Consider the following 288,358-nt stretch of genomic DNA (forward strand, 5'->3'; position numbering starts at 1 on the left):
GGCAGAGGGTTTTGAAAAAAGTATCCCTTTCCCATAGGTACAGTTACTCCCTCAGTACCCATAAGGCATTGGTTCCAGGACCCTGGACACAAATCTGAAGGTGCTCGGTTCTGGATGTAAAATGACGTACTATTCGCACATGACCTGTGTAGTTTGTCTCTAGATTACTTGTAACACGTAATACAATGTAAACGCTATGTAAGTTATTGTTATATCGTATTTTTTATTTAGGGAATAGTGACCAGAATAAAAGTCTGCATATGTTCAGCACAGATTCAACTGCAGATATTTTCCATGTGAGTTTGGTTGAGTGAATAGACGCAGAACTGTGGGGACAGAGGAGCAGCTGCATACACAATCCTCCAAGCGATGGAAGACAACACTGCTCCAGGGGTAGAAAGCACTGTCTCACTGTGGAATAATCTTATTTATATACAGTGCTCCACACCAGGTATTTTACTTCTTTAGAACCAAGAGCAGAGGTTGCAGGCGCCTCCTGGAAGCCCAAAATATTAGCGAATGATTCACCGGTCGCTTCAACATTCTTGTCAACAGAAGCACCCGCCAGCCGCTTTGCCCAATAAACAACAAAGTAATGCCTCTTTCCATTTAAAATCGTGGCTACAAATTTTAAAGTCATTTCACGGTGTGTGGACGGCCAAGTTATGCTGCAGATGTATGCCTATAAAGACACGGGGCGCCTTAACCTAATTCTCAAAACAAAGCACATTAGATCAGCATCTGATATTTTTTTTTCTTGCTTTGTTTTGCTCCCAGCTCCCATCTCGAGCCTTCAAAGGCTCTGGCTCACACAGCTTGGATATTACAAAAGCACTCAGTCCAGCTGCAGGCCAGCTCCTCACGGCAACTAGAATCAATGGACATCAATTGATTTCCTTTGCATTTAAGTAGATAGCACATCGAGTGACCCTCTGCGAGTCAGGATGTAGGTCCCTCGAAGACTGATCTTTTTCCAGAAATAAACAGGTTTAATGACCTCGTTGTCATTCTTAAGCATAGCTACTCTTTAACCTTTACCCCAGACTGTCTAAATTCTCCATTTTCTTTGGTTTTGATTTTGTAATTTTTCTTTCATTAAGTGTTATATCTTTGGCTTAAAAATACCCCTGCATTCTTTTGCTTTTTTTTGGAAAAGGATTAAACATAAATTCGTTATACATTTTTTACCTTATTTAATACTCATATTGTATGATATCCTATGTGAATTTTAAAAACAAAATACAATAAAAAATCATGCTCATAGATGTAAGCATATGGAGTGAAGGTACAAAACACGCGTCGTGGTATTGGTTCGCCAACTTTCACACAGCAGAGACCTCCCAGGAAAGACAAAAAGAACAGAAAAAAGGCTGGAGGCAGTGACTTAGCTTTAAAACCTGCACACATTCTAACACAGCGCCGAAAGTAAGATTTGCGACACTATAAACAAAGATAAGAGGTGGCTTGCGCCCAGCACCCAGCCTGGACCTGCTCCAGAGGTGAAGGTGGAATGGTAAAGCAGACTGTCAGGAGCCCCCCCCCCCCGGGGGGGGGCACTGAAGCTGATGGGTGTGTGGAAACCACAGGCCAGACTACGGGAGGGACCGGAGCCACCAGCAAGGGCCAGGGGAGGGAGATGCCAAGCTCTTCAGTGTGCTCCTTCCTCCCCAGATTAGACCTCGTGGGAAAGCCCCAGCACTGCTAGGAGAAGGAAAACTCTGAGCTTCTTGTCGCAATGATAACTTTCCATTGCTGTCTCTTTATAGCTCTTTGTTCTTGTTTTAAATGACTAGTATCTTCCTGAAGAATATTTCTCTTGTTTACATACATTTATTTATCATTCATTCATTCATTCATTCATTCATTCATTCATGGTTCTGCGGACAGAACCCGGAGGCATTCTACCTCTTTCATTTTGAAACGAGGTCTTACTCGGTTACTGAGAGTCTCACTAAGCTGGTGAGTCAAGACTCACGCCTGTGATCCTCCTGTCTCAGTCTCCCAAGTACTGAGATCACAGCCCCTGCCGCCATGCCCAGTTCTCTTGTTTACTTTGGGTGAATTATGTTGGGTTCTCCAACTTTATTTTGGACACCCATTACATTTCTCTGTAAGCACAGTTGCTGGGGGTGCTGACCCACTCTCCCTCCGCTGACCTCCTCCTCGCCCCTGGCTCCAGAACCTCCAGCAATAAGAAACTCAGTAGCCAGATTGAATATCAGTCTAGCTACAGCCAAAGTTATACTAACTTGAAAAAACCTATAAAGAAAATTTCTCAGAAGCTCTCAAAGATGTATGTATAAAAAGACCCAAAATATAAAAACGCATTAAGAACAAGGGAGTAGAGAAGACTCTTTAGAAGAAAATATAGCACATGGAGGGAAGAAAATATTGGAAGAAAAATGGTTAAGAACTTCCTATATATAAAAAAAAGAACTCTATAAAAAAGGGGGAAAGAAGAAAGATCGCTGATTGAAATTCCTTAGAAAATGTCCACAGAAAAGATAAGAAAAACCACAACTTGCTGAATTATGTTAAAATTGAAGACCTTCAAAGTCTAGGAGAAAATTCCCAGAACAAAGGAGAGAAGTCCAATTGATGTCAGACTTTTCAAGGGTGACGTCGGGGTGACGCTAAGCTGTTTTCAATATGTTGAAGGAAAAAGTCCATCTGAGCTGAGAATGTTTTTGCCCAGCTGAGTGCTTGTTTAAGGACAATAAAATGATTCTCAAGCATCTGTTGTCTCGGAGGAACTCACACAAAGGATCTCTTTGAAATGAGTCTTGGCGGAAGTATTTTCACAAAACAGAACATGTGCGGACGGCACCGAGAGATGTACACAGGAAGTGGAGATGAGCGAATAGCTGGAGACCTTGTGGTTTTTAAAATGAGCATCAGCAAACTGGGGGAAGATCAGAATAAACAAGCTTGGAAGACAATGGACCATAACCAGAGAGGCAGGTTCAGAAAGGCTGGATGTCTGTGTACTATGCCTACACTTCCTAAGGTGAAGGCTTGTGGTCATCAAACCTTGCATAAACTGGGTGGATTTCAGATAAGGGCTTAGTAGGATAGTGGATGTCAAAGAAGTCATACAAGATGCCCTGGTGTTTGTGACTGAGTTTTAAAATTTGTAACATTTAACATATGATGGGGCACGCCTGTAATCTCAGCACTTGGGAGGCCGAGATGGGAGGATCGTGGGTTAGAGGACAGCCTCAGCGAGTAGTGAGACTCTTATCAACCTAGTGAGACCCTATTTTAAAACAAAAAATTAAAAATAGGGCCGGGGGTGTAGCTTGTAGGTAATATGCCCTGGGTTCAATCCCTAGTACCGCTACACACACACACACACACACACACACACACACACACACACACACTGTAACTTTGGATAATTGTTGCAGTGGCTGTCCCCGAAAGGCTTACATCTCAAGGGCTTTGTCTCCAGCCTGTTGTGCCATTGGGAGGTTCTAGAACTTCAAGAGGCAGGCCTAGTGGGAGGGAAGAAGGTCACAGGGTGAAGGGGATATGGAGACCCTTTGCCCTTCCTCTCACTCTGCTTTCCTGCTGCCAGGTGGTGAAGAGACATCTCGGCCATGAGCTCCACTGTGACGCACTGTGCACCAAGACCCAGAGCAACAGCGCCACGTGGCCATGGACGGAAACGTCTGAAACGAAGCCAGCGTGAAGCTCTCCGCATTTTAACTTGATTAGCTCGGGTATCCTGTCACAGTCACAGAAAGCTAACTGTCACAATTTGCAAATTTTCAAAGGGTGGGATAGCCTCACATTAATACAAACCATGACGGCAGTAGCAACTGCGTCTGAAGTTGACACCTTCTGCAGACGCTTGAATGGCTTCTGAGCCCAGCAAGTACTGGAGGCAGGTTCACAGGATTTAATCTTAAATCACTCATATGAACTCAGGGTCTGTTATTACAGAGTTCTAAATTCCTTCTTTCAGGGCCATCCTTTAAAACATTTGAAGTATCGTTATGCCTGTTAATCAGATTGATTTAATCAGATAGATTTAGGTTTTAAACACAGAATGTCAAGGTCTACAGCGAAAATGTGCAATGGACACGGTCATCCTACTATACCTTCGCCTCCAGTCCGTTTACTTTTTTGTAGGTCTCGGGATGGAACCCAGAGGCATTCAACCTCCGAGCTACACCCCTGCTCTATTTTTTATTCTTTATTTTGAAACAGGGTCTCATACAGTCCTAACTTTTACAAGTTAGGGATGCTACTGGGTATTTTCCTTTAAGCAAACAAACAAACAAACAAACAAAAAAACCCTCATTTGTTTTATTTATTTATTTATTTTTTTTTTGGCACTGGGGATGGAACCCAGGGGCATTCTATTTCTGAGCGACACCCCCAGCTCTATTTTTTTTTATTCTTTTTTTTGAAACAGGCTCTCCCTGAGTTGCAAAGGGCCTCACTAAGTAGCTGAGGCTGTCCACAAACTGCGATCCTCCTGTCTCAGCCTCCCAAATGCTGGGATTACAAACGTACACCACCACGCCCGGCTGGTTTTATGTGTTTAATACTGAGCTTTCTGAAGCCACAGGAAGAAAGAAGAATGTAGTTCACAACACTGAAAGTATTTACATGATCTAAATCAATTTTTTTAACTTCCAAAATATTTTGATAATTCAACCCCAAACATATTTTTAACTGTCATTTTAATGTACATTGTATTGCTTTAAAATAGCCCATTCATGTATGTACACAAATTCATCAATGCCAAACACAGTGTCATGCACTGACACAGTGTCATGCACTGGGCTGTGAACAGCAAGAGAGGAAGTGGGGTGGGGGCTGGGCGAGGGCTGGATGAGTGCTGTGTGCTGGGTGCCTCTGTCACCCTGAACTTCGTCATGATGTATGATTACAATGCACCAATTTAGCCGGGCGTGGTGGGCACGCCTGTAATCCCCGCGCTTGGGAGGCGGAGACAGGAGGATCGCGCAGGTTCGAAGCCAGCCGCGCTGGCTTAAGAGACCCTGTTTCCAAATAAAAAGTATAAAATAGGTCTGGGAGTGTAGCCCGGAGGCAGAAGGGCTTCCAGGAACCCCAGTACCACCAAAAAAGAAAAAAGAAAGAAAGAAAAGAAAAAAAGAAACGATGTAACTCAGGAGTAGAATGCCCTTGGGTTAACTCCTAGTACCACAAAAACAAAAACAAAAACAAAAAAACAATGCACCAATTTGAAAAATAACCCAAGGAGTATGGAGAATCTAGAAAAATAATACTGTAAAGAAGGAAAAGTTAATGTTAATCATTCAGTATTGAGTTTCCTTTCAACTGCTTTCATTGATATCATCAGTTAACACAGTTTTAAGTAGTCTACAGAACAGAGGCAGATGTCAGATTTCTTAGGTCTCTTTTCTGCCCCTGCGCCTCTTGGGTATGCCCTCTGGCATCTCTATGTCTTGGAGAGTTCATCTGTCAGAGGCAAAGACTGTTGCCCAGCTCATGGAGTTGTTGTGTGTATGATGTGAGTTCAGTAAACGTTTATGAACATTAACATACTTACTACTGATGTAGAGATTCTTGACGAAGCTAAGAATCTCTGGATCTTATGCCCACTAGTTCAGATTTTTCTCAAATCTCTTCGCTAACCTAAATCCACGGCCAAGGTGGTACTCAGAGAAACCCTGGCCATGAGAAGTGTCATTTCTGTTTCCTGTCCCAAAGTAGAAATTCTTGTACATTAAGTTTAAAGATCACCAGCGGAGTTACCTGAATCTGCATTTTAAAGCCATTTAAATAAAGCACGATTCTTTTTAAAAAAACTGAGATGTGATCAACACAAGGTGAAAAGTACAGATTTTAAGCACTGGGGACAAAGAGCTTTGACAACTGAATATATCCATGTAACCAAATGTAGAACACGTCTATCCCCTGCTGAAAATTCCCTCTAGCTCCTCCCAGTCAATTCCCTACACTGTCAAACATGTCTTCTCGCAGCCGTCAGCCCTGCCTGTTTCTGTCTACTTGGGTTTCTTTTGCCAGTAGCCTCTGGATTTCATACTCATGGTTTTATACAGTAGATACGCTTGTCCTGGGCTTCTTTTGCTCAGCCTGAGGTCTTTGAGACTCATTTTCACGGTTACATATATTACCCAGGGTGCTTTCATTTATGGAGCATTTTAGCAAGCAGAGGAAAGAGAGTCAAGATACAAGTTTTTCATTTGGAAGACCTAAGTTTAAACCCTGACTTTTTTGGTTATCCAACCTTGCATAAATTATGTAATTCAGTGCTGGCTTTTTAAAAGGACAAACCCTAACTTCCTTAAGACGGCTATAAAAATACTCATCTAATAAGGTGGTTGTAAGTTTGAGATTAAAATAATAAGAACATGGTGCTAGAAGCACATAAATTGTTCAGAAAAAGGTCTGTTCGAGGGCAGCTGCAAATGTTGGGTGTTTTCTCCTCCTATGTCTACAGCAGGATGGGAAGGAAGAGAAACTGGCTTTCTTCATCAAATATGATAACCCTTATCTTCTCCCCTATGATATGATTTTAGGGCTTAAAAACAATTAAAGTTAAAAATAGATAATCAGAATTAAAATATACAAGCAAGAGATTAGACAAAGATGAGAGCGACAAAGCTGTCTTGTCTGTGCACTTAACAGTGCAAATCCTAGCCAGATGTGGTGGTGCACAGCTGCAATCCCAGTACCTGGGAGGCTAACACAAGAGGATTACAGGTTTACCAGCAGCCTCAGAAACTTGATGAGATGTCATTTCAAAATAAAAAAATAAATTAAAAAGGGCTGCTGTGTGGCTTGGAAGCAGAATGTCTCTGGGTTCAATCTCCAATACACTAAAATAAAATAATAAATAAGTGTGAATCCTGACCATTGTCACTGTCTTTCCTCAGGGAAGATGTGTGTGCACTGTGAGGTCTGACTGTGAGACCTGACCATGAGGTTATGCTGGAAGAAGACTGAGAAAAAAGGAATTAACGAAAAGAAACACCCCCTGACCACTGCCCTGCCCAGAGATGACCTGGCCACTTGCTCACCAACCATAATAACCAGTGGCTCACACAACTACTCCTGTACCCCCACCTCTGCACCCCATAAAAAGCCCCCAGCCTGTAAGGAGGCAGACTTCTGACTCGTGAGCTCTCTCCCCGGTCAGATGCCTCTTCCAGGTTTTATTCTTAAATAAAGCCTATTCCCTGCTGTTGGGCTGTTTTCTTTGCCAACAGGCAAATATACTCCAACAGGATGGAATTAACTTTAGAGGTGTAAAGATGGACATTTATGCGAAGATAAAATATCATGGTGTTGTTCTTCGGCAAGACGTTATGATTCAAGCAAACGTCTTTTCCAAGAGAATGACGCGGAGCCAGTATCTAATGCCATTCAGACGAAACTCTAGACAGAAAAGCATCGGTTTTTCTGCCTGTTCCACCAGCTCAGAGAAATTCTTCTTATGAATATTAATCATTCCAAGACATGGAAATTAAATAACTTAATCATTTCTCATGATTTGTGCTGTTCTTCAAGAAATATGGACTACTATAAAGAGCTCATTTGGGAATGAGAGCGATATTTGTATATTTAGACATCTTGAAGAATAGTGACACTTTTATCATCTAGTTTTATGCGACAGTAAAGATTGCCATTTAGCTGAGACATTTCTACATTGATAACGCTTGGACTGAGCAGCTTTTGGTGAAAAAAGTCCTGAAGCAATCATCTTGCTTCGTGTGGTGAAATTTATATGAATAGAAATAGATAATAGAAGTCAGCTCCTTTCCAACTATATCCAAGTAGGGTTGACCTTATAGAAAGCTGATTGTAAAATACATTTACAAACGATAATGAACTTATTAGCAGGCGATAGCATAGATGAAGATATAAAAGTAGTTTCTCTCAAATAAGATGTGCAAAGTTAAGAATAACAAAAATGCCAGGGGTTAAATGAATACTTACATCTTTATGGTGGTTTTAAATTTCATATTTATTTTTATTATCTATAAAATAATCATATAAAATAGTAGGGTGGATATTATACTCTATACTTTATAGATAAAGAATCTTGAAATAAAGTTTGGGGATGACTGGTATTTGAAGAAATGATTTTTGCTAGATATTATCACCGCTTCAAAATTGTATGGCCACTTTACTGTTTATGAACACACATCACCTGTTAAGGCAGAGATTCAAAGTATTTTCATCTGAAAACAAAGGAATTCATTGACTCCCACAGCTAAGGAAACCAACAGGGATGAAATTAGACAATCTGACTTCACGTTGCTCAGGTTTCTTGCTTCCAGTTCTCGATCCTCATTCCTTCCCCCTGCAGACAGCTCCTTCATGTAAATAGTACCAGCATCCCCAAAACCATTTACTTGCAGCTCCCAGTTATAAGCACTGGGGACAATCACCCTTATTGATGCCAAGTGAAAAATCCTGTGGCCCCATTTGGGTCACACACCAATTCTTCACAACCAATGTCTGAGATATGAGGTATGGGGAGCTCTGATTTTCCCATGAAGGACCCCTGTCCCAAAGGGCTAGTTGGGGACAGAGCATATGAGTGACCACATGTGGTGGAAGAGGAGGATGACTGAAAAAAATAAGGCTATGTAGGCAAATAATAAGGGTCTTCTATATACTGTTAGATAAATAAACAGGCAGCTTGCTGGAACATATTAGAACACCCAGAAACAGATATGTATATGCCATAAATCATATATCATACCAATCATTGTTTTTCAGGAAATTCAGATAGGTGGGGGAAAGATGATCTCTTTGATAATAAAGGTAAAAACTGAGCTGATGATATTGTGAAAACATCAACTCAATATTTGCTGAATGTAATGAAATGGATGGATGGATGGATGGATGGATGGATGGATGGATGATGAGGCCTACAATACAGTCAGTTCAGCTGCTTATAACTCTGGGACGTTGGGATGGTAACTTACATCTCACAGTTTTCAACTTTATTCCAATCCCTCCGCAGTAGAAGATTAAGTGAACACAGACATAAATGAAAGTACAATAGCTCCGGTAGAAATACGAGAAGAGAGCACAAATGTAATAAAGGTATGCAAACTCATATCAAATAAATGCAAAAGGCCCACTGGGAACCATGCATCCTGATGCTTTATTTCGGTGGGGTTGTAGGGATACTTACACATCATGGACTCAGATATAAATCGGCACACTGTCCTTGAAAACTGACTCAGCAGTGAGCTACCAAATTTCATGCTGATATCTCACATCTAAGAACGGCAAATCTACAAGTTACAGATGTGAAGTTATTGTGATTTTATTACCAGGATTCTCCTCTAGAGTTGCTGATTGAAGGAAACCCGTAGAGCCAGCCTAACATCTAGAAACAGGGAATCACTAGACAAATTACAGATTGTCCAATGAAAATACTATGCAGTCGCTAAAAGTAACATTTGGAAAAGAATATTTAATGACTCAACATGTTCTCCATGCCCCTACCATCTTCTATCCCATTAGGATGTATGACTACAATGCACCAATAAAAACATTTTTAATAAAGTTTTTTAAATATTAGTTCATCATCTATTAGAATTTAAAGCATCAATAAATTTTCAAATACCAAAACAAAATTAAAACCCAGAAGTTACAAATGGCAACTGGAACAATTTCTTTTCAGTAGATAATCTGTTTTTTAAATAATCTTTTTTTTTTTTGTGGTACAGGGGATGAAACCCAGGGGCATTCTATCCCTGAGCCACACTCCCAGTCCTATTTTTCTATTCTTTATTTTAAAACGGGGTCTCACTGAGTTGCAAAGACCCTCACTAAGTAGCTGAGGCTGTCCTTGAACCAATATCCTCCTGTCTCAACCTCCCAAATGCTGGGATTACAAGCGTGCACCACCATGCCTGGCTTTAAATAATCTTTTTTTTTTTTTTTTTTTTTTGGTGGTACTGGGGTTCCTGGAAGCCCTTCTACCTCCGGGCTACACTCCCAGACCTATTTTATATTTTTATTTGGAAACAGGGTCTCCTAAGCCAGCGCGCACAGCTGGCTTCGAACCTGCGTGATCCTCCTGTCTCCGCCTCCCAAGCGCGGGGATTACAGGCGTGCGCCACCACGCCCGGTTTAAATAATCTTTTAAAAAAGGAGGTTGAAAGTTTTTCTAGCCTAACATGGAAAAATGCTTCCAGATAGTCACCAACTATGATCTGTGATATAATAAATAAATATCTGATCTCTGTCCCTGAATTCTGACATGGGGCTCCTAAAACCCTGCTAATTTCCTGATATATAATGGTTGTAGGAGAATCATTCTTTTCAAGGGGGTGGCTCTTGAGGGATTTTCTGGGTGAGGCTGGTCACCTAAAAGTCCAACTCATGCTGAGAAGTTTGTACTTCCAGCCCCAGCTGTACCCTCTGGGAAGTAGAGAGGAGCTGGCGATGGAGTTAATAATCACGCCTATTTGAAGAAGCATTTTTGGAAGTCCCTGAAGGACAGGTTCTGAGAGCATCCACGTTGGCCAAGCCATCCCAAGCCATCCCGGCTAGCTCCGTGTAGGGAGTCTAGGACACCACAGCACCGTGGAGAAGCCTTTGGGACCCTTCTGGACTTCACCCCATGTACCGATTCATCTGGCTACATCCTTTATGATATGCTTTATTAATCTAATAAGGTGGTAAGTGTAAATATGTGTTTTCCTTAGATCTGTGAGCTAAGAAGGGAGGGTCATAAGAACCTCCAAGTTGTAGCCAAGTTGTAGGGAACTTTCCACTTGCCTGGAATCTGAAATTTGGGGCAATCTTGTGGGACTAAGCCGATAACCTGTGGGATCTGACACTATCCACCTGTAAAGTGGAGTTAAATTGTGGGATATCCTGTAGCTATCACCAGAGAATGGGTTGGCATGGAGGGGGAGGGAGCACCCCCACATCTGGTCACAGAAACGTTCTGACAGTTGAGCCTGCAGAAGGAAAACATAGTCTTTCCCCCTATTTCCCACACTGCTTGCATTCATTTTCTAGCCTGAACCTCATTTTCATAGTCCAGGAAAACTGATACACCTTCCCCTCTTAATGGTGGGTGTTACTTCTGTGTGGTTGGAAAATAGATTGTTTTCATTTTGTGGCTTTGTTTTATAAAAATTCTTCAGGACTCAACATGCATTCATTTTGAAACAATCACTGAAATAAAAGCAGTTTTATAAAATCTATTAAAAATGCAAAGGGCATTGTAAAAAAAAAAAAGAAAAAATATAGGGGGAAAGAACTCATATGAAAATTGTAGTTACCTCCGGAAGATGAATTTTCGGCAACATTTTTCTTCGCTTTTATTTTTCCCCATTTTCAAATATTTCATCTTCCAGTCTCATTTTCCTTTCTTCCTTGCCACCTTCTCCCCTTCCAAGGTAAGACAGAGATTGCCAATTAGAAGTAATGGGAATTACTTTATTTTTTTTTCTAGCAAGAGATTTCTGCTCACCACTTCCTCCTTGCTGCCTTGTGCACGATGAAGTCAGTGATAACAGTGGGTTTCAAAAATCGAGCAGGCCACTTGCTATGTTGTTTGAAATACAGTGTGGCAATGGGATTAAATGTCTCCATTTAAGACTTGCCAGAAAACCAGAAAAGAGCCTCTCAGAAGTCAAGCTTTCTGCCCTCTCTGCATGGCGTACACATACCTGATGCTCAGAAAATCCAAGCGTGTGGCTGTGTCCTCCTGGGAGAATGTTTGTCCTCCTGCTGTGTCACATTACCTGAGTCACAAAAGTAGAATCCAGAGCCTTTATGACCTCCACTGTCCCCATCCCTAACGCGAAGAAGAGTGCCAGGCCGGGCGGTGCACACCTGCAATCCCAGCACTTGGGAGGCTGAGACAGGAGGATTGCAGGTTCAAGGCCAGTCTAGGCAACTTTGCCAGACCCTCAGCAACTTATCAAGACCTGTTTAAAAAAAAAAGGTCTAGAGGCATAGCTCGGAGGTGGAAATCCCATTGTTTCAATCCTTAGTTCCCCCCCCCCAAATGAGTTTATCATTGCTATCATTGATACAATAAAGTGTGTCAACTTAATAGTATTTCATCAGACAGATTTTTCTTCTGTAATATGACCTGCTTTCACTTACCTACAGAGGATTAAATGTTTAACTTGATAGTCTTGAAGGGAATTGTCAACATTATTCACCAAAAAAACAGAAAGAAATATTGAAGTCTGTATAGTATTAAGATTGTAATGTGAGAAGAAAGAATTTATTGAACTCTCCATTTTCTTGTTGCTAAAAAAGTGAATGGACTTGATACCAACGTAAGCTCTACCTTATTAGTTTAAAAAAAGATTGTTTTTTGTTCTTATTAACAAGATCCACAACTTTTCAGTTAACTTACTTTTAATTTTATGTTGAACATGTCTTCACTTTTTTAGATCACTGAAGTAGAGAGACAGCCTAGACAGACCCAAAATGACCCAAACAAGAGCTACTGGCAACTTGCACGGAATCTAGAAACATCTTGTTTCTTTTCGCTGGTCTGCCTTTTCTCGAATGCTATAGAAGAGCCAAGTGACCATAGAGCAAACAGGCCTCCCCCGAGGTGGATTTAAGAGCACAGGAGTGATCTGTACCCACACAAATGACCTGCCTTTCCAACTAATGGGGCAAAGGTGCTGGGTCAAAGGGTTTCCCTAGCCTGACCTGTTGAGATTGCTTCATAGTACATGACTTTTGTCCCCGATGTCTTCATTAACTCACGTCTAAGATGCCAGGGTGTGTCAATGTCAAAATGTTATTTTGACATAGTTCAGCTCTTGAGTATTTAAAAGGGATAAGATTTCAGGGGAAAGAGCACGGGCTTTGGGTAGACAGACATCACCATGCGGTGCTTGCTGAACGTAATGAAATGAATGGCGGAAGAAGAGACGGGAGTTAGAGTCTCATTCTTGCCTCTTACAGCTCTGGGATTATTATGGGATAATCACTTATCTCTTACGACTTCTATTTTCATGAGATGCTTGAAGGATAAGTGCAAAAGAACTCTATAAAGCACCGAGTAAATGATATACATTAAGTGCTCAAAAATTGCTCCACTTTGAGATGATGGTCACATTTCCTGTGGGCTTCACCAACATGGCAAGAGAAAGCAGTTACTTTGCACTGCATTATCAGAACAACATGCCCTAATTCCGTCTCTAGCTGGAGCCTTTCCCCTGTAGATCCATGGCAAATATACTCCCACTAGAGAAGGTGTGGCTCCGAGACCATTACCAAAGCCAGTGCCACCAGTCAAGGGGAAGACTTCTCCCTCAGAGGACAAGACCAGCCTCATTAAAGTCAGAATTGCATCGCCACTGCTAATCAATTCAAACAAAGAAATGTTCATTTTTATGTGCCATGTGCCAAGAATAAAAAAAACAATCCAGGACTTGGATAACAGGAAACATGATCGTTGTCATTCTCTAAATGGTTACTTCTAGCATTTGTATTTACTGCCATCGGCATCCTTTTAAAATTTACCTTAAGAAGAAGGTGGATTTGCCTCTGGAGTGATTAGTCTCAGTATTTCTGGTTCTATTAGGCACCGACGGGCCTGCAAGTTTGGCAGAAACCTGTTTAGCTGAGTGCGGCTCTCTTCCTCTATTCTATGGCTTTAGAGAATCTGGTGCCATTGGTCAAGACCGACTATGCATGTGAAATGTTACCCGCTGAACCTCGGGAGCCCTATTTGAATTCACAGCCTGCTGCACTCAAGTTTCAGCTTTGGGAAGGAAATGCACAAACGCCAGCCACCAGCACCCCGGCTCCCTTCTGAGCTGCAGAGATGGATGGGGCAGCCAGCGTAGCCCGCTCAGCTTCAGCTCCCAGCATCGCAGGGACGCGGCCTCCATCCTTTTTACTTATGAGCCTGGAAAACAGATTAAGCCGTGTCCGCATCGTATAAGGAAAGAGAACTCAGCAACCCATTCCCAAATGGTGGCAGTTCCACAGACCCAAAGAAATTCCTGGGAGTGGAAAAAAACTTAAAGCATGCTCAGGATTTTGCTGCCAGTACATATGGAGCTGGTAGGCTTCTGCTGCTTTCTTCTGCTTCTTTGCTTGTTTGAATGACATGGGAGGAAGGCGCACCCCCCTCATTGGAAGCAGGTGCATTAGAAGCCAAATGGAATACAGCAGGGATCCCACTCTGAGCGCATCCAGGACCAAGCAGCCGACGACCTAACCTGACTGTGTAATTCAAGCCAGTAGTTTGGTTCAAAAGGTGTCTTCTTTTTATTCATTCTCTCTCTCTCTCTCTCTCTCTCTCTCTCTCTCTCTCTCTCTGCTTAATTTGTCTTTTCTGTGTGATATTGAAGATAGAACCCCAATGCTTCATGCATGGGGGGAAAATCCTCTACCACTCTCCCAGCACATTTTAGTTTATTATTATTATTATTATTATTATTATTATTATTAATTATTACGGTACCGGGAATGGAACCCAGGGACATTCTACCTTTGAGCTACACCCCCAGCCCTATTTTTTATTCTTTACTTTGAAATAGGGTTTCACTGAGTTGCAAAGGTCCTCACTAAGTAGCTGAGGCTCACCGAGAAACCGATCCTCCTGTCTCAGCCTCCCAAATGCTGGGATTACAAGCACGTGCCACCACGCCCGGCCTAATTTATTTTCAGACAGAGTCTCACCAAATTTCCTGGGTTGGCCTGGAACTCACAATCACCCTGCCTCATCCTCCCAAGCACCACACCAGCTCCAATTCAATTCCTTGGTAAAGGAACATTCTGTTTACATATAATTGCCTAGAAATATTATTTATTTTCTTCAAAGTGTGTCTCATCACCTACTTTGCTTGAAACTCCTGACACTCACCATCTCTCTTGAATCTTTTCACTTTTGAGAGAGACATAGTGTGTTGGTCAGCTGTCTATTGCTGTAAAAAATGCCTGAGAAAGCCAGCTTGCTAAGAGAAAAGGTTAATTTCAGCTCAGAGTTTTAGAGGCTTTGGGCCTGTGGTCCCGTGGTACGTGATGGCAGAAAGGCCCAAGCAGTGGTTCTGTCCCATCCTGGACTGGAATCTCCAAGACTGTGAGCCAAAGTAAACCTTTTATTTTTATAAAGAAATTATCTCCGGTGTTTCATTATAGAGAGGGAGAACGAATTTGCACACCTAGCATATGAAGAAAACCATCAGAGTGTATATTACAGCACATCTAACATCCCCACTAACAAAAGGTCAGTCTCTGTGACAACCCCACTAACAAAATGTCAGTCTCTGTGACAACCAAAAATGCTTCCACAAACTTCCAACACACCTCCTGGGAGAAGTGTGCCTTTGGGGGGAATGTGGGAAGAGTGCTAGCATCGAATGTTTACGTCATCCCTAAGTGCATGTTAAAGCCCAAACACCTTAGGTGAGCCTTAGAGGGCACAAGAAAGACACCAGGTCAGGACTGAGCCAGGAGTGCCATGTTGACCAACCTCTTTGTAAAATTCCTTAAGAGACCTTCACAACTAAGGGGTTAGCAATGATTTTGTTCTGCATTGTTTTTTAAATTGGCACATTATAGTCATACATCTCAATAAGGTACAAGATGGTAGAGGCATAGACGCAGTGCACACATCACTGCTTGAGTCCTTTCCCACTTCCCACCAGGTGAATCGTCAGGTCTCTTCTTCCTCCTCTTCCCTCTCCCCATCTCCTCCTCCTCCCCACTCCCCTCCTCTATCTCACTACCCTCCCCCCTCCTCCTCATGTTTAGCTTGGTGATTGACTTTGATATGCTTGTGATTGTACATCATGTGCATTTGGGAGTTTCCTTCTTCTGCCCTCCCATCTCCCTCAGTTAGTTGTCTTTGCTCCTCTAAGATTTCTCCTTAGTCTAGAGTTCCTCCTATGACCCGTTTTCTCCCTAGCTTCCGCATACTAGGGAGGGCATCCGATTTTTTATTTCTTGTGACTGACTATTTCACTTAGCACAATGTTTTCCAGTTCTGCCTTTTTAAAAAGCAAGTTTCTCTCTCATCAAGAGTCCCTAATTATTGGTTGCTTTGAAAATACATAGATTAATTAAAAGTTTAAGGTTCAGTGATAGAGGCCACCACTGGATGAGCCCATCTCGAAATGACTGTTCACATCTCTCCCTTCCTGCTGGTTTAAAAATACAGCACCCAAATTCTGAGCTCTCTACAGGGTGTCATTAGATGAATAATCTTGTCAGAACCGAGTAGAGGCTCCTTCCCCTAGCCGCTCTCCCACCCCCTCGTTTCCTCTCCACAGCCAGCCCTCCTCCCTCTCTGGAGTTGATCCCAGAGTTCCCAATGTGGGATCTGGAGGTGGAGGCAGGACGCCATGGACTGTGTGCCCGTGAAAGGCAAGTTTAAGCATGGATGCTCCATCCCTCTGAGCCTCGCTAATGATGCATACTTATAATGTACCAACAAAAATGTGTTTTTAAAAAAGCCAGAGTGGGATCCTTGTTAAAAAAGAAATTGCACAGAAAAGAGATAGAAACTCTATTCATTGGTGCAGGTTTCTGGAATCTTTAGGAAAGAGAAGGGATGGAGACTCGATGGGATCATCAGGTCTCTTCTTCTCCTTCTCCTTCTCTCTTCTCATCTCCTCTTGCTCCTCCCTTCCTCTCCTCTCTCTCTCATTACCCTCACTTCAGAATCCAAGGATATGGAATATTTGCACTCAAGTGGCCTCTGCCTCTCTTACAATCTTAGTTTTCTGCAATTTTCAGAGCTAACATGTTTTGAAAGGATGCTAGAAGTTGGAGTTGTTAATAAAACATGATATCTCTTATTTAGTGGTTGGGAAATGATAGTCTTTATAATGTTGAGTCTTTTTTTTTTTTGGTACTGGGGGTGGAACCCAGAGGCTTTCTACCTCTGGGCTATCCTCCTAGACCTAATTTATATTTTATTTGGAAACAGGGTCTCACTAAGTTGCTGAGAGCCTCACTCAGTAGCTGAGGCTGGCTTTGAACCTGTGCGATCCTCCTGTCTCAGCCTCCCAAGCATGGGGTTTACAAACGTGCACTACCACGCCTGGGTTTAACATTGAGTCTTTTTTTTTTTTTTTTTTTTTTGGTACTGGGGATAGAACCCTTTTACCTCTGGGCTACACTTCCAGACCTATTTTATATTTTTATTTGGAAACAGGGTCTCTTAAGCCAGCGCGGCTGGCTTTGAACCCGCATGATCCTCCTGTCTCAGCCTCCCAAGCGTGGGGATTACAAGTGTGCGCCACATGCCCGGTTTTAATGTTGAGTTTTTTATGGACACATAATGTCCAGGCTTGCTTGCTTGCTTGTTTCCTTCTATACTGGGGTTTGAACTCAGGGGCATTCTACCTCCGAACTACACTCCCAGCCCTATTTTAGTGTGTTATGCTTTGAAAGAGGGTCTCACTAGGTTGCTTGGGAAACTCACCATGTTGCTGAGGCTATTTCTGAACCTGCCATCCTCCTGTCTTAGCCTCCCAAGTACTGAGATTATAGATGTGTGCCACCATGCCTGGCTATGTCCTGGCTTTTTATAATGAAACCTCAAGCAAGGTCAAATGGGAAACAGAAAAGTGCCCTCTCTTTCCCTACCTCTCCAGCCCCACTGCGCTGCCATGATGGAATCAGCTCTTCATAATTCCTTCACAGGTCTCCACTATAGTCACTCATTCTAAGGTGATGCCGAGCAAGGTGGGGTCTCATTCTGGGGTGACCTAGCCTGGCCTTGGTATGGGGGCTTCAACCCCTGTTACATGAGGCCTTGGCTTGCATAGGCCATTGTGTGAATTCTGGACTCAAGTTTTTTTAGTCAAGGGCTCTGCTACACTTTCATTTCACAGGATACCCCTGGATTTTCAGGTTCATCTTAAATGTATTTGTCCCGGGCTTCAGACGTCCTTGCTGCAGGGTGATCTGGGCAGCCGACCCACTCCCCTGCTGGCCACATGCAGCCCACCCAGCCAGAAAGCGCGTCCCTGGCCTCGGGGGCTGGTGCTGTTTTGTAAAGCAACCTACTCTTCTTGACAGCCACTTTTCTTTTTCTCTTCTGAAAATTGGACTGAGTCGATTTTCATTTAAATTCAACCAAGCCTTATGAGATATTAATAAATGTGAGGTACCATAATAGGTGCCGCAAGGAACATATAGTTTTATTCACGAGACCGTAAGCACCTTGGACAGAGACCAGGTCTTATGATCCTTGATTCCTAAGTCCTCGCATCCTGCCTGGCACATAGCAGGGATTCCATGAGTATAATTTAAAATGAACAATAAATACTTGTCTCAGAATAATTCGTTATCAAAAAGGACGGTTACAAGGCAAATCTGAAAATTATAAGTCAAGGCCGAATGTGTTATGTTTATAATACGGAGATAGAAGATGTGATGGAGGAGACCCATAGAGCAATAACCTATCACAAGGCTTAATTTAAAAAAGTTTTATAGAGGGTAGTCCATGAAGAACAGGTTCATGGTGGAGGAATGAAAGGAGGAAGGAAAAATCGGGTCAAAGAACATTCTAGATGGAGAAGATGATATGAAACCATATCATGAAGGCTTTGTTAATACAGAAAACTGGTATGTGATTTTAGGCAGCGTATTAGTCACCACTGGCTGCTGTAACAAAGCACCACTGATGGGTTGCTTAAGCAATAGCATTTTCATTTCTCACGATCTTGAAATCTCGAAGGCTGAGACTAAGGGAAGGGCCATGTTCGTCTGAGGCCTCCTTCCTGGGCCTGCAGATAGCTGCCTCCTGCTCTGTTCTCAGGTCGTCTTCCCAGGGTCCGTGTTTGTGTCCTCATCTTCTTCTTTTTCTTTTGTTAGATATGCTTTTGTTGGTGCATTGTAGTCTCACATCATGTTTTAGTTCAGAGTGATAGAGACATTCGTGCACACAGCTCTTGGCGAGCTACCCTCTGGCTCCCTCCCCACACCTTCCCCTTCCCCATACATGATGTTGAGATATGTACAAAAGAAGTCTCATTTTCTTTCAAGGACAACTGGGTCACACTGGTAAAGGCCTACCCTAATGACCCTGGTCTAAGTTAATTACCTCTTTAAAGAGCTTGTCTCTATGTTGAATACATTCATAGGTCCTGGGCTCTAGGACCTAGCTTAGCAACATAGCCCATGGCAGGGTGCACAGTAATACATACAGAGTAATTATATGCACAGTCCCTGGGGTTTGAATCCCTGCTCTTCCACTTTGCCATCTGCAAAGCCAGGATCGAGTTATTTAGCCTCTTATGGGCCTATTTCCTTAACTGTGGAAGGGAGTAAGAGTGGTCCCCTCACTGTAGGGAAAAATATCCTCCAGGAGACCTCTGAGAGGAGTAAAAAAGGTTCCTGCATGTGCCCGGCACATAGTAGGTGGTCATTTACTGTTATCTGCAGTGTTAGTGTGACTGGAGTAGAAATGCAAAGGCTGATAAAATGCTCAGAAGCTGCTTTCTGACTTCAACCACAACACTCTGTGGGAGCGCGCTCTTGGGACATTTGGTGTGGACAGATCATGTCAACTACATGTCTGTCAGTGAGACTCACTGGGACTCAGCTTCTTCGTCTGCTCTGAGGCTTAACAAGGTTGCTGTTCAGTCCTAAAAGTTTATGAGTGTTTTTATCATCCATAAGTTGAAATGTGAACTAAATATGGGAGGACAGAAAGAAATGAGAATGGAGGGACGGGACAATGCAGATGAGGGAGTCGGTTTTCTAGGGAGCGAAGAACTTTTGTGGAGTTCTGAACAGAAGAGCATTTAATAAATTTACAGTTTACAGAAAGGATTTGAGGAGCACAGAAATATATGTTAGGGTCATTCACCTCACCTGACTGCAACAAGCTGTCCCAGGTAAGTGATGATTCAGATGTTTAAAATGTGTAATGTCCAAATACCACTGTTAACGAACTGAGGTTAATTTTAAAACTCTTTCTCACTGGTAATGTAAAAATCCAAATGTGAATCCTAATCATGTCCTGCAGCTAGTAATATCTACAAGGATCTCAGCTATTAAATATCTCATTGACCAGGGTAAGAAATACTTCATATGAGAACTAGGATGATTTCATGGTAAGCTGAGTCACACAGGGTCACAGGCAGAGGTGATAAAACGTGATTTTTCTTAATATACTTAATTCAGGGATTTGGAAATTGGACACTCAGATTTTGGATTCACCTGACCCTTTTCTCAGAGTTCAAGGTTTTCATTCATTGATAGTTTATTCCCTTGATGAATACACTTATTTGAAAAATAGTTCTACTTCCTATAATATAAATTTTCTACTTGTTGCATTTATTCAACAATTATTTATGACTGCCTTCTACACCAGCCCCAGCACTCTTCTGGGCAAAGTCTCTATATTCTTAGAGTATATGATTTAGAGGGAAAAAGAGACATATAAATTACATTGAAAGTTCATTTTTCAATGTTGTTTTAATGCAAGAATCTCACAACCAAAGCTACTCAATCAAAGCTACTTTGAATGCAGGAGGGAAGGAGCCACATTGTTGGTCCTTCCCATAAAACCCCGGTGTACAGCTTAAAAACTAGTGTCATAATCCTTTATCAGAAACATCTCTATTTTTTGTACTTGAGATTGAACCCAAGGGCATTCGTTCTACTTCTGAGCTACACCTGCAGGCTTTTTATTTCTTATTTTGAAGCAAGGTCTTGCTAAATTGCTGAAGTTGGTCTCAAACCTGTAATCCTCCTGCCTCAGCCTCTAAGTACTGGGATTACAGGTATGCACAACCCTGTGTTCAGCTAGAAACATCTTATTTTATAGCTACATTTATTGGACAAATAATTTCACAGAGCACCAGCCATCCACGAAGCACCATGCTATGCTTTCATAGGGCACTGCGTTTTAATTTTAGGTGGCAGACAAGAAGATAAGTGTATCAACGCGATAGCTACAAGAAGGTGACATCTGTGATAAAGGAAAGAAGACCCATGCCAGTGACCCAGAGTGACGAGATAAGAAAATGAGGAGAATGCATTGCAGGGAGGGTGGCGGGTCTTGGCTGAGAGGCTGCGGAGAAGGGTCCCGCGGCACCACCCCTCATTCAGCATTCTTTTGAGGGCTGTGGCTCCGTGCACCGTGATGGCTCCTGTCGGATCCCCACTGAAGCAGCCTGTCTATATGGCGTTGTTCAAGCTGCTCCCTGGCCCATCCACGGATTCCAGAAGATTCTAGTCTCATCGGATCACTTCCTTTCCTGCGCTAACTAGCCTCCGTGAGTTCTGTTCTCCGTGATTGAGATGCCCAGAGGTTGCATCATGGACTCCAGGCGTGTCTGTTCTCAGCAGGCCTTCAAGAGAACAGAATACGAGGACTATGGTTTTTAGTCTGGCTGCTTCGGAGTGGAAGAGTAGGAAGAAAGAAAACAATTTCAAAGTCTTAATTTGTCAGCCCAAGGCAAGGTCAGAAAACTGGGAACTTTCTTTGATTTCGATGGCTGTGCTGAAACAACCATTTGTCTGTACCACAAACACAGAACAGAGAGTAGCCGGAAATCAAAGTACAGGTTTATGCCCACCGGTTGTCAAATTCCACGACATTGCCTGATTTGTGTCTGTGAATAAAAAGAGAAATGAGACACCAACGAGGAATGAGTAGGATCTTGGGCATGTGAATGGGGACAAAAAGAGAATGTTGGAGATTTCATATTCCCAACCCCCAAAGACCTGAGGATCTCTGAGCAGTGAGTTATCTGTCTTCCTTATCTCTCTCTACAGTTGTTTGAAGACCTCTCAGTATCTTCCTGAAGATTCCTGACCTCTTCAAAGGACCCCAGGTCTTTTCATACCCCCACCCCTTGTTATCTATAGTCTACGACTAGACCCAGAGCCCAGCTGACCCTGGCACACCAAACACATCAACCCGAAGAAATTGTTTATACGCCAACAATTTGTATGAGCCTTTATTTATGTAGACATAAACATTAAAAATGTCTTTGTTTTCCACATATCTTAAGGTATAGCAAAGTCTCTAGGAAAAAAAATTAATGAATGGCTCATTAAAGTCCCATTTGGCCTGTATCACTGAGGAAACTTGAGGACTGGCTGCAGGTAGACAGGTCCCCTGAAGGCCTCCGCCAGTCCAGCTTTGTCTCCATCTTGCTTGCAGTTCTTGGGCAGAGCATATAGGGATTGCAACATCCTGAGATAACAAGAAGTGGTCTCACACTACTGGAGCCGTGCAATCATTTCTCCCAGAACAGGATGCTCTGAAGTGCTTAGGCTCAGCAGAGCAAGTTGCACCCAGGGTGGGATCCCAGAGCTGAATGCCTTCGGGATCCCTTAACTGTGGTATAATGTGGGCTACGTACAGGCGAGATGCATCTGTACCGTAGCTTTCCTGAGCCTTGTCAAACTGGCCCAGAATGCATGCCAGGCCTCTGCTCACACTCGATGTCTATATATTGAATTAGTTCAACATGTTGTGGGTGTGTCCTGAGCCAAATCTTAAAACCTCTGTACGGGCAGAGGTAAGCCATCATAGAGAGCCCCAGGTTTTGAGGGAGCAAGTACACAGAGGGAAGGACACGCATACGGATTTGGCTAGACGTTCCATTAAGTGTGCACTTCACAGAGTCTGGACTTCATGTCAGCTTGAGTGGTCCAAAGTGATTCTAGCATCTTGCTCTTTAGGTAGAATGAAACTGAACTCAGAGGTAGCTTGCTGTGATGGTTAACTTCAGGTGCCAACTTGACTTGATCAGGAAACATCTAAGATGGCATGACTTTGGGTATGTGGATGGGATGATCAGCTTATGTTATGACAGGCTAAAGGGAAAGTCCTGCCCTGAATGTGAGCAGCACTAATCTAATAGGTGCTGGATCTGATCAAAAGGAGGAAGCCATGTGAATCGGGCGTGGTTCTTCCTGAGAAAGTGCATCTGCCTTCACCTGGGTGTCAGCCTTCAGCTCTTCAAACTGGATCTTCACCATCTTTTCTCCAGAGGTTTCCTGGACTTTCCATATTGGACGGGGGCTGCAAAACCAGTTGCTTTAATTCTGACAGTCCAGCTATTGGACGGCTCTATCAGCTGCTGGTTCCTTCAGCTCTCTGTGTGTGGGCAGCCACTTGGGGCTACACTACTTTGAACTGTAAGTTGACCCGATAAATCCCCTTCTACCGTATACACATCCTATGAGTTCCAGTGAGCCCTGACTAATATATTTGCTCTAAGTGAAATTGCTTTTCCAGAAAAAACTTCTTTAGCAAAATGGACTGGAAGGCTACCAAAGTTTTAGAGAGAAAGGATGTAGGAGGGTAAATTGTGACCAGTCCACCTACCCAACCTCTAACATTATTAACCCCAGGTTTGGAAGATGAGCCCCACATCAGTACATAGATAACTGAATCAGAGTATCGACATCTTAGAACAGCTCTGGTTGGAACGGATTTTCTTTAGGCCAAGGACATTAGTGGAAGATGCTTTTGCTGACATGATCGCCCTGGATGTCAAACAGCAGTATGGTATTGCCAGAGATTAGGTGGGTGTGGCCCAGTGAACAGTTAGCAGGGCCACAATGGGAAGAAGACACCTGGATCAACAGGAGTCTTTACTATCTGCTTGTCTAGTCTCTAGACTCAAAATTAACTAGTGTACTAGTGTCGTATTTGATCTGGGTAAAAGAAAGCTTTAGGACTGATGAACACAGGCCTAGTTTAAGGCTGCAAATAGAGTTCCAGATTGACTCTCTCTCTCTCTCTCTCTCTCTCTCTCTCTCTCTCTCTCTCTCTTCCTCTCTCTCTCTCTCTCTCTCTCTCTCTCTCTCTCTCTCTCTCTCTCTCTCTCCATTTCCAGATAATTCATCTCACAAAATCATCAGAGCCCTCTTTATGAAGGTGCAGTTGGAGCCTTACCCACATTGCCAGTATCCCTGGCCACACCCTTCCCCCAAAAAAACAACAAAACAAAACAAACAAAAACTACTAAGGCCACTTACTAAGGAATCTGTGCATTAGAAAAAGAAGACACCTGGATATTCTAGTGATTACAGAACACTGATATGACAAACCTGGACACCCAGGACATCACTTCAGGCCACCAGTTATGCTACAGAGGTTAAAGGAGAAATGTAATTTGGGTTGGAGTCTATGTTGTGAAGAGCCCAGCAGAACTCCAGAGCCATGATTCCCCACTCCCTATGTGCGCAGCTAGAAAGAAATCCTGGCTCCCTAATCCACTTATGAAAGCCTGTTATATTAGAAATAGCTAAACTGAGAGATCCCGGAACTCCAATTCTCCTTAAATTAGTTAAGCCAAATGCAAATGTGCAAAACTGTCAAGGTCAATGTTACTATCAAAGACTTGAAAGACAGGGCTGGTGGCTGGTGGCATCCTGTCATTTAAACTCACCAGACTGACCTGTAAAGAATGTGGATGCATTCTGGACGGAGGACAGATGGTGGTAAGGTGAACGGCAGCAGGTGTGGTCCCCACCAGCCATTCACAGCTACTCGTAAGACTTACAGTGTGTTTCATATTGCCAAAGTTCAGAGAGCCCAAAAGAAGTTTGGATTCATGCACAAAGGATCCTGAAGGAATCAGATTTCTCAGGGATAAATATTTAGTCATCCCTCAACATAAAATGAAATGTTTGCTAAGTGCAAAGTAAATATGGAAGGGGCAGTACAGGGAGGAAGCAATAAATAGTTCAGTGTTGAAGCTTTGACCTGAGAAGACTTTGGAATGTCCTTATTTTAATAAAAGAGGGGTGTGTGTGTGTGTGTGTGTGTGTGTGTGTGTGTGTGTGTGTGTGTTTGCTGGGGATTGAATCCAAATATATTCTACCTCCATCCCTTTATTTTTTATTTTTATTTACTTATTTTTTTGGTGGTACTGGGGTTCCTGGAAGCCCTTCTACCTCCGGGCAAAACTCCAGACCTATTTTTACATTTTTATTTGGAAACAGGGTCTCCTAAGCCAGCGCAGGCAGCTAGCTTCAAACCTGCGCGATCCTCCTGTCTCTGCCTCCCAAGCGCGGGGATTACAAGCGTGCGCCACCACGCCTGGCTACCTCCATCCCTTTAAAATTTTTGTTTTGAAATGATCCCTTGCTAGGTTGTTGAGAGTTTTGCTAAGTTGCTGAGACTGGCCTCAAACCTACAATCCTCTTGTCTCAGCCTCCATGTGCCACCACACCTAACATGAGAAATACTGTCTTTTTATAAAATATAATTGCACTAGATGAGTTTATTGTGGGAAGGGTGGAAATTTAAGTGTGATCGCTCATAACACTGAGCAACCAAGAAGTGAACCGTTGTTCAAATACTATCCAAATAGTTGTTGAAGTAAACAATAGTAAACATTTTTCACACTGCTATGCTTTAAAAAACATTTTCCTATCTCATGAGCCCCACCTTTGTAAAGCAGAAGACTGGCATTCTCTTCCACGGTCTTCCTTGAAGGTAGCACTCCGGCATTTGACGAATGTCCTAAAATCAGGTGCACCCATGTGAAACTTCTATTTAAAACCGAGTGATTGACAGGGATGGATGCAACTCTCCGCAGCCCAGCTAAAGTAATAAACAAACAAACAAACAAACAAACAAACGGAGACATGAGCTGCTTTCCAGGAGTTGCCGAACAGTGAACAGAAGCTGAGACACGTGTGGAGAAGAAATGGTTGAAGGAAGAAAGGGCTACAAGAATAAATTTCTCTCCCTAAGCCTCTCAGATTGGGACTCAGTACTGTCTGTGCAAAGCTCAGCACTGGCAGGGGCCCCTGTGGAAAAACAGGAGCTATTTCTTCTGGCTTCTGAGCCAGAAAAAAGAAGCTACAGAAGTGTGAACTGGAGAAATAGGGGGAATCCGTAAAGCTAAGAGCCAGATGGGATCCCAAGCTCTGTCTGCCCAAATCTCAGACTAACCCCTGAATCACACACATATTGGAATAGATGCCAAGAAGCCCAGCTAAAGAAATGTCTGAAGAATTCCTGAGTTTCATGGAAAAAAGACCACACAGAAATTTGTAGACACGGGACCCTAAACAAATGTCAAGTGGAATAAATACAAAGAAGTCCATGTTGAGACACACCTTAGTCAAAAGTTACTGAAAGACAAATGTAAAGAGACAATCTTGAAAGTAACAAGAGAAACACAACATGTTACAAACAAGGGGTCAGTGAGTCAGTCAATGACTGGTTTTCATATAAAACTCTGGAAGTCAAAAGTGAGTGGATTGACCTTCTCAAACTACAGAAGAAAAAATAAAATTGGCAACCCAGAATTCTGGATCCAATAAAAATATCATTTAGAAAGAAGATGAAACCAGGCATGGAGGTACACACTCCCAGTACTCGGGAGGCTGAGACGGGAGGATCACAGGTTTGAGACCAACCGCAGCAACTTAGTGAAGCCCTCAGTAACTTAGTAAGACCTTGTTTCAAAATAAAAAACAATAAAATAGGGCTGGGGGTGAAGCTCAGAGGTTGAATGCTCCTTGGTTCAATCCTCAATACTACAGAAGAGAGGAGAGGGGGGGGAGGGGGAGAGGGAGAGAGAGAAATGGATACAGAACTGGGGATGTAGCTCAGTGGTATAGCACTTGCCTAGCATGTGTGAGGTCCTGGAACTGATCCCCAGAAAACACACACACACACACACACACACACACACACACACACACACACACACAAAGGGTGATATAAAGTATTTTCATTTAAATAAAACTAAAGTACTCAGCACTAGTACACATATGCTGCAATCAATACTAAAGGAAGCTCTGAGCTGAATGAAATGAAATCAGATGGAAACCTGGATCCTTGAAAAAGTGTGAGAACACCAAAAATCATGAAGACTTGGATAAATGCAAAAGACTATATTTTTGCCATTTTCCACATAATCTTCTTATATTTCCACTATGATTTTTAAAAATTTCACTATATTTTTAAAAGCTGTATACTGCTAGTTAAGACACAATTCCCACTTTGTCTAGCATATATAGATGTTGTATATATAAGAAATAGAACATCTAGGATGGGAGAAGTATAGGTCTAAAAGACTGTAAGTTTATGTATTTTATAATAAATAGTTTATTGTTAACTATAAATAGGCTTGTGAAAAGTTATGAATGTATGTTTTGTATGCTAGGGAAACCTGTATAAAAATAAGGCAAACCATAAGAGAATCTGATAAATTATGCTTCATCAAGGTTAAAATATACTCTTTGGAAGTCATTTTTCAAGTAATAGACGGGGCTGGGGTGCAGCTCATTGCAAGTGCAATGCTCTGGGTTCAATCCCGAGTCCCAAAATGAAAAACAAAAAAGCAAGTCATATCTAGCAACAATTTTTGCAAAATATATACCCAATGAAGTATTTGTAGCCAGAATAAAATACTTTTATAACTCAATAATAAAAGTGAAAAACCTAATAAAACATGGACAAAACTTCCGAGACACACTTCTCAAAGACAATGCATCAATTCACTTCTAATGAGCCCTCGTAAAGATGTTCTACATCCGTGGTCCCCAAAAAAACCATAAGTAAAATCACAATGAGCTACCACCCTGCATGCATTACATTGGCTGATGTTAAAATTCTGGCAATACTATGTGTTGGTCAGGGTCATGGAATAACTGCAACCTTATTATACTGTGGGTAGGAAATGGCAAGTAGTATCGCTATTTTAGAAAACTGTGTGTCAGATGCCGTATAAAGGTAAGCTTTTATTAACTATATAATCCAGGATTTCCACTCATAGGTATGAGAAATAAAAACAAATGTCCCGTACAAAATGTAAACACAAATGCTCATAGAAGCATTATTGATTAAGATCTCTAAACTGGAAAGAACCCAAATGTCCAGCAACTGGTGAATGTATGAAAACACTCTTGTATATCCCTATAATAGAATACTATTTAGCAGGACGGGAAAGGAGATATTAAAGCATACATCATTGGAGGATCTCAGAAACTTCATGGTAAATGAAGGAAGTCAACAATACAAAAATCTACAGCTCATATGCCATTCTTGTGCAATTCTTCTATCGTTCAACAGTGACAGAAAGTACATCAGCTGGATGTCCAGGGCCAGGGTCGGCATAAAGGATTAAGTGCAAACAAAAGAAACTGTTCAGGGGGAGTAGACTGTGTTGCATCTTGATTGTGACACTATTTCTACAATTGTATACATGTACCAACATTTGTTAAATTATACACTTAGTATTGGTAAAATTTATGATATATAATTATACCTTAAGAAACAAAAATATGGAAAGAAAAAAGTAAAGTTCAAGGTGTTCCAAAGACATCCAATTTTCATATTTCATAATAAAATTCTTTGGCCGGGCATGGTGGCGCACGCTTGTAATCCCCGCACTTCGGAGGTGGAGACAGGAGGATCGCGCTGGTTCAAAGCCAGCCCCTCTGGCTTAAGAGACCCTGTTTCCCAAAATAAAAAAGTATAAGATAGGTCTGGGAGTGTAGCCCAGAGGTAGAAGGGCTTCCAGGAACCCCAGTACCACCAAAATAAAAATAAAAATAATAAAATTCTTTGTACTGGGGATTGAACCCAGGGGCATTCTACCTCCAAGCTACACTCCCAATCCTTTTTAAAAAAATTATATATTTTTGAAAAAGGTCATTGATAAGTTGTTAAGGGTCTCTCACTAATTTGCTGAGGTTGGCCTTGAGCCTTTGATCTTCCTGTCTCAGCCTCCCAAGAACTGGGATTACAGGCGTGCACCACCACACCCAGCTGTAGTACCAGTTCTTAAGCTCTTCTGTTTCAACACTCACTTAGGAAGTCTAGTAAAACTTGTCCTTCTCAGAATAGTTTTTTTTTTTATTGTGGTAAAAATGCATGCAGCCGAAACTTCACCATTATGAAGTTCATAGTACAGTAGCATTGAGATATTCACTTCTCTTTTTTAATTGGCCCAACTATCCCTACCACACATTCACAAAGCTCTTTTAATCTACTCAGAATATAGAACTTCGTACCCATTAAACACTAACTTTCCATTTTTCCTATACTTCTGCTTCCTAACAACCACTGTTCTACTTTCTACTTACATGAATTTGACTAATCTGTACACTTCATATAGAGAGAGATTATACAACATGTGTCTTCTTTTGTGATTGGCTTATTACACTTAGCATAAAATTCTCAAGGTTCATCATGTTGTATCATTAGTCAGAATTTCATTTCTCTTTAAGGGTGAATAATAGTTCCTTGTCTGTACATAGAGTGTTCTCTTTTATCTCTTCATCTGCACTGAAAACCTGGGGTGTCTCCACTTTTTGTCTAGTGTGAACAACGCTGCTATAACCAAAGGTATATATACTTTCCTGCTTTCAAGTCTTTTAGGCATATATCCACGAGAGGGATTTTGGATCATACGGCAAATTAATGTTTAATTTTTTAGGTTTAGAATTGTTTTATTTTATTTATTTTGGGTCCTGGGTATTGAAACTAGAGGCATTCTACCTTTGAGCTACAGCCCCAGTCTGATTTTATTTCTTGTTTGGAAACAGAGTCTCACGAGGTTGCTGAGAACCTCACTAAGTTGCCAAGGCTGGTACTGAACTTGACATTCTCCTGTCTCAGCCTCCCAAGTACTGGGATTGCAAGCATGTGCTACCACATCCAGCTTCAGAATAATTTTAAATGAATATAGATAAACACATAATATTATAAAGGAAACCAAGTGTATCAAAATACAATTGTCAAACTATTCAAACATACTTAAGACTACAAAGGAAACAAACTACATAAAAATAGTTATTAAACTACTTAAACACTGATGTTTTCTATAGCCAACCCTGTGCTTTACTAATGCATAAGGGAAAAAATATTTAAAATATAGTCCGGAGCCAGGAGTGGTGGCGCACGCTTGTAATCCCCCCGCTTGGGAGGCAGAGACAGGAGAATCATGTAGGTTCGAAGCCAGCTGCGTTGGCTTAAGAGACCCTGTTTCCAAATAAAAAGTATAAAATAGGTCTGGGAGTGTAGCCTGGAGGTAGAAGGGCTTCCAGGAACCCCAGTACCATATATATTTATATATGTATATTCCGGCAAATGTTATTTTTAACTTTTAAAAACTGCATTAGAACAAAGACTACTGTTCTAAGTTTGGATAAGAATGGAATAGATGGTATACTCTTAGATAAGAAAGTATGAGAGTCATGTTGACATGCAATTCACTTTGACCCATATATTTTTTTAAATAATGATGGGTTAAAACCTCCAATTTTCAAAGACTCATCATTGCAAAGGGAATTTCAGTTCCAAATCTCACTTACAGAGGCACAGATAGAATTCTTTCAAGAGGCACCAGATTTCTCCAAAGCTTCAGTTATTTCAATTATGATAGATTTTATTGTGCCTTCAAATCAGTGAGTTCATTTTTGGTAAGGTCAATCTCTTTCAAAACAATTCAGATCTAAAAGGGCCTGTACACCTATGGTTAATTTTTATGCCATCGAGATAAAGAGGGAAAACATTTACAATGGCTCTCTAGTATTTGCTGGTGTTCACTAGTTCTCTACCCAAATATATTTTTCTTGCTTTCGTATGTATTTTTGTATTGCACTGTATTGTTCATCATCATAGGATTCAAAATGATACATTCATATATGCACACAGCATCTCTTGGTGTGTTCTCCCTGCATGTGTGTGTGTGTGTGTGTGTGTGTGTGTGTGTGTGTGTGTGTGTGTGGTGTCCTAGGGATTGAAGCTTCCAATGTTTGAAAGTTTGCAGATATATTGGCCTCTACTCTCTTTCCATCCTAGCAGCTTAACCAAAAAAGTTTGAAATATTCCAGTTGTATCCGTCATGGTGATCTCAGAACCTTAAACTATCTTATCTCATCGATACAATTAAGTATGTCTGCAAGGTAAGCTGATCTCAAAAAAAAAAAAAAATCCCCTAATCCAAAAGGCTTCAAGATTTTTCCTAAAGGCAAAACGTCCTCTCCTGGTTCAATCAAAGACTTGTCCTCTAGTCCACCAGTGACCTTTGTCACCCGGAGAGATCATCAGAATCTCCACCCTGCACCACCGTTTGTGCGCTCATTGGGAGATGCTGCAGATGTCATTACTGTTTCAAAATTGCACTAGTGGCCGCAGTCGCTGGCTGATCTCGCTGTCCTGCCCTCTGCACGCAGGGACTAGTGAGCTGATTCCCAAGAGACTCTCTGTTGCCCGGTCAGCTACAAAATAGTGAGATGGCTGGTTTCCACACTGGAGACTCGGCTGTCTATGTTGACATTCATTTTTTTTCTATTTATAATTATTTGTTAACAGTGGTATCACTAGGTTCATGGGAGTGTAGACCAAGCAAGTTTAAATATCTCAGGGTTGAGATAATTGTTGAAGTAGGCGCATTAAAATAATTTATGGTGGCGACCGATTGCTCAGTGGGCGCAGGCCATCCCCAGTGAAGTGAGCTCTGAGGGAAGGCAGGAGATTTTCCATTTGTCTTCCTTATGCTATGCTCCCTGGGCTCTGAAGTTACGGTCTCTACATGCAACATAAGATGCAAATGATACTCGTGTTATTCTGTGAAAATACTATACATTTAAAAATATGTTTTTCAAGCCAGGCTTGTCAGTGCATGCCTGTAATGCCAGCACTTGGGAGGCTGAGACAGGAGGATCGCAGGTTTGTAGCCAGCCTCAGCAACTCAGTGAGGCCCTCCGCAACTTGGCGAGACCCTGTTTTGAAATAAAAGCTAAAATAAGACTGGGGATATAGTTCAGAGGTAGAATACCCCTAGATTCAATCCTCAGCACTAAAATAAACAATTAAATAAAGATTTTAAAAAATCTCTTTTCCAGAAACCGTGAAAGCTTTCAGATAGAAAAACCCAAGCAACTCTACTTCACAGTGGCTAAGTTTCCGAAACGACATAGATCCTGAACTACTGCTGTCATCTGCACATCTGCTGGATTAAAATTTGGGATAAACTGTAAAATATGCTGCATTTTGTTTGCTTATTATGTAAACTTTTGAAAATACTACAGCCCACTTAGCTAACATTTATAGGCGCACTATCACTTAACACAGGGGATTTGCTACTCAAACCATTAAGAGAGTCATTTATTATCATTACTAAGTATTACATACTGTGCATAACCTGCATACTTCATCCCTGTACGACTGGTAGCCTAGCAGGCTTCTTTGCAGCAGAACACATCACCAACGTGTCTTGCCACCATGTCTAGACAGCTGTGATGTCATTGGGTAATAGGAACTTCTGCTCCTTTATAATCTTATGGGACCACCATAATCTATGTTGTCCATTATTAACCCAAAATCAATGCTTTTTTTCGGGCAGATTAAATATGTCAAAAACACAAAAGTTGAGCCTCAAAATTACAATTGGATCAACATTATTTTAGGTTTGCTTTTATTTACTTATTTTTACATCCGCAATTTATTTTTTATTTTTTTCAAGCTCAAGTACACTATGTTTAGTGTACTTAGTGCAGTGTTTTATTTTTGTTTCAAGCTCAAGTACATCATTTAATCATGGCCAAATGAAAAACTGTAGCACAGCTGTATTATTAGTACATTGAAAACACCTAGAAAAAAGAAATCTTGGGAGCTTTGTGTGTGAATACAGGGGTTTTCCAACATGGAAACCATTCCAACGTTCTAAAACACTTAGGCAATTGGGATCATTTTAGAACTGAAACATACAGCAAAATTAAAATGACAGGAAAATGTACAACCTCTAGCCGAATTATGCAAATACCAAAACCACAATGAATTTGGTTTTCATTTCACAGTTTCTCTCACAAGTTGGATTTTAAAGTAATTTCTCCCCAATATGAGAAATTTAAGTTGAAATGACAACAACAAAAGATAGCTCCTGTGATCATTTTTTGCCTTTGAATTGCTGATGTGCCGCAGTAATGAAATAGAAATGCCATCGTATTCTCTGGGCAAAAAGTCTGGTTCACTAAAACATTACCTCAGCAAACTGATAATGCGCTTCACATCTGTCCATGCTAAAAATGCTCCTAAGCTAGGTTATTTTGGGCGGGGAGGTGGCGAGTGAGCAAATATCAACTCAGAAGGGTTGGAATCTCCCTAAGCCGTGAATTTATGGGCTTACAAAACTCTTTCCTTGACACAGCCTATAAAGTGGCCGAAGGCAGGAAGCTCCATCCCATTCTGGAGGCTTAAACAAAACCATGTGTTGCAAACAGCTGAGCTGGTTTGTGGAACGGAATGGAGGAAAAACTAGAGGTGGTTTTCCTGTCTAACGACCTGTTCTCCAATAGTTAACACTGTATTTAACATTTTGAAGCAGGTTGACAGACTATTTCCCTTTAGTATGTAACTGGTTGAAACTACAGACATGGTTTTATGTAATCATCTCCTTCTTTTATGTTCACCATTTACATGCCAATGCCATCAAAGAAAAGTTCTTATTTTGTAAGCTCCTTTTGAAATGACAAGTATTGCCAGTGTTTTGAAAATAGTAAAAAGGTGGTTGTTGTTGTTTAGTGCGTGCGTGTGTGTGTGTGTGTGTGTGTGTGTGTCAAACCGCTTTCACTGCAAGTAACAGCTTTATACACTGCACCGGTGGGTTCCTGTGATGTCTGAAGGGCAGCTGGTTTTGCTACTTTGAGGAAAGAAAAGCTCTAGGAATCTCATCAAGCATAGACATGCCCAGAGCCTTTCATATCCCCTAAGGAAATTTGGTTGACAGCCATTTAGTCATGAACCTCATCAGAAACGATTTTGATTCCTTGGTGATGAACAACTGACACTGAGTCTGAAGTTAGAGCAAAAAGGAGAAGTGTCTGGAGAGCTTGACTGTGGGAGGCTGGAGACGGAGGCTTGGGCAGGATTAAAGATGGAGGAACGGCCACTGGAGCTACTAAGAGGAGAGAGAATAATTAGATGCTTTTCTGAAAAGGAAAAACGGTGAAGTGTCCTGGGTGAAAGAAAAGGTAAGATTCTCAAACTATGCAGTTGGTCAGTGGTAAGCACAATGAAACAAATAATTTAGAGCTCTTTCTCCTATGAGCTGACAATGTTATTATATGAAGATGTTGCCAAGGCCAGACATGTCGGTGCACACCTGTAATCCTGCACTTGGGAGGCTGAGACAGGAGGATCACAGGTCTGAGGCCAGTCTGAGCAACTTATCAAGACCTTCAGTACCTTAGTGAGACCTTGTTTCAAAATAAAATAAGTGTGGGAGGTGTACCTCAGAAATAGAACAGCCTACCCCTGTTAAATATTTAATATGAAAATAGATAATAAACACATAAAATAAAGGTGCTTAAGGTAGAATGTTCTTGGGTTCAATCCCCAGTATCAAATAAATAAATAAAATTTTCAAAGACACTGGATTCATGTATACCTTTTTGATCCATATAAGTCTATTAAGAATGACTGCAAGTTAGAAGTATGTGTGTGGGGGGAATACACATATAAGTTTTCATGACAAGTTTCAAAAGAACTGCCTGCCACACATCAGTCCTCTGCCATAGCCACAAGCTAGAGTCATCGTCAACATTAGTCATGTTCTCATCTGTCCCAGTGGACGTGGGTGTGCTTGATTTTGAAACACAGCAATTCTTTTTCTTCTTTCTAGGCTAATAGAATCATGCTTCTGCAGCAGGGTGGGGAGGGGAGAGAAAAACTATTTTTGTTTTTCTGAGGAGGTGAGATTATGGAGAGGGTAATTGACTGCAGAAAGAATTAACACTGACGAATTTCTGCTTCAATCAATAAGACAATAAAATTAATTTTGGGGAGGGCTGCTATATACTCAGGTCATAAATACTTAATTTCAGGGCGGTGAAGCAAGGTCCTCAGAGTCTTCAGAGAGAAAAAAATATATAAATATTTATTTTTTATGGATGCAAGATTAGAAAAGAAAATGAAGGGCCTCTGGCAATTATGTTATTGATAACCAGATGAAGGAGAAGTGGGGTGGGAGGAGACACACTAGGGAGGGCATGTGGTAAATGCGTGCTATTGGGGTGAGGGAGAGAGATTGTGTGGGGCAGGCATTGGGAAGGTCCTAACAGTCTATAGTCCCCATTCACGTGGGATCCCTCCAATCCGAGAGACGCAGTGGCCCTCAGGGCCTCTCTGCATTACTGCTGCTGCTGCCCAGCTAGAGCGAGTGGTCAGGAGTCCACTGGAGAGGCAGGACTAGGAGTTCAAGTCTAACAGCTGGAGTGAAGGACTGGCCAGAGAGTTGAGGGGAATTGGCACAGGGGCAGGTGAAATGGACCTCTGCTATGGAACCAAGGTCGAAGCCACTTCGGAGACGGAAAGACAATGGTTTGGATTTAGAAATGTCACCCTAGCTCACACAGAAACAAGGTAGCCATGTTGGAAGCCGGGCTTGGTTGCTAAGGAGGGGTTCCTGGGGTGTGTCCTTGGAGGTTACATGAGGTCTCTCCTTTCTCAGTGCTCTCTTTGCTCCCAGCCTCCGTGAAAGGAGAGCAGAGCCTTGCTCTCCCCTCTCTCTGCTTCCTGCTGCCTGAGCTCCATAGACCCGGCTTGTCATGGACTGAACCTTGAAATCTCTCAAAACCGGGAGCAAATAAATAATCCTTTCTCTGCTTTGTGTGGTCCACTGTTTAGGTGGTAACTGTGAGACTGTTGCCTGAGACAGGAACTCAAAGCAGGATGATCTCTACTGCATTTTGCACCAAACTGCTCATAAGAAAACCCATTTTACTTAGGAGAAGCAGAATGACTTCTACAAACTATGACCTGGTTCTAAGTCCTGGAAGGATAAAAGACTGTCTGTCTTTGATGGGACCTGGTCAAAGGCATCTGACTGATGAACTGCAAGAGGATTCAAAGAATCTCTAAACCAGCAACTTTATTTACCTTCCCCTCTTCCATCTATTTTTTCGAGGGGATCTGATATTTGGTTCCCAATGTTTTTACATTTCACAAGGATCTGGCTCTGTGTGGGTCTATTTTTAACCACTGTTTCAGATACTCAGTGTGTCCTTTATACTTGGAAATTCACGTACTTACGTTACATGACATTTTAAAATAATTACTTCACTAATCACACCTTCCATATTATTTTCTCTAGTCTCTCTTTCTGAGTCATTTATGATCCTGACCTTCCAGTTGCTTTACATCTTCATGTATTTTGTGTTTTCCATCTCTGCCCTTTTCTTCTGCTTCCTGACATGTTTCTTCAAGTCTGTGAATAAGTCCTCTTCTGAGCCTTTTCTTTTGCTGCCATGTTTCTTTTAACATTTCAACAACTCTTTTTAATTTACAAGTGCCTACCTACCTGTCTGTGGCATCTTCTACTTGTTTGAGGGATGCAGTGTCATTTCTTGTATCTCGGGAACTATTTGCAATTATTTTAGGGTTTCCATCTCCCTAGATGACTGGTAATCTTTTCCAGTTGCTTTTTCTGCTGATTTGTTTTCAACTCTAACATTCTTATTAGAGTCTTTCCTCAGAAGCCCAGTAATAAAAGCACAGATACTTGTTTTTTGATTTCTTGGTTTCTTTTTAAGTGCAGCAAAGCTTTATCACATGGAAAGAACTTGGGTGCTTCACTGTGGAGTGATCTGGCCCAGAATTTTATTGCGGAAGACTTGTCACTCTCTGCAGATTTCATTTTGTTATTGTTTAAGTTTTAGTCTTTTTTCTACTAAAGAAAAATTAAAGTTCCCAGAGAAAACTCTTCCAACATCCTACCTGGAGAATATAGCCTTAATTTTCAGTGTTCTGAGAACCAAGGCAGTGAAGTTGAACCTAAATATCTCAATATGGAGTGATAGATTCTGCTTAACACCCCAACTGGGTTGTTTCCCTCCCTCCACAGCACCTGTTATCTTTACCCCCACAGCATGCTCTTTACAGAAAAAAAAAAAAACCAACTCGCATTTTCTGCTGAATCACAGAAAGTTCTGAATGATTCTTATACTTTTGACCATTTGTCATATTGTGGGGTTCCACTCAGATCTTACTGTATGTGGTGTGCAGAGACTTGGAGACTCTCTAATGAAAAAATGAATTGTTTTCCCAATTCTCACTTTGAGTTGGCATTCAGAACTGCCAGGTCTAATTAGTCAATCATCATTTCTTCTTCTGCTTTCTAGTTTGCAAAATTTTATCCTAATGGTCTCCGTATCTACTTTCATTCACTGTGTGGGTTTATACAGTTTGACACAAATCAATTCTTCTTTCATTCATTTTCTATTCGAGGAGGGTAGAAAAACAAAGATTAAAATTCAACCTAAACCTTTAGCTAGCATCTTCATCATCAATTTATAGAATGATCTCTTTTCTTGCTTTATTTTCTTCAACCAAATTAAGATTTTATTTTCCCAATGCTGCAGGAAGAAAGAGGACATCTTGTTTGACATTTTTGCCAAGATGACTAGTAGTAGTATATTTCTTTTTGTTTCAAAATTGTGTTTATTCTTTTAATGCATTTTTAAAACTGCTACAATCTCAATTAAAGAATGCATTTTCAAATCTTGAGCAAAATTAGAACTTTTATTATTCAAACTCTTTAGATTTTAATGTGTGTGGGTAATTTGAAAGCTATACCAATTTTTCCAATATAGTTTCTTATTTTGGGAGGGTTTAGCTCATCTGTGACCAATAACACAAATAGATCTGTGTGACGGACTGGCTCAGTCGGGCACAATAAATCTGGCACTGAGTCTGCTCGGGACCGAGATTCTCAGAAAGGTGTGCGTGAGAAAGTTCTGAAAAGTGATGATAATATTGAAAAGAAATTGGACCTCTGAAGGTCTCTATATAAGGAAGATTTGTCCATTACTGGAACAATTTTCTACTTTAATTGACCAAAGGACATGTTAGCCATGACTCATAAAATGGGTACAAGCTGTATTTTATATTCCTTCTCTAATAATTTTATGCATGCTTCCATAGTACCATTTTATCCAATATTTTTTTAAAAACTAATGTGAAAAGATGCAAAAGCTTGATGTAACAAAATGTACCAAATCTGTCTTGGTATCACTATACCAGCATAGTTTATCATCTTTATTTTAGAGCTCCTCACATTTTTATGGAATACCACTTACCACATGAAAATTACACATTGAGCAAAGATGTCCTAAGAAGATCCTCGATATTAATAAATTCAAAGCATACACTTTTAGCTTTGAAAACTCTTTGTTTCATTGGGCACATAATTGGTCTTGGAGTTGAAATTCATGGCCATTATACAGTAGAGGAAAACCTTTTGAGATTTTTCTGGCCAAATGGAACAAGTTTCAGTCTGTTGAATTAAGCTTCAGTTGAGTTACTGGAATTCAAAGGAATGGTAAGTATCACATCTCTCAGTAACTACAGACTTAAAATCTTTTATTAGGAGCACCTTCCTTTGAGTAAGTATTACAGACTCATACTTTGAACTATTCACTCCATTTTAATAATTTGAACTACTCACTCCATTTTAATAATATAGCATTGAAAGATACTATTAAGAAAATGAAATGGGATCCAGAAAGATACACACCATGTGCTGTGTGCAGGTATGTCCCTATCACTCTGAATCTCATTATGATGTATAATTACAATTCCCCAATGAAAGTATATTTAAAAACAAACTCAGAGGTTAAGCTCTCCGAAGTATTTCCTTGAATGCAACCCAAATAAAACAATTCTAAAACAAACAAACAAACAAACAAACAAACAAGAAATGGAAAAGTAAAAGACTGACCCAAGCATGAAGGTGAATACCATTTGTCTCCGAAGTGGATCAGAGGATTCATCAGCGATGAAACAATGGGCGCTGGAGCCTTTGAGTCCCAAAGAAACCAGCAGTGGCCCAGAATTCCTCTCACAGTGTCAAGACCACTGAACAAATGCACAAGGACCAGGGGGAAGGAACCTGCCCCTAACCGGAATGGGAGCCTCAGGTCGTCTCCCTAGTTCATAAGCGGTGGTTACAAAAGTATCGCCTGACCCTGAACAGGCTTGGAGTGTGAGTGACCAGAAGGATGGAGGACACAGAAACATTTCCCAATCTGGAGTGGCCAGGTGCAGTGACAAGCTCAGTCACTTCTATGACTGATCAGTCCCATGTCACTACGGAGAGGTCTTCCAAACCACTCCAAATGTGTGATCCGGTGATCGTGGACTGGGTTCTCAAGAGGTTGAATGGAGGCACACATGTGGAGAAACAAAGAAGAAGGAGAGGGAGAGGAAGCAACCAGGAGAGGAACAGGAGAAGGAGGAGAAAGCAGGAAACGAGGAAGACAGAGGGAGGTAGAACTTCCCTCAAAATGAGTTTGCAAAATTAAAAGTAGTGAAGAAATATAGCACTATTTCTTTAAAAACTACCAATAAATTTTCAAATGCAGATTGGTTCCTTTCAGATAAATATAGATCACAAAGCAACCTTGAAGAACGAGTTGAAATAACTTAGTTTCTTGAAAAACATAGGTAAGACTAGCTTCCATCAGAAAGAATAAAACATTTTTAAAAAAAACGCAGATATAAAATTAGAAATAGCAAACACAAAAGAGAACTGATTACAAATCAAGAAATTAAAATATAATCATCAAATTTTAAAAATCAATGGAGTTTCAAAATTGATGAAAAGGCATCATTAGGCGTTATCCAAAACCACAGAAAGCACAAGACTAAGACTTGAGCCAAGTGTCAGCTATGGACTCTGGGTGATGGTGACGTGTTAGCTCAGGTACTGTTCTGGTGAGAGGTGTTGATGGTGAAGAAGGCTGTGCATGTGGGGAAAGAGGACACTGAAACCTCTGCACCTTTCAAACAATTTTGCTGTGAACCTAAAACTGCTCTAAAAGGTCCGTTAGAATAAGTCAATGGCCGAGCTAAGCTCTGTGTTGAGTAAAATGCACTTGAACTTAAATACAGTAATTGGGATGTATCATTGAGAATTTCACCCAGTTAAAAAATAAACAGGGAAGCAAAGAGGTTATGAATATGAAATTGTAAATAAGAAATATGGAGGATGAACCTCGAGGCTCCAATATAGTTTAGTTAAGCATATCTGAAGATAAGAATTTTAGCTGAAACATAATGAGTGAAGAGGTCATGGCCAAGCCTGCTGAATTCAAGAAAGAACAGGTTCTCCAGCAAAGGAAATACTAAAACTTAAGACAGTTTTGAAACCTCAACCCACACCTGGACATTGCAGAGTAAAACTGAAGGAAGACTGACTCTAGAGAGGAATGACAGTCAACCTTCTAGTGATCACTCTTCAGCCAAAGAGATGATAAACTAGGAGGGAATAATATTTCTGAAATATTGAGGGAAAATAAATGTAAGTCTAGAAATAATTATTTTAACAATATTTTACAATTGTTTGTTGTCAATAGTAGACCCACTGAAATGCGGCTAGAGTAGAGAACCGATAAACAGAATCACACACGAACAGGGAATTGGTGGGTGTCAGAAGCAGAATTAAAATGATCGAGGAAAGGATGGATGCTTGAGGCTGAGCTAATTGTTCTGTCATGCAGAAACTAAAACTTTGTCAGCTCATCTAGGGCCAAAGAATAAACTACAAGTAGCTTAAAGACTTATATTTCTGTTGCAAAACTTCAAAACTCTTAAAGAAAGCTCAGGCTGTTTTTATAATCTTGAAGTATGGAAGGGTTTCAGCAACAAGGTATAAGACGCCAATTATAAAGCCAGGCATGGTAGCACCTGCCTGTCATCCCAGTACGTGGGAGGCTGAGACAGGAAGACGACAGGTTCAAGGCCAGCCTCAGCAGCTTCGCAAGACCTGGTTTCAAAATAAGAAATAAAAATGGCTGGGGTCATATTTCAGAGGTAGATAGGCACTGAATTTAATTCCCAGTATCAAAAATGAAAGAAAGCCAGGCATGGTGGTGCACGCTGGTAATCCCAATGCTTGGGAGGCTGAGACAGGAGGATTGCATAGGTTCAAAGCCACCCTCAGCTACTGAGTGAGCAACTTAGTGAGACCCTGTTTCCAAATAAAGTATAAAATAGGTCTGGAAGTATAACCCGGAGGCAGAAAAGCCCCTGGGTTCTACCCCCAATACCATAAAAAAATGAAAGAAAGAAACAAAGCAAATTGTAATGGAAAGAATTAATAGATTTGATGATATTAAGTAAAACAAGCTGTACAAATACATCATGAGCATAGTAATTATATTTTGTTTCCAAGTTTTCTCTATTGCGCTGCTGTAACAAACTTCCATATTCAACTATTTCTGTGCAAATATTTAATAAAATTAATTCTTTGAAGTGAAACTGTCGTATTGAAGTCGATGCACCTCAATATTTAATAGCTTTCTCTCTCTCTCTTAACTGTTGTGTCAATTTATATTCACATTAGCACTAATTGAAAGTGTTTTTCCTCGTGCTCCTGTTAACATCGGTCGTTGCAACTCTATACTTTCTGTGCCTTCAATATTTATTTTCTTATCTATGCAACCTCAAGTAATGCTGCCAACAATGTCCTCGTACACACGTTTTTGAACTTATGAATGCTCTAAGATATAGAACTCTGTATTGCTTCCTGTCAAACAGTCTTAGAAATGAAGTTGCTGATTCAAAACTATTGTTGATTTGATGTCACCCACCGTTCATGAGAGGGGCTGTGTCTTCCCATCCTGGCCAGTGTTAGACACTCCCAAAGTTCTTCATTTCTGCCAAGCTGGAAAGTGAAGATCTTGACCGCGACTTGAAAGTGTGCGTTTCTATAGTTATGAGCGAGGTGGAACCTCTCTCCTTACTGTCTGAAGCTATTGGAGTCCCTTGGGTGTGAACTGTTGTGCCCTTCACCATGGGGACAGATCGCCCATCAGTCCCTACAGTGGTCAGGAGAGGCTGGCAGGGGGATGTCTGAGGATGCAGGGCTGAGCATGACTGTCATGGGCTGTCTGAGCGGCTGGAGGCCACAGTGCTTGGAGGTATTTATCCTAGGTCTCCAAGTTTTGGTCATTATTGTTGTTTGTTTGTTTGTTTTGTAGTACTGAGGACTGGGGTGAGTGACATCCCAACCCTATTTTATTTTTTATTTTAATACCTTTTTTGGTGAAGTGTCTATTTAGTTCAATTGCCCATTTTTTACTTTTTTTTTTAGTGTTAAGAGTTTTAAGTTCTTTGTATATTCTAGATATTAGTCCTCTTCTGGGGGGACTGTTGTCAATGATCTTCTCCCATTCTGTAGGCTCTCTTTACACTCTTGGTGGTTTCCTTTGACAAGCAGAAACTTTTTAGTTTAATTCCATCCCATTTATTAATTCTTGTTATAGGGTCTCATTAAGTTGCTGAGGGCCTTCCTAAGTTGCTGAGGCTGCCTTCAAACCTGAGATCTTCACTCTTATCCTCCCAAGTACTGGAATTACAAGTACGCACAGCCATGCCTAGCTTATCCCTGGGAATTTAATCTCATGGGACAGTAAATACCCTCCTCCTTTGCCTTCTCCTCCTTCTTCTCTTTCTCCTTCTCTTTTTTAGGGTTTTGAAATATTTACCCTAGTTCAAGTTTTGCTTCTGTGGTATGTACACAAAGGAATTTTTCTCAGCCATAAAGAATAACAAAATTATTTCATTTTCAGGAAAATGGATAAAACTAGAAACTTTTATGCTAAAATTAGCCAGTCTCGAAAGTAAAAGGTTGTATGCTTCCTCTCATGTTTGGAAGCTAGAGAGAAATGGAGCCACGCCCCTAGCTCTATTTTATTTTATTTTATTTTAAGCAGGGTCTAAGTTGCTGAGACTCTCGATAAATTACTCAGACTGACCTTGAACTTGTGATCCTCTTGTCTCAGCCTCCCAAGTGCTAGGATTACAGGTATGCACTAGCCCACCAGGTTTATTTTTTATTTTTAAAACAGGATCTTGCTAAGCTGCTGAGGCTCTCACTAAGTTGATAAGGCTGCCCTCAAACCTGCTGTCTTCCTGTCACAGCCTCCCAAGTACAGGGATTACAGGTGTGCACCAATGGGCCCAGCTTTGGCAACATCTTCATATAATATCATTGTCAGCTTTTAGAAGAAAGAGCTCTAAGTTATTGGTTTCATTATATTTACCACTGATCAACTGCGTAGTTTGGAAAGTCTTACCTTTTCTCTCAATCAAGGACACTTTACCTTTTCTCTTTTCAGGAAGGCAGTTAATTATTCTCTCTCCCTCTTTGTAGCTCCAGTGGCCTGTCCTCCATCTTTAGTCCCACCCAAGCCACCTTCCCCAGCCTCCCACAGCCAAGCTCTCTGTACACTTTTCCTTTTCACTCTAACTTCAGACTCAGTGTCAGTTGTTCATAACCAAGGAATCATAATCGTTTCTGATGAAGCTTATGACCTAATGGCTGGCAACCAAAGTTCTTTAGGAGATATTAAGAGTCTAGGCATGTTTGCGGATGACGAGATATATAAAGGTTTTCTTTCTAAAAGTAACAAGCCCAGCTTCCCTTCAAATGTGATAGGGACCCACCTGTGCAGGGTATAAAACTGCTGCTTTCAGTGAAAATGGTTTAGCCAAAAAAAAAAAAAAAATCACAAACAACAACAAAAACACTATACTGATTTTATAGTCTAGAATTTTTAGAGTATATTTTTAAATATACTCTAAAGAAGCCACAAGAAGATATCACTTCTTATCTAGTAGAATGGCGATAATCAAAAGATAGATAATAAGTGTTCACAAGGATGTGGAGAAATTAAGACCTTCACACATCGTTGGTGGGAATATAAATGGTGCAGTCACTTGGAAAGCAGCTTGGCATTTCCTCACAACATTAAACATAGAATTACTACAGGGCCCAGCAATCCCACGCCTACGTGTATACCCACAAGGCTTGAAAACATCTGTTCTTGCAAAGCTGTGGACACAGTTGTCCATCGTGGTATTATTAACAACTGCCAAAAGATGAGGACAACCCAAACATCCACTAATGGTGAATGAAAAAATACAGTGAAGGTTAACCAGACGTAAAAAGAGACGAAGTCCTGACGTGTGTTGTGATGTAGATGGCTGCCTGAAAGCGTGATGTGACGGGAAAGAAGCCAGCTCCAAGAGGCCACATAGTGCAGGATTCCATTTGTACGAAACGTCCAGAATATGCAAATTCGTAGAGTAGAAAGGAAATTCATGTTTTGGAGAATCTGGGAAATGGGGGAAGGGCGGAATCACCACTGGATAGATAGAGGGGTTCCTTTCATCTCCTAGAACTAGATGGCGATGATGCTGCCCCAACTTTGTTGATAAACTAGAAACTGCTAAATTATACACTGTAAGCTGGGTGTGGGCCTCCGCTACTTAGTGAGGCCCTCCCTAATTTAGTGAGACCCTGTTCCAAAAATAAAGAATAAAAAATAGGGCAGGGGGTGTAGCTTGGAGGTCGAATGCCCCTGGGTTCCATCCCCAGACCCGCAAAAATAAATAAATAAATAAATAAATAAATAAATAAATAAATTTTAAAAACACTGTAAAGAGTTAAATTTTTTGGTGCTATTAGGGATATAACCTCGGGACATTCTACCTCTGAACTACGCCCCCAGCCTTATTTTTTACTTTTTAATTTAAAACAGGGTCTCACTGAGTTGCTAAGGGCCTCACTAAGTAGCTGAGTCTGTCTGCAAACCACAATTTTCCTGTCTTGGCCTCTGGAATGCTGGGATTACAAGTGTGGCACCACACCTGGCTAAAAAAAAAAAAGTTACTTATGGCATGTGAACAATATCTCAATAAAAGAATAAATAATTCTTTAAAATCAAAATTCTAAGCCGGGCATGGTGGCACACACTTGTAATCCCAGCATTTGGGAGGCTGAGATGGGAGGATCACAGTTCACAGACCGCCTCAGCTACTTAGTGAGGCCCTCTGCAACCCAGTGAGTCCCTGCTTCAAAATAAAGAAAAAAAAAAAGAAATAGGGCAGGGGGTGTAGCTCGGAGGTCAAATACCCCAGGGTTCCATCCCCAGACCCACAAAAAAAAAAAAAAAAAAAAAAAAGTAAATTCTGGCACACGTCTCTGATTTCAGTATTTGGGAGGCTGAGACCAGAAGTTCGGTAGGTTGAAGGACAGCCTCAGTATCTTAGCAAAATACTCAGCAACCTAGCAAGATTCTGTTTCAAAATAAAAAATGTCAAAAGACTTGGGGGTGTAGCTTTTTTTTTTATTCTTTATTTTTGGAACAGGGTCTCACTAAATTAGGGAGGGCCTCACTAAGTACCTGGGGGTGTAGCTGGAGGTTCAATCCCCAGTGCCACAAAAGTAAATAGATGAATAAATCTGTATAAAGAAGAATTTTTTATTTAACGTTTGAAATCAGCACTTTATGGCCCAAATCATCTCATTTTCAAGGAATTCTCTAGAAAGCTAATGGTGGTGGGAAATGGAAGACCATCAGCTGGTCCAAGCCCAAGGCACAAGCTGTCAAGAGTAACTCCTTAAACTCCTTTTTCTGTCTTTAATTAACTGCCTCCTTCTTGTACGGACAGAATAATGTCATTTCTGAAAGTTTTAAACGTAGTTGACAATTAACATTAGTACAGAAAAAAAAATCCAAATACTGCTGAACTAAGTGGTTATTTATTTATTTATTTATTTATTTATTTTGTGGTACTGGGGTTCCTGGAAGCCCTTCTATCTCCGGGCTACACTCCAGGACCTATTTTATATTTTTATTTGGAAACCAGCGAGGCTGGCTCCAAACCTGCGCGATCCTCCTGTCTCTGCCTCCCAAGCGCAGGGATTACAAGTGTGCGCCACCATGCCTGGCCTGAACTAAGTGGTATTTTTATGCCTGGAATAATTTCAGGTCAAGTACAATTTCCTAAACATCAAAATCAGCGTTATACTCCTGAAATGTTCTTACTAATCAGGGTATAATTTTTAAATTTGCTATTGAAAATTGTAAAAGCACACTTTATATACGTAAATGCACACGGAAAGGACAAATTGAGGCAAATATGCATATGACCTTATTTTCAAAGAGCAATAAGAAATCAAAGATTGTAGTGGATAATTGTGTTGACTTGAAAAAATATCATTGAAAAACACAAATACCAAAAGCTCTATCAAACAAATTGTAGCCCAATGAGCTACATGGCACCTTTACGGCCAACCCCTTGGTGAAGACATATGGCGCATCTCAGTCATAATCCAGTCTCTTCCCTTAAGATCAAGTGCATCCCGAGGTTTATAGAGATCACCCAAATGCCCATTTTTTGAGACCGTAGTTTAATCTTGCTTGAATTTTTTGAAGTGGTAGTATTTTATGTGTATTTTAATATACAGGCTTCTCGTCGTCTCTTTCTTTTTCTTGAACATTATAAGAAAGAATGATATGAAGAAAGAATCCCGGGCATTTGGCTCATAGAATATTCCAGTCTTAGCTAGGCAAGATGGCGCACTATTGTCATCCCATAGGATGCTGAGACAGGAGGATCACAGTTTCTAGGACAACCTCAGCAAATAGTGAGACTCATCACCCTAAAGAGACTCTGTTTCAAAACAAAAAATAAAGTAGGGTTGGAGGTGTAACTCAGAGGTAGAATACCCCTGGGTTCAATTCCCAATACCGCAAAAAAGAATATTTCAGTCTTGATTCTATTGAAAACGCATAGCACAGTGTTTCTGCTCTCTGTATTTCCTGAAATTGGCAACGTGATGTTGTATTCTTTTACCAGGAAGCATCTCGATGCTTGTCTCTCCTTTTGTGGTCTTAGTACCTGCACATACCCAAGGGTTAGGTCTGTTCCTTCACTGGTGGTTGCAAAATGGTAATCTTCTATTTCCATCATTAATTGTTTAATTTGTTAGATAACCTAATTTACTAAGAAATGTATTTATTCTTCACCTAATTTACTAAGAAATGTATTTATTCTTCTTTTAGACTTTGGTTAGAGTGGTACAGCTCTTACAGAGAAGCCGAGAAAAAAGCTTGATCTTTTCCCTTTAAATATGTGTGGGCTTGCAATTTTTAAGTTTCATATGCAGGAGTAAAAATATGATTCTGTACTTTTGGGAAAACAAAAGATTAGATTTAAATTTTTCCTTTACTTGATGCTTTTTATTGAAGTATAATAATTTTTTTCTCTTTTTACAGTACTAGGAATGGAACTCAGAGGCATTCTATCTCCAAGCTACACACCCAGCCCTATTTTTTATTCTTTATTTTGAAACAGGGCATCACTGAGTTGCAAAGGGCCTCACTAAGTAGCCAAGGCTGGCCTCAAACCACAATCCTCCTGTCTCAGCCTCCCAAATGCTGGGCTTACAAGCCTGTACCACCATACCTGGCTCGAAATATAATACGTTTAAAGAAAAGAGTCTATGTCGTAAGGAGAGAGGTTAATGAACTTTTACAAATTAAACATACCATGTAATCAGCAACCAGATAAAAACCCAAAACATTATCAGTACTCCAAACCACCTCTTCATGTCCCCGTCACAACTGCCCTGAAGACAAGCACTCCTCTAGCACCTATCGTCCATCACACAAGTGTTTTTTTTGTTTTTTTGTTTTTTTGTTTTTTTGGGGTTTTTTTGTTTTTTTGTTTTTTTAGGTGAGTAGAATCATAAGATATGTGCTGTCTTGTGTGGGGATTCGCTTGTACCTAATCATGTTTATGCCAGTCATTACACCATTTATCCATCAATCTGCTTATAGAGTTTGGGTTATTTTCAATTTGGAATGGTGCTTTATGAATACCTCAGGATATGCCTTTTGGTGATTTCCAGTGATAGTATAGTTGTCCCTCCACATCCACGGGAGATTGGTCCCGGCACCCCCTCTGCAGACACCAATAACTGAGGATCTTCAAGTTCCTTATATAAGATGGCGTAGTAGTTATGTAGTGCCCACGCATAACTCTGCTATTCTTCAGGTCATCTTTAGATTACTTACAATACCTAATACAATGTACCTGATATGCAAATAGTCAGTATGTCACATTGTTTTAGGAATAATGACAAGGAATAAAAGTCTACACATGTTCAGTATGAATACAATTTTTTTTTTATCACAGCATTTTTGATTCACAGCTGGTTGAAACTGGGGATGCTGGGCCTGCAGGTCTGAATAGACGAAAAGGCTGAGTAAGAAAGAATGTCTTCTCTGTGTCTGACCGACTGCAAGCTGGCGCAGTGGCCTTATCCTGCCTTCAGACTTGGCCTTGGACTAGAATTCATTACCCTCGGCTCGCTCTCAGGCCTTCAGACTCGGGCTAGAACTGTACCATCCGTCCTCCCCATGTTCTCCAGCTTGCCAACTATATAGATCTCAGACTTTTCAGCCTCTATAATTTAATGAGCTAATCTTTTTTTTTTTTTTTTTTTTTTGCGGGTCTGGGGATGGAACCCAGGGGCATTCGACCTCCGAGCTACACCCCCTGCCCTGTTTTTTATTCTTTATTTTGAAACCGGGTCTCACTAAGTTATGGAAGGCCCCACTAAGTAGCTGAGGCTGTCCGCGAACCATGCTCCTCCGGTCTCAGCCTCCCGAATGCTGGGATGACAAGCGTGCCCACCACGCCCGGCTTGAGCTAATCTTTACAGTAAACGTAAGATGTACACACATATGGAAAATGCATGTTTTAACTTTGCGGATACATTCCTAGAGATGCATGGTTAGGTAATTTGATCATCGATACAGAAGTCATAGCGAATACTTACATAAGTGGAGATGGTATAGCCTATCACGCATCTAGGCTCCGAACATGTGGCCTGCCAGGTGCTCTAAGCCCTGGAGGGGCTGACAGTGGTGGGAAAGGACCAAGATGGGGACGGCAAGCTGACACCTCAGTGACAACGAAATCCTGAGCAGAATTGCTGGATAGGAGGCAGCTGCCAACAAGAAGCACTAGAGCAAAGGGTGCTGGATTAATAAATTGCCTCATTTGTAAGAAAGAGAAAGAAAGAAGAAAGAAAGAAAGAAAGAAAGAAAGAAAGAAAGAAAGAAAGAAAGAAAGAAAGGAAGAAAGAAAGGAAGAAGGGAGGGAGGGAGGAAAGGAAGGCAAGAGATAAAGAACAAGAAAGAAAAAAGAAAGGAAGGAAGGAAGGAAGGAAGAAAAGAAAGAAAGAGAAAGAAAGGAGGGAGGGAAGAAAGGAAGGCAAGAGAGAGAGAATAAGAAAGAAAAAAGAAAAAAAGGAAGGAAGGAAGGAAAGAAAGAAAGGAGGGAGGGAGGAAAGGAAGGCAAGAGAGAAAGAATAAGAAAGAAAAAAGAAAAAAGGAAGGAAGGAAGGAAGGAAAGAAAGGAGGGAGGGAGGGAGGGAGGGAGGAAAGGAAGGCAAGAGAGAAAGAAAGAAAGAAAGAAAGAAAGAAGGAAAGAAAAGAAAGAAAGGGCAAGCTAAGAATTTGCGAGGTGAGATAACTTGCCCAAGGTCACACATCATGAGGCAGGACGTTGCTCCAGGAAATGTGACCACAGACTCGAATTTCCTGGGCACTATACACAGCACACTCCTCTTTATCTGGAAGACAACGGGTCAAATTCTAGAGAACACCTTCCCCCTTCACTTATACTGTTCCCACCTGCTTATCTTTTAACGCTGGAGTTTACTCATTTCTTATCACCTTTCCACTTTCCTACTGCTTTCAAGCTCATATAGACACATGTAGACTGTACAGCACATGTGATGTGTACACACCACACACACACACCCCCCAGTAGATGCTACAGCTCCCCCCATTAGACAGGACTGACAAGGCAAGGATTCATGATCCTTCTTTCCTAGACGGGGCCTCCCAGAGTTGAGGCTCTTGCTGCGCTGCTGCGGGAGGCTCGCCGCACACAGCCCTCCTCGGTCCACCTTGCCCAGAGCCATCTCTGGATCCTGCGCCTGCAGCTCCTGAGTCCACTCCTCTCTGTGTGTGCTGCCAGTGTTTCTGTCTATCCTGCTCTGCTGTTCTGAAAGCCTTTGTAATTAGCTCTCCTTGGCTTCATTTACCTACAATGATTTAAAGCCAAATCAAGAATAGACTTTTAAGAACAAGTTCCAAGGACAATTTTTTACACAGCCGTGCCTCGCTTAACAATAGGGGTACACATCGAGAGATGGGTTGGAAGAGTTTATCATGGGGCAAACAATATAGCTTGTACTTCTATTAGTCCATACAGTACAGTCTATTACACACCTAGACTACTTGGTATTCACTGCTGTATATGTAACCTTTCATTGTTCAAAACATCTATATGTGGTATATGATCATATTTGTAAATTTTGAGTCCCTAGCAGTTTACCAAACAGCAATAGTTTAAAAAAAAACGCAATTAGTGAACTAAATGCAATTAGCTGAAATATACATTTATTTGACCACTGTATTTCTTTTGCATGTGATGAAAGCACATTTTATTTTCAAAGATTGCCATAGAAATAAGAAGCTAGTTGGCATGTACTAAGACAAATCCCACACGTGGAACAAAGGTAAATTGCAAGTAGCTGTTTTGTAAGAATCCTGCTCAGAAATCCGAGTGTTTATTTCAGCCTCGCACATATTGTATAATGACATAGTATATCTAAAGCCCTACACATTTGGGGACCATAATTATAGCGGTGTTGCACTAATCTCTTATTTACTAAGCTTAGCTGAAAACTGACGCTAACTGGAGTCGGAGTCTACCCGTTTATTCTACAAATTTATGCCGGTTAGAAATAAAATCACAAAAATAACCATGCTTTTAACAAGGAACAAAATTGCTGCAGTTTTTCATCCCTTTAGAGTCTGATGCTTACTGAAATAGAAAGCAGAAAAGGGGTGGATATTTTTTTTCCATTGGGTTTATTACCATTCAAGGAAGCAGCTTGGGTTATGTCTTTGGTTCTTTTTCGTGTTATTCTGGTTATAATTAAGGATGGATGCGCCTCGGTTTGGCTGCTATTGGGCATTTCAAACCCTTTGTAAAAATATTTTGGGTTCAGAGAGACTTACTCTACCTTGCCTGAAACACGCTTTCTTTTCATCTTCAAGTGGTCATGCAAACATTTACATTACTTTCCCATTTATTTACATTTATCTCATCAAGACTTTTCCTAGCATGACTTTGGATGGACTAAAATAAAAACCAAATGCTTTTTGCTTATAAAGGACATCAGATTTCAGAATGTCACTGCACCATCTACCAGACACATTCTTCTTAGAAGCTGTCAGGCTGTATTTTACCAAATGTAATTGAATTTCAAAATCCACCGGGCTTTCATTCCATCTGCAATTTATTGAGCCACCTGAGCACTAAGGGTAATACCAAGCCTGAGCCTATCCGTCTGGCGTGATTTTGGGTACCATGATAATTGTATGATGAAGGCGCAGTGCATCCCAAACACATCATCTTCCCTTCCAAACCTGTTTTCTTTTTCTCTCTCTCAATTTCATTTCCTCAGGCAATGGCTCAACTTTTTTCTCACTATTTTCCCCAAATTCTGTCCACTCCACGGCCAGCCTTCTGACAGTTTCCATACTCTGTACCTCTCCCAGCCTAGGCAACATCACTTCTTGTCCACATTTATACAATAATCTGATGTTAGTGTGGTTTTCCCCTGCCCGTTGTTTATTTAGAGGCAGAAGAAGCTTCCAAAGGGGAAGTCGGATCACTCGAATCCCCTTCTAAGACCCCTGAAATCCCCTCCCACTGCCTTTTTTTAAAAAAAATAAAGTTCAAATCTAGAGATTTTTACCTCTTCATTTTTGTTGTTGTTGTGATACTGGTGTTTGAACCCAGGAACATTCTACCACTGAGCTACACCCCTAGCCCTATTTTATTTTTATTTTTTATAAACAACATTTAATATTTTATTGGTGCACTATAGTCTCACATCATATCGTGGATCATGTAGACAACGGCATTCATTCACACAGAACTTGCTGCCCTCCCCCTCCCCTTTTCCCTCCCTCCCAATACTGAGTGTCCAGGTTCACAATGTTATATCCACATGTAGACGCATATTCCAATGTAGCTTTCCCAGTTACAAGCTGAGGTCTATTTTTTATTTTGAAACAGGGTCTCACTTAGCTGCTGAGGCTGGCCTCCAACCTGTGATCTTCCTGTCTCAGCCTCCCAAGTACTGGGGCTACAAGTGTGAACCATCACCTCCAGCTACTTCTTAACATGCTTTTTCTTCAGTCTTCTGTCTCGCCTCTCTCTGCCTCTCCCCACACAAGGCCAGGAGGTTGACTCAGTGCGATGTTTCTATCTTCTGGGTCTTTCCTTTAGCTTGAAAAAACCCTACGTTGTAACCCATGGTCTCTCTCTGGAAAAGCCTTAGTCATGCTCTTGAACTGGATGTTAAGGTCATTTTCTCCAGTACACCTTCTTATGCCAGGTTAATTATGATTTGGAGGATCTGGCTAGTAAATTTCCCAGCATTCCCTGCTTGGCACCTGACTTCCCTGTCTAATTATTTGTCTTTTTAGTTCTGAACTCCCGATTAGGACAGTGGCTGTGCTTTTTTTCACCTAGTTTTTTTGTATTTGGCCAGACCAGTGTCAAGCAAGTACCCAGGAGGCAATCAGTACCTGGGAGGCAATCAGTAATTACTTCTTAAATGAACGCTGAGTGATTGACTTTTCCTGATTTGCAACACATTAGCATTCTTTCTTCTTTCATACTTAGCAGACTTCACACTTGCTCAAAATGACTCAGTTTAGCGCAATAGCTACAATTTGTTGAATGTTTTATTGTGAGCAGGCACTGTCCTAAATGGTTCTGCTATTGTGTGATGTTTGTATTACATTTACATAAAAAAACTCACTATGTAAAATATGTAAAGTCACACAAAGAAAATCCTTATGGTAAAAATGTCATGGTGATACATCACTTAAAAACTTCATGAGTGACGCATTAAAAATACATGACCCCAATAAAAATGGCAGCACATTTTTCAACGTAAAAGATAGTTAAGAAAATTTGGCACTTTACTGTTAACAAGTTGTATTAGCTTTTGTCATCTCTGTGATAAAACACCCAACAAGGGTAACCTAGAGGAGGCAAGGTTTATTTATTCGGCTCATGGTTTCAGAGGTTTAGTTCATGGCTGGCCACCTCCAAGGCAGAAACATCATGATGGCAAGGGATGGCAAAGGGAAGCTGTTCAACATAACCCTAAGCAGAGAGAGAAAGACAGGAAGGGGCCAGGAACAGAGACAGTGCCTAAGGCCACACCCCTCGTGACCTACGTCCTCCAGTCACACCCCAACTTCCTACAGTCACCACCCCTTATGTCCCTTCAAATTATTAATCCATCCGTAGATGTATCCATTGATACAAGCAGTTAGATCTTGGTTCAATTACTTCACCTCTCAATACAAAGAGTGAAGATTGCTTGTGTAATTGGGCTTTGCAAGGGTGGCAGCTAATACAGTGAAAGAGTTATCTAAAACGGAAATAAAAATTGAAACCAAATGTAACTTGCAATACATGCAGAGAAGATAGTGTGTCTGTTTGTGTGTGTACATTTTGTATAATCCAATCTAGCTCCACCCAACTCAACATGGATTTGTATGTTCACCCTGTGTTTAGCACTGCTACAGTTGTAAACAAACCAGTGCAGAATTCAAGTGAGTGTTCAAATTCTTCCCTAATATGCCAATCCTGTTTGTCCAAATTTCCATTTTCAACACCAGTATGAGAGCTACCTGACAGTAAGTTAAATTTGGGGATTTATAACCCTAAAATAAAACCAAAAAAGTTAGGACTGAATTTATCTCCATTGTATAGATGAGAAACCCAAAGACTAGGAAGTTGAACTAACTTATTAAAGACAGACACTTAATAATCAGCCAAGTCCGGAGTGGAACACAGGCAATCCCTTCCATATAGCTGGCTCGTAACCACCACTGTCTAGCTCTCTGTTTTTTCAGTAGTCTTTATTGGAACTTATAATGAATTCACTCGTGCTAGACACATAGCCTATGAGTCAGATATGGTCTGATTCCTTGGCAACTTACAACCCAAGGAAGAATGGACAATTCCCTAACACACTTCTCATTTTCTTCCTTCTGTGTATGGAGGTCTGGGGTTATGTTATGCAGTCCTATCCATTGATGGTGTGAGTTCAAGAACAGGTTTTAAGTCAGACAAGTATCAACTTCTGGTTCTATTGACTTGTAGTCTCCGTATCATGGGCAAGTGAACTTCAGTGAGTGTATTGCTTTATGTATAAAATGGAGGTGTTAATTTAGACCTCAAGGTGTCTATATCTAGGTAAAAGGTTTTCTGCAGCCCACTTTAGAAACAGCTGAAATTCTTTGTGTATGTGTGTGGTACCGGGGATTGAACCCAGAGGCATTCTACCTCCATGTTACACTCCCATCCCTGTTTTGTTTTTATTTTTATTTTATTTATTTATTTATTTATTTATTTATTTATTTTGGTGGTACTGGGGGTTCCTGGAAGCCCTTCTACCTCTGGGCTACACTCCCAGCCCTATTTTTACATTTTTATTTGGAAACAGGGTCTCCTAAGCCAGCACGCGTGGCTGGCTTCGAACCTGCGCGATCCTCCTGTCTCTGCCTCCCAAGCACGGGGATTACAAGCGTGCGCCACCACGCCCAGCATTTTGTTTTTATTTTTAAACAGAGTCTCGTTAGGTTTGGGAGGGTCTCTGCTGAAATTCTACAAGTAATAATTTCGGTTCATTATTTCACTCTTCATAAAGTATAACACCAGGTTTCTAGAAATTCCCTTTAAAGAAAATTTTCAGATTACTGTCTTCCAAGAGAAGATATTATAACATCACAACTGGCTTGAAAAGAAGACTGCAGTAAACAGGAAGAATAAATGCATTAAAGCATTGCATTGTTTTTCCTGCAGAATTTCTCCTAGACCAAATAGAATTTGTATTTTCAGTATACAGCCCCATTCATTCTCTGGCCTTAGCTTTTGGTATTATGGTAGCTTTTAGCTCATGCAAAAGCCCAAGGAACACAGACAGTCCAGGTAGAATACTAACAAAATTACTTTCCATATATGGAGTGCTCATAACCTTTTTACTAGTTACACACAGTTACTTCATCTTACCCTGACAAGCCTGGTGAATGGGTTGTACCATTCCCACTTAGCAGATGGATGACCCGAAACACTGAGCTTAGGGTAATGGATTTTTAGAGAACTCAGAATTAGTGTCAGTTGGCAAGTCCAGCATCTGGCGCTCTCCTGTCTCTAATTCCAATAGTACTTTCAAGTATTCTATGGTTCCCAAGGGCATACTTCAGTTGACCCACCGTTTCTTCATAAGAGAAGGATCATTTAACGCATCATGTCTCGGTTCAAAATCTTTCACTATGACCTAAAATACACATGCGTGGTGCTGAGGGCACGTGAAGATGAAGATGATGTGTACCCATGGCAGGGTCAGCTCTACATAAGGCCCTGAGAGACGGGGCTCTTTCCAGATTACTGGAGAGAAAGATCCTGGCAAGAGGAACAGAATGCATTGAATTCATGGTGACTGTGGCTTCATTTTTCATGACAATAAAGAATTGCCTGAGGCGGGCTAACCTTTTTTTTATTTTTAATAAAGAGCTTTCTGTATCTCACAGTGATGGAGGCTAAAAGACTAAGCAGCAAAGAAGCATGGGATCTGGTGACGGCCCCGTGGGGGATGGGGATGGGAATGTGTGTTAGAGGAAGAGACCACAGCTGAAAACAAGAAGCCCAGAGAGAGGGTCCTGCAGTGCCTTCCAAGGGCACACTTTAGTTGACCTGAAGGACCTCCCGCTAGGCCCCGCCTCTTAAAGAGAACACTTCCCAACATACTCATACCCATACCTTGCTCCCAACACATGAACCTTTAGAAGACACACTCAGACCACAGAGCTCACCCTGCCCGGAAGTGGGATTCCTGGGGTAACTAAGGCATACACCCAGGTCAGAAGAAGTCAGGTTCTGAGAGATTACCTCTGTGAGGAGCCAGGCCTTGGGGGGATTATTGGAGTAAGGAGTAGAAAGTTCCTCGTGAGACAGCGTAATAAAGCAGAAGAGATCTTAACAAAACTGGGACCGAGGATTAAGAGGAAAAGCAGGCTGACTGGCTATTGAGCTTCATCAAACTCTACCCTTAATGCAGGACGAGTCCCCAGTGGCCTCGGTGACCCGGCTCTTTCCCCAGTCTTGATTGCGGTTGTCAGAATAACTGTAGGATGTGCTGCAGATACAAGACGCTGAGTGATGTGAGCCGGGCAGGCCCTGAGGACTTTCACAGGCATCTGGACTAGGTTAGCTTCATGGTCAACTGGCTCCCCAAAGCCTCGGAGCCCGCATCAGTCAGACAGCACCAAGAAGGGACAAGTCAAAGTGCCGTCACGGTTACTGTCTCCTGAAATGAGACTTCGTATTATGAATCGACTTGAGTACTGCACCCAAAACTTATGTTTGTGAATTCCAAGATGTCCTTGTCTGAGAACAGAAAAATCCACATTAGAAAACCCATGAGGGAGATGAAGACGGTGGCCAGGCGTGTAAAGAGTTTGGGAATTGTGGCATTACTACCTCTGCATTATGGGTATAAGATAGGCAAAATTGATCAAAACAGAATGGTTCTCTATGATGGTTCCAAATTCCAGAGTCAAGGAAGCTCATGACGCCAGGTCAGCGGGTTTAGTGTCAAAGGATATGCTAAAGGGAATTCATTTTCTATTCAGTAAAATGAGGGGGGCCGTGAACAACGTTTTCATTTCTCAGCGTGTATGTCATTAAGCGCCAGTTTCTTAACATTTTGTGGGAAATGCCAGGTGGAATAAGGTCAGTGAGGTTTCTTTATGCTGATTTTCATCTTCTCCGTCTTTTTCATGAAGAGGTCCGCACAGGATTTCTAAGAAGGAATGAATGGTTACAAATTGTTTTTAGAATGTTGCTCTATTTCTTTGTTTTTTCTCTTTCTCTTGATTTTTACTTCAAAAACTATACTTTCAGAAGTCTTTGCATAGAGGATTGGGAAATGAGAACTGCCTGATTCCATCTTTCTCCCAACTGCTTCTGTCCATCCAAATGTTTGACTATGTTCTATTTTTTTTTGTTGTTGTTGTTTTGTTTCGATACTAGGGATTGAGCCCAGGGGCATTCTACCTCCAAGTACACCCCTAAGTCCTCTTTGTTTTTTATTTTTGTCTTGAAACAGCGACTCCTTAGTTTGCCAAGAGTTCGCTAACTTGCTGAGGCTATCCTCGAACCTGTAACCTTTCTGTCTCAGCCTCTCAAGTAACGGGATTATAGGCTTGCCCCACCATGCCTACCTGATTATTCTCTATCTTTCAGGTTATTTCTCTTGCCACTGTGTTGTGGTCTTTAACTTTTCGTCAACATCCCATAATGCCAAACCAATATATACTTTATCATAAACGAATAAGCTATTTACCCATGTACACAAAACCAATCCCCTTGCTCCTGATTAAAATAACACCAGCCGCTATTTTACCGTAATTGTGTGTCCCCGGTGTTTAGACTCCAGGGCACACTGGGGCTGGCTGATGGGGAATTTTCAGGGGTGCTCATCATTACGTTCCTATAGAGTATGTTACTTCTCACCTCTAATATGTGGTTTCTGCGCCTCCTCTCAGCTCTTGAGCAGGTGCGATGCAATCTAAACTATCTCCCCAATAGTAAAATGGACAAATAAGTTTTCCACGAGTATAATAGACAAATTGAGTCGATGTGATGAGCCTAGCCCGGGAGCCAGAACATCGATGAATTTTCCAGTTCCTAATAGAACTAATTCGTTCTAATCAGTTTAGGGGCATCCAGCAGTCAGAAGCTTGCAAGGAAGAAATGAATGTTCCCTGGCCCTGGGGGTAGGACTTTCATGTGGTTGGCATTCCGGGAGCCAAAGCTTTTTGTTAGCTTTGCTGGCAACCTGAAGCAAATTATTCTTCTCTGTTCCATTCGGGTAGTATAAATCCTGAATTTAAAATTAGCATGAAAATGCAGTTTCTTGTAGATAGAGTCCTGCTTGGGGCTGTGTTAAAGCGCAGAGGTTTTAGTTTTAAAAGCCACCCCGAGGGTCAACAATCAACTCCCTGCACTCCTCCCACTGCTGGGTGCCTCCAGAGATAGGGAAACAAAATCTTTACTCTCCAAGGTAAAGGGAATTCTGTGGAGGCGCACACTTATAATCCTGGCACTTGGGAGGCAGAGAAAGGAGGATAGCAGGTTTGAGGCTAGGTTTTGGTAACTTAGCAAAACTCTGTTTCACGATAAAATCTAAAGGGCTGAGGGTGTCGCTCAGAGGTGGAACTCTCATGGATTCAATCCTCAGTACCATACACACAAAATAAACCAAAGATTGAAAGAAAGAAGAAAGAAAGGAAGGGAGAGAAGGGGAAGAAAGGAAGGAAAGAGAAAAGAAAGGGGGGGGGAGAGAAAAAGGAATTCTGGAATAAGAGTGATTACTTACCTATTTATTTTTGCACTGGGGATTGAACCCAGGGGCATTCTATCTCTGAGATACATCCCCCAGAACTTTATTTTGAAACAGGGTCTCACTGAGTTTCTGAGGCTGGACTCAAACCTACGATCCTCCTGTCTCAGCCTCCTAAGATTACAGGTGTGCACCATCATGCCTGGTAACCATTTAAACGCTGATAAATCTTCTCCCTGAAGTCAGAGCCCCTCAAGGGAGGGTATGCAAAGCAGTCCTGCCACAGTCTGATTTGCCCTTTTCTCCTGTCTCAGCCTTCCAAATGCTGGGATTGCAAGTGTGCGCCACCACGCCCAGCATATTTCACTTTTTTTTTTTTTTTGGTGGTACTGGGGGTGGAACCCAGAGGCTTTCTACCTCCGGGCTATACTCTCAGACCTTTTTTGTATTTTATTTGGAAATAGGATCTCACTAAGTTGCTGAAAGCCTCACTAAGTAGCTGAGGCTGGCTTTGAACTCGTGCAATCCTCCTGTCTCAGCCTCCCAAGCGCGGGGATTACAAGCGTGTGCCACCACGCCCGGCTAGCATATTTCATTTTCATAAATTCCAAATAAATCAAAGATGGTACTGTTAAACAGATTGCTAGAATAAAATATGCATGATTGTATAATCTTGGCTTTAGAGTTGGGCAAGGACTATGTAAAAATGACTCCAGAGCAAGTATCCATGAAAAGACTGGACGTCGTGAAGGACGTGATGATGGCTACCGAGGCTGGTTTCACAATTTGACTATTGCGAATTGTGGAACTAGAGACTATTATGCTGAGTGAGATTAGCTAGTCCCAGAAAATGAACACTTGAACGTTTTCTCTCCTTTGTGGAGAGAAATTTGATAACAAAAGGAACTTCAGATAAAGGGAGAGACACTCCCGTGTCACAATGGAGGGGCTGGGGGGCAGAGGAGACTTGAAGAAGGAAATGCTTCAAATAATGCTATGTACATATACAAAATTATCAATACCAAACTCAGTAGCACGTATGGTGGGGTCCAGAGGAAAACACGCCTGGTGCTGCGCGTGTATGTTCCTTTCGCTCGGAACCTCGTTATGATGGACAACTCGAATGCACCAACAAAAGTATATTTTATAAAGAAACCAAAATATTGGAAGCAAATAAATCGATAAAGCGTTTGCAACATATACTACAATGAACAAAGGGCTAACGTTTACTGTCAAAGAGCCTTTAAAACTCAAGGGCAAAATAAGCATCGCTTTCAAATAGACAAAGAATGTAAGTTAAAACTTAAGAGAAATTAAAATGGGATTATCCAGTCTCAGAAAGCGAAGGTTTGTATGTTTTCCGTCTTATGTGGAAGCTGGAGACATCGAGAAACAAAAGGGACTTGAGAGAGATGAGGAGAGAGAGCAGTAGAATAGCAGAAGGGGTTCAGGGAGGGAGGCGGGCGGGAATGAGGTAGACTTGAAGGAAACAGTTCAAATGATGTATGACGTGATCAGTACCATGTCAGTAGTGTGTACAGGAGCGGGGAGTCCACCCTCTAAGCCACGGCTCCTTCTCCAGAAGCCTACATCTCTCCGGTTCCCCTTCCTCAACATCATTTTCATTTAGGTAATATTTTTACCACCAAATGCAAGTGGCCTCCATCCTTTAGGCGATGCTGGCCCCAGGGGAGCTCTAGTGTGGAGCTGAGCTCCAGAGCCCCGAGGGGACCCTGTCCTGCAGCTCCTTCCCAGCTGGAGTGGACGCTGTGCAGCGACCCCTCTCTTTCCCATTGGATCTTTAGGAGGAATGCCTTAATCAATAAATGAAGTCCAGTGTGAGCTGGTGATGGTGGGGTCGATGAACAGTAGAAAAAGAGGAAAAAACACCCTTGGCTCACTTACAATTGGACTAAATGCAACATGAAGTACAGAAAATAACCAGAGAATGGGAAAAGTTGAAATTTTTTTTCTTTTTTTCTTTCTTCTTTTCTCTCTCTCTCTCTCTCTCTCTCTCTCTCTCTCTCTCTCTCTCTTCTTTTAGATGTTGCAGTGCTGGGGATTGTACATGCTAGGCAAGTGCTCTACCACTGAGCAGTTAAGTTATGGACATTTTATTTTATCTTTAGTTAATATAAGTTTAGTGTGATATTTCAATACATCTCCTTTTTTTTTCTGGTCTAAAACATTTCAACTAATATCCAAAGCTTTGGGTAACTAGACAGACAGCTGTAGCTTCTAATGTAGGCTTAAAATGGGGGAAGATTCACTTTTGTTAGCTCTATGCAGTTGCGTTACATCCTCAGCATGAAACCCCTCCTTCCCTCCTTAATGAATACCACCAGCTCCACACAGTTGCCTGTCACAGAAGCAATGCAGCCCAACCTCTCGGTGTTAGTCATTCTTGCATTTAGGTACTTTTTTTTTTTTTAACAAAAGGGAGGCTCTTATGTTTATAGATAACCTGAGCGCACAGGGTTCAAAGCCACTGTCCTGTTATTTGTTACATCCTTAATCTGTAGGGTAACTGAGCAGGAAAATAGTATGTCTGATCATCCAGACATACTATTGCTTTGGACAATAGAATCAAGGCTGGTGGGCGAGTCAGCTCGGGCTACTATAGCAAAGCACCAGACCCTTGGTGACTTAAACAACAAAACTTCATTTCTGAAGAAGTTCTAGAGGTTCTAGAAGTTCTAAGTTCTAGAAGTTCTAGAAGTTCTATGGTTCTAGAGGCCAGAAATCCAAGATGAAGCAGGGGATTTCTGCAGAGGCCTCTCTCCCTGGCTTACAGAAGACCTCTCCTCTCTCCTCCTCTCTCCTCTCTCCTCTCTCCTCTCTCCTCTCTCCTCTCTCCTCTCTCCTCTCTCCTCTCTCCTCTCTCCTATCTCCTCTCTCCCAGTCCTTGGGAGGCTGAAACAGGAGGGTTGCAGGTTCACAGCTAGCCTCAACAACTTAGTGAGGCCCTCTGCAACTTTGTGAGACCTTGTTTCAAAATAAGGAATAAAAGAGGGCTGGAGGTGTAGCTTGGAGGTAGAATGCCAGAATGCCCCTGGGTACCCACACACACAAATAAAGAGGGCACAGTTTGAGAAGATGTGCATATATAAAGCCCTCAGCTTCTGGACAAGGATGTGTCACTCAAAAACGGCAGTACTTAGTTAGGATGTTATATTAATCCATTTGTGTGACTATGACAAAATACCTAGGCGGCTAACTTAACCAATAATACAGGTATTAACTCAGAGTTTGTGAAGCTGAAAGACCAAACAGCATGGCTAACGTGCGGGGAGGAGCCCTGGGCTGCATCACCTGTGGATATAACACAAACCCAGACACTGGGAAATGTGTAAAGAAATGGGTTCATTTAGCTCATAACTCTGGTAGTTGGAAGGTCCAAGGAGCAAGGTTCCATTGTCTTGGTGAGGGCCCTGTGGCTTCCTCACTACAAGGGAAGGAAGAGGAAAGGGAATCTTTCCAGAAAGTTTGTGTGTGAACTCAGAAGGAAGAGAGTGGGAAAGGGCCAGGCACCTTCTTTTGTAACAGACACCCTCATGGGAGCTGACCCTCTCCAACAAGATCTGACCCACTGCTATAGGACGGCACTAATCCACTCATCAGGGTGGGGCCCCTATGACCCGATAACCTTCTGCCTGACCCCTCCCTTTAAAAAGTTCACTGTCCCAACACTGCTACCCTGGGAAACAAGCTTTTGGCCTGCAAACCTTTAGAAGATGCAATCCACTGATCCGTACAGATAAAAGTACTGAGCAAAATATAAACATCTATTTTCATCTTTTAAAGCCCTGTCAGAACATTTAAACTTTCTTTTTTTTACCGTAATGAAGAATATTGATTTCAACTTGATGACTGCCTTTGACCATTTGGCTATAAGAGAACACTTGAAGTCGGGTAGTTTATAAGCAATAGTTTTATTTGACTCACAGTTCTGGAGGTCGGGAAGTTGAAGAGCCTGGCACTGGTGCTTGGTGAGGGATTCTGCGGTGTCATCCATGGTGGAAGGCAAAAGGTAGAAAGGTGGGCGTGTGTGCCTCAGAGACCTAGAGAGTTAGAGAGTGCTGCTTTTCTAACAGGCTCACTCTGCGATAATGACACTATTTCATGTGTGAGGACTAATCACTCCAATTAGGCACCCTCCAGTACTATCGCACTGAGGATTGAGTTTCCAACACAGGAGTTTAAGAGGAATGTTTTTGAATGATAGCGATGGCCAACATCCTACTATTATTGAGTCATGAGAAATTGCCTAGTAAATGTTAAGAATAAGACAACACTGTAATGTTTGCTATTATTCTGAAATATCAACTTAATGTCATGCAACAAAGATACAAAGAGGAAGATGAAATTATCACTCTCTCTAAATAATATGATTATCAAGCTAAGAAAAATGACCGATAATCTCCGTGACCTTGAGCACAACCTTCAACTCCTCAGCACCCTGTTTTCTGGTCTATGAAATGAGATGGTAACATTGCCAAGGCTCTTTCCTTTTTTTTTAATCTCTAAAACTGTTTACTTTGAAAAGAAACATTGGCCTTCTTTTCTGGCAATTCAAATTTCCATTTTCCGAAGAAGATAGATGGTTGATGATTCTGAAACATCAAAGTGCAATGATATTTAGGGCATATCTGTCTACAGAGATCTCTAATATGATTTTTATAAAATAGTAAAGGAGAAGTAGCCATTTTTAATATTCTTAATCGAGCAATAAATCAATAAAACTCGAAACAGAATTTCAAAACATGTTTAATACAATGCAATGCAGACTCTTCGGCTATGAGCCAAAGAGAAGGAGCTCAGGTGCCTATTTAAAGACCTGGCAAGCACAATAGCCCCATTGTCATTGTAGAGGACACCAAATCCCTCCCTGAAAATCTGGGGGAAATTATATTTCCAACGGCACTTGGCACATCCTCCAACAACTAATTGCCTCCTCATTCAGCAATTCTCCGGTTCTCCAGTTCAAATCTCCAATCTTTAGTGTTTGAGCAGGCAGGAAGTGTTTCAGCAGGAAAATTAGAAAAAATAAATGCGAAGGAAGTAAAAAGAGAGCTGATTCGTGCCATCAGAAAAAGTGTGACTCAGCAGGAGGCAAAACTAGATTCTCAGAGCCCTGAGGTCAGCAAGTTCTCGGTGCCGAGTGCGTACGGCTGCCGTCGTCTTAGTGGGCAGCAAATTGTGCCAATAAATTAATTAGCATTGTCATGCTTGTCCGTATTAAAAGAACCTTAAGAAAGCCCCTTCAGCATCTTCAGCAATCCAGAGCTCATAAACGTATAGATTCCTCTTGATTACAAGTATCTCACCAGACAGAGGCCAAGCCACAGGTTTGTCATGTATATTGCAGGAGACCCAGAGGTGACAGGGACAGGTGGATATTAGAGATGAGAAGAAATCTAGAAACTACTCAGTCCAATCCCACCTCGCCCGGGTCACCCAGAGCTCTTGAAATGTCTTTGAAGACATTTGAAATGTTCACTCTAAATCCTCCCAGTTAAACTGACCCCAGGATACCACAGAAGACAGGGTATTTTGTCTTTGGCATTTGGAGGATGGTGTTCGGAGAGTTCTTCATCCCTCTAGAAATCTGAAAAAGAGAGAGGTGAAGATGTCAGCCAACATGTGGTTAATTTAAGACACAGACACAAACACAGCCATGTGTAGTGGTGCACACCTGTAATCCCAGTACTTGGGAGAATGAGACAGGAGGATCTCAGGTTGGAGGACAGCGTCTTCAACCTAGTGAGACTCTCGGCAAACTACTGAGACCTTATTTCAAAACAAAACATAAAAAAGGGTTGGCGGTGTAGTGTGAAGGATGGAGAATGCCCCTGGGTTCAACCTTCAATAGCAAAACAACAACGACAAAAGACACACACACACACACACACAGAGTCATGCGTTATTTCACAATGAGGATATGTTCTGAGAAATGTCATCAATGTACAAATATCATAGAGTGCAGTAATGTGAACTAAGATGGCTACAACATCATTAAGCAATAAAACGCCATTGGACAGCTGTCATGTATGCAATCCATCATTGACCGACACCTAAGCATCTCTACATGACTGCACATACCCAATTAGCCATTATTAAATATTTGGGCATGTTTTATGTAAAGGACCAGCCAGCTTTCAAGGCTGGGGAAAATACTTTTCCTTTTGTTGAAGGGATTAGTTAAGATAAAACAGAGGTAGGAAAGAGGGAAACATTGCATTTGGAATACACAAGCCCAGGTTGGAATGTGGTGTGCCCCTTTCCCAACTGTGTTCTCTTGGACAGCATCAGAGCTGCTGTCCAGAGTCAATGCACTTGGTAGGCCATCAACTTTCTCCCACAGAACAAGTGTGTATTCGCATCTGGGAAAGACTGAGAGGCACACGGTCCTCCTTCCAAGTCCTCCCTGCCAGCTCTGCGGAATGAGTGACACGGAGCCCTTGGGTGTCGCACGCAGTGACGACTCTTACACGATCTTCCTCAAGCAGTTTTATTACCCCAGTTTCAATGCTCTCTCAACGCCCTCTCAGGTAAAAACAACATCAGTCTTCTATCTCCTCCCTCATCACTCTACCAACCCTCTTAGCTCCCCCCGCTAGGGCATGCGCGCTTTTAACCTTCTCCTGGGCGGGCAGGTGGTAGCACGAGGCGCTGCGTCACTAATCATCCGTAAGGCGCCTGATAGGGCTCACTGCGCAGGCTCAGGGCACCGCCAGCCTCGTGAGCCTCGTGACTTGGCTGCAAGCCCAGGCGCCATCTTGAGTCCACGCTGGCAACAAGCCTGGGTGCCACCTCAGTCCTGCCGAGTGGGCCCCGACACTTGGGGGTGCTGTCTGGAGCTGGATCTTAAGCAGGGGGCCACCCACGCACCACCCATTTTGAGGAATTGGTTTTAGATGTGGTGCTAATGAAACAAAATGGAAAAAAAAAACAAGAAAAAGAAAACAGAGCTGAAAACAGACTCACAGACCCTCTTACCGGAGAAGTGTCTTGATGTAGCCAACCACACACAAAAAAAATCCCCGTAGCAGCCCTCATTGCTGATAGCAGGAAGGAACAGAAAATGGAGTCACAAATAGGACTTAGGAGGAAAACAGGAATCATAACACCAGGAACTCACTTTTCTAACAGAGATGAAGAGGTGTGTACCAGGTGAGTGTTGTCTGACCTTATATTAAGAGCAGCCACCCAAATCTCTCTGCACAACATCCTCCAAACATGGAGAGCAGAGAGAGCCAACTGACGCTGCCTGGGACCATGCCATTAGCACCACTTGGAGGCAGAAGACACTGCCAACGACAGGCTACCTGTGAGCAGAGAAGCAGGTGCCAAAGCCAACAGAGTTGAGCTCCAACCGCCGCCCCAAGCAGAGAAGGAGCAGGTGACGAGGATAGTGAACAGAAAGAAATGGAAGAGGGACAAGAAGCGCAGACAGCCCCTCCCTCACCGACTCCAGAAGAAAGGAAAAACACAATACCGAGTGCTAGGATATCTAGAATGGCATTGAGGTTTGAAAGTTCTCAGCATCAGCCACAGGGAAGTGGCCTAAAATCCAGGGGTCACTGCTGATGGCAGACTCAAAGAAGCTACTTTCAGGGGAGAAGGAGACAGAGAGCGCTCTTGAGAGATATGGTAATAAAAGAAAGAAAAGAAGGAAGGGAGAAAATTAAAGATTCTGAAGAAACGAAAGAAAACTATAAAACACATCAATCTTTTCCTTTTTATCCCAGATGCCACCCACAAAAAGCATTTCACCGCACTGGCTATAAAGTGCCTAGAATAGGAAAGATCAGACCAACTGTACACACAGTTGATAGAAGAATAAAATATAAAATAAAAATCCCCATCCAAATGAGAGTCAAGATGCAAAAGAAAACAGTAACATCATACTCCAAACTGAATTAAATACCCTCCAAAAAGCACCTGAAGATATTTTTTTAATCCTTAAAATTCAAAATTCAGAAACTAGGAGGACAAATGTGCAAAACATGAAATGAACTGGAACAAGAGCTAATCAAGATCAGGGCAGTATTTAAAAGAAAAGCAAAAAAAATTGACTCTAAAATGAAGAATAAATTATGAAGCCCTCTGTGAGATAAAAATAAAAATTTTAAAAAGAATACTGAAGAAAAAGGTAAAAATTGCAACTAAAATGAGAGAAAAGAAAAAGAAGAATGGATAAGTGGTTGAAAATAAGACTGCAAGGAAGGTTTTCTCTATGTAACTGGCTTCCTTGAAACAGTGAAACAGAACTAGAACTTAACACTGTAATTCAAAGAGCTTGCCACAAATACCAGCATGCTCAGCTGCACACTCAGAGAGCACACACCGTGTACCTCAGGCGAGGGATTCAAAGTGATTGGTTCTGATGCATATTCTAGATAGGCAATTAGCTCTTAAAGGCAGAGGGGGAAATATCCTCTGGCCTCTAGACAAAAAGAAGAAATAAGAAGGAGAAGATTAAATGGGCATGAAAGTTTTCAAAAGAAAACATACTAAGTGAGATAAAGTTGGAGCAGCACTTTCAAGAAACTCAAAAAAAAGAGAATCTTCTTTTCTTCCTCATCCTCCTTCTCCTCCCCCTCCTCTTCGTCTTCTTCTATCTCTTTTCTTTTTTTAATTTTTTTATTGGTGCATTATATTCATACATCATATTAGGGTAAAAAACTTGTGTGTACATACATGTACACATCACCGATTTAACCCCTATCCAATTCCCACCCCATTCCCTCCCCATCCCTCCTTTCCTTGCTTGGCTTAGTGGTTGACTTCAGTATGTTTAAGTACATTGTGTGTTTTAGAGAGTTTCCTTCTTCCCCCCTCCCATCCCCTCATTTAGGTTGTCTTGTTTGATCATCTATAGGAGTACCTTTTTCATCTAGAGTTCCTCCTATGACCCATTTCTCCTTAGCTTTCACATATTAGGGAAAGCATCTGATTTCTTATTTTTTGTGACTGACTAATCTCACTTAGCATAATGTCCTCCAGTTCCATCCATTTCCCTGAAAATGATGTAATTGAGTTTTTTTTTAATGGCTGAGTAAAATTCCATTGTGTACATATCCCACCGTTTTGTAATCCATTCATCTGTTGATAGACATCTTGGCTGATTCCATAGTGATCCCAGGGTCAGTCTAGCTCCAAGGTATACTCCTAGCCCTGTTTTTGTTGTTGTTGTTGTTGTTGTTGTTGTTGTTGTTGTTGTTGTTTTGTTTCATTAGTTTGGCTTTTTTTTTTTTTTGCAGTGCTGGGGATGGAATCCAATGGCATTCTATCTCTGAACTAGACCCCCAGCCCTATTTTTTATTCTTTATTTTCAAACAGGGTCTCACCAAGTTGCAAAGGGCCTCACTAAGTAGCTGAGGCTGGCCACAAACTGCAGTCCTCCTGTCTCAGCCTCTCAGATGCTGGAATTATAAGCTCTGATGTTGCTGTAGGGAGTAGGGCCAGTAGAACCCTTTAGAAGACTAACTGCCCATATTTGGCAAGGTTAGAGATAGAAGGTATTATGAAATCCATACCTTGGAAGTGAATTAAGTTGAGAAACGTTCACATGTAAAGGAAAAGGGTATCCAAAGGTTATTCACTGAGAGTGCGCCTTGTGACTTCCTCAACAGATGTGTTCTCAAAAGACTTTTACTATTTTTGTAACTCTTTGACTGAGCAGGCTCTGGGTGAAATGCTTCCATCAGCTAGAGTCTATAAAGAACATGTTGAGATACTTTCTCTCAAGGAAGTGTTTTTCAAAGTAGGGACTTTTGCACCCCAAGGTGATGTGTCCTGCACCATTTCTTCATATCCACGAAGCCAGTACGGATGCTGACCCGCGGCTGCCTCTGTTCGTGCTTACCCTCCTCATTCCCTCCCCTCCCCACCATCCCGAAGGAGCTGGAAGAAGGAGGCCTGCCAATCAGACTTGAAAGCTTCATCATTTACCCTTTGGCCAGGCCTGTATTCTCATGTGAGAGCGGAGAATAAACCTGAGTCAGACAAATGCCACCTCTTGAAGCCAAGAAACTTCAGAATCACAGCTGGAGTTGAACTCTAGAAAATATGAACTCTCTTTCATTCTCATATTTTGTTGATGTTTCCTGCTTTGTATTTACATTGCATGCAGGCATGCATGCTCGGATGGTACTATATTTAAGAGAAAGATTAAATATTCTTTTGTGTGGTACTAGGGATGGAACCCAGGGTCATTCTACCTCCGAGCTATACCCCAATCCTATTTTTTTATTCCTTACTTTGAAACAGGGTCTCACTAAGTTGTGGAGGGCCTCACTAAGTAGCTGAGGCTGTCTGCGAACCACGATCCTCCTGTCTAAGCCTCCTAAATGCTGGGATTACAAGTGTGTGCCACCATGCCTGGTTAAGATTAAATATTCTACTCTCTATCCTAATCCTCCCTCTCTCTCTCTTGCTCTCTCTCTCTCTCTCTCTCTCTCTCTCTCTCTCTCTCTCTTTTAAATTCCTTGGTATGAATAATGAATATCCAAACCAAATTATGTATGTATGTATGTGTGTATGTATGTATGTATGTATGTATGTATGTATTTATTTATTTGGGGTAGTGCTAGGGATTAATCACAGGGGCATTCTACCTGAGCTGTACTCTCAGTCTTTTATGTATTTTTTATTTTATTTTGAAACATAGTCTTGCTAAGTTGCTGAGGCTGGCTTTGAACCTACAATCCTTCTATCCTGGCCCCTCAAGTACTAGGATTACAGGCGCACGCCACCATGCCTAGCTCCAAGTCATCTTAATAGTTCTGATTCCTCCTACACACTCAGGTCCTTCTTATTTTCCATCCTGGTCAAACTTGGGATACTGGTCATTTGTACCAAGGAAACTACATCTGTAAAATTTCTACAATTCATTTTTTTAACTCTACAACTCAACAAGATAGACATCATTGTTTACAAGTGAAAACATTTAGAATACTACTTTTTAAAATTAATTTTAATATGTTTAACATGCTATCCCCAAAATGTCACATCTACATGTAATTAATATAAATTAAACATGTATTGTTTTATTAACTTTTTGTGGTGCTGGGGATGGAATCCAGGGGCATTCTACCTCCCAGCTACACCTCCAGCTTTATTTTTTATTCTTTTATTTTTTTGAAACAGGGTCTCACAGAGTTGCAAAGGGCCTCACTAAGTAGCTGAGGCTGTCTTCAAACCGTGATCCTCCTGTCTCAGCCTCCCAAATGCTGGGATTACAAGTATATGCCACCACACCCAGCATTTTTTAAAATTTTTTATTGGTTCATTGTAGTCATACATCTTAATGGGGTACAAGATGGTAGAGGCATACATGCACACATGACTCATTTACCGCTTCCCCATCTCCCACCCCATTCCACACATCCTTTGCTCTCACCTGGACCTTGCAGGTGACTGTGGGTCCAGCTCTATGCCTGAACCACAGGGGACCTTGATGATAGGAGCTGTGTGGTGAGCACGCAACAGCTCCAAGCAAGGAGACTCGTTCCAGAATGATTGTGGAGCCACTGTGCCAAATCCATTCTAGACTGCCTGTCTCCAGACCTGTTTTACAAGAGTGAAAAAATAAAATTCTATCCTCTGCCAGTGTTCATTTCTGTCAGTTATAACCGAACACAATTCCTAGCAATAAACCACGTTTAACTTAGAAGAATCAGAGGTCTCAAAAATAGCCTCCCAGGAATGAGACGACACCAGAGGAGTTCCACTTTAGTCCCTGTCACTTTGGAACCCCAGTTTGAGTAACCTCTTGGCCATCTGAGTGTCTTTAATAAAGAAGCTATGAACATGTACAACAATGCATGCTGGTAATTCAAAGTTGCTTTGTAGCAAGTAAGGGGAACTTTTATGTGCATCTGTGAAATTAAGTTAGGCTATATAAGCCTATTCTCAGAAACGAGTATCACTGTGAAAATAAAAAGCACACAAATTGAAATAATTTAAAGGCGATAGTAAAAAATATGATTGCTTTAGATCAATATGTTTTTACTGGGGAACAAAAACTTTAGAAGGAATGGCTATAAAGTGCCCATTAAAATCAGCTATAAACTTAAAACATGGTATAAAAAAATACAAAATGTTGTGGAGTTAAAAGGGGGAAGTATCCAAGAAAGGCATTACAGTGGAGGTATATTTTTAACAAGGATATTTTAAGAAATTTTTAATCTGATTTTAAAGTGGAGGTTTCAAATAAGAGAGCCTAATAAATATCCTTGATCCCATTTCATGGCAAAAGCTATTGCTTTGATACCACACCAGGTAATGCTTATAACTCCTCTGTTATTTGTGAGCTATAGGAGAATAATTGGTGAAAGAGACGAGAAGTAAAAGCAAAGCCTTCCTGCTTCTAAAAAAAGAAAAAAGGCCAGCACAGCCCTGTGCCTCCTGGTTTTGTTTTGCATTCACCTGGGGGGATTGTTTAAAGGAATATTTGAATATCTAGATCAGGATTTTCCCATCGAGGCATTGTTGAAACCTGGTCCAGATAGCTCCTCATTGTGCAGGAGCGTGTGGAGTGTTCAGCTTCTCCCCGTGAGATGCCTGTCTTTGTCAACATTCTCACCGCAATAATCCAAAACAACTGACTACATAAACTTAGACTGAGGAAGATTTATTTGCTCACAGTTTGGGAAATTTAGAGGGTCAGTCTACGTGAGGCCAGGTCTACAGAGTTCAGGACATAGCAGAGAGAATGTGAGAACAAGGCCCTCATGTCACAGAGGATGAGCAGGGAGAGGAGAGGCCTTACGATAATCCTTAAGGCCACAGCCCCAGGGATGCTGTCTTATCAACCAAGCACCCCTCCCAACAGTACTACCCTGTTTCCATGAGGACTAGAGGGACATATTCAATACAAAACACTACATTCCCTGTAGCAAACCCCACCATCGGCAGAGTGGTAGCAATCAAAACTGTGTCCAGACATTACCAAAGTTGGGGCACTGCCAGTCTTTGGGTTGTTTTTCTTCACTTCAAGGTTAAAGAGCTTGCCTGATGCTAAGCAAGTGGGAAGCAAGAAAAGAATGCTACTAAAGCCATGAGTGACTTTTTTTTTTTTTTTTTTTTTTTTTTTTTTTGGTGGTACTGGGGTTCCTGGAAGCCCTTCTACCTCCGGGCTACACTCCCAGACCTATTTTTTATACTTTTTTATTTGGAAACAGGGTCTCCTAAGCCAGCGCGCGCAGATGGCTTCGAACCTGCGCGATCCTCCTGTCTCTGCCTCCCAAGCGCTGGGATTACAAGCGTGCGCCACCACGCCCAGCCATGAGTGACTTTTTGATACTGGGGATTGAACCCAGGGACATTCTATCTTCAAGCTACACCCTGGATCTTTTTTTTTTTTTTTTTTTTTTTGGTGGTACTGGGGTTCCTGGAAACCCTCTACCTGCAGGCTACACTCCCAGACCTATTGTATACTTTTTTTTATTTGGAAACAGGGTCTCTTAAGCCATCACGGCTGGCTTCGAACCTGCGCGATCCTCCTGTCTCTACCTCCCAAGCGCAAGGATTACAAGCGTGCGCCACCACGCCCGGCCACCCTAGACCTTTTTATGCTTTACTTTTTGAAACAGGGTCTCACTAAGTTACTGAGAGTCTCACTAAGTTGCTGAGGCTGGCCTCAAATCTGCAATCCTCCTCTCTCAGCTTCCCCAGTACTACGAATAGAGGTATGTGCCACAGCACCCAGCTTGCTTTTAGGCTTCTAAATGCAATGGGCTTTGGGGGCACTTTTCGACCCTGTAAATAGCATTTGCCAATGTTTTGCCTTCTCTTTGAAACACTCACATTCTTTGTGCTCTGGTGTGAATGTGGACCCCAAAGTTTATGTGTTAGTGCTTTAATCTCAATGCAACAATATTGACAGGGGGGACCTTTGAGGGACAATCAAGCCATGAGCCTCCCCCCATGAGTGGATTAAGACCATTATGTTGAGACTGGTTATTTACTACTGAAGTGGCCCCTGATAAAAGGTGAGTTTGGTTTCCTTCCTCCTCTGACCCCCACACTTTGCTTTTTGTCCTTCTGTCCCTCTACTTGGGGCAGCTCAGCAAGAAGACCCTCACCAGGTATGGCGCCTCAATCTTGGACTTTCCAGACTCCAAAACTGTGAGCCAAATAGGTTTCTATGGTTCATAAATTACCCAGCCTCTGGTATTGTGTTATAGCAGCACAAGGCAGGGTAAAAGACCTCCTTGCTTACATGGCTCCGAGCTCTCCTTGACTTCTCCAGGCTCAGCTGCCTTCCAGGGCTCATCCTCTGCTTGGCGGTTATATTCTGGCATGTGTCAAGCTGGGCTGCAGGCTCTCTCTTCTCACACTGTCCTTCCCCCCTGCATACCTGACTGCCGACCGTGGCTCCATTGCATACACGAACCCATGGCTCCCAATTTATGCTTTCTGACTACTGGTCCTCTTCTTTATTCACATGTATAAGAGTATACACTGTTTATGAGCAAATACCTTTCTGACATCTCCACTGGGCTGCTGAAGAATATGTCCAGTTTAACCCATACAAGATCAAATTCTTGATCTTCCATCTAAAGTCTAAACCTACTCATCTTCCAGGATCCCTAGATGATGAGTAGCACCTACAGCTCTGCCTCATCTTGTGCTCTGGCTTTGGGCCATGGTGGCCTTCCCTTTGTTCTTCAAGTGGACCCAGCTAGCTCTCTTCCTTCTAGGGGGATGACATTCTCGTGCTTGGGGTCGCTCGCCTTGCTGCCTCTCCTTGGTTAACTTGAACTCATTGTTTTAATCTGGCCCAAGCATCATTACCCTGCGGTTTTACCTGGCATCTGGTCTACATTAGGCTTGTCTGATATCTGCTCCCATAAACCGCCCCTGTGGCTTCATGTAATGGTACATCCACCAGTGTTGGCTTCTCTAGATTACAAGATCCACGAAGGCAGGGCTATTCTCCGTTTTAACTTCTATTTTACTCCAATGCCAACATTTTGAAAATGAATAAATGAATGGATTATTAAGAAGAGAGAATTAATTTCCTGCACTGAGTTGGTCGCCTTTCCTTTTTATTCATAGTGTTTTCACAATACTGGTTTTTTTTAAAAAAAAAACATTTTTATGCAATCGAATGTATCTATCTTTCCTATTTTAGGGCCATTTTTTAGAATGGCCTTGGTCACCCCACAAGTACATAAATATTCACCAAAATTTCCTTTCAGTACTTTTATGGTTTTGTTTGCAAGATTTAATTCTTAAATCCATCTGGAATTTATTTCTGAAAGAAGTGAAATAGTGCCAGCTATTTTGTTTCAGGGCCAATTTCTCCCAAGTCGAAACCTTCAGCTATATCCAGTAGTGTGATGTCATGAAAGATAATAAGATCCAAGCTCAGATTCTAAGTTCAGCTCCACCCACTGTACACATTTTAGCAAGCCATTTAACCTTTCTGAGAACTATCAACACGCTTTATGGGAAGAGGGAGGACTAGAGGGAAGAGACAAGCCAAGAATCCCATGGACAAAATGGCCATTGAAGAGGCAGGACAGGGTGGAAGGAGACTCTGATGGGTAAACATGTGGGCTTGGGTCCCATGATCTCAAGGACGTCACCACGCCCCTCATTTTCTTCTCTGAAAAATGGGATCAAAAATAGTGCCCTTCTGCGTGGTTTGTTGTGAAGGTTAAATAAACTAATACATGCAAAGCCCTTAGACATCTGTTGGTTCATGGTGGTGACGGTCGTGAGCCATCGGAAGCAAACAGCACTGCCTCAGGGAGCGTGATGGAGATTTCCCATTGGCCCTTCCCTGAAGACCCCAGGAAAGTATATGCCCTCACAATGTACTCCAAATCAAGTAAATAGGAACAGAAAAGACAAAGTAGAAACATCAGAAGACTGGCCATACAACCAAATTAATTGTCCATGGTCTCTCCTGAAGTTCAAGAGGAGTAACCTCTAATCTTTTCCAGTTTTAAGATAGTAACTCATTAAACAACTGCCTCAAAATTAAAGTTTCCTTTTATCTGCACAGATGTTAGTAATATTCCTATATATTAATACCTCTAGAGAAAAAAACTGATAAATGTGGGGGATGAGAGAGAATAGTTACTTCATGTACCTAATCATTATGGATCTTTTCGCCATGCATGGTGGCAAACAATTGCAAGCCCAGTGCTTGGGAGGCTGAGACAGAAGGATCACAGTGTCTCAGCCAGCCCTCAGCTACTTAGTGAGGCTCTCTGCAACTTAGTGAAACCCTGATTCAAAATAAAGAATTAAAAAAAGAACTGGGAATGTAGCTTGGAGGTAGAATGCTCATGGGTTCAATCTCCAGGAATAATAATAATAATAATAATAATAATAATAATATCTTTCCACTATCATTTTGATCCTGTAAAATATAGAGGTAACTGGGGTAGAGGGTAGTATTTTAATTACATAGTCTCATAAAATAATAAACACTAAACCACATTTTCTTCTCTCTCCTTCTCTGCTATCTCCTTAGGTTGTAGACTCAGAAGTATTGTGACCTCATTTTATTGTGGCCAGGAAAATATGTGACATCTAGAAACTGGTTTCAATGATTAGTGGAGTCATGCACCTCTTACCTGGAGTTCAAACTGAGGGAATTATTACTTGCATTAAACTTAATACTCTCACTTATCTGGGATTGCTTATCATTTTCAGCTTGTCATTTAACCAGATCACATTAGTTACTCCACCAAAGATCAGATAAATCCATCTCATTATTTTGTTTTGTTTTTCTGGGAATAATGCTTTGATTTTCTGACATACTCACTTTTACTACAGAAACATTATCAACCGGCAAGTTCCCACAGAGAATCAAATACATCCTTGACATCGATGACTGTAAATACAGTTCAGTAATTTCAAGTTTATTAAGCTGCAAGAAAAATGTATCGTTTTCCCATGAGCAATTTCCCTATAATATATTGAATCAGAGAAGCAGCAGTTATTGGAAACTTGAAGATAAATGGACTGTTCCTCCATCTATACTTCGGGTCGAGAGCCTTTGACCCCCATCCTTTTCTTCTACCAATGAGTTAGGGGAATGGAGTTTAAAACAGGAATGGGTATAGGTGTATATGGTTGGCCATTAATATCCCTGGGTTTCTAATCCACAGATGAAACCAGCTAAGGATAGAAAAAAAAATTGGGGGGGGTCATACTGGGGATTGAATTCAGGGAAACTCTACCTTCAAGCTACATCCCCAGCCTTATTTTTTATTTTTTTTTTTGTACTACAAAGTCTCACTAAGTTGCAGAAAGCCCCACTAAGTAGCTGAGGCTGGCCGCAAACTTGCGATCTTCCTGTCTCCACCTTCCAAGTACTGGGATTACAAGCGTGCACCACCATGCTGGGCTGAGGATAGAAAATATTAAGAAAAATTGCAACTACACATACTTTTTGTCATTATGCCTTAAACAACATAGAACTAACGACTGCTTACTTCATTTACATTATATTGGGCATTATATGTAACCTAGTAGACAGGAAGGCATGTGGAGGTTACATGATAATACTATGCCATTTTATATCAGGATCTGAGTATCTAAGGGTCTTAGTATCCATGGGGTTTTCTATTACCAATTTCCTGCAGCTACCAAGTGACAATTGTATTTTCAAATACCAATTTTTATATTTTTATTAGTACGTTACAATTATACATATAGTGAGGTTCGATGTGGTACAAACATACACGCACACAGCACCTAGTGTACTTCCTTACGCGTCACACTCAGCCCTCCCTGCCTCTTTCCCTGTGCAGGCTGGCAAAACTGGCAGTAATTCTTTTATATATCACCAAAGCATTATTTCAACTGTCTCCTTCCTCAGTCCTCCTTTTCTCCCCCTTCACCTCCTTCCCCAACCTCCTTCCACCTTCTTCTGTTCTCCCTCCACATTTATCCAAAGTTCTTATTTCTCCTGTTTTCTCTCTAGTTTCCACCTATGAGAGGAAAAAAAAAAAAAACACAACCCCTGACTTCCTGAGACTGACTGATCTTGCTTAGCTTAATATTCTCTATTTTCATCCATTTACCTGCAAATGAACACGGTTTCATTCTTTACTGTACCACATCGTCGCTGTCCATTCTTCTGTTGACACACTCCCAGGATCCCCATCGTGGCTGTACTAGCTGCTGCCATTTTTTTCAGAAGCCACGCGCTCCCTGTCTCTGGCTATGTGTTTCAGTTATTGCCCTCTGGACAAGCCCATTGCATCTCCCCGGGGTGTGCAGCCCAGACATTTCCATCGCTCATGCTCTGACCACCTCAGCCTGGTCTTGATTCCCTGGATTTCTACCTTCAGATTGACATTACCATCCACGCTGGCTCTCCAGTGGCATTAGTTATCTTAAACTCAGAGGCCGGAGCAAAATGTCACTATACTCAGATTAGAGCCATATTCTCCAGTCTATGGTTTTCAACAGTAAAACGGGGCCTCTGGCCCCTATTTGTGTTATGTTTCCCCTACTTATTGAAAACCAGAGAGCAAAAGCAGTGCTTATCTGAGCCTCTTTCTCTCACTGCATCATATGACCAGAGTTTGCCTGGTCAGGGTATCAGGCAGCAGAGCAGGACCCTCATGATAAATGTCAGCAGAGACACTGAAACTTCAGCTTCTCACTTTCACGTGGAGAAGAGCTGTGCTCCGCTCCAATCCGTGTTCCGTTACTTTATCTTGACATGAGTTATCTGAAGCAACAGAAGGTCAAATGTTACTCTATTTTAATTTCTTCTTAAAACTGAGATAAAGAATCAGCTCCCATGCAAAATATTTACCCCAACAGGGAGGAACAAAATTACTTTCAAATTTGCTTCCACTAAAAATATAAATGCAACGTTCCCTTTTCTTTCATAATCATGCTGTCTTGAGCTTTGTTTTTCTGTTTTCTCCAAGTTCTCAGATAGGATGTATTATAGTTAGATACAGATTGTCCCCTGAAGGGCTCATTTATTAATATTCGGGGTTAACAGAATTAAGTCAGTTGTAATCTCGGCAATATATAAATCCGTTAAAATGGATTTATCAGGATGGTGACCTGGGCTGGTATGATGTGGGTGCAGACAGTGTGTCCCTGAGGCTGGGGCCCTGGGGGTTATATATGGTTTCTCCTTCTCTTTCTCTCTCCTGCTTCTGGCCATGATGTGAGGAACAAAGTGTTATACTCTCTCTCACCCTGCGTCCAGCGGCCATGCCCTGGGATCCGTGGTCTCTGGCCTCACACGAACTGAACTCCCAAATGTCCGAGGAAAACCAGGAGCAAATAAACCTTCCTTCCTCTACGTTTCTTGGTCAGGTCTTTGGATTATAACAGCTAGACTGCTAAGACAAGAGATTTTCGTGTCTTAATTTACACAAGAAAAGGAATCACCTTCTCTTTGGAAAACAGCTCTCTGCTACGCACTCTGCCATTTCAGAATTTCCTGTGGTGCCATCGATGTCATGAGGCGACTCTCCAACTGATCAAGGATTGGTGTCTGGCTATGGCAGTTGTCACAGGCATGCCACCCATGTCCTTAGCAGACCTGGGTGAGCATTGGCAAGATTTATTATTTTTTCAATTTACTTGAGGACACGGCTCATTTTTTGGAAGCAGAAATTATTTACATTTCAACAGTTATATTATTTTTCCAAGGCTGCTATAACAAGCTATCACAAACTTGGTGGCTTAAAACAACAGCAACTTATTTTCTCATAGTTCTGGAAGCCAGAAGCCAAAAGCCAAGGCGTTGACAGAGCTGCACACCCTCCAAAGGTTTTAGCAAAGGTTATTTGCCTCTTCCAAATTCCACTGACTTTGGATATTCTCTGATGTACGTCTGCCTCACTCCAGCCTCTGTCTCCATCTATACACAGCCTCCTCTCCTGTGTGTTCTCTCTTCTTGTGTTGTATACAGTCACTTGTTATTAGATTTAGGGATGATCTCATTTTAAGAACCTTAATTCTATCTTACTGACAGACCATGTTTTTTTATTTTTCCAGATGAGGTCATATTTGTAGGTTCCAATGGACATATCTTTTGAATGACCACCATTCAACCTGGTATATCAGATATGCAGGGATAGGATATGGAAATTGGAGCCAGCTGCTCCTATTTCTGATGTATTTTAATGATTTAAAGCCCCCTTAAAGTTTGCTTACTTGAAGTTTCCTGGTGGTTCTATCCCAAATCTAGCTGTTAGCTAAAGAGAAGTTGTGCACTAAGCTGAGCATGGTGGCACACGCTTGTAATCCCAGAGCTTGAGAGGGTGAGACAGGAGGATCACACAGGTTCGAAGCCAGCCTCAGCTACTTAGTGAGGCTCTCAGCAACTTAGTGAGACCCTGTTTCTCAATATAACTATAAAATAGGTCTGGGCCTGGGTTCCATCCCCTGTATCACACACAAAGAAGAAGTTGTGCACTGGTTACAGAGACATTTGAAAGAAGAGTTTCCACAATACTGTATTAGTCAGCTTTCCATCACTATAACAAAATACCTAACACTGGATACTTATGAAGTAAAAATAGAATTGTTTGGGCTCGTGGTTCTAGAAGTTCAAGTCCAAGATCAGATTGCCCCATTGATTTGAGTCTCTGGTGAAACAGTATATCATGAAGAAAATATATGTCAGAGTAAGAGGTCATTTATCAACCCAGGAAGCAGAAAGAGAGAGGTCAGATGGGGTCCCACAATTTCTTCTGGGGGCACACACACAGTTAACCTAAGGACTTCCCACTAGGCTCCATCTCTAAAGGATTCCTACCCCTCCAGCACCCAGGTGACCCAGCCTGTAACAAATGGGCCTTTGGGGACATTCAACCTCCAAACTATAGTAAATAGTATTCTATACACTCCTTCAACAAAACCCTGTGGTGACTGTTCACGGAATGTCTCTTGAAGCCAAATCCTCAAATACAACAACTTCCTCCATCAGCCTCCCCAGACAAAACCATCATTCTGTTTAAATCAACCATCTATCTTTCCTGCACCTGTTCCTAAGTATCCACCCAAGGCCTGGCCTACCTCATGTGAAGTTCATGTCAACCACCAACAGAGTGACACTAACTGTCATCAGGGGTCCTGTCTCACTTTCCTAACACACCTGCCTTCCACGCTGTAGAACAACTGTCTCCTCTCTCCCTCTGCTCTGTCCTGAAGAATCCAGCTCCTAGCACACCTGATTCTCTTACATCGCACTTCACTGTTAATACTGAAAGTCTTCCCATCCTCTTACTTATAATCAGCAAACATCTCCACCCATCACCTGTTTCCCCTCTTGTTACAAATGTATAACCCTTTTTCCTAATGAATTCTGCTCCTTTGGGGTTTCTCCTCATCACCCCCTCTGAAGGATCTCACCTGCAAAGGGCCCTTCTCTTTTCTAGCCTCCGGAATAATTTCACTAGTTTCTAAGTATGCTCTTCTAACTACCATACCTAACAGGAAAATGATCCCTTTAGCTCAAAGTCCTCTCTATCTGCTTGTTGGTTTTTTTTTTTTTTTTCAATGACTGCTCATTTTTCAACTTGCTGTCCTGGAATTTAATCCTTCAAATTGTCAATTGCACTGATCACCTCTACATCTTTATCTTTCTTAACTTTCATTGGAACATTTAATTTCCTTGTCCTGTGCAGGTTCGTACACATTCATTGACTTTTGTTTTCTAAACTCCATAAATGACTTAAAAAAATACTGCATCCAATATACGAAGAGATAAAATCCTACGGCTAATCTATCTACCTACCCTACTTAGGGCAACTGATTTTTTAAAACTCTGGGAGGGCTTATAAATTACACACACACACACACACACACACACACACACACACACACAAACACACGCAGACTCATATAAATCACACACATATGTTTTAGTAATAGTAGCTACATACTTCTTTGTCCATATAAAACCTACTTATCCTACAAAATAATCTGTAAATTAAATTTCTACAACCTACTGGCATGATGAATAATTATCTCAAACCCTGATGGGACATTTATTTTTATGAAGGTTACTGAAGCATGACTTTTTGTACCAGTTAGGTTGTTAAATTATTTCTCGGAGCAAGAGAATCCGAAGACACCTTTTTAAAGGTGCATTTTTGGAGCCCTTTATACATGTCAACCAAATTTCATATCCATTGTTTTATTTGATCCTTGCAAAAGCTCCATAGGATCCTGGTGTCCACCTGCTTTTCACATAGAGGAAGAATAGGCTCGTAGAGCCTACATGACTCACTCGAAACCCTCCAGCTAGTACTCAAACCCACGGCCATTAGCTCAGCTCTCAACATGGGGTGCATGTGAGAATCCCCTGGGGACTTCTGAAGAGCCTCAGTGCCCACGCTGCACCCACTAATTAAAGCAGAATCTCTGGGGGTGAGACTGGGGCATGAATAGTGAATAAGCCAACACAGGAAGGCCATATTGTATGGTCTCACTTGTGTATGGAATGTAAGAAATTAAAGTCAATTACATAGAAACAGAGCGGGAAAGTGATTACCCAAGGCTGGGGTGGGGAGAAGCACTAGGGAAAGGGAAGATATTGATCAAAATATAATGGTCTCAGTTAGAATGAGAAATAAGCTTTAGTGATCTATTGTACAGCACAGTGACTACGGTTCATAATAAGGTATATTGCAAAATTACTAAGAGATTTTTAACATTTTCACACGCACGCACACACACATCACACAGACACAAAATAAGTTGATGGGATAATGTGTATGTTCATTAGTTTTACTGAGTCTTTTGATATATGCAGAGGTCAATATACCACTTTATACCTTGTAATTATACACAATTATTATTTGCCCATTAAAATGAAGGAAAGAAAAATGGAGGAAAGAATGGAGGAAGGAAAAAAGGAGAGGAGGGGAGGGTGGAGTAGAAGGAAGTAGAAGAAAAAGATAGATGCTCCTGGTTATTTTGTGTGTGGCTATGTTTGAGAACCAGCAACTTACCCCATCCCTTTGGGGAGCACTGTTAATCTCTTAGATTCAATCCCCCCTCTCACCTTTTTTTTTTGGGGGGGGTGGTACTGGGGGTGGAACCCAGGGGCTTTCTATCTCCGGGCTACACTTCCAGACCTATTTTATATTTTATTTGGAAACAGGGTCTCACTAAGTTGTGGAGGGCCTCACTAAGTAGCTGAGGCTGGCTTCGAACCTGTGCGATCCTCCTGTCTCAGCCTCCAAAGCGCGGAGATTACAAGCGTGCGCCACCACGCCAGGCCCTCTCTCACCTTTTAAAGGGGCTTTTACTACAGGAAGCTCTTAGGATTAAGTTTCCTGCACACATAGGTATCAGCCATATATATATGGGGGGATTTCTAACATTAACAAGTAGGTATATAATGTTTTCTTAGGCCTCTCATGGATGAGTCTACATCTGTATTCACTGGAAAATAAAAGATGTATGAATGGTGGGAAATATCAAAACATTTTAACCTATTTTATAAGTTTATGTCAAATGGATACTCATACTCAAATTTACCTTATCATAATCATATAGATATAGTCTAGCACTCTTTCTAAAGGAAATGCATATATACTTCTTTTAGTATATATTCACTTTTTAGTAGCTGAGGATGAATTAGAATTGTTTGAGGAGAACTGTCTGTACAGTTGGCCTAGAAATGTACCCTCCATAGATAACACCAGAGAACTGCCGGCTGTAAAATAACTTTCACATTTCTCTGCTTGGCTCAGAGGGCTGAATTGGAAATGGCAGTTATTCTTCTGTGACAATGAAATGGCTCTGTTTTCAAGCATGCACTGGGGAGTAGGGATGTTGGTAAAATGTAAACCAGTTGCACACTGCAGTTTTTCAATTAAGAGAGAATTTTCCATGCAAAGCTGGGCTATAAGTAAAAAATAACTAAATGAAATATCCCGAGTACAGTCTATTCTATGACTGATGGTGATAATATGGAAAGAAGAATATAAAATGTGAATTAAAATGGTAGGTATTACATAGGTTTTTAAGAAATCTATGTTGTTATATTTTACTGTGAAACCACTGCCTCTGTTTGCCATATGCAAAACTGGGAATGCACTTCTGAAATTCACATAAAGCCTGGGGAGTTGGCTTTCTAATTTTCTCAGCACATAAAGGACAGGATGGAACTCAATTTTTATCATTACTGCGCTCATTTCCATTATTATATTTTAAGTGAAATCCACTTAATTATGATTGTGTAGGTGGCTGGTTAAAGGGAGCTGTTAGAGGCTAATGGGTTCGGCCCTCCATCTCTAGGGATGGAATTGGAATTGGAAAAGCAGACAACTCTTTCTGGAATGTCATTACCACCAGATGAATGCCTTGCTCAAGAATGTAGCTCCCTGGTATTATCGCATGAAGTCTTAGCCCTTAGCTCGAGTGTCTAACATGCTCTGTCTATTCATGTGGCTTCTGCACTTCCCAACATGCTCTCTCTGTTACAGCCTGTCACTCCACCCTCCTTCATGAAGGCCTAGACCTGTGTCTCTGTTGTGTCTTCTGCACCTGGAAAAATCAAAGTCTTTTTTAAAGGCACCATTCATCTCACCTTTCCCCTCCATGAGAGCTCCTCCAGCTTCTCTGGACCACACTGGTCTTGCCATTCTCTACGTCTTCATTCCACTCCTGGTACCACAATGGCCACGTGTTCTCCCGGACTGTGTACAACTGTCTACCCCCTGAATTGTTACTCTGAGCTGCCAAGGTGAGTGCACACAGATGCTCAGGGTTACAACACCAAGCCTTACAGTATCTGCATACAGCTGACATCGTGCTTACTGTGTGAGAGGAGAGCTCATTAGATCCTGAAAGCAACTGTGATGGTTAACTTTACATGTTGTTCACTTGTCTGAGCCATGGGTGCCCAGACATTTGGTCAAACATTATTCAAAGTGTGGAAGGGGGTTTCTAGATTAGTCAATAGATTGAGTAAAGCAGATTGCCCTCCTTAACATAGGAAGCTTCATCCAATTGGATAAATATCTGAACAGAACAAAAATGAGTAAGACCCTTATTTCCTGATTATCTTGAGCTGGGACATGGGTCTTCTGATTTGGGACCCAAACTTGAACTGGAGCTTATACAATCAATTCTCCTGGTTCTCAGGGCTTTAAACTCAGATTGAAGCAATACAATAATCCTTCTTGGGTCTCCACATTTCTGACTGAAAATCTTAAGATTTTTAACTTCCATAACCACAGAAGGTAATTTCTTATAATAAACTGTACACAGCCCTTCTTATCTTGGGGTTCCACATCTATGGATTCACCGAGTATAGGTAAAAAATATTTAGGGGAAAATTGCATCTGTATTAAACATATATACTTTTTGTCTTGTCATTATTTCCTAAACAATGCAACAATTATTTACATATAAACAATCTAGAGATAATTTAAAGTACACAGAAGGATGGGCATAGATCATATGCAGATTCTGGGCCATTTCATATATAAAACTTGAGCATTTTGTTATTGTTATTGTTGTAGTCCTGGAACTAATCCCCATGGGTATTCAGGGATAACTGCATAGACACACACACACACACACACACACACACACACACACACACACAATTCCATCTAATCACTTCTGTTTTTCTAGAAAATCTTCTTCATAAAACAGAAGTCAAACTGCCTATCTCTATGATCAGGTGGGTGTGTCTGTAAAAGGAAAATAAGGAATGGAATTGGAAGAAGAGAGGCTACAGCTGATACCTTTCCTTTGACTAGCCAGTGTCTGCTGGCTTGCCTTCTCACACTCAGCCTTCGTAGATGACTAGTTCAACTAATTCAGTGGCTCACTGTTGACTTTTATAACAGAGAGCAGGACCAAGTCCCTGTGAACATTTCAGCAGAGATGTAAACAGTGTTTTCCTGTTGTCCTTTGAGCTAAACATGGAGATAGAGGCAGAGGCAGCCAGGGAAAGGCAGGATGGCCTTTCTGTTTTGGGCATTGCACCCAGAGTGGAAGCAACGGAGCATGGATCTCACTTGCAAAGCTGCAGACCCAAGCATATTAATCCAATTATTGTATTTAGTGAATTATAGAAATCTCTCTTATCTGGTGCTGTAGTATTACCTTCATGCTTCCAAAACTGAAAAAGAAAGTTGGAGACTTGGTTTTATTTCATAAGAATTCCTGCCAGCAGAAATTGAGATATTTAAAGTCTGCCCTTGTGGTAGGAAGTGGGGAAGACTGCATTAGAATTCAAGTCATCGAGTTGTTTATAAAATGCAAATAATGCTCGAAGCCCTGATTAGGCTTTGGAAAAATATAAGAAAAGCCTATGACTGACATGGCTATCTACTAAGAGATACGCATGAGAGCCACGAAAAGCATTCAGAAACAATGTGAAGGCCAGCAAAGAGAAAGAGATAGATAGATAGATAGATAGATAGATAGATAGATAGATAACAGATAGATGATAGATAGATAGATGATAGATGGATAGGTAGATAGATAAGCATTGAACCCATCATCATTCTTGCAGCCATACTGTAAATAACTGACTACACACAAGATTTATTTTCATACATTTTTTTCCTTATGGTTTCTTCAGTCCATGTGAAGCTGGAGACCAAGGATTTTAGGGGGAAATGGAGGGAGAGCATGGGACTGTGTTCACATCATCAAGCCAGAAGAGAGAGAGAGACATAGACATAGACAGAGACAGAAAGAGAGAGACAGAGAGAGAGAAAGAGCAGGAGGAGAAGGAATCCTTTATATAACCCCTGAGGCTGCACCCAGGAACCATCTCCTCCAGCTACACCCTACGGGCCTGCCTACTGAGGACCAGCCAGGTAAGCCCATTACAGTGGGTTCATCCACTTCTGGGATGATAACCCTCATGGCTCAATGACATCATCTCCAAGCATTAAATGAGCTCTTTAGGCAATATTTTCTATCTAACTATAACAAACATCAAATTGCTCTTCCCAAAGCCTATAAAATGACTATAATGATTATGAAAAGGAGAAAAATCAATATCTAGTCCTGTAGTTCAAGAAACACACACACAGATATTCCTCGACTATGTGATGGGACCACATCCCCATAAACCCACTGCAAGTTGAAAACATCATGAAGTTGAAAATGTATTTAATACACCAAATCTCTGAGCAGCACGACTCAACCCAGACTGCCTTAAATGTGCTTAGAGCACCTACATTAGCCTACAGTTTGGCAAAACACATTTAACACAAAGCCTCTTTTTAAAACACTGTGTTGGATATCCCATGTAATCTACTGAGTACCATACTGAAGGGGAAAAACAGAATGATCCTCTAGGGATACCTTCATATTATCACAAAGTTAAAAATCCTAAATTGATGTGTCACAAGTCAGGGACTGTCTATATATTTTCTAAAAACACTGAAGCATTGACAACATCATTTAGAAACAGTGAACTATAGTTATTAGGCATGAAAACATATCATATGCAGATTGAGTTAAATTATACAAATCAGAACAACTGTTAAATTATTTTTAAAGAAATTACTTATAAAGGTGATTGCATACATCTGCAAATCCCATACTGCTTAAATTGTAAGAATTTAGAATGGGGAATAAAAGAGGTTGTGGTGACATAAAAATAATAAGAAAAAAATGTAGTTTTTACAAACTTTTCCCTCCCACCTAGCATCGTACCAAAATATAGAGAGCAAAATCTTTTAGAAATGCAGATAATGACCAATAGAAATGAAATAGTGCTGGGATGACTTCAAGGGTACATTCTCGTCTAGGACAGATCAATCTACGAAGTACAGATGATTTTAACAATACCCTTAATAAGATTGGTTAGATAGATATGATAACACTCTATCACTTAAACATAAAATACTTTCTTTTTCAAGCATGCCAACAATTGCTGGCATAATTTCTAGAACATCTTGTATTAGGCTATAACAAAAATAAATAAATAAATAGAAGTTATACAGACCACAATCTTCTGACTTTACTGCAATAAAATTAAATTAAATAGCAAAAAATTTAAAATCAAAAATATTCTTAAACTCCTGGACAATGTAAGTAATTCAAAGATAAAAAAGGAGATCAATGCCACTATTACAGACTATTTAAATTATAATGATGATGAAACACTACACAGACACACACACATGTGTTCTTTCAGAATTCCAAGGATCAAATTATTACCATGTAGGATAAACTGCTCCAGAGAAGAGCAAAGGACAGAAAGCCCCCCAGTTTTCTCTATGAACCTAAGATACTCTGGTACTCAATCCTGAAAATGACAGTTCTAGAAAGAAAACCACAGAAAATATGGTAAAAATTCAGCAGTTATTTAAATGTAGTTACGGAAGACTCATCTGAAGACAAGACGGCTTAGTATCAGGAAGCCTACTGACATAAGTAACATGATTATAGATAAGAGAAAACCCATGTAGTGGTCCCATTAGAAGTCAGAAAAGGTATGAGATAATACTCCACATCTATGCCCGACGCAAATGCAAAGAAGCATAGAAATAGTATCCAGTATATAATACAGAGTATTTATCTCAAGCTAACAGCCAAAATCATTCTTATATAAATGTATTGTGATATGCTTGGCAATTTCTGAAAGGAAAGTAACAATTCAAACAATAATATCACAAAATTGTTTTTACATGCAATTTTATATATCATTCAGTATATTAATACACACACTGTATGTTGCTATATTACTATACTAGATTATAGATTATAGATTTCAGCCAATGCGTGCTTATTTTATGAGAACTTGAAGGAATTCGCAGGATTTATTATTGCCCTCTTTCGTTCTTTCCTGTGTGGCCAACTGTAGCCCTTATTCCCTGATCATATCACAGGTGATTCCTTGCATTAGCCCATTTTTGTTGCTATAATAAAGTACCTGAGGTTGGGACTTGATTTTTTAAAAAAAGTTTATTTCGCTCACAGTTTTGGAGTTTGAATGTCTGAAAGCACGGCACAGCTTCCAGTAAGGGCCATCGTCATGGAAGATGGCCCACAGTGTCCAGAGCGCAGGTGAGAGGAAGCAGTCACAGGCAGGCAGGGAGCCAGAGAGTGGCCCATCAGGCTCAGGCTTTTACAACTCAGCAACACAGGAACTAACTCAGGGACCCAGGAGAACTACTTAAACCCTTCCAAGAGCAGCACGTCCAGTGCCCTGAGGATGGCCCGCTGCCCTGCCTCTCGAAGGCCACCCTGGAGAGCGGGCCTCCAACACCCAAACAATATCCAAGCTGTGGCACTCACCTGCGCTCCCATCGCCTCCTGGGAACACACCTGCTATCATCTTTCACTGATTTCTCAGGAACTTTCCACAATGGCTCAGCTGCTAGCGGAAGTAACTCTTTATATCCACATCTACTACCATAGAAACGTTGAATCAAAAACCGTCACCAAGACAGAACAGAACACAGGCATCTCTTGGCATCCTTTTATTCTATTTCAAATGAAGTACACGTCATAAGACTCCTTTCCAACAATGATTCTGAATCCATTCTTACAACCATTAACAGGTTATTATTGTCATTACTGAAAGTAGTGAAAGGCAATTGTTAAGAGGTGAACTGGGCACAATGAAATACGTGATAATATGAGGCGCTCACGGAATCCGCTGAAGCTCAGCCCTGTCCTTTTCAGCTGGCAGTTGTGTCTAGACTAGAACAGGTGGCTGGAATAACTAAGTAATTTAGAGATTCCAGTCATCCAGAATCGCCACACCACTGGGTCACCTCCCACCCTAATTTTAAGTAAGTCAACACTCCCTGGAGTCTCCAAGTGGTGACTGATAAATATTAGCAAAGTACATTCAAGTCCCTGTGCTGAGCCAGACGAGCTCCAGGCCAGAGGTGGACAGCACTTCTGGTGGGTACAGAATCTATCAAAAGACCAAAAGTGGCAAGGACTTGGCCCCAAAGTAGAACAAGATGAGCTCGTAGGGGGCACGTAGCAGTAAGCACGAGACCAGCAATAAAAGCAACGAATGCTTGAAGCTACACATTGTACGAGTGATTTCAGCTATAGAACATTCTAAAAAAGTCAAAACTATGGAGAGGAGAGCAAGGTTAGTGATGGCCGAGGGCTGGAGGGAAGCATTGAAGAGGTGGAGCACAGGGGACTTGGAGGCAGTGACTCTTCTGTGATGCGGCCAAACTCATAAAGTTCACAGCGCAAGAGTGAACCCTCATGTAAATTGTAGACTTGTGTTAATTATGAGGTACCCATATTGACTTGTTCAAGCTGTGGCTATAGGGGGAACTGGGGGCGGGTGGGTGTTGAGGGGGTATACAGGAGCTCTGAACTTTCCACTCCGTTCTGTAAAACTAAAATTGCTTTAAAAACGCAGTCTATTTTTTTTTAAGTGAGCCAGTGGTAGTGGTACATGCTCGTAATCTCAGTACTCGGGAGGCTGAGACAGGAAAATCACAGGTTCCAGGCCAGCCTCAGTTACTTAGTGAGACCCTCTACAACTTAGTGAGACCCTGTTTCAAAACAAAGAATAAAAAATAGGGCTGGGGGTGTAGCTCATAGGTAGAATGCCCCTGGGTTCCGTTGCAAGAACCCTCCAATAATCCATGTGTATAGCACTAGAAATTTTTTCGCATACATGTATAATATGCATAAAAATGGGAATGGCTTATGCTTCATTTTAACAGGAATGACTTTATATGATCAGATCATTTCTTCTCCTATATTTGTTCTATAATTATAATACAGAATGTGTCTATATTATTACCTTTAATGAATATAAAGGAACAAAAATAATATTTGTTACTTTTTATATTATAACTGTCTTCGGTTAGTTTTTAAAGGTGTTATCTAATTTAATTATCTTTCTTCCCTCTCTTTCTGTTAAACACAACCATGGACGCCTAGCTATTAATTAAAGAAAATAGACCCAAAAATTGCAAGCAGAAGACTAAGGACGTAAGCAGCCTATGTATAGCTAGTATTAAAGATTTGGATGCTCAAATGATAGCAAATGGCAAAATATGAGAGTCACACACTGTACTACAAACAGCGTTGCCATGGAAACCATAATGAGAATCCTGTATAATGGGCAGCCTTACTCCAAACTGTTTGATCAAAGTTTAGACAGAGGACCCGCCAAATCTCAGCTTGCTTGCATTCAATAAAATAAAAATCACTATTATCTTTGGTTAAAATATCCTCAAGACGCACACTTAAAATTATAGCTTTTGTAATGGAAAAAAAAAAAAGGTAGCTGGATGTTTTTAAGAATTCCCTCAGGAGCAAAGAAACTCCAAGCTAGTATCTAATAAAATAGAAACTCCTTTAAATGCAATTGCAGATTTAATGTCCTGCATTGCATTTTCCCCTGTTCAGCAAGGAAAACATTTATTTTCTGTCTCCATGCGCAGTTATCAACCATGACCCCTCCCGCCCCAGTCTGCCTCCCTGGCCAGTTGTGACCCCAGAGTCTGGGGACAGGAGCTTGTTGCTTTTAGCTGTCTGAGCCAAAGATGTCCGTTTTGTTCTGTTTTATTTCTTACTCAGAACAGAGTGATAGGAGAAGGGACTTAGCAATAAATGGTGCTGGGAAAACAATCTGGGGCAGCATAATGCTATACTTCTACTAGAGAAGAGCACGCAAGGTAATAGCTTATTTGTTGTCAAAATGTTTATTTTCTTCAAAAAAGTTAATGTCGTCAAGGACGGCCGAGGAGTCTGATTTTAACCCAAAAGGAATTTTAAACCATAACAACTGAAATGTGTGGCCCTTGATTGCTTCAAGCAAACCAAAGGGAGAAAATTTGGGAGGACCAATTGGGAAAGTTTGACTTTGCACTTGGTCTAAAAAATTATTAATTTTAATGATTGTGATCATGTTATTGTGGTTGTGTAGGTGCAAGCCTTTTTGATACTTTTATTGGTGCCCTGCCATTATACAGCATAAGGAGGCTCAAAGTGATACCAGCATCCCTGCACACAGCGTTCGCGTCCCTCCAGGTCCCAGCCTGCTCCTCCGCCCTCCCCACACGGTGGTGAGGTCGGTCATCATCTCTTCATACGTGGACCCAGCATCGTTCCAGCTGTTTCCTTCCTCACTGCGTCTTTTCTACCCCTCTGTCCCTCAATCCCCCGCCACTGCCCTATTGGTCTCTCTCTATTCATTTTAAGTCTCTTTGGTTTCCTATTTCCCCTCTCTAAAAAGTCCTTTTTTTTAAAGAGGTACATTTTGAAGTATTTAGTAAAGGTAAATATCAACATATCTGTAACTTCCAAAAACTAGACAAAAAACTATATAAAAAGGTAGCAAAATGTTAGTAGTTTTTGAATGTGTATGATGGGTAGCTAAGTGAGTATGGGTATGATTATGGGTAGCTAAATGGTTACATTTGAATTATGCTTAACTTTTCTCTACACGTTTATTTTCACCATTGTAAAAATAGTTATTAAAATTAATTTTTATATTTTATTTAAAATACATATTTTAAATATCCATTCAAAATTCTTTACTTATAAACATTTACCTAAAGTTATCAGTAAAAATTTTTTAGTCAGGCATAGTGGCACATGCCTAAGAATCCAATCCTTGGGAGGCTGAGGCAGGAGGATCATAGGTTTAAGGCCAGTATGCAATAACTTAGCAAGACTCTGTTTCTAAAATAAATAAATAAATAAATAAATAAATAAATAAATAAATAAATAAATAGAACTAGGGAGCCAGGAGTGGTGGCGCATGTTTGTAATCCCAGTACTTGGGAGGCTGAGACAGGAGGATTGTGGTTCGCAGACAGCCTCAGCTACTTAGGCCCTCTGCAACCTAGTGAGACCCTGTTTTAAAATAAAGAATAAAACTTAGGGCTGGAGGTGTAGATCGTAAGTAGAATGTCCCTAAGTTTCATCCTCAGTGCTGCAAAAAAAAAAATATATATATATATATATATATATATATATATATATATATATATATATATATATATATGTAGGTGTGGCTCAGAAGCAGAGCATCTCTGGGCTTACATTTTTCTTCATCGATTTGGAGATGCGGGTCTTGCTCCTTCCAGGGACTGGCAAGTTCTCCGAGGCCACATAATTATCTGGTGCCAGAACTCAGAGGAGAAGCCAGGTGTCCTCGCTCCCAGGTCCCGCCCACATCTACATCCTTCCTAGAGTCTGTCCTGTCCACCTGTGGTCTGAGCCTACCCAAGCCACCAGGGCTGCCCCTCCTGTTACTGTGGGAAACTGTGCTAAGTCTCCCACAGAGACGTAAGGGTTGGCTTGAGGATTTATAGCTTCTTGCTTGCTTTGGCAGGAGCCTGCCTTCCTTGAGGGAGCTGAAGACGCGACCTCCGTGCCCCTTCGCTGCCGAAGCCATTTCCTCCTGTTCTGCTACACCTTTCTCTTGCTTTGCATAAGGGTGGAACACTGCCTCAAAGAGGAAGCTGAAGAGGGCCAGCCTCTGCTGGTCGCTGGACTCCCTAGGGAGAGACAATTAATGATTTAATGGCCCATCCTTAATCCTGTGAAGCCCTAATAAAAGGAAGAGTTAAGTTTCACTTGGGGAGTTTGTGGTACTGCTCTCTCTCCTCTCAACTCCTGGAGACCAGAAATAAAGTCAAGAGCTTTTTTTTTTTTTTTTTTTTTTTGTGGTACTAGGGATGGAACCCAAGGGCTTTCTACCTCTGGGCTACATTCCCAGACCTATTTTTATATTTTACTTGGAAACAGAGTCTCACTAAGTTGCTGAGAGCCTCACTAAGTAGCAGCTGAGGCTGGCTTTGAACCTTCAAGATCCTCCTGTCTTAGCCTCTCAAGCACTGGGATTACAAGCATGTGCATGCTCGGCTTCAAGAGCATTTATTTTTTATTGCATCATCCTGTGCCCTGATGGTGCCGAGCCCAGCAAGTCACCACTTCACCTCTTCTGTGTCATCTGCTGTGGCACTGGATCATCACCACAGCTGCCACTGCCACCGCTGCCTCATGACAGGAGCCTCAGCAACACCAGCCCTGCATCCCAGCCCACCTAAGATGCCACCACCACCAGGAACTCCGCAACAGGAAACCGTCAACAGTCTCTCTTCCCTCCAGACTCCCCCTGCTCACCCTCGACCACAGAGGTTCCACCAGAGGGAAAGGAAGGGAAGGTCCCTTGCCCCTTTTAACACAGCAGATTTCTTCCAAAAATGCTTTCTCTTTGAAAGATGCATTAATTGAACTATATTTGTATTTCTCTGTTAAGCGATTCTGCTTTTGTGGTTGTCGTTGGAGATGAATCATTGAGATGTGTTAGTAGTGTGCAGGAGAAAGAAATTACATGGATTAAACACGTGTTATTTTCTCAGCAGGATGGCCCTGGAAATACTTCGACAGGTTGTAAAGTTACAAAATGCTTCAGAATGCAAAAGCAAAATTGGTTACACATATCATGCCGATGAAGAGGATTTAGGTTGCAAATTCCATTCTCAGTTCTCATTTTTAGGTTTAACATATTTAAACCTAAATCTCAATCTTCCTTTCTTTCTCTCTTTATATTTACCTGCTAGAAAATGTTTCTATGTATGTATGTATGTATGTATGTATGTATGTATGTATATATTGTATAGTTTAGGTAAACAACATGATGTTCTGATACACATTGCATGGTGAAATGATCACCCGAGTCAAACAAATTAACATATCATCTCACATAGTTACTTTCCTTTTTGGCGTGGTCACTGTGAAGGTGGAGTATACTATACAATGTAAGACCATGACTTACAGCCCTCAGGCTATGCCTTAGCTCTCTCTGCTTGTGCATCCTTACAACTGAAACTTTGTTCCCTTCAACCTCCATCTCCCTATCACACTTTTATGCTACGAGTGGCTGAGGGCAAATAGTTGAAAGAAGATTGACATATAGAGTGATATAGTATAGATATTGCACTCGCTGGGTGTGGTGGTGCACGCCTGTAATCCCAGTACTTGGGAGGCTGAGACAGGAGGATAACGGGTTCAAGATCAGCCTCAGCAACTTAGTGAGACTCCTTAGCGCTTTAGAGAGGCCCTGTTTCAAAATAAAGAATGAAAAATAGGGCTGAGGCTATAGCTCAGATATAGAATGCCCTGGATTCAATTCCTAGTATTGCAAGATATAAAAATAAAAAACATATAGAGAAAGATAATAACACATTAGTTTTTAAAATGATGACTTTGCTGTACCACAAAACTCATCGGCCTACATAATCTCTTGGCCAGGCATTGTAGCCTCCTCCTTTACTTCTGTGATATTTCTGCTACTTTCTCATTGCACTCAGTGCCTCTCCCCACACCTATGGCAGCCAACAGGTAGCAGAGAACGTAGGAGAGAGTAACTCACCCGGGCTCAGAGCCCATCCGCCAGGTGCACAGGTCCCGCTCCGGCTGGCTCTCCAAGGTGATGGACTGAAGTCCCATCTTCCCACTCTCCCCTGTATTAGCAGCTTGCCTTAGGATTCCTTCCTCAGCTGTCCACACTTGTGCCAGTCTCCAAACTCCCTCCCTTCCCTGTGATTTTTCCTGGTCCAAAATCTCCTGACAGTACTGTTCCATTGCTCCTGTGTCTCAGTGTAAAAAAACATACTGTGCTTGAAAATAACCACCCTCCAGAATTCTACAAGTAAAAAAATATATAATACGCACAGTTAAGAATTTATCGAGCTTGAGATTTGTGCTCTGCTTTACTATGATTTCAGTGGTTATCTCAGAAATTTGCCAATTTAATTAGTGATGACTAATTTAGTAACTCTTAAGTAATTTAGTAATGGAAGAGAGAAAATAAGTAAATGAGAATATAGATCAGAAAGCCTTAACAAGAAGAAACAGAGATCTGGGCCTGGTGGCGCACGCTTGTAATCCCAGCATTTGGGAGGCCGAGACAGGAGGATTGCGGTACATGAACAGCCTCAGCCACTTAATGAGGTCCTTTGAAATTCAGTGAGACTCTGTTTCAAAATAAAGAATAAAAAATAGGGCTGGAGGTGTAGTTCGAAGGTAGAATGCCCCTGGGTTCCATCCACGAAGAAGAAGAAGAAGAAGAAGAAGAAGAAGAAGAAGAAGAAGAAGAAGGAGGAGGAGGAGGAGGAGGAGGAGGAGGAGGAGGAGGAGGAGGAGGAGGAGGAGGAGAAGAAGGAGAAGGAGAAGGAGAGGAGAAGGAGAAGGAGAAGGAGAAGGAGAAGAAGAAGAAGAAGAAGAAGAAGAAGAAGAAGAAGAAGAAGAAGAAGAAGAAGAAGAAGAGGAAGAAAGAGGAGGAGGAGGAGGAGGAGAAGGAGGAGGAGGAGGAGGAGGAGGAGGAGGAGGAGGAGGAGGAGGAGAATGAGATGCATGCTATTCAGCAGCAAGGTCTGACACAGAGTTGGTGAAAGTCTCATAAAGAAAGAGAGGCCAGAAGAATAGCTACAGAGAACACATTGAGAATTTTTTCAAAATCAATAAAAGACATTCATCTATAGATTTAAAAGGCTCTTCTTGGGTTTTAATGGCTATAACTCTCATTTAAAATCTCAACTATCAGGAGACCCCATTCTAGTCTCAATGATTGTCCTGGGAGACTGTCTGTGGGCAGGACCAGTGCCTTGTAACCTCAAATGCGACCACACTATAGACAGTCCAGTCCCAGTATCAACCGTAAATCTACCCCTAGGTTGGTCGGTCTTCTGTCTTAATTTCTCTTAGTCTATCATCCCTAAAGGCTTTCCAGGGCTGCTGTTATGTTGGCAAACTTGGGATGATCTTACCCACTCCACCATTACCCTCCCATTTACCAACCACATGTTCTCTTCTTTCTTTTCCTCCAGATTATAATGATAATTTACATCTTTGGTCTCCAGGCCTTGTTGCAGGGTTTTCTATCACTTTAGTAGCTAACCCTGGATTAACGTTAGGTGCTTATATGCAAAATTAATCAGCTGTCCTGTTTAATCACTAAAGCTGTTAATGGCACAGCCTTAGCTTTGGTAGCCATCAGTACAGAACTAGGCAAAGTACATCAAGCCAGTCTTGAAAACAGAGCAGTAACTGATCACTCCCGTTTGCTCCATCATCTAAGGTCAAGAATTCCCTGGAATGTGTTGTTTTAACATCACTGATAATTCAAAAAAAGATAACTAGCTTAGTATCAGATATGCAAGAACAGCTAATGCATATCCGTCAATATAAAGGGCTTTGGGGATAAAGTTCCTCGTGGGTGGCATGGCTCCTACCATCTCTAACCCCTTTTCTTATTCTCTTTTTTATCTTACTTTTGGGGCCATGTCTACTAAACTGTATTGTAAGTTTTGTTTCTCATAGACTTGAAGCTGTCAAAGTCCAGATGGTGCTACAAATGGAACCTAGAATGAACATTTATTTATCAAAGCCCCTTGGATGGCCTAGAGACTCAAGACACCCACCCATGTAACTCCCTCAAAGACAAGCTGCTTGCATGCACCCTAAAGCTGTGGCCCCATTTTGAACCTTCTCAGCATGGAAGTAGTCAAAGAAACTGTTCTTCCAGGGTGAAGAGGAACTGAAGGTGTTTTTGGATACACAAAAATAAGTGTATTTGTTGCTGAGAAACCTATACCCAAAGAAATCTGAAAGAGTATGCTCTAGGCAGAAGTGATAAATAGAAGATTGGAGATATGGAAAGAAAGGAAGAATGACAAAAAGAATAAGTATAAGGGTAAACCTAAATGAACATTTATGGCATAACAATTATAATAATAATGTCTAGTTTAGATACTATATATACATTTGAAATTGTAATAAATGGAAAATAATGGAAAATTAAATGCATAGAAAAGGACTAAGGAAAGGTAACATTCTAAGAATCTCTTATTACTCCAGAAAAGGATAAAAATGACCAATTAACATCAGATTTTGACAAGTTAAGTCCACATAAAGAATTTCCAAGATAAGCACTAAAATAACAGCAAAACAGTGCACAAATTCCAAACTAACAGAGAAAAATAAATAATAAAATACTTAATAAATCCAAAGGAAGGCAAAATCAAAAGAAAAAGGGATGTGAAAACAGTAGAGAAATGAAAAACACATGATAAGATGAGATATTTAAATCCACATGTTTACATTAGACATAAACGTACAACAAACTCTAGCTAAAAGCTTAAGACAGTCAAACTGGATCAAAACATAAACAAAGAGAGATCCCCTCAAGTCCTCCTCTAGGCCCATGGAACAGGCTTCTCATATTGGTCTGGAGGATTTTCCAGCATTGTCCATGTGATCTGAGCTGTGGCCACCAGGTCAAAGCATCTCTGCCACCTTCACATCCTTCTTCATTTCCCAATAAAGAGTATCCTTTCCCTCTCATACACTGTGTTGTGGAAAGGTGCTGGTGAGATGAGATTAGAAGTCACATGAGTGATTAGGAGTAAGGATTAGTAGTAGAGTCATAGGGTAGCTAGGGAAGAGACGCAGATCTCCTGCTCTCCTTTAACCAGCATCCCTTTTTTATTGAGATTTTTATCCAAAATACTGTAAAAAAATGATTAATCACAGGAGACAGTGAAGCTGTTATGGGATGAGTCAGGGAAAAACAACAAGGTAGTCATGGATAAATCAGAGTAAGCAATTCTGGAAAATAAGAAAGTTGTCAGGGTCAAAGTGGATGTCAAAGTCCCTGGTTATCAGCCCCATTTGGTCTTTGGAAACTTATTTCCATAAATTTCCATATGGGTGGGCAGTTTGTGCCTCTCCCAAACTGAACCAAGGTTATCTCAGAGCTGGTGACTAAGAAGGCTTCCAACGATATTGGGTACAACTTTATGTATATCGGGGTGGGGGTTCTAAGTAGGTTTTATTTTTGTTACTATAAGCCAAACTTTGCTACATTTTGAAGGTTTATAGGGCTGAGTAGCTCCTATAAGCCCCAGGAATTCAGTGTAAGGAAACACATTGTGGTTCATTTTGGGTTGTCATTTGCTAAAATCATTGGTACTTGTAAGAGAGAAGAATCAAAATCACTCAGGCTTCTCAAGAATCACATTCAGGGGTGCCGTGATGTGTCAGGCCATGCCTCAACCAAGTCCCAGAGGCAAGGAAGGACTTTGATGACCCTGAAATGCATTTGCATTGAGAAAAGTGGACACCCAAGATGAAGAGGAGGGTTCAGGAAAAGTACCTGAGTTTTTATATAAAAGTGTTGGTTTCTTCAGTGGGGCTGATGCCAAGAGAATCTCCAGACCAACCTCTTGTCATAATGCTAGTATCCTTGTGAAATCACTGAGCATGAGGCATCAATGAGAAAGATGCCCGAGTAGGAGTACCCTGGCTGAGCTTGGCATTCGTCTGCCCTCAGGAAACCTTGAAAACTTAGGTATTAGCTATATATTGCTGCTTGACAAATAACCTCTAACATTAGTGGCCCAGAACCTCAGTTATTATCTCTTGGTGGAACAGGAGTCCAGGCACAGCTCAGCAAGACACCTCTGGATGAATGTCTTATTGGGTTGTGGTCAAGATTTCGCTGGGGCTGTGGTCCTATCTGAAGATCACTTCAGGGTCAGAGGATCTGCTTCTAGGCTCACTCACATGGATCTCAGTGGCCTGAGCTCATCACAGGGGTTGACCGGTGGCTTCACTGCTCAGGACCTTGTCTTATGAGCCCTTCCACAAATATGACAGCCCAAGATAGAGCCAGCAGCTCTTGTAGCCCAATCTTGGAAGTTCCATGACATTTCTTGCCATATTCCAATTATTAAAACTGATTCATCAGTCCATCCTACATGGAAGAGGAGGGGTTTGTACCACAATATGGTAACTAGGAGGCAGGAATCACTGAAGACCTTCTTAGATGCTTCAACCATGGGGCTGGACCAGTCAGATCTAACTACAGAGAAGACAGAATCTCTGGCTGAGAGAACAATTACCCAATAGTGACACAGGACACTGTGTGGCTGGGAGGAACAGAAGAAATGGTGACACAAAGAATCGTTGGTTATTGAATGGTCAATCTGTGCCAGCACTGATCTAATTAATTCAAATTTTTCATGAACTGAATGATTATGTCTCTGACCCCAAATTCATATGTTGAAATCCTGAGCTCTAATATGATGGTGTCAGGAGGTGGGACTTTGGGGAGGGAATTCAACTTAGATAAGGCTATGGGTTCCGAGTCCCCTGGAAGAATAGGTGTCCTTATGAGAGAATGAAAAAAGGCCTATGATCTCATTCATATTCTCTTTCTCTCTCTCTCTCTCTCTCTCTCTCTCTCTCTCTCTCTCTCTCTCTCTCTCTCTCTCCCCTCTCTCTACCTCCCTCCCTCTTTTCCTTTTGAAGATACATGAGAAGAAAGATGTCTGCAAATGAAGAGGAGGGTCCTCACCAGGAACCAAGTCTGCCAGACCTCCTACCCTCAAGAACTGAGAGAAGCAAGTGTCTATTTTTTAAGTCATCCCATCTATGGTACTCTGATATGGCAGCCAAAGCAGGCTAAGACACAGGTGTGAACTACCTTTATCCTTCACGATGGCTTGGTGAAGACTGTTAGTATGATGTACACTTGAGCACTGAGGAAACTGAGGTACAAGAAGTGAACTTGCCTGAGATCACACAGGTAGTAGATAGGATCACACATCATTTGGAGCCAGAGAGTCTGATCCTAGAGCCTCTGCTTTTATCCATTCCAGAGTGGGTGTAACATGAGCACACTGAATGAGCACCCATATCTCCCTCTGAGGTTGTGTAAACATAGGGAGTTTTGGAAAACTTGGGGTAGAAAGAAGACTAAGATAACTGATTTCCTGCTAATATGGCAGGTAGGGGGCTTGTGTGACTATTTACCTGAAAAATAAAGAGGTATGATGGTATCTTTGTGAAGCACACTTAAGTAATCTGCTTAGATCCATGAGCTGACTGAGCGTTTGTCTTCATTAAAAGAACCTCCAGGTCCTTTCTTGTTGGGTAACTATGGTATGTCTCAGAAGTGGGGAGGCTGGAAACCCCAGCAACGAAAGCCATGGTTCCTTCCAAACTCCACAAAGATTAGCCCAGAGAAAGTGCTCAGAATACAGCCTTCAGTGGCTCTCAGCAGTAGCCAGCACTTCCTCCTCCTATACTCATCTTGAATGGATGGGACAGACAAACCCAGCCTTCCATTAGCAACCTGCTATGAAAATGAGTTAGGACAAATTGTTTTGAGTCAGATGCAACCTAAAGGCAAAGGAGAGTTTCACTTGATACCTCTGAATTTATCGCTCTTCAAAGAGCTTTCTCTTCCAGATCCCCAGCACCTGAAGTCATGGTCCATCTGTCAGCAGCCATCACTCTGTCTCCCCGCTGTTTGCAGCTCAGCGTGGGATAAGCTTCCCCACAAACAGGGACTGGAACCTATTTGCATTTCTTCCTACAAATGAAAATTCTGAAATTTTTTAGATCCATTTTTCTTTTGCCTTTGAAACAGATTCCTCTTAATTTTCCAAGCTAGCTCAGCTTGCAAAGGTCTTTCTTGTGGCGAGGAGATTCTTAGTGGGCATTTGCTACAAGGACCAAGGATCAGCTGCTAGTTCAATGTCTGTTTGATGGTGCGGTGTCAAGAGGCCTCCTCTGAATGCTTTGCGTGGTCCTGAGCTCTCGTAAGCTAGGAGGAGAATGATTATTTCCGTCTGAATTTGGCCCGCCATCAACACTTCTTGCATCTCTGGTTTGGATACTGCTGCTCCTCTGCCAATTTCTCATAACTCCTCCGGAAGCCTGGGACAGCTCAAAATGCCCTGATAGCCAAAGTGACTCCAGAGCGTGAGAGAGTCATTCTGTGAGCACCAGCCGGCAACATGCACTGATCAGAGCCAGTTTAGGTTGAAGCAAACTCTCCTCTTAGAATCTCTGAATTAGAGAGAAATAATTGCAAAGGGGAGATGTGTTGCTGGTTTCAAAGATAATTTTGCAGCCAGACGTGGTGGCGCATGTCTGTAGGTAATCATAGTGTTTGGGAGACTGAGGCAGAAGAATCACAGATTTGAAACCAGCCCCAGCAATTTAGCAAGACTCTCTGCAACCTAGTGGTGACACATGCCTGTAATCTCAATACTGGGGGTTAGGGGGTCTACAGTAGGAGGATCACAGGTTTGAAACCGGCTTCAGCGAAAATTAGCAAGACTCTAAGAAACCTAAGAAGACCTTATTTCAAAACAAAAAAAAAGTAATAATAAATAAGTAAAAAGGGACAGGGGTGTGCAACTCAGAGATAGATTGCTCCTGAGTTCAGTCCCCAGGACCAACATATATATATATATATATATATATATATATATATATATATATATATATATATATTCCAGTGCAAATAGAAGCTATGGCATCTGAAAGTGGGTGGGCAGAACTGGCATGGCAGCAGCTGAGGTGACATTTGGACACTGAGGACAGAGCCGCCCCAAGAAGAGCTGCCATGGCCGTGTGTGCCCTTGTATCCGTGCCCCAGAGATTTCCCGCTGACACACCACCCACCTTCCATACCAGTGTCAATTGCTAGAGGCCAACTGCGACTGGGCTTCTTGTAACATCTCAGGCAAACGCAACAAGTGGGTGTAAGTACTGGTGGTGGCTGCGTGAGCTGCCTTCAGTCAGCCCAGGGATTCCTGGCTCAACACTTAGTTGGAGGCTGACACTGATGTTGGAGTCGGTACCACTTGCCATCTTACCTCAGTCAGTTGAGCATCCTGCCCGGTGACAGTATGTTCCTTGTGTTTGTTGAGTTTCCTGCACCTCCACTGACCAATCATTGGTGAAGGGAACCTCTAAGACTCATTTTAACAGTGGAAGAGCTGTGGGTGTGACCAATATCCAGTTACGCTCGATGCCAAAAAATGCATCAGACCTTGCCTTCAATTTCTCTTTAATTCTTATTATAGTGTCTTGTGTCACTTTTTACATGTCTTCTTCCTCTGCATGCCTCTAATTTGGCAGAGTGCCTTTCAACGTCGGGAGTCAATAGAAGTGTGTTGAAAGGCCATCTTTATATTGCACGGGTTTTATTTATTTTGATTTTCTAAATTTGTTACTGCATTATAAAGGTACAGAATAGTGATAATCAGTGATGTGTTCATAAATGCATGTAACATCACATCATTTGATCTTCCCCTGAGCCTCCCCTTTTCTTCCCCACCTCCGTCCATCACTCCTTCCATGACTTCTCTGTGTTAAATATTCAAGAGATTGAAGAGTTGACTCAATCGGCCAATAGGAAAGAAACCCACTCAACGCCTGGTCTTTCGTCCTCTCACACACCTACAGGGAACGAGAAGATGAAAATGGAGAAACTGGTTTCCTTCCTTCCTTCCTTCCTTCCTTCCTTCCTTCCTTCCTTCCTTCCTTCCTTCTTTCCTTTTTTCCTCTCCCTCCCTTCTCTTCTTTATTTCTTTTTTTCCTTTTTGATACCCCGGATTAATCCGGGGGACATTCTGTCTTCAAGATATAACCTCCCTCTTGCCCTTTTTATTTTTTATTTTGAAACAGTTGCTGTTTCAAGAGTTGCTGGGGCTGGCCTCGAACCTGTGATCCCCCTGTCTCAGCCTCCCCAAGAACAAGGGTTACAGGCATGCACCACTGTGCCCAGCTGAAAGATACTTTCTTAGACTACTCTGATTGAGAGTTGCGCATCAGACATTGCAGAACATGACTGGAGAAATCTGAAATAAAGAGAAGCTGCATAATTGCTCTTACACACACTAGTAAAAGAAGCATGATAGAAAATGCACTGCTGGCCTGACCCCAGCAGCAGAAGCCCGATGGAAGCCCAGCCTAGAATAAATTACCATTTTCTGTTTAGTCCCAGTTCCCTAGATCCAGAGCTACATAGGCCAGTTCCTAGAGACTTTTCATGAACTATGATTTTCTGTGAAGTACATAACCTTCAGTGGTACACTGGAAACTACTTAGACAATCTCTCCCAAAGACTTCAGCCTACGAAAGGATGTGACAGAAAATCAGGACTTCCTGCTCTGCCTGGGACCTACAGTGCCACAAATGTGGCTCAGCAAAACTTGTCTGTAAAGGACCAAATTGTAATTATTGTAGGCTCTCTGGGTCATTTACATCCCAGCTGCTTGTTTATAAACAAATAAATTTATTATTTGTTTGATTTTATAAACTTTAAAAATAATTTAAGGCTGGAAGTAGTAACACACACCTATAATCCTAGTACTTAGGAGGCTAAGGCAGGAGGATCACAAGATTGAAGCCAGTCTCAGCAACTTAGTGAGGCTTTGTTTCCAAATAAAAATAAAACAGGGTGGGGGAGGGTGTATCTTGGAGAGAGAATGCCCCTGAGTTCAATCCCTAACACCAGGAGGAGGAGGAGGAAGAGGAGGAGGAGGAGGAGGAGGAGGAGGAGGAGGAGGAGGAGGAGGAGGAGGAGGAAGGAAGGAAGGAAGGAAGGAAGGAAGGAAGGAAGGAAGGAAGGAAGGAAGGTAGGTTAAAAAAAAGGTACCTTAAAAAAAACCTTAGTTGGAGAATATCTTCAAAAATAATAGGCTAGGGGATCTAATTTACTAACTCCTGGAAAAGATCAAACTGGCCTTGTAGAAGTTACATTATTCTTTCTTTTAATGATACTTCTAATCTAATGACATGCTTGTTTTATTTTGAACATTTCCTTATTTGAGAGGGTTAATTATTTAGGTTTCTACCTCTGAGTTACTGTGTAATTTGGTTCAGTTCATCTGACTTCTCCAATTTTCTGTTATCTTGTCTTAAAAGCCTGGGTCATAATGAGTATCTTACATCACTCAGAGAATCCAATGAGATAATGTATATGAAAGTTCTTCATAACTATACATTTTATCTAAAATTTGCCATTATCATTGTAATGTTATTAAACTCCAAGGAAATATAATCTGTCTGATGACATTATGGTTTACTTTGTATACACACAGTTTCAATAATAAAGTGTGGGAAAATCCCTAAGAGATATTGGTTTGAATATCAAATTATTAGAAAGCTTCAGACATTTTTGGAAGCTATTATTTTGTTCTTATGGGAAACTACTTGTAAGGGGAAATAGCTGTGGTTTCCTAACTTTTCATATTCAAAGGATTAAAGCCACAAACAGAAAATATATTTTTATAAAAAATAGTTTTAGAGGTCAGTTTTTAAATGCCAAAGATTTTTTCCTCCCAAAATTAAAGTGACTGAGTACCAATTTCTTTAGAAGAAAAATTGAGATTTTTGCTAAAAATTAATGTAATACACTTTGGTAAAGAGAAAATTCACATCCAACTAAATGATGGTTGTAACCACAATGTTTCTCTGGCCAATCCATTTAGGACTTAAACAGCTATTAAAAGTCACCTTTAAAAAAACCTTCACAACAAACAAAAGCTGAATTTATATTCTTCCCATGAGATTCTTTAGGTACTCTTCAAAACAATTAAGAACATTAAATATGTGGTAAATGACAAAATATATCATTTATAAAAATGGATATCACAAATTCATATATTCTCTCTTGCTCTCTCTCTCTCTCTCTCTCTCTCTCTCTCTCTCTCTCTCTGGTGAGATTCTCAGCAACCTAACAGAGAAATTAAGGCTATTAAAAAATTTGGAAAGTTTATAGTCTTAAGATTTATATTTAGGTCTTTTATATATTTTGAGTTAATATTTGTATATGGTGTTAAGTAAGGGTCCAATTTTATTCTTTTTCATGTAATTATTGTTTTCAACAATATTAAGTTAAAAGATAATTATTTCCTCCACCAAATGTTCGTGGAAACCTTGTCAAAAATAACTTGACCATATATGGAAGAATTTATTTCTAGGCTTTTTATTTTACTCCACTAATTTATATATCTGCCTTTATAGCAGTACTACACTGTTTCAATTATTGTAGCTTTATATGGTTTGAAATCAGAAAATATACATCTTCTAGCTTTGTTCTTTTTCGAGATGGTTTTGGGTATCTAGAGTCCATATTCCATATTAGGATAAATTTTTTGTGAAAAATAAATAAATAAATATATGATAGTTTCACCTTAAAAAAGAAAAAGAAAGAAATATTCTCTGGTAAGAAAGAAAGCAAAAAGAAATATTGAAATGTTATCTTTAAGTCATCAAAAGCTTGGTATCAGACAAATGAAACTGTTATATGAGATTATCAAAGTTAATATTGGATAAATTCCTATAATACTAGATGTCAACCATTAAGCCAAGCATGGGAAGGAGGGATGGGGAGGGAATGGGGTGGGGATCGGGTAGGGGCCAACTGAGCAATGTGTGCATGTATGTCTACAAAAGTATTATTTTTATCCCATTATGATGTTTGAATACAGTGCACCAATAAAAAACTTAAAAAAAAAATTGGGGCCGTGGTGGTGCACGCTTGTAATTCCCGCACTTGGTTGGGAGCCAGAGACAGGAGGATCGCGCTGGTTCAAAGCCAGCCTCTCGGCCGGGCGTGGTGGCGCACGCTTGTAATCCCAGCATTCGGGAGGCTGAGACCTGGAGGATCGCGGTTCGCGGACAGCCTCAGCTACTTAGTGAGGCCCTCTGCAACTCAGTGAGACCCGGTTTCAAAATAAAGAATAAAAAATAGGGCAGGGGGTGTAGCCCGGAGGTCAAATGCCCCTGGGTTCCATCCCCAGACCCGCAAAAAAAAAAAAAACAAAGCCAGCCTCTCTGGTTTAAGAGACCCTGTTTCCAAATAAAATATAAAATAGGTCTAGGAGTGTAGCCTGGAGGTAGAAGGGTTTCCGGGAACCCCAGTACCACACACACACACACACACACACACACACACACACACACACACACACCAAAAAAAAATGGGAATTCAGGAATTTTAAAAAGTACACTAACAAAAATTGCTAGATGGGCTTAACAGAATTTTGGAGCTAGCATAAAAAAGATAGAGTAAACCTGAAGACTGATTAATAGAAAGTATTCAGACTGAAAAAACAGAGTAGAAAATAGGAGAAAATAAACAGAGCCTCAGTGACATGTTATATAACACCAAGTGGTTTAACATGTGTACTACCAGAATTCCAGAAGAAAAGAGGAGGAGAATGGGAAGAGGCGGAGGGGGAGAAGAAGGAGGAAGAAAAGGAGGAGAAGAAATTAATAATAATCATAATAGCTATAATTCCCAAAGAGAGTAAAACAAACAAATGAAAATGTATAGGTCCATGAAGCTCAGCAGAATGAACACTAACAAAACTACAGAACATCATAGATGAGTGATAAAAGTTAAAAATCTTAAAATCAGCAAGAGAAAAACGAATGTTATAGGAACCTGACTAACTTCTCCAAAACATGGTGGAGGCCGTGAAACAATAGAACATGCATATTCTGGGAAATCAGCTTGGCTTGTAAAATGTTATGAACATTTCACTCCCCATTAAACATCTCTCCTTTCTTTCTTTCATCATGCTGAAGTACTGATGTTGTTTAGTAATTTCTCACTTTTCACGGGTTCTATATTTTGTTGTCATATTTAAAGATCTGAAGTTCAAGATGGCGCCAACCTTTCTCCAGTTATGCTCTTCAGTGTACGATTCATTTCCTGCTGCTCTCCTGACCAGCACAAGAAGGGACGAGCTGACTGTCTTGCAATGAGACTTAATCAGGATCGATAGTCATTTTGAACATTTTAGTTTCTCAAGTATTGACCCATTATAATCAATGCCTTGATTACCTATCTCACTATTTCTTGAATAGACCATTGGTCACTACAGAATTTCTGCAGATAAGCACTAAATGGCACAAATCTGGAGAGAGAAGGAGTTTATGAATCTTACCTTGATGTCAACTATACACAAGCAAATACATTTTTTTTATTTTAAATTATATACTTTTATTTTTTAACTTATTTTTAGTGTATACAAATACATTTCTTTTTCTGGTGGTACTGGGGTTCCTGGAAACCCTTCTACCTCCGGGCTACACTCCCAGCCCTATTTTATATTTTTATTTGGAAACAGGGTCTCTTAAGCCAGCGCGGCTGGCTTTGAAACTGCACAATCCTCCTGTCTCCGCCTCCCAAGCACAGAGATTACAAGCGTGCGCCACCATGCCCAGCTACAAATACATTTTTAAACTTCAGTTTTGTTTGGGGCCTACCTAGTCACAGCTAAAATGCTGATGGAGATCAGCCCCTCTATGCTAGTCTAAACTACTCTTACTTTTCACTCATTAAAAATGTATTTTCTCATATCTTAGAAACTTACTTGTCACTAAAAATATGAAACAGATGCTAAGGTTTCTCAATTTTTTATTTATTTATTTTTTTTGGTGGTACTGGGGATGGAACCCTTCTACCTGGAGATTACACTCCCAGACCTATTTTATATTTTATTTGGAAACAGGGTCTCTTAAGCCAGTGCAGCTGGCTTCGAACCTGCGCGATCCTCTTGTCTCTGCCTCCCAATAGCACCACCACGCCCAGCAGGTTTCTCAATTTTTAAGACATATTTTTCAAGGTTTTCTTCTCCGATAATGTAATACTTCTTCTAAGGATTTTCCAGTTACAACTGGTGCTAAAATCAGATTGGCCTGACTTTTGATTTTTTTCTTATAGGCTTAGTAAGATTCTCTTCATTAGATTAATTTGATTGGCACAAAACAGCAGAAAAAGTGGCAAAAGTGGTTTCAGAAAGTTTGTTAGACAGAGGAACAAGAGCATCTTATCAATTTATGTCCCATGTCTTCTTCAAGAAAGTAAAGAAACTGCATCATTGGCAACTAAATTAACAAGACTGAATAAAAAGAAAAAAGAATCACTCTTGTTTTAAGTCTTAAAATAGTGCCATGTTTGCTGAACTGCAGCCAGAAGAAATTAAGAACTGCTCATTCTCAATACTCACTTTGCAAAGTTTTCATTTCAGAAGGACTTTTAAATTAGCGTAGTCTCATCTGCTTCCTATGCATCAATTTCAGTCCTAGCATAAGTTCTAAGTGTGAAAGAAAAATTCTGAGTAGAAAGAAGTCAGAAATCTCACGTAGGTTCTTCCAGGAGGTCAGCCACGCTGATCAGAGAGGCAACTGGCTGATAAGTAAACGCCTGTAAAATATACACAAAGCTGGGTGCGGTGGTACACGTCTGTAATCCCAGGTCTTGGGAGGTTGAGACAGGAGGATCACAGGTTCTAGGCCAGCCTCAACAATTTAGCAATACTTTATTTCAAAATAAAAATTAAAGAAGGCTTAAAGTATAACTTGGAGGTAAATGCCACTGGGCTCAATCCCCAGTGTCTGTCTGTCTGTCTGTCTGTCTGTCTCTCTCTCTCTCTCTCTCTCTCTCACACACACACACACACACACACACACACACACAAATACACACAAATCACAAATTATGAGCAGATAATAGGCAGATAAGTGGAAACTCTAATACACTATTGGTAGATTCCAAATTAGTGCAACCACTTTGGACAACAGTATGAAGGATCCTCAGAAGAATGGAAACGAACCTATCATATGACCCAGCAATACCACTGTTGGGTATCTACCCAAAAGAATGGAAAACAAACCACCAAACTAATGCACGTGTATCTATGTTCATAGCTGCACAATTCATCATCACCAAACTATGGAACCAGCCAAGATGTCCATCAACAGATGAATGGATTACAAAACTGTGGGATACGTACACAATGGAATTTTATTTAGCCATACAGAAGAACAAAATTACATCATTTACAGAGAAATGGATGGAACTGTAGAACATTATGCTAAGTGAGATTAGTCAGTCACCAAAAAGTAAGAAATCAGATACTCTCCCTAATATGTGGAAGAAAATGAGGGAGAAAATGGGTCATAAGAGGAACTGTAAATGAACTCTAACCATAGATGAGCAAATAAGGCGGCCTAAGTGAGGGGGATGAGAGGGGGAAAGAGGGAAATAGCCTAATGTACATGATGTACATTCACAAACATATCAGTGTCAATCACTAAGCCAAACATGAGAAGGAGGGAGGGGGAAGGACTGGGGTGGGAATTGGGGGAGGGCTGATTGGGCGATATGTGCATGTATGCCTCTATCATCTTGTACTCCACTAAGATGTATGACTACAATGCACCAATAAAAATGTTTTTAAATAAAAAATAAAAAGGCAAAACAAAAAAAGAATGGAAACAAGTGTGAAATAAATGCATGAAAGTACACTCACAATTTATAAACACAAACTTTTTAAACAAGATAGTATGTTTGACCTGTTATATTGGCTAAGGTTCATTTTATTTATATATACTTGTCTATTTTATTACAAATAGCCAAGATTGGAAAAATACAAAAACAACAAAAAAAGCAAATTCTATCAACACTACTGTTGGAAGAGCCTAATGTGTTCGTCCTCTCTCTCTCTCTCTCTCTCTCTCTCTCTCTCTCTCTCTCTCTCATTAGGAATTGAACCCTGGGGCATTCTACCCCTCTCAGCTATTCTCTCAGCCCTTTTATTTTTTGTTTGGAAACAAAGTCTTGCTAAACTGTTGAGGTTGTCCTCAAACCTGCAATCCTCCAGTCTCAGCCTCCTAAGGATTGGAATTACTGGTGTGTGCCACCACGCCCAGCTCTACTTTTTGTAGTTACATTTAGAAAACCTTTCTAGAAGTGAATATATATTATAACATTTTAAAGGTTTGTGATCTTCAAACCTCTAATGATTGTTACAGAAATTAACCTTAAGAAAAATTACAGTATAATATTATATGTAAAGAGTATTAATCATAAGTTATAAAGTTATACGTCAGAAATTTTTGAAAAGCCTAAATATCTAAATATTAGAGTTGTCATACTTAGTCCATACAGGATACTAGCAAGTGTCTTAGCCTAGGTAACTTATAAGCATCTTACTGCTCATAACTCTGAGAGCCAGAAAGTTCAAAATCAAAGAAGCAGAAGACTTGGTGTCTGGTGAGGGCCCATTTCCCATAGATGGTACCTTCTATGTTTTGTCACATACCAGAAAGACAAAAGAAAAGCCCCCCCCCAAAAAAAAAAAGCTGGCCCATGCCTCTTTTATAAGATCATTGGTCTCTTTTGTGAGGGCCGGGTCTCCCCTCTTATGCCAGCACCGTGGGAGTTAGGTGTGAATTGGGGAGGGGCGTACAAACATTTAGACCGCTGCCAGTACATCAAATAGAATCACCATGTAACTGTTCTAAACCATGTTTGGGTATATATTTAATGATACAAGAATGATCTCATAAAATACATAAGTGGAAAATTGGCGTTTTTAACGGTGCCTGCAGTATAATTGCAGTGTTACATATAATATATAACAATGCATCCTATAAACACACACATAACAAATGCACATATGCATGTCACACATTTTTTATCTATATAATTTATACTCATGAGCCCAAATGGGAAATGTGATAACAGTGACTATTTTTTCAATGGCAAGATTGTAGATAATATTTTGATTTGTAGATATTATTCATTATCTTATATATTTCCGAGTTTTAAAAATGTGCCATATGAGCACATATTTTGTAATCAAACATAGTTCAAAAAACTTTTTATGGTACTGGGGATTGAACCCAAGAGCATTCTACCTCCAAGCCATACCAAGCCCTTTCTAATTTTTATTTTGAAATAGGGTCTCTTTAGGTTGCTGAAGGTCTCAATAGGTTGCTGAAGCTGTCCTTAAACCTGTGATCCTCCTGTCTCAGCCCCCCCAAAACTGGGATTACAGGAGTGCGCCACCACTCCCTGCTCAATACATATTTTAATGTGCCTGTAACAGCCCAGCAGCAGGTGGAGAAATGAGCGGAGCTTCTACACTTGATACAGATATTGATCCAGGTCTTTTACTGCCCCTTCCAGATAATACTTGACAAATGGAGAGAATTTGATTGATACACCTCAACTCACGTTTCCGATGCAAAAGCAAGGCTGCCTGATTGGCTACCGGCTGACTAAACTCCATATTCCCACTATGATGAGAAAGAAGTTTCAAGCTATTTTCTGGGGCAAATAGAATTTGGTCAAAGGATGCCCAAGACAGAATTATTATCTCATCAAAGCCTTCCTTCACTCGCGTCTCGCTCCGCGCAGCATTCTCAGTTCGATAAAGGATTAGAACACAATCCCGTCTGGAGAATTGTGAGTTGATGCTGTATCAATATCTTTCTGAGCAGTGTTTTTCATTTTCCTCCCACTTTAACTTGCTAAGCCTTAAGAGAATTAGCTGACAAGCCAGACCTTTTTGGTGGATGCTAACATTAAACCCTCTACTCTGACCCTTGGGATCAGAAATCCCAGAACACAGCTCCTAATTCCATTGACTATCATTTTCTAAGAGAATGATTGGCAGATCCATTTATTTATTTATTTATTATTTTAGCCTCAAAATCACCTGTGCTTTGGTGACTTTCCCACTGGGCACCAAAAGCCCTGACACTTGTAGGCATCAGGTGTGAGCCAACTGTCCACCCCTTCTTCTCCAATCAGACAGACTCATCCAGATCCTCTGAACCCCTGCACGCACGCGCGCGCGCACACACACACACACACACACACACACACACACAATCTCTGTGATGCTGCTGCTATTAATTTGATCTCCTGGCTATTCTCTATCCATCTGAATCCTGCTTATCCTGTAAGCATTAAACCAAACACTAGCACCCTACGAACCTTGCCCAAACTTCCCCTTCTATGGATTTCTCAGTATTCAGCACACCTGAATTCTACAGTGCTGCACCCTTAGATCCAGGCAAGAGGGCTTCTGCCTTGGTTCCAGGCCTTAGAGAGCCAACTCCAGCGCCTTTGGCATTGTCCCTGGAGCAAAGGGTCCACGGGACTAAAGTGATATGTCTGCCTGGAACCTGTCCCTTCTCTTCTGGGCTATGCTTTGGGGCCCAGAATCCTCTGACCAGAATGGCCATACAATCTCTTTCAGTGCCTTTAGGTCTTATACCTGGGCCCATTCTCTCTGGACAGACATCTTAAGTGTGATCCCAAAGCCCTGGCTCGAGGCAGTTACCTGCACGTGTGGGCTGAGGTGGACCTACATTCACGAGGCCCCTTGAGACATGCAACAAGGATGAGAGCCGGCAGGACCAGCTCCCCAGCTCTGATTTCACTGCATCAGGCCCAAGAGTAGTACTCTGGTCATTAACATGCCTTCTGCTGAACTTACCCATGACCACCGGTTACCCCCAGGTAGAAGTATTTTTGATTTTCAAACAACACACAAACAATGAACAGAAAGAATGGTTAATACAATTAATTATAAAAGAATTAATAAGTATCAAGAGCTGCATTTTTTTTCTTTTTTTTTTTTTTGCCGGTCTGGGGATGGAACCCAGGGGCATTTTACCTCCTAGCTAAAGCCCCTGCCCTATTTTTTATTCTTTATTTTGAAATCTGGTCTCACTGAGTTGCAGAGGACCTCACTAAGTAGCTGAGGCTGTCCACAAACCACGATCCTCCTGTCTCAGCCTCCCGAATGCTGGGATGACAAGTGTGCGCCACCACGCCCTGCTGAGCTGCATTCTTCGGACAGATCATTTCATCCAATCCTGATAAGAACACCATGGATTTATTTCACTGTCTTCCTTTAAAAATTAGGAAACTGAGACTCAGAAGAACTGCTTTGCAGTGGTCTCACAGGAGGGGGCCAGCGTCTGCTCGACTGCACAGCCAGCTCTCTGTTCCTGCAGCTCCCCAGATGTCTGACTCAGAGAGCTCTTAGGACCTCAGTGTGTCGACTAGGCTTTAAAGAGTAACCGGCGGGCTGGGTGTGGCAGTGCAGGCATATAATACCTGTATTTGTGAGACTGAGATGGGAGGATCACAGTGCAAGGTAACTTGGTGAGACCCTGTTTCAAAAAAATAAAAGGGCTGGGAGTGTAGCTCAGAGGCAGAATTCCCCTGGATTCAATCCCCTGAACAAAAATATAACAATAATAATAATAATAATAATAATAATAATAATAATAATAAATAATCAGCAGATGGACGGTCTCTCTCTTCATGATTGTCTGGTTAGAAACTGAAAATTTGATTCTAAAAAGTTAATCTTGAGAAGGTTGATGTCCACAGGCTGGAGAGCAGATTCAAAAGACCCAGCTGGCAGTAATAAATGTGGCTCTTCTGCTTTGGGCTCAGCTAGGCATTGAAGGTGGGAACTTTCAAAGACCTTTAAACTTTGCAAAGGTAAGCAATTCTTGCAGACAACATGACTTCCCCTATCCACCGTGAACTAGGTCTCAATAGAGAACCCACATTCATGGCAAGTCAGTGAATATGAAATTTAAACAATGTAAGTTCCTCTGGGGAAGGGAGTTTCTGAAGAAGGGATGGTATACACATATCTGAAAAGGTGTATAAGTTGAAGGGAATTACAGAGCAGCCTCTTCCTCCTCCTAAGGGAACTGAGTCCTGGGGAAGGAGGTGAGTTAGCCATCAGTGTGAGTGAGGCCAGAAGAACTGGACGCCTTCTCTGCTCAGCCATTTGTCTCCTTCTACAGTCCAAAATCCAGTTGGTGGATGAGCAAGCAGTTTGTATACATATTTCTAAAATAATATTAAAGTCCAATCAAATGTGGTAGATGCAGGTACTCTCCCTACAGATGTAGGGGTGGAGAGATTTTGCATACAAAAGAGAAAGAAATCTAAATAGTAGGTCTTAAATGACATAGCCCTTCTCCCAGGACTTCCCACCAGCATTTCTCTGAAGCACCGTGACATTTATTGTTATAAAAGAGGCTTCCAAACTTTATCTCACTAGGAAAAGGTACTAACATTAATATATTGTTGTTCAAGAGAGGGAACTTAAGTACATACCACTGCTCAAAGTTAGCTTGTTGTAACTGGGTTTATGAAACCTCGTAAATACTTTAAGAATGCTAGGCTTTGTCTGAATCAATAAAGATGAAAGAAGATGACTTCCAACTATTAATGAATCAAAAATAAGTAAAGAGAAGTAAAATTCCTCAAGGATATATTTTCTGATGAACATCGGAAACAAATGTCTGGCACTTTGAAAACACCGAGTCATGCAAGAAACTTACAGCAGGATCATGTTTTTTTAAACCCACTTGTCTAGAGGTGGATGATACCTAATAAAATGTTGATATGCTCACTTTAATCTTCCTGGAGATAAAATTTTATTACAATAGAATTTATTGAATTTTTCTGATTTTATTTGCTTTCTAAAATATCAGCAGAATAATATAATTTACCCACTCGCATATTTGACATAACGATAATTCCAGCATTTGGGAGGCTGAGGCAGGAGGATCGCAGTTCTCTGACAGCCTCAGCTACTTATAAGGTGAGGCCCTTTGCAACTCAGTGAGACCCTGTTTCAAAATAAAGGATTAAAAAATAGGGCTGGGCGTGCCTCTCAGAGGTAGAATGCCCCTGGGTTCCATCCCCAGTACCACACACACACACCAAAAAAAAAAAAACAAAAAAAAAAAAACTGGGACAAGTGTTACATTAAGCTGCTCAAAACAATCTGAATTTCAAGGATTTCTGTGAATGCAAAGGTATCAATGATTTAATTTTTAAAAATAAGATCATTTAAAGCTATTTTCTACAAATAATTTTTCCTACACACACACACACACACACACACACACACACACAGCCTATTTAAAGAAAAGAGAAAACCCAATCAACTCTAGGTAGGAAGGAAAAAATGACAACTGACCGCACTTGTGCCCTTTGCCTCAGAGTAATACGGTAACACCAGGAGATTACGGTACTAGCTGGGCTACTGCCTGCGTGACGTCAGCTAGAGCTGCAAAGTTCCTTGCCGTTCTTTTCTGGTGTCGAGGAGCTGAATATTAAAAGGGTGATTGTGGAGTTGTTGGTTGGCTGTATTTTTTCTTCTTCTTTTTTCTTATTTTCACTCTTTATTTGAAATTATCCAGGTACAGAGGTTCGGGGCCAGGACTTTGAAGTCATCCCTGGTAGAGGCGTGAGTCAGCCGGTGCAAACGGATTAGGATTTGATTTCTGGGAGAGACGGCCCCTCTCCCCAACCGGAGAAGAGGCGGCGGGCAGCTGCGGGACCTGCGCCGCCCGCTCCTCCGCCGCGGGGCCGGGCTGGGCATCCGCGCCCCAGGTGAGGCCGCCGGGCGAGGGGCTGCGGGGCTGGGGGAGGCGCCCCGCGGCCCCCGAGTGAGCAGGGAGCCCCACTGAGGTCGGGCGTCCCAGCTTTTTCTACTCAGTTTTATACCAGCTCCTCTACCCCTCCCCATCCCCTTCTATATTCCGGGAAGTTGTCTTCTAGTTAACAAGTGTCTTTTTTTAAACCCTCTAGTTATCCCTCCAAAGTAGTAGAAACCGCGCTTCTGCGGAGGCTCGTCTTGGGATCACCTGTCCAGGCTTGAACTTGGGATCCCACGGTAGCCTTGGCCGGGGGTCTGCCCACCCCAGCAGGCGGAGGGGACGCGTCCCCACGCCCCGCACTCGCGTCCGAGGCCCTGCGGCCCCTTCGCAGTTGCGGGAAGCTGGCTCTCTCGCGTAGATCAGGGCCCCCAGCCCAGAAAACCCGACGCCCCCCACCCCCACGGCTGGCACGCGGGCTTGGTTTTGACGCTTACGAAATCCGCAGTGACGGCCACTTGCCGAGCCCGGTCTGCAGAGGGATGCGATGCGCTCCCCGCCCGGCTACCCCGCAGCCCGGGTGTGGCTGGCGGCGTGAGCCCCCGGGGGCGGGCGGCCCCGCGGCTGGGACCCCCAGCCTGGACCGCAGCCCTGCTCGGGACCTGGCTTGGGGCGTGCTGGGCGGATAGACCCCCGCTCCCCCAGTGCAGACGCTCCCCGGGTGGCGGAGACACCCCCAGTCCAGGTAAGGGCCAGGCCACCTGCTCCGTGGGAACCGGCTCGGACCCCCAGATGCCACCGGCTTGGGCCGCGCGCGCCGGCCGCAGTCACGCCTCCGGGCTCGGGTTTCGTGGCTCTATTTTCGCCGTAGTGGCGCGCGATCCGGCCTCCGAGAGCCACGACGCGGGATTTTGTGTGTATGGGGGTCTTTGGTTTGGGGGAGGGTTGTTTGCTTGCGGTTTTTTCGGCGAAGGGGGAGCGCCGTGGACCCTGAACTTGGCCCGAGGCGGCAGGTTCGCCGGCGAGGACACGGGGCGCCGTCTCTGTGGCCGCGTCCACGCGCGCTGGACTCGGGGCGCGGGGCTCCCCTGGAATCCCGCGGGGGTGGCGCGGGCACCGCCTCGCTCCGCAGGCGCCCGGCTCACGCTGTCTGCTTTTCTGTGCACTCTTTCAGGAGCTCGCGGGCGAGGACGGACTGGCGCAGCCAAGGTCTCGGCACCAGGTCGCCCTGCGGTGCGCCTAGAGGCTAGAGCTGCCCGGGCCCGAGGATAGCTGCGGCCGGGAGCGGCGCCCAGGTGCCTCGGCCTCGGCCTCCGGCGCGCCGACGGCCGGCCACGCTCGCCTGTGGCTTGGGGGAGACTGGCGCTGCGATTTTGAATTCCAAACTATGTACAGAATGTTCAGTCCTCTCCCCGCTAGGACGAGTCAGGCAGCACAGAAAGGCGGACTCCGGTAATTTTGCAAAGAGCTTCACCAGGACTCGGGTAGGGAGCGCGTTGGGGCCCCCGGCCACACAGTAGTGGAGAGGCCCTGGCACAGCCCCGCGCCCCTGGCCATGTCGGCTTCGGTGCCCTGTGCCTCGGAGGCGCGGCCCTCCGAGGGTTCCCAGGCCTGGCCGGGGTCGCTCCCCACCCCCAGCCAAGCCCAGCTGGCAGGGCTCCCCCGAGGAGGGGAGACCTTCTGACTCCCAGCCAGCCTCTCCTCCCGCCTGCGCCCCTCCGAGGGTGGCCCTGAGAGCCCCTCTCTTCGCCCAGGCTGGGACCATGGTGTTTCTCTCTGGCAATGCCTCGGACGGCTCCAACTGCACCCACCCGCCCGCACCAGTGAACATGTCCAAGGCCGTTCTGCTCGGGGTGATCTTGGGGGCACTCATCATCTTTGGGGTGCTGGGGAACATCCTCGTAATCCTCTCGGTGGCCTGTCACCGGCACCTGCACTCGGTCACTCACTACTACATAGTCAACCTGGCGGTCGCGGACCTCCTGCTCACCTCCACGGTCCTGCCCTTCTCGGCCATCTTCGAGATCCTGGGCTACTGGGCCTTCGGCAGGGTCTTCTGCAACATCTGGGCGGCGGTGGACGTCCTGTGCTGCACCGCGTCCATCATGGGGCTGTGCATCATTTCCATTGACCGCTACATCGGCGTGAGCTACCCGCTGCGCTACCCGACCATCGTCACCCAGCGGAGGGGTGTCAGGGCCCTGCTCTGCGTCTGGGCGCTTTCCCTGGTCATCTCCATCGGGCCCCTGTTCGGCTGGAGGCAGCCGGCCCCAGAGGACGAGACCATCTGCCAGATCAACGAGGAGCCGGGCTACGTGCTCTTCTCCGCGCTGGGTTCCTTCTACGTGCCCCTGGCCATCATCCTGGTCATGTACTGCCGGGTCTACGTGGTGGCCAAGAGGGAGAGCCGGGGCCTCAAGTCCGGCCTCAAGACAGACAAGTCAGATTCAGAGCAAGTGACGCTCCGCATCCACCGGAAAAATGTCGCAGCAGGAGGCAGCGGAGTGGCCAGCGCCAAGCACAAGACGCACTTCTCGGTGAGGCTCCTCAAGTTTTCCCGGGAGAAGAAAGCCGCCAAGACGCTGGGCATCGTGGTGGGCTGCTTCGTCCTGTGCTGGCTGCCCTTTTTCCTGGTGATGCCCATTGGTAAGTCTGCCAGCGCCTCGCCTGTCTCCGCGTCTGGGGGTCGGTACCTGCTCCCCGCTCTGTGACTCCGGCTCACAGTCCTCGGTTGAAGAAACACCCTGCCTTGCTTTGCAGGGCATTTAAGACAGGCTCCCCAGGAGAAGCCTGGATTTTCATTCTCTTTCCACTCCAGACTCCTTTACATCAAGTCCCAGGGCGCTTTTCAACTACACTAAAGTGGTTTCCAGCTGGTGCAGATTAATTGGTCTCCTTAATAAGAATGTCAGCTTTTCTTAATGCCTTTAAGTATGTGTTTAGTTTAGATCTATCTGCCCGCTTTGGCGGCTCCGACTCTCCTCCAAGTACTTAGGCTGACTGTGGAATGCCACTTGCACTCTGCTGAGACAGAAAATGCAAATTCCCTTGGTCTGGAAGTAAGCAGCAAGTTCATTTTAGACAGGTGCATGGTTCTGTTATTGCATTAGCTTGCTCATAGGGGTTCTTCATAATGGTCCGCGTATGTGCTATATCTGTGCTAATTTTGTTTTCCGGATTCAGTATGGAAGTACGGTAAGCCTCTAACAACAACCAAAATGATTTTTGCGTCCAAACCAAATTAAGCATTAAAGAATTATTCCTTGATTTTAATAGCAAGAGATACTATTCTTATCTACAATTATCTGAGAAGCTGCAGATGATACTGCTTGAAAACAATGTGGTAATATTACAAATCCAATTTTTGCAGATGATAAATTAGCTGTTGTCAAAACTAATTAGCTCATTATAAGTATCAGCAAGCTGATCCACTTGGAATAGCTGTCTATCTCTGAGAGGCCTTCCGTGAGATCCCCAAAGGGTTGTTTACTATTTTTAGTTTGTGAGTTTCAATATAGATCTACATATCCGTTATCCACTAACTCAGTCATGGTAAAAATTAATAAAAATTTGTTTCAGGGGCTGAACCAAACTTAAATGGCACGTAGTTAAAGTACTTGGATTTTCAATTCCGTGTAACAATAGCAGCTATCATTTTTGAGTGACAACTACGTTCCAGATATTTTACCAGACTTCCTATATTCACCAGTCCTTTCAACAACTAATATCCTGAAATCAGAGGTGGGGGAAAGGGATTCTTTGAGTTCTAATACCAAAGCCACCAGCCACGAGTCACTGTTTAAAAATGTGAACTAAAATTAAATAACATCAAAATTCAGTTCCCCAGTCCCAGTGGCTGCTTTTCAAGTGTGCGATGGCCACAGGTGGCCAGTGGCTACTGTTTTAGATAGAAGAGATTTAGATTATTTCTGTTGTGCAGGAATTGCTATTGGATAGGGCTGTTTGAAAGGCCCCTCCCAGCCCACCACCTGGCTTCCGTTGTGCCTGCCTGTCATTGCTCACCCTGCTCCTGGAAGGGCATCATGGCTTTGAATCTATGGGGTAGACGAGGCCAAAGTCAAAGGGATCTTCTAGGCCAAAACAAAAGTTGCATAGTATTCTAATAGTGACGGGAAGTCATTTTGGATGGGATGGGGTTAGAGGGTGAGTAGCTGTTTTCATTTTATATTTTTAAAGGATCATTCTGGTTATTGGATGGAAATTGGGGATTCGGGGGTAGGAAGAGTGGAATCAGGGAGACCAGTCAGGAAGTTGAGGGGAGAGAGGCCACAGTGCCGTAGACTCAGGTGGACACGTGGGGGTGGTGAGGCGTGATTATATTCAGCCCTTATTTCAAAGGTAGAGCTGATGAATTTGGACATAGCTAAGATATAAAGAGAGCAACTAAGGGTGATTCTTAGGTTTGGGGCCTGAATAACCGGGCAAATGGAAGTGCACGTTGCTGAGATTGGGAAAACCAGAGAATGGCAGGTTTAGAAGGGGCTGGTGAAGGTGGGAACTTGGAGCATTTATTTTGTATGTTGTTATGGGAAATGTCTGTTAAACATCAGAGTGGGAAAGCTGGCTGGGCTGCAATAAATGAATTTAAATCTTAGAGGGGAAGGTGAGATGAAAACTGGGACACATCCGTGTATGTAAAGCCACAGGAATGGCGAGCTTTGCAGGAGAGAAGGGGCTGAAAGAAAAGAAAGTTAAGGGCTGAGCCTTGGAAGGATCAGGAAAGACAAGAGAACCAACCAGCAGCAGAGATAGAGATGTGACCAGGAGCTGGGAGGAAAATCAAGACAGTGGGATAGACCTGCAGCAATGGATATTCCAAGAAGGCAAGAGTGAGCCGCACGTCCCAGGGCGACGGAGCCAGGGGAGGCCTGGGCCCGGGTGGCCCGGCCAAGGAGGCGGTCCTTGGTGATGGAAGGTGCTCACACCAGGCTGATTGCATCTGTGGAGTGACAGGAGGGGCAAAGGCCTGCTGCCGAGCTTTGCAGAGAGAGTATGGTGGGAACAGGCCAAATAAATGATGCTTTTGAAGCTTTGCTAGAGCGAAGCCTAGAAAAAGAGAGGGGCATGAAGGATGGAGTTCTCAGAAGTGGGAGAGATGACATCATGGTTAGGTTCTGGTGAGGGGGGAAAGAGAGAGGGCCATTGCTGGCACAGACCAGAGAGGACAGGGAAGGCAAGCCATAGTGGAGAGTTGGGAATGGATGAGGGCGGCCAAGGGCCCGAGCATCATGGCGGGTGGACGTGGAGGGAGAGACAGACGTGTCTGTCTTCAGGGTGCTTTTACATCCTCAGTGATGTAACAAGCCACGTCATCAGCTCAGCTCGAGGAGGGAACAGGGAACACGGTGGTTTGAGAAACAAGACACAAAATTCTCCTCTTTGGGAGGAGGGCAGCAAATGCATGGTGGCATTTAGTGGAGTCACCTGGATGCCCCGAGGGCCTGTTTGGGATTCAAATGATCATACGTTTAAAGCCAAGCAGTGGGGAGGCTGTGATGGTTTCCCACAGCTAAGCACCTGAGGGCTCAGGGCCACAGCTGAGCGTGGACCATGAGTTCTAAGGAGCAAGGGGGAGTCTGTGAAGGGATACAGGTAGGACAGGGCAGGAAAGATGCGGAGCCAGCTGGTGGAAGGAACCTGGGAAAGATGGGTTACCCTGGAGTCTGGGGTGATGATGGAGACTGGGTTCTATAGGGAGATGAGGCCCCCCCATGGCCTGCAGGAGAAGGCAGAAACTGATCTCATTACAGCCTCTGTATGGTCGCAACTTCCTCTTAACACCAACCCAGTAAGGCAGATGATTTCTCCCAGGATGTATTGACCATCTAAGAAGTACCAGGCACTGAGTTAAAAGAAAAAGGAGTAGTGGATGTGCCTGCTCCAGAGGGCCTCCCAGATCAGTTAAATAAATAAATATCAGTTGAATCAGATTGGGAATATTGGTTATTATTGATTAGTTTTACCAGGGGCTGCGGAACATAGCAGTTATCTGCATCCATAGGTCACTGTAGAAGCTTTCAAAAGTACTGCTTTTGACTGAGTAGGGTTTTTATTTTTTATTATTATTATTATCTTTTTTGGTGGTACTACAGACTGAACCCAAGGGCCTTCCACCTCTGAGCTACATCCTAGCCACCCTTTAAAAAATTTTTGTTTTGAAACAGGGTCTCCCTAGGTTGCCGAGGCTGATCTTGATTCTGCAATCCTCCCGTCTCAGCCTCCCAAGTACTGAAATTATAGACACGCACCACCATGCCTAGCTCTGAGAAGATTCTTTAAAAAAAGACGCTACTATCTCTGCTGGGCCAACAGCAAGATGTTATCTGTTTTTATTAACAACCTTAAGCACATTCTTCATGCAAAATACGAACAGAAAAAAATAAATATGCCTTATGCTATCACACTCAAGGAACATAAGCTCTTAAATATGATAAATGCTCCCTTGGGAAGAAGAGGTTATCGGTCTGGAGAGCAAAAGGATTTGAAACTAAGTCAGGGCAGGGACGAGTGTGGTCTGCAGGGCTGAGAGACAGACCTACGCGTGATAGGAGCTGATCCAGGGAAACAGGGCAAGTAGATTCTATTTCATGACTGACAGTCCCTGCTCTGGAAAAGACACTCCGTCCTTGTTGCTCTTGTATTTCCTGATTCCCTCAGCTTCTCCCCACCACGGCTGGGCTGCTCATGGCATAGAATTGAGTGATGGCAGGCAGAATTCTGGCTTACCTGCTCCCGAGTTTAAATTTCGCGAGTCTTGTTTCCTTTACACATCCCAGACGTTTGGTGGAAAGTCAGAGCCCCTTTGGCAGAGAGGGACGTCACATTGGAGGTTGTCATCAGTCATGTATACCTCGGAGGGAATGCTTGTAAGAAGCAAGTGTTGATCGTGGAGAGGAATCAGCAGAATATGAAGGTGTCATCCTCAAGGATGGGAGAGGGGAAGGATGGAGACTGTGCCTCCCAGGGCAGTCCTAGCACCTGCAGCCTGACCATCCCATCCCCTTGTCTAGAGCCTAGTAGTTCCAGAGGCAGTGTTCCAAATGGAAAAAGTAGGGGACCTGAAATTTGAACTGAGGTTTTCTTCTTCACAAAATAGGGGTTGCTATGCTAACCAGCTACCTCCCAAATTGCCCAGCATAGAGCAAATGCAGTAAGTGTCCATCTTGCCAGTGTTCATTTGACTTGACCATGACTGACATTTGCCCACATATGGATGCCCTCATAAGGGTGGATGTTCTTGGGATCTGAGGGTGAGAGAACATCAGAAAGAAAGGAACAAAAGCAACGTCCACCAAACACATCGTTACGCACCTGAATTCTGGAGTGTTTTCTGGCATAAATACAAAAGCTGGCATTTATTATTGGACCTAAGCGGTCACTGTGATCTCTGAATCCAAGAGGGCAGGGTGGGGTTGAGAGTTGGCTCATGTGGACCCAGAGTACTTGAGAGTGATGCTTCTTTACAAGTCAGGAGCTGGCGCAGTGGTAGAGAAGGAGATTGTGTTCTAAGGTGGGAAGCTTGGGGAAGGAGGAGCTGGTTAGGAGCTGGTTTGTTGTGTGGATGGAGAGGCAGAGGATGATTCCGCAATCTCACTGAGCATCTCCTATGTATGAGGCATAGGAGAAGGCACAGGCAGCTGGAGAAGCTCTGGAGAGAGTAATAAGGAGTCTCTTTCCAAGGGGAACTCAAAATAGGAGCAGTGAGGTACCGAGAAGTCTCCGAGGGTGAGATACACATCATGTCAAGAAACAAGACCCGAACCCCTAACGACATAAATGCCTCTCGTGACTCTGGTTTCTTGGCGGATGCCTGAGCTCACCAGGGGTAAGTGGCTTCATTGCGGGCGTGGTGTAATCAGGCTCTGGATTCTTACAGAAAAGGTTGACCTCTTAGAGGTAATGATGCGAACAGAATGGAACAGCCATTAGGACTACTAATTTAAGATTAAAAAAAAAACCAACTTGTTCTTTTGTCGTGGTCGTTTTTGCTACTCTTCCTTCATCACGAGCCATCCCAAAACATAGTGGCAAGAGGCATCTTGTGGCTGACAGTCCTGTGTGCCAGGAATAAGTCAGCGCTGGGCTGGGCTGGCAGTCAGGGCTGGCTGATATTTGTGGTGGCCTCTCTTCCTGCAGCAGCTTAAACCAGTTCTCTTTGAGTGAGATGGTTCCCCCCAAGAGAGCCCAGGTGGAAGCTGCCAGACCTTTGAAGAGCCAGGCCCATATCTGGCCCAGAGTCCCTAGTGCCTCATTCTATGATTAAAGCAAATCATGAGACCATTGTGGGTCCAGAGGAAGGGAAAGAGCCCCACCTCTCGCCTTGGGGAGCAGCAGGTACATACAGGGATGGGGGCATTGCTGTGGTCCTCTTGCAGAATCCTGAGCTCACAGTGTATCTGATGACCTTTCTCCTCCATCCTTCAGTGATACTTCAAGCTGCCCATGTGCTGGGCCTCATACTTTGCCTTCAGTAAAAGCAGTGTGGTCCCGGCTTCCCACAGGTGTCTGATCTCAAGAGGGACATAGGCATTAATCAGATAACCATGTGAAACAGTCCTACATCTAAGTGGTGTCTCCAAAACCTATACCATGAATAAGGTTGGTCTGTGGCAGAGAGGTCTGAAAAGTCTTGCTGGGAAGAAGGAAAGGTTTGATCTTTGAGCCAAGATCTGCCACACGCGCAGGTACCTAGTGGTTAAAAGAGTGAGAGAAAGCGCAGAATGGGCAAAGTCCACGAGGGTTGTCTAGAAAGGCTCTGCGGCCAAACCTGAGAGAAAAGAGATAATTGGTGTCAAATGAAGTTGGAAAGAGAAGGACCAGACTAAACAAGTCTTGATAACCATTTTACAAGTTGTTTTTACCCAAAGATGACCAGGGAACAGAGAGGACATGGTCAAGTTTCCATTTCAAAATATCAAAGGCTTTAGTAAAAAGATGATAGATGGGCCAGTCAGGAGACTCCCGTGGGCCAGGAAGAGATAAGACCTGCCGAGTACAATCCTGGGAACTCGCCCCTTAAAATGCTTATTCCCTGGAGCTGCCGCAGCCGCAGGACCCCGGAAGGCCTCCCGTCACTGCCTCTCCAGCTTAGATTTACGAGAAAATGTTGCTCGTGATCACAAATAGAATAAGCGGCCTTGGCTTCGAATTCATTTTGGCTGTCTCCACAAGACAAATCTGTCAGTGAAGAATTACAGCCCTGTTCAAAAGAATGCTTCAGGCTCGGGAGGTATTGACAAAGAGTTGTGATGGTACTTTGAACAACAGCTCACTCCCAAATCACGCTGCTGCGCACGCTGAAGGAGGGATAATTTCTTAGTAACGAGTTATGTCTGTGTTCCTCACCTCACGGTCTCATGGTGGGCAGAGGGATGCTTTTCCACGGCATTTTCTTCGTCTAATAAGTTCCCTGAGTTTTAGCCTTACTGTTTAGCTTGCCAATTTAACACTTGCAGAGTGAAATTTCTTTTTTAATACTATATTTCTTTTCCGGGCATAGGAGCACATGCCTGTAATTCTAGTATTTAGGATCCTGAGACAGGAGGACTGAGGTTTGAGGACAGCTTCAGCAATTTAGCAAGACCCTCAACAATTTAGTGAGATCCTGTTTCAAATTAAAAAACAAGTATGGCAGTGCACATTTGTAATTCCAGTACTTGGGTGGCTGAGACAGGAGAATCACGGGTTCATGGCCAGCCTCAGTTTCTTAAGTGAAGCCCTTTACAACTTACTGACACCCTGTTTCAAAATAAAGAATAAACAATAGGGCTGGGGGTATAGCTCAGAAGTAGAATGCCTCTGGGTTCAATCCCAGTACCACAAAAAATTAAAAAATAAAAATAAATATGATTTTTTAAAAAGGGGGCTGGGGATTTAGTTCAGAAGTAAAATGCCTCTGGGTTCAACTCTTAGGACCACTGAAAAATACAGAAAATGTTACTTGTCTGTTTTCCAAAAATCCCTGTGATCTTTCACATAGATTGCCACAGAAACACACACACACACGTATACACTTTTAGTTGAATCCAAAAAGCTTACTCAGACTCATTTATGCATCTTCCTCTTTTGGGTATCTCCGTCTTAGTTAACTCCAGCTGCTGTAATAAAAATCCCATTAACCGGGTGGCTTATGAACAATAGAAATTTCTTTCGCTCAGTTCCTGAGGCTAGGAAGTTCATGATGGAAACACCGGCAGATTTGGTGTCTGGTGAGGGGTCACTTTCTAGTTCCCAGATGGCTCCTTCTGTGTCCTCACATGGTAGAAGAGACCAGATAACTCTCTGGAGCCTCTTTTCTAACTCCTGCCCCAAATCCCCACCTCCTGATACCATCACATTGAGAGTTAAGATTTTAACATATACATTTGGTGGGGGCACAGACTGTCAGACCAGGATAGGATGCTGGGGCCTGTCATAGTCAGCTGGGCTTTCTGTCACTATAACAAAATGCCTGAGGCACTTAACTTATAAAGAGGAAAGGGATGTTTTGGTTCATGGTCCTGAAGGTTCCAGGCCAAGATCAGGTGGCCCCATTGCCTTGGGCCTCTGGCAAGGGCTGTACATCATGGTGAAGGTTCATGAAAGAGCAGAGTACTCGCTTCACTGAGCCAGGAAACCGAGAGAGAGAGAGACAGAGAACCAGGGCCCCACGGTTGCCTGCAGAAGCACTTGCTTAGCAGGGCGTGGTGGTGCATGCTTGCAATCACAGCTTTCAGGAAGCTGAGACAGGAGGATGACAGTTCACAGACAGACTCAGATACTTAGTGAGGCGCTTTGCAACTCAGTGAGACCCTGTTTCAAAATAAAGAATAAAGCCAGGCCTGGTGGCACATACTTGTAATCCCAGCACTTGGGAGGCTGAAACAGGAGGATCATGTAGGTTCTAAGCAAGCTTCAACTGGCTTAAGAGACCCTGTTTCCAAATAAAATATAGAATAGGTCTGGGAGTGTAGCCTGGAAGTAAAATGCCCCTGGGTTCCATCCCCAGTACCACAAAAGAAAAAGAGAAGAAGAAGAAGAAGAAGAAGAAGAAGAAGAAGAAGAAGAAGAAGAAGAAGAAGAAGAAGAAGAAGAAGAAGAAGAAGAAGAGGAGGAGGAGGAGGAGGAGGAGGAGGAGGAGGAGGAGGAGGAGGAGGAGGAGGAGGAGGAGGAGGAGGAGAGGAAGGAAGGAAGGAAGGAAGGAAGGAAGGAAGGAAGGAAGGAAGGAAGGATAAAAATAGGACTGGGAGTGTAGTTTGGAGGTAGAATGCCCCTAGGTTCCATCCCCAGTACTGCAAAAAAAAAAAAAAAAAAAGTACTTACTTAATGACATGAGGACTGTCCGTAAGGCCCCCACCTCCTCTGGGTCTATAGCACCTACAAATGGTGGTACATGGATTTCGGGGGGACAATAACTTCCACACTGTAGCAACACTCTTGCCCCTAATTGTGTCTTCTTCATTTTTGGATTTTTAGTGTCCTGTACTGAGGAGGTAGATTTAGTCCAATGACTGTTCCCTATTGCTAGTCTCCAGCCCTTGCTGTTGTCCCCTGATGAATCTGAGGTTGCTGGCCCACCTGATGGCCCAGGCCACCCAGTCCTTACTGCAACTAGACTCTCAGAGTGGCCGTGACTCCTCTGGTTCCTGGCTTGAGTGATACTCACGCTATTGGTACTGGCCAGGGAATCACTTTGTCCCTACAACCCCTGTGCCAAAGGGCAACCTGCTGAGCCAAGTTCTCAGCAACATTGCCCCGGTCTCAGGGTACAGAGGGCCTGCGGGTTCCTTCCACAATACCAGGCGTGCTAACCTAGTCTTGCCCTCTGCCCTGTCCTGCTGATTGCTACTTCAGTGGGTGTGGTAGCTCTCAGGTGAAGGATCACCTCCCAGACACCCAGAATGAGATGTCTTCCTCCTCCTTCTCCTCCTCCTCATCATCTTTATTTCTCTTCTTCCTCCTCCTCCTCCTCCTCCTCCCCCTTCTCCCCCTCCTCTTCCTCATCATCATCTTTTTTTCTCTTCTTCCTTCTCCTCTTATTTTCTTTCTCCACCTCCTCCTTTCTCCTCCTCCTCCTCCTCCTCCTCCTCTTTCTCCTTCTTCACCTTCTTCTCCTCCACATTCTCTTTCTCCTCCTCCTCCTCCTCCTCTTCTTCCTCTGTTCCTACTCTTCATTTATCTCCTCCTCCTTCCTTTTCCTCTTCTTCTTCCTCTTCTTATCTTTCTTCTCCTTCCTCTTCTTCTTCCCCTTGCCCTTTCTCTCCTTCTCCACCCCCATCTCTTCCTCTTCTCCCCTACTCTTTTCCTCTTTCGTCTCTTCTTCCTCTTTCTCCTCCTCTTCTACCTTCTCCTCTTCCTCTTCTTCTCCAAATGAACAGAAACTTGACTCCCACCCACTCCCTATGGAATAACAATGACTATGGCTGTTAAGTGGAATGCAGGGAGCGAAAAGGAGAGATTCTAAAAAGAGGAATAAAGATGATAACTATTTTAAAATATTGTAATCCTTGGACACATCTAGCTACTCTTTTTCCCATTTGTGTTTTATTGTCCTCATGGTCTTTGCAAATATGCAGACATAGAGTATTTGTATGCAGTCACACCTTTCAATCTGTTCCTTCATGGGACACACCTTCTCAGGTGCGCCTGGAGAGACCTTGCCAGTCTGGGCCAGGTAACCCCATCGCCTCCTAGTTCTTTAGAGCACCATTTATGTTCTACCTGAAACTTTTTGTTTGTATTTTGGTAGGTAATGTCTACCTTTATTAGTTTTTAAACAACATTTTTATGGTGCATTATAATTATGCATAATTGTGGGCTTTGTTGTTTCACATCTGTGCATGCACACTGTGAAAGGGTTAGACAGTCTCAAAAGATTTATCAAAGAGCCCATCCTTTCCTGTCTTATTTGGGAAAAACACATTTGCTATATTACAAAGAATCCTTTTTTTTCCTACCACTTAATTGCTTTCCTAGCATTAGTACCACATTATTTGAAGGACTGTGGTTTCACAATACATTTTAGCATTTTCTGGTTTAGGATTCCTGGATGCATATTCTTTTTCAAAATTACCTTGTCTTTTTCTGTTCTTGCATGTCCTTTTTTTTCCAGGAAATCTCTGGACCCTTTGTGTCACTCTCTCTGCTTCCCAAATGACTTCTGAACGGTCCTGCGCTCTTACTTTTAATCACTTACTGACATCTCCTGAAAAACCGTCAGCACAGTAGACACACACTGGCTGCTCAATACAATAAACAACTTACTAAGAACACGATTAGTTTTAGAACAGCACACTTCAGCATCACAAAGATGTCTCTTTCTATAGTTGTTGGAACTATAGAGATCCAGATTTAAAACACATTTTACCTAACTTGCAGTTTAGAATGCAATTTTATTAAAAATGAATTTTTAACTTATCAAAGTCTACTTTTTGATTTCCATTAACATAATCTTTTTATGACAGTGTTTCGATCCATGGTATTTCATACTATTTATCTAAACATGTATTTTCAGATTAAATTCTATTTGATCAGGTGGCATTATTCTTTTTTATATTACTCTATGATACTACATAGTTCCAGTCTGAATTCATATTTCTACATGAAATGAGCCTATTGTTTTGTTTTACTGTGCTGTCTTTATCACATTTTGGCACCAAGCTTATATCAACTTTATAAAGCAGATTGGTGACACTTTTCATTTTTTTCTACAATATGTAACAGTTTAAATAGCATAGGAATTATGTGTTCCTTGAAGGTTCAAAAAACTTGCCCATAAAACATTTGGGCACAGCTCCTTTTATGGATGCAATTCTTTTAGACCAGTTTCTATTTCTTCCATGGACAGAGATCTATTCTGATTGTCAGATTTGATAATTTTCATTTTCTCATTTTCTTCTCCTCGAGATTCAACAATTTAGCTTGGATTGATATGTGAAATTTTGTATTTTTCTTCATTTCTTTGCTATCTTTCTCATTTCCCACATCATACACTTATAATTTCTTTCATTTTCGTCTTCTCAGAGGCTTCCTGGAAGCCTGTCTATTTTATTAGTTGTTGTTTTTCCCAAAAAAAATCTAGGTTCTGTATTTATTAGTTATTTTGGTCTGTTTTCCAACACATTAATTATCTTTAGAGATTTCTCTCTTTTATTTTCTGGCCTTATTTTGCTTTTCAATGTTAGCTTGAACAGCGTGTTTAGCTTACATGTTTTAATTCTTTCTTATCTCAGATTAAACAATAAAAGCTTTCCTCTAAGCAAACTTTAGTTCCACCCCCTGTGTTTGGTAGGCAGGATTTCCATCCAATTGTTCTGTGTTTCTACTTTTAAAATTTCCTTTGTCCTGTGCAGACAAGGAAAGTAGTCCTTGTGTGTTGGTTTTGTTTGTTGACTTGAAAATAAAAATTGGTATTCTGTCCCCTTTCTTAAAATTATTTCCTAATTTATCACTTTGTGGACAGAGTGTGAACTAAATAATTTCCAACTATGGAAATAACTGAACTGAGGTTTTCTTTAGGACTTAAAATACAATAAAAAATCTATAGGTTTGATAGATTTAATGTTTGATATATATTAAAAATTTTAAGCCAGGCGTGGTGATGCACGCTTATAATCCCAGTACTTGGAAAGCTGAGACAGGAGGATCTCGGTTCATGGACAGCCTCAGTTACTTAGTGAGGCCCTTTGCAACTCAGTGATACCCTGTTTCAAAATAACGAAAAAAAAATAAGGGTGGGGATGTAGCTCAGAGGTAGATGTAGCCCCTGGGTTCCATTCCAAGTTCTGCAAATAACAATAATAATAATAATAATAATAATAATAATAATAATAATAATAATGTGTTTTTCAGATCTTTATCTGTTTTTCTTATTTTTATAATTATTCATCATCTACTTTATGTGTGCAATACTGAGAAAAGTGTGTAAAAAAAAAGCTTTCCCATTGCTGAGTTCTTTCCAATTATTTCTATTTTAACAGATTTTGCTTTATGTATATTCATACTGTTGCCTGACAAAGATTGAATCAATAATTCATTGATATCTTCATTTGGAGATGGTTTTGTCCTATTTAATTATTTCTCCATGATGGCATATACAATATTTTGTCCTTTCTTTTTCTCTCTCTCTCTCTCTTTTTTTCTTCTCTTGTGCTAGGGATTGAACTCAAGGGCATTCTACCTCCAAGATACATTTCCAGACCTATTTAATTCTTTATTTTGAAACAAGTCTCACTAAATCACTGAGGCTAACTTTGTACCTGCGATCCTCCTTTCTCAGCCTCCCAAGTACTGGGATTACAGGTGTGTGCCAGTATGCCTGGCAGATATATACATTTTTTAAAATTACAGTCTTTAAATCAAGCGTGGTGGCGCACGCTTGTAATCCCAGCATTCAGGAGGCTGAGACTGGAGGATCACGGTTTGCGGACAGCCTCAGATACTTAGTGAGGCCCTCTGCAACTCAGTGAGACCCCGTTTTAAAATAAAGAATAAAAAATAGGGCAGGGGGTGTAGCTCAGAGGTTGAATGCCCCTGGGTTCCATCCCCAGACCCGCAAAAAAAAAAAAAAAATTACAGTCTTTAATATATTTGTGTTTGCATTTTCCAATATATTTTTGGCAATTTTTTCATAAATCAGCTTGTATATCTTGCATCAAGCACAGTTTTTAGAATCTATATCCCTAATTTGTGTATTTGTCTCTAAATAAGATTTTTTTTTTTTTTTTTTTTTTTTTTTTTTTTTTTTTGCAGTACAAGGGATGGAACTCAGGGGCATTCTACCTCCGAGTTACACCTCCAGCCCTATTTTTTTAAATTATGTTTTATTTTGAAACAGGGTCTCACTGAGTTGCAAAGGGCCTCACTAAGTAGCTGAGGCTGTCTGCGAACCCCGATTCTCCTGTCTCAGCCTCCCAAATGGTGGGATTACAAGTGTGTGCCACCACGCCCGGATAGTTTTTGTTTACTATAACACCATTTGGTTTGGTTTTTGTTTCTTGCTTCTGGGTTCATGCTTTTTGTCCTTATGTTCTTGGTCTTTTGTAAAACAGATCATTTTCATTACATTTTGCTGTTGTTTTCTTTTTCTTTTCTTTTTTTTCTGATGGTGGTGGTACTGGGGTTTAAATCCAGGGGCATACTATATCTGAGCTATACCCCCAGCCTTATTTTATTTTTTATTTTGAAACAGAGTCTCTCTAGGCTACTAAGGACCTTGCTAAGTTGCTAAGTCTGGTCTTGAACCTGCAATGTTCCTGTCCCAGCCTCTTAAGTACTGGGATCACAGGCATGTATCACCTCACCTGGCATTTTTCTCTACTTTTTAATTATGCAGTGTTCTGGAAAGGTTATCTTCTATTCTTAATTCTACCTTTGAGCCTTTCATAATCATTTTTAACCTTTATGTCTCTCTTACCATCACTCGACCACCCACCTTTGCCCATGGAAGATAATAATTTAGCATACTTTCATTTTCTCTTCTCCCTGAAACTCACATCTTTTGGTAAATAAAATTTTGCATTTTAAAATCTAGATTATTTTTGTGAAGTTTTGGGCTCCTTACCCTGTCTTTGGTGCCTTCCTCTAATTTAAACTAATAATATTAACTACCCTCTTATTATATACTGTGACTTACTCTTTTTTATTTTTTTTTATTGGTGCACTGTAGTCAGACATCTTAATGGGATAAGAGACTTGTGGAGACATACATGCACACATCTTCCAATTAGCCCATACCCAATCTCCATTCCCTCCCCATCCCGCCTTCCCATGCTTGGCTTAGTGATTCACCATTCCCAAACTATGGAACCAGGCAAGATGTCCATCAACAGGTGAATGGATTACAAAGCTGTGGGATATGTACACAATGAAGTTTTACTCAGCCATAAAGAAAAACACTATTACATCATTTATGGGGAAGTGGATGGAACTGGAGGACATTATGCTAAGTGAGATTAGTCAGTCACAAAAAAGAAGAAATCGGAGGATGCTTTCCCTAATCTGCAAAAGCTAGGGAGAAATGGGTAATAAGAGGAACTCTAGATGAAGAAGGAGATCCTATAGATGTGCAAACAAGGTGACCTAACTGAGGGAATGGAAGGGGGGAAGAGAGGAACTCTCTAAAGCACATGATATGGCTTACTCTTCTGCACTGGACTTGCTTTACCTGCCATAGGGAGCAGGGGTCAACACACTATGGCCTGTCCTTGTAAATAAAGTTTTATTGGAACACAGCCAGAGCCACTCATTGACATGTTGTCTCTGTATGCTTTCATGGCATAAGGGCAGATTTGAGTAGTTGCTACAAAGACTGCATGGCCCACAAATATTAAAATATCTATTAGCATATTAAAGAAGAGCCTAGAACTAAATACAATTTCATCAATAAAGACTAAGCACGACACATCTTCAGCTGCTCTGGTATAACATTCAAGTTAGATATTGTTTTCATCTCAGCATCCCGCCGTCCTGCCCCTCTGCCTCTTGGCATCCGGCACCTTATCAATGAATTGAAAACAACTTGCGTATTCTTTTGGTCGGGTATTCCTCTTACTTATGTATTTATTTTTCAGACAAGATGCTAATAGAATATTTTCCCTAGCAACTTGACAAACCTCCTTCAGGGATTGCTGGTCTGGGCTAACTAAACGTTCACTGATGTCTCCCGAGGCCTGGTGCAACTTTGTCCTTTGCAGCCAAAGACAGTGTCTTTCTGTGGTCGCGTGCTTGGCGTTGCTCTTTCTCTTCGAATTCATGTCAGCTCTGTTTTGGATCTCTTATACCTACCCCCCAGCATTTTTTGTTATTTTTCTGTTTTTCTTCTGATTTCCTTCTTAAGTTCATATTCTAGTTTGTCTGTTTGGTATCCGTAACACTCGCTTTCATCCCATTATTATTACTGGCTGGATCCCTATTCAAATCTTTCAGACCCAGATTAAGGGGGAAATGAAAGAGATTGTCTTGGCTGTAGTGTAAAAGTGAAGGACCACAGATCTGATCACCCGCGGGGAGCAGAGAGGGTGAGAGATGTAAAGCGTCTTCACTTTTATGCAGGAGAGCTCCTTCGTCCTGCTTGCTCTGCCTGGTGGCCACAGTGACCTCTCCTCTGGGTGACATAGCCTGTCCCCTGGGAGTCTTATCTTACTCGTCTGCTGACCTTGCCTGGGAAAGCCAAGGGGCCATCTCGCTGTTCGGGGACCTGGGCTCCAGTACCCTCCTCAACCCTGGTGCGTCTCAAGAGTGAGTCATGGAAAGCTGCCCTGGGCAGCCCTGTGTCACCAATATCTGTCCCTCCAAGCCCTGGGGTGTCACTGAGAAGCAGCCGGGAGCCATTTCACCTTTATCCCCTTTTCCTGAGGTGAACTCAGAGTTCCTCAGGAACTCCTTCAAGTTCCAGAAACTTTTCAGATTCTGACTCGTGGAGATCGGCTTTCCCTGGTGCTAACAGCAGTTGTGTCAAAGTTCACCCACGTGTGGATTCCCTCAGGCGTATTAAGAAATGAGCCAGGGGATCTAAGAAGTTCCGATTGATCTCGAAGCCCCCGTCTCAGTGCAGGTTCCTGTCTTAGTGATCACAAGAGTGAAACCCAGAGTCGCCTCAAACTTGTGAAAGTTTGTGGAAGCTTGCCTACCACCCTAGCCTCTGCTCGTGAACACCCCCATAGGGTCAGTCGGCAGCAGACCCCCAGCTGGACTTCCTTTTGTAGCCTCCCAAGAAGGTTGGGAGAATTAATGTGCGGCCTTTAACACGTCTCTTCTTAGAAAAAATGAGAGAACCGGTCCACCTGTCCGGGACATGTGCCTTGTGATGGTGGCTGTCTTTGTCTACTATAACAGAAGACCATAGACTAGATGACCTAAATAGCAAACACTGATTCCTTACAGTGCCGGAGGCTTAAGCCCGAGATCAGGTGCCGGCATGATCAGTTTTTGATTCATAGATGATCACTGTCTCACTGTGTCCTCGCACAGCCAGGGAGGAGAAGCGAGAGCATCGCTTTCCTCGTCTCCTTATAAGGACACGTATGCTGTCACTGAGGCCCCACCTCAGGACCTCATCTAGCCCTGAAGGCTTCCCACAGGCCCTACCCCTTAACACCAGCACGTTGGCGACTGGGCTTCAACATACGAGTTCTGGGGAACACGCGCGTTCCATCTCCCCACTAGTAGTGCTAATATGCCAGTACTTTGCATCTAACTTAATTCCCAGAACCAGCCCATGAGATGACATTGCAATTCTTGTGTAGAGAAGAAGGGACTGCGGCCCCACCGAGGTTCGGTGACATCCTTCCGGAACCGCCACGGCCGCTTCCCCCAGAGCAAGGGCCAGGGACCTGCCACAGGTTTAGACCCCTGGACTCTCTCCTCCTGACCCTTTCTCTGCACTTCTTTCCCCTCACCCGTAGGATGAGGGGCTTGCGATCAGCCCGTAGCTTTCTAACGCAGCTTCAGAACTCTGTGCAAAGGACATCTCCCTCCCAAACCCAACATATAAAATGAATCACAGCGTCGTGTCGCCGCAGCCAGGGAACCCGGAGTCCTGAACATTCAGCACTTGGCTCCCGCTGGCAGCCACAGCCCGGGGACCAGAGCCCAGGTTGCTCGCTAAGCTGACTCGGACTCCAGACTCAGCAAATAGCATCCAGAGTCCTGAGAGGAGTGTGGTTTGCATTTTCAAAGGAGAAGGAGGCAAAGTGGAGCAAGGGCACGTGGGCCGTCATTATCCTGGAATGCAGGCAGAGCAGTAGTCTTTGCCCAAAAAGGGTTTGAAAAGGGAACATTTTGCAAACTCACTTTTTTTTTCTAATATGCTATCCACATTTAGCCTATTGGCAGGGTATGTAGTTGCCACTCAGAAACCTGCTCTTCACAAGTGGATCCTGGAGTTTAGTCCCTGTGATAAAAAGTGTTTTTGAATTTCGCCTGTAATTGGCAGTGTTACCTGTTAACACACACACACACACACACACACACACACACACACACAAATTATTTTACAGTTATTAGGAAATGACGAATCAACAATCTCAGAAGTGTGTGTGTATGTGTGTGTGTGTGTGTGTGTGTGTGTGTTTAAGGAAACTAGAGGAGGATAAAAATCTCAGAATAAGAAGCCACTTCTAAAGAAGTCAAAGTACTAGTTCCCAGCCAGAGGGGGGATTTTTACTCCAGGAGTTATTTGGAAATGGCTGGAGTCATTTTTATGTATCACAATGTCACCACTGGGGTGAGTGATCTAAACCCCTGGTACGTAGCGGGTAGACCAGCATCCTGCGGTATATAGGCTGGTCCTCCACGGCCGAGCATTCGCCAGCCCCACATTGCAGCAGGGCCGACACTCATACACTCTGGTTTGGTTTATGTTACGCAAACTTCTGAAATTTATCAAAATACTTAGTAAACACCATGTGCAAAACAGAACACAGCTTTTATTACTATTTTAAATTTTTTACTATGTTTATCACATCTTGGCTAGTGACACTAAGATCTTCAGATGCCCGACATCACTAATGTCTTTCTTTTCTTTTTTTTTTTTTTTAATTGTGGTACAATTCACATAACATGAAATACATACTTTTAGCCATTTTAATTTTTGTGGTGCTAGGGATTAAACCCAGGGATGTTTTACTTCCAAGCTACACCCCAACTCTATCTTATTTATGATTTGTAAATATATATAGAGAGAGCCCTGCTAAAGTACTGAGCCTGGCTTTAAACCTGCAATCTTCCTGTCTCGGCCTCCCATGTATGAGGGTTACAGGAGTGTGCCACCACACCCATCTAGTTTTAACCACATTAAATTGTATCACTCATTAGTGTTTAGTACACTGTCACTGTTGTAACCATTACCACTAAATAAGTTTCAATACAAGCTGGACTGGTGGCGCCTGAGTGTAATCCCAGCATTTGGGAGGCTGAGACAGGAGGATCTTGGTTCAAGGACAGCCTCAGCTACTACTTAGTGAGGCCCTTTTGCAACTCAGTGAGACCTTGTTTCAAAATAAATAATAAATAATAGGGCTGAGAGTGTCGCTTGCTCGGAGGTACAATGCCCCTGGATTCCATCCCCAGTATCACAAAAAAAAAAAAAATTAGTTCCAAAACACTATGTCACCCCCAAATAAAAGTCTGTACCCACTGTCAATCATTTCTTCCCCAGTCCCTAGGGCAACCTTCAATCTGCTTTCATCTGTGTGGCTTTACCTATCCATGATAATTGCATATGAAAGGAGTCATACGGTATGTGACCTTTGGGTGTGTCTTCATTGTAACCTGTGGGATGCGGGCAGCACATCACACAGCACTCCTTGAGCCTCCCCAGCTCCCACCACACTCTCCCCACGGGCCCCTGTGCTCAGCACAGCTATTGGCTTTGATAAGCTAGTGTGTTTACATCATGTCCTTTGAGGTGTTCCCCACTTCAAGTCTTCCTCTCCTCCCATCTCTCGTTAGGGTTCCCCTCTAAGGCTTCCCCTCCCATCTCTCGCGGGCTCGCTCCATCCCTCTAAGGCTTCCCCTCCTTTGTCTGGAGTCTCTCAATTTCTCCCTAGCTTCCACACATGAGATAAAACTCTGACCTTTCACTTTTTGTGACTGATTAATCTTACTTAGCACAATATTTTCCAGTACTGCCCATTTTTCTACAAACGACACAATTTTGTTCTTCTTTATAGCTGAACATGTATCACAAAATTTGTGTATGTATCCCAAAATTTGGAAATTCATTCTAATCTCAAGAGCGTCATCAATGTCGTAGCATTAATAGATACTTCATTCATTTTGGGGGTGCTGAATAATAATTCATTATATAGATATACCATATTTTATTAATCCGTTCATCAGTTGGAGGACGTTTACGTTGTTTCTACCATTTGCCTAATTTTGCACAGTGCTGCTCTGAAATTCATGCACAAGTATTTCTCAGCACTTGTTTCCAATTTGTTTAATAATAGAATTGCTGATCCTGGAACTTCGGTGTCTAGCTCCTTGAGGGTTTCCAGAGCAACTGCCTCACTTTGGTTAACCACCAGTGATGTGCGAGGGCTCCAGCTTGCCCACAACCTCCCCACTACTTGTTATTTTCTTTATCACTATTACTACAGCCATCCGCTTGAGTGTGATAGCAGACCTTACTGTGGTTTTCTTCGTGTTTTCCTAATGATGTTCAGCCTCTTCCTGTCTGCTTCATAGGCATATTCTCATCTTCAGAGTGTGTGCTAGTCAGCCTTTTCCATCTGTGATGAATACCTGAGAAAAACAACTCAGAGGAAGAAAGCTTTTCTTTTGGCTCTCAGGTTAAGAAGTTTCCGTCCAAGTTGGCCTGTTCCAAGGCAGAAACATCATGGCCACCCCCAGTGACCAACTTCCTCCAACCATCATCCACCTGCCTACTTTCATCACCTCAAAGCAGTTCATTAAAATTATTAAACCACATCAAATGGATTAACCCAGTGATGAAATTAGAAATATGAAAAATCATTTCCCACCTCTGAATATTCCTGCAGTGGGGACTTAATACATGAGACTTTGGGGGAATGTTCAGATCCAAACCATTAACAGAGTAATATCTACACAAGTCCTTTGCTCACTTTTTTTTTTTTTTTTTTTTTTTGGTGGTACTGGAGATGGAACCCAGAGGCTTTCAACCTCCAGGCTATACTCCCAGACCTATTTTGTATATTTTATTTGGAAAGAGGGTCTCACTAAGTAGCTGAGGCTGGCTTCGAACCTGTGTGATCCTCCTATCTCAGCCTCCCAAGCGCTGGGATTACAAGCGTGCGCCACCACGCCCGGCCTTTGCTCGTTTTTAATTGAGCTGTATTTTTGTAGTCAAGTATTAGCAGTTATTTATATATTCAGATACTAGACCTTTGTCAGTTAATATGACTTGCAAATATTTTTATTTAGTGGATTGTCCTTTCGCTTTCCTGATAGTGTCCTTTAATGCACAGCTGTCTTTAATTTTCATGAGCCCAAGTTATCTACTTTTTCTTTCATTGCTTGTATTTTGGGGTCATAGCTTAGAAATTATTGCCTAATCCAAAGTCAAAAGGATTTGTTCTTCTACTTTCTTCTAAGAGTCTTGTAGTTTTTAGCTCTCACAGTTAATGCTTTGATCCATTTCGAGTTGATATGTGTCTATGGTGTGAGGTAAAGTTCCAATCTCATTTTTTAGCATGTGGAATTCTAGTTGACCAAGTACCTTCATTGAGTCTTCCTTTACCGCTTCAGCTCCCTTCCCAAGCCCCTTCTATTTCCTGATTTCTCTCCACCTGCTACATATAAGAAAAAGCATGCACCCCATATTTTTTATTTCTGGGTGCCCCTGCACATATGGCGTCACAGTATATGAGCCATATTATCTTTATAAAATCTGAAAGATGCTTAACTCTAAAATAGAGTTGGTTCCAAAGGTTTTGGAGAAGAAATGGTAAGATCGTTATTTCCTGATGCTCCAAACTTTCAGAATGTTTTTCTGTCTTTGATTCGAAAAGCACAAAAACAAACAATAATCACACTTTTTCACACAACTGACTCAACTGACCTACTTTAGCCAGCACACGAGCACTTCACCTCCCCCCACCTCTCTCTCTCCCCTTCTCCCTCTCTCTCTCTCCAGCTGTTGAGAAATGTTTGTGATTCCAGAGCATATTCCTCCTTCTGCTCAGTTTACACAATATGGAATCTTGCACTTTAACCAGTTCCTTTGGTTTAAACATTGCCCTTCTGGGTTATCCTTTAAAATAAAAATGCCCAGGCCATCCATGAGGTATTTGATTTCTGCTTAGGATACATCCAATCCTATGCCATAGCTTATTATTCAAACATTATTGTATTTACCTCCATTGTTCTCCTATAAAACTTTGGGGTGATATTTTTAATCCTCATTTTCCCTGCCTTCACAAAGTGAGGCCCATGGGTGCTCAATAATTTACCCAACACCACAGAGGGAGTAAGTGACAAAGCTTTGTCTGTATTTTTTATCTCTATATCATGCTAACTTTTTCCTTTTAGTCTAAAAACAAGGCATTAGCCATGGCCACTATTTCCAGGAGAAAACAAAAAATCCTACACTTTCTATCCCTGAACTGTCCCGATTCATTCATATAGATTTCAGGATGAGGGGACGAATGAACATAATTAAATGAACATAATTAAAGCTGGAAAAAGCCAGGATGCTTTTTTTTTTCCAGGGGGAGGGGGTAAATCATTAACCATGTGGGTCTAATGTTCACTGCATTCTCAGGTGTCTTCACGTCCAGTGCTCACGCCAAACTTGCTGATTAATCTAGAAACATTAGTGAGGTACTCGGTGTCCATTCTTAGTTGAGTCTTATGCAGGAGACTGTTGAAGACCCATTGGTGAAGATCCACCTGAGAGCAAAGGTTTTCACACAGGAGGCAGTAGCCATCAGGACATAGGGACCTTCATTATCAATACTCTAGGAACTCATGGGTGGGAGGTGGGAGGTGTCAGGCAGGGCTTAGATAGCCACTGAAACCTAAAAAGCCAATTAAATCTCCAAAGCAAAACGAACACAGCATGTTCTGAGGCCAGTGAAATGGTGTGTGTGTGTGTGTGTGTGTGTGTTTGCTGTTGTTATATGTAAAGAGAGAGAGAGTCTTGGAAGACAACACTCGGGAACCTTATCCTTAGTTTCTTTTTGAAATTGATCCTATTGAAGTGGGGAGCCACCACCGGGAGGCTGGGGCAGGGACGTGAGATAGTGATACAGTGTTGGAATGATATCACATCAGTGGTGACAGTGATATGTGTGGACATGAGAGGTTCAGGCTGATTTGCTTAAGGTTGGAAGAGAACCTGGACACAGGTGGGCAGCGAGATGCGAAAGAAAGGGCAGGGAGCGAAGCGTTCCGAGGCAGCTCAGTGAGCATCAGAGGCCGACTGTGGCGAAATCAGAATGGAACTAATAATAGATAGTATTTGAGCATGGGGTATCAATGCGATAGGCAGAGATGCTGGGTAAGGTGGTGGTTCCAGAAGACCACTATTTTTTTTTATCAAAGCTCAGCCTGAAATTATGATGTTTAAGTGAAACTATCTAACACTGTGCAATAAAATATGGTAGCCTCTAGCCACCTGTGGCAAACTAAACTTAAATTTATGCTAGATAAAATTAAAAAGCCAGTTCCTTGGGCAGGCTACCCATGTTTCAAGTGGTCCATCGATGCCTGTGGCTAGTGGCTACCACACTGGATGACAGAGCTTCTTTCTCATCATGTCGAGCTGTCCTACTGGACAAGGCTGGTCTAGAGATCAGCCCTTTGGTGGGGGTGGGGGTGGGGAGCTCAAGAACCATTAGCTTTTTTCCCTCAGGCAAATGGGAAAACTAAGTAACAGGAGCACTTTTTATGGAGGAGGGTTGAGGGCTGAATTTTAATTTTAGGATGTATATGAATTTGGAAAGAATAGACAAAAGAAGCCGGGCATGGTGATGCACACTTGTAATCCCAGCATTTGGGAGGCTGAGACCCGGAGGATCGCGGTTCGCGGACAGCCTCAGCTACTTAGTGAGGCCCTCTGCAACTCAGTGAGACCCTGTTTCAAAATAAAGAATAAAAAAAAAAATAGGGCAGGGGTGTAGCTCGGAGGTCGAATGTCCCTGGGTTCCATCCCCAGACCTAAAAAAAATAATAATAATAAATTAAAAAAGAATTAAAAAAAGAAAAGAATAGACAAAAGAACAAGATAAAATTGCCCAAGGTCTTGGAAAAGTGAAAAAATTCAGCTGGCAACAAGAAGGAAAACTTCAGGGAGGAGGAAGTGGTACCATTATAGAATGCAGCAGGGAACTCAGAAAGATCCAGAAAAATAAAATAAAACAATTGCATTTAGTAACCTGAGCTCATTTGTAACCTACCAGACTCTGCTGCCAAGTGGGGAAAAGGTCATTCCGTAGGAATGCCCCTGGCTTCCTCTCGGACCTTGTAGGAGCTGGGGGGCTCAGAAGAGTTACAGTGGAGTTTTGGGGGCAGGATCCTCAAGAAGGATTTGGGAAGGGGAAAGTAGGGCCAGCTACTGAGAAGAGAAAAGAAAAGGAAAGGACTGGATTATAACCACCAAGGATTTCATGGTCAAAATCATTTTCGTTTCAAGAAAAGAAAGATGGGTACAAAAGAAGGGAACCTCCAGGCATTAGCTGAGGACTGGAATGCAGAAGATAGCTGTGGAAACAGCTGCCTTCACTTGGGGTGGAGGAGAAGGGAGCGAGAGGGGGCCGTAGGCTTCGGGACCTTGGTGGCAGTAGCAGCGGTTGGAAGGAGCGGCTGGTGCTGTTGAGACTGTCCTCCACTGGGACTGGACCCCAGACATCTCAGCCTGATCTGCTGGATTTCGCTCCCCTGTCTCCTGGATTCACCCCTAGGCTCTTCCTTGAGATCAGTTTACTTTGGGGTGCTCGTGTAGCACAGGCTGATTGATAGTTGACGCTTTCTGTGCATTATTTCATTTAATCCTCGAGGACATTTGGGGCAAAGGGTATCTTGAGTCTCTTATTTCCAAAGTGAAGAAATCGTGGCAGAGGCGGTTAATTATCTTGCCCAGAGTCATGCAACAAGCAAGTGACAGAGAAGGAATTGGAAGCTGGTTCTCTCCAGCAATGAGTCCTGTGCCCTTAATGTCCCCTGTGCTCTGTCCCCAGCAGCTGGTCTATTCCTGCCCCTGAGTGGCTTGGCCACAACTCCAATCATGCCCACATAAGGGAGCATTTGCTTTCTGTGGCCATAATTCTCCTCTCCTTGCTGAGAGGTGGAAATAGGATGATGGAGAAATAACACACATAACACCTCCCGGTGTCAACCCAGGCTCCATGGGGGACAAACCGCTTAGCAACTCTTTCAGAGTAACCAAGACAAAACCTGACCTTTGAGCAGTTTCTCCATTTAGAGTTAAATTTGTCTTCAGCAAATATGGTTTGAATAAACCAAGACCGCCTGTTTTAGCTATTTAACTGGGAAGGTAATATTTCCACTCTGATTTAATATTTTTTTCTTTTGCCAATTTCTGAAGGACAAAGAGGGAAAAAAAAAAAGGAGTGCTAAAGTTCAGGATAAAAGAGAAACTTCCAAGAAGTGTGTTGTTACAAGCCATCTCTGCAGTCACCGTGCATATCACTTTTCCTTTCCAACCTAAGTCTGGGGTTTCCATAGTAACTGCTTTTACCCCAGCTGATTGGCCTCATGTTGTTTGTGCAGAAGCCACTGGCAAGACCCAACTGTGTCACAAAGTTCAGGTGTCAATACCAAATGGATCTTCTGGGACAATCACAGAAAGAAATACATTTTGCATGCAACGCCCTCTCCCACCCAATCGCTCCCTTCCCAAACCCTAGAGCACTTTGCCCCTGCACTGACCAAACACCAAAGATGCCCGGAGTCCTCTCAAAGTCAACTCATCGGTGGCAGCCGACTGTGACTTCTCTATATGTCCAACTGTGTCTATTAGAAGGGAATTAGGGTCACGGGCTTTTAATTTACTAATATTGCATCCTTCCAAGTGTTCTTGGGTAATAGTGTTTCACAAAGGTCAGAAGTTGGATTTGACAGCCCAAGCCAAACGCAGACTTTTTTTTTTTTTTTTTTTTTTGCCTTCCTCTGATTCACCCCAGCTCCCACGTGGGTGTGATTTCCAAGGTCAGTGCAAGGCCCTGTACAAAGGTGTCCCCTATGGAGAACATATGGTGGAGGCTTTGCCAGGGCCGTTTTCCCCTTGACCTTGGCAGGGCAGGCCTGCCCGCAAGAGCTACCCTCCCATCCTGGTAGAATCACGGGAACAGCTTGTGCCTTCCCTCTCCCCGAGTCCTTCCCACCTGCTTCTACTTTCTAGTCTCAATGAAGGTGCCAAAGAAGAAATGCGCCCCCTTCTGCCACATCATTCCCAGTTCTTGAAATAAATCTCAGCTTGCCTTTTCTGGGAAGCCATCCCAGGGTGGACTTGCATTGCAAAATATCTTTTATTCAGCTGGACATGGTGGAGCATGCCTGTAATCCCAGTGCTTGGGAGGCTGAGGCAGGAGAACAGCAGGTTCAAAGCCAGGCTTGCAACTTAGTGAGATCCTGTTTCAAAATAAAAATAAATAAATAAAGTAGGACTGAGGGTGTACCTCAGAGGTAGAATGCCCCTGGATTCAATTTCTACCACTGCACACACAAATAGTCTTCATTCAAGAAACACATTGAGAGCCTGGGAGGTGCCAGACACCAACAGACCCTGAATTCATGGTGCAGATGAAATGTGGTCAAGCCTAACAACAGACTGGTATGGTCACTGAGGTACAGACATAGGAGGCTGACTTCCAGCTTGAGAGTCAGGGTGTCAAGTCGTCACAGAGAAGTGACTTACTAGCTCAGTCTCTCGCCTTCTAATATAATTAGCAGGCAAAGTTCACCTTTTTTATTGGTGTCTTGTAAATATACATCATAATGAGGTTCAGAGGGATGGAAATATACATGCATAGCGCTCGGTATATTTCCATTTGGGTTCCTCCTCCTCCCCACACATAACATTAAAGTTGGTTGTAATAACTTCACATTATGAACATAGGGTTATCTGAATTGTTTTGTGAAAATATTTGGCCCTTCACTTTCTGGGACTGGCTAATCTCACCTGGCATGATATTCTCTAATTCCATCCACTTTTCTGAAAATGACATAGTTTTGTTCTTCATTATGGCTGAGTAAAATTCTACTGTGTGCCTATACCACAGTTTCTTAACCCACTCCTCTGTTATGAGATGCCAAGGCTGATCCCATAGTTTGGCTGTTATGAATTGTGCTGCTATAAACATGAATATATATATCCCTATAATATTCTGACTTCAATTTTCTTGGGAAGATCCCCAAGAGCAGTATAGCTGGGCCATAAGGTCCTGTCTTGATCTCTCCTTTGGTAACAAAGATCTTGAGGGTGAAAACCTGGTCTTTACTCCACTGATACTCCAAAGCCCCTTGCTACCTGTCATTATCCTACATCCTTAAAGATAAACCCGCCAACTGCCCAGAACTCTTGAGATTACTGATGCCGGTCTCACACTGCATCATTGTATTAGGAGGAAAATTTCAAATGTTCCACCAGTTAGAAAGCACCTTCATTTCTCAAAAAACAATAGCAAGATCCCGGCTTGGTGTGGTGCCTGCCTCTAATTCTAGTTCTTAGGAAGCTGAGACGGGAAGGAGGGTAAAGGCATGAGGCCGGCCTCAGCAACTTAGCAAGATCTTGTTTCAAAACATAAAGTAAAAGAGGGTTAGGGTGTCACTGAGAGGTAGAAGGTACATGGGTTCGATCCCCAGTACCAAAAATAAATAAACAAACAAACAAATAAATAAATCATAAAGACTCTGGGATTGGGAGTCAATCCATCGCTCGCTTGGACACACAGGAGAGGAGAGGACTCCCCAGCCCACTGTCTGTACAAGGCCACCTCCTCACTTGAACTGCCTGTCTGTCCTCCAGCTGGTCACCCCAGTCTCAGGGACAGAGTTAAGGCCACCATGAACACTTTTCTCTGCCTCTGTTCCTCTGGTAGTCGTGGCATCTACATGTTAACCATGACTTCAGACTTTGGAATTGTCCTCACTCTGCACCCCTGGGGAGCTCCAGGCCTCCGTCCTTCCTTAGCAGAATGTTGGGGCTGGCTTAGGCCATCAGCTTCTTAAACTCCAAAATGCATTCCTCAGGCCTGGCTTCCAATTGGTTGGTCTCAATCAGCTTGGAGTCCTCAGGGCTTCAGTACAATCGTGAATCCTGGAAAATATCTGTATAGATTAGCTGGGCTAAATTGGAGAGAATTGGAGTCCAGTTGTACATCATCACAGAGAGGTCCTGGCCAGCCATGCCTTATTTAATATAAGCATAAGTCTTGTCTAGGATTGAGGCTCAGAACGTGATGACATAATCTTTTTAAAATTTTTATGGCAGCTTTTTTTGTGGTACTGGGGATAAAACCCAGAGGCATTCTACCTCCAAGCTATACCCCCAGACTTTTTATTCTTTATTTTGAAACAAGGTCTCAGTGAGTCGCAAAGGGCCTCACTAAGTAGTGGAGGCTGTCCACGAACCACGACCCTCCTGTCCCATCCTCCCAAATGCTAGAATTATAAGAGGATGCCACCGTACTTGGCTAAGCTTTTTTTATTAGTTACAAAACCTAAGCCCATATACAAAATTAGGAAAATGAGTAGATGCCTCTTTTGAAAGATGTTTTAGTCTATTTTAACTGAGTTTTTAAAAAAACAAAAACAATGTGATTTTTAAACACCGTTTTGAAAACTCAAAAGTGCAGCAATAAACTTAGTTTTCTTTATGTAAAAATGGTACAATTCCAATTCAAAACTTGTAAGGTCACAACAAATTGAATCAAGCAAATGCCTGCACTACTTGAGGCTCATGGTCACTTAAATGGTGGTCTTCACTTAAAATACAAGAGGAAATAGGAGTCATCACAGTAGGGGCCTGATTTTAATCCCAATGTGTGCAAAATTAAAAAGTGTTGCAGAAATTCTCTGGAATAATTGACCTAACACCAATTAGGATGGAAAAGAAATTTATTACACCAGTGGGTAGAAATTAGGATAGCTCCTGAAAGCTCTGGCCCCAAGCTCCATGTGAGCTCCTCTCTTTTTGTAGAACAAAGGGCAGAGGTAGGCAGGCGGGTTTATAGCAGTTGAAACGTGGCAGTTAGTGATTGCAGGAAATTCCTGAGCAAGCTACAACCTATGTGACTTACAACCTACGTGACTTACAACCTACGTGACTTACAACCTACGTGACTTACAACCTTTTCTTCAGGCAGTTGCCTGAATACATGGCCTTCCATTATAGTAACTTTTCTACCACAAAAGGTACCTGTCAGTTAAGTACAGAGAATCCAGAAAAATAACTAAACTGGAAGGGGGACAATTCACAATATCAAGGAGATTTGGGTTTCAAGGGTTTCACCAAAATCTGTGACTTTAAGTTGCTTTGACTTTGTTATTCCTACTTTTCAGTGAACATCACACAGTTTGAAAAACATTTTAGAAGATGCTGTCTAAACAGGATACTGTTACCATTTGAAGCTTCAACTCAAAAATTGGGTAAAGGAAAAAGGCACAATGAACTTCAATTTTGTGTGCACTAGAGTTGAAATATCTGAGCCAGTTTAAAGAGAAAATGATTCTGAAATTCCTGGAGTATTGGGAAGGTCAATTCAGACCCTATGCTGAAAGCATCCACCCACAGTAAAAGACTGAAACAGGGATCTGTGTAGAGAATTAATCTGCAGTTCTCTAACACAAGCCTGCTTGGATGGCTGGATCTTTAAGCTGGTGCAGTTAGTTTCTATGGATATTGATTCAGACCAATCTTGGCACTGAGTTTTGTTGAATAGCTGAATATAAGAGGAAAAAATAATTCTCCAAATAACTTAAAAGTGATAAGTTAAAAAAAAAAAAGAAAGTAACCAAGCAACATTTCGGTGCCTAAAAAAAGTTAGAAACTTAGTGAGAACACATCTGTATGATTAAATGCCTGCCATGGTTTGCACTCCATCACCTGGCTGAAGTTTCCACAGCTTGGCGAGACAAGAGTCTTGTGATTCGTGGAGATGGCCAACTGGAAAACTCAAGCCAAAGAGGTGGGGGAGAAACTGAAGTTATCCTGATTGTGTGTTGCGCTGCTTACAATGGCGTCTTCCTGGTGACTGAAGTCATATACCAAGGTAGGAATCAGAGCCACTAAAGGTGGGACCATTCTGAGCACAGCAGGAAGCCACTGAAGCCCCTGAATCTCCACGTACGCCAGGGTAGCCATCTAAATGGCCCCTGCAAACCTGCCTCTTAAAGCAAAGCTCATTTTGCTGTCCTCTACCACGGTCCTGGGGAGGACACTGGTCAGGCTCTCTACTCCAGTGGCCACGGTGGACTTAACATGACTCTTACAGCTTTATTTATTTATTTATTTATTTGTAATATTTTTTGCGGGTCTGGGGATGGAACCCAGGGGCATTCAACCTCCCAGCTACACCCCCTGCCCTATATTATATTCCTTATTTTGAAACCGGGTCTCACTGAGTTGCAGAGGACCTCACTAAGTAGCTGAGGCTGTCTGCGAACCGCAATCCTCCGGTCTCAGCCTCCCGAATGCTGGGATCACAAGCGTGTGCCACCACGCCCAGCTTACAGCTTCTTTTATCTGTCATTTCAAGTCAAGTTCACACCCTGCCTGAAGCTCTTTTCATTCCATCTGAGCACATGAGGCAAAAATAAGTTTAAAAAAATCTTTTTAGAAGGCGCTGGAGAGGTGTGAGCAGATCCTGATAGGGAAAGATAAAACCTGCCTGCTTTCCTTCTATTCAAGTGGACCCCTATTTCTCAGTATGTATGTGCCAGCCGTGTCACATCTATCTGTATTTAATGCTAGGAGTTCTGTTAGGACCACTATCCAGTCCGGAAGTGGCAGGGCCAAGATGTAAATGAGGACCCTTGGATTCTGGAGCCCAGGTCCTTGGAGTGTGATGCTCTTCTTCCCGGCTGCTCCTTTGTTCTTAAGACTCCTGGCTCTCTGGAACTGATATGCCCTAAGCATTAGCCTGTGCTTCCTGGGAGTCCAGGTATCACCACTGGCCCTGACTGCAGAGCCCGGGGAAGAGCCCCTTCTCAACAGCACTCAGAAGCTCTGTGTGAGGTTGCTGAGATCGGTTTGTAGTTCACATTTGTAAGCCTGGCATGCAGGAGGCTACCAGTTTGCTTAGTCTTAGTCGTGAGACCTACATTTTGGGAAAACAGCTACCAGATCAACAAAACATTTTGGTTACCTCCTATATGATTCACTACATCTGTCTTCTTAAAGACTCTAATGGGAGTTTTTAGCAACTTGTCATATTTGCTATTTATTTATTTACTTTTGGTACTGGGGATTGAACCCAAGTACCTTCTACACCCCAACCCTCTTTTACTTTTTGTTTTGAAACAAGATCTCGCTGAGTTGCTGAGGCCGGCCTCACACCTGTGACCCTCCTGTCTCAGCTTCCTAAGTACTGGAATTACAGGCAGGCACCACACCAAGCCTGGATCTTGCTATAATTTTTTGAGAAGTGAAGGTGCTTTCTAAGTGGTGGATCATTTGAAATTTTCCTCCTAATATAATGATGCAGTGTACAACCGGCATCATTAACCCTAAAGGCTCTGGGCAGTTGGTGGGTTTCTCTTAAGGCCGTGGAATAGGTAGGACAGGTAGCAAGGGGCCCTGGAGTGCCGGCACTTGCGATACTGCATTCCATACCATTTTGGGGTAGACTCGCTGAGTCCTAGGTTAAACAGCGGAAAGAAGTTGGAGTCATCGATCAGAACATTTCAGGCCTCTTTCCAGCTTTGTTGCTGTACACAATAAATGTGTCATGACCATCGGGTATAAAGACCTGCATTCGGTACCAGAGAAGTGGGGTATGTCACGCGTTGCCCAAGAACCTCCGAGCAGGATTGTTGGAGAGTCATGAGAGAAAAATGATCTGAGAACCATAAAAAGCGAAGTGTTATAAAAATATAAGATAGTCTTGTTAATGGACCCCGGGGAGTGAAGAATCACCCGCTAAAGCGGAAGCCAGTCTTTCTGCGATGAGTTATATAACCGGGCAGCCAGTCAAGTACCTCCAAAGAAAGTGCTTAGAGACATTTATAGCAAGAACACAAAGTAACTCTCTGTCCGTTGAATAGAAGAATGAAAACTGGAGCTCATATTTGCTCCAGTTATTATTGGCAGTTATTTTTTTTCTTTTTCTTATTTCACTTTTTACAATTGATTTCTGTATAAAATAAGTGCCTGACGGATTTGAAAGGCCTGGCTCCTCTCACAGATGACGTGGCAGGCTCCAGTATGTGAAGCATCAAAAGTCTAGGAGACAGTGAAAAATTACAACTGGATTCTGCTTGCTTTACCTGTCCAGGCAAAGGCTGACAGGAAGTGGGAAGCTGGATGGGTGTTTCAATCCCAGATGTCTTGTGTCCTGCAGATGTAGCCAGAGGATATTCTTTGATGAGGCCCAAAATGTAGGGCTACACAGCTTTTCCTAACATGGCACCCACAAACCACGAGATGCTGGCTCCTCTAGGCCAAGGAATCCAGGTAGAGATGGCCTCAGGACAAAATGATGTCCGCAAGAGTCCCTAATTGGCTGAGGAAAAAAGAGGATGCTAATTTCCCTGCCCAGAAAGGTCACAAGTGACCAAAAAATCAGCAAAAGCCTGCTTTGTGTCTTGGTTTTATATATGTATGCACCTGTAAAATGCACTTTTTTAAATTTTATTTTATTGGTGCACTGTATTCATACATCATAGTGGGATACAAACTTTTGTAGACATACATGCACACATCGCCCAGACAGCCCCCACCCGATCCCCACCCCATTCTCTCCCCATCCAATTTATAATAGCAATTTATCCAAAATTAAAAATGATAATCTCACATAACAGTTTCATTTGTCTGATACCAAGTGTTTGATGATTTAAAGATAGCATTTCAATATTTCTTTTTGCTTTCTTTCTTACTAGAGCATATTTTTTTCTGTTTTTTTAGGTGAAACTATCATATATTTATATATTTATTTTTCAGAAAAAAATCTATCCTAATATGGAATATGAATTCTAGATACCCAAAACGATCTTGAAAAAGAACAAAGCTAGCAGATATATATTTTCTGATTTCAAACCATATAAAGCTACAATAATTGAAACAGTGCAGTACTGTTCTAAAGGCAGATATATAGACCATTGGAGTTAAATACAAGCCTAGAGCTAAATTCTTCCCTATATTGTCAAGTTATTTTTGACAAGGTTTCCACAAACATTTGGTGGTGGAAATAATAATCTTTTAACTAAATATTGTTGAAAAATAATAATTACATGGAAAAGAATAAAATTGGACCCTTACCTAATCCCATATACAAGTATTAACTCAAAATAGATAAAAGACCTAAATATAAATCTTAAGACTATAAACTTTTAGGAGAAAATCTGGGTCATAAAACCTCACAACATTGAAATTGGCAGTGATTTCTTGGATATGATTTCAATGGCACAGGCAACAGAAGAATATACAAACTCCCTAAAAAATAAAAGAAAATATTGTATATCCAAAGACAATGTAAACAGAGTTAAAAGTTACTAATAGAATTGGATAAAATATTTCCAAATGCTATATCTGAAGGTATATTAATATTCCAACTAGAAATCCTAAAAATTAACAACAATAAAGGCAAACAATACCATTTAGAGATAGGTAAAAGACTAATATAAATAATGAATCTCCACAGATAACCAATCTTAGTTGTCTGTTGGATGGAAACTCTTGTTTCTCTGGTTCTGGTGAGTGTTACCTATTTCTTCTTTGTAGTTAATCTGAGTATTTTCTCTAGCGCTGGTTTTGAAGACATAAATTCCTTCAGTTTCTGTTTGTCGTGGAAGCTTCTTATTTCTCCATCTAATTTGATAGAAAGTTTTGCTGGATAGGAAATTTTTGGCTGGAAGTTGTTTTCTTTCAGAGTTTGGAATATGTTACTCCAAGCCCTTCTGGCTCTCATGACTTGGTTTGGGAAGTCTGGAGTGATTCTAATTGGTTTGCCTCTGAATGTCAGTTGGCCCTTTGTTTTTGTTGCCTTTAAGATTCTCTGCTTGGCTTCCACATTGGTCATTTTGACAATTATATGGCGTGGGGATCCTCTTCTCCGATCCTGTCTAAAGGGAGTTCTATAGGTTTCCTGGATCTGTGTATCAACCTCTTGCTCTATATTTGGAAAATTTTCTGCTATTACTTCCTTGAAGAGATTGTTGATCCCTTTGGTATCACTTTCTTTTCCCTCCTCTATTCCAATTATTCTTAGGTTAGCTCTCTTAAGATGGGCCCATATTTCTTCAATGTCAGATTCCTGCTGTTGGATATTTTTTTCTAGATTAGAAACTATGCATTCATTTTTGGATTGCCCATCTTCTAAGAGCGAGATTCTGTTCTCCATGTGGTCTAATCGGTTGTTTGTGCTTTGAATTGAGGCCTTTACTTCATTAATTGCATCCTTTATCTCTTTTTGGCTCTCTCTGAGTTCTTTTCGAAGCACCTCTATTATTTCTACAGTTATTTTCCTGATTTGATCTTCTAGAAATCTCTGATTTTCTGTTTTATCGGGTTCTGATGTTGTGGGGTTGTGCACATTCATTACTCCAGTGTTATTCCTCTTTCCCATGATTTCGGAGGTTTGTGCCTTCTCTGGGTTCTTCCCTTGGGTCACTATGGCTTCACTTAAGGTGCTCTGGATCTCGAGTCTGTATTATCTCAGACCCCACTACTCCTTTACTGGGTTGTATCACAGAGTCTCCGACCCAGGGAGTCGATAGAGGCTGCTTTAAACTATGGGGGGTGCCAGGTTGCACATTCTCCTATGGTGTGATATCTCTGCCACCACCACTCCCTCACTGGGTCAAGTCCCAGGAGGCCCAATACTGCGATTTCTCCTCTGTGGCCCGCAATTTGACTCACTGCTCTTGAGTACGCAGATGTAGCTGTACTGGACTCGGTGAATTCACTGCTGCTGCCGCTGCCGGTGGCAATATGGTGCCTCTGCCACACCCTCGGCCATGAGGCTGGCGTATTTTTTCTTCTCTGGTTTTGATTTCCACTCTGAATCCCTGCAGTGTGTGCTGAGCTCAGCCACTGGGAGCTTTAAATGCTGTCTGCGCCGAAAGATCCCGCCTGGCTGTTCCGCAGCGGCTCTCCTGGCTTGCTGTAGCCGTCCGTTGAGTTCGCCGCTGCCGCCGGCAGTATGGCGCTGCTGCCGTGTCCTCGGGCTCGTGTGTCTCCTCTGTGGCCCTGAGCTCTGTTCTCAGTCCGCTTTCTCTCTGGAGCCTGGTGGGTTTTTTTGTTTTTCTGGTGATGGTGTTTTTTGGCTATGAAAGGCGCTCTTTTTGTGGTAATGGAGATTGGTTGTTAGCAGGACTCTTAAGCCCCGCTTTTCTCGGTCGCCATCTTCCCGGAAGTCCGCACTTTTTTTGTGTGGTACTGGGGATTGAGCCCTTATCTAATTGGCCAATGTTCATGTCTACCCTTCATCTCGTTTTAGCTTTTTATCCACATGTATTCCTCCAGATGAAATTAAGAATTATTTTGCCTAGTGTTAGAATGCTGCTCATTTATATTAAAAATGGATAAAATTGATTCTTCACAATTTAAGGACCAATAATATATCATTTTGCTTAAGTCAATCAATTTTGGATACTCTCTACTTCTTATTTCATATATCTCTTGTTAAATGTATCCGTAGGTGTTTTGTATTTTTATTTCTACTGTGAATGGAGTCTTTTCCTCCATCACATTCAAATCCTAATGAATGCTGATATATAGAAAAGCTACAGATTTAAATATATTTAATGTTCATCCAGGTACCTTCCTGCTTTCCTACTAATAATTGTTTTTTAACTAATTCTTTGGGGTTATCCAAATATACAAAAATTATTGACATTTACTAACTCTGCTTCTTCTTCCAATACATAGAACCCACTTCCTCTTGGCTAATTTTATTATTGGCTGCTATTTCCAGAATGACACTAAATGGGTGGAAATATCCAGTTTGGGCAGGACAGGCTGCTGGGCCATCTTTGCAGGTCAACTGACGTGTGTTACCTTGAAGCCAAGGAGAAGGCACCAGCCTCCTCTTCTTCTCCATTGAGCCTCAAATAGAAATAAAATCTCACTCCGGAAGGTAGTCTTGGGAGAAATGTACAGGTCGAATGCATTGTTTCTGTCTAGCCTTCACAATATGATACAAATAGAAGGTGGGACTGATTATATGTCTAACTCTGTGGCTTTTACAGCATCCTACTTGGTCTTAAGAGCAGCACCTAACTGGGTCTGTGCTGGGCTTCTTGGCTATGCCTGGGTCAGAGCAATTACCTTACTTTTCCAGCACTCTGTGCAGATCTCTGCCTCCCAAGAGCCTTTGGGGTGTCTTTCCTGGGGTCTTTACTTTGTATTTTATTCCTGGTTTCTATTTGAACCCATATTCCAGTTACCCCTGACAAGCAAAAGGGAGACAAAATTTATCCCTTGGTTCTATTTCCAACCCATTCAAAAATAGAAAGCAGACAGAGTTCTCAGGAGCTGACATGCATTCAGACAAGAGCCTGAGTGCCCGGTTTCCATTGTGATAGGTCAGGGGAAATCATCGGGCCAGGTTACCCACAGAGCTGCTCAGCCTGGCCAGCTCCTCCGTTTCTCACCGGAACAGAGTCCAGTTAGAATTAAGTACTGTCAGTGTTGGAAGTAAATTTCATACTTTGAGAGTCAGCCCTCTTTCCTCCTTATTCCTCTTTTCCTAGCACACACACACACACACACACACACACCTATAACTTTACCGATACACAACACGTGAACACCCTCCAGCCCAGTGCATACCCTGCTGCGCCATGGCCCTGCCCCAGTCTACAAACCATGGGGCAGCTGCCATCTCTCAGGGAGAGGTAAGAGCCAGCCTGGAGCCCGTGGCTGCCCAGGCAGGGCGTCCTCAGTGCAGGGGCTGCTGCCTCTGTTGACAGCCTCAGAGGACTATGAAGAGGGCAGAGAAGGAAGATGGAGTGAGGACAGGCAGGGAACTGCTCACAGCAGGACTCTCAGTTTATGCAGTTCCCTGTGGGTGAAACTGTATCTTGCTCCTAGACATAAAATGGAAAAGAAGTGGCACATCGATTGTCTGCCCAAACTGAGAAGGAGGGACACTGGGATTGTTAAATTTAGGAGAAACCATGTAGATATTTCGGTACAGATGCATCTCCTCCAGTGTCCAAGACACCAGGTATGACCTGGAACTTTCATGATGTCTAGATCGTCTCCAAGCTGGTCCTCATCAGTGATGGGGTGCTGCCGGGGGCTGGCCCTGGGGCGGGCCAGAAGGGCTCACTGCCAACCTGGGCACTGGGCACGGCATGGCAGACTATCTCTGCCTGGCTGTCTTTGGCATCTCCTGTCTCCATGTCGGTATGTGCCATGAAGCCAGCCCTACCGGCTGCTGCCAGTGTGGTACAGAATCCTGATTCATAGTAAAGCATTCCAAAGTTCATCCACTGCTGCCAGTGGTTGCAAGTCTTCTTATTAGCTGCATCAGGCATGTTATTATCTTAATCTTCTTAGCATCCATGTGAGAGCTGGACAGGTCAGCAGGGGCTCCAGCAGGCACTGCCAAGGAGACACGATTGGGTTATAGCACCAGAGGCTCGATCTCCCAGCACCTCCACCCCCAACTTATCTCCTCTCCCCAGCTTCTTTCTTTAACTACAAAAGCCCTCAGCCTCTTGAAGTCCAGATAGTAACAAACCATGTGTCAGACCCAATGAGGACACACAGACCAGTGTCTTGGGAATTCCTTAACCTTATGTAAATCAGCAGATAAAGGAGAGAGAGAGAGAGAGAGAGAGAGAGAGAGAGAGAGAGAGAGAGAGAGAGAGATCAGACAGCAGACACTGACCGACCAAGACCCCCACAGAACCTGACCTCATCTGAGAGGTAATTGCAACAGCCTGGGCTGCAGAAAGTTTCCACATTCTAAAGGGGCCAGCACAAAGTCTAGAGGAAATAGTTAACACTCTGGTAGAACTTGGACTTTCTCTTCCTAGGATCATCTCAGGATAGGGAAAGAATTTTTCTAGCAGCTAAGATGGCTGTGGGCAGAACAGTTCATTTTGAGGGGGTTAGTTCCTTAAATAAACCATCATGTCTGTAGTCTTACTGTAGCCAGAGCTGATGAGAAGGTCCAACTATGCTGTCCCTCTAGCCAAATTTATCTTTGCTTTTTGTTTCTGTTAACGCTTCACTTTTTGTGTGTTAAATGACTCTTGTCTGGCTCTGGGGTGTTAGCTTTTCATGATTGCTTATCTGCAGCCTGGATGTGTGTGTCGTTCTAACTAGAACAAGAGGGTCCCAGTGATAATCCCGATGAGCTTGGACTTCTGAAGACAGCAGAAAAAAACAAAGCTTCAAGTCAAGCCAATTCGCAGAGCAAGATCTTGGGAAGACCTGAGGTCACAGCCATGTTCTTCCCTGCTTCTGACATGAAAGCATCTAGAGCTGCCACAAGGGCTCAAGAGCATGTGCAGGTGGAATAGCCATGAAGCGTCTTTTGCCCACATGGGTCTCATATGTCCCCCAGCTCTCCACTTTGTCTGCTGGGGACCTTCTCAGGAGCAAGCTCTCGGTGTCTGGCAGGGACTGCTCTGGGTTGGGAGGTGCTGCAGTGGCGACTCTCAGACTGCGATGAACGTAGGAATCACTGAGTGCATTCGTGAAGTTTCCTATCACTGTGACCAAAATACCTGACAGGCAGGACTTAGAGGAGGAAAGGTTTATTGGAGCTGATGGTTTCAGAGGCTTGGCCTACAGTTAGCTGGCTCCAAGACAGGGAGCTCAACTCATGGCAGCTGGAAAGCTGAGCTCAACTTAGGGCAGCCAGAAGCAGAGGGGGGGGGGAGGGAGAGGGAGAGGGAGAGAGAGAGAAAGGGACCAGAGACAGAGCGAGTCTCCAAGGGCACAACCCTAGTGGTCCACCTTGTGACCACATCTGCCTATCTGCCTATGTCACCAATCCAGTAAGTCCATTCAAGTCACAGACACATCAACAACTTCATCCACTGATGAGGTTAGAGTCCCGGTTCCATTATTTTACCCCTGAACATTTTTGCTTTGCCAATACATGAGCTTTTCTGGGGGTGAACATTCTATATTCAAACCACAACACCTAAAAAGCTTATTGAATGTGTGGATTCCCAGTCCCTCCCCCAGAAGTGGTGACTCTCCAGTGGGGCTGGGCGGGTCCTGGCTGAATCTGACACCAGTTGCAGACTTGAGACAGTGATCACTCACGTGGACTTGGTGCTCGAGCAGTCAACATTCCTTCCCCCCAGAACACCCCAATCCATCTCCCACACATGTCTCTGCCATTTAGAAATGGGGGCCACCGTCCCCCAGATGAGGCAGCCTCTGTTTGGCTTATCTGCGCCTTAGGTCAGGATTTTTAGTGTTTTCTTTCTTTGCAGAAACTGACTGGAAGCACGTGAGATTGCAAGGGCCGTGCTGAGGAACTGCTGATCTCCCAGGTCTTAGCTTCTTGTTAGGCTGTCCTTTGGAATCCCATCACTGCCTCTCTGCCCATCTTTATGAGCTCCCAGTGCGGCAGGGGAGGGGAAGCGCTGTGTTTTCAGAAATGGAATCAAGCACCTTGAAACTTCTAGCTCCATTTCTTTGATGTGGGGATGAGGCAGTGGGGAAATAGCAAGTGAATGATGCCCAGTGTAAAATACTTTTGAAAAAGTATCACATGGCAATCTGGCCACACCACACTAGAGAAACGATTGCTGGAAGCTGGGAACTTCCTAGGGACAGTGGAGCTTGTGTCGCACCGCCTAGTGTTCATTTGCTGCTGTTTTTCCTATTTCCATCTGTTCAAATAACCTTTTTCTAATATTTTTCCTTATAGATGAAGTTTATAATAATTTTAAGAGCCAGGGAAATTTTCATTAAAATGACATATTCACTAAAAATGTGAGATAAATTATAATCTGCACAGTATTTCTTAAAGAACATTCTCTCTCTCTCTCTCTCTCTCTCTCTCTCTCTCTCTCTCTCTCTCTCTCTCTCTCTCCCTCTCTCTCTCTTTCTCTCGTCTTGACAAGAATCATCCTGTCTCCCGGTTGCTCCTTTCCCCAGACAGTTCTGTATTACAGATCCTAGTAGTAGACACTTAAATTTGCCTTGTCCTGTGATTATTTTTAACGAGCCCCATATCTTCCTCTCTCTTCATACCACCTCGTTTCAAACAGAATTTACGCAAACTCTGGTTTTGCCAGTGGGTCAGGCAGTCAGGTTGCCTGTGAATATTTTGGTCTTTACGGATGATGGTTTCATCTCTGTGTGGGTGACAGCTGGAAGAATCACTGTCTCTAATGTGTTTCCCAGCAATCATTTTAGTGTGGTGTTGTCGTATTGCCATAAGACACTTTTGCACAAGTGTTTTCTGAGCATCATACACTCGCTGTATCCTCACTACCTCATACACGCAACCTATCGCGGGTACCCTTAGCTCTCAAGTTATACAGGAGGACATGAGGACATCCCAAGGTGATTTCACCCATGGGGTTGGCATTTGGAATAGAAAGGATTGGAGCTGTGCCCTGGGCTCTTCCCAGGACCCCTGCCTGCAGCTATCCCCAGCTCTCAGTGGTCAGGTCAATAGATGCTCACACCACTGACATAAAGACTTGGAAAAATTGACATGCTAACCCTGTGACTTCATTGAATAGAGAAGAGTTCTGCAGGGAATGTGATCCTCTGAAATTGAGAGTATCTTTGTCATGTTGTGGCAATGTCTGAGTCACAGAAAAAAAATATAATAATAATAACAGAAAGAAAGTCAGTCCTCAGGATCCCAGGTTGTTTACTTCCAGCCCTGCACCATTACACCTTCCCTCCCATCCCCAGCTGACAGAGCTTGCCCTGGAGACAAGAAGGACATTTGGAGCTAGGTGCACACCTGTAATCCCAGGACTTGGGAGGCTGAGACAGGAGGAGCGCAGTTTTGAGGCTAGCCTATGCAACTTAAAGAGACCTTGTTTCAAAATTTAAAAATACAGCTGGGCGTGGTGATGCACACTTGTAATCCCCGTGCTTGGGAGGCTGAGACAGGAGGATCGCACAGGTTCGAAGCCAGCCTCAGCTACTTAGTGAGGCTTTCAGCAACTTAGTGAGACCCTGTTTCCAAATAAAATGTAAAAAAAAAAGGTCTGGGTGTATAGCCCGGAGGTAGAAAGCCTCTGGGTTCCACCCTCAGTACCACCAAAAAAAAAAAAACAGGGGCTAGGGTATTTCAGAGGTAGAATGTCCCTGGATTTAATTTCCAGTGCCACAAAAAGAAAAAAAGTATATTTGGGTTAAAGTATTAATGTCTGGTAAAGGACTTCTGTGTTAATTCTTCCAGGAAGATAGTATTTTTATTTAATTAGAATAGGCACAGGAAAGGGAGCATTCTAGAACTTAGCACCAAATCTGGTCTCCAACAAGGACTTGGGGCTTTGGTTTAGACACTATATTCTTTCTCAGCCATGACAACAACAAAAGCCTGGGACTGGAGAGGCAGCTCAGTGGTGGCGTACTTGCCTGGCATGCTCAAGGTCCTGATTTCTACCCCCAGTACCGCAAATCACAAAAGCAAAACAAAAGAGAGACAGTGTGGTAGCCAGCATGCCCAGGACAGTTGTTTTAAGACAAGTAAGGACAATTATTATTTGATTTTACCGATGAGAAGACAGTCTCAGTGCTATGGTGAGAATGTTTTCGTTTCCCCACAATTTGTAAGCTGAAACCTAAGCAGCAATGCGACTATTAGATGGTATTGTGTTTGGGAAGTGATTAGGTCATAAAAATAGAGCCTGGTGTTTGGGACTTGTGTCCTTAGAAGACACTCGAGAGCTGCCTCCCATCCACCTTGTAAGGACACAGCAAATGGTACACCTATGAACCAGAAGGTAGACCCTCGTGGGACACTGAACCTACCAGCACCTGGACCATGGTCTTCCCAAAGTCAGGAACTGTGAGCAGCAAATTTCTGTTGTTTATCAACCTCCCGGTCTAGGTCATTCTGTTGCAGCAGCCCGAATGGAGTGGCACTCAGAGAGACTAAGTAGATGTCTCACATCACCCGGCTAGCAGGTGAAAGAGGTGGATTGAAATCCACATCTGCCTGATTCCAAAAGACTTCCCTTAAATGTCAACACTGTGCAAAGACAAGCTTCGACTACAGTCTAACAGGAAGGTGATAGCAAGCCTCAGCCACTGGCAGTTCTTAGAAAACCCAAGGATTCCATAACTGTGAGTTGTTATCGCCTTAGATTATGATGATAACACGGTTAACATTTACCTAGTGCCCATCAGATGCCGGCTCCCGAGTTAAGCACTGGGCATGAATCATCTTATGTCATCCTCACGAAGTATCGTGAGGGGGTTTCAGGTCTTGCTTTCCATTTTACAGATGAGAAAACCGAGGTTGGCTGAGTTATGAATTTGCCCAACGATGCACAGCTATTTTATTCGTATGTACAGAGCAGCTCTAGATAAGCACAGTCCAACATACTGGAGAGGTGGAAAAGGCTCGAGACCGTGCTGACCGTCTGCAGAGGCCGATTTGCACCTGCCAGAGGGGTAAAGCAGTGTTGCGGGAGCTGGCACCCAGGGCGTGGACTAGGTCAGACCGGGAAGAGGTATGCACAGACTCCATGAGCACACACCTGCAGATCACAGTACTTCTAAAGCCCCGTGGACATGATTTTATTTCTTCAAAATCAAAATAAACACAAGTCAAAGAAACTATTTCAAAACCCAGGACAGTCATATCTATATCAGATATAATTTTTACTTTCTGCATAGCAAAAGGGGCCCATCAAGGCAAAGGGAGTTGGGCATGAAAGTCACAGTGACTCTGCCATGGCCTCGTGGAGGTAGGTCAGCTCAACGTCTTTGGGGGTGGCAGAGCCACAGGAGGAAGGAGCCGGAGTCTTTGAAGACAACACAAGGAGAGGGGCCTGCTAGGCAGAAACACCCACCTGCTGATTGGAAATAGATTCAGCAGGTCATGCATGAGACCCTCGTCAACTGCTCTAGACTTCTTCAAATTGTTTTCTTAGGAGAAATGAAAGGCTTAGGGCTACACTTTCTGAGCAAAGTCACAGAAAGAAATTGGGATTGCACTGAGTCCGGATAGGCAGAGAGCACTAGCTCAGGGGAGCATGCCCCACCGTCTAAGCTGCCAGAGGAGACTGGGGCAGCTTGAAGGTGAATTGGCCCTCCCTCGGGAAGAGGGGAGAGACTTTCTTGGGCCACAGTGCACCTCCAGCATGGCCGGTGACCTGGACGCTGGTGGGATTCAGGAAAGGAAGCTTTTACCCTGGTACGAGCATCAGTGAGCAGCATTTGGAAGTGGGTTTTCTGTTTTGTTTTGTTGGTATTTGTGTGTGTGTGTGTGTGTGTGTGTATGTGTGTGTGTGTGTGTGTGTGTGTGTGTGGTACTGAGGGTGGAACCCAGGGTCTTTTCTACCTCCGGGCTATATTCCCAGACCTATTTCATACTTTATTTTGAAAACAGGGTCTCACTAAGTTACTGAGAGCCTCACTAAGTAGCTGAGGCTGGCTTCGAACCTGTGCGACCCTCCTGTCTCAGCCTCCCAAGCGCTGGGATTACAAGTGTGCGCCACCACGCCTGGCTGGGTTTTCTCTTTTAAGCAGGGATCAATCAGGCAACCAACTTTACACCTCGCCTTGTACTAAAACACCTGTGCAGAAGAGAGCAACGGAAGGTTTGCTCTCTTTCCTTAGGAATCATCAAATTAGGAAGGGGAGTTCTAAAGTAACACTCATGGCGGATATATTTTGCATAATTGATGATCTAACTTTGGTCGGTTCTAAAGAAACGCCAGAGCTCTGTGAGACTGAAGTGAACCCCTGAAGCAGCTAAGAAATATGTTGGGGCGGGGGAGCCCTTGGCCTGAGAATCACAATAAGAAGGGTGTGAGTGGGAGGGATTAGGAAATTTGGACAAGAATGGTTGACAGAAAGCTATGGCTTTGCAGGGACCCCAGGATGACCAGTGGAAAGTGTTCGTGGTCACTTTGTGAAAGCTAAAGGAAGCAGAAACAGGAAAAGAAAGAAAGCCAACTTCCCTCCTCCCCACCTTCCCAATTTTGTAGAGAAAACAAACTTTCCCCCTTTGATGGGAGAATGAGCGAAGGCAAGAGAGAATAAAAGAAGAAATTTGGAAAGAACAAAACAAGCTAGGCCATGAGGGGCAGTGATTTTCAGCAGCCTTCAGTGAAGGAGTGCCCACAAAAAACCATAGAGACTCAATCAGGCATGGTGGTGCACACCTGCAATCCCAGTGCTTGGGAGGCGGAGACAGGAGGATCACAGGTACACGCGGTCAGCCTCGGTCACCTAGTGAGGCCCTCCGCAACTTAGTGAGACACTGTTTCAAAATAAAAAATAAAATAGGGCTGGGAGTATAGTTCAGAGGTAGAAGGCCCCTGTATCCATACCCCAGCACCAAAAATAAATAAATAAATAAAAATAAAAACATGGAGCTCGCCTGTCCTTCTCTATGCAGATGTGAGTTCCCTACTCCCCAGAGGTACAGTGAAGCTCAGGGTGGGACATGTGGGTGTCCGTGGCTCCCCTGCAGCTGGTGGACAGAGTTGTTTCATGCAGTTCTTGGACTGAGAAGAATCAGAGCGTGGAGCTGGTGCATTTCACAAGTGCAGACCAGTCCCATGCCCTAAGTGTGCCGACTTGTTCTTAAGACCAACTACGGTGTCACTGAAAACCAGAAATGGAAGGCGCCCTCTCTTCCTGTGGATGATTAAGAAGGGAGCAGGCTCCTGGATCGGAGGGCCTCACTGTCTTTTCTTCCAGGAATAAACATGAGCTCACTTAACATGATTTCTACCTGTTCTCCTGCAATTAGCGTTTAAGTGACTGTCTCTGGGTATTAGTCACTCCGAGGAAATGAAATGATGCCATGGTAATTGGCCATGTGGTTCTCTTGGCTTCCCTGGGGACTTTGCTTGGCTCAGAAATCATTTTTTTTTCACATAGGCCCTGTCTGCACTCTTTAGTTAATTAGCGGGCGTAAGGGAGTGCTGGCATTATGGGAAGGAGGGAGGCGATTGGAGGGACAGCATATTATAAGGAGAGAAGCACTTGATTCGAGTGGAATGTCTGGGTTCTGGTCTTAATGAATACATTTTCTCTTCTCGTGAGTTCTTCTGGACAGCTGTTACGGGTATTATCATATTTAATCCTCACCATAACCATGCAGTGTTAGTATCAAGACCTCCTTTTCAAAGATAAGAAAGTGAAGTTCAGAGAGGTTACCTCGGCCAAGGTTTCCTGGTTAGGAGTGAGAGGGGCTGAAACTAGACCACTGATGCGCCTCAGCTCCTGGGCCTGCTGCGTTGGGAGTTCCAGCCAATACAATAAAGTGAGAAAAGAAAAAAAATACTATTCTAATCAGAAAGGAGAAATCAAACTGTCATTTTGTAGACAACATGAGATCTACATTGAAACTTCTAACAGATTTTTTAACATTGAGAACTTATTATATAAATTTACAATATACATGGAAATGATACATTATAAAATTTTTATAGTCTACATACTCCTAAACATCACTAAAATACAAAGTATGTATATCATGTCTAAGAGAAGAAATAAGATGGGATATACCTGAAGAATTTTCAGCACAGCTTTGTTTATATAGCCCAAAAGTTGAAATAATCATACCGGGCGTGTGGCGCACACTTGTAATCCCCGTGCTTGGGAGGCTGAGACAGGAGGATCGTACAGGTTCGAAGCCAGCCTCAGTTACTTAGAGAGGCTCTCTGCAACTTAGTGAGACCTTGTTTCCAAATAAAATATAAAAAAATAGGTCTGGGAGTATAGCTCAGAGGTAGAAAGCCTCTAGGTTCCACCCCCAGTACCACAATAAAAATAAATAAATAAATAAATAAATAAATAAATAAATAAATAAAAGTTGAAATAATCTTAAAATATTGGAGAACTGGTTAAGTAATTATGCCACAGTCATATAAAGAAATACCATATATCCCTTCAAATTATGTTTTGGCAGAATATTTAGTGATATGGGAAAGTGTTCTGATGTATTAAATGAAAGAGGACATTTAAAATTATACATATAGGATGATTCCAAGTTTTTAAAGGGAGAACAAACATATGACCTTTTTTTGGTGCATTGTGGCATAGACATGCATGCACACAATACTTGGTAATGCCAATCTTGATGTCCTGCATGGGAAGGGAGAGGGAGGAATATTTTTTTAAAAAAACTTCAAGAACGTAAAAGTGAGTTTGGCAAGGTCTCAAAATACAAAATAAACCAAACAATAAATTGTATGCTTATATCCTTGCAATGAGCACACGGACAGCAAAACTGGAAATGTGATTCCATTTGCAATTGCTCAAAAGATGAAACAGGTATCAATATAATATACTAAACATGGCAATATGTGGATGAAATAATAGCAAAGACCCAAGTGAACGGAAAGACATATTGTGTCCATGGGCACAACAGAGTAGAGATGTCAGTCCTCAACAAATTGAAATACAGACATAACACAATCCCTACCAAAACCCTAGCAACTTTTTTATACTTATAGATGAGACCGTTCTAAAATTTATATGGAAAAACAATGGAAGTAGAATAGTTGGAACGATCTGGGGGGAAAGCTTGAAACAGGGGAAATCACACGACTCAATTTCCAGACCTAGTGTATCATGACAATCATCAAGTGTTGTGGATTGGCAGGATAGACACACAGCTGGATGGAATAGAGAATCCAGAAATAGACCCAAACAAATATGTCCATCTGATTTTGACAAAGACGCAAAAGCTATTCAAGAGAGGGAAAGTAGTCTTTTCAACAAATGCTACACCAACCAGCTGAACATTAATAAGCGAAACTTGAACCTTGGCCTTAACTTCATGCCGGGTACTAAAGGTAATCCCCCCCAAAAAATCATAGACTTAAACGGGAAACCTGAAACTATAAAGATTTTATTAAAAAAAAAGAAAAGAATGTTGGTATCCAGGTCTAAGAAGGAATTTTTACAAAAATCACCATTCAAAAAAGGAAAAATTAATACGTTGGGTTTTATCAAAATGGAAAAATATTTTCCCCCTAAAATACCCTATTAAAAGAATGAAAAATAAGCTAACAGCTGGGAGAAAATATTTGGAAGCCATATACCCAGCAAAGGACTGTTATCCAGAATACATAAAACTTTCAGAACTCAACATTGTTTTTTTTAAAAAAATCAGTCAACCCATGAACAAAATACTTTCACAGACATTTCACTGCAGAGGATAAATGGATGTCAAATAAGCACATAAAAGTATGTCCAGCATCAATTAGCCATTAGCAAAATGCAAATCAAACCATAACTAAACATCGCTACACAACTATTAGAAGGTTAAAATAAAAAATAATCGAAAACCTAATGCTGACAATGGTGTGAAGAAGCGAAATCACTCACGTTTTGCTGTTGAAAGTGTGAAATATAGATACTTTGGTAAATTGTGGGAATTTCTTAAAAATCTATACACGTAGCTATCATAAAATACAGTAATATTACACTCCTGGGCACATTATCCCAGAGAAGTGAAAATTTATGTTCACACAAAACTTGTACTAGGATATTTAGTTCGTTCTAATAGCCCCACACCAGACACTACCCAGATATTTTTCAGTGAGTGAATAGCTAAGCACACTGATATTTTCCTACTCACCAATAAAAACGATTAAGCTATTGATGTGTGCAAGCTTGTCTGGATACATCTTCTAAGAAAGCCTGATATAAGTATAATCACCCCTGCTCTCTTTTGGTTACCACTTACATGGAATATCTTTTTCATCATTTTACTTTCAACCTACATGTGTCTTCACATCTCTAGTGGACGTCTTATAGGCAGCATAATGTTGGAACTTTCTAAAATCTATTCAGCTCTCTCTTTTTTATTGAATTTTCAAATTTATTTACATTTAAAGTAATTATTAATTGGTAAAGACTTACTATGGCAGTTTAATTTTCTTCTGTCATGTATAATTCTTTTACTCTTCTCTTACAGTCCTTCTTTCTGATTTGGTGAACTTTTTAGTAGTAATTTTTTGTTTTCTTTTTTCCTCTTTGTATATCTAGAACAGATTTTAAGTTTGTGGTGGCCACGGGCTTAAACAAAGCATATTATAGTTTTAATAGTCTGCTTTAAGTTGATAACATTCACTTCAGTTGCATCCAAAGAATGCTACTCCTTTACCTCCCTTTTTCCACCCACATTTTATATTATCAATGCCATGATTTACACCTTTTAGAATCGTGTACCTCTTAACAAATCATCATGGCTATACTTAATTTAAGAGTATTCTGAATTTAATGATATACTTACTTACCAGGGAGTTTTGTACTTTCATATGTTTTCCTGCTACTCATTAGTGCCCTTTTATTTCAATCAGAAGAATTTCTGTTACATTCTTTGTATGACAAGTCAATGCTGGACTCCCACAACTTTTATTTGCCTGCGAAATTCTCTTTCTCAATTCCCAAAGATAATTTTGCCAGGTATAGTAGTCTTGGTTAGCAGTGTTGTTGGTGTTTTTTTTTTCTTTCAACATTTTAAATACATATCCCATTTGTACCTAGTCTATGAGGTTTCTGCTGAGAAATAGGCTGATAGCCTCATAGAATTTCCCTTGTAATGATCTATTTTTCCCTTCCCGCTTTTCATTTTTTCCTTTGATTTTTAATAATATTTATCATAATGTGTCTCTGTGCAATCATCTTTGGGCTGATCCTTTTTGAGAACCTATGAATGTCTGAAATAGTTTTTGAGAGCCTTGTTTATTTTCCCTGGGATCAAAATTTCTGGATGTAATATAGCAAAAATATGTTATTTTTGTAATAAATCACCCAAGTGCCTTCCAAAAATGGCTGTACCATTTTGCATTCCAACCATTAATGAATAAGACTTTTTGTAGTTCCACATCTTCACCCACTGTAAGAATACAATTTATTTACCTCTTTGACAGATGACAAACATTTGTGTTGTTTCTTGTTGTTGGACAATTACAGATAATGCAACTTATTTTCCATCTGTTTAGTGACCCATTTTAAAATCAGTTCAATTGTTTTCTTACTGTGCACCAGCTTATTTTGTGAAAGTTTTATAAGGCCTTGATATTTAGGAAGCTGAGTCCCTCTGAATAATTCTTCTAACTCAAGTTTTTCTAGGGAGGTAAAATATAACGAGGGATAGCTATGTCATGAAGAACTCACCCTCAGAGAGGATTGCTGTCATTATTAAAGGACTTGAGTCAGTGGAATTGTTTCTCTCTCTTTCTCTCTCCCTCTCTCTCTCTCTCTCTCTCTCTCTCTCTCTCTCTCCCTCCCTCCCTCCCTCCCTCCCTCCCTCCCTCCCTCCCTCCCTCCTCTCTCTCTCTCTCTCTCTCTCTCTCTCTCTCTCTCTCTCTCTCTCTCTTGCCCTCTCTTGCCCATTCTGCCTTCTGCACATTTCTGGAATGACCAAGCACGAAGGCTTGCCAGGTGAGGACCTCTTAACCTTGAATATTTTAGCTTCCAGGACTGTAAAAAAAATAAGTTTTAGTTACAAATTGCCCACTGTGGGATTTCCTGTTACATCATCACAAAATGGACTAAGACAACTACTGTAACTTATTACTTCATGTTTGTTAGAACATATCTGGAGGAGTAAGACATGGAATCCTCTGAAGCTCTGCATCATTGGGTCTGCAGGGAGGACTCTTCTGAACGGTCCTGTTTGCTTTAGTCCTTAGTTCTGAACCAACAAGTACACCCCTCTCCTCATAGAGGGAGTTTTCTCTCCCTTCCCTTTTCCAGTTTCAGTGGTTTCCCCAATTTCCTAAAGGTGCCAGGGTTGTGGCCCTTCCCACATCATTGTAATGCTTTTTCTCCATGGGAAATACAGGAAAACAGTCCTATGGTGTTTGTGTCCAGGCCTATATGAAAAGGGTGCTTTCTCGGATCCTGTCTTGAAGCACCGTTTCTCTTTTTAGCTTTTCTGGTGATACAGATGGATACCAAATGAGCACCCCTACTCAGGACTCGGGGGTCTTACCACGGCTTATCATAAAGCAGTGGATCACCTTTCGTTTTTACTTCTCAGCCTTCCCATCTCATTTTCTTTTTTTCTAATTCCGTATAATTCTTTTTTTCTAATTGTTTTTAATTCTTTCCTCTCTGAGGTATCCAGGCTGAGGTGGACGAGGTTGCCAGACATCGTCTAGTTATCGAAAGCCTTACCCTCTCAGGGTTCCAGCTCATGTGCAGGGATCCCAGTTCATGCTCCCCATGATTTTTACAGAAGCCCGAGGTCTCCTCTTTTGTCACAGTGTGGTTTGTGACACTCGTATCTCTTGTTTATCATGATCAACAATTGCCACAAGACAGTTTGGGTTGGGTGTTACCTTCATATTTTGGTTTTCAGCTACCTCCTATTGCTGAACCTTCGAGAATTATTTTTCTATTCTGCAAAGTTAACCATGCACATCAAAGGGAGCTTGTCAAAGTTTATCCATTATGTCTAGGTGTTCAGTTGCAGAAGTTTTTCCAGTATTCTGTATCTCTCTGCTTCCAAAAATGGCAAACTGCATGTAATCTTTAAATGTCTATGTAAGGATATTATTTTACTTTTTTACCATATAATTTAATCCAGTACATCTTGGTGAAAGTTTGAGAATGAGAAGTTATTATATTTTGGCTCATGTATCTAGATGATTTTGACCAATAAAAGGAATAAAATATACATCTTTCTAAAGTATTAAAATTGGTTAAATACAGAGGGGTTGCTATCAAGGAAGATGTCCTACAGGAAAGTTCTGACTTGAAAACTTTTCTTGTAGCCCCCAAAATGAAATTTGCCATTAATTTCACTTAATCACATCATTTACAAAATCCATTAAGAGAAAAAGAAGAGGAATGTATTTTAATTTTAAAAGACTTTTATGTGGCAAAGACTGTTGTCATGTAAATATGGTATGTGTTGAATACTAAAAATCCAGGCAACCCAGGAAAATATAAAAAAATAAAGTTAACAGTCTTCCAAACCCCTACTCTCCAGAGATAACCACAATGATCTCTTAGCCACACAAAGCTAAACACCTCTAGGTTAAAGCGTAGATAATGAATGAAAAATGATTAAGTGAATGAATGAGAAGTCACAGTGCAGATTCTTGTAAGCTTTCTTTCAAGAGGTGTTAAGTTATTAAATTTAAACTACTTCACAGGGGGGAAAAAAACCTCTAAAGCTAAATAGAAGGAATTATTTGATCAGAATGAGTTCTGTTTTATTTACCATGAGAGATAGTAAACACCAAAAATATTCTTTGAAAGGTAAAAAAAAAAACATGAAAATCACTAAGACCATCTTTTTGTAACGATAAGGCAGATTCAAATGTTATGCCAAACTTTAAACATGACAACGAATCCATTAGTCTAAAACTATTGTGCTAGTTGAACAAAACATGGCTGCAGGCTGTAATCTCTAATTTGTGGAAGCATGTCACCTGTGGAGATGTGTTTCTCCTGCTCCAACTTAGAGAGAAAATGTCAGCTCTCAGCATTATCCTATTTTTGACCAGGGCTTTGAGTTCAGAAACTCTACTCATGAAATCGCCTTTGGTATTTAATCACCAATTATTTTAGTGGTTGATAAACTTATAAAACAATGGGAAATAAAATAAGGGAAAGAATAATAGATTTCCAGTTGATCAAAACTATTGATTGGTTACTTTCCAATAAGGTACCTTGTTGGAAATGAGCTGACTGTGTGGCTCGGGTAAGTTTTATATCCCCCACTGGAAAGAATCAAGCGTAGGATACATGATCCTAGAGTGAGGCACTAGCCTGGAATCCAAGCCAAGAGGCTGATGAATGGTTGGTCGGAGGGACGGATGAATAGATGAATGGACGGCTGACTGGGTGCCTGAATGGATGCAAGGGTAGTCCAGTTCCCTTTCACACACAGATTTCCTTTCAAGTAAGATCTTCATTAATTCACTTCTTTGTAAGAAGAAGCTCAGTGAGGCAGAAAGTTTGGGGAGGGGGTTGGGAAAGGAAAGACAAGATGGTGCCAAATAGTTTGGGGTTTTTTGTTTGTTTGTTTTGTTTCTTTTTTTTTTTTTTTGCCTTCTTCCCAGTCTTGCTTTAAAAGATTGACCCCATAATGTCACTTAAAATAATTTTACCTGCTCCTTTAGTGATGTAGGTTATGTTGCCTGCTATGGATATAACAGAAGAGAGCAAATAATTATCACTCTTTGCTCTCTGAAACTCTCACTGAAAGTAAGTGTTACTACTTAAACAAGAATAATTTTTCAACCTGTCCTTTAGCTGGCTGGAAGTTGGAAAGAGGGGTGTGGTTGCGATTCATGCTGAAAAATTGCAGATAGACTCTAGCAGGATCTTGAGACTTGTAGATAGAACTAGTGCCATCAGCATATGGGGTATAGCTCAGAGGTAGAATGCCCCTGGGTTCCATCCCCAGTACTGCAAAAAAGAAAAATTTAGGGGAGGCTGAGACAGAAGTATCGCAGGTTTGTAACCAGCCTCGGGTACTTAGTGAGGCCCTTTACAACTCCATGAGACCCTGTTTCAAAATAAAGAATAAAAAATAGAGCTGAGGGTATAGCTCAAAGATAGAATGCCCCTGGGTTCCATCCCCAGTACTGCAAAAAAAAAAAAAATGTTAGGTATAGCTGAGTGTGACAGCACATACTTGTTATCCCAATACTTGGGAGGCTGAAACAAAAGGATTGTGGGTTCAAGGACAGCCTTAGTAACATAGCAAGACTCAGCAACCTAGCAAGACCCCATCTCAAAATAAAATTATAAAATAGGGCTTGGAGGTAGAATGTCCCTGGGTTCCATGTCCAGTAACACACAAACACATACACACACAGATGTACTGTTGAAAGGCAGTCCCTTGCTGGAGGCATTAAGAGCTGGATTGACAAGAGAGATGATCATTGTATGATTTGGGGTACATTTTAAGTGGCCTCTTCCCCATTCAGGAACTCTCTCCTGAGCCTTACTGACTTCTAAAGTTTCTCTATCAAAAATAGATCCCCTCATTTTCTGTAAATATGCATGTTTCATTAGCAAAGTTGTTATTATGGGAGTCTATTAGTTATTTGATTCTAATTTCTTCTGAGTATCAGTTGTCGAGGTGAGAGAAATGTATGGGAAAAGCCTCGGACACTGTCCTGAGTTGGAGTTGCCTGTGCTAGGAGCAGGACAGATGAGGAGAAAGAGGCAGAATTAGGACATCAAAGAGAGAAGAGGTACTATTTTGTAGAGGTTCATTGGATCAGAGTCCAGATCGCTCAGCCTCCCAGTTCAATAGCTCACAATGACATCTACCCAACCGAGAGTATGTAAACTATATCCAGCTTATCAAATAAGAGACTTAGTTTAAAAAAACATATGTCTGACAAAAGATACTTACAAGAATGTCCCTAGTTGCATTATTTGTACTGGCCCAACAACAGGAAAACAACGCAAATGTCTATCACTTCACAGATAAGATGTTGTGTAAATAAGATGTTGTGTTCCTAAAGTGGAACGCTATACAAACAAAGGAAAAGAGGAAAGGAGGAAGGGAGGGAGGGAGGAAAAAGAAAAGAACAAGCTGCTGATGCAGGTGACCACATGGATGAATCACAAGAATGTAATGCTGAGTGAACAAAGTCAGAGAATAAAGCACACACATTGCATGGCTCAGTTTATATGAAGTTCAAAGGCAGATGTGGCTAAGTTATAGTGTGAGAGGTCAGAAGAGTCACTAGGTGAGTGGGAAGGGAATGGAAGAGTCCCCTGAGAGGCTGAACAATTTTCCTATCTTGACCTGGGTAGCAATTTCCTGTGTGTATGCATAGAATGGTCAAGCCAGGTACTGAATATTTGGACAGTTATCTAATCTCAAACTATACATGGATTCTTGAAAAGTAGAAGACACTTGAGATTACATCTCCACTTATGTGAGCCAGTGAATGGAGAAAATTTTTGCAAGTGGGTGCCAAGGAGGCCGGTGTTCGGTAGTAGTAACTAAAAAGAGAGTAGTGTGAGGACCAACTTGTCTTTAAACAGCCAGATGGCAAGCCCCATGCAGGCAGGATCCAGCCTTCTATCTCTTTGTTCCTCCCCAAAAACACTCCCATAAAAATTAATGGAAACAAATGTACCCAGAGAGTCAGACTGTGTCTGTTGATGAACTTAGTGTTTGACACAGAATGTCCTGAATGGATTCAGAGCATTTCCTATAAACGCATGCTTGGTAGGTATTAAATCCAAAAACTGGTTCAACACATTGATGAGAAAAGATGAGGGAATGTCACACTGAGTGACTCTTGAATTTTTCTTTGGGGTATTGTTTTTGGCAAATTGATTCATCATAGTTGAAATTATAGTGTTTCTTTTTTTTTTATTTTACTTCTGGACTATGTAGGACCAGTTGAGTAAGATACATACTTGTTAAAATTAATTGCAAAACCTGCCCTCCAAGAAACCAAGACGAGTTGGCCACATTTAACCCTATGGGAGTGGATATGCGGGGGTCAGAAGATGGATCTCAAAAAATAAGCTTCTGGTCTGCTCCAGTCTTTGTATCATTTCACTAATCGCTAGTTATTTTTTTGTAAGCAAATCACCGGGTACATTTTGAAGATGTTTTTGTGGGTACACTGCAATTATACATCACGGTGAGGTCCAAGGTGACATACATGCACGCTACACTTGGTGTGTTTTCCTCTGGACCTCACCCCGCTTCCTCTTCCTCCTTCCCCATATACATCAGTGAGGTGGGTAGTGATGTCTTCACGTATGGACTTGGCCTTATTTGAACTGTTAAATTCATCAAGTCTCTATTTTTCCAACTGCCACCCTTTCCCACACCCCTCCCACTATTCCACTCATCTCTCCTCGTTCATCTGAAGTCTCTTTCTTTCCTCTGTTCTCCCTAGCTTCCACATATGGGAGCAAACATTGTACCCTGACTTTCTGGGACTGGTTGATCTCTCTTAGCATAATAATCTCCATTTGCACCCATTTCCTTGCACATGACATAATTCTTTATGGCTGAGTAAAATTTCACTGTGTGTATATACAACATTTTATCCATTCATCTGTTGACGGACACCTAGGTTTCATAATTTGGCTCTTGTGAATTGTGCTATTATAAACATGGCTATGCACGTATCACCGTAATATTCTAACTTTAATTCTTTTAGAAAGATGCCCCAGAGCAGTCTAGCTGGGTCCTATGGCGTCTCTTTTTCTAGTCTTTTGAGACAGCTTCATATTGGCCTTCATAGTGATTATACTAATTTATAATTCCATCCACCGTGTATAAGAGTTCCTATCCCATCCAGTCTTCACCAGCATTGATTATCGTTTGGATGGCTGGCACTGCCATTTTAACTATAGTTAGATGGAATCTCAGTGGAGTTTTGATTTGCATCTACCTGATGCCAGAGCTACCTGACCAGAGTAACACAGTGGTAGGAGGTGATTAGGTGTTTTCTTTATTTGTTTCAGATCATCACATAAGTAGCCAGCTACCTTTAACTAAGCTTCTTGGAAAATTCTTCCTTTGACTGCTTTGCAGACTGCTAGAAGGTTCCAGCAGATGGTCGTTTTCAGGACACACATGCAGCCTCTCTCCCAAGTGAAATACAGCAGCTGTGTGAGGTTCATTTCCTGTCACCAGCTCCTCGTGTAGAGCAAGGGGGAAAACCCTACAGTCATTACACTCAACAGAAACTGCAGTGGGAATTCAGAAATCCAGCTTGAAACTAACCTCAAGCAGAATTTGCCTGAATCACCAAAAAAAAACAAACCTCACAAGACGGCCCTTTTGTAAAAATTGCTTTGGTACTTGTGATGCCCACAATTGGTCCAGTACCTTAGCAAGATGGATTTGACCTCTGAGCTAGGCAAGGTATTCATACTTAATGAAAGAAAAAAAAACTTGCAGAAGTCAGTGGAACTCAGCGAGACGTGGTGGCGCATGCCTGTAATCCTAGTGTTTGGGAGGCTGAGACAGGGGCGTTGTACTGTTGCAGCCAGTCTCAGCATTTAGCCAGGCCTTCTAAAACTTAGCGAGACCCTGTTTCAAAATAAAAATTAAAATAAGGCTGGGGGTGTAAATCAGAGGCAGAATGCCCCTGAGTCCAATTCCTAGTCACACACACACACACACACATACACGCACACACACACACACACACACACACACACACACACACACACTCCAGTGGAAGAGTGGAACTCTATTAAGAGCAGAGAAGAAAGTAAGGAGCAGGTTTTGCGAGGGAGGCACTCCCTCCTAAAAGCAGAGCTTCACTGCTGTGATGATAAAAGTTACAAGCTGAGATGAAGAACAGGCTGTAACAATGCAAGAATGACGTTCCATTAATGACCAAGGGCATCTAAGCCCTAAAATGGCTTGAGGGATGGTGCCAAAATTACACAGCGAGCCATTCGGAGGGTGAACCTTGTCCAGGATTCTCACTCTTTTCCTGCAAGTAGCTGACGTTGCTTTACATTTTCTGAGATGAAATGAGTGGTCGGTCATAGCTCTGTCTCTCAGCTTTTCAAGGGAAAATACCATTAGATTTATAGTATATTGCCCAATATATAATAAAAGTAGGAGCTTAAGACATGTTTATGCTATTGAATATATGTGCACTGTGTACTTTACCAAAGTGTACAAGATTTTATGCTCTTGTATGTGTGTGGTACTGGAAATAGAACCCACGGGCATTCTATCTCTGAGCTACAGCACCAGCCCTATTTTTTATTCTTTATTTTGGAACAGGGTCTCACTGAGTTGCAAAAGGCTCACTAAGTAGCTGAGGCTGTCCTTGAACTGTGATCCTCCGGTCTCGGGCTCCCAAATGCCGGGATTACAAGTGTGCGCCGCCATGCCCAGCTGATGTTATGCTTTTATAAATGGTTCCTGTATTGTCGGGCGTGGTGGCGCACACTTGTAATCCCCGTGCTTGGGAGGATTGCACAGGTTCAAAGCCAGCCTCAGCTACTTAGTGAGGCTCTCAGCAACTTAGTGAGACCGTTTCCAAATAAAATGTAAAAAGAAATAGATCTGGGAGTATAGCTCGGAGATAGCCTCTGGGTTCCACCCTCAGTACCACCAAAATAATAAATAAATAAATAAATAAATAGTTCCTGTATCTATTGTTCCATGGAGTTCTTACTAGTCTCCAATAAAATTCTAAAGCAAGTATGATCCAAAATGGCAGGGCCCACTGGCAAATAAAATGGGTAGTTCCGTCTGTCTCTAGGCCCTTGGAGGCTGAGACAACAGGATTCTGGTTTTGGGTGTCCACTACGGGGAAAATTGTGTTTTTAAGGACCTCAGCATTCACAGGATAATTAGATCACACTACTCAGAGGGGCTGGGCCTCAGAGATGAGGGGTTCCAGCACATGGCCAGAGTGGCATTGACATGAAGGAAGAGCAAAAGTATTCTAGGCAGGAAAAAAAAAAAAACAGCATAACCCAAGTCATGAAAGCTAGAAGGTATATCTGGACCATTGTTCATTTTAGGAAATAGTGAGATTGGAAATGCCCATTGGAATTATGTTACACAGACAGCTCCAAGAGTTGTTTACCATAGGCTCTGCACCATGACAGAAGGGAAGGGAATAAAAGGTTCACACGTCATTGGAGAGACCCATGCCTCTGTTTAAAAACGTCGACGTGAACTTTCTTCAGTCACGCTTGGATACCCCCGGTGGCAGAAACGTGACCCACCAAGGCCTGGTGGTTTTCTTCCCAAAGCTTTCTAGATGGTTATAATGGCTATGTAACAGGGAGATGAAAAATAAGTCAATTATTGATTTTTTTATTGTCCAGGTGTGAGTTAGCTAGATAGTGACGTAAGAGTACAAAGAAGAGACTTATGTTTAAAGTGTGAAAGAAAAAACAATACTGTTCTGCTGGATACAGGAGCCAGGGAAGGAAAGAGATCACAGGTACCTGTAGTAAGTGTTACATCTCGGGGCACCTCTCAGTGGCTTTTGGCTAGGAAAACACAACAGGCAGAGGAGGACAGAAGGGGAAAATGAGGTCAGTTTTAGAGACAGCTGAGATGTTTGCGGGGTAACAGCATTGTGTGCTAGGCAGACATCCAAGGCAGGGCAGGAGAAAAACATCAGCAAGAGGGCTTTGTCATCGCGCAGACGTGATCTGTGACGTCCCAAGAACAGCTGAACCACCACAGGGAAAAGGGCAGCTGCATATGAATTCAAAAACTCCACAGAATTACCAGGTTTCTATTTCTACGATGTACATAATAGGAAAGATAGAGAGCGACCTAGGTGCCCAGCAACAGGGGCTGGCTAAGTGAACTGTGCTAAACACAGACAATACAATACTACACAGGTATCTGCAAGGTTAGAGAGCTTTACCCACTGTTGGGAAGAGAGGATGGGGCTGTATTACTGAAGAAAAGCAAAATGTAGAAATATGCATAGGATATTGCCTTTTATAGGAAATGTAAGCAAATAAGAATATATAACCATAGTAGATCACATATATCTTCATATTTCTGTAAAATAGAACACAAGAAGGATAAACCAGAAGAAAAATGGGATATCTGTGGGGACTGACAGAGAATAGGAGAGATGGAGTCAAAAGTAGAACATCTCAGAGTATGCCTTTTGTTGATAGTGTTCTAATTTTTGAACCAAGTAAATGCATTAGTATCAACCTAGAAAAACAAGGAAGCTTAAACAGCACAACCTTGGGTCTAGTGGGATGGACTTGAAACCTGTGACTCTGTGTCCAGAGGGGAGCAGGGGGTGATGTTGGGAAGGTTTAGTCATCTCATGATGCTTACACCTTGCAAAGGAGGCAGAATTCACAGGTGAGGAGCAGGTGCAGATGGGTCCTGGCCTCGTCCACATATCTACCTTTTGCTTGGCCCTCTCTAATTCTTCTCCCGTCTCTTCCTGAGCTTTCTAAATATGTTCCTACTTTGGTCGGGCTACATTCCTACCTTCTCCGTTTTCCCCACCAACAGGAGTCTTCATTCATCCAAGCACCTGCCTGAGCAAGCTAGGTTTAATAATGAGCCTTCGGGAACAACTTTTCAGATAGATTATATTTACTCTAATTAGTAAAAATTTGCCATGGGAGAGATTCCCTCCAGGCAAGGCAGGAACAAGCACAGTGATACCATTCTTTCTGACTTCCTATTGCCAGTTGTTCCTATTACTTTGATTTCTTCAATTCATATTCTTGCCACCTATGTGCTTAATAACCACCCTCAATTCTTGGACCTACATTGTTATCTTATAGAAGAATGCCTGTGAAAATATGTAAATGACCATCCTCACTATGTGGATAAAGAAGAGGAAGTTGGGTGTGGTGGTGCATGCTTGCAATCCCAATATTTGGGAGACTAAGACAGGAGGATTGCGGGTTCACAGCCAGCCTCAGCTACTTAGTGAGTACCTCTTCTAATTCAGTGAAACCCTGTCTCAAAATAAGGAATAAATAAAAGGGCTGGGGGTGTAGCTCAGAGGTAGAATGTCCTTTGGTTCAATCCCCGGTACTACAGGAAGGAAGGAAGGAAGGAAGGAAGGAAGGAAGGAAGGAAGGATGTTTGGGGTGAAGCTTGGAGGTCGAATGTCTTGAGTTCAGTCCCCAGTACAAAACAAAAACAAAGCAAAAACAGGACAACAAGGCTCTCTCTTTTTGTGTCGATTCTATTGATTACTAAACATTGACGAATGAAAGGTTTCTGGGATTTCAAGAGGCTCATTCGCTGCACACATTGAGTTTTGTAACATTTTCACACCGTGTGAGTTTGGCAGTTAACAAAGCCAAAGTCGAACTGTATAGCCCTGACTCAGGAAGCCCATAATGCATAGGGGCCTGGCCTCCTCGTTCTCCTCCTTCTTCCCTGTGGCTCACAGATCCTGCCCCTCCCACCACTCTACTAAGCTGAGGGGGAACTTTCTCTTCCCTATTTCTTGTCTTACTTTCCCTCTGATGATTCTTGGCTGCCAGTTTCTTTTCTGTTTTTGAAACAGGGTCCCACTGAGTTGCAAAGGGCCTCACTAAGTAGCTGAGGCTGGCCAAGAACCGTGATCCTCCTATCTCAGCCTCCCAAATGTTGAGATTACAAGTGTGTACCACCATGCCCGGCTCTTCTTTTCTGAAACTTCCCCTCAGGCCACTCCTAACCAGGGCCACCAGTCTACCCCTCCCAGCTTCATGGCAGCTTTATGGAATGACCATCACCAGAGTCAAGAGACTCCGGGAGCAGCCTGCAATTCTCTGGCTCACTCAGAGGTGTGCTCTAAACTCTAAGCCGCTTCGTTCACTGCCCCACGTGAGGCATGACGTCATCCCACTAGTTAGTGATGACCTTTCTTAGTGTCCAACCACTTTCTGTATTCCCAAGGACCCTGGACACTGGATAGTTAGTTTCTAGTTGCATGGGGCACAGGCATGGTACATATAATCCACAAAAACTCAGTTGAAAATCATGAAGAATTTGAACAGTGCTCTTTCTTTCCTACCTACGGTTACTATTAGCTAGATGAAGGGCTGTTTGCACCCCTGTTATATGTTACACCCCAAGAGAAGAGAAAAATGGAAGACAGCTTTCATCTTAAAAACAAAAACAAAAAAACCTAGCCAGGCATGGTGGAACATGCTTGTATAGTCCTAGTATTTGGGAGGCTGAGATGGGAGGATTGCAGGTTCAAGGATGGTCTCAGCAGGTTGTGAGACTCTCATCAACCTAGTAAGACTTTGTTTCAAAATAAAAATAATATAGGGCTGGGGGTGTACCTCAGAGGTAGAATGCCTCTGTGTTCAATCCCTAGTGCCACCAAAAAAAAAAAAAAAATCTTGAGTGTAAAGTCTCAACTTCCAGGGCCAGTTCCACTTGGTCCAAAGGAAGGTCATAGGGGAAATGGTTGTGATACAGTTAGGAGGTGAAATGACTTGAAGCCCAGTTAAAAAATAAAAAATAGGGTAGGGTAGTAATAATTTCCCAGTGGGTGTCTTGCTGGAGTAAGGGGAAAACAGATACGAGGTGGAATGTGACACTATAGTAGTGGGGTTTTTTCTTTCTCTTTCTTTTCCTTTTTTTTTTTTTGAGGTTTTCTTGCCACTTGACCTTGAAACAGATAGGACTGGATGATCATGGGAGGACCCTGAAGGCAGAGAACTGCAGAGACCCAATCCACTTTGGCGTACAAGTTGTGCAGCACTGGGCGGCTGCTTAGCCTCACGTGCCTGTTTCCTAAGCTGTAATAGTACTGAGATCTCAGTACCCTCCTAGGTCTTTTGGAAAATCTGGTCCACCGTGCAAGAGCATTAGGCCCTGTTTCACCTTGACTTGGTCTCCCTTCTCTAAAGCAATGTGGGAGCCCAATACACAGCCGTTTTGGCACGTCACGTCGTTAAGGTAGATATAATCTCACCTCATAGATCCTAACCAGTCGATATTAGTTCAGTGTTCATTGATTGTCCAGCCTATGATGCTCTCAAGAATAAAAGGAAATACTATTAGTAACTATGTCAAAACAACAGGCATAAATTGAGTCTTCCCAGGACAAACTAGGAAGGGAATGTTAAGGAGAAATCTAGGTCGCCATCCTTGAGACCCCCCTCTTTCAGTGATTGCAAAATTGCATCTAACCAATCTCTTAGCATTTGATTACTAGCCTAGAGTGACATTTAAATCACCAGTGGTTTTAGAAAGAAACTGCAGAGCCTTACCCAGGCTACAGAGCCTGAGTGTCGTGTGAGTGTGTGTGTGTGTGTGTGTGTGTGTGTGTGTGTGTGTGTGTTTGTGTGTCTGACTTCAAAGCCGATTTTGACACAAAGCCATGGTTGCTTTCACTGGTGAGCTGTGAAATTCCAATTTCATGGCTTCTCTCTAGCTGCTACTATCCCTCAATAAGAATAAATTAAATTTCTATCAGACCTTATCCTGGTGACCATCCTTCACACACCATCTCAATGATCTCCTCTGAAGCATGAGATGCTCCCCAACAAGACCTGAACAGATGACCTGTGGATGCTGGAATTGGGCCCCAAACTCTTAGTTTGAAAATTTTTTACTTTCACTCATTATTTGCTCATTAAACAAACCTTGATGTGTGTTCGAGTGATTCAGAACACAACTCCGATGCCTGTGTATCCCATGGATACATGGACTTCTATCCCCAGAAAAATACAAATCTGTTTGCTGCCATTATATATTAGCTTAAAATTTCTAGAACTAGACATGAATCGAGTCATATAGTGTGTTCCCTTTTCTGCCTCTTCCCTTTGGTTTACCCTAATGATTTCAAGACACATCTGTGTTGTGTGTATAAATAGCTTGTTCTCTTTTTATTCTGGAGTAATATCTACATTATAATTTTTAGACTTTCACCTATCAGAGAACATTTGGACTACTTCCAGTTTGGAGCTATTACAAATAATACATCATAAAACATACATCAAAGACTCATAAATCCACACAAAGGTTTGTAATGTTATTCTTATACAAGCCTTTGTATGGATGTGTATCTTCATTTCTCTTGGGTAAGAATCCAAGAGAGAAACAGCTGAGTCATGTGACAGGAATACGTTTAACTTTTCTAGAAACTCCAAATTTTTTTAATAAAGTGATTTCAGTGGGCTTAGAGTAGAGTCTTCTTGTACATTTAATTTGCATGTTGCTGATAACTGACAGTACTGGTTCAGCTTGCATCTTACGTGTTCCTCCGAGACCGAGGGTCAAAGGCTTGGTTCCCAAGCTGGTGCTTTGGGGAGCTGGTAGAACCTTTAAGAGGTGGGACCTAGTGTGAGATGTTGGGTCATTGGTGGTGTGCCCTCGAGGGAGATTGTTGGACACTCATCTCCTCTTCCCTCCACTTTTCTCATTCCCACCACAAGATGAAGAGTCCTCCTCCAACACGCACGTTACCTACCATGATGTACCTACTGCGCTGCCAGAGGCCCAAATAAATGGAGCCAATTTGTCATTGATTGAAACGTCCAAAGCTATGCGCCAAAATAAACCTTTCCTCTTTTCAGTTGATTAGATATTTTTGTCAGGTGTTTTATTACAGTAACAGCAAGCTGACTTACATAGACCCCAGGCATTTTTCGTGTACTTATTAGCCATTTTTCTGCCTTCCTTGTTTTGAGTGTCTACTCATCTTTTGTTTCTTCGTTTAATTGGCTTTCTTATTATTGAGATATATCATCTCCTCATACATCCTGGATACAGGTACTTTGTACAATATTTATATTGCCTTCGTTGGCTCAGAGTCTGTGTCTTATCCATTAATTTTCTCAGTGCTATCATTTACTAAGCAGGAGTTTTCATTTTAATCCAGCTTATTTCTCTATTTCTATGTCAATTGCCTTCTAAGTCCTATGAAATATTTTCTTACTCTAAGATCACAAAGAGGCTTTTCTTTGTTTTCTTCTAGGAGCTTTATAGTCTTAAGTTTTTGTGTTTAGGTTTGGAATCTGTCAAATTAATTTGGGTGTATAGCATAAAGTACAACCAAGGAGTCATCATTTTATGTATAGATACCAAGTTATTCTTATATCATTTTTTAAAAGACTTTCCCCATTTAATTTGCTTTTATACCTTTGTTGAAAAATCAACTGACTACACAAATGTCAGTTTCTAGAGTGTATTCTATTCTATTTACCTATTACTGCTTTGAGTACTGTGTCTTTTTTTTTTTCTTTTACTCGTGGTACTGGGGATTGAACCCAGAAGCATTTTACCTCCAACCTCCAACCCTAGCCTTTTTATTTTTTGTTTGGAAACAGGGTTTTGCTAGGTTGCTAAGGGTCTTCCTATGTTGTTGAGACTCTCCTCAAACCTGCCCTCTTTCTGTCTTAGCCTCCAAAGTACTGGGATTGCAGGCATGCACCACCATGCCCGGCTATATCTTTTTTAAATATGTCATGAAGTCAGACAGTATAACTCCTCCAACTTTGTTGTTTTCCAAATTGCATTGGCAACTCTAGATCATTAGCATTTCCATATAAATTGATTTATATAGCCCTCTTTCTTTTACATATTTATATAGTTTTTTCTTCTTAAATCAATTTTTAAATTTTATATATTTCAAAAATGTCTACATTTCATCCACATTACTGAATCTATTCCCATATATTGAAAATAAATATATGGGATGATCCCAAATATTTTCTTACTGTCCCTGTCTCAAAAAATATTCCAGAGGTCATACATGTGAGGAACATGTTGAAGGTAGAACAAGGTAGGATGGAGACCCATAATCTGGGCTCAGTTGAGACCCCACAAAAAGACACATCTTGTAAGCAAGGATTCCCTAGCCCTCAAAGCAATCGAAAAAACAAAGCTGAGCCTCAACAGAACTAACTCAGTCCACCAGCAGGTCTTCTTGCAGGCATTTACTCTGTACTTACACAGTTAAATATTTGGCTAGATTCAAGAGGATCCATCTGCAAACTGCTGACTCTTCCCGGCATAGCCTTCTCCTCTACAGCATCCCTGAGTTTCCCCCACCCACAGTATTTCTGTTAGGGCTCCACTTCCCTGGGCCACAGTTAGAAACTGTCCTCAGGCAGAAAGCCGGGACAGTGTTGAGGTCTTTTCATATGTTTCTTCCTCTAGAAGTCAAAGCCCCAAATGCTTAAAAACAGCAGTTTTGTGTAGTACCCAATTTTACCTTTTTTTTTTTTTTTTTTTTTTTTTACAGCAGGATGATCTGTTAATATCCATTACTGTCTCACGGCTGGAACTCAGCACAAAACTTTGGAGAAATGATGCACATTAAATAAACAAGTCAGTGCAGGCAACGCTTAGATATTTAGCTAATTAAATTGAGCGTTCATTGAAATTTGCTATATAGAGGAATCCATGTAAGGAATAGCTGAGAAGCAAATATGAATAATGCAAAATATCTTCTGTGAACAATATCCCTGGACAGGGAGGTAAAACAGAAGATGTGTAAGAGGCTGTAATATGTCAGAGACTAATAAATACCAACAGAGGAAACCCAAAGTGCTCATAGAAGCCCAGGGAAAGTGTTTAATTTGGACATGGGGTTGGTGGTAAGAAAGTAGTGTTTGGGAACATTTCTTGAAGAAGAAATTTTTCATCTGGGTATTAAAGAATGATGACTTACCTAATCCCCCAAAGGCCCTCCTTTTGTAAACTTTAGTGGATTTTATAAACTGTTGTTTTTATAGGCAGATACCATCCTAGTCTTATATTTCATGTGATTCCAGAGAGACCAATAAATGAGCTGGCTTTCTCTGCACACACATTAAATGACATCTCTAGACAGCTGACCTATTATGTCCTACACCTGGGAAAATAATTGGGGAATGAAAAATGCCTTTTAGACAAAAAGCAAATGAGAAGAAGTAGGAGGTATTGGGAGCTTGCATTAGTTATGATTTGTGTACACAAAGGAATAGGTGTATTTAGATACGCTCAGTGTATTGGGAGTCCCTTCTGAAACATGTTCTTTCTAATGGGTTAAGAAAACTGTGTTTTTATGAGTGGGAGAGGCTTAAGGCCTCCCCCAGCCAGCTGGCTGAGAGAGCAGATACCTTGAAGCATCATTAGAAGTTATTCAAGACTCACTTTCTCATCAGCACAGACAGCCACTTGTGTCTGATTTCGAATCAGACAGCTAGCTCGACAACTTGAAAAGGCCTTTATCCCTCCTCACTCATCTCCAGTATCCTGGGCATATTAGGTGCCTAATGATTATTTATTGAAGTAGTCACCATCTCTTAATCACTTTTCTTTTGGATTCTTATTAGCCTCAATAGACACTTTCTGACATCAGTTCACAGACCTCTTGGTCTCAGGTCTCTGCTATACTTTTAAAACTGCATAAGCTCTGAAAGACTTTTAGTCTGGGTGGGTTTTATCTGTCAATATTTAGCATATTAGAAGTTAAAACTAAGAAATTTTAGAAATAATTATTAATTCCTTTAAAATAACAATAGTAAGCTGGGCGTAGTGGTGCATGCTTATAATCCCAGTACCTGGGAGGCTAAGACAGGGGGATCATATGTTCACAACTAGCCTCAACTACTTAGTGAAGCCCTTTGCAACTTAGACCCTGTTTAAAAAGAAAGAATAAAAAATAGGACTGGGGTATAGCTAGAAGGTAGAATGCCCCTGGATTCAATCAGTACTGTAAAAAAAAAATAATAACAACAATAATAAAGCTGGATGTGATGGTACATGCCTGTAATCTCAGTGCTTGTGATTCTGAGACAGGAGGATCACTGGTTTAAAAACAGCCTCAGCAACTTAGTAAGACTATCAGCAACCTAGTGATACTCTGTTTCAAATTTAAAAAAAAAATTTTTAAAGCTAGGGATGTAGTTTGATGGTAGAAGGCCCTTGGGTTTGATCCCCAGTACCACAAAAACAAATAAACAAATAACAAAAACAAACCAAATAATAATCATCATCATAATCATCATCATCCTGTTAAATTAATAACATTTTGTGACAAGAAATTTTTTTCCAAATTTAAAAAATAATTATAAAAATTGAAACTGAACTTGTTATTATTTTTGTGACTCTTCCGTGTCTGTCAAGGAAAGGCAGCTGGGGTCCCATATCTGCTTCTGTGTTCTGTATGCACCATAAAACATGTCATGTCCTCTCTGGAACATTCCCCCACACTCTCCATGAGAGAGTGAGAGTCATAAAGCCAAGCAGTGCCCCAGCTTTATGACGACTGTGCCGTCACCTTGCAGATGCTCCAGAGAACACTGAGAGCTGATGCTCTGATATGACTCTTCATTTCACACTCAATTCTCTTCTCATCTCTATAAATATTTGCTCACGAGTGACTAAATGGCTCCAATCAGTCCCGAACAATCAGTCCTTTCAAACAAGACCATTTTCAAGGGTTTTCTGTGACCACACATTCCGACAGCCTTCTGATGATCATTGTATCAGATCCGAACGCTGCTTCCTGATTCCTTGGGTCTCTTTCATCTTGGCACACCCTGTCCAGTTTAATAATGTTTCTACGCACGTTCATGGTGAGCCTCCTTTTGCAGGGTGCCCTGCACCTGAAATGCCCTCCACTTCCTTGTGCACACGTGGGACAGCTGTCCTTGGATCTCTCTTCTACGGGTGCTCCTGCCTCAGTGACGGCCTCCTGTCATGGTGATCATGGCATTGTGGGGGAGTCACTGTTGGAGTTCTTCCAGTCTTGATTCATAATAATTGAATGAATCCAGGAGTTCAGAAACGAAATCTCGCCCTTCAGTGTCCTTCCCCATCCTGAACTCAACCAGTTGTCTAGCAGGATCCACGGAAACACAAACTCAAGAAAGGTGTAAGATGCTTAGAAATGCAGAAAAGGGCAACACAAAGGTAACTGGTAAATTAGTTTTGTACTTGTGTTTCATTCTCTTTTAAACTTTTATCATGGGAATTGTCAAATATATACAAAAGTCAAAAGAATAGTATAATAACGTAGATGTTACTATGATCAGATTTTAACAATGGCAAATAAAATGGAGGTGGTATTTTTTTAATTCTGATTCCCCACTCTGCCCACATTCTTTTGAGGCAAATTCCAGACAGCTTATCACTCCATCTGCAAATGTTTGGCCATGTACCTCTCCACACAATGCTGCTCTTTGAAAAGCAGAATTATAACATGATTATCATAGATTATCGTGTCCAAAGTTAACAATCATAATTCATCACCACAATGCAGTCAGCCTTCAAATTTCTCTAGTTTCCTTACAGTACTTTTAGCAGGTTTTTGTTTGACTTGAGATAGAAATAAAATCCATATACCGTGATCATTTTGTATTTCTCTAAAGGACCTTTTCACTCCAGTTTCCTTCATCCTTTTTTTTTTTCTTTTCCATGAAACTTTTACTTTAATTTAGTTTTTTGGTTGTGTTTCTTTTTTTGTCTTACTTTGTTTTGTTTTGGTTGGGAGGTTGTATGTGTGGTACTGGGGATTGAATACAGGGTGTTCTAACTCTGAGCTACACTCCCAGCCCTATCTTATATTTTTTATTTTGAGCAAGGTCTCTCTAAGTTGCCAAGGGTCTCACTAAGTTACAGAGACTGGCCTCGAGCCTGCAATCCTGCCGACTCAGCCTCTCGAGTACTGGGTTTGCAGACGCACCACCACGCCCAGCTATATTTTTATTTGAATAAAGTTTTCCTCAGTCTGGATTTTGAGGACTTTGTCCTCATGGTATCATATTTTCCCTCCTAGTATTCATTGGAAATTAGTCCTCTTTAAAAGCCTTTATCAGTTGTTTGCTCTGAAACTAAAGCTTAGATGATATTTCTACCATCCAGAAGTATATAATAATTTATTACTCTTAAGAAATTAATAAAGTTGAGCATGGTGGCATACGCTTTTAATCCCAGTACTTGGGAGGCTGAGACAGGAGGACTGCAGGTCTATGGCCAGCCTCAGCTGCTTAGTTAAGCTCTTAGCAACTTAGTGAGACCCTGTTTCAAAATAAAGAATAAAAAATAGGGCTGGGGGTGTAGCTTGGAGGTAGAATGCCCCTGTGTTCCACCCTCAGAAATTAATATGATAATCATTGCTTAGATTCACTCATTTGTTTTATTTGTTAAGTTCATGAAATGATGATACTTTAATTCATTCTGTCTTCATTTGTTAACCGGACAAAATTCTATAAGGAGCAATTTCCACTCATCACTATTTCACCATTATTTCAAATATAGATTTTATTTTAAAAGGCAGAATTAATGTTTGAGTTTTTACTCATTTACTAATTTTCAAAATAATAAGATGGTTATTTAACTTCCTTCAAAGAGAGTCAATGAGAGTCTCTTCCCCCCGGCATCATTAAAAACTTACAGACTGAAACACATTATTACCTCCATTATTAATCCTCTGTGGATCCCCCTGGGTCTCACGTTGTCTCACCTTGGGCCAGTGGAGGCTTCTTCAGGTAGGTTTTGAGCTCTTTTGTTATAGCCTCACAGTGTCCCACAGCTGCCTCACCTGTAGCAATTCTTACCTGTAGCAATTCTTGCCTGTAGCAGTTCTTACCTGTAGCTTATTCTTATGTGTTTTCTGGCAAGTCCTGGAACCAGCCACGTCCTCAAGGAGTCTGGTCCCTCTTCAATAGAAGATGAAATTTAGAGGGCAGAGTCTAATGAAGTGTTCGCTGCAACTGCAGTTAAGATTGTTTCTAGATCTTTTTAGAAGTAAGATTTAGGAAATAAGTTTTTTTTTAAAGAAGATAAAATATATCCTTTGTCTTCCAAGTAACAAATTATTAGCATACATTATACAAATAAAAATTTTTCCCATTATTTATCTCTTTTTTCTTTCTTTTCTTCTCTCATTGCATTGACTTAATCTTCTAGAACATTGTCCACTGATTGTAATTTTAAGCAGGTTTTTTATTCATAATAACATCGGTAACAATCAAGGACCAGAAGAAACCCTTCTGCTCTCAATTTTCCTTTGAAGTGAGAGAGAAATCTAACTTTATATGTTAGCATTCTGGCCCATGGGTTATATCCAACCTGCCTCCTTGTTCTGCATGGCCCAAGAGTTAGGAATGATGTCTACGCTTTTAAATAACTGAAAAAACATAAAGAAGAATAAGTTTCATGTCATATGTAAATCATACAAAGCTCAGGCTTCAGTGTCTACAGATAAAGTTTTATTGGAACAAGGTTTGCCACTCATGTTCATTTGCATAACATCTGCCTCTGCGTGCATTCCACAGAGGGAGAGCTGAGTAGCTGAAACAGAGATGGTTGGCTTGCAAGGGCTCAGCTATTTGCTCCATGGCTCTTTATACAAAGAGTTTGCCAGTTTCTGGCCCAGTTGATCATGGTGTGTTTTCAGTTAATAGGCTGGTAAGCCCAACTGACTGAAGTTTTATTATACTTCAACTCCAGTTCTAAGTGGTACCAACCTGTGGCGGGGTCTATTGTTTTGTGGTGGCAGAGGGTGATTGCCTCGTTGCATTTGTTCTGTTTGACTTGGCGCTGCTTCTCAGTTTGGGAATCAGGGTCACACTGGTCTTGGAAGTAAATTGGGAAGATTTTAACACATGTAAGGCCCTAAAATTACTTAGATAGTTTGAACATAACCTGTTTGGATCCAACAGTTTGTTAGCATGAATGATGTTGATTTTTTATGCGTGATGGTGTTCAGGTATTCTCTCTCTTCTTAAGTAAAGCTTAGTACATATCTTCCCTACCGCAGAGATTCCTCCAGTTATCTACAGGCAGCCTTCCTCCGAAGTTGCCTTTAGTCTTCTCAGTTTTTGAAAACACATCCTTTCTCATTACTGGCGCACCCTTAGGCTTTTACATCTGTGGGCCGGCTTGCTAGAGGCCTGTCCGATTGAGGGTCTTTTCAATGAATTCACTTAAATGTGCTAATTAATCCTAATGATCGTCTATTTCCTGATTTATTGATTGTTGCTTTCCTTGTTGTGATTTTGTGGTTCTTTTTTAGCTTACTTAGCCAAAAGCCATTTCAGGTATTAGTGTCTTCCCTGTCTTGACACAACTCATGCAAGGCTCTGCGGAGTCCAATTTTGGCTTCTTTCATGAGGATGTCCTTTTTAGTACTTTCTAGTTGCTTATAATTGCAGTTTTGATCGCACTTTTACTGGAAAATCATTGATATATGTTTTGTTCTGTTTATATCTTAGTCATTGTCTTTGAATATAACTTTTTTCTAAGAACTTACAAAATGTATGCTATATATACATATGTATTTGCTATCATTTGGTGCATAAAATCTAACAACTGTAGCTCTTCTTGGCAAATCAATATATAAAACAATTGGTTGCTGCATGTAGAGACCCAGGCACTTCAGACATGGTGCCGGAGCCAGGCGGCAAAAGTACAGGTTCTGAAGAGAGGCGTGAGGATTAAAGAATTCAGTTCAAGCATGGGAGGATCGCCAGTCTCTACTGGACCGATGACGAGTTTATTCTCCTGTGGTTATTTATACAGTTTCTAGCTTTGGGTTGTACAGGAATACAAGAAAGACAAGTCCAAAGTATATACATCTCAGGCAAGTCAAACAATACCCTGGTACAACACAAACCTAAGTCTTATCTCAGACAGAACAATAGCATCATTAGTTCTGAGAGAGTCTTAATTACTTTGAAACCTCCATGACCCCAAACATTGTTGACTCTGGGCAAAAGGACAGTCAGAGTATTCTTTTAGTAAAGATAAGGGGAAGACCTTAATGGTTCCTCACAATGGCCAAGGACAGTCAGAAGTACTCTTTTAATAAAGATAAGGGGAAGACGTTAGTGGCTCCCCACACCTGGTGAGCACTCAGTATCATTCATTGTCAGTATCATCACCGTCTTGTCACTATTTTTTATTGCAGGTACAATTAGAAATAGATGTGTCGTGTCCAATTTTATATCCTACGACCCCAAATCCTTTCCATAGAAATTCATCTTGAGAAAATACTTCCAAAAGTATCTCCAAGTCTAGCCATGCAAATGTTTACTTCATAGTTATTTATAATGGAGAAAATTTGGAAAGAAACAAAATGCTCAAATTAGCAAAGAAAAATAAATACATTTTGTTATATTCATATGATAAAGTGCTAAGATGTCATGAAAAATTGTGTTCTGCGATAAAAATAAAATAGAAGAATGCCCATGGTATCCTAAGTGAATAAAAATACTCACAAAAGCTTTTGCTTAAAATATAATTCCAGTTCTAAAATAATTTCTGAATTATAACATCATGGTTAGCTAGGCATGGTGGCATAGGCCTATAATTCCAGCCCTTGGGAGGCTGAGACAGGAGGATCATAGGTTTGAGAACAGCATCAGCAACTTAACAGAGCTGTCAGCAACTTAGTGAGACCCCCATTTCAAAATTAAAAATTAAAACATAGGGCTAGGGGTATATCTCTGAAGTAGAATGCCCCTGGGTTCAATCCCCAGCACTAATAATAATGATAAAATTATTATGGTTGATTTTAGTTTAGTGTACAAATGTGCACACACACCTGTTCTCATGAATAGAAAGGGGACATCCCCATTGGGGATATACAGATTGCACAAATTTGGTATATATTAATTTTGTAATTTAAACATAATAACTTTTATTATAGTTGTAATGGCCTTTTTAAAACTGTTTTGGACTTGGATACAGATAAATTCATTCCTAAAGAAAAGCCATTATAAATTCTAGATGAGGACGTTTCTATCCATTTCTTAGTAGTTGTTTCAAACCATTTCACTCTTTTGCTTACTTCTACCTGATTTTCGCTGGTGAAAATTTATCAGCAGACACTCAGCACTGCACAGCAGGAGAGCAGGCGGCGGGTGTGCCGAGTCCTGGCACACTCAAGGGTATTAGAGGACAGAGCAGGCTCGGAGCTGGGCAGGCATGGGCTGGGTCCAGCTTCACTCTCACTGCTAATTATACTTTGGAAAACAATTACACTCCCCAAGCCTCACTTTCCTTACCTGTAAATGGGGGTAAGCGGTACACAGGTTGCAGGGTTGAATCCTGGCAATACAATAACAAGCAACAAGCACTTTGCAAAATGCCAGACACTTGAGGATGTTTGTTAATTACATCTGCTACTGCAGTTTGAGTCACTAGACCTGCCGTACTGCCTTCACAGAGTGCCCAAGAACTCTTTTAGGTGTTATGGGATCATGGATCTTAAATAACTTTGAAATCCTAAAATCAGTTATCTCTAACTCCTTGGAGGCTTTTCATCTAAAAGAGATGAAAATAAGAAACAAAATTCCTTATGTTTCTTGTACTATTTTTTTCAGAAAGCAGAGAAATCCATAATCCAAGTCATTAAAACAAAAGCACAATTTTTGAATGTTTATAATCATGCATGTCAGCCAGGTGTGGTGGCACATGCCTGTAACTCCAGTACTTGGGAGGCTGACACAGGAGGATTGCAGTTTCAAGGACAGCCTCAGCAATTAGTGAGACTCTCATAAACCTAGTGAGACCCTATCTCAAAAGTAGTAATAATAGAGCTGGGACTGTATCTTGGAAATAGAATACCCCTGGGTTCAATCCCCAGTACCAAAAAATGAAAAATAAAAATAAAATATATATAATCATGCATATTCAGAATAGACATGCTTAGATATGTTACACTTTGCACACTATATTCTATCCAAAAACCTCTAACAAACCTCTATTAACAAATCATGCTTAAAATATCAGGTAGAATTAGGTGAGAAAGTATGAGTAGAACAGTTCCCGACGTGGTGCACAGCCCAGGTGTGCCCAGGAGGAATCAGTGTAATGAATATGTGGCCTTAGCTCTATGTAACACAACATGGATAAAGGACCTATTACTTACCTAAGTAGACCAACCAAATCTAGAAAAATTCACAAATGGAAAAAATGTACCTTGACTTTTTATAGATATAACTAGGTATTATGAGACAACAGACTCTTAAGAAATGTGAAGCTGGGTGTGGTGTCGCACGCTTACCATCCCAGTACTTGGGAGGCTGAGACAGGAGGATCCAGGTTCTGGGCCAGCCTCAGCTACTTGGTGAGGTCCTCCTCCACTTAGTAAGACCCTGTTTCAAACTAAAGAATAAAAATTGGGCTGGGGGTGTAGCTCAGAAGTTGAATGACCCTGGGTTCAATCCCAAGCACAAAAAGAAATGTGAATACATTGTATTGTACATATGGCTTTTTCTCAATGCTCTGAATAAGGAACATTCTCCCAAACTTTAGTAGTCTCCCCTTATCCACAATGTTACTTTTGTTTCATTTATCTGTGGTCTAGGACAGTCTGAAAACATCAAATGAAAAAATTCCAGAAATAAATAACTCAGAAGGCTTAAGTTGCACGACATACCGAGTAGTGTGGTAAATTTCACGCAGTCCCACTCCACCCTGCTTGGGACGTGAATCATCTTCTTGTCTGGGTTACTCACACTACACACTCCACCCACCCACTTGTCACTTAGTATTGTCTTGGTTAAGATAACCGTCATGATATCACAGGGCTTGTGCTCAAGTGATGCTTATTTTACTTAATAACAGTCCCTGTATTAGTCAACTTTCCATCACCGTGACATAAGACGAGCTAAGTTAAGAGGAGGAACGTTAATGTTTGCTCATAGTTTCTGAGGTTTCAGTCCCAGTTGGCTGACTCCATTGCTTTTGGGCCTGTGGAGTGGCAGAACGTCATGGTGGGTACAATGGAAGAGCACCTCACAGTGGTGGTCAAGAAGAAAAGGGAAAGAGACAGGACCAGGATTCCAACATCTCTTTGCAGGCCAAACCCCCAATGACCTAACATCCTCCCCTTACACTCCACCTCCTAAAGGTTTCACCTCCTCCTAGCAGTGCCACAGGCTGGCGACCAAGCCTTCAGCACATATCCTCTGGGGGCATTTTAGATCCAAGCCAAGACATCCCAGATCATAAGAGTAGTGATGTTGGCATTTTAGATAAGCCAAAGAGAAGCTGTGAGCTACTTCCTTTGGGTGAAAAGATGAAAGCTCTTGACTGACTAAGGTGCTGAAATCTCAGCTAAGAATTAATCTTCTAACATGAAAATTGTGGAGAAAGAAAAAGAAGTTCAGGCTTTGCTGTTTCACTTCATACTGCAAAAGTTTTGGCTGCGGTATGTAACTGCTTAATTAAGATGGAAATGGTATTACATTTGTGTGTTTTTTTTTATAGGAAAACAACAATAACACACAGGGTTCAGAACTATGTGCAAGTTCATGGACCCATTGGAGATCCTGAAGTGTGTTCCCTGTGGATAAGGGGGAGTTAATTATCTTAGGTGTTCAGAAATTCTGGTGTCTGATCTCTGACAGTAGCCCCAAAAGTTAGAAATAGGTAGATTGGGCACCAGTGAACAAGAGGATGCTGGGAAGGTAGACAGAGGGCTGATACATGTGGAAGAAGAAAACAATGCTCACAGCTGGGATTCGGTGAGTGCTCAGAGCCCAGCAAGCTGCTTCCACGTGCCAAGAAACAGAGCCACAGAGAAGGTAACAGTCTTGCCCCATCAGCTGTCAGTATTTTCTTCCCAGGGATCAAGGAATAAGAACTGAGAGGCCTGATCTGCAACTCACATTTGTATGCAGCTCGTGAGATGGTGCTAACTATTGCTATGATCAGCCTTCTTCACTTTTCCTTTCTTTCTACATCCACAGTTTTCCTTGTAGTCTGGGACTTGGTCTCATGTTATTTTTAATTTTTATTTTTGTTGTTGTTGTTGTTTTGGTGCATTGTAATCATACATCTTGTTGAAGCCCAGGGTGCTAGAGGCACACGTGCACACGGTACTCACGGAGCCCTTCCAGTTCCACCGTGCTCCCTCCCCGACTCCTCCTTCCCATGCTCAGCACGATGATTGACTCTGACCAGTTGTGTATGAACATCATGACCACTGAGGATTTCCCTCTTCGCCTCTCCCATCGCCCTCATCAAATCCCCTTCTGTACTCCACTAAGGTTTCTCCTCCTCTATCTGGAGTTTGTGTGTCCCGATTTCTCCCTAGCTTCTGCATTTGAGGGACAACATCTGATCTTTCACTTTTCGTGACTGACTAATCTCACTTAGCATAATGTTCTCCAGTTCCATCCATTGCCCTGCAAATGGCATAATTTTATTCTTTATGGCTGAGTAGAATTCCACTGTATATATACTCCATAGTTTTGCAATTCACTCATCTGTTGATGGACATCTTGGTTGGTTCCATGGTTTGCTGATTGTGAATTGTGCAACTCTTAAGAGATATGCAAGCATCAGCCTGGTAGTTTATCTTCCATTGCTTTAAATGAATTTCTCACCTAATCTTACCTGATGGCTTTAAGCCTTCCTCATTAATAGAATTTTGTCAGAGGGTGTTGTGGATACAATGTAGTGTGAAAAGTTTATCCTAGGTCTGTTTCTATCCTGAGCACACAGTTACTAACACTCAAGAACTGCACTTTTGTTTTGATGATTTTGATTATGTATGTCTCTGCATGTCTCTGCTTTCTGAAAAAAATATATACTTAGGATGGGTGATTAATTCTCTTGGCCACTCGGATAATTGTCTTTGTTTTGAATGCCAAGTACTGCAACGCTGCGCATTTTCCCCATCAAGCCAGGAAACTGGGGTTGGATTGCCTAATCAGGAGACTAAAAACATAGTTGAGTATTGAGCCAGATTTGGAGTCAGCCATTTTTAAAGACTTTAATTGGTAGATTATAATTACACATAATAGTGGGATTCATTGTTATATATTTCTATATGTGAATCACGTCATGCGGTCATTAGTTGTGAATTAAACTCAAGCCTCGGTTTTCCATTCCATCAAATGGATCTCCTGCTATACTCACACAGGGTCATCAGGAAAACTAAATGACATAATGTTTGCAAGGTATTTTGCATGATTTCTGGCACATTGTAAGTGTTCAGTAAATGTTTTGTCCATAAATAAATATTTATTAAACATTACAATGTGCCAGGCACAAGTGGCGGGGGGGGGGGTACTGAGGATTGAACCCAGGGGCATTCTACCTCTGAGCTACACCCCCAGCCTTTTTTTTTCTTTTTTATTTGAAACAGGGTGTCACTAAGTGGCTGAGGCTGGCCTTGAACTTGCCAAGTACTGGGATTACAGGCATGGGCCACCACCCCAGGCACAATTTTTATCAGTGAAATTTCTGTAGGGAGAGCCGTTCAAAAAATCATCTCCCCTGAAACCAATTTGCTGTAAATGAGAAGCTCAACATGCTTTGAAAGCATTTAACAAGAGAACTTCTCCTGGGATAGAGTCTGGGGTGTGTGAATGGATGGAGAAAAGTCAGAGGCCCTTTCCCCGAGGAAGTGGTACTTAATTAAGACCTAATCAGTGAATGGGAGCCAATATTACAAATGGATGAGGTCTAGGAGAGTATTTCATGCAAGGACAATAGCAAGAGTGAAGGTCCAGAGGCAGAGAAACATCCCAAAGATGGGAGAGCCCAGGAGCAACTGAAGCCGGAGGCAGAAGGCACGTGGTGCAATGATGCAGAGCAGGAGAGAGGCAGGACCAGGGGTGTGGACAGATAGGCCACGTCAGGGATTTGGGGTTTCATGGAAGAGTGTCACAGAGCTACAAGTTTCCCTCAGTTCTTGTCTCCTCAAAAGAAAGCTTTCATCTGGGGGGCACAGGGTGAGCGTAATGGCTTTTGTTGGGTGGGCTTGCCAGGAGGGTCGCGGAGCTGGCTGATCCAGGAGTGAAACGAAGGGACGAATCTGCCACAGGCTGAGTTTTTATACTGACCAGAAATCCCACCCCTTCTCGTGCATATAATTTGGGGCAGTTACTGCGTGGTGCCATGTTGGAATTTCCTGTGGTGTCTAAAAGTCATGGGCTGGACGTCTCTGGCTAGCTCTTCTCGGGAAGGCTCCTCCTGTCCGTCCCATTTTCTTTCTCTGCCCTGTTCATCGCTGCCTAACTAAGGTGTCTGAAGCATATAAGCTCAGATATAATCAAATTGGAAGTGCCATTCTCAAGGACCATCCTGGGGAAGGAGAGGGCGATGCAGGCATACAGGGAAGCAAGGAGAGGGCGATGCAGGCATACAGGGAAGCAAGGAGAGGGCGATGCAGGCATACAGGGAACTAAAGAAAAGGCTCTTGCAGGTAACAAGTGCGGCGGCGTGGAGTAGATAATGACGCTAGTAATGGAGAGATATACAAGGACCTGGGCAATACTAGGAGGTATAATCTATTGAGATGTCAAAAAGATTGATCTCCATGTTTTTGTACCAAACAAGTGAGTTGTAAAGTATCACTTATAAAGGTGGAAAACTCTAGAAGACAAACATTAAATTAGTGTGTGTCACTCTGTACTTACTAAAATTGAGGTTCCTGTGAGGCTTTTAAGGGGAAATGCATGCATAGGTTATGAATTAAAAAAATAACAAGGACCGAAGCCATATGCCTGAGAGCCATATACTAGCTACGGATATTAATCTTGAAGGCATCTGTGATTTTTTCAAGTAGGTTTTTGAGGGCTCCCAAATAATTGAAGGATATCTCTACGCCTGCGAGTGAGAACTTCAGTGTATTAATTAATAGAAAGCTTTCTAACTCGGACATCTGAAGACCAGAGTTTTTCACTTAGTCCTTACTGGTCTGTAGCCCTAAGCTAGTATCTTAGCCTTCCTAAGTGTTCACATCCTTAGCTATTTGTAGCCCAGTCAGCTCAGCTCTCAGTGTCTCAAGGGTATATAGGAAATGATGAATACTTTCAATGACGATTTAGATAAAAATGTATATAATGGATTCCAAATAGACTATGAAGAAAATTGAAATACATAGAGACTAGCTCCACTTTCTAAAACAGGTAAATCACGATAAAGTAGTTTGTCCTATCCAACCACATATTTATATTCATGTATATGTGTGCTTCTTAAAATGCTTCTGATACACAATTTCTATAATGCACTAGTAAAAAGGAAGAAAACAACCAAAACAACCAATTTTTTCTCCTCCAACAGTATTTGCTATTAAAAATTTCTGAAACTTCGCGGCTAGAATATCCCCTAAAGAGTATTTTAATGAGATGCGCTGTAGTGCTTGACTCTCCGTTGTGATGCCTCAGTGAGTGGTTATCCAGTTGATCTGGAGAGGGCCAAATTCCACCCAAATCTGTCTCCCTACAGCTTTTAGCCATTGTTCAGAATTTTGACACTGAATCTATGTGCTTGGTCTCCTGGTTGGTCCCCCTGGACCTAGCAGTCTCCCCCTTGGGCTATTAGATAAATATAAGCTTCATTTTAGAAAATTAGGAGGCAGGATGCACACCTGTTAATCCCAGTACTTGAGAGTCTGAGACAGGAGGATAGAAGGTTCAAGGCCAGCCTCAGCAACTTAGTGAGTCCCTCAGCAACTTTATGAGACCCTGTTTTGGAAGGAAGGAAGGAAGGAAGGAAGGAAGGAAGGAAGGAAGGAAGGAAGGAAGGAAGGAAGGAAGGAGAACCTTTGGAGAGACATTTCAGATCCAAACTATAAGAGCAGGAAACAACTTTTCCTTAGAAACATGGCTGTCTTGGTAACAGAACGTCACACCCTGCCCCAGGGCTTAGCACTTCTGAGGCAGCCTTGGATGCAGTTGTCTCTGGCCTTGATTTGTCTTTGCCACCTTCTGTGTTTATCCTTCAGGCATCTTATTTCTTTCCTGGGCCTTTGGGGTTTTACAAAACTTCCTAAACCATCGTCACCTCTCCCACTGGAAGGGTTGGAAATTCATGAGTGGTTTCTCTCCTTTGGCCTCAGGAGGACCTTTAATGCACATACTGCTGTTTTGATGGCTTATATTTATTCCTTAGATTAAACTTTGAGACATCAACTACTCTAACCCTAAATCACATCATGGTAACAAGAGAAGCTACATGGCTCAGCTGGATTAGCAATTATGCGTATATTCAAATCCTGTCGGTTGAGATTCTCTGTTCTCCTATGATGCTAACTAGACACTTGGGATGGGATCTGAGATCTCCATGCTCAACTAATTAGTTATCCAACCGAGTGGTTTATCAGTCTCCATGCCTGTGAGCCTAATAAGTTATACTACATAATTTGTACTTTGTCCTGAATTCAGTGAGGAGGTACTGCAATTATTTAGTCAAGCAAGGACTAGAATCAGGTTTTTTTCTCAGAATCCCTCTGGCTCCGGTGTGGGGAATGGATTAGAAGTAGATAAGACCAGCAGGGGGAAACTCAGTTAGAAAGTTGATACAGCCAGGCCTGGTGGCATATATTTGTAACCCCAATACTTGGGAGGCTGAGACGGGAGGATCACAGGATAATGGCCAGCCTCAGTGACCTTGTGAGGCCCTCTGCAACTTAATGAGAACCTGTTTCAAAATAAAAAATAAAATAGGGCTGGGGCTTTAGCTCAGAGGTAGCATGTCCCTGAGTTCAAGCCTCAGTACCACAGAAAGAAAGAAAAAAGGAAGGAGGGAAGGAAGGAAGGAAGGAAGGAAGGAAGGAAGGAAGGAAGGAAGGAGGAAGGAAAGAAGGAAGGAAGAGAGGGAAGGAGGGAAGGAGGGCAGGGAGGAAGGAAGCTGATACAGAGTTTTATCTAGAGGCCAGGGTGGGCTGAATTTGGATGCACAGTGACAAGGATCTGGAGGGTCCCACGGTCAGGACTGGGTTCTTGACTGCCACGGAAGAGTCAGGAGAGTGAGGGTTGGAGATGGACAACTGAGGGGAACGTGTGCCACCCACTGAGGAAATAACAGTGAAGAAGATGGGAGAAGATGAGACGTGTGTGCCAGATTGCAGCTCAGGAGCCAGCTATGGTCTAGGAATAGAAATTTGGGAGTCATGCAGGCAAAGAGGGAAGTTGAGGCACAGAAATAGATGAGCTGCTCCAAGCTTTACCTTCTCCCTGAAAGTATCAGACAGTTCTCAGCTGAGACTATAGGAGGCTTTGTTAAATTTGAAGAATGAGAACCTCCCTTTAGACAATGCCAAGCCACCTAAATGTTACATTTATTGTGAAAGATGGGCGACCCAGCCAACTCGTTTCCAAAGATGCTTATAATCAAACAGTACCCTGCATCTAGTGCTGTGTGCTTATATGTCCCTATATCTCTGAATTTCATAATGACGTGATTACAACACACCAATCAAAATATATTAAAATAAAATCAGAGTAAATTGCTCCAATCCCTTTCGGTGGTTTAAAATTGTTTATTCCAGCTATATTTAAAAATCATATCACAGATTCCAAATATCTTTCATTTTTAAATGAGCTTTTAAAATCCCTTTTAAAATATCTGCTTTTAAAATGTCTGCTTGAATGCTACCCACATGTGATAGAGGTCAGGGACTGTGGGGCCTGGTCCAGTTTGAGCCTAGGGCTGGTTACCTAGGAGACTGAAGAGAAGTTCAGGGATCATCTTTATCGATGTCTTACCTGCTTGGGGAGGGGGACATAGACCTGGGAGCAGAATGCAAGTTGCTTATTCATATTCTTACTTTTTTTGGTACTGGGGATTTGAACTCAGAGATATTCACCTCCAAGCTACACCTCTAGCCCTATTTTTTTATTTTTATTTTGAAACAGGGTCTTGCTAGGTTGATGAGAGTCTCACTACTTGCTGAGGCTGTCCTCAAACCTGTGAGCCTTCTGTTTCAGTCTCCCAAGTACTGGGTTTACAAGTGTGTGCCACCATGCCCAGCATATTCCTACTTTAAACAGAGCCAGATGTCACTGTGCAGAATGACCACTACCTCAGGGGACATGCCTCTCAGTGACCCAGCGGCCATTGAGAGGGCCTGCTATGCCATTTCCAAGTGGGAATTATCCTGAGGGCTCCTGTTGGGTATTAGCTAGCCCTGAGAACCAAACATCTGTTTGACTGCTCCCCTGTTCACCTTTATTACACAAGTGTCAGGCAACTGGCCAGAGCAAGGAATCAGACTTGCCTTCGCCTTTAAGCTGAATGTAGAAGGACTCGGATCTGAAAAAATCTCACACACCTCCTCCTGGGGGACCCATCTGGGTTGTTTATGCCACTGCTTTGGATTGATGGAGTTTGGCCTCCAGCTCACATCTTGCAAATATGAAAGGAGATGATGGCTATCATGCCCTAATTACAGGCTTCAACCCTTCCTACAGGACCCTATAAAAGATCTTTATAAGTACTGGATGCAGTGGTTTTATGAAGTGCCTGCAAGTTTGCTGTATAAAATTTTTTGGAGAATGGTCTTGTTTTCATATATGTATGAGTGTTTTGAAGATTGGGAAGATAAAGTTTGGAATGTAAGTTAAAACCAGCTCTCTTTCTCTCTTTGAGAGTGTATTTCCAGCTGAGAATAGTTGAAGCAGGAATTTTATTCAGAATGTGATTTTTTTCCATCAACAAATGTCATCCACTGACTCAACAAATACGGTGAGAACTGTGTTCTTCAACAAAAGAGAGATAAGAGATCATGAGCAGTGTCTGTGTTTAAGGAGACTAAAATCAGAAAATCTGAATGATGTGCACTCAATAATATCATCGGGAATCTGCTATATGTTATTAATATGTTGTAGGTGTTGAAGATACAGCAGTGAAATAAGAAGACAAAAAGCCCTACCCTCAAATGTATAGCCAAGAAAATGGATAAAACATAAGTAAAGCATAGTAAAATGTAGGCGATAATGATAAGTCTCAGAGAAGAAATAAATAGCACTAAATACTTAGAGGAAATGGCAAGGAAACAAGTCTGACCGTAGTGAAAGAAGAGCCCGTGGATAGGCTGGGTTTGGACCACAGCCTCAAAGATGAAGAGAGCGAGTGGTGTTGGAGGCCGACAGTTCAAACGGCTTGGCCACGGCTCTAGAGGGGGCCCTGTAGCTACATCACGTCATGGCAGATGGCATCATGGCAGGAGCTCACCCAGCAGAGATCGCTTAGCAAGACAGGAAACCAGAGAGTGGAGAGGAACCATCTTGCTCTTTATAACAACCTACTCTCACAGTAACTAAGTAGAGTTCCACAAGAATTGCATTAATCCATTTTCAGGGCAGAGCCCCGATGACCTATATACCATCATTAAACCCCACCTTCTCAAAGATCTCACCACCTCCCAACATCACCACGCTAAAGACCAAGCTTCCAACACACAAACCTTTGGGGAATAAACCACAGCTTAACCATAGCAACCCTTGCTGTGGGCCTGCTTGCCCCTCTAACTGGTTCATTTTCCCTGGGCCTCTGTGATTGGACAGCTTGCAGTCCTCTATAGGAGATGGAGACCAAGAAAACAGATAAATAACAAAACTTACAAATGGTGACATGTGAAAGAAATAAACACACTAGCAGGTGTGAGTTTTAGGACGACTCTTCTGTAGACTGTGTGGCCAAGGAAACTATTTTTTAAGAATTTTATTGGCATATTTTAATTATACATCACAGTGGGGTTCAAAGTGATACACACATGAATGCACACATCACTCCTAAGGTGATACAGAAAGGAAGGATGGTGATAATAACTCTCTTCTCCAAACCTTTTAAAGGTGAGGAAACTGAGTCTCAAGAGGGGGAATTAACTTAACCGCTTTAAACAACTGGTCGACCACGCAGGGGTGCCAGACATGGAAACCAATAGAAAAGGCAAAGTTGGAAGATGTTTCAAGGAAAACGGGAGTGGAGCTGGTGACTAGTTGGCATGTCAATGATAAAGGAGGAGAGGAGTCGCATGCACATATTCTCCATGACTGTGTGCCTGGCCTTGAGCCTGGGCCTCTGCTATTGGACAGCTTGTCTTCTACAGGAGGAAGAGGAGGAAAATAAATAAATAAATAAATAAATAAATAAATAAATAAATAAACTTACAAATGTTGACATGTGAAATAAATAAACCCCACTAGCAGGTGTGAGTTTTAGGACTATTCTTCTTTGACTCTGTGGCCAAGGAAACTTTTCTTTAAATACTTTTATTGGCACATTGTAATTATACATCACAGTGAGTGCAACAAAGTGCTACACACGTGCATACATCCCTCCCTGTATTTCCATCTGCATCTCATGTTGGTGGATGGCAACCCTTCACTCCCCAGACGTGTTAGTGAGAGAGATAATAAGATGACCTTTTAAGCAGGAGACTCGGGAAACAATGTCAACCTTAATTTGGAAAATCAGCTGGATGGAAAAAGGAGACCCCCTTTTCAGGAAGCAGACTATATTGTTGCTATGGCCAAAATTACCCGACAGAACAACTTACAGAAGGGAAAGTTTAGCCGGGTGTGGTGGCACTTTCTTGTAATCTCAGCATTTGGAAGTCTGAGACAGGAGGATCGGAGTTTGCGGACAGCCTCAGCTGTTTAGTGAGGCCCTTTGCAACTCAGTGAGACCCTGTTTCCAAATAAAGAAGAAAAATAGGGCTTGAGGTGTAGCTCAGAGGTAGAATGCCCTTGGGTTCCATCCCCAGTACCACAAAAAAAAAAAAGAAGGGAAGGTTTATTTGGGTGTCCAGTTTCAAAGGTTTAGTCCATGGTGAGCCAACTCCAAGCCAGCCAGGCATGTGGCCAAGAAAAGCCACTCTCAGTTATGGCCACCGCAAGTAGAGAATCAGGAAGGAGCCAGGCCCAGAGGTAGTCCCAAGGTCATGCCCCAGTGACCTACCTGCTCCTCCAGCCACATGCCACCTGCCTATAGTTACTACCCAGTAAATGTATTCGAATTATCCATCCATCAATGGGTTTGTTCACTGATATGATTAGCACCCTAATTCAATTATTTCACCTTTGAACATTTTCTTTATTGCCAATACATGAGCTTTTCCTGAAGGACATTCTATATTTAAACCATAGCATAACCCACAAGAGAATAAGAGGACTTCTTTCTTGCTAGCTTTTGCCTGAACCAAATAATCTCTTAAGTAAAGGGGAGGAAAAACTTGCTATTTTCTGAATTATTTATTCCACAAAAGGAGACCTCTGAGGGAGAGATGCTCAACATGGGTCTACACAATGGGATCCTGGACTATTCTCTCCCCAGTTACTGTGGGGGTTCAGGTCCAACACATATATCCTGGTAGGTGCCCCCCTTTTACCAAGAGGAGAAATGCTGCTCGAGATTTGATCCTAAGGCTTGATCCTAAGGCTGCTGAGACAAACCTGTAGAAAGGTTCTAGTTTGCGCAGCTTGGAGCATTCAGGTAAAATCCTTGACTTTGCACACGTATCTTGGGTGGGCCAGATGAATCTATAAAGTTACCTTGTCTACCACTAGCAGAAATATAAGAGATGACAGAACACCTCCCCAAGCAGCAGTCTCTTCCTTGCCTGGCTTCAAAGAAGCAGAGCTTCTTCCCAACAGTAACCATAGGCCACATGCTCCTGAATCCCTGGAAAAGTGGACCCTCACCCCATACTAGTGAGGGATGAGAGGGACCCAGTTTTGTGCCCTTCAATGTATATATTCAGAGTACACTGTATACTTTCCCCTTATACACTGCACCCTCTCACACCTCCACCCTCTTCTCTTTGCTTACTAGTCCCACTTCCTGCCAGAAAGTCCAGAGAAGACTCTTCATGCCCAGTCTCTCAGTGGAACACCCACACGTCTTTACTTGGAGGCAGGAGAACAAAACCAGGGAATGGTAGGCCCCAGTTAAACAGAAAGGAAAGAACAGACAGGTCCTTCCAAGAAGGCGCTGATGCTGGCACTGTTTGTAAGCTCGGCACGCTCATGAAGACAAACAAGGCTAAGAGAGGGTCACGAGCCTTAAGTACAATTTGTCCTGACCAGATCCAGACTTAGCATCTTTACCATCACCACTGACTACTATAAGAATAGAAACTGAAAGCCGGGAGTGGTGGCACATGTTTGTAATCCCAGCATTCGGGAGGCTGAGACCGGAGGATCGCGGTTCGCAGACAGCCTCAGCTACTTAGTGAGGCCCTCTGCAACTCAGTGAGACCCGGTTTCAAAATAAAGAATAAAAAATAGGGCAGGGTGTGTAGTTCAGAGGTCGAATGCTCCTGGGTTCCATCCCCAGACTCGCAAAAAAAAAAAAAAAAAAAAAATAGAATAGAAACTGAAGGGCCACTCCCAGGAAAATGTATCCCTGTCCATATAGATTCAGATTCAGTTTTTCAGGCAGTTTGTCTGTGAATCTTGGGTTGTGAGCCTAGTGTCCTTTCCCTGGCTCATTCAGCCATCATTCTGAGAGATTCCTGGCCACCATTCCAGATAGATGCCCTAAAGGCTCTTGGTTTGCTGAGTGCTGTCCAAGAGCGGCCCTGCATGGCTCCAGGAAGACCCAGTAGGTCACCTTGACACAACCAACTGGCAGCTCAGCACAGATCATCTAGTAGACCTCAGGAGGCTGAACAGCCCAGTCTGCTTCTGCACTCCACTTCTGACGGCTTTTCTTCAAAATTTAATTGGATGAGGCAGGGTTTTCTTCCTCATATAAAGGTTCCAACTGGCTGGCCTGATGTTTCTTGGCATGGGACCTCTTTGGCCTGGGAAACTATCTGCCTGTGTGTGTGATGGTTGTCTCCCTCCTAAGCTTATTGGATGGGTACCAGTTCCTTTGGAGACACCAGTGGTTGGACACCAAGAAACAACTGAGGGTGATTTTCTCCTGTGGTCACAGAGCATTAGCTTCTCCTTTGGAGTCTACTTTTTGTTTTAACTAAAATTATTTGAACTCCAAATTTCAGAATATGGTATGTTACTGTAAGCCTTCTGAACATAACTTTTTATTTCTTTTTCTTTTGGCAGTACTGGGGATGGAACCCAGAGGCATTCTACCTCAAAGCTATACCCCCAGTCCTATTTGTGTGTGTGTGTGTGTGTGTGTGTGTGTGTGTGTGTGTGTGTGTGGTACTGGGGTTCCTGGAAACCCTTCTACCTCAGGGCTACACTCCCAGACCTATTTTTATATTTTTATTTGGAAATAGGGTCTCTTAAGCAGCATGGCTGGCTTCGAACCTGTGTGATCCTCCTGTCTCCGCCTCCCAAGCGCAGAAATTACAAGCATGCGCCACCATGCCTGGCTCCCCAGTCCTACTTTATTTTGAAACAGGGTCTCACTGAGTTTCAAAAGGCCTCACTAAGTAGCTGAGGCTGGCTGTGAACCTGGATCCTCCTGTCTCCGCCTCCCAAATGCTAGGATGATAAGCATACACTACCATGCCCGGCTGAACATAACTTTTTAAATAATGTAGTTACTGATAATACTGCTTCTCTCTTCCTCCTTCTTCGTCATGTCTGCAAAGCCTGTTGTCATCTAGTGAAGGCTGGAAGTATTGCCTTTAAAACTGTTCAAGCCATGGTCAGGTTGCTGAATGCCACACAATGATCGGGGACAGAATTAGGCGAGGGGGAACTAATTGTGGGTCTGGTCCTGACTCGGCCACAGAAGAGGGTGTGGTTTTTTTTGGTTTTGGTTTTGGGTTTTTTTGGTGGTACTGGGGTTCCTGGAAGCCCTTCTACCTCGGGGCTACACTCCCAGACCTATTTTATACTTTTTTTTTTTTTTAATTTGGAAACAGGGTCTCTGAAGCCAGCACAGCTGGCTTCGAACCTGCGCGATCCTCCTGTCTCTGCCTCCCAAGCGCGGGGATGACAAGCGTGCGCCGCCACGCCCGGCATGAGGATGTGGTTTTAAACTCACTCCTCTGCCTAGCTTCGCTGCCTCCCTATGTAAAGGAGGGGGTGCTGATCTCCGATTTCTTCCTGGACTTCCCAGGAATGTTCTGATTCAGGCTGATTTGAGTTTACCACACCCCGATGTCTCTCAAGGGGATCATTAGGATGGCAAGTGAGCAGGTAGAGAAAATGAAGCACAACCTGGCGTGGTGGCCCACACCTGTAATCCCAGGACTTGGGAGGCCGAGCCGGAAAGGCCAAAGGTTCGAAGCCAGCCAAGGCAACTTAGTGAGGCTTCAGCAACTTGGCGAGACTCTGTTCCCAAATAAAAACTAAGAGGGCTGGATATAGAGCTAGGAGGTAGAATGCCCCAGAGTTTAATTCCAAGTACCACAAGAAGAAGGAAGAGGAGGACGCGAGAAAGGAGGAAGAGGAGGAAGAGAAGGAGGAGAAGGAGGAGGAGGAACAAAAACAGACACTGAGAGCTGAGAACCAAGACTGACTGGTAGCACCCTTCTTCCGTGCTGAGTCCTCCTGGTTTTGAGAGAAACAAACTCAAAAAAAAAAAACCCTCTAATTACCAGTGTTGAGCTGAAATTCAAGAACAGTGTTTCTATTCACATTGAGTTCTGGAGTAAACGGAAGCACTGGTGTACCAAACGCACAGAGAAGACCCACGCTGAAAGAAAAAAGCTGTTTCTCTTATATTGAAAGCATTTAAGTAAAAACTTTGCTGTCACTTCATAACTAAAAGATGACTCTAGTATGTAAGCCTTTCCTGGGCTAGGTCTTAGTACACCCCCATAAGCCCACCAGAGGAGCACCAGATCAAAACCGAGAAATCAAGTGTTCCCAATCTATAGAAATCACGTGACAAGACACAGAGGCATCATCTAAAATCATCACTCTCCATTTCCTCTTGGAATCTAGAAGCTTCTCCAGTGAGGAGATTTGGGGTGTTCTGCCATAGCCGCCGTCTTTTCGACTCATCTCATCTGGCCAATTTTAAGTTGACAGGGTGTTTGGAGAGTTAGAAAAGAGTTATAAATTCTGCAGCAACAAAATTGTGGAAGGAAACAAAGTGAAGGAAAGAGTCCCCAAGGGTTTGGGGACTTTTCAAAGCCCAAGAATTAAGTCAGGTGAATCCACACGTCAAGGATGAGCCAACCTGCAGGGCCAGGTGTTCAGGGAATTGCACCAGGACTTGTTGGTGCCCCCTGAGGCAGAGTCTAGGCAGAGGTTGCCCAGAAGCCAGACACAGCTTGGTTCTCATCCCCGTGCTCATGAGAGACTCAGAAATCTGCTCTTCCTATGAAGCATGACGGGGAAAATGAGGATGTGAGATCCCACACGCAACAGCGGAGTGGGAAGGTTGGGGCAGAGAGCAGGATGAGGACTGTGATGGGCACGAGATGGCGGCAGCTGTTTGCCAAGCCTAACTTCAGGTTCCTCTCTCCTTCCTAACAGAGGAAAGGTGACATGAAGAAAGAGCAGAGGTCATGGATAACGTCAGCAGGAGGGAAGAAGGTAGCCCTCGCTCTCTCTTCTCACCTTTTGGAAAGTTGCTAAAGGCAGGGCCATTATGAGTCCCTCTCCTAGCTGCAGCAGCTCAAAGAGAATCATAGGGTTCTCCCGAGAGACGAGGAATGCACTGAGCAGGAGACGTGGGTCCCATCACCCGACCCTAGTGGAGCTGTCACACTGGGCAAATCAGTGTGAGGCTTAGACACAGGTGGGTTGTCACACACCTAAGGGACAAGCCACATGGTACCATCAACGGCAAATCCTTTGGCCTATGAGCATCTCCCACTCACTGACTGAAAAACCAGCACCCAGAGATGTCTTGGGTTAGCAAGGAAATGTCCCTGAAGGATTAAGATGGAAAACTGTCTTAGCTTCGGATTTGAGGTAAAGTTGATTTTTTATCCAACGCCTTTTCTCACCTTCTACTTCAGCTACAGAGAAAACAAATCGGTATGTTGAGTAGGGTATGGAGGAGTGAGGACCAGTACTTCCCTCTGATGGTGTGGGTGCAGCATTGTGACCACAGCAAATAGACACTTGGCTCTGGGCCTGCCAGACTTGGAGCTGGGGATGGGGAGGCGAGGGAGGAAGTGGGGGAGGTGACCAAAAGGGATGGGGAGACTGTCAATGCAGAGCTGGGCTCTGTGAGCCAGGAAGAGTTTTCTGGAGAGAACTGAAGGGGGTGGAGTTCCAAATTCTCAAATCACTTTCATAGTATTAGCATCTGTAGTTCATATATTTGTTCCTTTTTAAGGAAAATATATTCTCCTATCTAGCTGATCTATGTAGTGACTTTCCAGACAAACTGCTATGCTTGCAGTTATTAAGCACCAAAAAGGAAAAGGAGGGCCAGTGAAGCATAATCGCATTGCTATTGCTGTTTCAGAAGAAATATTGGATGATCACTAGGCATCATGATGTGAGATGGATCTCTTTTGGGAATTGACTGTATTCACACCAAGCCAGTAGCTGTGTTAACATTGACCTCTTTCCCCACCTCTTAGATGAAGTTGGGAAAGTGTCTTCGGCTTCCCCCAGCCATGAACATCTACATGTGTTCCCCTCTTTCTCAAGACATGCATTGTTTCATTGTATTTTGAGGTTCCATGAAGGAACGGAGGGCCTAAAACCAGCCTGCCTAATTTCAAATCCCAGCCCTACCAGGAACTCTCTGAAAGATGAGTTATTCAACTCTCTGAAAGTTGAGTCATTCAAATTATTTTAACAGCAGCTTCTTCATTTGTAAAATGGGATAGTATTAGTGGGAGTCATATTATTTTTAGTGTTCCTATTGATGATTAAACTGTATGTAAAGTGTTTGACATACTTCCTAGCTTCAACGAGACAATGACTCCAAACTTTGTTATAATGATAGGATGATGTTAAAGCTTTGGGGAGAAAGAACAAAATGTTCTCACTCGCATATTTTTTCTAAGTAGACAGCCATCGTGTGTGTGTGTGTGTGTGTGTGTGTGTGTGTGTGTGTGTGTGTGTATCTTTGAGACACATTCCACTTGCTTTAATGATAATTGTCCTCGTTACCCCCCCGGCACCATTCTGCCTTTGGCACAGGGGCTCCACAGTTTGTAATTTTGCTATTCTACTAAATTCCAGTGTCCATTTGCCAGAGGAGTCTGTATGTGCACCCAACAGTTTGTCATGACTGATGGGTCCATGTCACAGAGAGGAAAAGAAAGACAAAATCAGAAACACGAGCTGAAATAAAAAGGTTGTGTGACGCCATTTGAAATTATCCATTCAACCTTCTCCTTTTCCAGAGAAGAAAACTAGGATCCCCAGGTATGGTGAGACTGTCCCCAACCCACTCACCCAATTGTGCAGAAGATTGTAACTAAAAACCTATGGAATAAAAAACAGGAAAGAGTTGGGGGAGACGGAAGAAATGAAAGAGAAGTGAGGAAAGTCAAGTGTTCTCCCCGGACCTGTAGGAAAGGAATGAAGAGGGATGTTTGGGGCTTCATAATCGATGAGGTGTCTTTGCTAGGAGCCACTAGAAGTCTAGGCAGTGGAGAGGAAAGAGCACCAGGCTGGGAGAGTCAATATCAATACTGTGACTATCAAATCTCTCTCTCTCTCTCTCTCTCTCTCTCTCTCTCTCTCTCTCTCTCTCTCTCTCTCTCTCTCTCTCTCTTCTTCTTCTTCTTCTTCTTCCTCTTCCTCCTCCTCCTCTCTTCTTCCTCTCTCTTTCTCTTCTCTCCTCCTTCTTCCTCTCTCTTTCTCTTCTCTCTTCTTCTCCTTCTTCTTCCTTCTCTCTCTTCTCTCTTCTTCTTCCTCTCTTCTCTCTTCTTCTCCTTCTTCTTCCTCTCTCTTACTCTTTTCCTCTCTTCTTCTTCTTCTTCTTCTTCTTCTTCTTCTTCTTCTTCTCCTTCTCCTTCTCCTTCTCCTTCTTCTTCTTCTCTCTCTCTCTCTCTCTCTCTCTCTTCTCTCTCTTCTCTCTTCTCTCTCTCTCTTCTCTCTCTTCTCTCTTCTCTCTCTCTCTCCCTCCCTCCCTCTCTCTCTCTCCTCTCTCTCTCTCCTCTCTCCTCTCTCCTCTCTCCTCTCTCCTCCCTTCTCTTCTCTTCCTCTCTCTCTCTCTCTCTCTCTCTCTCTCTCTCTCTCTCTCTCTCTCTCTCTCTCTCTCTCTCTCTCCGTTTGTACTGGGGATTGAACCCAGGGGTATTCTGCCTCTGAGCTATGCTCTCAGCCCTATTTTATTTTTTTAAATTTTGAAATGGATCTGGTCATTTAAGCTGCTCGATCTGGTCTCCAACCCATAACCTTCCTGTCTCAGACTCCCAAATTCTGAGATTGCAGGGCATGCACCACCATGCCCGGCTATGTGACAACTTCTTTAGCAATCATTTTTTATTTGGAAATTAGGTAACAAGATAAAAGAGCCTGTCAGATTATTTCCACTTTAGAGCCCCACAGTTTTGTTCTGCTGTGAAGAGCCCTGTAGTAGTCACTGTGCAGGAAGGAAAGAAACCCACAGACGTGATTCCTGCCGTGTGAGTCAACCAATCAGATGGAGAGGAGGGAAGGGGCATTTAAAACTCAGTGGCCTAACTTGAGATGACAAACAGAATGACTGATGACTCAGGAAAATGTTTGTTGTGAGTCTGACTGGAGTAAAAAGATAATAATAATTTGAGCAATAATGTTACAAAGCTGGTTAGGCCAGGGACTGGGCAGGACCTGACTGTCAAACAATTGGCAAACATTTAGGAGTCAATTCATATCATCGGAGGATGCTGCAAAGGGGAATATATGCAACCTCAAAAGACATTAACAAATGCTATGTACACAGAGGAAATTACCAATGCCAATCTCAACGACATGTTGGGGAAGTGGGGCGGGATCCAGACAGAAACCCACCAAGAGCTGTGTGCAGCTCTGAACCTTATTACGATGTCAAATTGCAGTGCACAAATAAAAGTACAGGGGGATAAAGGCACCAGCAAGGAAAAGTGGTTGAGAATCACTGGACACAAGTCGGCAGAGCCACTATTTTGTAAACCGGGGCTTCTTAAAAGTTACCACACCAGCATTCAGGAGGGGAGGGCTCCACGCAGGTTTAGGCTGCGTCTATATAGCACTGCATCAGAGCATAAAGGGTATCATCGGGTCACCAAATCTTAATACAGATTGCTTATGAGTGAATTCCAACTTATTTGAAAATTCAGGCAAAGCAGTTCATCTATCTAGACTCAACCAAAGTTTCATGTTTCATTCTTTAAAGGCTTCAAAAGAACCAATGAGCGTGGTTCTCTGTCCTGAGCTTCCTGGTGCCCCCACACCCGTTGGGCCTGCTATTGTAGCCAGCCGTCACGCAAGACCATCCTTTGCCTTTAAAAATATTGCAAAGGACTTATTTACCAATGTGAGAGACTCAAATGCATCTGGAATCGTTTGAAAGTGTTTAAAGATATAAAAAGATGTTTGTTGGCTTGCTTTCCTAGCCGATTGGCCTATTGACTTGCAAATAATGTGTATGACTCTGTGTGTTTTCTTCCAGGGTCTTTCTTCCCTGATTTCAAGCCCTCAGAAACCGTTTTTAAAATAGTATTTTGGCTCGGATACCTAAACAGCTGCATCAACCCCATCATATACCCATGCTCCAGTCAAGAGTTCAAGAAGGCCTTTCAGAATGTCTTGAGAATCCAGTGTCTCCGCAGAAAGCAGTCTTCTAAGCAGGCCCTGGGCTACACCCTGCACGCCCCCAGCCATGCCCTGGAGGGCCAGCACAAGGACATGGTTCGAATCCCCGTGGGATCTGGAGAGACCTTCTATAAGATCTCTAAGACCGACGGGGTCTGTGAATGGAAATATTTCTCTTCCATGTCCCACGGATCTGCCAGGATTACAGTGCCCAAGGACCAATCCACCTGCACCACAGCTCGGGTGAGAAGTAAAAGCTTTTTGCAGGCCTGCTGCTGCATGGGGGCCTCGACCCCCAGCCTTGGAGAAAACCACCAAGTTCCAACCATTAAGATCCACACCATGTCCCTCGGCGAAAATGGGGAGGAAGTCTAGAAGCCGGGAAAAGTCAGAAGAAGGGGGATGCGCCTAGGTACCCTGAGAAGGCCAGCTCACCCTTCCTAGAGGGCAAGGCAGAACCATCCAGCAAGGGTGGGGACCATTTGGAAGTGGAGCGGGGGGGGGCCCTGAATTGTCACGCAGCAGGTGGGGCTCACGGACCAGGCAGGATCTCATAACCAGACGTTTCAGAATGGCACCAGACGGCAGCTCCCTGCAGTCAGTGTGCTCTCGGTCGTTTTCTGATCGTGCTTTCCACGACTGGCCCTTTCAGTGGAAAACACCATGGGAAAGAGAATCTCATACACAATCCAAACGACTATAAATACAGGATTATGATTTCATCGTGAATATTTTGAGCGCACACTCTAAGTCTGGAGCTATTTCTTGATGGAAGTGAGGGGATTTTATTTTCAGGCTAGACCAACTGACAGCCACATTTTGATATTTATGGAGAGAGGGCTTAGAGGGGAAGAACCATAAGATGGGGGCCGATGTCTAGGCACATTATTTAGAGTGAGTTTTCAACCTCCGCCATTTCTCAGACATCCAGTTTCTCAACTTGGGTGCAACTGAACAGTGAGATTTCCCTTTGGCTACACTTTGGTTGGATTCTGCCCCATGTCCTCTAAAGATGAGAGGGAGGTACCCTCGTGTCTCAGAATGAGATAGAGGCTCGTTCTCCAATGCTGGGTCTAGAGAGTGGACAAAACCCACCAGGAAAATTGTGCTTTTCCCAAGAAAAGATGGCAGATGGGAGGCTCATTTTGCAAATTAACTAGTAGGGACAGAAATTCTCCCAGCAGTCCCAAGATCAGATGAAGGATGATGTAACCTTTTCATCTTTAAAGTATTAATTTTATGACAAATAGAGGCTGCCAGATTATTCCTTTTTTATTGTGACCTGGAAAGGCTGGTCTTGACAAATTACCCACCTTTTCCAGAACTCCGTTATGAAAATCCAGAATTAATAGTATTTTTTGGTGGTACCGGAGGTGGAACCCAGAGGCTCTCCACCTCCGGGCTATACCCCCAGACCTATTTTATACTTTATTTGGAAACAGGGTCTCGCTAAGTTGCTGAGAGCCTCACTAAGTAGCTGAGGCTGGCTTCGAACCTGCGCAATCCTCCTGTCTCAGCCTCCCAAGCGCTGGGATTACAAGTGTGCGCCACCACGCCCAGCTCAGAATTAATAATATCTTGAAAGGCAAAAATATTGACTTGCATTTCTCTTTTTCTGCTTCAATACTACTTAATGAGCAGATTCACCTGTGGCATGCTGGAACGAGCCTTGAGGTTCAGGTCTACCCTCCCTGAACTTGGAAAGACGCTGATGCTCAACAAAAACACTTGCCTAAAGCAGGAGTTTGCAAACTTTTTTTCTTTTACAGAAGCCCCTTTACTCTGGAAAAATTCCAGTAGCCTGCTCAACTTCATCTGTTCCCACTTTCTGCAAGAAATTGGGGGATTTTTGGTAAACCTTAATAACTCAGATTACTTCTAATTAGAAGATGGTTAACTATAAGTAAAAATTAAAATATGCCTGTCATTCCACATTAATAATTTATTTTTTATTTTGTTTGGTCCTGGGTATTGAACCCAGAGGCATTCTACCTCTCAGCTATACCCCAGCCCTCTTTTATTTTTATTTTGAAATAAGGTCTCACTAAATTGCTAAGACTAGCCTAGAACCTGTGATCCTCCTGTATCAGCCTCCCAAGTACTGGGATTATAGGCATTTGCCATCATGCCTGACTCACATTAAGAATTTAAAACAGGATTTACATTTGGGGGAATCATTCCTGACAAGGATCACCTGATCTAAAACTACCGACCACTTCCATGGCCTCTTCCCTTATTTGCATAATTTTCTTTAAGAATTTCAAAGCAAAGTAAAACATTTATGTAACTCTCCCTGCCAGGCTAACGACTCCATCATCTTCCTCCTCTTCTCTTCCTTCAAACTGCTCATTTCCTTAAGACTTTCTAAAAGGTGAATCTCTTTCCACATTGCAAGGGAAGGTGTGTTTGTGTATGGATTCGGCTTGTATGGCTGGTTGTGTTTGGACTTTGAAGATGGCCTCTTTTTCTGGAGAGTGTCTTCTTATTGGCCAGCTAGATAGGTATTTGGCCTTGTGTTCAGAACGTGGATTTGGGTGCTTAGAATTTGGCTGGATTTTTAACTTTGCTGGTCTCTCTGGATGTCCCATAACAGTTCTACCAGATGTGAGTGTCCTATTCTAGAAGCGAGCATCTAGGGAGATTTCAGATAGGCAAGCCCTCGCTTGTCTCCTGACTTGATAGGAAAGATAAGCTTCACTGTCCAGAAAAGCTTCTTTCAGAAATTGAATTTTTAAAAAGTCTCTCTTGGGCCTGGCTTGCCCTTACGGGAAGAGCATCCACGTGGGAAGAATAAGGTTTTTCTTCAGTAAAATTACTTCAGATTAGGGAAGATCTTTAAAGACCTTTTTGGATAAATTTAGATTTTAGATGTGGGAATGCTTAAGAGCATCAAAACACATTAATGCCATTTCTAATTAAAACGAAAAACAGCTAGAAAATCTTTGAGTTGTCAGATGAAAACCATGACAATTATTTCCATGCAAAGGTAACCATAAATAATTGCCTGCTACACTGTTCTCCAGCACCCCTCCCTCTGGGGAGGCAAACTTAACATTTTTTCCCTTTTCTACAACATAATATTGGGTCTAAACATACCAATCTTACAAAAACTTGGTGACAAAGTGGGTTAAACAATATACAAGTGGAGCTACTTTTTACTCATCCACAAAAATATCTGTACTTTTAAGCATGCCAAAAGCCATCTAAAACCGTTGCCGCTGAACAAAATGATTGTCATATTTATACTCAAATGTTTATGGCTTCTATTTGGAGTCTGAAGAATTTACCCAAAGTAACAGTGGTTCTCTCGTTTCTCTCTTCTCTCTTCTCTCCTCTCTCTTTCTCTCTGTATTGGGGATTGAACCCAGAGGCATTCTATGTCTGCACTGACTCCCAGCCTTTTATTATTATTATTGTTATTATTATTATTATTATTATTATTATTAATCATTATCATTATCATTATGATTTCTTGTTTTGAAACAGTGTCTCACATCCTAAGTTGCTGAGACTGATCTCAAACCTGTGATCCTCCTTGTCTCAACCTCTCGAGTACTGGGACTGCAGGCATGCACCACTATGCCTGGCTAACAGTGGTTTTCTCTAATGTGTTATGAAAAGTGGTTGCTTTGAGATTGAACATCACACACATACACACACACAAAAAAAAAATCAATGTGAGTTTATTCAGCAATCAGGTTGTATGCATTAAGAGGAACCCTGGATCTCTTCCTTCTAAACTTCCCAAGACTATTCCAAGAGTTTCAGAAAGCGTTTTACTCTTCTCGTGTTTCCTACTTTTGTTTCTTGTTTCTCACCTACCAGCTTCTGCTTGTCATCAGTTAGTGATGACAAGTTAGATGCCCCACCTTCTCCAAAGCATGAAGGCTTCTAACTCTCTCACCACCTAATTGGTTTCCCCCATTCATGGTGAACAGCGGTGATAAACAGACACTCTCTTAAGGCTATTCTGTTGGCTCCTACTGTGTGTTGGGGTGAAAGAGGTTCAGGACCTAACCAAGGAGCAGCCATCACTCAAACCTGGGTCTCTCTACCTGTGCAGAGTTTCCCATAGAACCCTTCCTTCCTACACAGTGAAGGCAAAAGTCCTCCAGTTAGGACTGGGTTTTCAGGGCATACCAAATCATACCCAGACTTTAAAATGTTTTATTTCCTTGTGATTTGCTTACAAATTAATATTGGAAAATATACTACCAAATCTCCAATAGCCAAACCCAGGATACCATTGGAAAGGTTCGTGTCTAATATTCTTTTTTTTTTTTTTCCGGTACTGAGAATGGAACCCAGGGGCATTCTACCTCCGAGTTACACACCCAGCCCTATTTTTTCTTTTTATTCTTTATTTTAAAACACAGTCTCACTGAGTTGCAAATGGCCTCGCTAAGTAAGTAGCTAAGGCTGGGTGTGAACCACAATCCTCCTGCCTCCCAAATTCTGGGATTACAAGCATATGCCACCATGCCCGGCTAGTGTCTGTAATTCTAAGTACCAGATGACACCACTTTTCTAAGGGCTGATGGCCTGGAATGTTAATTCCTTGCAAGAAGGGAAAATTATGCCAAATCAGGAGACAATGGGCATGTAAGACAGTGCAGAAGAGGCTGTGTTGGCCAAGAACAGCAGCCACAGTGGTAGATAGGCTATCCATTGGGAAGTGTGGTGAAGTTATTGCTTACCAATCCTGGTTAACATGAACACTTCAGAAGTATATCCTTCTGAAAAAATAAATGAAGACAGAGACATCACTCTCAGGTGTATTCCAACTTTGTTTTTAAACTTGGAGAGAAGAGAAGGGATTCTATATATTTTACCAAGAATTGTAGAGAATGTGCCGGGCCGGCAAATTTCATGGACGGCTCCAGGAAAGAAGGGTTCACAGTGCTGATCTCCAGGGAGCCAGAGGCCCAGTAAATTTTGGGGAATGAGGCATCAGTTGGCAGCAATGCTACTTTTTTTTTTTTTGGTACTGGGGGAGGAACTCAGGTACTTTTCTACCTCCGGGCTATACTCCCAGACATATTTTATCCTTTATATGGAAACAGGGTTCACTAAGTTGCTGAGAGCCTCACTAAGTAGCGGAGGCTGGCTTCGAACCTATGTGATCCTCCTGTCTCAGCCTCCCAAGCGCGGGGAGTACAAGCGTGCGCCACCACACCCGGCTAGCAAAGCTACTTATTGGGCAACATTCACACGCGAAAGGGTTTCATTTCACAAGTGAAAGTTGCAGGTCCCAATCATCTTGGCTTCCCTCTCTTCAGTGTGACCCACCATACACACCTTCTAGCCCTGTGGGTTTCCTGGTTATAGCCTGGAAATGGGAACATTTTGGGAACCATTTGCTTGGGCAGGTCATTGTTCACCCATTAATTACAGCTATCTAATCACAGCTTTACAAACATTCTCATCTACTTCTGGGCTCATTCTGCTCAGGTCTTCTTGCCAAAAAAATAAATAAAGAAAAGATGCTGCCTCTGTATATGAATATTTGTTGACCTAAGAGCCCTGATCATCCGCAAAGGGGAAGAAAAACAGTCAAAGTGAGGTAGGGGGAAGGCAGATTCTCCCGGCAGAAGCCAGGGTGACTAAAAGGAAGGCAGAGGTGTCACATACCGAGACCCCAGAGGTATACTCACCGGCCGCTCTCTTTTTACACTACTAGGACATTCAATCATGAAACCAACTGTACACAGATCCGGTCCCGTTGGAACACTGTTTGCATCTGCTCAGCGTCTCCAATCTAAGCTGTGGAGCAGGGTTGAGTCCACCATCTTCCCAAAGCATTGACAGCAGTGGCCTCTGGCCCTCCAAAGCCCCGGCGAGATGAGTGAGTGGAGACAAACACTATGGGGCTGGGCCGGGAGAGCGAGTTAGAGCACAGCCCAGGACACTGGCCTCTCGCCATGCTGCCATCAGGATGATCTTGTTCACATCCCCCAGACCCAAGCGTCACGTGCATAGGCTGAGGAGGGGCTTTGTCTGCTCTGTGCTGGGACCTGTCACTTCCTGGCTACTGAAGCATGTGTTATGCATTCTTTCACCTACAAGGCGGTGGGAGTGAAGGAGTGTGGAGAAGGGGGAAGCCTTACCAGAGACGGGCCCAGAGCTGGGAGGTTTTAGTAACTCAAAGCCCGGTGGTTTAGTAACGCTTTGCTGCGGCTGATGAAGCAAGGAGCTGCCTAAAGCTGGTAGCTTATGCATTTCAAAAGACAAAATAATTACCTTTTCTTTTCATGTGGCTCAGGAGTTATTACATTACTCTCTCTCCTCTATCTCTCGCCCGCGTGTGCGCTCTCTCTGGCGCTCTCTCTCTCTCTCTCTCTCTCTCTCTCTCTCATTCAATGTTGCCACATTATGAGCTGGAAATGAGTACCACTAAATGATGAAAAAAGGCAGACTTAATTAGGTAAAAGATCTCAGAGCAAATGTCTACTGTATTTAGAGAAAAATATGATGAAGGCACTGGCCTGAGTACAGTAGGTGCCTTTGAACGTGCTAGAGAAGAGGCCAAGACAGAAGATCCCCATGTGAGTGTAAAATTCTCACCTATAATTATATATCCATAGGACTTTCTTTATTTCATACCACTTTGTATTTCCAAAGTAATTGCACCCAGGCTGCGGATGCCGTTTGGTGGTAGAGAGCTTGCCTAGCATCTGTGTGGCCCTGAGTACCATCCCCAGTACCACAAAAAAGACAGAAACTTCACCTATCTCACCCCATTCCTGTGTGGCAGAAACAGAAGGAAGGGTTTATTATCTACACTTGGCATGTGAAGAAATGGGGAGTGAGTTTAAGGATTTCTTTAGATACCCCTTATCCAGCCTCCGACTCCTCGTGCCTCTCGGGTCTCTGACTTTTGGATTCCCCTTCTTCGTCTCTAGCTCCTAATCCCAGCTCTGTCTGCTCTCTGCCAGCCACCGGGCAGCATGGGCTTGTTTAGGGGCCACACGTATATAAGTCCATATTTCTCTTCTTGGCTAACACGCAGGCACATCGGATTCTGTTCTTTCTCCCTCAATGAGCCAAGGATATAGGCAGGGCAGAGGCTCTTGGTTTGTTCAGCAAGGTGACAGGTAAAGGCAAAATCAGCAGTGACTGTGTCCTTAGACTTCTGGGGACAGAAAGCCCCCAAAAGGGAGTTGCGGGAACATTCCTTTTTCCAGGGAGCCTGAGAGTCACCGTGTACACTCTGATCATCAGCAAACTACCTCTCCCGCGTCCGGCGCTGCACTGGGCACAGAAACCACAGAGAGATACAGACAGCCCCCAGCTCATGAGCTGGATGGGTTTGGATGGGATCCAGGCTCATCTGTTTAGAGTCAAGAATGTGTTTTCCAAGAGGCGTTGTTATAAATGAGGGGGAGGGGTTGTTCCCAGATGAATCAAAAAATAAAAATCTATTTAATGTTCACCGGGGCTTGGCAGGCGTTTTCTGTAAATGGCTAGATAGTAAATGTTTTAAGAGGTACGAGCTATTTAGTTTTTATCACACAGCCTTCTTTGTTTTGACTTTTCAGGGAAGGGAACAATCCTTTAAAATGTAGAGCCACTCTTAGCTAGATAAAACAAAACAACAACAAGAAGATGTGAGCTAGAATGAACCCATGGACCACAATTTGCCACTCAGATCTGTACAGGGCGGATAGTGCTAAACAATTGTTTGTGGTGCTCTGCATACAAGCATCTCTCTCTTTTCTTTTTAATTTCACTCTCTCTTTAAAAAAAAAAAAAAAGCTAGGAATTGAACCCAGGGATGCTCTACCACTGAGCTACATCCCCAGTCTTTATACTTTTTATTGTTGAGACAGGGTCTCACCAAGTACCAGAGCCGGCCTTGAACTTAGAATCATTCTGCCTCAACCTTCTGAGTCACTGGGATTACAGGTGTATGCCACCGTGCCTGGCTGGCCAACCATCTTTTTTTTTTTTTTTCCTAATGTGTGATTACCATGTCTCCATATGGTTAAACTAATATTTCAAAGTTGCATGAGTTCCTGGATAAAGTGACGCGTTTGTATCTGGGGTAGAGCCCGCGCCACACCGCCCAGTCTGAAGCAGGCGTCTGAAGCAGAGGTGAGCACCACCACCCTCTACTCTGATGTTCTGTGGAACAGGCCGGTCAACAGCAGCCCAGAGGGACCCACGGGTTTTTCCACTGTTCACCTCGTGCACAAATCCCCCGTGACAATCTGCCTGACTCTGAGAACGGCAACAACAAATAGACAGCACTGGACTGAGGCTGACCCGAAGTTCTTCCCAGACCCCCAGAATCAGCGGAAGTGGAGGTCCCAAGAGTCTTGTGGGGCCGCCCTGGGCTCCTGGGAGAGCCTCCTGACCACAGTGCCCTGCACCAGGCGTCTGAAAAGTTGCCCAGAGATCGCTAAGAAGAGCTGCAGGTACAAGAAGGCACCTTCCAAAAGACAGACCGCAGTAGGATTTCTTCTCTTCCTCCCCTTCCTCATTCTCCATCTCTTCCTTGTTTTCCTGTTATTCCTTTTTCTGTAAGTCTAACTCGAGTAGAAGTGTATTGCTATGGGAAAACAGCCCTCCCTGGCGACACAGAAGCCAGGCTTTGCTGGAGGGGCCCCTCCCCCTCCCTCTCTCATCTTACTGAGCAGTGAGAAGCAGAAAGAGGTTTCTGGTTGGAAATAAAGCCCAGTTCCCATGGCCTAGGGCCGGGTATGTGTCCTCCACATGGAGACAGGCGGTTCCAGGGCTGGGCTCTGGGGTTATGTGGAATAGCCGCTGATTCGGACATGATTTGAGGCGATCTGGAAATACTGAGGCCCCTTGGAATGACACCAGGGACTGCCTGGAGCAGAGGAAGGGAGGCTGGGGCGGTGGTTCGATGGCTGTTCCCCTTCCCTCCCCTCCCTGCCTTTTCTTTAGTCTTGATCCAGCCCCTTTCAGTCTCCTTTCTTAATCCATTCTCTGTCTCCACAATTCCTCTCTCCAGTTCTTGCTAATCTTACAACCAATGGAAGATGTCGCGGCAGGTGCCCTTGCTGTGCAGGAATAGCATGCTCTGTGCATAGCTGGGGGTGACAAGATGGGGCAGTTGCATGTCTGTGTCTGTGAGCTCGGAGCCCTGCAGCCTGCCTGCCTGCCTGCCCAGGGCAGCAGGTGGGGACAGCAAGGTGAGGACGGTCTCCAGGACTGTCATCGGCTCCTTAGAATGCTGCCTTTCTGTTCTTCTTCTTCCAAGTGAAGGGCACAAACCCTGTGCTCAGCCACATTTTAGAAAAGACTGGGTGTTTGGGTTGGTGTCTGTAGTGTTTCTAGCCACCACCACCCCCACAGGTGGCTGCCCCTTCTGCCCGTCACCGCTGCTCACTCCGACAGTGCAGGTGTCTTTACTGAGCCCTGCAAAGTCACCTCCGTCTTTGTTATTTCTCTGCTGTTGACTTTCCCGCTCATGTGTGCCTTGGGGCCTTCAAGACCTTGATTAATCCCATAAAGTAAACCCCATCAGGAGCCTAACCCTCGGCGAAACTCACCAGGCAAGGGCCGTCCTGTCTTTCCTGGGGTTCTGCGTCTCGTCCCTCTTCCCACCGGCTCCTCTGCTGCGGGGACTTACTCACCATCTGCCCTTGCACCAGGAGCCACGCAGCTCCAGGTACCCGGCCACCCCTGCCCCAGTGTCCCCAGCAGGTGCTGACCCCACGCCAGGCACCCACAGTCCCTTGCGCCCGTTTCCCAGGCCCATCATTGCAAAGTACCAAAGGGTAAGCAGCTTCCACAACAGACATTTATTTGTTCCCCCTTCTGGAGGCTGCAAGTCCAAGGTCAAGGCCCCACCTGGTGTCACTTGTGAGGGGCATTTTGGGTACACTTTCTATGTCCTAATTTTCTCTTCTTCTAAGGACGCCAGTCACATTAGATTAGGACCCGTCATGGTGACCTCTTTAAAGATCCTATTCTCAAATGCAGTTACATTGTGAGACAGTGGGGCTTAGGATTCAAAATAGGATTGGGGGGAACACTCAATTCAGCTCTTTATGAACTCCTCCATCTGTCTTCCTATATGAAAAGTGTATTGTGGTTCTTTTCCCAGATCAGAAGTTCAAACCCAGCCCTTTCCAATCATCCTGATCCCTCCTCAAGTTCTTATACCAGTTTGTCTATAAAATGTATTTGGCACCCAGGGATGGTGGCATATGCTGTAATCCCAGTACTTGGGAGGCTGAGACAGGAGGATCCCAGGTTCTAGGCCAGCCTCAATGACTTAGACCCTCAGCAGCTTAGCAAGATCCTGTTTCAAAATAAATAGAGCTGGGGGTGTAACTGGGAGGTAGAACGCCCTTGGTTTCGATCCCAAGCACCACAAAAAAAATGTATTTAGCAATTAATAATATGCTTTAATTTGATCTTCCTGGTGACTTCAATAGTCTGTGTCTATTTCAAATACTTTAAAATATAATTTGTATACAAGGTACTTATGTAAGTTTCTGTCTTCTCAACCAAATGGAAACTCCTAGTGGGACAATCATGTCCTTTAGTGCCCAGAGCCCCAGGGACTGACACCCCCCACCCCCCAAGTAGTTAAGGAGAGGCGGGAGTAACTCAGAGCCTGGGAGACCAGTCCACAGGAACATGGAAATACCCAGGAAGGTTCTGGTAATAGTTGACGAGCCAGGGGCTTCTGAAGAGTTACAACAAGGTCCTAACAAGGCAGAAAGTATAGCAGTGGGGAATTCCAGGCCAGCTGTGGATACTCAGACACCCCAGAGAACCCTTCACTGGTTGGACAGAGCCTCGTATCCAAGGGCAAGGTGGGACAGAACGAGGTGGGTCCAAGGACTGACCAGCGGTGGTCCTGATCCTGGGAACTGGGTCAGGGAGGATCTCTTGAGAGCCTGTGGTCACCCCAGGGTCCTTCCCAGTCATCAGTGGGTTGAGGGTATGTCAGTGATGTCTGACATTAGGACTGGCTTGAGAAGTGGGTCCCAAAGAGCTTCCAGGGATCTTCCTGTAGTGAGCGCCACAGCCTGCGAGGACAGGAGGCTGTGACCACTGGAACTGATAGGAGACTGTGGCGACCAGGCCTGCCAAGACACGTTTTATTTCTATGCATTTATTTTTTTTTTAATTTGGATGTTCCAAAGACCAACCTCCTGTCCTTACTGCTGGAGCCTGCAGTGACCTTCACAGGATCTCGGGTACTTTGTCCTGCCCACCTCGCTTCTCCTGTGAAATCCTCACTGTAGCCAAATGTATTGTTCTTGTGACGGCCATGGCGTGATGTTTTTTCCTCGGCCCTGGCTCCTGCTGAAAAGCAGGAGCACCCATCTTCATCAGACAGACTCGGGGTCCTCTGACTGCACGGCATGGCATCTCCTGTGGGATTTCTGTACAACACACAATGCTTCCCTGTTTTCCCACCCCCTCGCCCCTCCCAGGGAACCCTCAGATTGGAAGTGTTTCTAGACCCACATTATCAATCACAGCGGTCAACCCTTGTTGGCTAGAGCAACAGGATTCATTAGCTCCAGTCCACTGAAGACTTTGGAACGGGAACATCACATGAAAAAGCGGGGCTGAAGTGAGCGTTCTGTGTATTCAAGCCAAAAAGCATTGAAATGGCATCCCAAAACAGGTTTGAATGAGTGTAGCAATGACGTATCACTTATCTATCCACAAAAAAAGGAATCACCCACCCCGGTCTGTATGCCTTCTGCCAAACCTAACCTTATCATTCACGGTAAAAAGCGTGCAGCTAACTGAAGTCTCTGGGGCTGGAAGGCCCATTAATCAAAGCTGAGCATCTGGAAGGAGACTTCTGCCCCTCAGTGCCTCCTCTTCCTCAGGCCCTGTGTCATACCAGAGATGACAGAGGTTGAAGAGAGCAGACATCAAGGGGACGTTGACAAATGGCAGGTGAATGCACAGCTGAAATCTACAAAACAGAACGCCCAGATTCAGTCTGCCAACCAGGGAGGCTATTAAAAAGGTATTTTTAAGAGGGAGGCATGGGAGCATTACAAATATTTAAATAGCAATTTATTGTCAGTTTTCTACAGACCTGTTTTTGAAAGAGTGAAAGCCTGCTTAGGGAGTGATTGAATACAATTCTTAGCTCGTTCTCCCCCCCTTTGGCTGCAGTTGGTCTGACCCTCTGAACAGCTCACGCAACCCCAATAGCTCTGCTTCAAGTGAGAGCTGGCAGCAACACAATAGAAATTTCACTTCAGGCTTGAAAAGCCAAATCAAAGCGCATGCTTTCTTCAACAGAGGTGAAGGAAAACACTTGTTTTTGTCTGTGGGTATAACAAGTCACAACCGTCCACTTTCCAGAATCTCCATGCAAATGTAACCCAGTATTATTGCTGACAGTAAAATTCATTCGATCCCAAACGTGCATCTGCGATGGGTCACACAGAGATACTGTTAAAACCCTAAAATGGGTGTTTTTTGGAGCACCTGCTACATGCCAAGCCCTTTGCACACTCTGAGGTGGCAAGGTCCAAGATTTTCCCAGCACATTACAAAAGAAACAGTCACACAGGGAATCCCGCCCATGAGATGGGCAATGAGAGATGGAGGAAAGGAAGGCGGGAGGGCGCTGGAGACCACCAGGAAAGGCAGAGTTTGCTTGCCCCTTCCCCTGCAATTCTCTCCACAGGTGACCTCTGCACCTGCTGGTCCTGATCTGCCCAGCCCCACCGCAGAGCCCATCACAGGAGGAGAATTAGCAGGATCGTGAGGGTATTGTGGGTGTCTGCATGTTTAAGTGAACCCCGGCAAGTCTTTTCCACCTCTTTGGTCCCACGTTTTCACCTGTGAAGTGGGGGAACCGATGAATCACATTCAGGAAGATGTTTCAGGCGCTGGTAAAAAGAAAAAACTCTGACGCTGTCAGGGGCCCCCAGGACACGCCAACCTGTTCACGATCTCCCTAGTCTTGGTGTAGTTACTACCTACATAAGATGTTGTCATAAAGGAGATCACTGTGGGTGGCGTAGGTCCTGAAAGGGCCGCACAAGGAGACAGAGACTCGTCATTTCTTTCCTTTGCTCTGCATCCTATTTCAGGTGTACCTGTTTCCAGGAACTGGCCATCACCTGGGAAGAAACTCATTTCTCTTTAACTAGACAGAAAGTCACAAAGCAAGCACCATGCCAAGCAGGGCACTGTCGTTCCTAACTCAGGGCACAAGGCTCCAGGTTCCAACGCTCAGTCATCTGTCCCCACACCAAGGTATTTTCTTTCAGTTGGAAATGGCCCTTTCTGGAAATTTCACTTTAAGTTTTAAAGACCAGACTCCCACCAAGAGTGGTGGTGCACACTTGTAACCCCAGTGCTCGGGAGGCTGAGACAGGAGGATTGCAGCTTCACGGCCAGCCTCAGCAATTTGTACAAGGCCCTCAACAAGTTAGTGAGACCCTGTTTTGCAATCAAAAGTAAAATTGGACTGGGAGTGTACCGCAGAGGTAGAATGCCCAATACCAAAAAAATTTTTTAAAAAGAAAGAGAAAGAAAGAAGAATGAACAAAAGAAGGAAGGAAGGAAGGAAGGAAGGAAGGAAGGAAGGAAGGAAGGAAAGAGTGAGTCAGATTCCTGGGCTACTTTGTAGCTTCCTGCCAAGCTCAGAACGATAGACACTGAGCACAAGAATGTCCAGGGCTGATGTTTCTAGTTTTTCTCTCACTGACTACTTACTTAGCACTGGGAAGTGCTTTACATTTTCACAGTTGTCTTGTGAAAGACGCTACCTAAAACACAGTCATTATAAAAGATGTATGTGTGTGTGGTTATATAACTGATGTTATGGGAAAGAGACATCGTTTTGACTGCTGGAAGAAGGGACAGGATTTGACACAGCACATGGGTTTAAAACTCATGTAAGCTTGAATGGGAAGATAAAGGAGGAGGAAGGCTGAACCTGATTAATGAGGGTCCATATCTGAATATATGTAAAATTATGAATATGGCATGGTTACCCGGGACAATCATTGTTTTATTGCTGGGAGGGAGGAAGGGAAAACAGGGGCGGGAGGGGGGAGAGGGCATCAAGTATAGTTTAAATGTATACCATTTATGTTCAATAAAAAAATAAAAAATAAAAAAATAAAAATAAAACTCATGTAAGAGAATGAGGCTGAGCACTCCCTGGCAACTGCCAGCAGTAAATGTTTACAAAACAGTAACCCCCCCACCCCCATCCAGAACAGAGGTAGTTTCAATTTCAGTGGGAATTGAGACTCTGTCCTAGGAGCTCCGGGGACAATCCCTGCTTTGATGTCAGCCTGCAGCTGGGGCCAGGCATTTCTGTGGACCCTTGAAAGCATCTCCAGAAGCCCAGCAGGCAGGGAGCTTGACAGCAAAGTCTCCACCCCGAGCCCAGCTCAGCTGGACACGGCCTCGCCGGGCCAGTCAGCTGCTCTCGGAGGCTGGCTTCGGCAGGGACTTACTGCCACCTCCCTGCCAAATGGTCTCTCGTGACTCAGAATCTCAAGCTTTCTTTAAACGGAGGGAAACAGTCACTTTGGGGATGAGGTTCTTGGCCCAAATTTGCTTTGGATAAACACAGTCTGTAGCTATTTTGGTCCTCGGGGTTTTAAGAAGCAGCTGCTAAGTTACGGCGAGAGCGAAGGGATCGGTGTTGGCCCAAATTAATATGAAGAGCTTCCAGTTCTTCCCATGCGGGGCGAAGGGGAGCTGGAGCATGATCTCCCTGGGAGCAGAATGTGACTGGCCTGGCTCATGGGGAAATGAGTCAGGCCTCAATTAAGAGGGAACCAGCCCTAGGAAAGTCTAAACTTGTAGAAATGGACACATGGGGTAAGAATTCCCACTCTAGGAATGGGTAAAACTTTGATCTCACTAATGCATGATGCTTAGTATATTAAAATTATAATATGACTCAGTAAGGGTCCGTCTACCTTGTTTTTGAAGGGGGCATACACCTAGTACGGGAAGCCAGCTCCCTGTCCGTGACTACTGTCCCATGAAAAGGGACTCAGCCTCTGTTCCCGCTGCCCTCTGTCCTCTCCGAGCTGGCCGCGGAGTCTTTATGAAGGCTTTCTCCAGCATTTATCCAGCAATGGCACAATCTAGCATGTCACCACTGTTAACATAGGAACAACCCAGTGTTTTGAAAGTCAGATCAGCTGCAGCTCTCCCTGTTGGGTTCTTCAGAGTTCAACAGGAAGGTTCTTTTAGTGTCCCTCGGATCCTAGCACATCCCCAGGAATAGGAGGAGACATGCAGCAGATCAAAAGCGCCTTCCGCCAGAAGGGGCTGCTGCTGCGCTCAGATTCTCTCTGTCTATGATACTCAGCGAGGGCCGACTGTGCGCCAGGGAATGGAGAACACCATGGTGAAGACAGAGTCCTGTGGTCTGTGGGGTACAAACAAGTCAAAAAGGGGAGCGGGGTGTGAGCACGCGACTTGGTGTTCATGCAGTGCCCTGGGAGCTGGGAGCAGAGGCCTCTCCCAGCCTCCGAGCTACTCTTCTCACAAATAGCAACCACCTGTGGAGACCTGGAAGACAAAATGAAAGGAGAGACGGGAAGGAGTTGTTCCTAGCAAGGGAGGAACGCATCCACTCAAAGGCCCGGGGGCTGGAGAGTCTCAGGTGCGTGCTTTCGTCACCCCCTCCACCTCCACCGTGCACCAGGCTCAGAGAGATGCTTCTGCTGATCGAGATGGCCACTTGGCTCCAGAAACTAGCGAATCCCCCAAGCCCTGCAGGCAAACCACACCTGTGAAGTGTCTTCTCCCTCTTTCTGAGCCAAGGAAGAGCTCACTGGGAGAGCAAGCCCCGGTGAGTCCACGGGCTGCCCTGACTGAACACCATGTTGGGATCGGCTGAAAATGAGAACGCTTTGGTTTTCCATTTGCCTGACTCGCTTTGTTTTTAAGGCTTAGCACAGCAAGATCATAGAGTGAGAGAGAGAGAGAAAGAGACAGACAGACAGACAGACAGACAGAGAGACGCTATTTCTTTCTCATCTTGCAAATAAACACTTGATCAGACATCCTAATCCATAAGAATAACCCAACACTTTGGATATCCTAAGGAAATTGAATACAAGGCAATTCAGTGTTGTTAGAAGTGGAGGGATTGTTTGTAGCAAGAAAGCCTTGTGCAATGTGTTTTAAAAGAGTTGTGTTCCTGTAAGAAACGCAGAAGCCGGGCGTGGTGGCGCAGCTTGTGATCCCAGCATTCGGGAGGCGGAGACAGGAGGACGGCAGTTCGCAGACAGTCTCAGCTACTTAGGCCCTTTGCAACTCAGTGAGACTCTGTTTCAAAATAAAGAATAAAAAATAGGGCAATGGGTGTAGTTCAGAGGTAGAATGCCCTGAGTTCAATCCCCAGTACAAGAAAGAAAGAAAGGAAGGAAGGAAAGACAGACAGACAGACAGACAGACAAAGAAAGAAAGAAAGAAAGAAAGAAAGAAAGAAAGAAAGAAAGAAAGAAAGAAAGAAAGAACACCACTGGCTTCCACATTCCTGCCCCCGAGGTCTGGCGCCATGAGGGCACACGAGGAGCCGAAGGAGCCTGACCACTTCTTCCCATCCAAACGCAGAGAGAAGGAGGGAGACAGGAGAAGTGAAGGACTGTGGGCTATTCCTTTTACCACTCACTAACAATGAAGTACTCGCCTTGCTGGGGCAAAGGAGGATAAATCTGGAGGCTCATTTTCCCTGTGAGATTAAAACTATACTTTAGTAAATAAGGCTAACGCCATTCCCACATGAACCCTGCGATATTTCCTGGCTTGCAGCAGCTCCCCAGTCTGCATCCTCCTTAGGTCTCCTGAAAACACGATGCCAGCTTTTCCACACTGCCAGAGAAGCACGTGTGGGCTCCCTGGCTGATGTCAGCTGCTATTGGTTGGTTTCCCTATACCCTTTACAGTTGTTGTGATAAGTAGGACCCCCATAAGATCTGATTACAACTATGCAGTGTTTGAGAGCCACACCCGCCCCCTCTGGGTTTGGAGTTTGGTCAATTGAGCTGCTGTTGATCTCATTACCTTTCCTTCGATGTTGCAGTAAAAAATTTAAAAAAAGAGTTAATTTGAGTCATGCTGAGAGTATGGTACGTGCGCTATGCTATATGAGGGAGAACTCTCTCCTGCATCAGATTAATATGTTTATGTGTGTGAATTGTTATACTTGAATTACCTGCACCATTTGTACCGATGCATATGTAATGACACCCAGGCTGTCTACAATGGCTTCGAAGCATTTAATTCCTGTTAAGTGGACTCAGTATCCTTGGAATGTGCTATTTAAGTGTTACTGAATTTTCTACATGCTATTTTTACAAGTCCCTTTTGTTTAGGATGTGACATCGTGATCATGTTAATTTTATGTTCTTTTTTTTTAAGAAAATGAATGTACATATTATGAAACAAATGAATAAGTTATTGAGAAGTATACTTTATGAATCATGCCCACTATTAAAAGTAAGTTTATTTGTTTAATAAAGTTACTGTACAAATTATAAGAATTTATATTGTCCTTAAACACATGGATGCCATATATTTAAGTGTTCGATATTGATGTATGTTCTCTAATAAAATATTTTAAACCTCTTTCTTTAAACACACTATGCCCTCGTTCTTCAATCATGGTGTGTTGTTACTGTATCTGATGAGACAAATACTGTCTCATCAGCATCATCACTGCTACAACCCAAAACAACTGGCCGCACAACTTGGAGGAAGGAGGATTTGTTTGCTCAAAGTTTTTAGAGATTTTTGTTTCATTTCATCTAATGGCAGGGTCTGTGGATCTCAAAGCAGGGTGGGGTAGAAGCAGAGAGTGAGAGAAATCATGGGCTCTGCTCTCACATCACAGAGGCCAGAAGCAAAGAGAGCAAGCAAGCCAGGGGATTCAAGGACAAAGGCACAGTCCCCAAGGCCACACCCCCCGGGACCCAGCTTCTCCAGCCCACCCCACCCACCGAGGTTGCCTCCCAGTAAGTCCATTACAACGGACTTATCCGCTGATAAGATTACAACCCTGCTGAGTTAACCACATCAACAGTGAACATTAATACATGAGCTTTCCAGGGGCATTCTGTATCAAACCGTAACATGGACTAAGTAATCGAAACAAAGAGGTTTGGTGTCTTTAGCCAGCTAAATAGGGTATAGGGGCATGCAGTGTAGAGGATGGCCACATTCAAGACACAGGCAAGAACTTGAGTGTAACTGGCTCATCAGGTCCAGAGGCTGGTAGCAGGGGAAGGTAGTAATGAAAGTCAGACACATAAAAGGAATTATTTTTTGTATATTTTAATTATGCAAGCCTTTAAAAAGTGGGAACCATTATGACAGTTCACTCAGAAATAAATGAGCAAATTCATGTTCAAATAAATGAACAATTCATGTTTGGTGTTTAGGGGGATGCCTGATACTAAATTAGTGCTCAGCAATGATAGGTTGTCCTTTATCTCACCGACCTTTCTGTTTTGGTTATGGCTGTCACTCATTTTCACTATCCATGAAAATGAGCATCCCCTTTCTGATGAGGTGGGCTCATTAGAGTCCTTAGCATCTAAGTCAAATAATGTACCGCATCTCTTTTTCTGATCTGGGATTCGCCAAATGGTCTATGTCCTACGTGTGGCCTGCTGGTGCAATACAGGCTCAGTGGGCACGACTCTGGTCTCACTCCTTGGAGCCTTACAGAAATTGGGGAGTGGAAGGTAGGTGCAAGTGGGAGGAGATCCTAAGGGACACAAAAGACTTCAATTTTTCAGAAAAGTAAATATAAGTTCAGTACACACGAATCCTACCCTTGTCCCTTAAAGATACAAGCTCTTCGCCTACCTGCATTCACGTCTTCATATTAATAATTAATCATAGTCTCTTCTCCGTTTTGTTAATTCAAGTAAAGAATTTCTGTTTGATTTACAGTAAGAATTCAATGAATATTATCTATTTTTATTTTTACTGATTTAAAAAAAATCTCATTTGTATAAACACTAACCATTTCAGAATAGCAAATTTTTCAGGACGGAATTGCCATAACTAGTTTGTAGACTATTTTTTACCCTGGGATATTGGCAATGGAAGCAAGAGAGATGGGGTAGTTTTGCCGCTCATTAGTTCCCACTACGGTAGGGAAACACTTTGAAGGAGAGGGCTTCACGGACTTCAGGGCCACATTGCTGCTGTGTGGTCTTTCACGGTAGTGCTCGACATTTACACACACCATAAAATGCATCATCACTTTTACTCTTCCCAACAGTCCTGTAAATAAACGCTAGGAACCAACTGGGTTGCATTGGGTTGCAAGTAACAGAAATGCTGAATAAAAGCCCCTCCTGCTAGATTTAAAAATTGTAATGCTGGTATTACGACTTTGGCCTGAAAATCAAACATGTTTGCCAAAAATGCTTTTCACTCAGACTGACTGGGCTTGAATCCTATCCTTAATGTTTGGCAACTAGCTCTCTGCACGCGCGCGCACACACACACACACACACACACACACACACACACACACACACAGTTTGCAGCATCTGTCAATTCCTGCAGCATAAATGGTCCCACAATGGCCACTTTCGAGCTGCCAACATGTTCTGTTGAACGTGGTGTTGGACAGAGACGTACACGGTTGGCCTTCAGGAGCCTCTACAAGCCACACTGGTCACACCGCTGCCCCTTAGGGGTGCAGGACCTACACCTCCCTGTGTTCACTTCTTCCCATGTCAAATGGAATAACAATAGTCTCTCTCCCACAGGACTGACTCAAGCAAAGAATTTTTGTTTGATTTACAGTAAGCACTCAATGAATGTTAGCGACTGTTATTACTGTTTGTAGAATGCTAATGTATTTAAACACAAATCATCTCAAAATAGCAAGTCTTCATACTCGATTTCTAAGTGAGGCAGCTTTTTCTGAGGTATACATGGCGCCATTGCAATCCTGTTTCAGACTTTGTATAACACTGATTCCTTATTCCTTGTTGCTACCTTCTGTTTCAGACTCAAATATTTCTGTGCGATAAGTCTGCCCCCTTTACATTTCAATTTTAACCAAAGCATTTAATTACTCTTGGTCTATTTTCTCAGACCAAGAGCCTCTCACTGACAAATGATCCTGCCGGCCAGTGGTTATAATTACTCCTGTTTATAAATACAAATCCTCTCCAACAGAAGTTAAGACAAATAACTATGCTATTGTGTAGGTGGAGGAAAACTCACTAGCCTTGTACTCACTCCTCACTTGAATCTAATCCAGCCACTTATTTCAAAAACAATATGTGCACACAGTAAATTAAGTAAAAGCACCACAGTGCCAAGAGGCTGGCGTGAGCTTGATGTTCCTGAATGCTAAGGCACGTATCCTGCAGCTCTCTCTTCTGCAAGAACTAGTCATAGAAGGACAAGTGCCAAGTGGGAAGCAAAGTATAATTTTTATTAATCCCCAAGAGAGGTGTGTTTCCAGGTCCTGGGCTTCTCTTCTGGCTGTTCTGCTCACTCGGGACGTCGATACCTGACTTCCTAGAATCTACAGTGTCCAAGTTTGAGGAATGCCACTAGACTGAATACTGTGTCCCTCCACAATTTATCCTAATCACCAGTGCGAAGATATTTGAAGATAACCACCGTGTCTCGTGAGTTAATTCATCCAACATGTAACTATTGAACACTTGTAATAAGCCAGACATCATCTCAGGATACATTAAAGACACATAGTACAGGGTGAAACTCTGACCCTGCAAAGTTTACATTAGCCTTCTCCCAGAAATTCTCTATACACATACAAATACATGGCTCTTTTAAATATCTTCATAAAAACAGAACAGGCTAGATATTCTGGTTGGTTAACCAAGATACATTTTTATAGGTCAGTGATTGGCTATTGGTCAGTCCTGCATTCTCTTGAACCTCTGAGTTTTAGCCTTAACAAACACACCACAAAGTTAAAGCCAATTACAGTCCACTGACCTTTGGAAAGCTATAGTTTGATATTATAAGACCTACAAAATGGATTTAAGAACTTATTTTAGGGTTTCTAGTATTTTTAAGGGTCATAAACTTATTTTAACAGTGTTGTCATTGTCCAAATATTTTTGGAACTCTTTTGAGACTGACTTTGAGTCAATTTATATATGGTACTCCTCCCTCCAAAAAGAAATCTCTTATTTACTTATTAGTACAAATAATGCTATTCTTGACCACAGAAGGTCTTTCTCAAACATAAAAGAGAAATAGCTGAGGGGCAACTTTGGAGGTGCCCACTGTAGGGCTCCATGGGAGACCATTGCCAACGCGGTGCTCAAATAGTTCTGTTCTCCTGTTGACCAAATACAAGTCATGAAGGTCAGACCACTATAAAAAGCCATTCACTGGAAAAAATTAGGTCAATAATTTTCAGACCTTTTTTTTTTTTTTTTTTTTGCAGTTCTTCCATTGGGTGAACTTTTGCTCAGAAGCTCAACATGAAAAACAAAAAACTAAAGCATGCTCTGAATGATGTGGTGAGTGGGGTAAAACCCTAACCACTCAGATACCCACACAGGCATATGTCCTGGTGGCCGCATGGGACCCACTGGGGCAGGGTTAAGCACACAAGATCACACATTCTTCTGGAGCAGTGGTTATCTTACCTTCCCGAAGGCACCTAACCTTTAGTAGCGAGTCAAAAAATAAGTTTTCTAAATGAAGGAGAAAGGCAGGTAGCACCTGGCTGTGTGATTTGGCAATGGTCTCACTAAAGAAAGAGCTCAGCTTTTGAAGAATCTTACCAAAAGGTAAGGACTAAAGATAGTTATCAAACAGTGGCATGTGTCTACAAAAGCAATTCCTATAAATGGGCACCCAGAACCACTCGGAGCTTAGGAAGGTCACAGAAAAAAATAGAGTGCTACCAGTCATGGTCTGGGGGGATGATATAACTGATGACCGAGGAGGTGACAGACACTCAGTTTCTATTTTGCTCCCCTCTTCTCCGGCAAAGGGAAAAATCTACTTGAAAACTAGGAAATGCCGGGCGTGGTGGCGCACGCTTGTAATCCCCACGCTTGGGAGGCAGAGACAGGAGGACCGCGCAGGTTCGAAGCCAGCCACACTGGCTTAAGAGATCCTGTTTCCAAATAAAAATATAAAAAATAGGTGTCTGGGAGTGTAGCCCGGAGGTAGAAGGGTTTCCAGGAACCCAGTACCACCAAAAAAAAAAAAAAAAAAGTAAGAAAGAAAACTAGGAAAGTAGCATGCATGGAGTAAGCAAGTAGTTATGAGAATTATAGCCAAGGCAGGTGAAGTAGTCAAGAGAAAGCCCTGGAAGAAGGGACCAGAAGAGGAGGAGTGCCCAGGAATGGGTTTCTGAGGAACTCAAGATCTCCCATCTTCCTTTCCTTGGCAGATTCTGAATAAATTGATAAGTATAACTAGATAATTCTTAGTGACAGTTTGCCAGGGACAGGCATCATTCTAAATGTTTTAGTTATGCTAATTTATCCAGTGTGCCTATCAAAACTCCGAAGCAGGTTCTATTGGGCCCCTTCCCTTTTATAGGAAGAAAGTGAGGCTCAGCAGAGTCCAAGAGGCCGCAAACTTTACACACCAGCAATGGCAGAGCTGACTTTTGATTCTGGGCATCAGTTTCTTAACCACGGTGCCTCTAGAAATCAGACTCACAGTTTTGTTCCTAAAAAGGCTCAATTTGAAAACTCCATGGACCAGTGAGCTTTGTGAGGGGCTTCCCTATACTGTGGGGAAAGAGTCAAGGGGCATCAGCTCAGGACCACAAGGCAGCAGGAAAAAAGAAAAACAAACACTATTCCCTGGAAGCTGTTCACTGTCCACAGGTAAAAGGAGTCTGAGCTGTGTGCGTGACAGATTTGGGGTTTGGGTTGGGGTTTGGGTGGGTTTTTTTATTTTATTCTAATTGGGAAGTGGGCACAAAGGAAGCCAGAGCAGCAGCAGGACCCAAAGTCCAGTAGGAAGTAACATTCAAAACCGCACAAAAAGCCAGTGACAAGACAAAGTAAAGAGGCCAAATCCCTGCACATGGACTAAAACCAGGAGAGATTCTGAGATTAAGAAGCTCAAAGGTGGAGCCGAGGGGTTGGCAGAGTCAGCAACCAGGACACTCATGAAGCGGCTACTAACACCTCTCTATGGCAGGCATCTTACGCATACTCTCTGTGTTCATCAGCTTTCTGTTACTGTGACAAATATCCCTGAAATAATCAACTTAAAAGGAGGAAAGGCTTATTTGGGTTCATGGTTTCAGAGGCTCCTCAGGTCTGTGGCTTTGAGCCTGTGGCAGCAGACGGAGGAAACTGTGACTGAGGAGGCCAGGAATCGATAAAGGAAACACTAAGCACTGGGGCTCCCAATAGCTTCTTCAAGGCCACGCCCTCATTGACCTCACTTCCTCTGGCTAAGCCCCACCTCTTAAAGCCTCCACCACCGCCCAGTAGCATCATCAGCTGGGGACCAAATCTTTAGCACATGGGCTTTTAGGGGACACTTCATAGCCAAACTATGTCACCATCTAACCTACTCTTCACAAAAAGCTTCTAAAGTCCATACTCTGTTCCTTTGCAGATGGGGAGACTGAGGCACAGTGCCACCAAGCACTTGCTGAATTTCCCAGCTGTAAAATGCTGATGTTGTTTCTTCTCTGCCTCTAATAGCCTCCCTCCTGGGCAAAGAAGAAACAGATTCGTGGCAATGCAAACTCTTCGAACACTGCCCCGCATTAGACTGTGGTTTTTTAAATTCTCTACTGCAAATAATAAAGCTCCTAATAAAATGTTTAATGTGGCTTTGCTCCAAACACGCCCTTAGTATTAATAGTTGACAATACTCTCACATCCTGAAGTTTGGGCACATGGTTCTAAAAACATCACAAGATACTGAGACTTGGAAAATGCCTGGACAGATGGTGTCCATTACTGTACTGGTCCCCCAGCTCCCAGCGTGAACACCGTCCATTTCACACTCTCCTATGCTCGGCTATATTAAGCATCCCTTAAACTAATTCTATATTCCCAGGAGTGAGCCAATATGATCTGAATTCCTGACGTTGTTTTGAGGAAGTCCATGAGACCCAACCTAGCATCGAGGCTTGAGAGTTAATATTTCTTCTGCAGCCACATTCAGGCTGGGTGCTGGATCACTCTTTTAGGACTCAGAGCTGAAATTCTTCAGATAGTAAATATTGCTTCCAGGAAGAAAAAAAAAAAAGATCACTTCCCAGAATTCATCTCAGTAACACTCTTTAATTACTGAAAAATGAGCACCAGGGTTAATACCCTTGCTCCCAGTTAGCTGTTGATTGGAGAGTTGCCGATTTAATCACTGCTTATCACCCACACAAAGGCGGGAGGGATCCTGTCACATTATGACAAATATTTAATAGAAGAAGAAAAGGAATCTCCTCGCCAGGCCCAGTACTCTGTGGACGGTCAGGAATATCAAGGTGTGAGAAGAATCACAATCATATTTAGAAAAGATAGCCTCACATCCTAACAGCATGGTTGCCACTGTAACACAGAGGAGAGAATACTAGGGAAAAACAAAGAAGAATGCGCCTCTGTCTCAGGGACAAGGTCCCTGTGCACTTCTTTGGACTGCAGTCATCCGAGAAATGCCCAGTAGGAAATGGGGGGGAAATTACCCTGATGAACGAGCAGCTCTTTCTGGCCCGCTTTGAATTAAAATCTGTCTAGAGAGAGTAGAATCCTCAACTGGGAGAAAGAAGGCCCTGCCCAGAGCCTCAGCTTCAGAAGCCCCATCTCAGTGATGGCAGTAAATCCAGGAGACCAGAGAGATACCCCCACCTAGACCACACCCTATCAACCCAAGACCCAAAATGCCCCGCCCCAGTAGTCCTTAGATTGTTTCCAGAGCCTGCACAGCCCCCTCTCCCTCCACTTAAGCCCAGCCAGTGGCTAAAAGGAGCCTTTGATAGAATTGTGGCAGGACCTTAGGCCCCAAGAGTCTGGACATAGGCCCACAGTGTGCTGGAGAAAGAAGGGAGCAAGTTAGCTGCAGGCCAGGGACCAGCTCTCCAGCACAGGTAGCGTCATTTACACATACCTTCCAGATCATTCCCACAGGGAGGAGGAAGAACATATCATCAGTTCTCATTATTGATGGGAATGATGCTCTATAAAATCACTGCACACGCTGATTCGCAAGTACAGAGCCATTGCTCCTGGGGACAACACAGGGTGAAGTTCCTACCAACCTCTGGTCACAGAGTTTTTGTCACCCAATGGATAATTATCTTCATCTGTTTTGCTTTACTATAACTGAGTAGCACAGACTGGGAAATTTATAAAGAAAATGTATTGCTCACAGTTCTGGAAGGTAGAAAATCCCATATCCAGGTATCAGCATCTGGCAAGGGTCTTCCTGCTGCATTATTCCATGGCAGAGGATGAGGGAGAAGGGAGAAGAACCCATCCTTTATAAGGACACAACAAGCTGGGCATGGTGGTGCACACTTGTAATTCCAGCGCTTGGGAGGCTGAGACAAGAGGATCGCGCAGGTTTGAAGCCAGCCTCAGCTACTTAGTGAGGCTCTCAGCAACTTCATGAGACCCTGTTTCCAAATAAATATGAAATAGGTCTGGGAGTATAGCCTGGAGGTAGGAAGCCCCTGGGTTCCATCCCCAGTACCACAAAAAAATAAAAATAAAAAATAAGGGCACTACACCCAAGGCTCAGAGCACCCTTCCACAATGAGGTCCCTGAGGACCTAATCCTCTCCTAAGGGTCCCACCTCTCAACACCACTGCACTTTGGGGGACACATTCGAATCATAACAGTAACTTTGTTTTATGTGTTTCTCCCTAAAGGCAGCTTACTTAATATGGTTTGCTGGTCCATTTGCATTGAACTCATCACCAACAGCTTTATAACTCCTGCCTGGATATAGTATATCTAACATTCATATTTTCTTCACAAGGAAATTCACAACACCCTACACTTATAAACAATAGGTGGAACTCAGTACTACATGTGAACAGCCATCACAAACAGCAAAATCTTGACACAAAAAAAAACACACATGGCTCTAAAGAGGCTGTTTAATGAACACTTGTTTACCAAAGGCAGAAAGTCACCTGTTCGGGTTTTGTTTGTTTGTTTGTTTGTTTTGGTGGTACTGGGATTCCTGGAAACTCTTCTACCTCCAGGGTATACTCCCACACCTATTTTATATTTTTTATTTGGAAACAGGGTCTCTTAAGCCAGCGCGGCTGGCTTCGAACCTGTGCAATCCTCCTGTTTCGCCTCCCAAGTGCAGGGATTACAAGCGTGCGCCAACATGCCCGGCACCTGTTCAATGTTTTAGTTGGCTTTTCTTTTAATTGCTCTGACCAAAATGCATGACAACACATAACTTAGAAGAAGGGTGACTTTGGGCTCATGGTTTCAGAGATCAGTCCATGAGCAGCCAGCTCCAAGTCAAGAATCATGGAGAAAGAGCCTTGGCGCATAGCAGAGAAGGAAGAGTCTCTCCAACCTCGTGATGGCCGGGAAGCAGGGGGCGCCCGGGTCAGATACAGTACTCAAGGCCACACGCCAGCAATTCACCTCCTCCAGCCGTGGTCCAGGCAGACTTGGCCGCATTGTCCAACACATGAGCTTCTCTGGGGGATACTTTATATCCAAGGTAGAACATTCCACTTCGGCTGCAAATGTATCAGCAGCACTAGTCCCGTCTTTTTGCTTGCATTGTTTTCTCATTCTTTTAAGTATTTAGGAGTTATTTTTAATTTTTTCTATGATCTGGAATTTTCATATATGATGTACAGTTAAAACCCTAAGTTTCTTTTTTATTTTTTTTGCAAGTACCAGATTATTCCAGCAAATGCAGGTGACTAAATTTCAGTCCTTGGCCCTGTTCCCATAAATCCACATGGAATAAACGAAGTAGGCATTCAGTCTTCAGAACTTTTATAGATGTCTTTTCTATCATCCCCAGAAGGCTTTGATTAAACATATCCCAATGTCACCATCAAAGCCAAGTCAAAAAGAAATTTCCCTTATTGTCCATTTCCAGTTACATCCAGTTGTCTCACCCATCTAAACTCAATAGAGAACTAATTCAAGTGCCCCAGATGTGAAACTGCTCATCGCCGTAAAAAATTTTACATTTTGAACTCACTTTTCTATCAATTCAATGCCCTACTCTCATAGAGAAAACAAGGCTCTACAAAATGAATAGCCATATCTCCTCGAATATAAAGTACATTCCCATAGAGTATGGGTCCATTGAGCTCCTAACGCATTCCCTGCGGCTTGTCCAGCCCTACAGGAGGAGCCACCCAGGTGCCTGTGTCTGGAGGTTGCCCTCAACTGCCAGAGCCAGGAAACCATGCCCAGAGCTGTGCCTCTAAAATCGAAGTTGTCCACCCTTAGCCATTCATGAGTCATACCTTTCCAAAGTTCCATATTCCCTTCCAGTCTTGGGATTGGGAAAATAGAAGAAATTTTAGAAGCAGATTTGAACCCCACAGCAGCTCCTAAAGCAAGCACTCAGTCCATTATTTGGCCGGAAGTGCCACACTAAGGGGCCGGGGGTTGAGACTATACATTTCTGGGATTGGCCATAGATCATATTGGCTCTTGGGCAGGAAGCAGGCTGAGATGAGGAGAAGAAAGAGGAAAAGAATCCATGGTTGCTCTTTTTTCAGGCTGTCAATAAATCTAAATAAGTTGCTGCTATGAACTAAAACTACTTTGAAGATACTGTGAAAAATAAATGATTATTTTGCACCCAGGTGAATTATTTTAGAACAAGAGACCTATCTCTATCAACTACAGAAATTAACTTCTTTCTCATAAAGGAGCATTTGAAATAGTTGCAATTACTTAAAATTTTTAGTAATAATAAATTAGGGCTCTTTTAGCTTACAGACTATTTCTGAGGATACCTTACTCTGGCTCTTCCAAATATGGCATAACTTTAAAATTCCACTTTCAATCGCCATCTTTCTCTTGATCCTCATGTTTCTTGTACCTCAAAGCCATCTTCTGTATATGGTCTGCCTAAGGACATAGTCTCCATCTCCCATTCTTAGGAAACCCTTTCCAAAATGAATTGCCATAGGCCCAGTCCCCGGCTCTTCATTCTGGAAAGACTGGCCTCATGGCTTTTGGCATCAATCTGGCCCCAGTCAATTCCCAGCTCTGACACTTATTAGCAGCCAAGTATCCACTTTGCTACGCATGATGGTGCACACTTGTAATCCCAGTTCTTGGGAGTTGGGAGTCTGAGACAGGAGGATCACAGGTTCCGGGACATCCTCAGCAACCTAGCAAAACCCTGATTCAAAACAAAAATAAAAAAGGGCTAGGTGTGTAACTCAGAGGTAGAACAATGCCCCTGGTTCCATTCCCAGTGCCACATACAAAAAAGTATCCATTCTTTGCCTTAGTTTCTGTAAAATAAAGATGGTACTGAGATCCGCTCTGTAGTGAGATGGTGGATGTTAAGGGCACAGATGCACAAGTGGCCTGACACGCGGGGATCACTGAGTGCCAGCTGTCACTCATGTTATGTCCTGAAGTAGATAATAATTTCCAAGGTCCTCTAAGCCATGTGCTGCTACTATTCCAGGGGCCACCTAACCTGTGCCTCTGATCTATCGTCTGTGTCACTCCTCCCCAGAAGGTGTATACCTCCCAGAGTTCCCGTCCACGGATGGACATCACTAGCATATTGGAAACACAAATGTAATTTTTTTTAAGTTTCCTTACCACAGTAGTACCCACCTAAATGTATTTCTTTGGGTGCTCCATTAGTCAGACGGGTTAAGGAACAGAATAAAAAGGAATAAAGAAACAGCAATGATAAATGCAGAGCCATCTTCAATTGTGCACACGCACGTGTGTGTGTGTGTGTGTGTGTGTGTACACACACGTGCATGTGTGGTGCTCAGGACTGAACTCAGGGATGTTCTATCTCTGAGCTACTCCCACAGCCCTATTTCATTTTTTTATTTGAAAATAGAGTCTCATTGCCGGGCATGGTGGCGCACACTTGTAATCCCCACGCTTGGGAGGCGGAGACAGGAGGATCGTGCATGTTCGAAGACAGCCTCGCTGGCATAAGAGACCCTGTTTCAAAAATATATAAAATAGGAGACCCCTGGAGAAACCAGGCCCAGTAAGACGCTGGGTTCTGGGCGGGGGTCGCGGGCTGGGCACGCCAGATGGGGCCCGGGTCGCGGGACTCTGGGCCCCGGCCGAACTGCGCGTAGCACGCCAGACCCCTGGAGAAACCAGGCCCAGTAAGACGCTGGGTCCTGGGCGGGGGTCGCGGGCGGGGCACGCCAGATGGGGCCCGGGTCGCGGGACTCTGGGCCCCAGGCCGAACTGCGCATAGCACGCCAGACCCCTGGAGAAACCAGGCCCAGTAAGACGCTGGGTTCTGGGCGGGGGTCGCGGGCTGGGCACGCCAGATGGGGCCCGGGTCGCGGGACTCTGGGCCCCAGGCCGAACTGCGCATAGCACACCAGACCCCTGGAGAAACCAGGCCCAGTAAGATGCTGGGTTCTGGGCGGGGGTCGAGCACAGGGCACGCCAGCTGGGGCCCGGATCGCGGGACTCTGGGTCCCGGCCGAACTGCGAGTAGCACGTCAGACCCCTGGAGAAACCGGGCCCAGAACAGAAAAAGATAAAGAAAAACATCGGAGAGGTGGTAAGAAAGCCGTCATGGATGCCAGGACACTGGAGATGCAGAAAAAACTTATCTAAATGCACTGGAACTTATGGAAAAATTCGCCGTGAAAGAGGACTGCTATTTCTCTATATTGTTAAGAATCTCAGACATCACATATAAGGAGAGAGTTTAGCGGAGACCAAGGAGAAATGCGGTGTTGAAAGAGTTCTTCGCTATGGTGGTGGAGACTTGTATTCAGGAGAAGCAGAAACTGGATCTTACCAACTTTATTTTTTTGGAGAAATTACACCAAATGTCGAATGCTACCATCACGCATGCTTCGGAACACTGGACAACATTCAGAGTGGAAAAAGAGCCTGAGAAGGATTTGAAACGGTGGAGGCAGTGGCAATGCCAGTGGCCAATATTCGGGGGAGGCAGAGATCTGATACATTACAACTGGAACCTTTGAAATAATAACCACAGAGACAGTGATCGGAACCTGCTGAGGGGTTAGGCGGGCGCTGGGGCCAGTGTCCGACATCGGAGCTTGCTGTGAGGCAAGGCCACTACTGAGGCCTCCGTGGCCGGGATTGGAACCTGCAGAGGGGTTAGACCGATGCTGGGGCCAGCGAGGCCGGCATTGGAGCCTGCCATGATGCAAGGCTTGTGCTAGGGCCTCCGAGGTCGGGTCCGGAACTTGCTGAGGGGTTAGGCCGGTGCTAGGGTCAGCGAGGCCGGCATCGGAGCCTGCCGTGAGGCAAGGCCAGTGTTGGGGCCCCCGAGGACGGGACCGGAGCATGCCGAGGGGTTAGGCCGGTGCTGGGGCCAGCGAGGCTGGCATCAGAGCCTGCCATGAGGCAAGGCCGGTACTTGGGCCTCCGAGGCCAGGATAAGAGCCTGCCGAGGGGTTAGGCCGGTGCTGGGGCCACCAAGGCCGGCATCGGAGCCTGCCTTGAGGCAAGGCCGGTACTGGGGCCTCTGAGGCCAGGATAAGAGCCTGCCGAGGGGTTAGGCTGGTGCTGGGGCTAGCGAGGCCGGCATCGGAGCCTGCCATGAGGCAAGGCCGGTACTGGGACCTCCGAGGCCGGGATAAGAGCCTGCCAAGGGGTTAGGCCGGTGCTGGGGCCAGCGAGGCCGGCATCGGAGCCTGCCGAGGGGTTAGGCCGGTGCTGGGGCCAGCGAGGCCGGCATCGGAGTCTGCCGTGAGGCAAGGCCGGTACTGGGGCCTCCGAGGCCAGGATAAGAGCCTGCTGAGGGGTTAGGCCGGTGCTGGGGCCAGCGAGGCCGGCATCGGAGCCTGCCTTGATGCAAAGCCAGTGCTGGGGCCTCCAAATCCGGGATCGGAGCCTGCCAAGGGGTTAGGCCGGTGCTGGGGCCAGCGAGGCCGGCATCGGAGCCTGCCTTGAGGCAAGGCCGTACTGGGGCCTCTGAGGCCGGGATCGGAGCCTGCCGAGGGGTTAGGCCGCTGCTGGGGCCAGTGAGGCCGGCATCGGAGCCTGCCGTGAGGCAGGGCCGGTACTGGGGCCTCCGAGGCCAGGATAAGAGCCTGCCAAGGGGTTAGGCCGGTGCTGGGGCCAGCGAGGCCGGCATCGGAGCCTGCCTTGAGGCAAGGCCGGTACTGGGGCCTCGAGGCCAGGATAAGAGCTTGCCGAGGGGTTAGGCCGGTGCTGGGCCCAACGAGGCCGGCAGCGGAGCCTGCCGTGAGGCATGACCAGTGCTGGGGCCTCCGAGGCCAGGATGGGAGCCTGCCGTGAGGCAAGGCCGGTACTGGGGCCTCCGAGGCCAGGATAAGAGCCTGCTGAGGGGTTAGGCTGGTGCTGGGGCCAGCGAGGCCAGCATCGGAGCCTGCCGTGAGGCAAGGCCGGTACTGGGGCCTCCGAGGCCAGGATAAGAGCCTGCCGAGGGGTTAGGCCGGTGCTGGGGCCAGAGAGGCTGGCATCGGAGCCTGCCTTGAGGCATGACCAGTGCTGGGGCCTCCGAGGCCGGGATCGGAGCCTGCCGAGGGGTTAGGCCGGTGCTGGGGCCAGTGAGGCCGGCATCGGAGCCTGCCTTGAGGCAAGGCCGGTACTGGGGCCTCAGAGGCCGGGATCGGAGCCTGCCGAGGGGTTAGGCCGCTGCTGGGGCCAGAGAGGCTGGCATCGGAGCCTGCCGTGAGGCAAGGCCGGTACTGGGGCCTCCAGGCCAGGATAAGAGCTTGCCGAGGGGTTAGGCCGGTGCTGGGGCCAACGAGGCCGGCAGCGGAGCCTGCCGTGAGGCATGACCAGTGCTGGGGCCTCCGAGGCCGGGATCGGAGCATGCCGAGGGGTTAGGCCGGTGCTGGGGCCAGCGAGGCCGGCATCGGAGCCTGCCGTGAGGCAAAGCCGGTACTGGAGCCTCCGAGGCCAGGATAAGAGCCTGCTGAGGGGTTAGGCCGCTGCTGGGGCCAGTGAGACCGGCATCGGAGCCTGCCGTGAGGCAAGGCCGGTACTGGGGCCTCCGAGGCCAGGATAAGAGCCTGCCGAGGGGTTAGGCCGGTGCTGGGGCCAGAGAGGCTGGCATCGGAGCCTGCCTTGAGGCATGACCAGTGCTGGGGCCTCCGAGGCCGGGATCGGAGCCTGCCGAGGGGTTAGGCCGGTGCTGGGGCCAGCGAGACCGGCATCGGAGCCTGCCTTGAGGCAAGGCCGGTACTGGTGCCTCGAGGCCAGGATAAGAGCCTGCCGAGGGGTTAGGCCGGTGCTGGGGCCAGCGAGGCCGGCATCGGAGCCTGCCGTGAGGCAAGGCCGGTACTGGGGCCTCCAAGGCCAGGATAAGAGCTTGCCGAGGGGTTAGGCCGGTGCTGGGGCCAACGAGGCCGGCAGCGGAGCCTGCCGTGAGGCATGACCAGTGCTGGGACCTCCGAGGCCGGGATCAGAGCATGCCGAGGGGTTAGGCCGGTGCTGGGGCCAGCGATGCCGGCATCGGAGCCTGCCGTGAGGCAAGGCCGGTACTGGGGCCTCCGAGGCCAGGATAAGAGCCTGCCGAGGGGTTAGGCCGGTGCTGGGGCCAGCGAGGCCGGCATCGGAGCCTGCCTTGAGGCATGACCAGTGCTGGGGCCTCTGAGCCCGGGATCGGAGCCTGCCGAGGGGTTAGGCCGGTGCTGGGGCCAGCGAGGCCGGCATCGGAGCCTGCCTTGAGGCAAGGCCGGTACTGGGGCCTCAGAGGCCGGGATCGGAGCCTGCCGAGGGGTTAGGCCGCTGCTGGGGCCAGTGAGGCCGGCATCGGAGCCTGCCGTGAGGCAAGGCCTGTACTGGGGCCTCCGAGGCCAGGATAAGAGCCTGCCGAGGGGTTAGGCCGGTGCTGGAGCCAGCGAGGCCGGCATCGGAGCCTGCCAAGGGGTTAGGCCGGTGCTGGGGCCAGCGAGGCCGGCATCGGAGCCTGCCGTGAGGCAAGGCCGGTACTGGGGCCTCCGAGGCCAGGATAAGAGCCTGCCGAGGGGTTAGGCCGCTGCTGGGGCCAGTGAGGCCGGCATCGGAGCCTGCCTTGAGGCAAGGCCGGTACTCTTGCCTCTAGGCCAGGATAAGAGCCTGCCGAGGGGTTAGGCCGGTGCTGGGGCCAGCGAGGCTGGCAGCGGAGCCTGCCGTGAGGCATGACCAGTGCTGGGGCCTCCGAGGCCGGGATCAGAGCATGCCGAGGGGTTAGGCCGGTGCTGGGGCCAGCGAGGCCGGCATCGGAGCCTGCCGTGAGGCAAGGCCGGTACTGGGGCCTCCAGGCCAGGATAAGAGCTTGCCGAGGGGTTAGGCCGGTGCTGGGGCCAACGAGGCCGGCAGCGGAGCCTGCCGTGAGGCATGACCAGTGCTGGGGCCTCCGAGGCCGGGATCGGAGCATGCCGAGGGGTTAGGCCGGTGCTGGGGCCAGCGAGGCCGGCATCGGAGCCTGCCGTGAGGCAAAGCCGGTACTGGAGCCTCCGAGGCCAGGATAAGAGCCTGCTGAGGGGTTAGGCCGCTGCTGGGGCCAGTGAGACCGGCATCGGAGCCTGCCGTGAGGCAAGGCCGGTACTGGGGCCTCCGAGGCCAGGATAAGAGCCTGCCGAGGGGTTAGGCCGGTGCTGGGGCCAGAGAGGCTGGCATCGGAGCCTGCCTTGAGGCATGACCAGTGCTGGGGCCTCCGAGGCCGGGATCGGAGCCTTCCTTGGGATTAGGCCGGTGCTGGGGCCAGCTAGGCCGGCATCGGAGCCTGCCTTGAGGCAAGGCCGGTACTGGGGCCTCTGAGGCCAGGATAAGAGCCTGCCAAGGGGTTAAGCCGGTGCTGGGGCCAGTGAGGCCGTCATCGGAGCCTGCTGTGAGACATTACCAGTGTTGGGGCCTCCAAGGTCGGGACCAAAGCCAGCTTAGGGGTTTGACCGGTTCAGGGGCCAGCGAGACCAGAACTGGGTCCTCCCATGAGGCAAGGCCGCTGCTTGAGCCAGCGAGGTCTGGATCAGTCCACTGAGTAGCCAGGCCACTACTGGGACCATCAAGAGTGGGATTGGTACTTGCAACGCAGCATGCACAGAGAAATATCGCAGAAAATATAAATCAGACGCTTCTCTTAATCAGCAATAACTAGGAGGAAAAGGGCAACAGGAAGAGGTTGAGCTATAGAAAGGGCCCTATAGTGAAGCAACTAATGTGACCAATCAGAGGGTATGTAATACTGGAGGACGGAGCCTCTTTAAAACGCAGGAGGTACATAAACAAATGTATCAAAGTAAATCACCAAAGAAGTGTGGGACGGAGGGGGGGGGAGGGAATGGGACGGGGGCTGGAGGAGGGCTAATTGGATGATGTGTGCTTGTATATCCTCTCAAGTCTTGTACTCCAATGTGATTGATATATGACTACAATGCACCAATTTAAAAAATAAATTAATTAAAAAAAAATAAATTAAAAAAAATATATATATATATAAAATAGGTCTGGGAGTGTAGCCCAGAGGTAGAAGGGCTTCCAGGAACCCCAGTACCACCAAAAAAAAGAAGAGAAAAGAAAAGAAAAGAAAAGTAAAGTAAAGAAAAGAAAAGAAAATAGAGTCTCAATAAGAGGCTGAGAGCCTTGCTCTCAATGCCACATACAAAAAAGCATCCACTCTTTGCCTTAGTTTCTGTAAAATAAAGATGGTACTGGGATCCGCTCTTAGTTTCTGTAAAATAAAGATGGTACTGGGATCCGCTCTGTAGTGAGATGGTGGATGTTAAGGGCACAGTCAAGTTGCCAAGACTGACTTCAAACTTGTAATCCCCGTGTCTGTCTCCAAAGTACTAGGATTACAGCTGCCCCACCATGCCTGACTCATCGCCAATCTATTTTTAATATACGTTCGTTGGTATTTGTAATCTCACATCATAATGTAGCATAAAGTGCTAGGGACATGCACGCACAGGGCACTTGGTGAGCTGGCCCCACCCGTCCCCAAAGCCCTTCCTTTCCCCACACATGACATTGAGATTGGCATTGATACTTTCACATATGCACACAACATCACTGAAGTGCTTCCTTCATTAATTCTCCTCTCCCTTCCCACTCCATCACCCCACTGGGGTTCTCCTCCATCTAAAGTCCCTCTTAGATTCCAGTCACTCCCCAGCTTCCACTTATGAGAGAAAACAAATGACCCTTCACTTTCTGTGAATGGCTAATCTCACTTAACATAATGTCCTCCATTTGAGCTGGGTCCACTGTGACCCTAGACTCAGATTACTGTTTGATTCTGGACCAGCTCTTGCCTCAAGGCAAAGCCATTTCTCAACTGAGTCCATGCTGCCCCTAGACTTGATAGCTAGCGACAGTCAAGTATTGGATATGGTATCGCACTCATTCCACGTCCTCCTCTGAGAACATCCCTTGCCAAAGGTGCCTGTTCTCTTCCCCCAAAGGGAATTCTCAAAATCGCGGGGAGCAGATCCTTTGCTGTTGGTAACTGGGCGGGGACTGCGATTCCGATGCAGGTGCCTGTCGGCAGCCAGAAACTTCTCACTCTATTTCATCCATGCCACTCCCGCTGGATTCCTAAGCCATTTAAGCAAAAAGGACAAGACCGCGCAAGTGACAAATAATCATTACTAACAAAGACCTGGCCCAGAGCCCTCCCTGGTCTCCTGCCAAATCAATCATGCCCCTCTTGGCTTAAAACTCGCTAAAAACTTCTCCTTGCTCTTAGGATGAAATCCAGAATGAACTCCAAAACCCTCACTAAGACCCTGGCTAAACTGGCCTCCCCTCCCCTTTTCTCAGCTCTCCCCCATCTCTGGCCTTGAACTGCTCCCTCCAGCCTTGCCTGGAAAGCCCCTCCCTCTGCACACCTGCTTGGCCCCTTCTTATCATCCTCCAGCTCTTAGCTGAAGCGTCCAGGCCCATTGGCAGACCTCAGCCCGAGGTCAAATCCTCTGCGTGGCCATTGGCATAGCATCCTTTACCTCTGTGTAGCACTTATGAAGTCGTTAAATAAGTTATAATTAAGGCCTCCCTTGGTTCCAGGACTCCCCTGCCCAGCAGCTACCTTGGAACTCAGATGGTATGATATTTGCATGTAACCCACACACATGCTCCCATACGCTTTAACTCATCTCTAGATACTTATATCTAATGCAATGTAAATGTAATCGAAATAGTTGTGGTACCACATTGTTGAGGGCACAGAGATAAGAAAAAAAAGTCTGTACTTTTTTTTTTTCAAAAAATGTAGACACATCTTTTTCAAAAAATGTAAAGGCACATTTTTTTTCTTTTTCTTTTTTCTTTCTTTTTTTTTGTGGTACTGGGTGGGGTTCCTGGAAACCCTTCTCTGGGCTACACTCCCAGACCTATTTAATATTTTTATTTGGAAACAAGGTCTCTTAAGCCAGCGAGGCTGGCTTCGAACCAGCGCGATTCTCCTGTCTCCGCCTCCCAAGCGCGGGGATTATAAGTGTGTGCCACCACGCCTAGCTAAGGCACATTTTTTTTAAAAAAAATTTTTATCACCGATGGTTGAATCTATGCAGAATCTACAAATACAGAGAGTTGTCTGGATTTGGCTGACATCTGTCTGTCTGTCTGTCTGTCTAGAACTGAGCTCCATGTGGTCTGCTGGGGAACATGCCTTATTGGAATTCTGTTGTATGTCTTGTATCTAACATAGTCCTGACATATAGCAAGAGACTTAAAATATCTGCTGACTGGGTAAATAAGTTAAGTGGGATCTCAGCCCTAAAACCAGCCCAAGAACTCCTACTTTCCTACCCACTCTGCCTGTGAAATATTTTATCCTTCTTACAAATGCCATTCTGTCCTCCTAAGTGATTTAACCATTCTCTCAAGCCCTCCCAAGCCAGGGCTCCCACCCAAGCACCCAGCGTGGTCAGAAAAGCCAAGTTACTTCAGTTCTCATTGTCATTCTGGTACCACGTTTTCCATTCCAATCCCCATAAATCTGTCTCTCCTGTTCTTCCCACAAGCCATCAGCCTTGACCTCTGAAATGCTGCTATTTTTCCTAAAGAAAAATGCTTTGCTCTTAAAAGAAAGATGAAAGCAATTACATCCTCCCTGTGCTATACCACTTTTGCAAAGCTACAGGGCTACAAAAAAATGTATTCCTTAGTAAATTCCGGATCCTCGTGGTCTCTTATAAAATCATCCTGGGAGGCCCTGGTATGCAAACAAAACTCACCCTCAACTTGAGGGTTTATAGCTGCAGTTCCAACTGTAAGCCCTGCAGTTCTGTGATTATTCACAAGAGGAAAAAAATGGAATACTTGTGAAGGGAGAAAATTGTGAAGTCAAAGACAGCTCTTTAGCAGTCATATGACCCTGGTCACTCCTTAAGCTCCCTCTGGGCATCTCCCTCTGTAATAAGAAGATGGCAGTGCAGCTCACAAGGTCACTGGGGAATAAAGTGAAATTGTGTGAGAACGTTTACAACCGTTCGTAGTCCCTCAAAAGCACCATCATTGGCCTGGCCGTCTTCGTTTATAGGTTCACACCTCCTGTATCACTTCACAAAGGACCCTTCCCAACTCATCGGGAGTCCTTGGCCAACTCCTTTGGAGTGACCACGGGGATGGTTTGCACTAAGAAGGGAGTCGCAAACTGTGCCAATATGTAGTCCTTAAGATTTCATTCACGCAAAGAAATACTGGCACTAAATTTAATTAAACACAACATTTACAAATAATGTTTCATAGTTCTCATTTTTAGATTCTCTACTGGGATTGAGACTCCATGATACCTACAACTATGAATAATGCTTTAAAATTTTTCAACCAATAATGTTTGTCAACTTCTGTTTTCTATTGCTAAAACTGAGTATCAGGGGCTGGGTAGATTATAAAGAACAAAAGTGTGTTCAGCTCCTGGTTCTGGAAACAGGAGGAGCAAGCTCGGGGCCACATCTGGTAATGGTGCTGTGGTGCAGGGTGTCCCATAGTGAGAGGGGTGTGTATAAGATGCAGAGTCAAACCACCTTTTATAACAGAACTATTCCAGAGCTAACCCATTAACCCACTGATCCATAAATCCAGGAGTGGATTTACCCAGGGTTCTCATGACTTGATCACCTCTCAGAGGTCTCCCTGGGTCCCACTTCTTGATTTCTCACAGTGGGGTTAAATGTCAATGTGAGTTTTGCTGGGACATTCAAACCATAGCAGTGTTCATGACGTGATAGAGTTTATGAGAAATTAACACAGAGAAGCAACGTGGTCCCTGGTAAAGCAGAGCTCATAGAAATAACACGAATTGTCAAAATAGCCTACAAATAGCTAGGCTCCCCATCTCTGTCTTTGCTTGGCTTCCTGTCAGTGTCTCTGCAGGTCTTCTTCCTAGTCACGTAGTAGGACACGTGTCTTTGGACTCAGATCTTTGTGTGTGTGTGTGTGTGTGTGTGTGTGTGTGTGTGTGTGTGTGTGTGTGTGTGTGGTACTGGGGTTCCTGGAAGCCCTTCTACATCCGGACTACACTCCCAGACCTATTTTATTTTTTGGAAACAGGGTCTACTAAACCAGCGCGCGGCTGGTTTCGAACCTGCGCGATCCTCCTGTCTCCGCCTCCCAAGCGCAGGGATTACAAGCGTGCACCACCACGCCTGGCATTGGACTCAGATCTTTAAGCTACACTGCGCTGCCTTTTGACACCTACTTAAATTATGCTATTTAACTTTTTACATGTTTCTACTTTGTCTCTCTGTACTTTAAGCTCCTTGAGGTAAGAATATCTTTTCTTAACTTCCTTGTATCCTGCAAGGAACCTTTGTTACTTTGATTTAGAAAGTATATGAGGATTCTCCAGAGAAATGCAAATATATATATATATATATATATATATATGTATCTCACATATGTATATATACATAGATATACATATGAAGAAAACATATATATAAAGAACACATATACATATATACATGTATATATAAAGAACACATATACATATGTACAGGTATATATAAAGAACATACATGTGCGTGAATATGTAAATATAAAGAACATACATGTATATGTGTGTATATGTACATATACATATATACAGTATATCCATATGTGTGGATACATACATACATACATAGAGAGATTTATGATAAATAATTATCTCATGCAATTACAAAGGTTAAAGTCCCAGGATCAGCAGGCAGCAAGCTAAAGACCCAGGAGAGCTGAGGTAGATTTGCGGTGTCCATTCCATCTGGAAGTCGGCAGGTTCAAGCCCTGAAAAGAGCCTGAATCCTGAGAGACACACGTCCCAGCTCACGAGTCCAGCAAAAGAGCTCCCTTGCATGCAGCCCTTTTATCCTAGTCGCATCTTGACTCGACGGGAGGAGGCAGCCCACATTGTGAACAGCAATCTGCTTTATAGTCTGTAATTCACGTTATCAGCTTCATCAGATGCACCCTCACAGGCATCCCAGAGTACTCTTTGACCACCCACTGGGCACCTCATGGCCGAGTCAAGTTGATCCATAAAATTAACCACCTCAGAGAGATTTGCAGGGATAGTAGTTAGCTCCCCACTTACTAGGGCATTGCATAACACAGACCCCACAAATCAGAGACTGGACAACTTTGAACAGCAAAATATTCCAGAAGGTCTACTTTAGCTGCAAGTTGGTTTTTCCAGAATCCTCTCTTTGTAATAGGGATGGTTGCTCTTCCTCTAGCAATCAGCTCTGATGACTGATGAGAGACTGAGAAATGAAGCTCATAGATTCTAAAGGCGACGCTTTGAGGGCCCCTTGAGGGTAGTTACGTCTATGCCGATGTCCTAGATCTGCAAGGTCACTTTCCTCTGCTAATAATGCAGACCTGACGCCTCATGCTTTGCACGTAACACATAATAAATAGCGCTGAATGAATGCCTGTCGAATATCCATTTTTACTTTTATGCTCATGCTGGTAAAATACTCATCTCCTTTGAGTGCGATATTATATTTCATTTTATCATTCAAGATTTATGGAAGAGCATGATACTCAGATACCATGATTAATGCTCTGAATGGAAGTGCACTGAAAATAAAATAAACTTTTTTCAGCCCGGTAATCTATCTTCCACTGCCTTCTCCTCCCAGCTCCACAAAATGTTTTATCTAACACCACATTTTTTTATGCATGGCTCAAAAAAATTTTCTTGTGACATCCCCCAGCGCCTTTGATTCCCATTTATTTAAAGATAATTTTACCCTGTGCCGGGACTTATGAATCTCCAGCAACAATTTAATTCATTTTAAGTATTTCTTATTCACCCATTTCGGGCTGAACAGTGGCCTGCAATTCACGGGCATATAAATCAAGACCCAGCCATCGTTGTACCTGCATCTGTCCATGGCTCGCATGGAAAATGGACATCACTCAAAACAACCGAAGGAGACTAGACTGTGGGGAGCTGCTTTGGAATGTGTTGTAATAGACGAAAGGTCAAAAGGAAGAAGGGGAGAGGCTGGGGAAGACAAAGAAAGAAGAGAATTGTAGATTGTGACGCAAATGCCAGGAAGCTACTTTCATCCCGGACCTGGAACCCCTCGGCACATGCTAAACACTGACTGCTCCAGGCTCGGCCAGTGTGCCTAGGTTTGAACAGGTCACCAGGAGCCCCCAGGTACTACAGTCCCTCAGCCACCTGCCTGCAATGCTGCCTCCACCCCACAGGTCCATCGCACCCCTGTCGGCCTCTCTGGATATACCAAGGGTATGAGCCCCTGACCAACGCCTCACTCAAATGTGCTGATGTTCCTGCGGAGAAAGTGTGCCTGAACTTGCCCAAATTATCAAATAAAAAGGATGCACAGCTAAATCTTAATTTCAGATAAATTTTTAAAATGTCCTTTTAGTATACATATGTACCATGAGAAATAAATTTCTTTTGAATCTTGAGTCTATTGACAGATTTTTTTAAAACAAGCTGACCATAATCCATGAAATCCACTTGGTGGATTATGGTTAGCATATAAGTTTGTATCACTTTGTATCTTATTATGATGTATAATTACATTGCGCCAATAAAAGCATTAAAAAAGAAAAAAATGAATAAAAATTGAGAACAAAGCCATTCCGTGCAGGTTACGTGGGATAATAACAGACTCACTTCTTAGCATGGATCAGGGTAAAAATTAAATCTGAGCTCTGGCCTTGAGCAACCCTCAGCCCCAGAGCCCACTAGCCTCAAGTCTGATCTACATAGTAAAACAAGAAATGAACATTCTAGAACAAAACAACCAGGCCCCTCCCATCCCGATTGCCAATCCTCTCATAGGGAGGACTCTAGGACGAAGGCACAGGTCTGCACATGCCCAGTCATGCCATTGCCTTTAGAAGAAAACGACCTCAAACAAACTGAAAACTGGAGTGAACTCGTTGGCTGGCTCTTTCGCTTTTCTTTTCTTTTTTTTGGGGGGGGGGTTCTGGGGGTGAAAACCAGGAGCATTCTACGTCCAAGCTATACCTCTAGCCCCTATTTTTTATTATTTAGTATTATTTATTTATTTTATTATTTTTTATTATTTATTTTGAAACAAAGTCTCACTGAGTTGCAGAGAGCCTAAGTAGCTGAGGCTGTCCGCGAACCGCGGTCCTCCTGTCTCAGCCTCCCAAATGTTGGGATTACAAGTGCACGCCACCACACCCGGCTTCTCTCACTTTTCAAGTCATTTCTGTGTCATGATTCAAACAATTTAGTCTGACGATTCATTTGAGATCCCTGGACCATTTAATGCAGGTCCAAGCGCAGTCGATACATCCTAATTGAGCTCAGCAGGTGTCAGACAAAGAGAGCTTACTAGACAAGTCTTTGACTGCAACAGAAACCAACTCTCATTAACGAAATGTATTCAAAGGCGATCACCTAGCTGGGACAGTTGGCAGGAAGGCGAGTCCTTCAAGTGGATCCGGGAAGGACATAGCAGGGGTCTTGTCACATTGGTCAGAGGAGGACACCATTCCTGGCTCCATCTCCTCTGCTGCCACCAAGCCCAGTTGCCAGTAAATAACCATCCCTGTGCCAGACTGGTAATGCCACTCCTGTCACCAGGAACAATTTGTCAAATTGCTCTGTGCCTGCATCTATCTGTCAGGTAGAGGGAAAGAAAGTCTGTTTCTGGACCTTCCCCTATGTTTGGGACTGTCCTCCACCAACACTTATGTACTAGAATTTTCCCACAAATAATAGCAAATATAGTAAATTGTCACTGTGGGGAAATTTTTTTAAAGTATGACATGGATCTTGCTCTAAAGCAACTTAACTCACTGGGTGGGGTAGCACACACCTGTAAACCCAGAGCTTAGAGGTTGAAACAGGAGGATTGAAAGTTAGAGCCCAGACTCAGCAACTTAAGGAGACCATCAACAACTTAGACCCTGTTTTAAAACTAAATATTCCAAACAAAAGATATAATGCCCTTGGATTCAATCCCCAGAACACCTTCCCAAAAAATTAAGAATAAAGCAACTTAATTCAAGAGCCCATAACAAATAACAACAACAATAACAACAACAACAGCCTTCACCCTAGAGAATTAGGCAAAGGGACCAAGGAAATTAAGAAAAGAGGGAGATATTGGCATGATCTGGGCCAGCCAAAGAGGTCTCATGGGGGATATCAGGCCTGATTTAGAACTCTAAAGAAGATTCTTCTAGGTAGGACAGATATTGTGAGAAAAGCATTTCACATCTGATAAACAGAAAATGAGCAAATAAGTAAAAGTGAAAATAAACAGAGCCCATGTGGGATAGTGGGTTGTCTGGCCTGGCTGGAGAGAAGTGTTGCCCATGAAATTCAGGGGCCAAGGGCTTGGAGAGGCAGGGAGAGATTACAGCGATGTGGGCAGTGGGGAGACGGGTGCATTTGATATTCAGAGAGATTCCACACTAATAAACAATGAAGCTTTGGAAAGATGAATCTGACATTGGTAGGCAGAATGAGTTGGACAAGGAAGACTCTGCCCTTCAGGCCTCTTAACAGAAGGGAAAGGATGCCTTTTCTTGAATTCATGGGGAATACCTACTTCTCCCTCCCTCCGCCTCTCCTCCCATGGGCAACAGGAGCAGTTAGCAAATTCGAACCAAGAAGCTAAGTATTTGAAGCTCTACCCCTCTCTCTGCCCTTCCTTGGGAATTCCCTCAGCTTCTTCTGCAGGGCCTGTGTTTTGCAAGGGAAAGCTGATAGGTCAAGTCCCTTCTCCCTCCCTGCAGCTGGGACAGGAGGTAGAACCCCAGAAGCCAGAAGCAGAGGGGGGCAGACTCCAGATGTCACAAGACTCCGATGTCACAAGAGGACCAGCATTCCCACGCCACTAGCCCCACCCCCAAGACCCCAGCTATATAAATACCCTCACTTCCTGTCTGCAGTGACTCTGCTGACTGATCATTGGCCCCTTCCTTCACAGTAAGCAGACCTTTCCCAAAAGTGCCAGTTAATTAAAGAGTCCTGGTCTCACACAAAAATTTGACTGTTTTTTGTCTCTTTTGCAACACCTGACTCAATTTCAATGTTATATCTGGTGCCGAACCCAGGAGGATTTTTCCCTTTTTTTTTTACTCCTCCCTGATCCCCTGAGGTGGTTCCACCAGGCCCCTGAGGGGAGCCCTTCTCTTTCCTTCCAGAAACCCGGACTCTACAACCCTTAATTGGACCGACCACTTAATTGGACAGGGTGAGTTCCTTCCCTTTCTCTGGTCAGTGGGTCATCTCCAGCTTCTCTGTTTGTCCAAATGTGTGACCCCATCAGAGTTGCCTCCTACAACCAGGTTGTCCTCCATCCTTGAGAAGGGAGTGGAGATATCCCTCCCATCATCTTGGCCCTATTACCAAACGTTTACCAGGACAACAGGGACACTTGTCTCCTGTTCCTTGTTCCTGCCCGCGAACCAAGCATAGGAAGCCAAAATTCCAAAATAGATCCTCAGTCCCCACTGGGTTGTCTCCTCACTAATCTCCGAACCCTGGGACTCTTGGGGGATTTAAGCCCTGAGCACTTTCATTTCTACTGTAACATGGCATGGCCTCAGTAGGAATTGTATAATGGGTCTCAGAGGCCCGAAAATGGAACTCTGGATTTTAATGTCATGACTGATCTCAGCAACTTTTGTAAGTGGTCTGGTAAGTGGTCAGAAGTCCTTTATGTCCAGGCCTTCTTTTTCTTGCACTCCCGCCCCTCACTTTGTTCCCATTGTCCCACTGCCCAAGTCCTACTGGGTAGGGACCCCTGTCAACCGCCATTTTTTGTTTTTGTTTTTGTTTCTTTTTTTTCTTATATATTATAATTGGTGCATTTTAGTCAAACATCACAATAGAATACATGACTTATGAGGATATACAAGCACACATTATCCAATTAGCCCTATCCCCTCCCTGTCCCATTCCCTCCCCCTCCCTCGATCCCATGCTTGATTTGGTGATTAACATTGATTCATTTGTTTACGTATATCCTGTGTTTTGAAGAGATTCCATCTTCCCCCATCCCATCCCCTCTGATTGATCACCTTAATTGCTCTTCCATGGGGCCCTTTCTTCAACTAGATCTCCTCCCATTACCCATTTCTTCCTAGTTTTTGCATATTAGGGAAAGCATCTGAATTTCTATTTTCTGTATGTTTCTCTGTGTATGCCGCATTGCAAGTTTCGATCCCGCTCCTGAAGGCCCCAGCGCCGGCCTGGCGCCTCGGCAGACTCTGATCCCAGCCTCACTGGTTTAAGCACCAGCCTCGCCTCATGGCAGGCCCCGACCTCGGCCTCACTGACCCCAGCTTCGGCCTCACCTGTTAGCAGGCTCCAATCCCAGCCTCAGAGTCCCCAGCACTGGCCTTGCCTCACAGCAGGCTCTGATCCTGACCTTGCTGATCCCATCACCGGCCTAACCCCTCACCAGGCTCCAGTCCCAGCCTCAAGACCCCCGCACTGGCCTTGCCTCACAGCAGGCTCTGATTCCAGTCTCGCTGGCCCTGGCACTGGCCTCACCCCTTGGCAGGCTCTGATCCTTGCCCTGGAAGCCCCAGAACCGCCCTTGCCACATGGTAGTCAGCCGCCATTTTCTAACTCTGCTGGGTCAGTCATCACCACCTTGTGACATTGCACAGTTGCTATCTTGTGACTTTGCCAAGTTACAGGTACCACCTTCTGATTCCACTCCTGATCGCCAGGATCTCGCATCACTACCCCTCTACCGTACCCTAAGACGGCCTCTCACCCTAACCCGCTCCTCCAACCCCCACCATCCTCCCTTAAGGGACCAACCTTTACCTCCCCCTCGCCTTCCCCCATAAGTCACCATACCCACTCCAAGGACCCTCCTTCTCTCTTGGCCCCGCTCCACGAGATGGCCAGTGCAGAGGGCATGGTCTGCATCCATGTCCTTTTCCCCCTCCCAGACCTTACTCAAATTGAAAGGAAACTGGGTTCTTTTTCTGCCAATCCATCCGTTTTTATTAAAGAATCTCAATATATTATTCAAGCATATGATTTCACATGGCCAGTTTTTATGTTATTTTAACCTCTGCCTTAACTCATGATGAATGGGATCATACAAGCCAACCAGGCCCATTTGACTAACCCTGCCCTCCCTACTTGAGTGGCTGTGGTACCTTCTGAAGATCCCCACTGGGATTATCAGGCAGTCCCAAATGGTGGGGATGAGGGATTAAAAAGAGAGACCATATGATCCTATGCCTTCCTGGCGGCGTGTGGGCTGCTTCCCATTAGGTGGCTAACTACAATAAATTTAAGGAAATTACCCTATATCCAGATGAAAAACCAGAGATTTTTCTTAATCAGCTTCTGAAGGCTTTCACCCTCTAAACTTGCTTAGATCCATCTACTGAGGTGGAATATATGGTGTTGGCAACCCATTTCATTGGGCAATCGACCCCTGACATTCTGAAAAAATTTTAAAAGGCTGAAGATGGCCTTCAGACTTCTATTTGAGATTTGATCAACATGGCATTTAAAGACTTTAATTCCCAAGAGGAACAAGCTGAAATGGAGCGTACAATCAGACTGCCTAAAGACAGATTTGCAAGTCCACGCCTTGGTAGCTGCCCTGCAGCCAGTGGTGGAGACTCAGCCCTCTGGACAGCGAGCACAAACCTAGGGGTGGAGGACAGGAATGACAACTACCTGCAGGAGCCTGCTTCAAATGTGGTAAGGAAGGACACTGGGCTAAGCACAGCCCTCAGCCACACCCACCAACCAGACCATGCTCAGCATGCAGCCAGGAATGCCACTGGAATAGTGACTGCTCTTGGAAAAGCAGTGAGCCCCAGGTGCATCAACACAGGGGAACCACCCTTCCAGACCAGGCCCCACCACTGAAGACTCGGCCTGGCCGAAGACTGACAATCTCCAGACTCTTGCCACGCCCAGGGTAACTCTCAAGGTAGCAGGTAAGCCAATCTCCTTTTTGGTTGATACAAAAGCTACCTACTCAGTCCTTCCATCTTCTCAGGTCCCAATTTTCCTTCTCCAATCTGGGTACAGGAGATTGACAGTAAGCCCTCCTGCTAACGCAATACAGGCCCCCACTTTTGCCATTTAGGAAACCTTACAGTTTCCCATTCATTCCTAATTATCCTTTCCTGCTCTACCCCCCTTTTTGGTAGAGACTTTTTAACCAAACTTGGGGCAGCCTGCACAGAGGATGGATAGCTTGTGATACAGAACAAAATGGCCCTGATCGAGGCTCAGGCCGAAGCGGCTGTTAACCTCCTACATAATTCCTACATACTGGGCTTACAGTGCTTAAACATTTCTTAAACCCCTTGTTTTATTTTCCCTTCCTGAAACAGCTGATTAGTAAAATCAGTGCCTCCTGTTCTACTTGTGCCACCGTTTCTCTTTCCCTACCCAAATGAGAGGACATTTGACAGGACCGTTACGGTTTGGGGTGGGGGTTACTGTTTAGGGGAACTTTCCCCAGGGACCTTTGTTAGTCTCCCAGAAACAATTCCCATAAAACCATGGGTTCTTGTCCCAACTCAGAACAGATATTCACTGGTCAGGACTCTTGCTAAAGATTTAAAGGAGTTTATTAAAAAGGTAGAAATACAGAAGACAGTTACAGCCCCCATGCTATTCAGGAGTGTTGGGGGTGAGAGTTTGAACAAATTCACCAAAATACAAAGCCTAGAATAATTTTTATAGAGATAATGCCCTCCATCGTGTTCTCTCCTACGTAACTCTGACATAGGTAAAGTCTATCCCCTTAATATTTTTCCGCCTAGCTTTGGTCTATGCCCAGGTTTCTCCTTTCACTAAGGTCTCCCAGGTTTCTCCTTTCAATATCAATTATTATGTAAACCTGTCTTTAGAATGAGGAAGTCCTAGCTCCCCTTCTCTTTCCACTTGCTAATTACTTTTAGCTAGGTTAATTTACAACAGCTATCTGACTCCTAGCAGTAACCAAGTCCTGACAACTCTAAGCTTCATCTTCTGTGACCCTAGATTTGAAATATATTTATTAATAATCAGAGCTTCTTTTCCAAATCTTCCTAGGCCATCCCAAATACTGGTATAAGGACGAGACTGGAAAATTGATTTCACTTATATACCCTCTCACAAAAAACTAAAATATCTTCTTACCATGGTTGACACCCTAACAGATTAGGTAAAGACAAGACAGCCAGCATAATGGTCAATGCTCTGTGCTTGAACATCATCCCTCAGTTTGGACTCCCTAATTCCTTACAGTCTGATAATGGACCAGCTTTTATTTCTAAGGCTACTCAACAGGTGGCACAGGCCCTTGGTATTTCTTGGAAGCTCCACAACTCATATCGACTGCAGTCATCAGGAAATCAGGCCCACCTGTTTATGTCTGGAAATTCACCATGCAGGAGACTTATTTTCCCCCCTCCACACTGACCACAAAATAGGATCAGTCCAGTGCCCTCTCTCTTTCTCTCTCTCTCTCTCTCTCTCTCTCTCTCTCTCTCAATGCCATGCCAGACAGCCACAAGTATTAAACTTTCTCTAAAATCTGTTACTGATGCTCCTGACCCCATAGCACATTTTCCATTTGACCAGACAGACTCATATTGCCCAACCGAGGCAGAGGCGACTTCAAGTGGCTTTTGAATCTACAGCCTCTTCTTTGGCCTCCCTTCAGTGACAACCTCCCCTGCGAGGGTAGCCCTCCAAAACAGACAGGCTTTCTGTTTACTCACTGGTAAAAAAAAAAAAAGTGGTATTTATCTCTTTCTCAGAGAAAAATGCTGCTATTACATTAATAAATCTGGTCTAGTGGAGGAAAATGTCCAAACTCTGAACAGGTTAGGTGAGAATTTAAAACACGATATCAAAAGCCTACCTCATATCTGGAAGGGTTCCAAGGGCCAGTAGCTGCTGAGCTCCTTCCCCTCCTGGGAGCCATTATCAGATTTGCTTTTTCTTTTTAATAGCCCCCTATCTGCTAAAGTTTATTCAAACATGCATTACCAAGCTGTCCAGAGTAACTTTCAATCAACTCCTGCTACAGCCATACTCCCAACCTGCCCACTTCCAAAAGACCTGACCTCTCCTGTCCAAGGGGCCCCTATAATGATGTCCCCTCTGACAGCAGGAAGTAGTTATTGACTCAATCGTCGACCAATATCACCAAAACGGATGATAGGTCCGTCCCAGCCCCCTCTGGCCCCCACTCCTCAGTCTCTTCCCCTCCCCTCACAGGACTCTGCAGTGGGGACAGTAGGCAGAACCCTGAAAACTAGAAGCAGAGATGTTGCAAAATTACAGATGTCATGGAGTAGATTCCAGAGGTCATGGGGCAGACTCCAAATGTCACAAGAGGACTGACATTTCCACGCCTCTAGCCCCCACCCCCAAGAGCCCAGCTATATAAATACCCTCACTTCCTCTCTGTGGCATGACTCTGCTGACTAAGCATCAGCCCCTTATCCCACCATCAGCAGCCCTCGCCTGAAGGTACCAGTTAATTAAAGAGGCCTGGTCTCACACAAAAACTTGGCTGGTTTTTGCCTTCTTCACGACCCTCAATTCAATTTCAATGTTATAAGAACCCCTAAAGTGAGGCATGTAGATGTCCATGTTCCTGTGACTGTGAACTGGTGATTGAGTACTCATCTCTTAGCCAACCCATCGGGATAAGCTGACTCCTGGTCCCACTTCTCATTTGGTCTAGAACTCCGAAAGAGGTACTGTCTCCTGAACCCTCAAAACCTCATCTTGGAATTCATCTTGGTATTAACCCAGGAATAGTGTAAGCAAAACATAGATCAAAGTATTTGGGGCAGATTTTGGAACTAAGACTCAGGAGAATGGAACTCTACTCATAGTTCACCCATAAGTGGGTTTGCGACATTTACTGAGCTTCTCTGAAATTCAAGGTCATTTCATCCTTGGGAGGCAACTCATTCCTGATTGCCTCATCCTTCAGGATTGTGAGGGAGATCTGGGGAGTGCAGGTAGCTCACATGACTCAGAGCCTGGAGGCCAAGCAGTGAGTCAGCATGGGTTCCTACAGTGACACTTTGCATGATTAAAGCCCCCAAGGCTGGCATTTAGAACGCTCAGCAAGCAGTCTGCACTTTACAATGAAGAACAAAACTGTCTTCAAGACAGAACTCCTCTCTGTCCTGGAAGAGACAGGGTGAGATCAGTTCATTTACACAGGTGTTTCTGGGAATGCTCAGAGCACTGGAAAGAACTCACCTCCCGGTGTTTCTGGCTCAGATGCTTAAGTGTTCCATTTGATAACATGGCTGTAATCATAACTGTGAAGTCCAGAACAGTTCTCTTTAAAATTTTCTTTTAACTTCTCCATTTCTGGAGATGTATGCATGTATCGATTTCTTTAGGCATTTGCTTACCAGCCATGAGGACCCAGGGCCTGGGCAGGGGTGGGGGTGGGGGTTTGGGGGTTGTTGTTTCTTTCTTTCTTTGTTTCAGTACTTGGGATGGAACCCAGGAGCATTCTACCACCAATCTACACCCCAGTCCTATTTTTTTATTCTTTATTTTGAAACAGGGTCTTGCTGTAGAGGGCCTCACTAAATAGCTTAGGCTGGCTGCCAATCTGCGATCCTTCTGTCTCAGCCTCACAAATACTAGGATTACAAGCATGTGCCACCACGCCCAGCTAGGACCTTGTTTTCCTGAGCAGGAGAAAAACGTGGACTTGGTCTCTCTAGGAAAAAAATGTTGAAAAGATCTGGGTGAAAATTGGTGCAGAGCACATTGAACTAGACTTGATTTAGAAGAAAGCAAGTCATGCTTAGGAATCTCTCTGGTCGTTCCCTTAGCCAAGCTATGAGGACAGACGGGAGGTTTTGAGGATCCTAGCATTCTCCTGAGAGACTGGCTCTCCAGGTCACAGCGGGGAGTTGTTCATCCTGGGGATTTCAGGAGGGCCTGGACTCTGAGCTGTAGAGGTGCCAAAGTTACGGGCCTACGCTGGGAATGCCTGCTAGGAGTTGACAGGCAGGCATGGGCTGAGGGTCTCCAAGAGCAGCTGCTTCTGTCACCGGTGTAAGTTGTTCTGAGCATTTCCATTAGCCCTGAGCCTTCAGTCGAGTCTGCATAAAACAATCCAGCTGTAGGGAACAGGGAGGGTATTTCTCCTTTCAAAGGCCAGAGTGTGGGGCATCCATGGTGGTGACAAACAGAAACAGGGGCTCCTAGCAAGGGACGCCCATAAAGCAATGCTGTGGGGACAATATGAGGGTCCTGGAGGTGAGGGTGGAGGTGCTGTATCTAAACACTGCCAAACCGGGCGTGGTGGCACACACTTGTAATCCCCGTGCTTGGGAGGCAGAGACAGGAGGATCACGCAGGTTCAAAGCCAGCCGCACTGGCTTAAGAAACCCTGTTTCTAAATAAAAAAGTATAAAATAGGTCTGGGAGTGTAGCCTGGAGTTAGAAGGGCTTCCAGGAACTCCAGTACCACCAATAAATAAATAAATAAATAAATAAATAAATAAACAAACAAACACTACCAAGTCAGCTCCATAGGAAACCCCAAGAATAGTTCAAGGAGAAAAGGTTATTTGGAGGAGTTAATGTTCCCAGACTGTAAGGCAATGTTTGAACAGCCTATATGTTCCCACTTTATAGGGTCAAAATGATAAGATGGAACCAGAGGCAGCCGGCCAAGTATGCAAGTACTTTGCCACACTGGATCCTGACCACGATGCTACATCACGGTATTGATGTCCCCAGTTTACAGAGGCGAAAATGCAAGCTTACAGAGGTCGGAGAGCTTGCACAAAGTCATACATCTGCTAAAGGAAATAGTGGACTCAGACACCTTTAACACCAAAGTCTGTGCTCCTGGCCACCTTGTTCAACTGCAGTCTGATCTCTCCACGAAGGCTCCAGGAACACCAAGGCTAAGTGGATGTGCAGAACAGAGGTTCAGCCAAAGGGGGGTGCTAGTCCAGTAAGTCAGAGAGAGAAACTGAGGCAGGCCATCATATCTGAGAGGGAACAATTTAAACACAGAGACTATGGAGCCAGCGCTCTGAGAGCCAGGAGCAGAGCAAAGAGAAGACAAAAGCAAGTAGATATGGGTCTAGGAAATTGCCTGGCTGGCCATTGTCCTGAAATACCAAGCACTGCCCTATCCCTTTTGGGGTGGGACTGAGACTTCCTAAGTTTGCCGAGCAATAGGCATAGCTATGGTCTGAATCATCGTTGAAGTCGGATGTAGTCTTGCTCATCCAGCTGGGATCATCTTCTGGTGCTATTACAATTCAAAAGATCAAACTAATATAAAGAAAAGTCAATATCACCAAAAATATTGTAATCACAAAAAATGAAAGTCATCATTAATTTTACCACTTTAAAAAATTATATCAAAGGCAGAAGTTGCTTCTCCCCCACCCCTGTTCCTCCATCCAGTCCCCAACCCAAAAAGTTTCCATTCACTACTTCTCTTTCCTGACTCCAAAGTTTATGGACATGCATACACACACACACACACACACACACACACACACACACACACACTGTGATTGCAAATATGTTTATCAAGAGAATTGCAGAAATTTTCACTTATACTCTTGTATTGCTTAAATTCTCATACTTAATCTATAACTTCTACATAAAATTTTAAAAAATAACATTTCAACTCTTTGTAAGAAGACATGATAGCAACTCTTGAAGCTTAATTACTTCCAGTTAGTTCCTGTAAGTCTTTTCTCTCAGAAGGTCTTTGTACTGGTCAGCACTTCTCAGTTGACGCATTTTGGGCTTTGTCTGGTGGCTTGGTTACTGGGCTGGCTGGGTAGTTGTTTGTTAGGTCTGAACTGACAAAATGACTCGGAGGAGCTTCAGGTAGTAGATGGGGCTAAGGATGCAACTGGCTACATACAAAGCTTGTAATTCACCCCAAACCTTGCTTGAGGACATCAGCTCCTTTCCCTCCTGCTCTGGTTTTTGCTATCAGCCCCAAACCATTATCAATCACCAACACATAGGATTGCAACGTCACCTGCTTCTCAATACACAAACAGACAGATCTCAAAGAACCAGAACAGCCCTACAGTCTCTGGCTGCAGAACTGAGTCTGCATCTGCCCAAGCCAGTCTCTGGTTGCTGGAAACGTTGGTGGCTAAGCCACTGGGAAGATCACTGGCGTTGCGATCGCATGTGATTGATCTGGTGAAAACAATCCAATCGACACACCCAATGCAATGATTGACCCATTGCTCAACACTGCCTATTATGAAAAAAATGGATTAAAATCATCCAGCCTGAATTTCAGTCCAGTGAGAGACACACACAGAAAGAAGACATTTTATTTCCTAACGGAGCAACAGTAATAGCTGAAGGACCCTTTAACTCCAGATGGAGAATCTCAAGACAGGACATCAGTACCTTTTCATAGTGAACAGCCTCCCAGTCTTGAACTCTCTTGACAAAAACCACAACCATTACCCAAAAATCTCAATCAAAGAGTGTGTACACTGATAATTCCACCGAGAGATGACTGTCCTCATTGCAGGAAGGAGACTTGTGCAGTCTCAGGCCCACAGTCTGGCTATTTTTAGATGAACCCAAAACTGTAACATCACTGAATCTCCTGATGGTTCTGCAAATTCAAAAGAGGCCACTGAATTAAATTCTGAAGCTCCGTTTCTATGTTCCTGGCCTCCCAGCATTACTCGGAGAGACTTTTGCTTCCATTAGAAAATATGCAACTATGAAGCTTATCCCCAAACTCATGTGCGCAGGGCTCGGTGCACAGGGACGGGCTGCAGAGCCTCCCTCTCTACCACCCTCCACCTGTGTCTGGATTTCAACGCTGCTTCTGTGCTACCTGAGGAATTCGATCACAAGATGGGAATGTCAGCTGAAGAAATGGATGGATGCATGCATGCACGAGGGCAGGAATACAATCTGCCTTCAAAATCAGCTCATGAAAGGAGATGAGGTGTCATTTCTCCAGAGGAAAAAATCTTCCCTCGCCCCCTGACACAGAGGAATGCTACAAAGACAGACGTTTTGTCCTTGAAGCTGAGATTCCCACCTGGTGAACTGGCCCTGCAGTTGACCAAACCTTAATCAGAATCCCGCTGTGATGGTACTAAAAGGAGCCACAGAAGAGACAGCCTTCTTCCTTTTCTTGAAATCCTGCTTTTGCCTAGAGACATCTGGCAGCAATCATAATTTAACTCATTTGGACTGAACGAATGGAGTCTCATTTCCTCCCCTATGTGCAAACCCTCAAGTATGGCCATTAGAGGCCCTTGCATGTCATCGGATGCGGTTCTTTGCCAAGAAAGTCTTGTTCCCTATTTTTAAGCTCTTAGAACAATCCCATTTTAGGGTATGTTCTATCTGTACTAGCTTTTTGATTATTTACATCACCTCCCCCCCCCTTTAAAAGCGCTTTCTCTTCTTTCCACATCGGGTTGCCTTTCTGGGTCTCCTGTTGGAATGTCCTTGCGTCTCTCCCTAGTGTTCTCATCCAGTGAAGGTGGAAGGCCCCTTGCCTATTGAAGGAGCAAACTGCAAAGGCTCAAAGGCTCCTCATCAAGGAAACTTTTGGGTACTAGAGCATTCTGCATCCTGTTCGTAGTGGGTGTTGCAGACTATGCATGTGTTAATACTCAGAAATTCGTTCATAAAAGGGAATAGTGCTGTGTATATTTGATTGCAAATCCCAGTGCACAGGCTACATCTCATCTAATTCAGAATTTCTAGGTGGGAGCCAGGTGTGTTTGAGGAAGCTCCCCAGAGTTCCTAGGATGTAGTCTAGGTTAAGAAACACGCGCCCACATTTGTAATGTTTGCTTGGCATGGAAAGTTCTCTTCCTGGCAGCTCAGTGTTCATCTCTCAGGTAAAGTCTATCAGTCAGGACACACCTGCCACTGTCTGGGTAGAAGGCTGGTCTTGTGATTTGATAGTGTAGATTCCTTTCTCTGGGGTCCCTACCTGAAATGTAGTCATCCTGCAAGACCTAGAAGAGACTGGGGCTGTGTGTTTCTGCACTATTCCAAATTCCCTGTAGCTCATTCCCTTCTACCAACCACAGATGGCAGAGGACATAAAAAGTTGGCCCAGGTGATCAGAGACAAGCTAGGGTTCTATGAGGGCTGTGTTCATGTGTTAACTAGTCTCGAACACAGGGCTTCTAAACACTATTCTGAATTTGTTTATAAAATGATGAAGGTTTGGGATGAGGTAAGCATTTAAAATCAGTAGACAGTGTACAACAGATAACCCTCCTTACTGTGAGTGAGCCTTGCCAAGCAGTTGAAAGCCAGAATAGGGAAGAAAGGGAAAGAGAGAGAGAGAGAGAGAGAGAGAGAGAGAGGGAAAGAGAGAGAGAGAGAGAGAGAGAGTTCCTTTTGCCTGGTTGCCTGTGAGCTAGGAAAGCCACTTTATCCTGACTTCAGGCTAGACATTGGTCCTTCCCGGGTCTCCAGCCTGCTGACTCACCTGCAGAGTGGAACTTATACTACCAGCTCCCCCAGGTCTCCAGCCCGCTGACTCACCTGCAGAACTTAGGATCGTTACTCTGATGAATCCTAACTAAAACAGAAAAATTCTTAGAATTCATAGCCACGAGCAAGGTATAGACCTATATCCTAGCATTTTACAGATAACAAGAAGCCTCTAATCTAATCTTTTCTAGACAGACTAGAGAGAACATGGTTGGGCTCACACCTCCATTATGCAATTTTTTGTTGTTTTATTTTGTTGATGACTATCTCAACTGGTTCCATAGTTTGGTAATTATGAATCATGCAGCTATAAAGATAGATATGCATGCATTACTATGGTGATCTGGTTACAATTCTTTAGGATAGATACCCAGGATCAGTATAGCTGAGTCATATGGTAGATTCATTCCCATTCTTCTGACGATCCTCCACGCTGTTTTCCAGAGTGGTTGCACTAATTTTCAATCCAACCAACAGTGTATCAGAGTTTCTTCTTCTCCACAACCTTACCAGAATGTATTATTGTTTGTGTTGTAATGATTGCCATTCTAATTGGGGTTAGGTGAAATATGTCTTTGCAGTACTAGCTAATGAACCCTGAGACATTCTATCTCTGAGCCACAACCGCAGCCCTTTATTCTTTTTGTTTGTTTGTTTTTGTTTTGAAACAGAATCTTGATAAATTGCTGAGGGTCCCCCTAAGTTTCTGAGGCTGGCCTTGAACCTGTGGGCTTCCTGTCTCAGCCTCCCAAGTCTTGGAATGACAAGCGTGTACCACCATGCCCTGCTATTCTAACACACCTGCTCCAGGATGCTGCCTCCATCCTCAGCAAATGGACCTCACCTCATCGCACCACTTCATGCCCAAAACAGAGCAGTCAGTAGACAGAGGAGACATTTTGCGGCTTTTCTTGGAGCATGATAACTACGTCCTCTGGGGAACACCCCCAGGAACACTGGCCCACTCAGATGTTTAATTAGTGATTCCCCTTCAGTTGTCCTGTCTCCTCCTTGAGATATCTGGCATTCTGAGTCCATCCTCCATAGCTGTCATCCATCCCCACACCTTCCTGGTCAAGCCCCTGCAGGTCTGCTCTGCCCTCCAGGAGAGAAGGCAGCACGTGCTCCCTGCCCCTGGGACTGGCTGTGTTCCAGCCCACCCTGCAGCTTGCTGCGTGCAGCGGCCTGAACTTCTGCTGGGGCTTTTGTACTTGCTCCGCAGGGTCCTCAGCTTATCAACTGCCTTCTGTCTCCTCCTCTTACGTTTTCACTGTGGCACATCCTCCCGTTACAAATCGCTGCCCCTTTGTCATTGGACCATCTCTGGCTGCATGCTGCTATTAACATGACCCACTAAAACGTTCTCTTACCTCTGAGCAGGTTGCTTCCAGTGTCCCTCTCCACCTGACTCCTGACTCCTTGGCAAGATGTTCCTTCTCCTTTGCAATAGGACTTCACATCCCATGATAACTTGGCTCCTATTGACTTATTCAATAAGGGGAAGATAACCCTCTAGACTTGATGTGTACTAACATCCACGGTGCAGCCAGGCGCGGTGGCACACACTTGTAATCCCAGTATTTGGGAGGCTGAGACAGGAGGATGGCAGTTCACAGAGAGCCTCAGCTACATAGTGAGGCTTTTTGCAACTCAGTGAGATGCTGTATCAAAATAAAGAATAAAAAATAGGCTGGGGATATAACTTGGAGGTAGAATGCTCCCGGGTTCCAGCCCCAGTACTGCAAAAAAATAAAATCCAAGATGCAAGGACATCCTTGGCCCTGAGCTTTCCCTACCAGGACCCTGCTGGATTTTGTGTGCGTGTGTGTGTGTGTGTGCGCGTGTGTGTGTGTGTGTGTGTGTGTGTGTGTGTGTGTGGTAGTGGGGTTCCTAGAAACCCTTCTACCTCCAGGCTACATTCCCAGAGATATTTTATATTTTATTTGGAAACAGGGTCTCTTAAGCCAGAGAGGCTGGCTTTGAACCTGCACGATCCTCCTGTCTCCTCCTCCCAAGCGCGGGGATTACAAGCGTGCGCCATCGCGCCCGGTGGATCCTGCTGGATTTTAATTCCTGATACTCAGCTGGAGAGGAGTTGATATTTTCAGCTCCAGGATTTATTTCCATGTCGAGGAAGCTTTTATCTGATGTGATTCTGTTAACGAGTTTGATCTCCAGTACCTGGCTCTCTGATAGAGAAACATAGAAAACAACAGTCCCCAAAATGCACGGCCCCAATTCCTCCAGTCTCTGACTCTCACAGGGAATGCCCAATGTAGGGGCCAGGGGTGGGGAGTGGGTCAAATGGCTACTGGTGAAAGGCGCCAGGGCACATCCTTCCTTCTTCTTATGCCACCTCTGAGTAGAGGAAGAATAACAGGTAAATATGACGTGAGGAAGCCCCGCGTGGTGGTGCAAGCCTGTAACCCTGAGAGGCTGAAACAGGAGGATCACAAGTTTGAGGCCAGCCTCGGTCACTTAGGCCAAGACCCTCCACAACTTAGTGAGATGCTGTTTCAAACTAAAGATTTTTAAAATAAGGCAGAATGCCCTTGGGTTCAATCCCCAGCACCACAGATAAATAACTAAATGATAACATGAGGGTACAGAGCGTCCCTCTTACTGCTTATAAAAGCAGTCGCCACTCAATAAAACATTTTTCATTCTGTTACTTATTTAAGAAGTAGTTCTTTTTTTTTTTTTTTTTTTTTTTTTTGGTGGTACTGGGGTTCCTGGAAGCCCTTCTATCTCCGGGCTACACTCCCAGACCTATTTTATATTTTTGAAACAGGGTCTCTTATGCCAGCGCGGCTGGCTTCGAACCTGCGCGATCCTCCTGTCTCCGCCTCCCAAGCGCGGGGATTACAAGCGTGCGCCACCACGCCCGGCTAGAAGTAGTTCTTAAACATCCAGTCTGTACGTATGCCTCTCCTCTCAGTGGTAAGTGCAATCAGTGGGTGCAGAAATGAGGACCAGAACAGAAATCTTCTTAAATGGAGATGTGGAAAGCAGGCTCTTAGGGTAGAAAGTGCTGGAGGGGCCTAAGGAGTTTAAGAAAGGCATCTTATAAATTGACATTTAGCAACTCTTTTTCCTCCAAAATAACTCTACTATCCAAACCCAATCTAGAAACACAAAAGGTCTAGTTAAAAATAGGGTCCCCAGTCCCCTCTCCCTGGGAGACTGTCAGGTGCGTCCACAGAACTTTGGACTTTATGTTTCCTCAGTTACACCCTAAGGTCTTCGAGGGAAAGATTCTCTCTTTCATTTTTGCATCTACTCTTTGAGCAGACAGTAGGAGCTCAAGAATGATTTCTTTGGAGTACATGGAGTTAATTAATAAATAATAATAGTTCTGAATAGTGAGCCTCCAACTGTGATCTGTCCTGGTTCTGAGTAGTAATGGTATGGACTAAAGATGGAAACGCATCCTGGAGAAGGTGGACTGGTGCTGGTCCCAAGGAGGTGAGGATCTCAGTAGGTGAGCTGAAAGGATAGGCAGTTCTCTTCTTGGCTTAGAGAGCTTGCAAAGACCAGTATGAACTTGGAAATTGGCCAAACAACAGAAGAAACTCCAGTGATGGGGGGAAAACTGAGAAAAGCTACTTGAAGTACAAAAGACAGGGTAGGCTGGGTGTTCTTGGGAGGCTGAGACCGGAGGATCTCGGTTTGCAGACAGTCTCAGTTACTTAGTAAGGCCCTCCACAACTTAGTGAGACATTGTCTCAAAATAAAGAATAAAAAACCGGGCTAGGGGTATAGCTCAGAGGTAGAAAGTCTCTCTGAGTTCCATCCCCAATACCACACAAAAATTTTTTTAATGAAGCTGGGGGTGTAGCTCAGAGGTAGATGCCTCTGGGTTCATTCCCCAGTAACACAAAAATAAATTAATTCAATAAATAAACAAACAAGCCAGGTCAACAGACTGATCCTGATGTTTTAGGACACAGAAACTAATTGTTATATTCTGATCTTGTTTACTTTGCACAAAGAGCCCCACTTGAGGCAAAGGGGACCCCAGTTCTCCTGGTGGTAGGAGCCTTTATGTCTAGAAAATCAAATTCTTTTTTAAAAATATACTTTTAGGAGCCGGGCGTGGCGATGCATACTTGTAATACCAGCATTTGGGAGTCTGAGACAGGAGGATTCAGATTCGCGGCCAGCCTCCGATACTTAGTGAAGCCCTCTGCAACTTAGTGAGACCCTGTTTCAAAATAAAGAATAAAAAATAGGGCATGTGGCTCGGAGGTAGAGTGCCCCTGGGTTCTATCCCCAGTGCAGAAAAAAAACAACAACAACAACCTTTTAGTGATGCCTTGCGGCCATAGAGCATAGGAGGTTTAGTGTGCTGGAAACATACACGGCACTCTTGGTGTATTTCCCTCCAGACCCTCCACCGCTTCCTCCCCCTTCCCTGTTCACAGTATTGAAGTTGATATTGATAACTTCACAAAGGTGGATTGGATTGACTGAATTGTCTTGGCCATCAAGTCTTCCTTTCCCCCTCCCCGCCCCTGTAAATCTCCTTCCACTCGCCGACTGGTTTCTCTCCTCATCTATCCAGTCTCTTGTTTTCCAGCTTCTCCTTGGCTTCCACATGTGAGAGAAAGCACATGACTCTCTACTTTCTGAGTCTAGCCGATCTCAACTAGCATCATACTCTCGGTTCCCATCCACTTTCCTGCAAATGACATAATTTTGTTTCTTTTTGTGTCTAGGTAAAATTCCATCGGGTATAGATCTCATAATCTTGTAATTCTACTCATTGGTTAACCGACACCTCGGCTGGTTCTACAGTTTGGCTGTTGTGAATTGTGCTGCTATACACATGGATATGCGTGCCTCACTATCACCATCTGTCTTCAGTTCCTTTGGAAAGATTCCCAGGAGTGATATAGCTGGGTCATGTGGTAGTTCCATACCCGGTCTAGAAGATCGAATTTTATGTTATGGTCTCCAAAGCTTCTGACTGAGGAGCAGAGCACTTACATTTCCTCTTTCTTTTTGGTTTCCAGCCAGAGATAAATGCAATTGTTACAAAGGCATTAACAGAGCCCTTTTAGACATAGAAATGATCCTCTTGGAGGAATGGTCTTTGGTTCCCATCCAGTAAGATGGGATCCAAGTTCTCACACACAGAATCACTTAAACACAGGATACAAAAGGCTAAGACCCTGAAACATTTTAGATTGAGTTTTGTCCACGGCGCTGAGTTATAGTTTTCAATGATTGAAATGGCTGTTTTTGACATCGACTTAGATTTTCACTCTCTATGCATTTTAGCGTCTAAAAAAATCAGCAGCCTCTACGATGGCGCCTCCAAAGCCACAGAGAGCTTGCTAGCCTTTGGGGAACACGTGGGCCCCAGCTTCAGCCACCTGTCACCATTGTTCTCCGTAAAACACCTTCGCTTCTTTCATTAGACATATGTGGACGCCTAATGCAGCTCTTCTGACTCTATAGATTTTTTTCTCTCTTAGTTTATTACATCCTTAAAAGAAAGTTAAATCATCCCTCCACAAGTAAATCCATGTTAACCAAAACAATGAAATTAAAAGAAAATGGGAAAATGGGTTAAATGCCTGGGAAAATGGTTGAAATTGTGGGCACTGCTCCAGTTAGATTTATGACGCTCCTAATTTCTAATTCCCAGTGGCCTCTTTTGCTTGTTCTGTAATGGGAGAGGAGATGATCTATGCTTGGACCTAGAATGAACTTGAAATGATGGATGGCATGGGCATTTAATAATTATGCTCTGTGCCTATAAAGGAAACTTCCCCTGCCTGGGCTGAAAGCTTAGCTCAGTTGGTTTGCAATTCCCGTAAAGGCCAAAGCCGACACTCCATGCGGACTTAAATACCACAGCGTCACTTTTTAAAGGATGCTGTGTGTAGTAAATTCTTTTGTCCTGAAATTCATAGAGAATGTTTTGTACCTCAATATAAAACTGAAAGAGAAGCACATTTGGAAATGATAATTCTACTCTAAGCAGTTCTAATAAGCGTGTGTCCCTTTCTATGAAAGTACAACTTCTTTTGAAAATAAAATGCAAAGAGGTAAAGATGCACCTCTGGTCCTAAGGTACAGAGATAACCACTGCTAATGTTTTCCTATATGCTCTTCCAAAACATTATACGTAAAAGCATTGCTATGGACTGCATGTCTGTATCCCAGACATCCATGTGTTGAGGTCCAGTGTGATAGTATTAAGAATGGGGCCTTTGGGAGGTGGTTAGAGTTATAAGAGGACAGAGCCCTCATCGTGGGACTCAACAGGGGGAGACACCAGAGCTCCCTCTCTCCTTGCATAGCACACAGCTGCAGCCAGGTGAGCAGACAGGGAGAAGGCAGCCCTCTCTCACCAGGTATCAGATCAGCCAGGACCTTCTTGGGTGTCCAGCCTCCAGAACTATGAGAAATAAATTTCTGTTGTTTAATCCACCAGCCTGTAACATTTTGTCATAGCAACTCAAGCAGACTAAGACAGACATATCTTTTCAAATGTGCACCCACGGTTTTCCATCCCTCTCACTTCCATCTTTTTTACCTTGTCCAAGCAGCTAAATCCGTTTGAAGAAAATAAAGGTTTTCTTGATAAACATTCTCCTCCAGAGCAGAGTAGTTAAAAGCAAAATATTCAGGATGTCTGTGTTCAAACCTGCCACCTCTTATCTGTGTGACATTAGACAAGCTACTTAATCTCTCTGTGCCTTGTATTCTTCAACTAAAGTGGGATGTTTACAGCCTTACTACAAAAGGCTGTTGTAAGGGTCAAGTTGATAAGTATATATGTATGGCCTTTAATTTCTCTACAGAAATTCACCATTACTATTATTATTATTATTATTAATCAGAGACTCCTCTAGTGAAGCATCATATCAAAAATCTAAAATATGGGAGGAAGGCAGACAGACATGGAGGAAAGAGAGGAAAGGACAAGAAGCCAAAGGGAAAAAGGCCCCTGACAGCTACCTGAGGCTAACTTCATAGGAATCAAAGAACAAAAGGAGAACTGTCCCAAGCCCAACTTGGACAGCATTTCTGTATGACATAATTCACATTGTGAGAGAAATACAGTATTCCTCATGAAATGCTTATGCAATTTTTTTTAAGGATTAAGACTTGTTCTGGGAAAATACGTCCTGCCTTGACTGTCAGTCAAGAGTCTACTTAGTGGACACACCCTTCCATCTATGGGGACAGTCCCAGGTTCGATTCATTTTAGTCATTAACAGTGTGCTTGCACTCTCAAATATGTGCTAATTTATTGAAACAAGAAATTCATTGGATGAGTATATATAGCTTAACAATGATTAGCTGACCGTTCTTTTCCAATAAATTGTAATTCCCAAAATAAATCTTTAGAATATGTCCAATCTTTTTCCTTTGTGAAACACTAAAATGAAACCTTGACACATGATCTTAACAAAACTGTCAGTAAACATTTTTTTTTTCTTTTGGTGGTACTGGAAGCCCTTCTATCTCCGGGATACACTCCCATGGGCTACACTCCCAGACCTATTTTTTAACTTTTTTTATGTGGAAACAGAGTCTCTTAAGCCAGCGAGGCTGGCTCCGAACCAGCGTGATCCTCCTGTCTCCGCCTCCCATGCGCAGGGATTACAAGTGTGAACCACCACACCTGGCGTGAGAAAAGTATATTTTATTTTATTTTATTTTTAATATATATTTTATTGGTGCACTGTAGTCAAACATCTCAATGGAATACAAGACTTGTGAGGATATACACGCACAATCACCCAATAGCCCTTTATCCAATCCCATCCCATTCCCTCCCCCTATCTCGATCCCATGTTTGATTTAGTGATTAACTTTGATATATTTGTTTATTTACATCATGTGCTTTAAAGAGATTCCATCTTCCCCCATCCCATCCTCTCTGACTGGTCACCTTAATTACTTCTCCATAGGCCCCTTTCTTCAACTAGATTTCCTCCTATTATCCATTTCTTCCTAGTTTTTGCATATTAGGGAAAGCATCTGATTCTTTATTTTTTGTAGTATTTATCTGTGTATGCCACATTGTAAGTTCCAATCCCACTCTTGAAGGCCCTGGCACCAGCCTGGCCACCCGGCAGACTCTGATCCCAGCCTCGCTGGCTCCAGCACCAGCCTTGCATTACAACCGGCTCCTATTCCAGCCTCGCTGGCCCTGGCATTGGACTCACCCCTCAGCAGGCTCTGATCCCGGCCTCGGAGGTCCCAGCACTGGCCTTGCCTCATGGCTGGCTCCAATCCCAGCCCTGCTGGCCCCGACACCGGCCTTGCCTTAAGGCAGACTCCTATCCCGGCCTCACTGGCCCCAGCACAGGCCTCACTGTTTGGCAAGCTCCTATCCTGGCCTCAGAGGCCCTGGCACTGGCCTTGCTGTGCATCGGGCTCCAGTCTCTGTCACTATGAGCAGGTCATCTACAGATGTTCCCTTTTTTCTTCCTTTATTTTTCTTTTGTGGTACTAGAGTTCCTGGAAACCCTTCTACCTCCGGGCTACACTCCCAGACCTATTTTTTATATATATTTTTGTTTGGAAACAGGATCTCTTAAGCCAGTGAGGCTGGCTTCGAACCTGAGCGATCCTCCTGTCTCCACCTCCCAAGCACTGGGATTACAAGTGTGTGCCACCATGCCTGGCATTCTTCCTTTTTTTTTTTTTAATATGAGAAAGCAGTACATGTCTTTTGCAAAAGCTGGGACCCCAAATACCTAGTGGCAATAAATTTTGTCTTCCCTCCAAAGGCAGAGGTCCACAGCTTCACTTCGGAGAGCAGGCTCTGCTGCTCCATGTATACCCTGGTCTCCCACTCTGTACAGAGGAGCGTGGTGGCCATGAGGGCTGGTGTCTCCCAGAACACGCAGCATGGCGGCCTATCCTGGCTATGCAGAGCTCCCTCTGATACCCCCCAAACCCTTTTACCACTTAGCATGTTGTCCAGAATTCCCAAGCTTGTGTGGCAGGAGCAGTCTACTTTTGGGGAGATTTCCTCAAAAGTTCAAGGTGAATTGGACTGGATCTGTCTGCCCCTCCAATTACTGGTCACTACCACCACCACTGCTGCCACCACCATCTCGGTTCTCTCCTGAACACCTTTCCCCCACAGTATGATTTCCAGAACTCCTGAGCATGTGCGGCAGTAGCAGTCTACCTTTGAGGACATTTCTTTAAAATTTTAAGGTGGGTTGGATTGGATCTCTACCTCTACCAAATACTGACCACTGCTGCTGCTGCCACAGCCATCTCGTTTCTCTTCCGAGCACCTTATTCACAAAGCATGTTTTCCCAATTTCCCGAGCATGTGTGGCAGTAGCATTCTGCCTTTGGAGCGATATCTTCAAAAGATCAAGGTGGATTGAAACAGATCTCTGCCTCTCCCAGATACTGGCCTCCACCACCGCCATCGCTGCCGCCATTGGATCGGATCTCTGCCTCTCCCAAATGCTGGCCTCTGCCACCCCTGCCGCCACCGTCTTCCTCCTGGTTCTCCGCTGAGTTCCTTCCTTACATGGTATGAAGTCCAGAATACTTAAGCATGTGCGGCAGGAGCAGTCCCCCTTCGTGGAGATTTTTTTTCCCAAAAGTTCAAGGTGGATTAGTTAGGATTTTTCTGCATCTCCTGCATCTTGGTTGCTGCCACCACCATCTTGACCCCTCTCCAATATTTTTTTTTAAGAGAAGACAGTATGTGTGTTTTGAAGAGGTTGTGAGATCGAGCACTCAGCAGCAATGGATTTTATCTCCCCTCCACAAGTGGAGGCCCACAGCCTCACCACATAGAGCAGGATCTGCTGTTCCAAGCACATCCCGGCCCCCAGCTCAGCATAGAGGAACACGGCAGCCAGGTGCACTGAGCTCACCGGGACACGCAGCTGGGCTTCCCACCCGGCACTGCTGGGCTCCCTCCACCACTCCTGGATCATTTTTCTCAAAAGGTATGTTGTTAAGAGTTCCCCAGCATGCGCAGCTGAAGTGGTCTTTTCTCTAATCTCTTCTGGAATGTTCTTCCAAAAATCACTTTTCTTGCATGGTGGGAGCCTCCTTGTCATCTTGCTTCTAATTCCGCCATTATCCATTCTCTCTCCTGTATTCTAGATAGGAAGTCATGGCTGGAAATGTCTCCTTAAGTTGTCCCACTCAGATATTAAACCAAAATCTGATGTCCAGGGCTTCTCGGAGGAATGCATGTCTTTTTAGGTGGCCGCAGTCACCACTGCGGCCGCCACCATCTTCCTCTCTCAAACATTTTTGTTTAACAAAAACTTGATAGAAAAAGGAGAAGGTATCTTGACACACCATCCAATATGCTTATGATCTGCCAAAAACATGTTACCAACAATCAACAATGGGAATCTGAAATTATAAACATAATACTATTTACCTTAGCATAAATCTATAAAATACTTAGATATAAACTCTTTAGACTATAGAGTAAGACCTATAATAAGAAACTACAAAATTTTGGCAAAAAAATTAAAGATCTAAATAAATGCAGACATAGGTGTCCCATGTTTATGGATAGGAAGACTTAGCATTTTCAAGGTGTCAGTTCTTCCCTACTTGATTTATAGATCCAACACAATCTCAGTCAAAATCTAATCAAAGTATTTTGTGGATATTAACAAACTAATCCTAAAGTTTATGTGACTCAGACAGTACAATAGTAAAGAAGGAGAACAAAGTGGAACTAACAGTACCTATCTCAACTTACTATAAAGCAACAGTAGTCAAAATAGTATGGTATTGGTGAGAAAAGAGACAAATAGATCATGAAATAGACCCACAAAGAATCAACTGATCTTTGACAAAGGAACAAAAACAAGGGAGAAAAGATTGTCTTTTCAACAAAATGTGCTGAAACAGCTGAATATCTACATGTAATAAAAAATTTAAAAAACTCTACAAACACACCTTACACTTTGCACACACCAAAAAAAACTCAAAATGAATTATAGACCTAAATATAAAATGTAAAACTAAAAACTCCTAAAAGATAATATCTGAAAAAAAATCAATATGACCTTTGGTTTAGTAATGACTTTTTACGTAAAACACCAAAAGCCTAACTATGTACCGTGAGGATTATTCCAGTTACTAAATAACCCACATTATATTGGCTAAACTGAGATGTCAACTTTTGTATTTAATAAGTGATTTTTATATCAGTTTTATATCATTAGATATTTAGATTGGTTCCAACTTTTGGTAAATAAATAGCACTATAAAATTTTTCTATTTGCATCTTTTTCAAACACAAGTGATTCTTTGGTAAGGCTTAGTTTCTAAAAGTAAAACTGTTTGATACAGTCATATTTGTGATTAAGGCTTTTCATATTTATGATCAAATTTCCCTATAGAAATATCCCAGTCTCTACTCCTTCCAGGCTATTTTTTTCCAATGCCGAGTGTTATTATTATGTAAAAACCAATGCTAACTCCACACAGTTTACTGCTAATGAGCTTAAATAAATTTTCACATGTTTCTTAGCCATCTATAATTCCTTATGATAATTTTACTAAAAGGTATTTTAAGTTAATTAACATATTAAAGAAAATACTGGCCAGGGATCCACTTTTAACAAAACTAAATTTCTAAATCTATAATCCCTCATATTCAGTAATAGTAAATAATGAATTCAAAAGTTGGTTTTTAGCACAGAAAACAGATGACAGAGTTACTTTTCTTCAAGGAACTTTATAATTTAGACTTCTGTTAGTGACTATGTGCTGATTTTTTTTTAAAAAAAAAAAGATCTTTCAGGAACTTCAATATCAGCTAGAAAGTGTTAAAATAATATTTTGCTATGTAACACATCTAGTGGAAACAATAAATCTATGAGTAGATATACAGGCAAAGTAAATACCAAAAATCAAGAATGCTACTTAGATGTGCTAACCTTTCATTCCACCTCTACCATGGGGAGGTTTGCTAATGTAGTGTGTGTGTGTGTGTGTGTGTGTGTGTGTGTGTGTGTGTTACTAGGGATTTAACTCAGGGACATCTTACCTCTAAGCTGTACCCTCAGACCTTTGTATTTTTATTTTTGAAACAGGTTCCCACCAAATTGCTGCGGCTGGACTAGAAACTTTCCTACTCCTGTCTCAGCCTCCCCAGTAATGGGACTATAGGCATATGTCAGCTTGTTAATGGATTTGAATGACTTCTGTGCCATGCTTTGAATATGTCCCCAAAACTTCATGTGTTAGAAACTTACTCCCCAAATCCATGGAATCTGGAGGTGTGGCTTTAATGAGGGACTAGAATTAGACAAGGTCATGGGGGTGGGCTCCCCACTTGTAGCTTTATAAAGAGAGAACAGAGACCTGAGGGGCCCGCTTGCTCTGTCGCCCCTCCAGCTTGTCATGATGCAACCAGACAGCCCGTGCCAGGTGCTGATGCCGTGCGCTTGGATGCCCTGCCCTCCAGCACTGTGAGTCAAATGAACTTCTAATCCTTATAAATGACCTGGCCTCCCATGCTTTGTTATAGGACAGCAAGCAAACAGAGACGCCACGTTTGCCATGAGTAGCTGGCATAGATCTCTTAAAGTCATAGGACCATCACCCCAAATGCAGCAGGATATAAATCCTTCCTTTTACTTGTTAGGGACTCACCAACCCCCTCCTAAAAGGCTTACAGCCAAATCCTGAAAGCGTTATGAAGAGAATGGGAGAAGGTCAACAGGAAATAAGACATCTCCTAAAGACAAGAAGCAGACGGAAGCGTGTGGCTGCGGTGGCTTTGAACTCAGCCGTGGAAGCCCCCAACCTGCCTGCTGCTGGGAGAGCAGGGAGACTGGGGCTCAACACAAGGCATCTGTGTGCACATTCATTCCAAGGTCTCCGCCCTGGCCATGCCCATCTTCACCACGGAGCAAGAGAAGTAACTAGGTGTCCCTAGTCTCTTCCCACATGGAAAAGCAAACAAAAGGCTGAAACAGAAATTAAAGGATGCTCTTTAAAGATGAGCACAGTGCCTTGCCTACAGCCTAGCCAGGACACCAAAAGGCACTGAAGGATGCTCATGCAATGGCTAGCGCCCTCCCCTCCTACCCAAGCAGCAGTCACCGCCACCCTCACAAAGCTCCAATCAGACTATGTTCCCATACTTAGGTATGAACAAGCAATCAACGCTTACCAGACATCTGAGGACAGCCTAGGACATGAAAAAGAGACAATTAATGCCATTTACATTCCGAAGGCACTGGCTGTGAGATTTCAGGAGGCTGTATTTCCCCCCACCATAAAAGTCACTAGATCCAAAGCACAGAACTTCCAAAAATACTACTGTTAATATCTCTTTGATTTTGCTGAGCATCAATACAAGTCTGTTTGCAAATTTCCAATGTGCAGATGGTGTTACTTCCCTTAAGGTGCACAGAGAGCTAGGATGTGGTCCCTGACCGTAATTAAAGTCAGCACTGTTAAGGGCGTCTGCCAGGCCCTATGAATCTTACACCTGCAGGGCATTTGGGTTTGCTATATCCGTGAGTACATTTTACTTGCTATAAAATCAGGGTGCTACTTTAAAAAAAATGTTTGCAAGAGCTGTATTCACCTTGAATAGCTGCTTTTCATGCTTTGAAGTTTGAGGAAGAATTAAATGCTATATTATTCAGAACTCATTTGTAGAAAACAGGAACGATGTTTGCATGCACCTGTGTGCTCTCGCGGGTTCCCAAACAGTGGTATAGGAAAACTTTCTCTTCCCTCCCCTTAGTCCATGTGCTGCTACCATTTTAATCCCGGGAAATAGACATGGAAGGAGACACTGGTAAGGAAGAAGCACATGACTAAATTCATCTACCAGTGAAAACATTTTATTTATAAAAACAATGGCTACAAGCTGGGTGTGGTGGTGCATCTTGTAATCCCAGTACTTGGGAAGCTGGGACGGGAGGATCCCAGGTTTGTGGACAGCCTCCGCTTCTTAGTGAGGCCCTCTGCAATTTAGTGACACCTTGTTTCAACATAGAGAATTTTTAGAAAATGGCTGCACCCTTCTTCCAAATCCCATTATTTGGGGAAGAAGCCAGAAATGCCATTCTGTTGTCTCTGGTGGTTTCTTTTTCTTCCTCAGGGACTTGGGGCATTGCTCTGCTTGGCTTTGTGTTGGGTTTTTTTGTTGCTTGTTTGTTTTGATTTGGGGGGTTGGGGGAATTTTTATTTTTTTTCTTTCTTTCTTTCTTTCTTTCTTTTGCAATTCCAAACTTATTTTAAAAGACAAAAATACCAGAGCCCAGATATTAACATTTTCAGCTTTAAGACTATTATAAAAATTTGGCAAAAAAAAATGGTTTTGCTTTTTATTTATTCATTCATGTTTTCAGGCTATTGCTAGAAATTTACAATAAAATCTTCCATCATTTTAAACATAAATTGATAGTAGATTTTTCTTTTTTATATATGCCTTTATTGGTGCGCTGTAGTCTCATAATGTGATCCAGGTGACAGGGACATCACGCACACAGCACTCGGTGAGCTTCCCCTGGCTTTCTCTCCACCCTCTCCCTTCCCCTTACTCGATATTGAGATGGGAATTGGTAATGTCATATATGTGAATAATGTTAAAGTCTTTCCTTCAATAATTCTCCTCTCTCACACTACGACCCTTCCCCTAGACCACCTCCCTGGCTCCACTGGAGTTTCCCCTGCATTATCGAAAGTCCCCCTCGTATCTGGATTACTTCCTAGATTCTACATACGAGAGAAAAACATGGCCCTTCACTTTCCGTGACTGGCTAATCTCACCTAACACAATGTTCTCCAGGTCCATCCACTTTTCTGCAAGTGACAATAATTTTGTTCAACTTTATTGCTGAGTAGAATTCCGTTGTGTGTATAATCCATAATTTTGTAGTCCATTCATCTGTTGATGAGCACCTAGGTTGGTTCCATAATTTAGCCACCGAGAATTGTGCTGCTAAAAACACGGATATGCATGTATCTTCTTGGCTTTTAAAAATAAAACTGAAGCAAGTAGCTGGTGCAATCCTCAATATTTTATAGAGAACCATCGCAAACAAACTCTGATGTTTTAGTACAGGATACTTCAGAGGTCTTTGCTGTCCTCAGTAATGCTGTTGCTCAATGGCTTTCAGTTGCATAATAAGTACTTTATTAAGGGCAATGCAAATCTCACCAGCAGAACAGTAATATGTTTACAAGAAGTGGACTGGAAGCAATCTGAATGTGTTCCCAGACAGAAGAAACAAACAAACAAAAAAAAAAACACAATCTTGAAGGCTGCATTTCTAATCTTAGAAAGCAAGAGTACCATTTCAGTGCCTCGTACTGCGTAGACGAGGAAAAACTGAAATCTGCTAGCAACTCCTTCCTCGCCACCGATAAAGAGATTATAATAGTCCAGTGAGCACAGGGTTAGGAGATAAGATTGTAGTGAGTGGCAAAGGAAGACTGAGCCTAATAAAACTTGGCTAAGTTTCCACCCTGTCCGTGCAGCACTGACAGAGGACAGCTGTTGACATCACTATCAACGTCTAGAAACACAATCTCTCGTGCTTTCAACTGGTTCTCGCAGGAACACCATAGGCTTCCCCGGCCCCTCCGTGCACACTCAGGGAAGCGGCCTCGGAGCCAGAGTAGCTCAGACCAGGTCCTGGACTCTCTTGAGCCTCGATGGGCTTTCAGACAAGTTCTGACTCGTTCCTCAACAGCTAGCCTTTACAGTTAATGGTCCCCAAGTCCTATTCTCACCACGTAAGAGCTGTCAGAGGCATGAGTGGCCACAAAGGAGGGGCTCCACTTAAGTCCCTGCACCTCGGTCGTCAGTGAATCACTAAGCACGGTCACCTCCAAATGCTGTTGTCACAGACTTTCCTTAAGTTGGAAGAAATCCATTCCAGGATGAGAGAGGCAGACACCATCCCTCCCGCACTCTAACTTGCTTGTTTGATTGGTTTTTGGTTTGGGGGTTTTGTGGGCTAGGGATTGGTACTGGGGATTGAACCCAGGAACATTCTACCTCTGAGCTAGATTCCCAGCCCTATTTTATTTTTTTAACTTGAAATAGGGTCTTGCTAAGTTGCTAAAGGTGCTGGGGGATCTCACTAAATTGCCGAGGCTGGCTTCAAACCTGTGATCCACCGGGTGTGGTGGTGCACGCTTGTAATCCCAGCATTTGGGAGGCTGAAACCGGAGGATCACGGTTGGCAGGCAGCCTCAGCTACTTAGTGAGGCCCTTTGCAACTCAGTGAGACCCTGTTTCAAAATAAAGAATAAAAAATAGGGCTCGGGGCGTAGCTCCGAGGTAGAATGCCCCTGGGTTCCATCCCCAGTACCACAAAATAAATAAATAAATAAAAGAACTGTGATCCTCCTGTCTCAGCCTCCCAGGTACTGGGATTATAAGCATGCGGCACCACACCAGCCTCTGCACCCTAACTTGAACTCATCCCTGACCTGCACAGCTGCTCATAGGAGTTGACAAATGTTTTTCTAGATTTCTCAGTTAAAGTTCTACCTAAAAGCCTCAGGCAGTCACAAAAGCAAACAGTCCAATGGTAGCTGTTTGCCCTTTTTAATGCCAGACCAATAGAAACTAGCAGAAAAACTCACTGCACTCAAGAACTTGGCATGGTGAGCATTCAGAGCAGCTTCCAAACAGGACCTCCTGACAGCCAGGACCAGAACCAAGCCCCTTGTATGCCGTCTGTCTGCTTCTCTCTCTCTCTCTCTCTCTCTCTCTCTCTCTCTCTCTCTCTCTCTCTCTCTCTCTCTCCTCTCTCCCCCCCCCCGCTCCCTCTCCCTCTCCCTCTCCCTCTCCCTCTCCCTCTCCCTCTCCCTCTCTCGTGTGGTACTGGGGTCTAAACTCAGGGACATTCTACTTCCTAGATACACCCCCAGCTCTTTTTATTTTTACTTTGAAATAGAGTCTTGCTACACTGCTAAGGGTCTAAGTTTCTAAAGCTGTCCTCGAGCCTGTGATCCTCCTGTCTCAGTTTCTCAAGTGCTAGAAGTACAGGTATGTGCCACCCCACCTGGCTCCTTGCATTTATTACACTCTGGCCGAAATTAAGTGACAGGACTATGAATTTTCTAGCAGGGAAAACAAAAACCCACTCTGGTATTGGCAACATCTTGAGGTTGCATTCCATCCAGACCCACATTTTTTGTTTTCTGTAAGCAAACCTCTGTTAATTCTATGGTTTATCAAGTGACGTGAAGTTAGAATAATGAAACTACACTTTCCTGACTCTAACGCTTTCTGACAGATGCTTACGAACTTCTCTCTCATTGTCCGCCAGGTGAAATAGACACTAGAGCCTGTAGGACATGGTTCTCCCTGGATCTCCGTGGAACCAAGAAGAGAGGTTTGCTGAAGTTCCATTCTCATATAAACAACCTGGGATTTGCAAGAGGAGCTCCGCAGCTTCTAAGACATGGGCGCCATGCAAGAGGTGAACTGGCCCAGTTCTCCTTACTTTGCAGAGGACCCTTGCCTAGACCTACAGAAAGCCCATTTTTGCTGACAAACTGGTAGCAACGTGATCTGTGATCTGTTAGCCAGGAAAATGTACTCCCCTGGAACTGTAATGTTTGACAGCAAATATTATTGCTGTGATTTTCTAAGGGCTTAAAATCAAATTGCTGGCACCTGTGGCTCTCTAGCTCCCCCTTAAATTTCAAGAGATCCACTTGAGTCAGTGTCTGCCATTTTGCTTCCGCTGAACAAAAGGGCATATTTTTGTTTTTATTTTGAGCCTCCAAGCAGGTGTGAGGAAGCCATTCACGGAGCTGGAGAGCCAGCGTTCAGAACAGCTTGCACATGTGGGCTTACACTAAGTTTTGAGCCAGCTCCAAAGCTCTGGGACGTCTCCCAAGTTTGAAAAGTACACACCAGCCACTCCACTTGAATCTCCTTTGAACATCATTCCCCAAGTTTTGTGACTTCTCAAATGAAGACACTAGCGAGCTTTCTTTGCCCACTTGCCCTACCTAAGCTGAGACCCCCAAGGCAGCCTCCAGACATTGACTGGTCTAGTGGCCAGCAGAAAGCACAGGTGCAGAAGCTGCCCACCCCGCCTCCAGGGGTCTCCTTGACACCAACGCTAGCTACTCTCTGGAAGGCAGCTGCTGGAAATTGAATTGGTAAAGGCAAAATGTATGGGTCAGCAAAATAAAAGTATCAGCATTCTATGTGATTCATCATTAGTCACCAGCCTGGAAGATATCAACTAAAGGCCCCAGCATTATTCTCTTGGCCAAGGAATAGATTCTACACTCAGGTACTTCTACTTCCCCAGGAGCCTCCAAATATTTGTAACTCCCTACTTTTTCCCACTGTGGACAAGCAGAATTCCTGCTATTCATAACAAATCTTATTATAAGCCGGGCATGGTGGTGCACACTTGTAATCCCAGTACTTGAGAGGCTGAGAGAAGAGGAGGATCACAGGTTCGCAGCCAGCCTCAGCTACTTAGTGAGGCTCTCCACATCTTAGTGAGACCCTGTTTCAAAATAAAGAATAAAAATAGGACTAGGGGTGTAGCTCAGTGGTAGAAAGCCTCTAGGTTCGACCCCTGGTACCACAAAAAAAAACTTATTATAAATTATTATAATTCTAGAAAGGGAACGGATGGTGTGGTATTATATGAGTGGGGGAGAGTGGGGGAATACTACTGAGGAGGGTCACATCAGAAGATGAACCCTAGGATCGCACAGTAGGATTCTCTCTCAACTACAGAGGCACCACACATACTCCTTCAACTTCCGTCTACCATTTCCAGGGAGCACCCAAGGGTGCAAAGGAGGAGCTTCCTAACAGCAGAAGTAAAGGTATCACCCTATTGTGATTTTGAATAGCCCTCTGCCTTCCTTTGCAAGAAGAGACGTCGATGGAGCTTCCTAGCATCTCTGTTGTGGCCCAGGATTGGATGCAAAGGCTAGAGCTTGGGTCACTCTCTTGTCCCTCCTTCCTGGATTGCTTCCCAAGAACAAGCTTTGAAGATGGTGAGATGCAGCCAGTAGTAAGCTCTTCGTGAGCTCAGTCCTAGCCACAGAACAGAGATGGAAGCTTCCACACTGTCAAAATAACAAGAATCAGACTCTATGCTGGAATCCCCACCAAGGAATCCACTCACAAATAAGCATTACTAACGTGGACTCTATGGAAGATCTCAACCAGGAGACAGTGGGGAGTCACGTGTTACATCACACAGCCCACAGCACAAACCTTACAATCCTCACTAAAGACTCTGATGCTCCAGCCCCTGCTTCCAACTTGCAACCATAAAACCATCCCTGGGATGCTTCACTGCATCCTCTCTCCTAGGAAGCTGGTTAGACACCATCCTTTATTATGTTACATTCTCTAGGGGATCTCATTTAGGATCCTCACTGCTGGTAATTAATCTTGTAAACAACTGCAATACTCTTACAAACAGGAATTACAATAGATGAAACTCAACACTCACCAAAGCATCAAAGTAATCAAAAAGCAAGAAAAACCGGAACGTTGTGCAGGTATTAGCAACAGACAGCCCCATCTGAAGAGCCAAGCTCACAATGACTGTGAGCTGAGCACTTTGGTTCCACTGGCAATAGCAGCCAGCGATCACAGGTGCTCTAGAAACCCGAGGCCAGCCAGGCACGGTGGCGCACGCTTGTAATCCCCCCGCTTGGGAGGCTGAGACAGGAGGATCGCACAGGTTCGAAGCCAGCCTCAGCTACTTAGAGAGGCTCTCAGCAACTTAGTGAGACCCTGTTTCCAAATAAAATATAAAATAGGTCTGAGAGTGTATTCCGGAGTTAGAAAGCCCCTGGGTTCCATCCCCAGTAACACACACACACACACACACACACACACACACACACACACACTTATTTCTACCTTGTCAAACTAATTGTCTATTTCCAAGAGTTACCTGGACAACGAACCCCTGATCTATGCAAATTATACAGAACAGTAAACGCGACAGCCTCTTGGGTTTTCTCCACCCTGACTTCCCACGTCTTTGGCCTAAAATGTCCTAATGTTTTAAATTCCACTCAATTCTTATGCATAAGGCTAGGATTCAGCTAAACTTTCCAAATGCTTGCTTAGCTTCATATAATAGAAATATAGTTACTTTCTTTAAATTTTAATTTTTTTCCTCAGCAAGACAGGGTTCAGGGCACTTAATGAAACAATGTTGTAAATGTCCTAAAAAGCATTTTTCTTTCAAATATCCTAAACTCCCCCTACTAGGAAAGTAGGTTAGAAAATTATACTTCAACATAAAGAAACAGCACACACATTAAAAGCAATCACTAAGAAGACACTCCAGAGGATCAGACACAAAGCATTATTTGAGAGGAAATAGCTTATGTTCCTAACAAAGTACGGGACTGTGCAGAAACCTCATAACATGTACAGGGAAGGACCGAAAGGACATTAGACCAAGAGTGCATGGGTCATCTTCTGAGCTGAGCTACCTGGGTTGATACGGGTGGAACAGCCAGAGATGGAGGTTCAGCACGTTAGCCACTGCAACAGTCGGCTTGGCTGGGTAACTGCGATTTAGACTCAGTGGTAACCTACCTGCCCCTAACGATTGGGATTCCAGGGCTCTCCTGGTATCGCAGATAGGAGATCGTTCAAAGAATTATAGAGAAAGGAATATCGGCACAGATTTATTATACACGACTTCATCCTCCAGCATGGCTCAGGGGACACTCCCATGTCTCAGGCTTTGAGAATCACAGTAGCAAGCAAAACCCAGAATCATCACGCAGCTCTCTGATGACTGTGTGCTGGATGTGGAAGTGATGGTGGAGGATGTCTCCATTGAGACGGGGCCCCGCCCCCAACTCCAAGGGGAATGGTGGAATCACAGAGCCACAGAGGATGACACAACACTTAACTCTCAGGGACAAGGTGACACATTTGGGGTGATGGGAGCCCGAGTGACATGACAAATCAGAATCCTCCCAGCATTCGGGAGGCTGAGACAGGAGTATCTTGGTTCGAGGACCGCCTCAGCTACTTAGTGAGGCCCTTTTGCAACTCAGTGAGACCCTGTTTCAAAATAAAGAATAAAAAATAGGGCTGAGGGCTTAGCTCAGAGGTAGAATGCCCCTGGGTTCCACCCCCAGTACCGCAAAAAAAAAAAAAAAAAAAAAAAGTATACTACATGGCGGTTCCTTTTTTTTTTTTTTTTTTTTTTTGAGGGAATGTATCACATTAAATGTGCCACTCTGACCCATTTACCCATCAGACTTCACATTCAGAACAGGGACCGGAGGCTAAGAGCAATTTACTGTCTCTTGAGCCTTAAGACTCAGAACATCCGTGATGCGTGAATTCTCTATTGAAACTTGCCACACTGTGCAAAGCCTCTGACAAGATTCAACGGGGGAGTCACAGCACAGGGCTCTGCAACCTTCACAGGAACATTCTTTCTTTGAGAAGCAGCTGCTAGCTTTCATCTGTGCCTGAGAGGGACTGGACACCTAGCCACAGCGCCTCCTGTGGTCATTGGCCTGAGCTTCCTGTCAAGAACAGAGTGCTCGGAGTGTCTGATACAGGGCCTCACCTGGTTGGAGATGCACAAGACCACAGATGCATGTTTTATAGAGATTAGAGGCATAGTAATGAATCCAACTCCAGCAGCTTCCGGAAGGCAGAGGAAATTTCCTGAGCAGGTCTCTCAGACTTCCCTGACACCTGGTCCTCTTCTCTGTACAGCCTTCCTCAGCATATGTGTATACTCTACGTTCCTTGGATTTACTGACCGAGGCAGGTGATGGACGGCTCTGCACCATATGGAACATGGAATGGATTTATTATCGCCGGGTCAGAAGTGCCCCCAGAGGACAAAAGAAGAACTGCAGTCAGGGCATTGCCTGTCTCCTTGGGAGAGTCAGAAGCCCCGTGGTCCATGGATTCCAGTGCAGTGGCTATTGTCAGGGACCTGGAGAGAATAGGATGGGGAGAAGAGTGGCTGGGTGTGTTCGGGTGGATCTCTGGGAATATCCATGAGATGTAAAGATGTGTCCATCTGACAGCTCACTCTGGGCACCCCCTGCCCCAGAGGCTCTTGATAATCAGGAAAGTGTAAGCAGCCTCTTTCCGGGAGACCCAGCCTGTGCAAGAAGCATTGGTGCTGGGCTGGGGCTCTGCACACACCCACTGGTGTGAGTGTCTCTCCATTAAGACTAGTCTAGCTACCACCACTGCCTAGTCCTCGAAGAGAAATTAACACGGGTCCTGCATGACTGGTCCTGCATCTTCCCCTGGGAAGAAAGAGCTGCAGCTGTCCAGTTGTGGATCATCCTTGACCTCTTCTACAAAAAGAAGCCATAAATTTGACCTCACTGGAACAGACACACATTGGACTTTCTGGATATAAGTGTCTCTGTCAGTATGAATATCTGTGGACTTACAACTCACCTCATTCACCGTCAGTTCATGCAATAATGCTTCTGACCCACAAACTCATTTCACAGCAAATAATTGAAATTATGGCCTCATAATGATAGTCACCCATCTTAACAATGACAGCAATCTAGCCTACTTGCGAGGCTAAGACAGAAGGATCAGAGGTTCAAGGCCAGTCTCAGTAACTTAGTGAGGCCCTCAGCAACTTAGTGAGACCCTGTTTCAAACTAAAAAATAAAATAGGGATGGGGAGTGGCTCAGAGGTGGAATGATTCAATCCTCAGCCATCCGTAGAAAGAGTAAGCCTGACAGAAGGCTTCATTATGATATCAGTTAGGTTGACAACATCCCAGAAAATTGAAGTACCTCATAAAAAGCAAGCTATTCTGAATCATAACTAATACACTGCTGTTTTCTCCCATCATGCTCAGAAGACCGGAGTCCAAAAATAAGTGGATGAAATGAAAGTTAACTCCCTTCATTATTCAGCTAACAAGCTACTTGCAAAATTTCTGGTTTCTGTCATTCTCTATTTAAGCTGTGTTGGTTTGAAGGCACTAGTTCTCAGGAAGTAATGCTTCCACTCAGGACAAATACAAGGGTTCCAATACACCTACCATTGGGCCCTTTGGGGGTCCTCAAAGAAGGGTGTTTCTGAACTATCTGATTGATGCTGATTTCAAGTTAACTGGGTTACTTCACAAGGAGATAAGTGGATATTTCTGGAACACGGTGGTTCCAGTAGATTCTCCAAGATTCTCTTGGTACTTCCTTGTTCAACAATATTAGTTCATGGAAAACTATAGAGAATAAAACACAAGACCACTGAGGATTCAGACTTTTGAAGAATCAAGATTGGAACGTTCTAACAGATAAGGATGCCACTGGTTTAGGTACTGGGTTAAGGAAAAGAGGGTGAATAAGACAGTGAAGAAAGGAAGGTTTTGTAAATATATATTTAGAATGTAAAATATATCTAGAATGTAACAAAGACAGTACATAGATTGCCCACATACCTTTCACCTATTTTCCCTTAATATTTCCATCTTACATTACTGGAGTACATTTGCCAAACCAAGAAATCAAGGTTGGTGCTTTGCAACTGACTAAACATCTCTGAGGTTTCAGCAGCTTTTCATTAATATCTGTTTTTGTATTCCATCCTCTGGTCCAGGAAATGATCCCTAGACTTGGTTGTCATGGCTCCTTAGTCTCTTCTGTCTGAAAGCATTCCCTGGCTACCCTTGTTTTTAATGACATTGACAATTTTGAGTCCTGGTCAAATATTGTGAAGAATGCCCCTCCATTTAAGTCCGTCTGCCATTTCTCTCATGATTATACCCAAGATGTTGTCCTCTGAGGTCATATATTTTGGAAAGAACGCCCCTGAGGTCCGGTGGCCTTCTCCTCACCTCTTTTCTGGGGTACATCGTTAATGACATTGCCCTTCATTTCTTCATTAAGATTGTGTTTGCCAATTTCACCACTGCAAAAGACTATTTTTCCCCTTCTGCACTCTGTTTATCAGATATGAGTCAGAAAGTCCAGCTCAATACCCAAAGGCAGGGTAGGGAGAAAATGAAGCTCTGTCTCCTGCCAGGAGAAAGCATCTATACATGTATCTGGCATTCATCTGTGGAGAGTGTTGTCTCTTCTCTCCATCCGTCTATTTACTCAGTCATTTATGAGTCAGCACGGACTTATTTCTACTTTGGGCTCTACTTTCAGGTGTCTGCCTCTCAGCTGAGGTTGTTCCGCTGTGGCCTGGGAAGCCCCTCCAGCCCAGCTCCCAGGACCCACCAGCAGCTCCCACCCTCTCATTTTTCTGAGCTCTTCCTCACTTTCTGGCCCTGCGAGGTGTCCCAGGCTCATCCTGATCTTTCAGTACTCTGGCCCTACAAACAGCCATTTCTCCAAAGAACTCTGATCCTTCTTATTGGAAGATGGCACTTAGAAATCAAAATCTAAGCAGTGGGTGTACTGATGAGACTGAGGTATTGTTGTTTCTCAAACAAAACTTAGTGGTGTGTATGTATGCATTAGCCCAGGTCTATTCATCCATCTATCCAGTACCACGGGGTTCATTCTAACTGTCATCCCTGTTTATCTGCAACTTTGGAGAAAGGAACCCTTAAGTATTAATTACGGCTCATAAATAAATAAGTATTCTAGCATTTTATGTGTAGTCTCCCTTTCTCATACTACATTGACTAATTTTCTTTCCCTTTTATTTTCTTTTCCTTTTTATCTTGTATAAGAACTGTTGCTAATAGTTAACTATCCATTTATTAGGTTACAGAATATCCCAG

The 288,358-nt window shown here is 43.4% G+C and overlaps 1 protein-coding gene across 1 annotated transcript; it reads left to right on the forward strand.

The window, feature by feature from the left end:
* Nucleotides 1-115,978: 115,978 nt before the first annotated feature.
* Nucleotides 115,979-209,058, forward strand: ADRA1A (adrenoceptor alpha 1A; the record flags this gene model as incomplete). The annotated part of the gene is made up of 2 exons (XM_080710481.1): nucleotides 115,979-116,861; nucleotides 208,541-209,058. 2 exons carry the CDS (start codon nucleotides 115,979-115,981, stop codon nucleotides 209,056-209,058), a joined length of 1,401 nt encoding a protein of 466 aa, XP_080566607.1.
* Between the last annotated feature and the right edge of the window lie 79,300 nt (nucleotides 209,059-288,358).

The sequence above is a fragment of the Muscardinus avellanarius genome (assembly GCF_963383645.1).
Source record: "Muscardinus avellanarius genome assembly, chromosome: 14".
Taxonomy (NCBI): domain Eukaryota; kingdom Metazoa; phylum Chordata; class Mammalia; order Rodentia; family Gliridae; genus Muscardinus; species Muscardinus avellanarius.